Source organism: Crocuta crocuta, unplaced genomic scaffold (genome assembly GCF_008692635.1).
Source record: "Crocuta crocuta isolate KB4526 unplaced genomic scaffold, BGI_CrCroc_1.0 scaffold36, whole genome shotgun sequence".
Taxonomy (NCBI): Eukaryota; Metazoa; Chordata; class Mammalia; order Carnivora; family Hyaenidae; genus Crocuta; species Crocuta crocuta.
Genome location: NW_027532203.1, coordinates 18,620,490 through 18,908,847, shown reverse-complemented (window position 1 = coordinate 18,908,847; position 288,358 = coordinate 18,620,490). Strand labels below are relative to the sequence as shown.

Below are 288,358 nucleotides of genomic sequence, written 5' to 3'. Positions count from 1 at the left end.
CACACACAAAAAAGGAGAAAAGATAGTGAAGTATAAAACTGAAAAGACATATACAATTTCATACACTCAAGAAGAATGAAGATAGGTACCTTTCCTGGGCCAGTGAAGATAACGTGCAGGAACTAAGCCACATGGGTAACTCAGCTCTGCTAGAAAAAAATCTTAATTGCGTGGGGCTCAGCATGTGCTCTGCTCAGCCTGTCAGAACCTCTGGCTGGCAGTGTCTCAGGGACCCCAGAATTGGAGCAGGGCCCCAACGTGCTCCACTCTGCCTGCACCAACACTTGGAAGCGTTCTGGCCCACACTTTAGAATTTAAAATATGTATTTTTAATATAGTGAATATAATTTTTATATATTAAAATAATTCTGTGCTTTGCCTACAAATTAGAGGAACATTATAATCCCGAGCATAACAACAGAAATACACATGTGATGCATTTCTACTTTTTGGAATGTTTTAGAATCTCAGATAAATTGTGGAAAGGGAAATTTTGTTGCAGAGACTGAAAAAAGGTGGGACAAAAAAGACACTCCTGAGAATGAAAGCAGTGTCATTAAGGCTATCAGCTGGGCTTGCAAAGAGTAGGGACCCCCAAGATGACAAACTCATAAAACCTCCCACAGTCATCAGATTTAATTGGTGAGTCAACCAGGAGGTTAGGTATGGAAAGGTCCTGGCTCTGAAGTTAGATGGACCTGGTTTTGAATCCAGCCTTTCTCTGTTCCTTACTGGCTGGGGTTAATCTTAGAGCCTGCAGCATATCATCTACACAATGAGAATGGTACCCGTCTAAGAGCAGTGTTGATGTAGAGGCTAAATCAAAACTCCTGTATGTAACTAGTCCATGCCAGAACCCATCAGTGTGGGATGGGAGGTGGAAGAGCTCACACTCTTACCCTCCCTTCCCAGTCAGTCCCAGTGACCGAAATGCCCAGGAAAGTTTGGACATCTTCTCGTGGGTTTTCTTTAAAATGTGGTGTTCAGGCCAGAGGGACCAGATCAGAACCTTTTCTTAGCTTTAAGATCCTAAGGAAAGGATTGGCTAGACACTGTATATAGCTCAGGTGTGACCCAAGGGTACCCTAAGGCTGTCCCCTCATTTCACCATTTGGACTGTCCTCCTTCCTTCCTCTCCTACATTACTTGTTTAGGAAAACTTTCTCAAAATGAACTCCCCAGAGGCCCCCTGTTTCCTTAATCTCTCAAGGTCACTACCATAGAGGACACTGCATAGTTGTTCTCTGTTTCAATTATGTGGGTCTTTTCTCCAAATAGACTGTAAGTCTTATAAGGATAGTGGTTGTAATATAAACACCCACACATATCATACATACACACATTCTCTCTCTTTCTCTCTCTCTTATACACATGGACACATAATACACACATGTGTTCACACATAAATACATAATACATGCTACCACAGGAGTACGTACACATGTGCATGCACACCAAGACACACCCACCTATGGATACGCATGCATTTATGCATTCGGACATATATCCCACATACTAATATACCCACATATATAAGTACATCTACATATACACACATACAATTGTTTCTGGGTTTTGTGTCTTTCCTTCAGAGAGCTAGCCACTGATAGGCACATAACGGCTCTGGGAAATAACTGATTGAGTATCGGAAACACCCCCTCTCCCCACTCTGTCTCCCTCTACAGAGCCCATTCGCTCATTCTGGCTGGATCTTGTGATCTGTTTCATGCATAGAACCACATACACATAAGAGACGCATAGACTCTCAGGCGGGCCAGCTGCCTGAATCTTGCCTCCAAAACTTCTTTCCAACATATATTCCCTGTGTAGTCCTCAGGGAGGGAACTCTGCAGAACAGTACACACCATCTGACCAGAAGCATGCCATCATTTGATGCGTGATAACTCTAAGCCTCTACAAATGTTTTTTCTACCATCCTTTTCTTATAGAGCCTCCACTGTTTAGACCCAAATTATGAAATGGTCTTGGGTGAGGCAGGTAGTTGGTAGACCAGTAGCTCTCAAACACCTAAGATTCACCAATAGCACACCTGTTAAACAGAGAGCTGGGCCCAATCCCCAGAGTGTCTGATACGGGAGGTCTGAGGCGGGGCCTGAGAATGTGCATTTGTAACAAGCTCCCATGTGATGTTGTTGTTGGTCCAGGGACCACACTTTGAAAACCACTGGTGTAGACTCAGAAATAGTATGCTGCCTCCAGCCACCCCTTCCCTTTGCTCTGCAGGTTATAATGTCCTGGTTTGCAAGCTCTTGTGCATAGAATTATCTACAGTAATTATTAAAACACGGATCCCTGGTCCTCAACCCGAAAATTTTGATTTAGTGGATTTGGGTGGTAGCAAAAATCTGAACTTCTAGCAGCTTTCAGATCATGCAGATGCTGTGGGTCAAGGTCCAGACTTTGAGATCCTTGCATAGTGGCGCTTAGCCTGACTGGATGAGAATCACCTGACTCTGAGGCTCAGGCCCCACCCCAGACCACGTAAGTCAGCAGTGACCTGGGAACAGGTACTTTTTAAAGCTCCTGGTGCAATTCCACTGTGCAGCCAGGGTCAAAAACAACTGCAGTGTCTGTGTCCTAGGCCCCAACCTGTCTCCAATCACAGTCATTCCTAAGAGGCTGTTAAGCCCTCACCATCCCCAGTTCCCAGCAGGTTTTGAGAAGGAGCTGTAGGCCCAGCATGGGTGCAGTGAGAAGCTCTGGGTGCCTGGAGGCAGGAAGGGTATGTGCGAGAAGCACAGAGAAGCCTCAGAAGTGATGTGTGCCTCTTCCTCAGTGTTGTTGGGGCCCAGTCCTGCACCCCAAAAGGAACTAGATTTTTTAAAAAATGAAACCGCTTGATCCATTCATCTGTTGATGGACACTTAGGCTCTTTCCATGTTTTAGCTATTGTGGAGAGTGCTGCTATGAACATTGGGGTACATGTGCTCCTATGCATCAGCATTTCTGTATCCCTTGGGTAAATTCCTAGCAGTGCTATTGCTGGGTCATACGGGAGTCAGGCAGAGAAGGACAAATATCATATGTTTGCACGTATAGGAGGATTAGGAGGAACTTGACGGAGGAACAAGGGGGAGAAGAAGGGCGGAAATGGTGGGGGAAAGGGAGAGAAGCAAACCATGAGAGACTCTTGAATGCTGACAAAAACTGAGGACTGATGGATGTGGGGGGAGGGGGGGATGGGCATGGAGGAGGACACTTGTGGGGATGAGCACTGAGTGTTATGTGGAAACTAATTTGACAATAAACTATTAAAAAAAAAAAAAAATGAAACCGCTAAACAGGAAGCATCTGGCCCAGGAGGCGGAGCAGACAAGACAAGCAAGCTTTTGCACTGGCCCCGGAAACCTTCTGAGCACGCAGCATGGGCCCTAGAAAGGAAGACGTGTGCAGTGGGGTCATCAGCAGCCCCTCTGCTCACAATGCTGCTCTAGGGAGGGGGTCTCCTGGCGCTGCCACACGGGCAGCGCTGGCTGGGGTGGAGAGGCGTGCTAAGAAGCTGCAGGTGTGCTGTGTGAGCAGGTGCGGAGTGGGCCCCCCCCAAGGCAGGGGTAGAAAGTGGGAGGGGCTGGAAGGCAGGCCCCACGGCAGCCACTGCCGCAAGTGGACAGACAGGTGAGCAGGTGGCGGGATAGAAAAGGCGCTCCCTAGAGACCTGCACGCGGAAAGCCACAGCCAGGCGGACATTTGAAGTAAGAAAGAGATAAAGAAGACGGAGAAAAGCAGAACCCAGAGAAAGGTGGGAGAGCAGGTGCTGGGTGGCCAAGTGATCCCATAACAGGAAGCAGGCAAACAACAGGCAGGTTTTGGTGGAGGTCCGAGGCTCCTCCCCTCTGTGACCTGCCCAGTGGGGCTAGGATGGGACAGGGACACGGACAGTAGCTCTTTCCCCAGCACTAGCTTCTCGTGGACTCAGTCTGAGTCAGAAAGATCCACCGATGGAGAGCAAGTGTCACCTGTAGTGTGGCCTGAGCAGCCGCAGCGAGGAGCGTCATGAGGGTGGAGGTGAGCAAATCAGACAGCAGAGCATTTAAAAATCCTGGTGGCCAGACCGGCTCCAACGGGATCCTGGGGTGGGGAGCTTTGAGAACCTCCCCGAGGGGTGCAGCCAAGGACAGACACCCCTGCAGTGGAAGGTGGAGAGGGAGGCTGGGGGCCGCCAGCACCCTTGAGGATAAGTACCGGGAAGCAGCCACGAGAAGATTCTCTGAAGACTTATTAGGTAGGAGGTACCCAGGCAGCATTGTTTTGTCAAATGAAGGTGTCCCCGTCCCCAGGGTCAGAGTTGGCAATTCTTAACCTATGATCTGGACAAATTTCATCTGTCCTCCTGGCCCCACAAAGGATCACAGTCGGCCCACCTGATTGCTGAATGGAGAGAGACACTGACCCACAGCTAGTTTCCGGCCGCACTGGTGCAGAGCTCCACAGAGAACACTGGACCCAAGACTGAGGTGAGGACTTGGGGGGAAGGAGGGGGAGCCCCGGGCTAGGGCAGGAGGACCGAGGGCCATTCCTGGGCTGCCGGCTTCCCGTTCTCCTGGGTCCCCACCTTGGCTCCTTGGCCTTGGCTCCAGTACCTCAACAGGAACAGACTGAGCCCCTTGTGGAGAGGGCGGGGACGCATCCATCCTGCGCCCTCGGCTTCTCCCCTGGGTGCAGGCCGAGAGCGGCAGACACAGTTGCCCTGGAGTAGACCCCCTAACTATGCCCAGAAACCCACAGCACCCCCACCAGCTCTATCTCCTCTCCTCCGGTCCTGGCTCCTTCCCTCTCCTCCGCAGACCACCCTGTCCCCTGACAGGCAAGTTATTTGCAAGTTAAAGGGCCATGCTATCTGTCCTGTTTCCAGCCCCCTGGGCCAGGGCCAGCCTTCTGGGAACTGTGCAGTTACATGGGCCTCACATCTGGTTTAACGCTCTTCTGTCACTATCTCAAAAATCTTAATAATTTTTGCACTGGACCCTGTGGATTATGTAGCTGGCTCTGCACTGGGCTCTTGCTGGAGACTGGCGATCCCTCTCCCATAGCAACAACATCAAAGCCCCTCCTCTGCTTTTCTAATTCCTCCCTCACCTGTGACAGCAGGAGATGGCAACATGAGCTCCATACACAAAGGGACCTCACAAAGAAAAGGCAAGTACCCACTGGAAGAGAGAGGCAGCACCTGCCATTGAAGTCCCAGCATACCTGGGCTCCACCGTGCAGGGTCTGCAACAAGCCAGGAAGACACCCAGTGACACAAATCTGACATAAATTTCTTAGTAGCCTCCATACATACTCTTTAGGCAAACTATAATTTTAACATCAAATGTGATACTGACCATACAACTTAACACTTAATTTGGTGGCATCTGGTATTGCTAGTTTCATTGGGATGAGTCTTACTTCCTCAACGAGGTGGCAAATTCTGAGGCCAGGGACCTCATCTCATAATTGTGTGGACACAACATAGCCTTGGGCTCGAGCACATGGCTGGGCACAGGGTTTCCTTGTGGCCCGGGCTCGTAGAACTGTTATCCGAAGGAAGGAAGGTGCCGGAAGGGCTTCTGTGGAAACAGTGTCTGAGTGTTGAGGGGGAGGGCTGGGTGTCTGCAGAGCCAACTCCAATCCCAGCCCTGCTGCTGGCTGTGTCCGCTGTGTGACTCTGCATCGAGCCATCGCTCTCTGTCAGCCTCCATGTCCTCATCTATGAAAGCGGAGTGATAGTGACAGCTGCCTTCTAGGTTTGTCAGGAGGTCCAAAGGAACTACACCGAGACCCTTCCTGCATTTGAATGTGCACCCAGATCTCCTGAGGGTCCTATTTAAATGCCAGCTGTGTGTCCGTAGGTTCCAGGTAGAGTCTGAGCTGCTGAAATTTCCAAGTGCCCCAGTGACGCTGATGCTTCTGATCTCCCAGGCCAACTTTTACGGTGATATCGTGTTGTCCCCAGATGAGCAGCACTGCATCACCAGGGAATCTTGTTAGAAATGCAGATCCTCAGGTGCCACCTGCACCTACCGACTCAGAGACTCTGGGGGTGGGGATGGCCAACCTGTATGAACAAGATGCTTCTGATGCAGGTGGGGTTGAGAACTCTTCAGTTCAGCACGGTACCTACTTTTCAGTCACACGAGTACCGACGTAAGTGCTGTTAGGTACACAGAAGTGTGCTCAGTGACGTGGTATGAGCAAAGACCCCGGAACCCTCCTGGTCTCTGGCTGTTTGGAATATGGCTCGCTGGGCACCAGCTACCGTGTATACAAGAATGAGGGGAAGAGGGAGGTGGGGGGGGCACGCTTATGGGAAATGCAGATTTAAGGTTTTCTACCACAAGAGATTTTTCTCACCCCCAAGAGATTTCGATTCAGTATGACTAGATTTTTAAAAACAGAACTCCAACTTTTTCTGACCCTCACTCTAATCCAGCACCACACTGACAAACAGTGATTTAGAAGTGACACCAGGAAACTCATTGGAAGTTAACCAGCTGCCAAACTGTGGTGCAGACGCCTGTGTGCTCAAAACCGCTTTTGGAAGGGGAAGAGGTTGCTACAATCTGGCGAGCCAAGCAGAATCCCTCCGATGCCATGCAATGTCAGTAGGATTGGGTGGGACGGACGCAGCCTTAAGCCCCACACTTTACGTGACAGCTCAGCTACATCTTAGAAGTCTTGTCTGGTTGAACATCTCCTTCTATTTCACAGGTCAAATGCCCAGAGATGTAATGCATTAAGCGGCATCCTCACAGATACCCAGCTGGTAAATCTCACAGCTGCAATTCACACCCAAGCCCCCATAGCTGCCTTTAGAGGCTCTATAGCAGGGGTGGGGCTTGAGGACAGAGATCATTTGGGGATGCTAGTTGGTTAAGTGTGGGCAAGACAGACGAGGGACCAATGAGAGCAATCAGCCCAGCTAGGGCCTTCTGGCCAAGGAAAGTAAACAAAGGAGGCTCAGAGCTTTTGGCCATCATAAAGCACATGGAAACCTCTGGGGGGTAGAGGACAGTTATTGACAGTGGAAGGAAGCCACAGTAGTGTAAAAATATGTGGAGTCTAGAAACCTCAAGTCCATGTCCCTTTTCTTTCTAATTGTGACCCTGAGAAAGATATTTCCTGTCTTGCACCGGTTTTTTCACCAGTAAAATGGAAATGATAATCACTGGCTCGCCTGCCTCAGAGGTTACTGTGAGAATCACACATGTTTACACATTTTGGAAATATTGCTAACAGTGTCAGCTAAGCTGCCTTAAATGGTACTGAGAATGTTAATAGATTTAGTCCACAGAGAACTTTTCCCCTGTCTGTTCTCCAGAAATATATTTTCAAGAACTGTATGTCCTTACCATCATTTCAGCTTGGGCAGCTAACAGTCTTCTTTTAGTGGGAAGATGCAATTTAAAAATAAAAATTTCTTTTCATACCCAATTCTTAAGATTTTCCCATGGCTTCTATGGTGGAAGGAATTTATAACAAGTTTTCTATAACACTTCGATTGAGATGAAATTCACTTTTTATCCTACAATTCACCCACTTAAGTATACAGTTCCACAGAATTGTTCAAACATCACCATTATTTTGGCCCCCAAAGAAACCCTGTACCAATTAACAATCACTCTCCATTTTCCCCCAAACCCTCCAGCCCTAGATAAACTTTAATCCACTTTCAATATTAATATTAACATTGAACAGTGTGGCTTTTTGAAAGTCAAGGTGGTCCAAGAACCACCTGCATAGAATCACCTGGATGGGGTTTAAAAATGCAGATCACTGTGGCCCCTTCAGACCTAGTAATCAGAAACTCAGCAGCTGGAGCCCAGATGCTGCACTCCCAGCTCTCGTGATTCTTGTTCACACCAAGGCTTGAGAACCGCTACTCATCCTTGGATTAAAGGAGAGAGACAGGCTGTCGGTGGTGGAGAGATGGGAGGCAGAGGTTGACAGGTACCTAGGACTAAGATGGCTCTTCCTGTCCCTTCTTCCTTTCTCTTCCCAGCTTCACTGACCATCTCTGTGCCCTTTCACACATTGACACATGCCATGTGTGTATGAGCACTTAACTTAAGCACACCGAGTACTCCTTGGTCTGTGATACCTCAAGATTGTCACCAGAGGGCGCAAAAGCATCTCCAAAGCCAGGCCACCCTCCTCTTCCATGGCCGTCGCGCCCCTCAGGGTGGTCTCCCCATCTGTGGCCTGTCCCTCACCTTACGGGTTCTCAGAAGGATGTCAGACCACAGGACGATGCACAACTGCTAAAAAGCAAAGTGCTTATTACTTGTGGGCCCTGGAGAATTTGTCTAATGCCTCTGAGCCCAAGTTTCTCCTCCTAACAAGGAAAAATAGGAATTTGCTATTGCTGTACTTTTAACAGTGAACGGAGATAATAGAGATAATGCTCCTCCATCAGCTCCTGGCTTCAACTGTTCTACCACAGGCAGTGATTTGCACTGCTAAGAAACCAGAAGCTTGAATAGCCAAAGTATATATATATTTTAAGTTTATTACATTAGAAGCATTAACTTAATAGAGCCAAAGAAGGAACATTCAGTTCTGAAATTTTGGATCATCTCTGCAATGAGGTAGGTGTGGTGGTCTGCCCTTTCCCCAGCCCATGTGAATGCTTGAACTTGATGTTCAAGGGACACATCCCTCTTCAGAGACCCTCATGAGCTAGGGCTTCTCAAGAGGATGGGTTCGGGAACTTAACCTCAGAATTATGTACACCGTGATTGTGTTTTAGAAAAATTGTTATGTGCTAAAACCAGGTGAGTTTTTGTAGGTGTGTAAGTGACCACAAAAATGAATTTTATAAAATGTTTATAAAAGTATTTACTTTATTATTTATAATTAATTTCATTATGAACGAATCTAAGTTTTGTTTTGACTAAACTGGTGGGCAGTGAAACTGGGGAAGAGAAAGAAAGAAAAGAATAGAGCCATCTTGGTCCTAGGTACCTGTCAACCTCTGCCCCCAGCTCTCCAGACAGTCCTGAGAAAGTGCTTCATGGGCCTTAGAAGGTGTCCTTACTTCTTTAGACTCATTTCTCACCAGCCACACACACATACACACACACACACACTCACTAAGCTCTTCCACACTAGGATACTTCCTGAGCCTCAGACACAATGCACCTTATTTGACTCTGTCTTTGTTCATACTATTCTCATCATTCTTTTCTTCCCTTTTCCACCAGAAATATTCCTATTCAGTCTTCAATACCCAATCCAAATGTCACTGGCATCTTTTGTGAGAATTCTTTGATTCTTAAGGCAAAGCTAAGTTTGCTTCCTCAACACTTGTATGGTACCTCAACTCCAACATTTTTTATCTGTCTTGTAACAAACAGGCTGATGGGATCTCTTTGCCCGCCAGAGGTGGACTTAAAACTGACCCCTCCAAGGGTCTTAGGCTCTGACTCAACGTCCTCATGCTGAGCCAGCAGTCACTCCATTTCAGTCCGGGATGCCTACTAGAGGTTAAGTGGCAGAGTTCAGAAAGCATACAACAAATCAATTTTTTAATGTTTTATTTATTTTTGAGAGAGAGAGTGAGCATGAGCGGGGGAGGGGAAGAGAGAGAGGGAGACAGAATCCCAAGCAAGTTCAGTAGTGTCAGCACAGAGCCCGATGTGGGGCTTCAACCCACGAACTATGAGATCATGACCTGAGTCAAAGTCAGATGCTCAATGGACTGAGCCACCCAGATGCCCCTACAACAAATCTATTTTTTTTTTAAATATTTTTATTTATTTCTAGGAGAGAGAGAGAGAGAGACAGCATGAGCAGGGGAGGGTCAGAGAGAGAGGGAGTCACAGACTGAAACAGGCTCCAGGCTCTGAGCTGGCAGTCAGCACAGAGCCCGACGCGGGGCTCGAACCCACGAACCGCGAGATCATGACCTGAGCGAAAGTCGGACGCTTAACCGACTAAGCCACCCAGGCGCCCCAACAACAAATCTATTTTTAACATATATCCAGAAAAGTGAGAAACTCATATGTGAATACCTCATAAATGAATTTCTAATAAGTGAACATACTCATGTGCTCAAGAAACAGAATATTAGTAGCATCCAGAAGCCCCTCAACAATTGTATCTAAAAATGCATTTCTAACCATTTAAACTCATAATATTAAAAATGACCCATCAAATTTCAAGCATGGAAGTAGATACTTGCTTTTCCAAGATATTTTAGAAGGTACAGAAGCCAAACGTCCCTGAGGAAACCACTCAGGATCTGGAGACACTGTGTTCCTTTCCAGAGCAACACCCAGGCCCTCAGCTAAACCGCACCCCACGGTAGGCACTCCTGAGCTTGAGGGCTGAGCCAGGAGCAGGGACTGCAGATATATCATCTGAGTGAAACCACTAGTGACGTTTGAGGAACAAGCTCACGATGACTATAAGGACATCCCAGGATAGGTTAATGGAAGTGAGGTGGCAAGCTGCTACTGTTGGTTGCTTGCCAACTCTGTGCCCATCTCTGCCAGGGACTTCCATATACCACCCTAGGGAGACCACTGAGAGAGCCATCCCCATCTGAAAGAAAAGGGAGCTGAGGAGAGCTATCAGGACTTGTCCTAAATCTTTATCATGCTCAGGAGGCCCAGAACCAGGATTTCAATCCATCTAACTCCTGAGAACATCTTTCTAGAAGGGACAGCATAGGCTAAGGCACTGAGGTGGGAATGAGGACCATTTGTCCTGGGCACTTCTACTCTGGGGGAACGGACATACTCCTGTGACATCCCACTGAGCAGCAATGACAGTTAAGGATGGAAGGGCAGAGGAGCCCCCCATTACAGAGTGGGGGAGGACAGAGGGATGAAGGAGCACCCCATTATATAGGGGGTGGGTGGAAGGATGGAGGAGCACCCCGTTACAGAGGGGAAGAGGAACAGGTAGAGGAACCTTAGTGAAGGGAGTTTGGCTTTCCCCAACCAGCTACTTTGCCCCTCCTGCCCTAGGGACCTTGGTTGTGTGTGTGTGTGTGTGTGTGTGTGTGTGTGTGTGTGTGTGTGTAATATCTTAATATACATCTTTCTCCTGCATTTCTGGAGATGTCTTGATGTTTCCCATTGGCATGTTTGGTAGTCCCTACTGTCCTGGTATTTTCCATTAGAGAAAGTGTATTGGCTCTGTTATTGACATATTGCCTTAGCCCCCAGCATCACACAGGTGTTTGGGACCTTCTGACCTAAGGTGCTTACCAGAAAACACAGGCCCAGCAGCCCCGCAAGAGGGACAACAAGCCTGTATAGTTGCTCTGTGTGTGTGCCCAGATTCCAATACATTCCTCTTATCTCAAGAGGCCCCTGTATTCTAGGAAGGAGTGCCGGGCAGCACGTTGCCTACTACCCCCACCCCCAGGCTGACCTTCAGGGCTCTTCTGTGGGGCTCGTCCACCTACCCAGGTTGCTTGATGCCCTGTGCTAATGGCAGCTGCAGTGTCAAAGGTACCACGTGCCCTGGAGGTGGATGGCATGGCTGGTTCCTGGCTCTACCACCCACCAGCCCTGAACAGTTCACTTCACCAACCCTCTGTTTCTTCACCTCTTAAAAGGTGATGCCACCTGCAAGGGTGAAGAAGCATCTGCCCTCCACCCCTGCAAAATAGAAGTCCCAAAGGACAGAGCCAAACAGAGGGTCCCCAGCTCAGTGAAGTGCTGAGTGGCTTTTGATGAATGGCTCTGCTGACTCCTCATCCTCCCCCTGCCTTCTCAGGGGCCTGATGTTGGTTTTAATAGCCCCCACCAGCCCAGAAGGCAACCCAGGCTCTCATCTTCTCCATCGCTTCTGGGTAAACAACCCCCAAATTCAAGTCTCCAGCCCTGCACTCTTGCCCAGACCAGAGTCTTGCATCTCTTCTGCATTCTGGGCATTTCCACTGACCTGTCTAGACATCTCAGGCTCCCTGCCACAAAGTGGGCCTTGCCTGCCTTTATTCTACCCCAGATTGTCATTTCAAAATTGTTATTAAAGAGTAATAGACTTTTTGGAGTGCCTGGGTGGCTCAGTAGGTTAAGCATCCGACTCTTGACTTTAGCTCAGGTAATAATCTCACCATTTGTGGGACTGAACCCTACATCAGGCTCTGTGCTGACAGCATGGGACCTGCTTGGGATTATCTCTCTCTCTCTCTCTCTCTTAAAATAAATAAATAAACAATTAAAAAAAAACAAGAGTAATAGACTTCCATCAAAGTGTACTATTCAGACGTATACAGCTTGGTGAATTTTCAGGAACTAACACACCCAGGTAACCAGCACGCAGATGGAGACACAGAACATCATCAGCCCCCAGATGTCCTCCCTGCTCCCCATCCAGTGGTGGTTGTCCCACAGATTTCTCTCAGGTTAGCCTATTTCAAACCCTGTGTAAATGGAATCATACAATCTGTATTCTCTTATGCTTTCCTTCTTTTGTTCAATATTGTGAGATACATCCCTTACCGTCGCCTGGAGTCCTCAGACACTCATTTTCTTGTGGCACAAATAAATCATTACTTATCCACTGATGAGCCATTGGGCTGTTTCCCTCTGGGGCTGTTATGAGTGGTACCATATCGAACTTTGTGGTGCGTGCGTGTCTTTTGATGTGACGGATGCACATCTTTCGTCTGTGCATGTTGTTGGGAAGGAATTGCAGGGCGGTGGGCGGTGCAGATGCCCACTCCAGCAGACACTGCCAGGCAGTTCCCTAAAGTGGTTATAGGTCCATTTCTCCCAGCAGTGTATGTAAGTTCCGACTGCTCCACATCCTCACTAACACTTGACACCATTTTTGATTCACTCATCCTTCACCCCATGCCCATCTGTGTCCCTTTTTCCTCCCAGATTATATCCCAGATTATCATTATGTGCAGTCCTTTCCCCTTGACACTGCCCTGCTTCAGGTCCAGGCGCTGTGAACTCCCGCCAGCCTCCCTAGCTTTGGCCTTCAGGCTCCGTGAAGCACTCCCAGCTAACCCCCCCTAAATGCAGCTTTAATCATCATGCTGTTCTTTCCACAGACCTTCAATCGCTCCTGATCTCCTGTTACATTAGAGCTACATCTTTTGTTTGCCTGGCTTTGGACACTGTCTGCAAACCTACTCAATGATCAAGTAGACCCCATCTTTCCCTTGGGCCTCAGTGCCACTTCAACAACTCTTGTTTGGTGAATTCCAATGCCTCAGTCCCTCTCCCGAAAGTCTGAGACATCAGCTTCTCTGGCAGGAAAATTGTCCTCCTTGTTAGCAATTCTGTAAGAAACCCCCCAGCTGGAGAGGGTTAGTGCTGGCAGAGCCTTAGAGAACCTGTTCCAACACCCTGTTTCCAAAGAAGCCTCGAGTTATAAAGAATTTTTTTAATCCTAATGACTTGGCAGGTATTTTTGTGACTTTCTTATAGTGACAACTATTATTTCTTCTTTGCTGGAAGCTTTGATCTGAAAAAGCATCAGAGCTTGGATATTAGCTGGATGGGGGGAAGAGGGGCAACAGATAGATATTCCAAGTCAGCTCTGCTTTTAAAACCTCTTCTCAGTGAGAGAAACACCCTCAGCAGCGGAAGTTGTCAAACAGCCACCACATCTAAGGAGCTTTCTGATCAGTAGAAAGTTTTTGAAATCTCTTGTCATTACAGAGAATCACAGAAATAAATGCAGGGGAAACAGAAATCAGATTTTTCTTCTCCCACATTTTAAAAAGGCAAGTAAAACTATGTGTTTTGCTTGCTTACAGTTTCTTATAGTTGTTACTTAAATTCTTCACACAAGGAACCCCAATATACTCAAGTTCATATTGCCCATATTTAGAGCTTAGAGCATAATTTTTCTATTTCAAATGGCCAGAGAGATTCATAGGCCTATCTTTTCTTTTATAATGTAGCATTTTTTTCATCTGTACTTCTGATGCTGAGTCCTTCGGAAGGCATTCAATGCCTGGCTAGTGTATCCTATCATGGGGAAGCAGATGTCAGAGGGCACTGTCAATCTGGATGCCTTGCACAGATGGAGAACTGCCTTCCTTGTGGACCCAAGTGGGGGCTGGACCTATGACCCACAGCACACACCATCCCATGCAATCGTGAGGCTGTTCACAGCCCACCAACATGCCATGGTTCTCTTGGCTGACTGTCAAGTTTCTCCCTGAAAGGCTGTTCCATCTTTTCCTGCCTTCACTAAATGCTGCTCAGACGTCAAGGGCCCTGTGAGGCCTGTATCTTCAGTAAAGCCCCCTCTGCCTACTCCAGACACCACTGATATTATCCAAACTCTTCTAGCTCTAAACACTGCTCACAATTTAGCACTTCATTGCACATCATCTTGTATCATTTAAGAGAGCCCTAAAAGCTGCCAGTTCTTGATTAAACTTGACAGGCATCTTGTCCCTCCCTGGAAGACTGCATGATGGGCTTCCTTGTAGGTTAATGATATTACACATCCCTTCTGTGCTGAAGGAAAATTTCCTTTCTGCCTATACCATGGCCATTGACCACATACAGCCTTGAACCTGACACTAACATTCTCCTGTGTCTTATTGCTGCTCCAGATGTGAGAACTATCTTATACTTTGTCTCATCTGCTGCAGTCATGAGGACTTACCTTCGTATGGTAGGATGGAAAATTGGGGATGAATAAATGGCAGGTAGCTAGAGGGAGTGGGGTGCGTCATAGCACAGCCTACAGCCTGAGAGAAGATGCTGAGTCTTAGGTCAGCAGGAGAGCAGCATACTGCCCAAGGCGTCATGAGTATACAGCCTAAGACCTGGGATGTAGAGAGGTGAGGGGTCAGCCATACCCCATCCCCAATCTCCGGAAAGCCCAGGCCTCCTGGGTTTAGGGTGAGCCCAGGTTGATAGCTGGGATTGGGACTGTCTTATGTCATCACACTGATCTCCACCATGGCGACCCTGAAGGTGCAGGCTTCCTTCCTGCTCACCCACTCTCAGGATGACTCAGTGACCCAAAAGTGGCCAGCCTGCATGCCTAGAGCTGGAGCTCAATCCTCCCCAATTTTAAGACAGTTCTAGAGGCAAGCCAGAGCCTCTGACCACAAAGGCTGACCTGTAAGCTTGAGCACTGGGTGTTTGGTGTCTATGGTTGATTGACCTGTGGCAGGAGCAAATGAATAAGGGCCATCCATGTGTGTTCCAGATGGCAGGGGCCCTGCCTCTGAACTACATATCCCAGTCATAATGCTCTACCCCACTCTGAGGACTGTATTTGAGGGAAATCCACCCCACCCCCTTGTTACCCCAAAGACACACACACACCTATCTCAGTACCATACAAGAACTCACCCCAGCCCATCAAGTCTCCACAGTCACAGGTCTTTCACCCATTTATTCATCCATATACTCAATGAAGAGCTACTGGGGAACTTTATGAGGCAGACACTGAGCTCAAAACTGGGGCTGCAGGGGCACCTGAGTGGCTTAGTTGGTTAAGTGTTGACTTCGGCCTTGGACATGAATTCGTGGTTCATGAGTTCGAGCCCCATGTCAGGCTCTGTGCTGACAGCTTGGAGCCTGGAGCCTGTTTCAGATTCTGTGCCTCTCTCTGCTCCTCCCTCACTAGTGCTCTGTCTCGCTCTCTCAAAAATAAACATTAAAAAAAAAAAAAAAAAAAACTAGGGCTACAGCAGCCAACAGCACCAGCCCAGACTCTGCCCTCAGGAATCTTGCAATCTAGTGGGCAAACTCAATGGAGCAAAAGCTCACATAATTATGTAATTACAAACAATGGTCAAACCGTGACAGAAAGCAAGACTCTGGGAGATGCATGTCATGACTGCAGCCCTGGCCTGAAGAGTCACCTTCCCTCAAACAGTGAGTCTCATTGAAGGACAATTTAGCTACCCTTGCCCCAGGGTAGGAGTGATAGCAAATGGGAAGGCACATTTGTAACATGTATGCAACATGTCTATTGGATAGGGTAGGCTATAAAATGTACAGTTCCACATAGGTGTTTTTGCCTTTCAGCCAAAGCAGTTGCATACCAGGGTGAGGCGTGGGAATTATTGCAGGGGCCCCAGGGTCAAAAAGCCAAGGAATCCCAGATGGAGAACCAAGTCGTGGGAGCCCCCATGGTAACTGCTCAGGTAAGATCCTGAGCCCTGGGGGGGCGGTGGGGGGGGGGGCGTTGCTCCTGTAGTGTGAGGGTGTTTGTCCTGTGGGTGGCCAGGATGCAGTGGCCTCTGGCTGGACCACAAGTGCTGCTGCCAGGCTCCCTAGGCAAGAGGAAGCTGCCCCTGTGCATGCAAGCTTCACCATCTCATGACCTGAGATAATCTCTCTGCGGTCGGTCGCTGCAGGCTACGAGGCACTCGCCAAGCCCATGTGAAGCAATCGGCATCAGGCAGAGGGTGAGGCCTGATGGAGTAGCCTGATGGAGTCTAATGGGATGATGAGGCTTCTCGTGGAGTGCTGCCTCCCACCAACGTGGCCCAGCCTGTGACAGCATGCTCCATGCTGCCAGCTGGAATGGCACAATGACTCACTTGGGCTCTCCATGGCGTCTCCAACCAAACCATCGGAATTCGTAAACTGTCGCCACTCCGGGGGTTTGAATCCACCCCTTTTCACCGCGTCTCAAGGACAGAGATGTTTGAGAGGGTGCTTCCAAAACTTTAATGTGCATGCAAGTCCCCTGGGGACCTGATTAAAATGCAGATCCCAGTTCCAGAAGGCTGATTAGGGCTGAGATTCTTCATTTCTGAAAAAGTTCCCAGGGATGTCGATGCTGCTGGTCTGAGGACACTTTAAAGACTCGAGAACATTAAAAAGAGTGAATGAAATGAAACCTTCCCCACCTCTCTGTAAGTGAGGAGGATCAGACCCACCATCCACTGCTCACTCAGCAAGCATTTGTTGAGCCTTAGAACTGAGGCCCTGATGGCACCACTGGCAGAAATAAGGAAGTCAGAGGTAAGAACTATTTTAGCTGGATTTAGATGGATGGTAAGAGCTGTTCAGATGGATAAAGTAAGGATAAAGATTACCTTTTGCTCAATGCCTATCATGCCCCATGACCTTGTTTAATCTTTGAATTTGGCAAGGGAGGTATTATTGATCTCATTATTAATTTCATAATGGAATTAAGGCTTGGAAAGGTGAAGTAATCTTCCCCAGGGTGGGATAGCTGGCTAGAATTTTAATCTGGTCTGTCAAACTCCAAACCCCAGCCCACCTCACAGTAATACATGTCCTTGCTTTAGAGGGTAAGGAAGTAGGGTTAGATTCAGTCTGGTGGTTCTCAACCTTGCTGGCATGTTAGAATCATCAAGACTTTTAAAGCTCCCACATCCCAAACCAATGACATCAGACTCTCCACAATCAGCATTTTGTCAAGCCCCCCGGCAACTCCAATGTGCACACAAGACAGAGAGTCATTGAGTCAGTCCTGCTGCCCTTCTAATTTGAGAAGCTGATGCATGAAGTCCAATTTCATCAGAACTAGTACCTCTCAATTCCTACTCCAGGACTCCTTTCAAGAAATCAGCTAGAAACAAAATGATATAGTAGGGTGAAGCAAGACCAGAGAGGATGGAGGATGGAGGTGTTTACCAGGGAAAAATATATAGAAAAGAGCAGAAAATGTCAGCCAATGCTAGAGTACTTAAGACATTTAGTAGTTGCAGGGAAGATTCAGAAAGGTAGAAAAGCTCACCAAACCAAAGTCCTTGACTCATCTCTAAGTCATCCTAGTATATGCTAGACAATGGATAGACGAGTGAATGGATGGAATAAGGAAGATGGGGTGGGTCCCATGGACAAGGAAATCTGAAACCCAAGTTGAGCGGAGAAGTGGGGACTCATACTGGAATTGAGGGAAGGGATAATGAAGGGAGAAAAGCTTTCACCTAGTACAAAGCTACCATCACAAAAGGGAGTAGTCCATTAGGAAACCACATTTTGGGATTTTATTCTTAGGATTGGGATTGTTTTTTAATAATAGGATGGAATGTACCAAGTGGGGGAAAATACAACAATCTGTTTGAAGCGAAACAAAACAAAACAAATCCTTGAAGATCTTCTAGAGACTCCGTGCATCATCTCTTGCCATAATCAAGACGAAAGACTGAGGCTGCCCACCAGACCTTCATATAGAATCTCAGATTCTACCCCAAGCAAAACTCTGAGTCCTCCACTGGCCCACAAAGCTGCCTCTGGGTAATTTTTATGCCTCCCAAGTCTTTAACAGATGTTGATTTAAAACTAGTTTCACCTTTTAAAATGTTGGGGATGAGAAGCCATCAATTGATGGCCAATTGAGAAGCCAATTGAGAAATTGGTGGTCAGCCTTACATGGCAGTTGACTTCCCTCTCTGAGATTCTGGTAAACCCCAGATTCTGCAAAAGTATGAGTCAAGAGGAGTCAAAACTGAGTGGTGTTGGACATTAAGAGTCCACATGGGGATATTATTTTGCTCATCACTTATCAGTATGTTTGTTTAAATTTGTCACTGGATTTTCCCCCTAATTCAACAGTGTTTAATTCATTTATCATTAATGTCTGTGTGGGTTTAATGATGAGCCCACAGACCCTCATCTTCAAAGACGACATTGCCTGAGCTATATCTCAGGTGTTTTTCTGCAAAGAGGAAGGACTTTGCCACAACCACTCAGGCTCCCCTGGCCCACTTTGTCATGCTGGCCAAAGTTCCAAAAAGCTGAGTCCCTATCCTGCCTTCTTCCATTTGGAAACAATGTCAATGGGGTGTTTTTTCAACTAAGGATTATAACAGTGTTGAGAATTGCCCATGCTTTCTTTAAAAATAGGAGTTTGTGACTAATTGTGAACTCTTCTTCCAGTCTTATTGCATTTTTACATCTTAATTTTATATAAGAAATTGAATCTTTTTATTTTCAAATAGCTATGTACAGGGAACAATGGCGCTATAATGATTTTTTTTAAGTTTTAACGAGATGTTGCACCAAAAAACCTATTATGCCTTCTCCGCTGGGTTTAATTTTGGTTTTGAATGAAACATGGCATCAACTTCACTCTCTAACAACAAGATGCGGTGTCAGACTTGCACGGGATTCTCACCCATGTCTATCATTGTGTGCCTGCACAACTGCGTTTCTAAAGCCAAGAATTGCTAAGATTTGAGTTAAGGCTTCAAGTTGAGGACTGCTAAGGCTCTGATGTGAATCAGTGGCCAGCCTAGCTGGGGATGCAGTATGGTCCACCTTTGAGTTGGTTGGCAGACAGGTAGGAGAGTTGCTTAGTTTAGTCTCAAGGTCCAGACTCTCTGCTTTGGCCTCCACCCCAACCTCAGCAGATGCCAAAGGTAGGGAAAGAGGAGGCAAGGAGACTAGAAAGACAGGTGAAGGCAAGGAGATTGTGAATCCCTCTCTAGCTCTAGGCTGCCTGTTGGTATGAGGCAAAGGATGGTAATGGGGTGCATTTCCGAAAACCAGAAAACTGTGTAGCCAGCACTCAGCAAGCCTCCAGTTCAGACAACTGTGAGGAGCCCAAGCCAGCGGCCACCTCCTGGGCTCCAGAGGGCGGCCTCACGTAACATGTCCACACCATCTCTTGCAGCTTCCTGGTAGCATTCCTGCCAGATCACTCTGTGATACTCGCCAGTGAGTAATGCCCATTCTGGGAGTGGCCTCAGCCCATCCCACCCAAACTCTGGTGGCTGATGTCTTTGGCAAGAGCCTATAACCCTTTACCCAGAGAGCCCCATGGGCAATGGTGGTGCCAGCTCATCCCACTTTCTTTTCCGGACCTAATAATAAAATGAAGCTCTACTCCCTAAGCTTGGAGCCAACATCACAGTATCTTTAATGGTGAGGAAACAATTGAATGAGTTTTAAATTAGTCTCAAGAGAGAGTCAGGGAAACAAGTCCATGCCATTCCCCACAACTCATTTTCCCCAAAATAAGGGGAAATTTTCAATCCCTTCCTCAGTCTACTCTAAAGAGATTGAAAGGATTCTCCTCCTACCCCCTTTCCTGTTGTCCTTCATTGGGATTTTTTTTTCAATCCTGGAGAAACAAAACACAGGACCATTGCTAGCTAACATGGCTCCTTTGTGCAAAGGGATCCTGACACCCTTTCCTCAAGACATTTTAGTACCATCTGCAACAGTTTTTTGCAATAAATACATAAATGTCTAGGATGTTAGTGGTACTACTTTAGACATGGTGCATTTGTGCAGTGCCCAACCTGCTCATCCTTAGACACTGGCTGTGGAGATCAGAGATCTACATGATGGACCTTAACGTGCCCTGAGTTTAAGCTAAAATCTGGAAAGAAGGTGATGCATGGAAAGAAGCCATCTGATAAAAGTTGTGGGTGGGTTTGGAGACTCTCTCACCATTCTAATGTGCGCAGGAGGAACAATGAGCTTTTAAATGGAGCAGAATAATTGCATGACCGCATTTGAGAGCTAAAAATGTAGGCGCCTCACTGCCTCCTGCTTCCATCCAGCCCCACGCTCCCCTGGCAAAGGCAGGCAGTGGAGCTCTGAGAGAGACGCGGCACTATGCGCCAGCTTGCCTCTTGGCTCTCCATCTAGGGAACTCCTGCCACAAAGGGTGCCCCCCAAGTGACGTTCAGGGTCAGTGTGAGTTTGGGCTCTCATCTGGTGCTTTTTGTCCGACTGTTTACCAAACGACAATGTTGAGGGCTCAAAACACACTGCNCAGTCAGCACAGAGCCCGACGCGGGGCTCGAACCCACGAACCGCGAGGTCATGACCTAAGAGAATGTCAGACGCTTAACTGACTAAGCCACCCAGGAGCCCCTCTCACTTCCATTTAGGAGCCCCTGCTCGGGATGCAGAAGACATCTTGCTGAGTGCAGGCGCTCCAGTTTGTGCTGAAGTCATTTGTAAAGTTAAAGTGTCTATAGATAAACCCAGAGCAAACAGCAGTCCGGACCAGGTGGTGTTGGGGTAAATTCTGAGTCAAACAATATGTATGTAGAAAAACCTACAAATGCAAGACCTAGGGGGGGAAATGCTGAAATCATGTCATTATCTATAACTTTGTTCTCCTTCTTCACCATTTTAATCTAGTTCCTTGCTCTTCTTACATCTATTTTATGAAGTTTCTCAAAACCTTTCTGGAGAGAGATCTGTTGGGGATAAAGGTCTTAGATCCTGACCTTGTTGTCTAGGATCTTCCAGCCCACGTGGGATGGTGCAGCATAAAATACATTTTTTAAAATAAAGGAAAATACCAGGGTTGTTGCAGGGCCAGGAGGAATGGTCGCCTGTCTAGTGAGGAATAGGGACATAAATGACTTTTGGTTCCCAGGAGTGTGGCATGGACAGGAGTCTGCTGGGAAATCCAAATAGAGGAAGAAAGAAAGTGGAGTGTGAAGGTTTGGGCAGAGAGGGGGGGAGCGGGGAAAGAGAAATCTCTAGGGGCAGAAATTCTATGGAGACACTCAGAGGTATGCAGAGGAGAAAACTCTGCATGTTTTCAGTTGTGCTAGAGCCAGACCGAGGGCTGGCGGACGGGTTCAGAGAGCCGGCGGAGGAGACGAGCACATGCAAGGGGGAGCTCTGGGGGGCACGTAGGGGAGCTGTGGAAAGGAAAACAATGTCAGCCAAAAATATGCTGCAAGTGATAGCAGGAGGTGCTGGAGAAAGAATGGAGAAAAAGGCATCAAATTATGCAACAAGGGTTGAAAAACACCTAAGAATCCATGTTTGCACCCATTGGGTGCCCAATCGTCCCTCTGCACTCCTGCTCAGGGGGTCCTCTGCAAAGCCACTGGGCGACAGCAGACACTTGCGCCCTGGGATCTTGCAGCACAAAAACTTGAGGAGTCTTGTCGGCCAGCCACCTGGTCCAGAGTTCTTCTGAACGCTGGTCTCCAAGATCATAACCCCATCCCTTCTAATGTCACAGCCAGGAAGATTTTCTCCTGGTCCAGGCTGGGAGGGGGGATCTTTCCGGGAATTCTCAAGGACAGCCCAACCCCCATGGAGACAGGGAGGCGTCAGAATGGTGGCACCTCCACGGGTCAGGTGCACAGCTTACCGTGTATCCTTGCCAAACCTCATCACAACCTTATAAAGGAAGTAAACGTACCCCATTTTGCAGTAAGTTTCAGAAAGGGTTGCACACGTATCTAAGGTAAAACATCTAGGAACCGACAAAGTGAGGATTCGAACTCAGGTCTGTCTGACCCAGAAGCCCACATGCCCGCACTGCAAAATAGCAAGGCTGCATTTTGCAAGCAGTGCTTCAGGTGTGACTTTACAGGAACTGGCGGAGAGGATGAGGAGGGTGAGAGGGGTGGCTCTGCCAAGAAGATCTGGACTCAATACTGACTGGGGCCACTGAGGCAGAAGGCTGCATGGGTGCCGCGTTGAGGCGGCTTCAGGACCAGGTCTCTGATAGCCTGTTGATGGCCAAGTTCGTGAAGTTAATCAGTGAATTAATGAAAGGTAAACAATGGGCAGCAGCTGGAAATACTGGATGGTGCTGAAGTACATCAAAGTGCAAACTTTGGTGTTAGACATTGGATGAGTTAAACTCTGTGAGCCTCTGTTTCTCTCATCTGCAAAATGGGGATAATGACATTTACCTCATAGGACTTTTTGCAATTAAAAAAATTTTTTTCATGGTTACTTATTGTTGAGAGAGAGAGAGAGACAGCGTGAACAGAGGAGGGGCAGAGAGAGAGAGGGAGACACAGAATCTGAAGCAGGCTCCAGGCTCTGAGCTGGCAGCAGAGCCCAGCACAGGGCCCAGTCTCACGAACTGTGAGAGCATGACCAACCCGAAGTCGGGTGCATCAGATGCTTAATTAACCAACTAAGCCACCCAGGTGCCCCTAATGTTTATTTTTGAGAGGGAGAGAGTGCGAGAGAGAGAGAGAGAGGGAGCGTGGACACGCAGGGGAGGGGCAAAAAGAGAAGGGAAAGAGGGTCTGAAGCAGGCTCTGTGCTGACAGCAGAAAGCCCAGCAAGCCTGATGCCGGGCTCGAATTCATGAACCACAAGATCATGACCTGAGCTGAAGCCTATGCTCAACCAACTGAGCCACCCAGGTGCCCCACACTTTTGCAATGTTTAAATGGCTAATGGGAATGGGAACGAAGTGGTTCGTACAGTGCCCAGCACATAGAGTGAGCCCTCAGCCACTCCCACCACTCCTACCGTGATCATTATTATTACTATATGGGATGGGTGGTAGCTCATTTGCATAAGGAACTTCTAGAAACTAGCGTGAGCCCTTTCATTCCCATATCAGGCCCTCGGACTATCCTCTTATGATTCATTTTTCCCTCTCGGGGTCACCCAGGAGCTTATTTTCTCCTTATTTTCCCAAGACAAAATGTTGGAGGGAGATTTCCCTGAAGCTCAGAACTGTAATCATGACCCTGGACCTCTGGTCTCCCTCCTAGACCCCGCCCCGGAGCTGCAAGGGGCAGCAGCGGGGGCCGCTCAGGACCAGGAGCCCTGTGGTACCGTGGGTGTCCGGTGGGGGGAGCCAGAGAGTCGCGGCTGCCTCGCAGACCTCAGACAAGCCCTTAAGCTCCAGCAGGAGACCAGAGGCCCAGATGACAGAAACATCATGATACCTGCACAGCTTTCTGGGGGGTGTTTGGTTTTTGCTTGTTTTTTAATTCCGTGCTCCATGAAGTGCACCTGAGTTAGTGAGATCCCTGCCGTAACGGAGCACGCCATAACAAGAACTGAATTCTAAGAAGGATGGGGGAAGAAGTGGATTTTTCACTTGAATTTTAGATTCCTCTGCGTGGAAGGCTTGCATATTAAAAGGCAGCAGAGTTTGTCCTGGGATTCTCACCCGGAAAGAAGGACGCTCCAGGGAAACACTTATAGTTTTGTTTCCTCCTCACTGGGGAAAAGGGCGGGTTGGCTTTCAGAAAGTGAACTGCAGGCCCCGGTCCTCCCCACCCTCACGCCACGCGCCTGGGGACTTTGCTGGATGCTTACACCTGTGCAGAAGCTGTGTGGCGTCTGAGAGAAAATTCCACCCGGGAGCAGTCACTGAGCACAAGAGTCTACTGCGTAGCAACTTGGCCCTCAGATTTTAATTTTCAGAGACGCTATGTTGCTCTTCTTTAAATATTTCCCGAAATATTTCAGGGTGAGGGCAGAGAGAGCTCAAGGGAGAAGGAAAAGATGGATCTTGGGACACTGCACAGAGATGGCAAAGCTGCTGGCACCAAATCAAGGCCAGAGGGGTAGAGAGAGAGAGAAAGGGAAACATCAGCAGAGACAGGAAGAGAGAGAGGGAGGGAGGAAGGGAGAGTGAAACATCCCCAGAGAGTGAGAGAAAGGAAAAGAGGGGGAGGGGGAAGAAAAAGGAGAGACGTATCAGCGGGGGGGTGGGGGTAGAGAGAGACATCAGGTACAGGACAGGAGACTGGCCCTCTGCAATGCTTTGGCCCTGGGGCTGGAAGTGGGAGGAGAAAGCCAAGTGCACAAGTGAGCAGAGCGGGGTTCCGAGTATAAAACTGTGAGGTGCCTCCTCCCAGCACTATCTCTGCGGAGCACCCTCCCTCTCAGTGGAGCCCAGCAGGGCTTTATCAGCCAGTGCCTTCTGCCACCAGGAAGCCAGTGGAGTGTGAGTACCCTCCTCCTCCTCGGTTCTATTCATTTCCAGCTGCTCCTTGTTGCCAGTTCATCTTCTTACTCCTAATTGTTGCTTCTCGCCCTTTCCTTCTTGTTAATGAAGAAATACAGCTCACCTGGTTGCAACCGAGTAGAAGCAGCCAAGTCAGAGTGCTGGCAGTCTAGAAAGCCCATTTCCAAAGCCACGGGCTTCTTCCTAGGAGCCTGGAAGCAATGTCTTTGCTCATGATTTCTGGAGCTGGGTAGAAGGAGCACCTGAGTTCCGTGTACAAGAGGGGTTTGGGCAAGCGGCCCGCTTTATGTGCTGACTGGCTCGGGGTGCATCAGTGCTGTGTAGGGGTTTCGAGCTGTGTTCTTGAAATAACTGAGTAAAGTTGGAGACCTATCAATACGGCTCAAAAGAAAGTGGGGTGCTGGCAATGGCCCTTCCCAGCTCCGGCTGTCTGCACCTCTCTGCCTGTGCCGTCATGTTGGAGGGGGCGTGCATGCCGCCCATCGGGGGACCTGGCGGTCACCCTGCGACCCGAGATCTCACGGCTTCTTTGCTGCTGCATTTTCTTGTCTGGAATTCAGACCTCAAGGCTTCTAGGAGTGGTGCCCTCTGAGGACAGAAGTGTTTTCCTCAGGAGACAAGAATACCTGACAGCATTTTCTTTATTATAACAGCTTTAAAGAAACCCGAGCACCTCCTACCTCTTCAGACCAAAAGCTACCTAAGCTCAGGATTACTGTAAGTACCAAATCAATGTCAATACTTTCATTCTCCTTATGCTAGAGCATGGATGTTTAAATGTTTTCTTCTATATGTGTCTCCAAAACTTTGGTTGTTTTTTTTTTTAAGTGCTACTTGAGCCATAGACAATTAAAGACTTTCAGGCCTCTCCAATTGCATAGATTTCTAATATGCCCCGGCAACAGAATGAATTTTATTTCATCGAATAAAATAGGGAGTGTTGGTTGAGTTGAAATCTTGTATTGTCTTGCATTGGAATAAGTACTGCTGCATTTCACTGGGGATTTGGGTTTTGACTAGTGCTTTCTGACCCCAGCTGGAAAGTTCAACAGGTGTAGCTTCCAGAAAATTCCTCAGATGTTGTGGAGGATGTGCCAGTGATGGAAAAGGATGAGGCTCACTTTGAGGGACAGGGACCTGTCTGTCTGGCAGAGGAATCACCGTTTGCAGCAAGGGCATGGANCCCGATGGTTGTTTGCCCCCGCCCCCACCCCAGGGTTACTTCACGGCGGGCCATGAAGACAGCCTGTGTGCACTGCATCGCTGAGCCCTCACACACCCTGCAGACCCCCTCTGCAAAGAGGCTCCTTCACTCTTTGTTGACTTGAACAGACTCTCGGGTGGCATTACTCGCCTGCTCCAGGAAGTCAAAAACCACCGCAGCTTCCGTACTGCATGAGGCTGACTCTGCCGAGTAAACTCGGATGGTCCCCACTCTGAACCTCAGTTTTACCTTCTGTAAAGTGAAGGCTTGAACTTCGTGCTCTTTACAACCTCACGTGGCTCTCGCATTTTTCTCTCTTGGCTCTAAGAAAATACCGATGTTGAGCTCAAGGATATTGTCCTCTTAGATGTGTGATTTTGGTGGCCGGGGACAGGCGGGAGCTATGCAGCGGCCAGAGGGGTAAACACCAACACTGAGGGAATGTGACAGTCCCTGCTTGTCTTTTTTATTTTCTTCTTTCCTTTTTTCAAACCGCATGTAAGATGAGAGCCCTACCTTTGGTTTTTCATAATGCTGTTCTTCATCAAGCAAAAAAATAATGCAACCCTTAGATGCTTCTGTTTGGTACTTAACTAACCAGATAGTTTAACCATTGATAAATCCCTAGACACACAACTTTTTCTAAGACAGTCAGTAATATTTTCCATAACTGTGGCTTTTTCAAAGCAAGTCAGTAAAGGAAAGTAAAAAAAAAAAAAAAGGAAGGTGGGGGAAAAAAATACCACACACAGAGGCAACTTTTCTGGAACTTCTGAAGAAAGAATGATAGCCCTGAATGGGAGAAAAGTTTTTCTTTTTTAAAATAAAACTTTGAGGTGCGCCTGCGTGGCTGATTCAGTTAAGCATCTGACTTCAGCTCAGGTCATGATCTCACAGTTCGTGGGTTCAAGCCCCGCTTCAGGCTCTGTGCTGACAGCTCAGAACCTGGAACCTGCTTCAGATTCTGTATCTCCCTCTCTCTCTACCCCTCCCCTGCTTGTTCTCTGTTGCTCTCTCTCAAAAATAAACTTTTTTTTAAAATTTTTTTAAAAAGAAAGAAAAAATTAAAAATAAAACTTAGAGGAGCACCTAGGTGGCTCAGTCAGTTAAGCATTTGACATTGTCTCAGGTCATGATTTCATTGTTCATGAGTTTGAGTCTTGCATCAGGCTCTGTGCTAACAGTGCAGAGCCTGCTTAGGATTCTCTCGCCTTCTCTCTGCCCCTTCCACACACTCTGTCTCTCAAAATAAACAAATAAACCTAAAAAATATATATATAATCAATCAGTCTTAGGAAAAGTTTCCACACTTGTTGAATTCAACTAAGAATGGTTTGTTATTAACAAGGCGATATCCAATATTTAACCAAAAAAATGCCATTGAGCAGTCTCTGAGATGGGGGTCTTGCCATGCATTAAAAGTGTGGTTTGTATCTTACTACAGAAAATAGAGCCTACGCCCATGCCTTCTTCTGTTGGTAAAGAACAAGGCTGAGGGAAATTGTTGCATTGCGTCGGTCCCCAAGATGGAGCCCTAAAGTTTGCTGAAGCAGGTCTGAGCCTCCCTCTGGACAGGCTTCAGATCTACCAACCTCCCGCTGGCAGTGAAACACAGAGCATAGTCTGCGTTGGTCTCTGTGCAGGATGGTTTACTATCATTTTTTCCTTTTATTTTGAACAAAGCAAAATGAACATTCCATGTCTGTAGTTAGCTCATTGTCTCTCGTGGCTGGTGGAGAAGTGCCTTCTCCGTTTGCAGGCTCCATCTGGGGCCACAGCTCTGCTCCCCAGAAACCCACCGGGTGCCCTCCTGCCCCCCACCCTGCTGCTTTTCAAGTGCTCAGCCTGCTGATTCACGTCTTTTTGCCCTTTGTCAATTACGGAGAGAAAGGAAGGATGAATGGACGGTCTTTGATTGGCGGTGCTGGTGACGCCCCTTGTGGTCTTTGGAAAGACTGTTTTGGAGTTAAGGCTGGTGAGGCTGCGCACAGAGGCTTCTCCTGGCAGAGTGTGGCCCAGGCGCACGGGCCTCCGGAACAGGTACGATCTGTCTCAGGGATGCCTCTGCCTCCAGGAATGCGGGTGCCTGCGCTCCACTCTCCGGTGTGTCTTTCCTGAACAGAGCCTGGGAAGCGGGGTTCTCATGCTCTGCTGAGTGTCGTGGCTTGGGTTCAGCCGGATGCATGGGAGTCGGTGGCCTGAAAGTCATATGGCGCTCATCTTGGGTTACACGCTCCCTTGTTGAACTAATGAGTTTTGTTAACAGTGGAAAAGCAAGGGAAAAAAGTAGTCTGGGGTTTAATCTTACTCTGCTTCTAATTAATTAGAGCTTCTTCCTTTCATTTTCTTATCTTTTTAGTTACATTTAATGGCCTACTTAGATTTAAGAAATCTGAGTATCAGTAGAAGTTCCTTGCTGCATTCCCTTCCTGATTGGAATTATTAAAGTTTCCCCCAAGACCTGCAAATAGTGAAGCGTGATAAAATTCTAAGGTGAACTACAACCTTGAAGGTACTGGTTTCTCATGACCAGCACTCCTTCCTGAGTTCTGGAGCAAGTCGTCAGGACTCAAGGGGTTCTGGAAGTGTTTAGTAGTTTAGAACACAAGGTTTGGGGAAGGTAGGGGTCTGCCACAGCAGCAACTGCCGGCTTAACTCGGGAGAGGAGGCCTCTCTCTAGGGGACGGTACCCCCAACAACCCATCCCAACGTGTGGGTACTGGAGACCTAGATCACAGTAAGCCTTCTGTAGCCTGGATTTAGACAAAGCTCTGGCTTTAACTTTGGGTGGCTCCTCAGGGAGCTCAGGCCGTACAGGTTCTCAATCACGTCTGGCCAGTTAGAATATCGAGTTTGGCATCTGTTATCTCCAAAATCTCTGAGGTGGTGGTGTTTTTAAAATAAATAAATATATGCCAGACATTCCTAGAACATGAATTTGTTTACCCTGGAATAACCTATCTACTTGTTTCTGTAGCTGCTGGAAAACCTGTAATGTTTTCATTCAGTGCTGCCTCTGTAGGAATTGACCTCGGTTACAGAAACTCAAAGCAATTGTGTCTGAAGTCCTTGACGTTGCCTGAGGCTAAGCCTCTCGCAAATGGGTCACTAGAGCTGAGGAAGGACCTTACTGAGCAATATTGTCAGTTATATGATTTAAAGAGGAAGATATACGAACATAAAGGATATCACTTAGATTACAAAATAAAAGGTCATTTTTCACAATTGCTTAGAATTTGAATAGTTTTCTATGTGTAACTGTGAGGTCAGCTGAGCTCCATATAGACAACCTTTTGATTCCTGATCTCCAGCAATTTTCAATTTAAGAATTACTTAATCTGGGGCACCTGGGTGGCTCAGTTGATTAAGCGTATGACTTCAGCTCAGGTCATGATCTCATGGTTCCTGGGTTCGAGCCCTGCGTTGGTCTCTGTGCTGACAACTTGGAGCCTGGAGCCTGCTTCAGATTCTGTGTCTCCCTCTCTCTTTGCTCCTTCCCTGCTCATGCTCTGTCTCTCTCTCTCATTCTCTCTCTCTCTCTCTCTCTCAAAAAAATGAATAAGCATTAAAACAAAAATTAAAAAAAAAATTTCTTAATCGCACGGTTCATTGGAAAGCTCACAAATGCTAGTGTCTAATACTATTTTGCCAAGACAAAATGAGTGTGGTCTAGAATTCCTTGCATAGATAGCTCTGTTTTGTGCAATGATTAATGGCTGGCCATTGTTTAAAAGCGGAGCAGTTAGTTGGGCAGTGAAATAATGGAATTGAAGTGTAATGGTTACCCAATAAGAAATCAGTTACCCACATTGATTTTGGTACTGTGATTAATAGAAGCCCAAACTAGCCAAGATTGAAAAAAACATTTTTTTAAGGAATAACTTTATTATCTTTTAATAGATGTTTGTTGGCTATGGCAAATGCAACAATGATAGGGCTAAAAATAGCCATGAGAGCCCCTCTCACAGCCTGGTCACAGGGAAGAAGAGCTGGTTTATCTGCACAGATCTGGGGTATTACCTTGGTCATGTCTTGTATGCCTGTGGCTTCAACATTCCACTTGTGCTTTCTGCACTCTGATAGTTTTGATGTTTTCCTACTCCATGCTTACCTGCCTGTGCTCTTGACATTTCTTGCATGCACGGTGGTCTTGCCATTGTCTTTCTCCCTTTGCCCATCTCTGGAATTACATCATTGGTATTCTTCATTCGTTTCTACCTTGGCACTGTGAAAACTTCATTTTTGTCTAGGGGGAACCATTCTGGTGACGTTGGTGCTTTCCTATCATAGAGTTATCATGAGAAGGGGAGAGTCTCCTAGTGAACACAAGCCGTGATTACAATAGTATTTTCCCGAGGCACGCTTACTATAATCATGCATTGTACATTCTTATGTTGTACAATTCGTAGATTACAACTGTTTGGTTTTCAATAGCTTGGTTCACCTTTACCTTTTCCAGTTTCTGTACTTTGTGGAATATTATCCTTGACTGTTTTACAGCATTTAAATAACAAATTCCAAACATAAAGAATATCTGAGGCAGTTGCCTGATGTGGGGACATAGTCAAGCAATCTTTGAGTTGGAGAGTGTCTGTGAGCGGCTTCACTTAGGCTATGTCAACACACACACAGTTTTGTAAATAATTCTGCCCTTGCAAACCTTTAAAAACAAATCTCCAGCAATTTTTAATTTTTTTGTAAAATAAAAACTTAGTTTTACAAGGCTGCTTGGGACTTCTTGGAAAAGTGGTGGAATAGGAGGACCCTAAGCCCACCCTGTCCCATGGATACAACTAGATAACACTCCCAGAAATGACCCGAAGACTGGCAGAAACTAACACCACAGCTAAATGTAGAGAGGAAGCCATGTGGAAGAGGGTAGAAAGGGTGAAGATGCGGGAGCTAAACGGACCCACAGGTTGGTCCATGGCCAGAAGGGAGTCCAGGGCACAGAGAGAGGATAGAAACAGACCCTGGACCAGGGAGCCCACACAGGGAAGACAAATCCTCATAACATTTGTCTTTGAAAACCAGAGGGGCGCTGAATTTCATTCTCACAATGAGCAGGACTTAAAATCTGAAACTTTAAAAATCAGCAGGCTTGGCTCTAGGAGAGCAGAGTGGGAGAGAGGAAACTGAGGCCCTGTGCTTAAAGAGACTGCACAACAGCCCTGCGGAGACACAGCATAGAAGCAGCAGTTTGAAAAATGCCTGGGACAAGCAGGAAGAAGAGTTATTTACTCCTATCAGAGTGTGTCCTGGAGGGACCGAGATCACTGGGAGACTCCTCCAGGAACAAAGGAGCTGGCAGGTGCCACTCCCCTCCCTGCCCTCCTGCATAAACACACAGCCACCTGCAGGAACCAGAGAGGTGCTTACGCTCGCTACCTAACTTGCTAAAAGTGCTCCCTCACTGCTCTGCCCCCTGTAGACAGAACTGCTTCAGCTCCAACACTGCAGGGCCCCTTTAGGCTGGAGCCCGTTCAGAGCAGTGCCACAGTCCTGGCAGAGCACAAGCAGCCCCAACAGGTGGTGGACTCTCTCCTGGCCACCCCTCCAAAGTGACTCCTGCCCCAGGGAAAGGGAAAGATAACCACACACACCAGTGAGACCACAGCCCCAGCAGTGGGCTGGGGGAAGGCATCTGTCTGACTGCAGGCCCTACCTACCAACAAAAGCTTCTCAGTGGACAACACAGGGAGAGCACCCTGCAGATGGGTGCTACTGCATCTCCGGCAGATGCCTGGTCTGCCTCAACTCCAGCCCAAGACATCCTCAGACTGGCCCACTTACACCACACGGACCAAACCCTGCCCACAATAGCCAAGGAAAGTCACTGCAGATGACTGGACTGAAGGAAAAATCAGCTCAGACACAAAAGCTGGGTCCACACAACACACTTAGAGGACACCCCTGGGGCACCAGGTTCTGGTGAACAGGGGACTTTGCACTGCAGGGCACTACAGGACCTCTTCTTCATGAGGCCGTTACTTTGCAGTGCAGGAGACATAGCTGACTTTCCTAACACAGAGAAACCGATGCCGAGACAAACAAAATGAGGAGAGAGGAATATGTCCCAAGTCAAAGAACAGGACAAAAATCACAGCAAGAGATCTAAGCAAAATGGAGTTAAGTAATATGCCTGATAGAGAATTTAAAGAAATGATCATAAAGATACTCACTGGACTGGAGGAAAGAGTGAAGGACAACAGTGAGACCCTTAATGATGATAAAAAAAAAAAATCAGAGATAAAGAACACAATAAATGAAATTAAAAATACACTGGATGGAATAAATAGCAGACTAGAGGAAGCAGAACAAATCAGTGACCTAGAGGACAGAGGAAAGGAAAGCAATCAAGCTAAGCAGGTAAGAGGGGGAAAAATTATACGAAATGAGAATAGACTTAAGGAACTCGGCAACACCATCAAAGGTAGTAACATTTGCACTATAGGCACCCAGAATAAGAGAAAGTAAGGGGGGGCAGAAGTTTTATTTGAAGAAATAATAGCTGAAAAATTCCCAAATCTGTAGAAGAAAACAGAAATCCTGATTCAGGAGGCACAGAGAGCCTCCAACAAAATCAACCCAAGGAGGCTCCTACCAAGATACATAGTAATTACAATGGCACAAAGTAGTGCTAGAATTTTAAAAGCACCAAGAGAAAAGAAAACACATACAAGGGAAGCCCCAGAAGGCTATCAGCTGATTTTTTCAGCAGAAACTTTGTAGGCCTGAAGGGAATGGCATAATATTTCAAAATGCTGAAAGGAAAAAAAATCTGCAGCCAAGAATACTCTATCCAGCAAGGCTATCATTCAGAATGGGAGAGATAAAGAGCTTCCCAGATAAATAAAAGTTAAATTCATGAGCATTAAACCAGCCCTAGAAAAAAAATGTTAAAATAGGAGACTCTTTGAGTAAAAAGCAAAGACCATAAGCAAGAGTAAGGAAAGTAGGAAACACAAAAGCAGTAATAAGTATATCCATAAAAATCAAAGTATTCACAAAATAAAAGTATGTAAAGTATGACACCATATACCTAAATGTAAGGGCAAGTGGAATAAAGAATAGGTTCAAACCTGAGCAACCATTAACTTAATATAGACTGTTATATGCAGAAGATGCTACATACAAACTGAATGATGACCACAAATCAAAAACTAGTAATAGATATGCAAAAATTAAGGAGAAAGGAATTCAGTTATATAACTAAAGAAAGCCAACTAATCATGAGAGAAGAGAGCAAGAAAGGGAAAGAAAAACTACAAAAACAACCACAAAAAAGTAACAAAATGGCAATAAATACATGCCTATCAATAATTATCTTGAATGTAAATGGATTAATTGCTCCAATCAAAAGACATAGGGTGGCAGAATGGATTAAAAAAAAAAAAAAAGATCCACCTAGTTGCTGCCTGGAAGAGACTCATTTCAGACCTAAAGACACATACCGATTGAAAGTAAAGGGATAGAGAAGCATTTATCACACAAATGGGTGCAATAAGAAAGCCAGGGTAGCAATACTTAAATCAGACAAAATGCACTTTAAAACAATGATGGTAACAAGAAACAAAGAGAGAAACTACATAATAAGGGGAACCATCTAACAAGATATAATAAATGTAAATATTTATGCACCCAACATGGAAGCATCCAGACACTTAAAGCAGTTAATAGCCAACATAAGGAAAATAATCAGTAGTAATACAATACTATTATTATAACACCCCACTTAACATCAATGGACAGATCATTCAAATAGTAAATCAACAAGGAAACAGTGTCTTTGAATGACACATTAGACCAGATGGATTTAAGAGAAACAGGATTTAAGTTTCCGCTCTAAAACAGGAGAATACACATTCTTTTCAAGCACACATGGAACATTCTCCATAATAGATCACATGTTAAGCCACAAAACAAGTCTCAATAAATTCAAAAAGACTGAAGTCATACTATGCCTTTTTTCTGACCACAACACTATGAAACTACAAATCAACCACAAGAAAAAATCTGGAAGGAGCAAAATACATGTTATCTATAAAATGCTATCCAGCAATGAATGGCTCAACCAAGAAATCAAAGAGTAAATCAAAAAATTCATGGAAACAAATGAAAGCAGAATGATTCAAAATCTTTGGGATGCAAAAGTGGTCCTAAGAAATCTATAGCAACACAGGCCTATATCAAGAAGCAAGAAAAATCTCAAATAAGGAAACTAACATTACACCTAAAGAAGCTAGAAAAAGAACAACAACAACAAAAACAGAAGGAAGGAAATAATAAAGATTAGTGCAAAAATAAATTCTATAGAAATTTTAAAAACAATAGAAAAGATTGATGAAACCAGAAGCTGTTCTTTGAAAGGATCAACAAAATTGATAAAACTTTAGTCAGACTCCTCGAGAGAGAGAGAGAGAGAGAGAGAATTAAAATCACAAAAAAGGAGAAATAACAACTGACACTGCAGAGACACAAAGGATTTTAAGAGAATATTATGAAAAATTATATGCCAAGCAACTGGACAAACTAGAAGAAATAGATAAACTCCTAGAAACACATAACCTCCATAAACTGAATCAGGAAGAGAGAGAAAATTTGAACAAACGGATTATTGACAATGAAACTGAATCCGTAATCAAAAACCCCCAACAAACAAAAGTCCAGGACCAGATGGCTTCTCAGGCTAATTCTACCAAACATTTAAAGAAGATTTTAATACCTATTATTCTCAAACTATCCCCAAAAAAATGGAAGGAAAACTTCCATATTCATTCTACAAGGCCAGTATTACTCTGATACCAAAACCAGATAAAGAAACTACAAAAAGAAACTACAGGCCAATATCTCTGATGAACTTGGATGCAAAATTCCTCAACAAAATATTAGCAAACCAAATCCAACAATACATTAAAAAAATCATTCACCACAATCAAATGGGATTTATTCCTCGGATGCAAGTGCAATATTTGCAAATCAATCAACATGATCCATCACATTAATAAGAGAAAGGATAAAAAACATAACGATTTCAATAAGGGCAGGAAAAACATTTGACAAAGGACAACATCCAATTATGATAAAAACTCTTAATAAAGCAGGTTTAGAGAAAACATACCTCAACAGAATAAAGGCTGCATATGAAAAACACACAGCTAGCATCATCCTCAATGTTGAAAACTTGAGAACTTCCCCCTAAGATCAGAAATAAGGTAAGGATGTCTACTCTCAGCACTTTTTTAAACAAGTTTATTTAAAAAGAGTGTGAGCAGGGGAGTGTAGAGAGAGAATGCCAAGTAGGCTCTGTTCTGTACTGTCAGTGCAGAGCCCAATGCAGGTCTCAAACTCGCAAAGCATGAGCTCATGACCCAAGCTGAAGTCAAGAGTCAGACACTTAATGGACTGGGCCACCCAGGCACCCCCACTCTCACTCCTTTTACTCAACATAGCAGTGGAAGTCCTAGCCACAGCAATCAGACTACAAAAAGAAATAAAATGCATCCAGACTGGTAAGGAAGAAGTAAAACTTTCACTATTTGTAGATGACATGATGCTATAAATAGAAAACCTTAAAGACTCTACCTAAAAGCTACTAGACCTGATAAATGAATTTAGTAAGATCTCAGAATAGATCAATATATAGAAATAATGAAACAAAAGAAAGAAAAATTAAGAAAGCAATCCCATTTACAACTGCACCAAAAATTAAATACCTAGAAATAAGCCTAACCAAGGAGATGAAAGACTTGTACTCTGAAAACTATAAAACACTGATGAAAAACCTAGATGACAACACAAATGGAAAGATATTCCAAATTCATGGATTGGAAGAACAAATATTAAATGTTAAAATGTCCATACTATCCAAACCAATCTATAGATTTAATGCAATCAGTATCAAAATACCAATAGCATCCTTCACAGAACTAGGACAAATAATACTAAATTTGTATGGAATCACAAAAGACCCCTAATAGCCAGAACAATCTTGAAAAAGAAAAACAAAGCTGGAGGTATCACATTTCCAGATTTCAAGTTATACTACAAAGCTGTAGTAATCAAAACAGTATGGTGCTGGCACAAAAACAGACACATAAACCAATGGAACATGATAGAAAGCCTAGAAATAAATGCACAATTATATGGTCAATTAATCAACAAAAGAGGCAAGAATATGCCATGTGGAAAAAGACAGTCTCTTCAACAAATGCTGCTGGGAAAACTGGACAACTACTTGCAAAAGAATGAAACTGAACCACTTGCTTACATAATACAGAAAAATAAAGTCAAAATGGATTAAAGACCTAAACATGAGACCTGGAACCATAAAAATCCTAGAAGAGAGCACAGGCAGTAATTTCTCTGACATTGACATTTCTAGATATGTCTCCTTAGGCAAGGGAAATAAAAGCCAAAATAAACTATTGGGATTACATCAAAATAAAAAACTGCATAGCAAAGCAAACAATCAACAAAACTAAAATACAGCCTACTGAATGTGAGAAGATATTTGTACACGACATATCTGATAAAAGGGTAGTATCCAAAATATACGAAGAACTACTAGAACTCAAACTCCAAAAAACAAATAATCCAATTTAAAAATGAGCAGAAGACATGAACAGACATTTCTCCAAAGAACACATACAGATGGCCAACAGACACATGCAAAGATACTCAGCATCACTCATCATCAGGGAAATGCAAATCAAAACCACAATGAGATACCACCTCACACCCGTTAGAATAACTACAGTCAAAAACAAAGAAACACCAAGCGTTAGTGAAAATGTGGAGGAAGAGGAACCCTCGTGCACTGTTGGTGAAAATGCAAACCGGTGCAGTCACTGTGGAAAACAGTATGGATGTTCCTCAAAAAATTAAAAGTAGAACTACCCTATGATCCAGTAATCACACTACTTTGTATTTACCTGAAGAATACAAAAACACTAATTTTAAAGGATACACGTACCCCTTATTGTAGTATTGTTTGCAATAGTCAAATTATGGAAACAGCCCCAGTGTCAAAGTATGGAATATATGGTCCATCAGTGACAGTAATACTAATATATATTTTTGTATATGAATGATCTTTTTTATGGTTGAATAATATATATCCATATTATATATAATTATATATTATAATGGAATATTATTCAATCATAAAAAAGATGTGATTTGACATACAACAGAATATTATTCAGCCATAAAAAGAATGAATCTTGCCGTTTGCAACAATATGGATGGAGTTAATGCTAAGTGAAATAAGACAGAGAAAGACAAATACCATATGATTTCACTCACATGTGGAACTTAAGAAACAGAACAAAGAAACAACAGAAAGAAAAAGTGACAAACCAAAAGCAGACTCATAACTGTAGAGAACAAAATGATGGTTACTACAGGGGAGGTGGGTGGGGCATGGGCAAAACAGATTAAAGAGATTAAGAGTACATTTGTCATGATGAATACTAAGTAATTTATAAAATTGCTGAATCAATATTGTACACCTGAAACTAATATTACACTGTACTTAACTATATTGGAATTAAAATCATAAACTTAATTTTTTTTAAAAAAAAAAAGTTGCTTATCTTGGGAAGTGGCTATTTCATCTGCATTAGTGAGCACCATTTTATAACCTGACACCTGGCTCCTTTAACTGACAGCATGAAGCTTCAGTACTTGCTCTTAGCTCTTTCTATATTATTATTTGACTCAGTACGTTAAAATAACTATTTTTGAGTCTTTTTCATTAGACTGAGCTCCTTGAGTGCAGGATGTAGATGCTCGATATTTGTTGAACTAGAAACTGGACATAGGAATTTCAAGGCCAGAACCTTCTCATGGTAGCATTAAAGGCAATGATGAAAAAAGTAGTGTGGGATTAGGATTTGGGCAATAATCTCCATGACAATGTTGCAAGAGGAAATTGGTGCTTTCTTAGTCCCCTGGGATGTCATTGTCCAAATGAAGTGCTTTTAAACTTATCCTCTGTGGCTACTGTAACCAGGCCCAATGCTGGCCAGTCTGAAGTGATTTGCTGTAGGATGTGTATGAGCTCTGTCCTTTCCTGAAGGAGCCAGAGGAAGAGATATCCATGGAGAACACTCCCACTATGGCTAAAGTGGACCAGGGTGAAAATCAGGTTTTATCAAGTCTAAGAAGAAGGCGCCTCCCCAAGGCATTTGGCTATGTCATCGGTGATATGAAAGAATTTGCCGGCTGGCTTAAAGGTATTTGTGCTTCTATCCCTTGGATTGATGGGATAGGTATCTTGGGGGGGAATGACTTGCTGGTTCTTGTACTCATGTCTTTAGTTATATTCCCTTGACTTTTATCCATTTCCCTCCTCTCCAGTTTTTAACTTCTCATGTTCTTTTTTTAAGATTTTATTTTTAAGTAATCTCTACACCCAACATGGGGCTCGAACTTACAACCCAAGATCAAGATTTGTATGCTCTACCGACTGAGCCTGCCAGACACCCCTAACTTTTTATCTTCTAACCTCTTCCAATGTTTTTATGGAAAACAGTTGTCAGGACCAGGGCCCTGCTCATAATAGAGAAAGGCACTTGGTTCCATCCTGTAATTTCAACACTTAAGACACTGAAGTTTTATTATTGGTAACTCATTTCTTTGACTTAAGAGTCTGTACCGCTGAGCATGGTAAATAAGTGCATTCAATGCTTTCTGTAGTGGAGATTCTAATGGGGACAGTGTGGGTAGAGCATAAAGAAGCAGAAGGGTTTCAGGGATCTGGGTGTTAATAAAGGGGAAATGACTCAGAGGGAGAAAGCTTCCAGGAATATCAAAACTTAGTTCACCCTTATCAGAAGGGATATTGATGATTTTACTCAGGCTGGGTACTGGATGTGGAAAGGAGAATCTTGCCTTGTCAATTCCTTAGCTCTGTGCATCTTATCTCTTCCAGACAAGCCACAGGTGCTCCAGTTCGTAGACTGGGTTCTTCGGGGCATATCCCAAGTGGTGTTCGTCAGCAACCCTATCAGTGGAATCCTGATTCTAGTGGGACTCCTGGTCCAGAATCCCTGGTGGGCTCTCAATGGCTGTGTGGGAACAGTGATCTCCACCCTGACAGCCCTGTTACTTGCTCAGGACAGGTAGGTGTGTCCACTCAAGCCTGCTCTTCTTGCTTCTGAGAACACAGGAGCCAACCAGTGACTTCGGGCACCTGTGATAAAGTCCCACTCTTCCCAGAAAAATCCACCTTTATTCCACAGAACTCTACATTTGTCTTGAATCATATCAGGGATCATTTATATCCCTTATTATTTCTCTTTAATCATTCACTAAATCATTCTTTAATGATTAATCAATTATTTATCATCAGCATTTTGTTTGTTTGGGCATATGAGTTCTTAAAAAGTCTTGATGGCTTAAAAAATTCCACTAATTCCATGATATCTTGTTTCCATGCCTAATTTAGCAAATTCATTCTTTATAGGCAGTGCAAAGTTTAGTTCACTTTCTAGAAAGATGAATAATCACAAATTCCAAGTTAAAAAGTTCTGACTTAAGAAGTGTTAGTGTGTCTTCTCAACTATGTATTAGGTTAAAAATAGCACATACATTTTTAAGTTTATTTATTTATTTTGAAAGAGAGAAAGAGCAGGCAAGTGGGAGAAGAGCAGAGAGAAGAGAGAGAGAGAATCCCAAGCAGGCTGCACCCTGGCAGCACAGAGCCCAACTCAGGGCTTGATCTTGTACTAAACTCAAATATAGCATGTACTTTATAAATTAATCTGTCATCAGTGAAGTGATAAGCTGACCCCTTCCATGCGAGAAGACAGCTCCTGATTTCTAGTTTTATCGGGGAGGCTGCTGGTCTTCTAGATGTCCAGGATCAATGTGTAAGCACCAGTGGATGGTCATTGTAATAACATAGCTTTTATAACACTTACCGTAAAGTACCTAAGAAACTAACCAGAAATAGAATCAGAAAATATTCCACTTTCCCATCAGATCCAAAGAGACTGATTTCTTCCCCATAGCTTAGGTTCAATCCTATTGCAACGCACATCAGGAAATGGTCTATTCAGTTTGTGGGTGTGGTCCAAGACTGTGCCGTATTAACTATTCCTTCATTGTTTTGTTTAAGTGGAAAATGACCCGTTTTCCTTATCAGTTATTGTTTAGAAGTCAAGCCATATTTACGTGTGTTGATTTTCAAATCTCTTTTACTTTCCTCAGTCCTAAAGGACCGCATTAAAATGGCAACCCTGTTTTAAGTGAATCCACATCTTCCTGTTGCCTTAAGTATGGCATTCTGCAACTTGCAGACAGTACCATTAAAGCAATGGCAGCCAAGCATCAAACCTCCAAGTTCCTTATTGAGAAGATGAGTCTTTGCATAGCTGCCCATTGTCCTCACGTATAGTCCCAAATTCAAGAAGACAGTGTCACTTCTGGGGTTAAACCAGAAAAAATTCAATCACTTCCTACATGTCCTGATAGATTACTTAAGGTAGACAAAGGACATTGGACAGAGTTCCACCTCTCGTGCTCTCACCCAGGTGAATGTAAGTGATACCACCTTGCTGTTTCGCTGGTACCTCCTGCCCCTGCTGAAGGTCTCACACCACCCAAGCCACCCCTGTAGTGTGGCGTCACCCTCCTTCAGACCCTGCACCTAACCTCACCTACTCACTCCGCCATCTTCACACCTGATGACCCAATGACTTCATCCTTTAACTCAGCCCTTCATAGTGTGAGATGTCAGCTCTTAGATCCCTGGAGGGGCCTGGCTTGTCAGCCTTGGGGCTTATCTATAGAAGCTGTTCTATTTCTCACTTAGGGCTTCTAGTGCTCAATTATGAAATGGGAACCATTTGGGCCAGGAGTAGAAAATTACCATTAGGACAACCATCAGAAGTAAGGGGAAATGCAGAGAAGCAAAAAGAATTTGATGCTAAATGTGCACATAAATGGAGTACTCTGCCCAGGAAAAGTAATTGTTTTTTCATTGCAATAACTTGAAAATGGTTATTTGGAGACCACCAGATGGAAGCGCAGGAAGATGAACACATATGCTAAGTTGGAAGATTAATGTTTATAAGGTCACAGACAATACAAGAGTGAATTTACAATTCAGCAATCTTACACCTCTGACCAAGAATGTCAGAATTAGGAAAGTTTCACGTAAGAGCTCTGAGGCCCTTAATGATGCTGGCCAGAGACCCTTAATGATACAGAAGAAATAACAACGTTCCCGTGTCCATGCTGTGCCTCTCGCCTGCAGGTCAGCAATTGCAGCCGGGCTCCAGGGCTACAACGGCACCTTGCTGGGAATACTCATGGCTGTCTTTTCAGACAAGGGCAACTATTTCTGGTGGCTGTTATTCCCTGTGTCTGCTATGTCCATGACTTGGTAAGTTGTAACTGGTTTTCAAAACGCCTTTAGAAGAATATGTATAGAGCCAAGAGAGAATGGGAAGTTAGTATTTAATGGGTACAGAGTTTCAGTTTTGGAAGATGGAAAATGTTCTATGAATGGACAGCAGTGATGGTTATACAACAATGTGAATATACTTCGTGCAAGTGAAGTGCACACTTCAAAATGGTTGAAATGGTAAATTTTATGATATATATACACATGCACAATTTTTAGAAAAATAATTTTTTAAATTTAGATTCAGTTTAGGTCTATTGGAAACATAAAGGATCAAAAACACACTGATGCATGTGACCCTCCACACACATCTCACCCCGCCTCCCCCCATCCAAGATTCTGATATCATTGGTCTGGAGTCTTGCTTGGTCATGGGGAGTTTTAAAGCCTCCCATGGGGCTCCAAAGTACCAAATTTGAGAACGACTCCCTACGTCAGTGACCCTTAAATGTGCACACTCCCAAATCACCTGAAGGCTTATGAAAACACAGACTGCTGCTCCCTCCCCAGGACTTTGGATTCAGTGCATGTGGGATGGAGCCTAGAGATTTGCATCTCTAATTAGTTGCCTAAGGATGTGGCTGATCCAAGGACTACACTTTGAGAAACACTCTATGTGTGTGCCTATATGAACTCTCCTTACCCACCTGCCCCTGCTACCTTCAAAACATTGCTTTACTGAATTTAACTCCTTTTTTTAAACCCTAAATCCTTCACACTAGTTTCTTAAGTCCTCCCCCCATTTTGGGGGGGCAAACATTTCCTTCTTATTATGGCATATTTAGAATATAAAACACTGATATCCACGCAAATGAAAAGTGTAGCCCATAGAGTATAAAAAACACTGATATCTGCACAAATGAGAAGTGTAGCCTATGGAATATAAAACACTGATATCCACACAAATGAGAAGTGTAGCCCACTGAGGACAGTGTCTGCAGGGACGCCCACCCTGGCTGCACCCACAGGTGTGTGGGAGAGAACCTGCTGGCAGAGCCAACCTGTCCAGGAAGTAATTTCCAACCAGTTCTGAAGAATCAGCTGCAGGACAGGAGGCATCCTCTGCAGGTGCTCACCACACCCCCTCCCATGACCGAGCTCTGACCTTAGTGATGAGCCAACATGGAAGAGCACAAAAGAGGCCCAGAGACCGTCTAATCTAATCCAGTCCCCCAAGCTACAGACAAGGAGATGGAGGAGTAGTTCCTTGCCAAAGGTCACCAACTGCTAAAGCTACTGCCCCCAGCCCCCACCCTAACCTTCCTCCAGCCCACACCACCTTACATCCTTCCTAGGACAGTTGTTTCTCTTTTCAAAACCAGGTATATAAACACTCAGGAAGATCTGGAAATTCAAGATGGTGGTCACCTCTAGTGCAGAGGGAGGGTCATATGATCAAGTGGGTTACACAGGGGGGCTTTAACCATGTAGATAATATTTTATTTTATGTCTGAAATACTTTGAAAATATTTCTAAAACCTGGATTTTATGTCACTGTGAGCAACCCAAGAGTATAATTTTTCAAAACCAAGTAAGCGAAGCATTCATTTTTGACCTTGTGTAAGAATTAGTCTCTGACAGGGCTTCTTCCACAGGTGTTTGTTTTTTGTTTTGTTTTGGTTTTTGGGGTTTCTTTTATTTTTTCCTCCCCTGTGAAAAGTTTGCTTCAATAGCACTTTAGGGACATATTTGCCCATGAAACAAAGCCCCTCCACGGTGTAGAGATTCAGTTTGTCAACTGACTTGTCACGTGCACGTTCTTCCATTTTTTTTCTGTGGTTGTTGCTGTTGTTATTAGTCCAGTTTTCTCAAGTGCACTGAGCTCCTTGTTCTGCAAATGGGACCTCCCAGTCTTCACTCTGCCCTTCAACATGGCGTTGTCGATGTACCTTTCGGCCACAGGACATTACAATCCGTTCTTCCCAGGCAAACTGCTCAGACCTGTAACTGAGGTTCCCAATATCACCTGGACTGACCTCAGTGCTCTGCAGGTAAGGTACACTGTCTTCTCACATTCCTGCCTTGCTCTGGAAGACTCTGTGTCCTCCTTGTTAATTGTTCTTGGGCATCAGAGCCTTATGGAGACTCAGCTCTAGGGTGGCCTTGCTGACTTCATCTTGCCCTATAAACCATTCGTCCTGCTCCAAAACTTTGGGCTCTAAGGGCTTGTTTATTATTGTTATTGAAGTGTAGTTAACATACAGTGTTATATTAGTTTCAGGTGTACAATATAATGATTCAGCAATTCTATACACTACTCTGTACTCATCAGGATAAGAGTACTCCTAATCCCCTCCACCTACTGCACCCATTCCCCCACTTACTCTGGTAACCACCATTTTGCTGTCTGTAGTTAAGCAACTGTTTTTTTCTTCCTTTTTTTGGTCTCTTTTCTCTTTGTTCTAAGGTTTGGGGATTTTTTTTTTTAATTATGTTTAATTTTGAGAGAGAGAGACAGTGTGTGAGCAGGGAAGGGGCAGAGAGAAAGGTAGACACAGAATCTGAAGCAGGCTCGAGGCTCTGAGCTGTAAGCACAGAGCCTGATGTGCAGCTCAAATTCACGAACCATGAGATCATGACCTGAGCTGAAGTTGGACACTCAACCGACTGAGCCACCCAGGCACCCCTGTTCTGAGGGCTTGGTTTTTTTAATGTTTGTTTATTTTGAGAGAAAGAAAGTGGGGGAGGGGCAGAGAGAGGAGAAAGAAAGAGAATCCTAAGCAGGCTACCCACTGTCAGTGCAGAGCCCAACATGGGGCTCAAACCCACAAACTGTGAGACTATGACCTAAGCCAAAGCCAAGAGTCAGTCACATAACCAACTGAGCCACCCAGGTGCCCCTCTACGGGGTTTTTTAAATGACTGCTCAAAGCTAACTTTTCCTCCTCTTTTCCTAAAATCCACTCCAGAGTATAGTTCTGTTTCAAAGTCAGAGTCCAAGAATCTGTTTCAAACTTTGGGTGGGTGTGTTGGGGGCCATCCCCTGAGGCAGAGCCTCCAGCCTGGAGTTAAGGCCTCCATGATCTGGCTCCTCCGATCAAAACAATTTATTCCTTCTGCTAAATCTCATTACAGAACCTCTCTATTCTGCTTTTTCATTTGGCAGATCTCATAGAATATGTACAGTAATTCATGGTTCTCAAACATTGGTAGGCATTAGAATCATTGTTTTTTCTTTTTTTTTAATGTTTTTATTTCTGAGAGAGAGAGAGACAGACAGACAGCCAGCATGAACAGAGGAGGGTCAGAGAGAGAGGGAGACACAGAATCTGAAGCAGGCTCCAGGCTCTGAACTAGCTGTCAGCACAGAGCCCAATGTGGGGCCCAAACCCACAAACCGTGAGATCATGACCTGAGCCAAAGTCGGACGCCCAACCGACTGAGCCACCCAGGTGCCCCCATTGTTTTTTCTTTTGTAAATGCTAATACAAGCTCCATCTCAGACTTTCTAAATCCTAATCTCTGGGAATGGAGCCTGGGAGCCTGTATTAACAAGCTCCCCAAATAATGGTGATGTGGGCCAGAGTTTGAGAACCACTATCATAAGATGTATTCTATGTATCTCTTTACAGATGTGCACAAAGAGAGCACCATTGTTAAAAATCTGGTTAACCCAGGGGGGCGCCTATGTGGCTCAGTTGGTTAAGTGTCCAATTCTTGATTTCAGCTCAGATCATGATTTCACAGTTTGTGAGTTCAAACCCCTCATCAAGCTCTGTGCTGACTGCATGAAGCCTGCTTAGGATTCTCGGTCTCCCTCTCTCTCTGCTCTCTGCTTTCCCCCCCAATAAATAAACATTAAAATTAATATTAGTAAAAATAAATTAAAACCCTGGTTAGCCCAAATCACATTCAAGCTCTTCCTGTTGGTGTTTATTTAGTAACTCTGTTTAAAGTTTCTTGACTGTCGAAAACAAGAGAACACTTAAAATCAGAAGAAAAATACCACCTTTTATGATGGCAAAAGACTGGCTTTCCCACTATCATGTTATGAAAGCCCTTTGAGGAGCTCAAGCAGGCTTTTCTGTATACTCTTGCCCAGAAAATAAATGGGAGCATTTGGACATAACTTGAAATAAAATCAAATGTATATTCGGACCTCCCCCGAAAAATATTATAAATAATGTTACTTGATATATCTAAAACTTCCCTGTCCAACATCATAGCTATTAGCCCCACATGGCTATTTTAATTTAAATGTGAAATTCATTACAATTGAATAAAATTAAAAACTCAGTTTCTTAGCCTCACTAGCCACATTTCAGGTGCTCAGTAGGCACGCGCATTGGACAACAAACATACAGAATATTCCATCGTGGAAGTCCTGTTGGACAGTGCTGATGTGAGGACGTAAGTGTCTTGCTCTTCTCACTATGAACTACCGCCCCAACATCAGCACCCTTATTTCCCATCTCAGCCAGGGCCCACATTCCTGACGACCTGAGGGATGGTTCTGCTGCTCAGTTCTGACTTGAAAGCGTAGGTAGTCTTTGCCCATGTCCAGTTCTCTAGACAAAGTTCTAGAGAAACAGGAAATGATTTAGCATAGACGTAAAGATCCAGTGCGGGCTGGAAAATTTAAGGTCCATCTCAGGATAGACTCAAACTCACAGTATGGTCCCATGTGCTGAGTAAGCACCGATGTAGCATTTGGAAGCCAGCATTAGATCCAGCCTAACACATGAAGGGAGAGGGCAGTTCCCCCTGTATCAGAGTCACCACCTCCCCAAGGTCGCTCAGAAGATGTACATGGTGACCTAGAGACGATGGAGGGAGTGAGATGGGAAGGCATTTTTCAGCAAATGGCCTTGGTCACTAACCTAATGTGGCTAAATATGCCTATCCTGGACCTACCAGATGTGTTGCTATAAAATGCTATCAGCATTTGTTAGCTTAAATCAAACCCTGTACCTTCCTGAAAACTGCCATTTTGTGAATACATGAGCTGAATGTAGGCCTCAGCCAGAAAGTAGAATTGTGACATTTACATGTATTTTTGTGGGTTTTTTGTGGACTGACTGGCAGCTGTTGATAACTGGAATAAGCTAAGGATATTCTGGTTTAAATTAATACACACTCTCGTTAACAGCAGAAGTGTAAATAGGGTCCTGATTCATGAACTTGCTGTTATTGCTTCTGAATTATGGATAAGAGAGCCTTATCTGGATCTCCAGCCTTAACAACACAATTGCAAGGGAGTAATAGTATTTCTGTTGACTGCAGTGTGCGCTGGTATATCAGGCCTGAGCACCAATGGACAGTTAAAAGCAACAGAAGTGTAAGTTGAGGTCCCTGCCATCCTCACAGGGAGACATGGCAGATCATCATGGTGTGGGAAGTGGTACCACCTGGGAGCTTAGCAGCAGCCAAAGCCACCGAGTCAGTGCATCAGCAGAGACCCTGAGTGAAGGGGGGTTCTAAGGAGGTGCTCTCAGATGCCCATACCTGGTTCATCTTTCAGGATAAAACAGAAGTGTGAGGTTTTTCTGTAAAGAGGGAGAATTCTTTTTAAGTGGAGGTGGAGTGGGGGTAGAGATGTGGCACCTGGGCGGCCCAGTCAGTTGAGCATCCGCCTCTTGATTTTGGCTCAGGTCATGATCCCAGGTCATGGGTTTGGTTGGAGCCCATGTGAGGTCCCATGCTGAGTGTGGAGCCTGCTTAAGATTCTCTCTCCCTCCCTCTGCCCCTCTCCTCCACTCGCATGCACGCTCTCTAAGAAAAATTTTTTAATTTAATTTAAAAAATAAAATTAGTAACACTGATCTCAGAAGACAAGGCAGGATCACTCTACTGTTGCATTGTGTGTATTTGTGGGTATCTATTCAGCTGTGTTAATGACCTCCTTTTCTACATGGCTTTGCAGCTGTTGAAATCCCTGCCCGTGGGTGTCAGTCAGATCTACGGCTGTGATAACCCATGGTCGGGGGGCATTTTCCTGGGTGCCATTCTGCTGTCCTCCCCGCTCATGTGCCTGCACGCTGCCATCGGGTCGCTGCTGGGGATAGCGGCAGGTAAGCCTATGACACAACCAGATATCAAGCACCTCCTCCCCTGCATGCACCTCCTCAGGCCTCTTGCATGCTCCAGACCTTTCTCAAGGGCTCTGCNGACCTTCTTCCAGAGCATGTGTGCTGCCTTTTGTCCACTGCTGTGACCCTGTCTGTCTTACTTAACAGGACTCAGTCTTTCAGCACCGTTTGAGAACATCTACCTTGGACTCTGGGGTTTCAACAGCTCTCTGTCCTGCATTGCAATTGGAGGAATGTTCATGGCACTCACCTGGCAAACCCACCTTCTGGCTCTTGCCTGCGGTGAGTATACTCTGCATCGGAGGGAGGGTTGCTCATTGCTGTGGGATCAGCCCAAACAGTAAAAAAGAACTATATGAGAAACTGGGGTGCAGGTTCCAGTTTAGGCCCCTGGCTCTCTACGTGTGTGAGCAGGACACGTGGCTTCCTCTCTCCAGGAGGATTAAGCCCTCCTGGGCCCTCCTCATTGGTTATTGTGAGGACAGGGGAGCCTTTAGAGCCATGTTAACCATTTTGCCTTATGTATATGTTGGGGGATAGAAACTTAACTCGTCCTATATCCTTCATACCAGTCATTTGACCCATGAAACGATAATAAAATGAGTCAAGCTAAACACAGAGCCATATCTCCTGGTGAGTCAGGCGGGACTACATTTGGCCCTTTGAGAATCACACGAATCCAGCTGTTCCCACATTTCAGGGAGCGTCAGAATCACCTGGAGGGCTTGTTAAAACACAGATGGCTTCCCCCTTCCCTAGTCCCTGACTCCTTGTTAGAGGTGGGGGAGGAGCTGGTGTCTCTAACGAGGGCCATGTGGCACTGATGCTGGTGCTCCGGGGACTGTATTTCAGACCGACTGTGTTCATCCGTTGTGACCCCCGTATTCCAGCCAGACTCCTCCTGTCAGAGCTAGATGGGGTTCTGGAGATCCCCCACTCCTCCTTCTCATTTTACTATTAGGGCTCTGAAGCCAGAGAGGTGAAGCGATGCTCTGAAGGGCGTCTAGTCAATTAGGGTAAATTCAAGCCCGGAATCCACATTTGGTAACAACCTCTGGAATTACACTCCCTACACTTCTCTGCTCCTGGTGGCAGCATTCAGGCCTGTAGGTAAAAACACACCCAGGTGATTTAGATCTGAAAAGTTAATGGCTTTCTCAGGCCTTTGTAAAGTAGAGGCACATTCACCCAGAGCCTCTGGCGTCCCTAATGCAGTACAAAGTAAACGTGTTTAAGATAATGTGTTAGAGTGTAGGGATACTGGGGATATCTTTGGGTGACGCCGGGGAGGGGTGGAGTGTGCAGAAATTATTTCTATGTGTCTAGAGTCAGTTTATCGCCAGATTAATCAATCCGAGGTATCTACAGCCCTGTTACAATGGTGGACTGCGTACACACACAATGCTCTGAGCAGTATCTCGGACGGGACGGGTTTGACAGCTGCTGTTTGAGGAAATACAGGATTGCATGTGAGACTCATCTCCTCCCCATAAAGGAGCATCTTTAAATTGTCCTTTTACAGATGATAAAACCAGATTCCGAAGTTCAGGGATTTGTTGTACAATAAAATGGCAGAGCTGGGGTTTGAAGCTTGTCTTTCCGAGACATGCCTTTCCCACTAGCAGGAGATGGTTCAGATGTTGCAAGAAGTAGGCACACTCTTGAACAAAAATACCAGGATAAAAAGACCAAAGATTGATAAAAGGATGGAAGTGTGTGGTAAAGAAATGAGCGACGGAGTCCCTCCCCCATTTCCTGCCACACCCCCACGGTGGCTGTGTGATTACTCACTGCTTTCAAGCAGTAGATGGTGGGTGGGTGACCTAACAGTGAGTGGTGGGGCCCAGGTGGCTGTGCGGCCAGGTTATGGAGGTCGTTCTGCAGCCTGCCTTGGTGAAATCGGAGGGCTTCCCTGAGCCATCTTGAGCCCCCTCTTCAACTGATGATTAGCTACTTGAGATCTTTGTTTTGTTTTACTTGAAGGTCACACATATACTCCAACTACCTACTTTAAGATTCGTGCTCACTCAGAGTAAATAAAAACACAGCATGTTCATTGGCCTGTATGCCAACTTTAATGGTATTTGGGAAAATGTTATGGGGAGAAATCGCACATTTGTGTTCTGTTTCTACTGATTTCTGAGTTACTGTCTTTTTTATACCAATTTTTTCTGTGAATTCTAACCAATATGAAAATCCTGTGATTGTACTGAAACCACGCTATCTCAAGAAGCAGTCATACTTTTCATTTTAGTTCAACCACACTCAGATAAAGAAACAGGAAAGTTTATTTGCCATAGAAAGCCTTTTCCTTAAGGTTCAGCAATAACAGGAACAAAATAGGAACCACAGAAAAGCTACCTTTATTGAGTACTTTTAAAAAATTTTTTTATTTTTGAGAGAGAGAGAGCGCAAGCAGGGGAGGGGCAGAGAGAGGGAGACATAGAATCTGAAGCAGGCTCCAGGCTCTGAGCTGTCACAAGAGCCTGATGCAGAGCTCAAATCCATGGACTGTGAGATCATGACCTGAGCCAACACAGGTGCCCCTATTGAGTACTTCGTCCTGCGTGCTAACCACGAGTACTACCTGCTTTCATGTTCACACCAACCCTATTCCCTCTATTGTGCAGGTGAGGAAGTGAATGCTTAGAATGGAGGCCACCAAGCTCCTAAGTGGTAGAGCTGCCAACTCTAAGCTCATACTTATAACAAGGGTACTCAGCTGGCTGGGAAAACATGGATGTTTATACCAGAAGGCAGTCTTTCCTGTAATGCAAAGTGCAACTACTAAATATTGTTCCCCTTTGTTTGTAGCCCTATTCACTGCCTACCTTGGAGTCAGCCTGTCGCACATGATGGCTGTGGTGAGTCCGTTTTAATCTTGCATTATCGTCAGCATAGTTGATCAGTTTTTGTTGATATGGAAACCCTCCTGAGGGCCCCCTGGGGGGTGTCCCATGCAGGATCCATGGCTGGGATCGCCACTACTTTCTCATCTCCTGGACCTGCCTGTCCCCACTCACCTCGTACCATCACCGTGACTTATAGTCCAAACTGCAGTCACTGGGTTTGCTAAAAATATTAGATTGCTAATCTAAAGAAGTGAAACTTAGGTTGTATAACGTATTTATCAACTTCATAGTCTAACTCTGAGCATCAGGGAATTGACCTTAGAATATCTTCTACTTGAACAGAAAGCCAAGACCATGTCCTGGTTGAGAAATCAGGAAAGAGAGAAAAAGGATAATTGGCTAACAACCCAGATAGTTTTGTTTTTGCTTTCAGTCACACCATTAGTTTTTCATACCCTTTTATAAAATTTTATTTTAGAGAGAGTGCACTTGAGAGGAGAGCAGGGGAGGGGCAGAGAGAGAGGGAGAGGGAATCTCACCTCGGGGCTCAATCCCATGACCCTGAAATCATGACCTGAGCTGAAATCAAGACTTGGATGCTTAACTGATCCACCCCAGCACCCAACACCTTGTCCTTTTTTAAATCTCCATCAGTCATCAGTAAGACTTATTCAGACCCACATCCTAGCTGAAGTATTTAATTTCTTTTTTTGATATTTATTTTTGAGAGAGGGAGAGAGTATGAGTGGGGGAGGGGCAGAGAAAGAGGGAAACATGGAATCCAATGAGCTGTCAGCATGGAGCCTGACACAGGGCCCAAACTCATGAGCTCATGACCTGAGCCGGTCACTTAACCAACTGAGCCACCTAGGTGCCCCTCCCCCCCCATCCCCCCCGAGCTGAACTATCTAATAGCCAAAATCATCTCCCATTTAGTGCCTCCTGCCACTCTTTCTTATTCCTTTTGGGCACTGTCCTGCCCTTGACCTTCTCTTTCAGAACTGCATGAGTTGCCAAGAACAGCCCAGAGGAAGGACCTCCCCTCAAGGAGCTTAGAATCCATTTGGGAACGGGAACAAAAGGAAAGAAAGGCAGTAGAGTCCAACACTAGTGTGGGTGGAAATCAGGAAGAGAGATGGCACCACAGGCTGAACTCATCAAAGAGGGCCCTGTGGGTGTGATGAGGGTCAGGAGCCACTGGTGGCTTGCTAAGTGACATCTCTGGGTGCCCTGTGGCATAGGAAGCCTGACTGTAAAAGAGGAAGGGAAAGATGGACAAAGTGGACATGCAACTGACCACCTAAGATGCAGATGGTGGCATTTCACCTGCTAAATGTCCCGGGATCTTGGATTCCATCTCAGGCATGAGCGGAGCCTGGGTCAGTGCTCCGGGGATGCATCCCCCTGGGCAGAATGAGAATAGGATGAAGGGTGGTGCTTTGTGACAGAATCTCAGAGGAGCATGTGGCTTGTCTCTTCCTCTTCAGGCGGGATTGCCAGCTTGTACCTGGCCCTTCTGTTTGGCCACGCTACTGTTCCTCTTGGTGACCACGAAAAATGCCAACATCTACAGGATGCCCCTCAGTAAAGTCACCTATCCTGAAGAAAACCGCATCTTCTACCTACAAGCCAAGAAAAAAAGGATGGTTGAAAGCCCTTTGTGAGAGCATCCCCCACCCACAGCCATGGTCAGAAGGGGTAGCTGACTGACTGCCCCAGGTGACTCCCAGGGTCTCGGCAACCTGCTGTTTTTCACTGGTAATGACTTTCGTACTAACCCATTGGCGATCTACTCTTAGGCTCATTTTGTAGCTTTCTTTTAGACTCCAGGAACATCCCCAAATGTGTGAGAGACGCGTCCAGATGGTGTGCCCTGGTGAGGCATTGGTGCTAAGACCAATATAGTCATAAGGTCAGATGCTCCAACAGAATGAAGACGTGAGCCCGGAGCTAATGATTGACATTTATCAATATTCTTGGTGTTTGGTTAAGCTACGTGATGTTAACAGTATTAAAAATTAAGCTCTATAACTAAGCCTTCAGTGAATGCAATTCATGGTCACAACATCAAAGTCGACCCAGAATTCTCAGATAAGAATCGATACAAGTTACCCGTGACATCGGTGCTGCTCACAGCTCATGCCCCAGCCCCTCAGCAGAATGGCCTGTAGCCTGCCCTATGTGGGTGGCATTCTCTTACGAAAGATGGTTGGTTCTTCCAGGATGACACAGCTGTAGGAGAGAGAAAGGGATTTTATCAGTCAAAACTATTCTCGAATGTTATTTTTCTTAGACATGGCAAAGGATTTTTTAGATAAACTTTATCATCTTTTTCTTATGTATTTGTTTTTTCTGGCTTAACTAGTTCCTAGATATTAAAGAAAAGTTACATTTTTTATGAAGTATTCGACATAGCTATTTTCACTTTAATCCGTGTGTTGATTTTGTAAATGCCAGAAACGTGAAGAACCAAGTTATCAGCATCCAAGGGTTCCAATCCACTTGGGATGTTTTATGTGTTTTAAAGCCTAAAAATTAAGGTCAGCTTGTTTCTGCTTGGAAGTGCTGAATTTTTTTAAAGGAAATTTTTTTTCATGAAAAAAGTCATTATTTTCTGCGCATTCACAATATTCTCAGAAACCTGAAAAGACATACAGGTAAAGTGTTCTCCTGTTTTTCTTTGTTTTAATTTTAAAGTTATCAGTCCTGTAAACATCCAATAACTGAACATACTGAGGATGCCATGGAAAGTACCACTCCCTACCTTCTGATGAATCTGTACCGATTCCATGTTTTGGAGGATTCGAAAAGAGAAACCATGGAATCCTAAGGGTATTTCCCCCTTTGGGTTTGCAGGGTTCAGTGCAAAATGTGCAGGTTGCTGCAGGAAAAAAGAAAAGAAGGGAAGTCAACCTACAAATACTTCAGGGAGAAGTCCCCTTCTTCCTTTTCTCAGGAAAACATTGTTCCAATTTAACAATCCTGTGACCAAAGCCTTTTGAAACCCTGAAGATGCAACTGTCGTAGAGTCAAGTGGAAAAACTAAATTTTCACCATGTGAACGGAAATCTCCCTTGTTAGAGAATTTGTGAAAAAAGACTTGGTGGGGGAGGGGAAGAGGAGGACACAAAAAAGAAAGCAGAACCAAAGAGAACCAGGAGAGAAGAGCCTAGGCTGTGGTTGAGTGATCCAGAGCCTCTGACATGCCTCCAGGCCCATCTTCACAAGGACCTCTGGAGTGCTACCCATATACCTTCTGGTGTACTCACACAGGCATGTAAACAGGAACATTCTAAAGCCTTGTACATTGCCTAATTTAAATGGTATTAATTTTTTCAAGCTATTTTTATTACTAAGTGTTATCCTGAAATGAAGTATTTTATTAGTTTCCTTAGGGATCACTTGTATTCTTTTCCTATTGTTTAAAAATTTCTAAGTAAGAATATGAATAAAATTATACTCACAGCTCAGTTTTGTGCAAACTTTGTTTAAAAGTCATATATACATTTTATAGCTATTGTGTGTGTATGTTTAACAGAAGACCATGAGAGAGGGGAAGGGGGAGAAAAGGTGGAGGGAGGCAAACTATAAAAGGCTCTTAAATACTGAGAACAAACTGAGGGTGGGTAGGGGTGAGGGGAAGGGAGGTGATGGGCATGGAGGAGGGCACTTGTTGGGATGAGCACTGGGTGTTGTATGGAAACCAATTTGATCATCATATTTAGTATATGTGTTGCCAAAGAGAGCACTGACAATAATATTTAAAAAACAATCACATGCATAAGTGTTTATTGCTTATATCTGCTTATGTTTTGATGTGCTAGTCTCCTGATTCTTTCTTCTTCTTGGTAATAGCACCAGATGCGTAGCTGAGCAAACCCCATTCAACTCAGACATATGGACCCATCCCTGTGGGTCGCCTTTCAACTACACATTGTTCCCCCAACTCAGGGGTGAGACTGGATTCCTAAGGACAGTCATGGATGTTCAGGACATGCCCCTAAGACTTTGAGATGAAAGCCCACCAGGCAGCTCCAGGCATCCTGTCCAGGCGCTGGGTACCCCACCAGGACTGAGCCTGAGCACCCATCAGGGGGCAGCATTCTGTGAGGAGCCTTCTCAGAACAATGCCCCTGAAGGTTAAGCGGTGCTTGTCTCTGAATCCTTCCGTCAGAGACCTGTCTCCCACCTCCCTTCATCCACATAAGTTAGCGTGTTTGAAAGAAAACATAAGAATGGAAATTCACTCCAACTTTCAAAGGCAGCCCAAACAAGAAATAAAAGAAGGCCACAGCAGATTAGCCCCATTGTAATGCCTTCTATCAAAACAAAACCTCTTCTACCTATTGTTTGAAGAAAATAAATTTGCAAGAGTGATCTGGTCATTAAATGCCCCCTTTGGTCTTTGGTAGAAAACAGAGAGAAGGTTTTAAGGCTTTTCAACTAAAGACTCCAAATGCCATACAGTTACCTATAACATGTGATTAGCATGGAATATATTGAGATAGGAGGTTAAGTTTGAGATCAGGAATTTCCAAGGGGGTCTCTTACAGACAACCTTGCAGGATTATTTTTGAGGTTGTTAAATATAGCAAAATGTTTTATGCATATGCATGTTTTCAGCCTTCCTTTTATCTAACAACCTCCTTCTAAGGAGTACTTTTTTTTTTTCAGTTTTATATTGAGAGGCAGAGAGAGAATGCACATGGGAAACAGTGGGAATCCAAAACAGGCTCCACACTGCATAGAAATCTCCTAATCATCCCTAAAATCTCCTTCTTAAAAATGCTTTGACACACCTCCCCCCAACATTAGAAGGCTTCTAATTTCAAGGCTACAAAGTGTCATTTGCTAAAACAATCAGCAATATAGATCCTGAAAGAATTTCAACAAATATAGTAAATAACAGACTTTTAAAGAAGTAAATTTAAGTCCTATAATAGTCTATTTTCACAGGTCTTAAAATAGAACTATAAAACACATGTAGTAGATCAAAGCAGACATATGTGATATCGTCTAAATGACTGCTCCCAGGTCTGACCTTAACCTTACTAAGTGTTAACCAGATAGGTGTTAACACAGCTAAAGCAACCTTACATCTGATGGGGACCAGGTCAACCACTGACACTTAGGAGCTGAAGGCAGACACAGGCAGGGGGTCTTCAGCACTGGAAGGGGTGGCCTAGGAACAGGTGTCTAGGGAGACCCCTGTGGTAGAAATAGGCATACTGGGGAATCATGGCTTAGCGAATGTAATCATTTAGACTAGACAGCTAATGCCCCTTGTGTGAGCCCATACTCACAAGCTACTTTGCTTCCTGTATAGATTTGCATTCTAGGGGAAACAATGCCCTTGTCCATACTCGTGAATTTCTGACCCTTCATAGTTACATTTCTCATTTTAATTAATAATTTAATTTTGATAATAGGGTTTTTTAAGTTGTTTTTTGTTGTCTGGTTGGTTGGGTTGTGGGTTTTTGCTCATACATGTCACCAAAAGCCAAATCATCCCATGGTGTTCCAACAAACTTAAATTTCTGAGGCTACAAAGGTGGGGTGAGGGGTAGTAAGGAAAGGCTTTCCTGAGGATGTGAGCGTTAGGCCAAGACCTAGAATTGACCAGAAATGGGCAGGTGGAGGAAGGTGGAAGATGGAGGGATCAGATGGAAGCTCATGGATAAAGGCCTTGAGACAGTGAGATTGGTGCTTTCAAGGAGAGAAGAGGCACCTGGGTGGCTTCATCACTTAAGCATCCAACTTAGTTTTGGCTCAGGTCATGATCTCATAGTTTCGTGAGCTTGAGCCCCACATCTGGCTCTGCACTAGCAGCATGGAAACTGCTTGGGATTCTCTCTCTCCTTCTGTCTCCCCTTGCCCTGCTCATGCTGTCTCTGTCTCTAAGTAAGTAAGTAAGTAAGTAAGTAAATAAATAAATAAATAAATAAATAAATAAGAGAAGACTTACATGGCTGGACTACAGTGAGTGAAAGGGCTTAGAGTGGACTTGGGAAACCAAGTAGGCCACTACAGTGGTGTGGGAGAGAGGTGGTTTGGCTTAGACTCTGGTGGTAGCAGGGGGTGGAGAGAAGTTTATAGGGTTGAGAGATAAGAAGTGGAATCATGGTGATGGATTCATGTGGAAAGTGAGGGAGAGGGAGGTGTCAAAGAAGGCTTCCAGAAGTCTCACTTGCATAGGAAAGTAGATGGCAGTGCCACAGGATGAGATGGCAGCACACAAGAATCACTTCTTCTCTCATGTTATGTATCTTCCTGTTCAATCCCATCTTTCTAGAGCTTCAGTCCAGACACCGTGTTCAACTGTCTATGGGAACTGTCTCAAAAGTATCCATTTCAACACATTCAGGGCAAAACTCATCTTCTTCAATGACTGCTCTCCACCCTGTGCTGACTTATGGGGAAAGGCAGCACCCTCTTGCCAAACATACTATCCAGAAGCAGTGATCATCCTTAGCTTCATTCCCTCACCTCTAGGCAATAGCCAAATTCTAGGGATTTTACCTTCTTGATAGCCCCCATTGTCTCATTCATTGGCAAATATTTGTTGAATGACTATTACATAATGGAACTGGGCTTCCATAGTGAACCAGACAGTCACAGCTTCTGCCCTCACAAGAACTTTATGAGGTGAAGTGACAAGTAAATGAGGAAAGAGAGGAGCATGGTGATGAGGACGACTAAGAGGCAGCTGGGCAACAAAATTGAAGGGAGAGTATTTCAGTGACTTCTTCCTTCTAAGAAACAGAAGACAAGACTATATCATTAAATGCCAGGCATCCATACCACTTAGCAAACTTTTGGCAGCAAGTAATAGAATGCCTGTCTAAAAGTACTTTAAACAACAGTAGTTTCGTTCCTAAAAGTAGAAAGTTCTGTTCAAAGTTTGGTGCAGCTGCTCAATGATGTCATCAAGATGCAGTCTCTTTCTATCTTCCTCCTCATTCTCAGTATCCTCAGAAGACTTCATTTTCATCCCCAGGCTTGTTGCCTTATGGTCGCAAAACAGCTGCCTTGTTACAAACATCACAACCACATCAGGAAGTAGAAGGCAACCAGAGTTGCAAGAGTTGCATTCTTTCATGTCTCTGTCTCTTTATCAGGGTGGAAAATCTTACCCAGAAGCTCTCCCAAAATACTTTCACTTGTGTCTTTTTGGCATAAAAGGGTCATATTGTCATTCCTGGCTGCAAAGGAGTCTGGGAAAGCATGCACCTGGCATGGTCAGTCCCTACTGTAGCAGGTGAGCTCTGCTATATTGCAGGGAGAGCAGGAGGAATGACTACTGGGTGAGCAGACAAACATGTCTGCCACGGCTGTACATAGTATACAGTACCGTACAGTATACAGTACCTTTGTGCCCACACCACACTGAAGAGAGCTATGTGGTGACAGACAAGACTATTGTGGGATTTACAAAGGGGGTTGGGACAGAGACCTAAACCAAGACCTTTTACACAGAGACACTTTGTGGAATACCTGCTGGAATGTCCCCAGAGTATTTCAGGATACCCCAGCTTCTGACTAACAAGAATCTTGCAGCCTCTGACTAACAAGATTCTAAGCAAAAGGTGAGGCAGATAGTGATAACGATCAGAGCAAGGAAAGTTTAGGGTCAATTCATGTTTTAATTAGCCCTCTCGATCTAACAGTTGAAGTCTCTAAATCATTCCATATCAAAAGGCCTCACTGGAAATAGTTGAGTTTCAACTCAGTTCCAGCTCAATGAAGCATTGAAAACAAGTGTCTGACATTTTCTGCTTTATGGCTCCAAATAAACAATGAGAAAGCCAGTTTCCTGTTTGGGTTGGGTCCATTGGATCCTAGCCTTTAGAAGCTTTGAATTATATCACAGTCAGTGACATGCAAGGACTTGAAGGGGAAGAAACGAAGCACAGGGGAAAGTTGGCACAGTGTCAGGAAATCTGGCTAGAGTTAAGTCTCTCCAACCACGAGAAACAATGGCAACTCAGGCATGAGTCAGTGACCCCAGAGCAAGCACATCTTGGGGCAACAAGAGCACATACAGGCAGGTCATAGGCATGGCTAATCCAACAAGGAGGCCTTTCTACGTTCTGAGACCCCATGTTGGCCTCACAACCAGAGGGTATTGGTGGGAGTGAGTAGCCACACGCAGCACTTGAAATGAGGCCAGCCCAAACTGAGGTGTGTTCAAAAGTACATATTGGATTTCAAACATAGAAGATCAAAAAAAAGTAAAATATCTCAATCATTTTGTATATTTATTAAATATTGAGATGACAATACTTTGTATACATTGGGTTAAATAAAAGGTATTATTAATTTCACCTTTAAAAAATTTGTAATGTGGTTACAAGAAAATTTTAAATCATGTAGATGACTTGGATTTGTGGCTCATATTATCCGTCTATGGGACAGTGCTCGGTTAGACAAGCCCCACTCCTGGGCTCTTAACGGGCTACAAGGTCTCCATGGCAACTCAGATGGCACAGAGCTGTTGGAACTCAAACTTCTAGAGAACCATTATTCCCTGAATGAATGGGTAAGAAGCCTTTCCTTTATTACATGTGGAGAGAGAGTTTGCGAATTCTGGGGTGTCAATTTCAGGTAAAATTTTACATCTTTGCAGGAAGACTTTCTGCACATTGAGGATGTTATTTTTTTAAATGTTTATTTTTGAGAGAGAGAGAGAGAGAGGTAGAGGGAAGGAGAGAGGGAGGGAGGGAGAGGGGAAGAGAGAGAGAGAAAGAGAGAGAGAGAGAGAGAGAGAGAGAGCGAGCAGGGGAGGGGCTCAGAGAAAGGGAGAAAGAATTCCAAGTAGGCTCCACGCTGCCAGCACAGAGCCCAACACAGGGCTCAAACTCACAAACCGGGAGATCATGACCTGAACCAAAACCAAGAGCCAGATGCTCAGTTGATTGAGCCACCCAGGGGCCCCAAGGATATAATTAAAAAAAAAAAAAATCCTAGCATGGCTCCAGAGGGAGAAGACTGACTTTCTTGTGTGTGGAATAAAGTTATCCTGAAGGCAGAACCTGAAAAGCAGCCTCAGAAACACTCAGAGCTGGGGCAGCACCACTGGGATAAGCAGGCTGCCCCCCAGTGTGTCCATGTGAAGAACACACGAGTCACAAGCAGTGAAACAAAGTGAAACATCTGGTTATGAAGCAATAGGGAACAGTGGGGACTGTGGATAATTGAAGATTGCATGCCCCATACCACCCCCACCAAAGCATTCCCATTTCAGATATTTTTTAAGTAGGCTTCACACCCAGGGCAGAGCCCAACCCAGGCTTGAACTCAGGACCCTGAGATCAAGACCTGAACTAAGATCAAGAGTCAGATGTTTAACTGACTGAGTCACCCAGGAGCCCCTCAGATATTTTTAAACACTGTGCTATCCAAACAAAGTCAGTTTGAGAGTTAGATTTCTTCCAATGGCTCCATTCTGCAAGTTCGATTCCCAAGCACTCTTATAAATGTTCCGCGATGTTTGTCAACCAAGTGCATTTATCAAAATTATAAAGATCCTTGAAAAAACAAAATTGTCCCATCCCATCCTGAATCTTTAAAGGCTCTCCAGATGATTCTAATGTGCTCACCTACATAAAAGCAACTGCAAGTTCAGAAATCCCAGAGACCAACAGAAGCTGGATGCCTTCCTGGAGGAGGTGTGACTCTGTGTTGTTCTGACACATTTTCTCCCTGGGTCATCGGGACTCAGCTTTGGAAGCTCTTTTGAGTTCCTCCTGGGTCTCCTGACTACCACCCTTTCTAGAACCACTGCTAGCATCCAAAGAAATGATGCTCGCAGTAAGGAGCCATGTCTTGGTGGGCCCTGAAATTCACAGGCCAGTGTACAAAGAAGGTGGTCAGTGCCAGAAGGAAGTGCCTGTGGCAGAGAATCTATTAACTTTAAATGACCAAAGGTTACCTATGTTGAGTCAGTCCTTTGCAGCCACCATCTCCCACCTTACTCCCACCTGTCTCACTGCCAAGGCCACAGTGCAGAGTTCATCTTAGCCACCCTCATGGCCTGCCATGTGATTAGTTCTTTTCACCCATAGGGAAGACTTAGAAATGACTAGTCAGATTTTTCATAGACACAAACAAGCCAAAAGAAGGATAACATTGTTAGTCCCCAGGCCCTGCCCCACATCCCTCCACTCATTGTGTGAGGACAGCTTTGCTTCTCTTTCTTTCTTCTGGGGGCCTCCTACAATGTCCACGCGTGCACCGCTTGTCCTGCCTCAGACCTTCACATTCCTCATGGAAAGTGTCCTGTCACCCGCAGCCCTGCCCCTCACTGCCTGTCACAGCCCCAGGCATGGGGAGCCCCCTTCCTCAGCATCCTGGATCTGATTGGTCAGTACCCTTGCCAGAGCAGCTAAAGTTTCTGAATGTCACCCCCGTGTATATTTGGCCAAATGATCCGTGCAGACAGACTTTGTGTGCTTAATACCCCTTGTAATTTAATGTAAAGCAGTATTTCTTTCCAGGCTACAAGGTGGGATCTACCGACGCAGGACTCAGTGTTAGGTACATGAAGGGAATGCATGCACTTGGCATCAGAATCGGCGCAGTCACACCTGGACCAGATCAGGGCAACACCTGCGTGATCTCAGAGGTACCACGGCCCTAGGATGGCTTGCCAGCAGGCGCCCATGCAATCTAAAATTTCTCCCTCCAATTCTCAGTAAACGAGCATTATGTTGTGACAGCTGCAAGTCATTAAGATCTCAGACATTAAAAACCTAGTGTAGTTCATTTATCGGGATTCTTCCCACCTAATAGTCAGCAAGAACAAATCGGATAGGAAAGGGATTCTAGAAAGACTAATTTTGGTGGACGAATCCAAGGAAGGCAGTCACCTGGCTCTAGGGGAGCTGTCACGCAAAGGAAAGGAAAGGGAGGTGGGGAGGGCAGGGAGAGGAAGAGGAGTATACAAGAGGAAGCCGAGGACAACGCGTGATTAAAACACATTCCGTGCTAAGCACATGGAAGTGAACAGAGAAGGCAGCCGGCAAGGACCAAGGAGCCGGGTCAGGTGCGTGCCTGTGCCGCCGGGCAGGCTGTGCGCTTCCCTCCTCCATGTTATTTAGAATAGGGTTACTTCCTTTTCCCAGAATCTTAAAATCCCAGTTTGCCTGCCCTGATGGCCATTTGTTGCTTTTATCTTCCCAGCATACTTCCTACCTTCTTTTGGTAACAGCACCTCCCTTCCCTTAAGAGATCTGCTCCTTCGCATTCACCAGGTTCTCTTGGGGCAGCCAACCTCAACAGCCTTCACGCAGGTACCTGGGTGTCAAGGGGCTCCGACTTGGCCAATCATAGGACTCCAATCCCCTGGTCAGAGGGATTGGCCCAAAGGACAACCACCTGACCCAAACTGGGCCAATCAGATTCCACCCTGTAGGAATTTGACATCTGAGCGGACATCCAGGGTAGAAGGAAATTGGAGCTGGGTCTGACCCAGCTGTGGAGAAAGGCCAAGCAATCTCCATGCCGTCTTAGCTTCTTCCCCGAGCACTGGAGCACTCGCCCCCTCACCCCACCAAAGGCCAGGTCACTATTAACTTTCATATAGTTAACTAGCCCCATGTCTTTCCAATAAACTGGTACTTAGATGAGTTAGAATCAGTTTCAGTTGTTGTTACCAACAACCTGGGGCACCTATGTGGCTCAGCTGGTTGAGCCTCTGACTTCAGCTGAAGTCATGATCTCACGGTTGATGGGTTCAAGCCCCACATTGGGCTCTGTGCTGACAGCTCAGAGCCTGGAGCCTGCTTCAGATTCTGTGTCTCCCTCTCTCTCTCTGTCCCTCTCCTGCTTATGCTCTGTTTCTTTCTCTCTCTCAAAAATAAAAACGTAAAAAAAACAACAACAAAAAAACACACACACACACCCCTGATAATGGAATATTCAAGTGACACACGTAGCTGATGGAAAGGGCTGAGCCAAGACAGCATGGGGAGCCAAGGGAGGACACCCCTGTCCTCCCCCCATCCCAGGTTGGGAATCTGATAGTCCTTGCTACATGGGGTTAAACTACTAACTGATATTATGACCCAAACTCTACATCCCCACGACTAACGCTTTGGGAAAGATATGGCAGAAAACACCAGGCTGTGGGAGGGCTTTGGCTATGTTCCTGGCTCGTGTTAACGCAGGATGCACGAGCATGTTGACTCCTCCTGCCTTCAGCAAATGCAGCACATGCCTGGTGGTTGAATAATGTTGCGCTCAGCCTGTGCAAGTTATTCAGCTACCGCCTTGCAGTTTCTCCTTGGCCGGTCAGCTTCTGCTTATGGGGGGACCAGAGGGAGACTCGGAGGCAGGATGCAGGGAGAGAGGTTCCGACACTTTCGGCAGCAGTTGCCAATTTCTTGTCACTGTCTCATAACCTGACTCACCACACCCCCTCAGAAGTCTTAGGTGTAGGACCAGCCCGGAGGTCCTGTTCTCAGCTGAGTTCTGTCCCTACACTAAAATTAGTGTCCTGACTAGAAAGCAGCAACCTGGGAGAATGGGGGGGAGGAGAGGAGGGAGTCTTATCCCCAGGCCCTTTCCAAACACATTCTATTATAAATTCACTCCTTTCCAAAAGAGATTAGCAATTCCTGGCCACGATTAAGTGTCACTTACTGGGGAGCAGCCTGGAGACAGAAGAAGGACATGCTTTCAAGCTGGGCAGTGAGGGCCCTGTCCTGACCCTCCATGCTTTAAAATGTCCTAATCTGACTTCCTTCTGGCCATGCCCTTCCCTACAGGATGAAAAGCCCATGGGACACCAGGAGCCTGGGACCCCCTTCTAGACATTGCTTCAAGCACCCACGATCATAGAATATCTTGCCCAAATGGCCAGAGCCTGCTTCCTAGGTCCATGAGGGCCCCCTCCCTGAGTCACTTTTCCAAGAGGACCCTGTGCTTTCATGTCACACACCTCTGGGCCCACAGCGCTACTAAGAGACAGCTGATAGAATGGAGGTGACCGGAGCTCAGCCATGTCCCCTGAGTTGTCCATGTGCAGGCAGGAGACCCTGTTGTACAGGACAGGACTGAGGTGGGGTCAACCAAAGCCCTCTTTTTGTGCTCTTGCTCNCTTGGATCCCAGCCAGGACACTGGGGGTGGGGGTGGGCTAAGTGGCAGAACTGCAAGGCTGGGTCCAGATTCAAAGATCATGACTCAACAGTCAATAAAGCTCCCCCAGATGTGATCAAGGAGAGTTTTCTTAAACTTTATTGACAGAGATACTCTAGGCTGGATACTCAGGAGCTCACAGTTCTATCAACCCCAAGGTAAACCCAGGCCCCAAAGCCCATGCCAGGAGGGAGTGGGCCTCAAGGCCCAGCCCCAGCAACAAAATCTGGTCCAGTGCACCTCCGGTGTGGCAAAGGTGAACCCCAGATGGAGGCTCCGGCAAGCAGAGCACGGGAAAGCCAGTGGCCAACGGAGTACTCACCCGTTGGCTCAGCTGGGGTAGTGAGTCAGCAAACATGTCTGCCTGCTTACTCATTGTTCCTGACCAACAGGACATGCATCCTCTGGGCCAGTGGCTGTCATCTCCTGTTCCCTTTCCCCCTTTTTAAATGGAAGCTTTTATTGTTATTCTGTCCCTCCCCCAAAAAGATTATCTATAGGGTGTGTTGAGGGTGGCACATTTATCTTTTCACGGGGTCATACAGAGCACATCCAGCCTTGAGGGGGAAGGGTATTCAATAGACTTCTGGTTGTCTCCCAGGGGGAGGTATGAGCAATGTGGTATTATCTTAAGGAGGAACATTTTTTAATGTTATATGGGAAGAAGAGGGTGTGTGCGCTGGGCAACAAAGTAACTGTTGTCTTTGTTCAGTCTGCACCCACCTCCCACCCCTGACACTTCCGGTCACAGACCTTGAAACTCTGACTGCCGAGGGAGGCCCATGAGCCAGGTTAGAACAATCACTGCACTTCACCACAGTGATTGATTCAGGAAGGTCATATGACAATGACAACAGCTGCCAATTTCAATTCTTCTGGCTGGAGCTGGTAGAAGTCCTTTCTTGGTGACACAAGAAAATGTGAGTCCAAGGGTAGAATATGAGTACAAGGCTGTCAGTAGCCATGTTCCCCTCTGTGCAGAAAGACCAGATGAATGGGGCGCCTGGGTGGCTTAGTTGGTTAAGCGTCCAACTTTCGCTTAGGTCATGATCTACCGGTTCATGGGTTCAAGCCCCGCGTCGGGCTCTGTGCTGACTGCCAGCTCACAGCCTGGAGCCTGTTTCAGAGTCTGTCACTCCCTCTCTCTCTGACCCTCCCCTGCTCACGCTGTTTCTCTCTCTCTCCTAGAAATAAATAAAACATTAAAAAAAAAGAAAAAGAAAGACCAGATGAAGTAGGAGAGAAAGAGGCAAAGAGGAGAGTGTGTGTGTGTTCTGGAAGGCCCAAGTGTCTGAGTCTGGTCCCTGAGGTGCCCATAAATTCCTTGATTCCTGTGTGTCTTCTTTATTTATTCTCTGAGCTTACTTTTTCTGCTTAAGCTAGTATAGAAAGTATAATTATCAGGGCAGGTGAGTGGCTCAGTTGGTTAAGTATCTGACTTTAGCTCAGTTCATAATCTCACAGTTGTTAAGTTCAAGCCCTGCATTGGGCTCTTTGCTGTCAGTGTGAAACCCACTTCAGATCCTCTGTCCCCCTCTCTCTCTGCCCCTCCCCAGTTTGCACGCTCTCTCTCAATTTCTCTCAAAAATAAACATTAAAAAAAAAAGAAAATGTAATTATCTTCTTCACCTAAAAGTCCCAACAACAAATCAACCATTTCTAAACATTTGAGCTAAACTCTCTCAAACCTTAGCCTTTTACAATAGTTTTTGGAGTAATCCAAGTAAGACGTTATGGACAGAATGGCACTAGAAGGGAGAGAAGTAAGAGATTTTAAAGCACCTTGGGAAATGGAATTAGAACTTCGTGCTTTACTTCATGTGGGGGATAAGACCAAGGGCATAGTCAAGGACAACCATCTTGGACAGTCGAGTGGTGGTGACAGTCACCTCTGTGAACTGAAACACAGAAGAAAAGCAAGTTGGAGCAGGGGAATCCGAGTAGAGGCTCCGGAGAGGCAGCTGACCACAGTGGTCTGGGGCTTAGAAAGTGCCTTGGGCTGCCGATGATAAGTCACACCATGAGTTAATGAAATGACTCAGGAGAGCATAAGGAGTGAGAAGATGAACACAGGACCCTAGAGAAAATCCACTGTCAAGCTGCAACAGAAGAAGAAGGGCATGAGAAAGGCTGTGAAGGAGTAGCCAGAGGGACAGGAAGAAAACCAGGACGGTGGGTGCCACAGAACCCAGAGGAAGGACAGATTTCTTTCTTGTTTTCTTTTTCTTTTTTTCCTTTAGAGAACAGGGGTGGGGAGGGGGGGGCAGAAGGACAGAGAGAGAATTTCAAGCAGGTTCTACTCTCAATGTGGAGCCTGATGCTGGGCTTGATCCCATGACCCTGGGATCATGACCTGAGCCAAAATTAAGTCTGATGCTCAACCGACTGAGCCACCCGGGTGCCCCATAAGGACAGATTTGGAAGGTAGCACTAGTGGTGGCTGCTCTTCCAAGAGATTGCCTGTGAGACCCGACAGTTGGGAGGTCCCTGATGACCTTGGGAGACAGAGCTTGGTGTGGTGGGAGCAAAATCCAAGGAATCTTGGATTTAGGAGAGAATGGGAGGTAGGAAGTTCAGACAGCAAGTTAGGAAAACTTTGCTAACCTTTAAAAGAGTTAAAAAGAAAAAAAGAACAGCCACCTGGGAGGGAGATGGGAGGGAGATTATTTTAAATATGGGAGCACTTGGGGTCATTTAAGTGACTTCAATTTTATTGCATACTCCGATGTGATCTCATTTGAACCGTATAATAACCTCATGAGGAAGTTTTCCCATTCTGCAGACATGGAAACTGGAACTTAGACCGCATGAATGTTGGAAGTCCCCGGGGAATGGGTAGTAAGGTTTGGAAGAGGAGACAGGGCCGTTCCTTCCCTCCCTTTATACCCACTGCCACCCCATCATACCAAGGTCTAAAAAAGGTTACACCTTGGCCAGGTCACACAGCCAGTAAGTGACAACATCTGGATTTGAACTTGCGTCTGCAGTAGTTGAGGTGTCTGTGCTCACCACTTTCAGGGAGCCCTCATCACAGGCTCCCGGGGCCTCTCCTGCACCGTCTCGAGCCCTGCATGGCCCCGTCACACACCAGAGCCTGCAACCCCACAGGAGTGTGAGGCAATGTGCCTGGGGGGAAGGGAGCCTGGAGAAGAACATACCAGGTCCTTCTCTTTTACTCAGTGATAAAGTAATTTAAAATACTTTTAATGATTTTAACATAAAAATAATACTATAGAGTAATATAAAAATACTTTTAATAATTTTAATACAAAAGATGATTCTTATATTAAAAAATAAACACAGAGACATTGTTAAGCAGAACACAAGAATCACATGAACTTCCAAGATGAAACGTGAGACGTCAATGAAATGTCTTGCTGGCGGCTGCCAGTTTGGACTCCAGCCAGCTCCTGTTTAGAATATTTCCAAAGAAAACTATGAAAAACAACTGGCAAACAGGACGAAGGGCTTAGGATGGAATTTCAGAATTTCTAGTCTGTCCCACTCACCTTCCAGGCTCAGCTAACCCGACTGCTACACAAGAAGCTCACTTGATCCCCCGTCTCCATCCCTTTCGCTTTCCCCCATCTGCCTTGTTTCCCCCACAGCCTGGAATGGCTCACGAAGCCCTCCAGGACCGCAGTATCTCCCCTCGGCTAAGCCCCTGGATTAAGCCAGCGGGTTCACAGCTGCGGTGCGTGGTTGTACTCTCCAGCTGTGGCATATGGAGGGTTTGCCTCACTAAGCATCTTTAGAGTATGGACCGCAGGTACCGCATCTCTGTGGCCCACACATGCAGCAAGATGTGGTTCCCAGAGAAGTGAAAACAACAGCCGCGCCAACATAGATTTAATGAAGACTCGCATACGTAATCCCATTTGAACCCCGTAATAGCCCCACGAGGAAGTTTTCCCATTCGACAGATGTCAAGACTGACGCTGCCAGGCTAAGTGCTTCTTGTGAGGTCAGGTAGGTAGGAAGTGACGGCACCAAGGTCAGGCCAGAGTCTGGGCTCTCAACTCCATGAGCCGTAGGTGCTCAAAAATATTTATTAGTATTTTCTTTTTCCCTTTCTTCCTCTTAAAATGTTAGCAGAGGACCATCAAGTGATCTTCATAGACTCTATTCAGAAGAATCACCTGGCAAAGCCTCTCTCTCATTTCTAATCCACAAAATCATTAGATAAGATAAAATGGATGTTGACTTAAGCCACCAAGTTTTGGAGAAATGGCAAGCCGGGACACCCTCACTGGTCTCCAACAGCCTCCTTCTCAGAGATGGCATTTCACTCTTTTTTGGTATTATTATCATGGCACATTAGGCAAGTTTGTATTCAATGCCCTCCCAACTCCCCACTGTGCCCTGTCCTGACATCCAGGGCTCCTCAAGGTCCTCTGCCACACCCAGGTGTTCCTGAAGATCCCCCCGAGGTCCTCCGCCCCCAAGATGCCCCAAACCTCAGAATGCTTCTGCTCCCAACCCTTTACTCCCTTCCCAGCCCTCCCGCCATCCTTTCCTCTAACATGTGTTCAGATGTGTTCCTGTTTTAAAGGAAGAATCTGGAAACCCCAAAGAAACTCCAAGATGATGACTTGAAAGAGATCAACTAAAACAGTACCTCTGGGGGAGGCTTGGGAGGAGAAAGCCTGAGCACTTAGCTGCCCTCCTGATATTTCTTCTCCATCTTACGCCCAGAGCCTCCTACACGAACCAGACAAAGACCATCAACTTTACACCAGGTGTGGGAAGACGCCCACCCCCCTCCCCCAGCTTCTCATGAATACTTGCTAAAAATGACTTGACATTCCGTTTCCTTTAGAAATGTCACACTCTGCATGTCTCAGGTCATGTCAGTGGAGATTTAATTTAAGTTACATTTGTAACTTTGTTTTCTTCATCATTTTCTTCATCATTTGGACCAATAAAACATTAGGGGCACCTGGGTGGCTCAGTCGGTTAAGCATCCAACTTTGGCCCAGGTCATGATCTTGCGGTCCCTGAGTTTGAGCCCCACCTTGGGCTCTGTGCTGACTGCACAGGGCCTGGAGTCTGCCTCAGATTCTGTGTCTCCCTCTCTCTCTGCCCCTCCGCTGCCTGCACTCTGTCTCTCTCTCTCTCTCAAAAGTAAGCATTAAAATTATTTTTAAAAAATATTAGTATAGGTACATTTCTTTCAGAGCCTGTCATAAACATCAGACCTCCACTGGGAATCCTTCTCTCTTCCCCTCTGCTCACCACAATCCATCCTTCCCTTCCAGCCCTGTTCTGATTATTAACCAAGAACCCATTGAAATTGAGACTTCCCTCAGCCCTGCCCAACTGGGTTCAAATAAGCCATTAACCATATCTAACCAGGCCTTCTTAATTTAAAAAAAAAAATCACCCTGGAAGATAAATGTCGCTGTCCTATTAAGCGGCTGCCCACAGAACTCCAGATAGCTTTCTGTTTCTGGGTTTGGATCCCCTGTACCTGCCCACGGCTTTGCACCATTTTCCCAATGGCTCTGAGGGAATCAGGAAAGCCAGAGTTCACAGAATTCCATTACTCAGTCTTTGCCCAAGTGTGAGGCACACATCCTCTGTCCTTACCAAGGTGGCTGGTCGCCTGAAGTATAAAGGTCTATGTAAAGACTGTATCTGGCGGAGGAGAGGAAGTTTCACCTGCCAACTCACACCTCCACTATGGGAGCCTCCCCCCTCACCCCCTCTGCCACGCCGTTCCTCATGTCACTCCCCTCCCCCAACGGAGAAAGGCCTCTCTCCTTCTGTCCACCCCTTGAAAGTCCACTTCAAGCCCCACCTCCTCTCTGAAGCCTCTACTGCCCACATAAGTGACTTTTTTTAAAAGTTTATTTATTTTGAGAGAGAGCACCAGGAAGGGCAGAGAGAGAGAGAGGGAGGGAGGGAGAGAATTCCAAGCAGGCTCCACGTTCTGCACTGAGGCTCAGTCTTACTAACCAGAGGATCGTGACCAGAGCCAAAATCAAGATTCAACGCTTAAGAGGGAGCCACCCAGGCGTCCCGGTGACCTTTCTTGACCCTCACACTGCAGATGGCAACATGCGTTCAGCTTCTGTCACCTGGAGGCGCCTCCACCGGGGCAGTAGGAGGTTTGTGAGGGCAGAAAGTGTGTGCCTGCCATGTTCGAATGCCCCACAATGTCTGGCAAAGGACAATGTGAATGGCAGACCCATGATAAATACTTTCTAAATAAATGGAATGGAAGCCCTCCCCCCCCCCCCCCCCCATGGCTGTCGCTAGTTAACGATGTAAGTAATCGTCGCCGTTAGCAAGCCCGTGGTGCGCTGCAGAGAACCAGACTCGAGACACGTTCCACGGTCCAGGACTGCAAGAACTCACCGAGCCGGAGGGAGCCCTGCTGGGCAGGAGCGGGTACTTGTGCGGGAGCGGGGTGGGGGGAGGAGCCCCGAGCTTGAGAACCCCCGAGGGGGCGGGGCTGCCGGCGGGCTCTGCCCCCTTCTCCGCCCCAGGCCCCTCGGGGAAAGCCGCTTCCGCGGCAGCCTGGGGGACCCGACTGTCGCCGGCGCGACCGCGCTTCTCCCCAGCGCCGGGGACACGGGGCAGCGAGGCTCCCTGGACAGAGATGCGCCGCTCCCGCTGCGGTGCCCGCCTGAAAACCCGCGATCAAACTTGCCCTCCGTTAGGTTAAAACGTTGCCTTCCTGAAAAGCGGGTTGTAGCGTACATTGGAACATGCAATTTCTCTGCCGCACAGGTGGCTGAAAGGGGGGCGCTGCGAGGGAAGGTTCCTGCGGGGGACGGAGGGAGGAAGGGAGGAAAGGCTGTCGAAGGTTCTAGAAGGGAGGGGCTCCGCTGAGAGGGGGAAACAGCTCCAGTTGTTATTTCTAGTTCGCCTTACTTAGCTCTGTGACCTCGGCTAACGGGCTGGCGTACTTCCCCTCTAGGTGTCAGCTTGTTGAACTGCAAGAAAAAAAGGTTGGGCTAGAGTAGTGGTTCTCAAAGGGGTCCCCAGACCAGCAATAGCAGCATCCCCTGGCAACCTGTCCCCACTGCAAATTCTGCCCTCTCCCCTGACTCGCTAAAGCGGAAGCTCAGGGTGAGCCCAGCAGTACGTCTGAATAAGGTCTCTGAAAGATTCTGATTCATGCTGGAGTGTGAGAGCTGCCAGGCGACATGATCTAGAAAGTGTCTTGGAGAAAAGAGAGTGCATACTTGGAGCGGTGCATGAGGCCATACAAGGGCCTCACTAGTGTCAACAGGCTCCTAAGTCAACAGGCCTCCTCCTCTGCATACAACTGCTAAAACCCTCTTTCAGGACACTCGCTCTTCGAAATTCTGTGCCTTTGCACCTGCTATTCCTTCTTCCCGAAATAGCTTTTTTCTTCCATTACCTGTCTCCTATTTGTCCTTCAGAACTTGTTTTTGTGGTCACCTCTTCCAGGAAGGCCTCCTAATACCTCTCTTCTCAAGTCTCCCCTCCATGCTCCTTTAGCATTTTATAAATATCTCTGTTATATCACTGGCCACCTTTACCTGGTGTCCCATCAGACTGAGCTAGATGTGGGCAGAAACTTTTATCTCTGTGCATTCAGTGCCTGACACAATGCCAGTCCTATAACACGTCCTCAGTAAACATCACTGCATTAGTGACAGAATGGATGACTTGAATCCTGGTGTCAACTACCTGAGGGCTCAGATAATGACTTTGGATCCTTGTTAGCCTCTCATCAGTGATAGTTGAGTCCTCGTGTCGTAAGTACCCAATGACTGCTTGACCACGGACGCTTATTACTGTTAGTAATTCTCTATAGCGGATCACATAATCCAAGTTCTTTCATACCTATTTGCCCCTCTGAGCCTCTCAGCAATCTTGTAAATTAGGTTAGACCAGATATTTTTTCATCATTTTAATAGCTGAGAAAATGAGTCATAGATACTATATGGCTTTTAATTTACCTGTTTCTATAAAAATTACTTAGTGTCTCCCCTATGCAAGGTGCTGTGATGGACACAATTAAAGACATGATCCTTGTCCTTCAGAAACCTATATTCTAAGAAAAATCAAACTTATTCTCCAAATAAGCCATGGTACAAAAGAGTGTAGGGCCGCCTGGGTAGCTTAGCTGGTTAAGCGTCTGGCTCTTGGTTTCAGCTCAGGTCATGATCTCAAGGTCTGTGGGTTCCTGCCCCACATTAGGCTCTGTACTGACAGCGTGGAACCTGCTTGGAGTTCTCTCTCTCCTTCTCTCGCTGCTCCTCCCCCACTCACATGCATGCACACACTCTCCCTCTCTCTCAAAATAAATTTTAAAAAAAGGGTGTATATTAAATCCAATCTGGAGTGTGTCAATCTATAAGGCAGTAGGAGTTTGGTAGACAAAGGAGTCATGGGTGACAGAGTAGCTAAGAGTGACATCATTGTGGCAGATGCAGAAATTGCATGAAGACTGGTTAGCAGATGCCCCCTGGGCAAACCTAGCCCTGAATGCCAAGCTCACCTCTCCAGATTTCGGTCTTCTAGATTTTGGCTTACTAATCGCTCACTATCCTATTTTGATGTTTTAGGGAACATTTTTTTGGAATATTTTCTTCACATTGTTTTAATTGTTTTCCGAAGGAAGGTTGGTCCAGATTAGCTGGTCTCCCTCGACTAGAAGCAGAAGTCTGCTGTGGTGTGTGGATAGAGATGGTGATCGGAAGTTTCCAGCAGCAGAGGGACATGAGTAGAGAGATTAGTCAGGTATGCGGTTGTTTCAGGGAGAAGTGGCAGGGGTCGCTACAGGGGTGGGAACAGAATAAAAAGGATTCTTTTTCTTGACTTCCTTCCCCGGCTCCAACCAACTTCAAGAATGAAAGAATTTCTGGGTTAACTCTCATATTGGTACTTCTTTTTTTTTTTTTTTAAATAGTTTATTGTCAAGTTGGTTTCCATATAACACCCAGTGCTCATCCCCACAAGTGCCCCTCTCCGTGCCCATCCCCCCCTTCTCCTCCCCTCCTTCTAATCCTGCTTAAACCCATGGGATTTCAAAAACAGGCAGCATTGTCTTAGTTACTTAATTGCTTCCTTGTTGGGGAGCCTTCAATTCCAACTGCCAACTGTGCCAAGAGGAAAGAGAACCTAAGCCACAGATAGAGTAAGTGCTCAGGAGCACTGAACCGTTGTCCCTGCTGTCCAGAGCGCCAACTCGAGCCGTGCTCCCAGCAGTGAGGGAGCTCCAGGAATGGAGGCTGCATCCCCCAGGCAGGAGACTGGTCAGCATCAGCATGTGGTCCTCTGGGCGCCTGCCTTCACAGCGGGAGCTGCTGGAGCCCTCGTGGAGGGAGAGGCCCTGAAAACCTCTGAGTTGCCGGCCCTGATGCTGTTTTCTTATATGAGAAAGAGAAACCACTATTTGCTCCAGCTGTTGCTCGTTATGTGTTTTATGATTTGCAAATGAAACACTTTTTAAAAATTTTTTAACATTTATTTTTGAGAGAGAGATAAAGAGCACAAGTGGGGGAGGGGCAGAGAGAGAGGGAGACACAGAATTGGAAGCAGGCTCCAGGCTCTGAGCTGTCCGCACATAGCCAGATGTGGGGCTCGAACCCACGGACTGCAAGATCATGACCTGAGCCAAAGTCTGACGCTTAACAGAATGTTTGTTTATTTAGTTTGAGAGGGGAAGAGGGGCAGAGAGAGAGAGGGAGAAAGAGAATCCCAAGCAGGCTCCACACTTTCATCACAGAGCCGGATGCAGGGCTTGATCCCCCCCAACTGTGAGATCATGATCTGAACTGAAATCAAGAGTCAGATACTTACCTGACTGAACTACCCAGGTGCCCCAAAATCTGCTTCTTTTAAGAAGGATTGGTACTGGGGTACTTGGGTGGCTGAGTTGGTTGAACATCCAAGTTTTGATTTCAGCTCAGGTCATGATCTCATGGTTTGTGAGTTCGAGCCCCATATCAGGCTCTGTACTGAGAATGCAGAGGCTGCTTGGGATTCTCTCTCTCTCTCTCTCTCTCTCTCTCTCCTTTTCTGTCCTTTCCCTGCTGAAGCTCACACTCTGTCTCTCAAAATAAATTAATAAATTAAAACAAAAAAGAAAGGAGAATTAGTGCCTAGAAACCTACCCAACTGGCCCCTCCATATCTTTTATGGTGGGTGGTTGAAGATTTCTTACCTTGCACCACGTTTGATTAGACAGTTGAGGAAGCAGCTCATTCTCAGAGAGGCAATAGGCTTGCACAGCGCTTGAGTGAAATCTACAACCTAAGGAGCATTTTCAGGCCTGTCTTCTCACAGAGATCAAAGGAGGAGAAGGGAAGGTTACCTGTTAACTGGCATTGCAGCGGCAGCATCTGGTATGTGAGACCAGAGAAAGGGGGAATCCAAACGAGCAGAAGTAGCTAAAGCAAGCTTCATGGAGGACATAAGACTTGAGTAAGGATGTGAAATAGATAGATAAAGATAAATAGATCAGTGGTTCCATTGCCCCCCAACAGAGATGTGGCAATGTCTAGAGACCTTTTTGGATGTCACAGCTCAGGAGGGGCGGTGGCATCTAGTGGGTAGAGGCCAGGGATGCTGCTAAAAGTTCTATGATGCACAGGACAGTTGCCACAACAAAGAAATACCCACCCCCAAAACAGTGCTGAGGCTGAGAAACCTGGAGTAGATAGAAGGGGAGAGGAGGGCAGGCAGAGGATGGCGTGAGCCGATACATGGAGCCAAAACGGGCAATAAATTACTTGAAAGCAGAGACTGCCCTCTTTGCTGTAGCCCCAGCACACATCAGTAGCTGCCCCATGAGTAATTTGTTATTGGATGAATGAATGAACACTGGCCATCCTTGAATTCTACCCTGGATCTCTGACAGACAAGTCCTCTGCCCAGAGTAAAGAAAGAAGTCAGTTTGGTTGATACTTTTTTTCCCTGCCCCACCTTTTCCCTCATCCTCCGTGTTCAGAATAGGTTGCCTCTCTTACTCGCTTACTCATTCTGCTCAATTTACTAACATTATTATACCAAACCTGATACCTGGTGTCATCCTGCAAGGTTTCAGGACCTGGAGAAGGTGCCACGCCCCCTCACTGAGCTGGCAGCTGCGGGTGCTGGGAAATGGCGTGTCCGCTTGTATTCATCAATCGTCAAACCACTGTGACTCCCCGCAGCCCAGACTGACTTCCCACCTGTCCCATCTGTAAGTTCTCCAGGGACCAGCATGTCCCCAGAATGGAACTTCTGGCCCCAGAGAGTTCTGCCCTCTTCTGGAAGACTCTCTCAAGTAACTGATAGGTACCCTGTGAGCCCAGAGATCCATTGCACATCTTTTTATGCATATCCTAATGGGAGACACCTCCTTGAAATTTAATTGCTTCCCAGACCTCAATACCATCCATTTTATTTATGGAAAAAGCAGCTGGTGAGACTGCTCTGGACAACAAACAGAGGCAAGGGCGCGCCTTTGCCGCAAGGCAGCTGGCTCAACAAACAACATGTCTAAGAGACAGCAAAGGATTAAACAACCTTCAGAACATCCAAAGCCAGGACACCGGTCTATGGCTTGCCTCCGCCCTGCTGCCCTCTTTTCTGCCCCCGCCCCAGCCTCAGTCTCCTCCTTTGTTCAGTCCCTCTGCCCTCAAGATCTCTCTCTCTCTCTCTCTCTCTCTCTCTCTCTCCTTCAGTCCGTATCAAAACGCTTTGAGCATATTTGCTATCAGTCACTGACCCCAGTCTACTATAGCTCCAAGGGGCTACATATCCTCTCTTATCATCTCTGGTTCTAGAAGAAGAAGACAAAACATTTAACCTCCACAAAACTCATTTCAGGCTCTGGGGCACAGGAGAGGGTGTTTATGCTGGGGTGTGGGAGGGCTCCTCCCTGGGATTCCTGAGATAACTGAGCACTATCGCCTCCTTCTGAGAAGACCAGCTCTGCCTCTCTCAGATCAGCTTATCCCCATTCCTCAGATGAGCAATATCAGAGCCAAAAGGCTAAGTAGCTTGTTCAGGGTCAGATAACGGAGTCAGTCCCAAAACAGTATTTAAATCCAGATGTGTTCCACCCCAAGGGCAGCAGCCATAACACCCCTAAGCAACAGGAATGGGAAGTGGCACCAAAGCGTGGAGAAGTATGCACACAAGTGGGAATCTACTCCCCTGCGGAAGCCAGGCTTTACAGTGAAGGGAAATGGACGGGAGTACACTCGTGCTAGAAACACGCACAGCCAGATGGAGGCCTGGAATGTTCTCCCCTAACAGGTATCATAAACCCAGATGCAGCACACTGGGTGATGGGGAGGAGGGACGGGCCTGTGCAAGAAGCCATGTCCTGCGGAAATCAGGCATTGCCTCTCCTCTCTGACAGTTTTAAGCTAGAAAAGAGAAGCAGTAACACGAGAAGTGGTCCAGCTTCTCAGTACGTACATCTGAGCAAAAAGAAAGAACTAGTCTAAGCCATGCAAATGATAAAAACCTTGGGAGACAGTGATTTCTCTCCTCCTGTTGAAGCTGGATTTTAAAATGACATGGATAGGGGTACCTGTGTGGCTTAGTCAGTTAAGCATCTGACTCTCGATTTCAGCTCAGGTCATGATCTCACGGCTCATGGGATCAGGCTGTGCATGGACAATGTGGAACCTGTTTGGGATTCTCTCTCTCCCTCTCTTTCTGCCCTTCCCCTGCTCATACATGCTCTCTCTCTCAAAATAAATAAACAAACATTTAAATTTTTTTAAAAAGTAAAAATAAATATAATAGCCCAGATCCATAGATATGCATAGAAAAAAACAAGACCACATACAAAAAATATTAACAATATTTTTCTTTGGATGCAGGGCTTACATCATTTTATTATTTTATAACTATTTTACCATTTTTCTCTTTTGCGCTACTTCTGGATTTTCATGTTCTCTATAATGAACATATATTACTTTTATAATTCTACATATGAAAATATATAAGACATGCACATACGTATGTTTCAAAGTTCATGATAATACAGCCCAAAAATGGAAGCTTTAAAAGTTTAGACCGAAATTTTATGAGTAGCATAAAAATATCCAGAGTCCAGAATGAACAGGGTTTAGGAAAACATGTAAGGATTCCAAATGATTGAGTAAAGTTATGCTCAGATAAGACAGAAAGCCTGTGGCCAGAGAGGGGGCTGTGATGTGAAGGACTAACGGAGAGAAGGCACAACTCATCAACACTCCTTCCTGCAACGTCTCTTCTCCACCAGAGAAAATTTTCCTCAAGTTGGAAAAGGCCAAATAGACATACAGAAACTATTCAAGCCTAACACGGTCTGTTTACGAGGGCTCGAGAAGCCAAGTGACATAAACCAAATTCATATCAGCTGATGAAGACAAGGGAGGGAATTTCGGAGAGGAAGGTGGCCAGTGCCACTCCCAGAGTCTGAAGGAGGCCTCCCGGGCAGCCAGGATTTGCCAGTCTTACTACTTCAGCTCTCACTGCTTTGTCCTCTCCCTCACTTTTTCGTCCTCTGGATCTTTTTGATCTCTGTTTGTCTCTAGCTTCACTGTGCAGAGTCAGTCTGTGGCCAGGTACGGGACTGCCATCCCCAGGGCACACGCAGCCTACATCCATGCTCGTAAGAGAAGAGAATCAGAAAGCTCAGGCCTACCCTACCCGAGTTTCTCTCAAGGCTCAAATATTTTGCACCCTGTTATTTTAAAATAAATGTCTAAAGTGTCATTAGATTCACCAACAGATATATTGATAAATTATAGAAAATAGAACACATCCCAGAGGAGTTATATGTTTTCTTCAGGGAGACACATAGTGTTTTGAAAGTCCCACAGGAAAATTCCTGGCACAGAGTCTGAGTCCCCCTGACATTTCCATGCCTGGCTCTCCTCCTTCTCCAGGGACGCAAACTTGGATTAATGGTTGTCATTGTCTATTGTTCTTAAGTAAGGTCCACCAAGGCCATTGTGCCCCTTCCAAGAAATCGGTTGCATATGTGTAGTGAAGGAGGAGAGCACGAAGCACCTGCAGATCCACCACTCAATGTCCCTTTTGTTTGGAAATCATGCTGGCTTTATTTCTACATGTAAATTGATGGAAAACTTGTCTATCAGTGTTCCAAATAAGAGTAAAAGAAGGTTGTGTTTGGATGTCATCTTGGGCCCTTAATTTTTGCCCTGAGGGACATAATAAAAGAATTCAAAACATAATCACTCCCGCCCCTAGTTATAGTTAGTCAACGGACAATGCTGGCCTCAGGTCGGACCCTGGACAAGCCATTGCCCATTACCTCACTGTGGAGCGCGAGCTCTTTTTATACCTGAGAACATTCTGATTGCTGGCAACCCCCACAGAGGTGGGAAGAGACAGGGAGGCAATATCAGACATTATAACTTACAGGGAGTAAAGGTAAGTGAAACTCCCTGACCAGCCTCAGACTCTTGGGTTCTCAAAACTACATTCACTCCAACAAAAGAATTAAAAAAGGACTTGCATTGGAGGGCAGTCCTGATTCTGGCTGACAGAAAAATTCTAGAAATTATAGACCTTTTAGTTTCATCTGATTGTCTATAAAATTATATTATGGTGTGTTGCCTGAGATACATGATTCAACACATCCTTGCCAGAACGCCACATTCAGGGAGAAAGCGTACTTGGTATAGGACACATGTTGAAATAGTGATGAGATATGTTGATTCACATTTGCAAGCATTGCTTTTGAGTACATGTCTCTCAGGAACCTTCTGGAAGAAGGACAGATTGGCAGAGTGGACATTAGGCAATCTGGATGCTCCGCTCAACACTTAACATCTAACAAGTCATTCATTTGTAGCACAGGATATCAGCCACTATGCTAGACTCAGGGGATACAAAGATGAAAGACAACCCATATTCAAAGTTATTTCACAGATGGAATGATGGACCAAAACAAACAAGAGAAAATTGAATATAAAGTCTTGCATTTCAGTTGTGAAAATTCAAATCATACAATTATGTAGAAGGAAGGGCACCTATGTGTCCCTCTGCCCAGCTGCCTCCTCAGTCTTCCCCCAAGAACAAATACCTATCCTATTGGTGACATTTCAGGTTGTAGAGTCGACCATGTCACTATGGTACCCCCACATCAAGGTCACTGAGAGCCCCTAGTGCTTGGGTCTAAACACCATGCTTGCAGGGACACCATCTAAACAGTGAAAGATCTAGAAATTAATTGTTGGGTTTAGAAAAGAGAAGACTCACAGGTGGTAAGGAGGATGTGGGGAGTAAGGCAACTTTTGTACCCACCATGGTTCTTGTCAATGACAGAAATGCAGTCTGGCTGAGCTAGGCAGGAGGACAGGAGGCGTGGGAAACACACTGAGACGAGGAGATGAGGCAGCATAACGCGGCCAAGGTAGCCCCAGGGACAGCCATGTTGGGACACAGTGCTGGCACTGCTAACACCACTGAACTCTTGGTGCCATCTTCACCGGCACCTCCACCATAACTGTACAAAGCACGGCCACAAGACAGACACACGAGATCCTGCAAACAGGTGAAGGGAACCTGCTGGTAACTGACAAGATGGCAGCCACAGAAAGGGGAGCAGGCAGCCAGTCCCAAGTGGAGCGGGACAGAGGATGCCAGAAACACATGACAATGTGGTTGAACATGTAAGATCAGATATCCACAAGAGGGCAAGGATGGACTTGGTTTCAATTAAGGACAACTCCATAAAAAAAAAAAAACAACATATTTTTTAAAAGTCTTAAGTATACACAGCACAGAAAATACAAGAAAGGTAAAGTAAACAACTGTGAAAGCACTTATGTCATAATATTCATCTAGAAATGATGACAACATACTCATACGTCAGGATGAGAGAACGGGAAGATGGCATATGTATTGAGGTGAGAAGGCTCATAAGAAAAAGAACTAAGTCCTCAAAAAATCAAGAAGCAGGGGCACCAGGGTGGCTCAGTCAGTTAAGCGTCCCACTTCGGCTTAGGTCATGATCTCACAGTTCATGGGTTCGAGCCCCGCATCAGGCTCTGTGCAGACAGCTCAGAGCCTGGAATTTGCTTTGGATTCTATGTCTCCCCCTCTCTCTGCTTCTCCCCCACTGTGCTCTGTTTCTCTCTGTCTCAATAATAAAATAAACATTTAAAAAAATCAAGAAGCATTATAAGCATGTTATGTAGAGATATGGACAGAAAGACAAAATGATCAGTTAAAAGTTGGAAGTGGTTCTGGTACAGCCCCTCTAGAAAACAGTGTGGAGGTTCCTCAGGAAACTAACAATAGAACTCCCCTAGGACCCAGCAATAGCACTGCTAGGAATTTACCCAAGGGATACAGAAATGCTGAGGCATAGGAGCACATGGACCCCAATGTTCATAGCAGCACTCTCCACAATAGCTAAAACATGGAAAGAGCCTAAGTGTCCATCAACAGATGAATGGATCAAGAAGATGTGGTTTATCTATACCATGGAATACTACATGGCAATGAGAAACAATGAAATCTGGCCATGTGTAGCAACATGGATGGACCTTGAGGGTGTTATGCTGAGCGAAATAAGTCAGGCAGAGAAGGACAAATATCATATGTTTGCACGTATAGGAGGATTAGGAGGAACTTGACGGAGGACCAAGGGGGAGAAGAAGGGCGGAAATGGTGGGGGAAAGGGAGAGAGGCAAACCATGAGAGACTCTTGAATGCTGACAAAAACTGAGGACTGATGGATGTGGGGGGGAGGGGGGATGGGCATGGAGGAGGACACTTGTGGGGATGAGCACTGAGTGTTATGTGGAAACTAATTTGACAATAAACTATTTGTAAAAAAAAAAAAAAAAGTTGGAAGTGGTTGGCTCTGCAGACAAGAAAAATAGATGGGATGAACTAGACAGGAGAGGACTGCTGTATTTTTTTTTAATGTTTATTTATTTGGAGAGAGAGAGAGCAGGGGAGGGGCAGAGAGAGAGGGAGAGGGAGAAAATCCCAAGCAGGCTACATGTCCAGCACGAAGCCCCAACGCAGGGCTTGATCTCACAACCATGAGCTGAAATCAAGAGCTGGATGCTTAATCGACTGAGCCACGCTGGCGCTCCAAGGGACAGCTGTATTATTCTTTAAAAACCTTGTATATCTAAGTACCCTTGAAAACTAGATATACATATTTAAAGTTGATAAAATTTGGGGCAACTGGGTGGCACTGTCAGTTAAGGATCCAACTCTTGATTTCAACTCAGGCAATGATCCCACGGTCATTGAATTGTGCCCTATGTTGGGCTCCACACTGAGTATGGGGCCTGCTTAAGATTCTCTCCTTCTGCCCCTCACCCACCNCCCCCCCCCCCGCCAGCACTCATGCTCTCTCTCTCTCTCTCTCAAATAAAAAATGAAAATAAAAAATAAAAATAAAAATCGATAGAATTTGTCAATTTTTTTACCTTGATAAAAATTTCAGCCAAAAAAAAAATTTTGAAATATGATTTAAAATACATATTCACAACATAGGAACAAAATACTGGAACAATCCAAATATTATCAATAATGGAGTGCAATTTGGCATGAAAAATGAATGAACCACCACTAATTCAATGTAGACAAATCTTAAAAACAAAATATTAAGCAAAAATCGTGACAAAGCATATATACTGTATGATTCCATTTATGCAATGTCAAAAATAAAGTACTGTTTTAGGATATGTACATAGACGGTAAAATTAAAAGGGCGAAGATGACTAACAGAAAGTTCTGGATAGTAGTTACCTCTGGCAGAGAAGGAGGAAGATGTGAACCAGGAACTTCTAAGTAACTAGTAATTTTTATTTCTAAACTACATGGTGATATCCCACGGTTTGTTCGTGTGTGCGTGTGTGTGTGTGTGTGTGTTTAACTGTCATATGTTTTTGTAGTCTTTGTATGTGTTTTGGGTTATTTATTACTTTATAACAAGCCACCCCAAAATTAGCAGCTTAAAACAAAGATTTATTGTTTCCTAGGATTGTGTTTCCAGCTGGGCTCAGTTGGGAGTTTCTTCACCTCTTTGTGGTATGGGCTGGAGCCGTTCATGGGGCTGCCCTCAGCTAGAAACTGAGTAGCAGCTGAAACACCTAAAATGGCTTCACTCACATGTCTGGTACCTCAACTGGAAAAGGCTGTGGGGGCTGATGAGGCTGCCCTCTGTCCACATGGCTGCTGTCCATTCTGTGCTCTAGCCCAGGACCCTTTAAATGGCAGCTGGCTTCCAAGAAAGCAAAAGCAGAAGTTGAAAGGTGTCTTAAGGTCTAAGGCTAGAAGCCACAATGTGTCACTTCCACCACATTCTGTGAGTAAAAGCAAGTCATAAGACCAGCCCAGAGTCAAGGGAAAGAGGAATCCATCCCACCTTTTACTAGAAGGAGTGGCGAGTGGCCATATGGTGCAGGGATGGGGGACGGTGCTGGCAGCCATCTTTAAAGACAAGAGATCACAGAGTCTAACAGAGGATCTCGTGATCAGCAGGGTTTTAGAAAGTAAATTTAACAAGAAAGGCACAAGATATACGAAGGAAACTATAAAATGAATTGTTGATTTCACAAAAATACTAATTCTCCAAAAGTCAATATATATAATTCATGTAATTCCATTTTGAATAGTTATTTTTAATAGGGCAATTAAGGGGCACCTGGGTGGCTCAGTCAGTTAAGTGTCAGTTAAGTGTCCGACTTTGGCTCAGGTCATGAACTCACAGTTCATGAGTTCAAGACCCATATCAGGCTTTGTGCTGATAGCTCAGAGCCTGGAGCCTGCTTCAGATTCTGTCTCCCCCTCTCTCTGCTCCTCCCTGGCTCATGCTCTGACTCTCAAAAAGTAAATGTTACAAGAATTTTTTAAAGTAGGGCAATTAAAAAATTAATTGGATAATAAAGTTTACAAACCAGGAAGAGAGCCCTACCCAGAAACCAAATTTTCTGGCTACTTGATCTTGGACTTCCTGGCCTCTAGAACTGTGAGAAATAACTTACTGCTGTTTAAGGCCCCCTCTCTTTTATGGCAGCCCCAGCAATCTAAAAGGCAATATATATGATATAGAGCAGAAAACACCTTCTTAATCAAGATTGAGAACGTAAAAGCTATAAAAGAAAAGATAGGCATATTTGGCCATGAAAAGTTACAAAGAAAACGAAAGTCCTTTGAACAGTAAAATATCACCTATACAAACAATACTAAAGGAATAATTCAGGAAAAATATTTATAATGCAGATCATATAAAGTTAATACTTAAAACATGCAAACAGCATCTACAAATGTGGTAAGTGGATCTTGCAAAGAAACAGAGACAAATCAAACTAGAAAAAAATCTAGAATTTCAAGTTCATTTATCCTGTAAACATAAGATGCTCAAATTCACTAGCAGGCATGGAAGTGTTACATAGCAACAAAATATCACTTTATACCCTTCTGACATGTAAAAAGATGAAAAGCTATAACTCTTGTTACTGGTGTGGATATAAAGAAACTGTCCTACATGTCTGGTGGAAATGCAATATATCACAATCATTTTAGCAGCCATCTGATGCTATCACTAAAATTACAAATGCATACGGCTTTTGACCTAACAATTCCCCTGCTGGGAATCTATCCTATAGAAATAAAATCACTAGTACATATGCGGGAGAGCATTCACTGTAGCAAAGCCTATCATGAGAGAAAAATGGAAACAAGTGGAATTATCATTACTAGGGGAATAGCTAAATCAATTTGGGTACAACCACACCATATATATTACGCCATTATTTAAAAGAATAAATTAGACAGATAATAGGTGGCTTAAAGGGGGCTCAAGGAAGCATGGCTGGATGAAAAAGCAAGTATAGTCAGGTGGTCATACTTGATTCACTGTAATAAACTAATCACCATATATTGCCGTCCATGTAAATATGTATGTTCACGTGTGTGTATATATGGATATGTGTACATGCACATATACTGCATACATGCACACCCATGTCTGGCATTTGATGACACGAAGAAGTATGGCAGGGAAGTAGTTGTGAACTCGGGTTACCTGACTGCCGGGGGTCACTAATATGGAAGAGAAATGGAGGGAAAGGCGAATGAAGAGTAAACCAAAAAAAAAAAGGAAAAAGGGGGGAAAACTGCACACAGATGGGCATATAAATAATCATATTTTCACAGCTATAAATTTGTGTTCGCAGGAGGTTACATGTCCAAGGGTGTTAAATTAAGAGTGGTGTTTTTCCAAGGCAGTAGAGCAGATGCACTGCCTACGTTCAGGTAAATCCAGTCCCTGGTCCCCTGTAGCCTGGATCTTGGAATTGGGACAGAAACAGCCATTTGGGAAAGTCTCCATCCACCTGCATTAAAAGTATGACAAGATCTGGCAAATCAAAACCACCAAGAGATATCACTCCACACCTGTTAGAGTAGCTACTGTCTAAAAGGCAAGAGATATCCAGTGTAGGTGAAGGTGCGGAGGAAAGGGAATCCCCGTGCACTGTTGGTGGGAATGTAGACTGGTGCGGCCACTGTAAAAAACAGTATGGAGCTTTCTCAGAAAATTACAAATAGAACTATCACACAATCCAGCAATTCCACTTCTGGGTATATGTCCGAATGAAATAAAACCTCTGTCTCAAAGAGATACCTTTCCCCATATTCACTGTGGCATTGTTCCCAAAACATGGGAACCCAAAACATGGGAACAACCCAATTGTCCATCAACAGATGAAGAGATTTAAAAAATGTGATTTATAAATAAAGGAAAATGTGCCAGAGATATAGATAGAATAGAATATTATTCAGCCATAAAAAAGAAGGGAATATCCTGCCTTTTGGCACAACATGGATGAATCTTGAGGGCATTATGCTAAGCAAAATGAGTCAGACTGAGGAAGACAAATACCATGCAATCTCACTTACACGTGGAAGCTGAAAAAAAACAAACAAACAAACTCAGAAACAGAGAGAAGATGAGTGGCCTCCGGGGCTGGGGGTGCCAATGGGTGAAGGTGGTCAAAGGGTAACAAATTTGCAGTTCCAAGATAAGTCAGTTCTAAGGATGTAACATACAGCATAGTGACTGTAGTTAACAACATACTGTACTGCACAACTGAAAGTTGCTAAGAGAGATTTGAAAGATCCTCAGCACCAAACAAAACAAAACAAAACACTTGCAATGAAGTAAGGTGATAGATGTGTTTACTAAGCTTATTGGGATCACCATTCTGCAATATATACATATATCAAATCACTTCCTTGCATACCTTAGACTTACACACTATGTCAATAGGTCAAATGTATCTCAAAACTGGAAAATAAAAAAGAATGATAAGATCTGTCCTTCCAGGGACACAGCCTTGAGCAGACACTCCCCAGGCACTGATTGGCCTTGATCTCAGTGACAAATGACCCAGGTGGTGAGGCCAAAACCACAACCAAAACCAAAATCGGACCAATCCTACACCATAGCCACACACGACTCCCAAGCCCTCAGAAAGCCCAGCTTACACTTACCCGCAGTGCTCTCCCCACTTCTTTGACACCCTGTAGTGTGTAGCAGGAACCTGGTATCAGGGGGCAGACAATATGGGTCTATACCTCTCTCTGCCTCTCACTTGTGCACCATGATGGAGATCAGGGTGCGTAACTTTCCCTGTGATCAAAGCAACAGAAAGCCTTTTTTTCTAGCTTGCACATGACCTTTCCAAATAACCTGGATGTCCATCCAGTGCTGGTGGGAATGTGAATGGATACAGACTTTGAGAAAGTCATGAGGTGGAACAGAGTAACTGACCTAAGAGTCGGACTGAAGCTCGTAATTGGGGCGGGAGGACTGGGGGCTGGGAAACGCTCAGCCCGCTGAGGATTAAGAGAAACCGGTCCTTCTGGTCGTCCCACTCCTGGAATCTGTCCTAAAGGCTTGTGCACCAGCACGTTCATTTCAGATTCACTTGTAGTAACTTAGAAGTGGAAACACCTTGTATATCCCAAAAAATAGGCCCGTTGTTAGGTAAAATAGGCATATACTTTTGACAGGACGTTATCTAATCATTGAAAATGATACTTACAGAATTTTAATTTCATAGGAAAACCCTATTGATAAAGGGCTACTTTTTATAAGAAGTATGGAAGGGATGCCTGGGTGGCTCAGTTGGTTCAGCCACTGATTCTTGGTTTCAGCTCAGGTCACGATCTTGTGTTTCATGAGTTGGAGCCCCACACCAGGCTCCAAAGCTGGCATTGCAGAGCCTGCTTAGGATTCCCTCTCTCCCCCTCTCTCTGCCTCTCCTCTGCTCATGCTGTCTCTTCCTCTCAAAATAAAAAAAAAAAAACTTAAAAAAAAAATAAAAGCAGTAGGGAAAAGGGTATATGCTACTTGATCTCATATATACAGAAAGAATAGATGCAAAAGGAAAGGACTAGAAAGGAATGTGCCAATGTTACCAGTGGGTAGTAAATCTGTGGACGATTTCCTCTAACCTCTTTATCATTTTCTCTATTATTCAAAATTCTACAATAGGCATGCAGCCCCACGATGACTGGGGAGGAATAGCTTAAAAAGTACAAATAAAAACAAAAGCTGGTAAGATATGTCACCGAGCAGTAGTTCAGTGACAAATGTGACAAACTACATGTTTGCCACTGGAGGTCCTATCTCTTGACAATTGTGCAATCCCTGTCACCCTCTGATCTCGGAGCTTCACCCTCTTCCACTGCATTTTCAGCCTGGAAGAAAGATGTGCTCTTCAGGCCAGGCTGCCCAAGAAACTGGACCTCTGACACCCCAGAGCAGGGAGATCCCCTCCGTGTGGACAGAGGGATGTAAGCTGAGACCAAACACCTTCAGAGCTGCTGGAGCTTAGGGAAAGCTCCCTGAGGGGCAGGGCTGATAGCTATTTGGAAGGAGGGGAAATTCATTATGGGGAAATCAAACTGGTGAAAAATTTTTAAAGACAGAGTGAATAGATTCCAAAGCATCATCTTTATCAAGCACACTTGATAAAGAGTGCTGGCGAGTACAAACTTGACAGCTAATAAACTGGAGTTGCAAACATGGGGGGCAGGGAGGGACAGGGCAAAGGATTGCTGAGCCAAGTAGAATCTGCAACCCGGAACAAGTGACATTTGCCCTCCATGCCCTCCACCATCTCCCTCTGTTTTCTCCCTTTCTTCAGCCCCTCCCCCTCCCCTTTTCCCACTGTTTTAAGCCACCTGGAGTCCCACACCCCTGGAGAGATGAGACAGTGAGAAAAATGCATGTTTTCTTCCTGAAGTAGTAGTTGCTCTGTGGAGGCAGCTCAGCTCAGTGAGAGGAAGCCCATGGGTGGTTTTTCAGGTCTGACCCCTTGGGAGAGCTTGGCACTCATTGACCTCTAAGCTCTCCTGGGAGGGGAGGGCAGTGCCCTCCACACAGAGAGCTGCACTTTCTCACCCACACCATGGGGTTCTCTGGGTCTACGGTGGACTTGGAGGAAAGTTTAGCCAGGAGGGTGACGATACCTTTGGTCTCTGGCATGTCACCTTCCCATGTCCACACTCTCCTGCCCCTAACCGCCTCAGTCTTGGCTCCTATTCCCATAATCCCCCCTCTGGCTAGTGCTGGTAAGGTGGAGAGGCCCTCCCTAGGGAGTCCTGGCACCAGAATCCAGCACATCTAATCCACGGATACAGTTTTACAGAGGAGAAAAGGGAAATTACAGAGCCCTTCCAACAGCCCCAAAACTCCTAAGCCACAGAAGACTCAAGCGATGACAAATGCTGAACCTATGAGACCCAGGTCCATCCGAACTACCCCCAAACATCCAGCCCCCACCTCAGTGCTCACAGAAAGGACTAAGCAGGGCCCAGGTGTGTCAAAGGTCTCTGACCTTGCCTCTCCCCACGGTCCTAGCACCTCCCTCACCTCCCCCCACCTCCCAACAGTGCTCTGCGTGACTGAATGACTTCATACAACTTGCATTTATTTGCTTGTTTCTAATCACATCCTAGGATCTCATGCCCTCTTGATGGTAAATAAAAAGGAACAGAAGATGCTTCCTAATGACCTGGAAAATCAAGTTCATACCTTTCCCAAATCCGAATGAATTTGTTCTAAATCTAGCCAAGTCAGAAGCAAGCATTAGCAGAAGGCCCACCCACTTGGCCATTTCCCCCAGTCTCTTAAGGCTTAATAAGTCACCCTGAAGGGTTGGCTTCACCTGAGATGAGTCAGTATCTCCTGTTTGCATATGGTCATTACTTTCTTTTCAGAGGGAAAAAAAGGAGGGGGAGGGTCCTTGTCTATAGATGGACAGTCATTAACAAAAATTATCCTTCAAAAACCATCATCAGACTTACATAGTGTCTAAAAACCCATTGTTTCAGACACTTCTCAGAGCAATGACTTTTTCTAGAATATTTGATGAGGCCAGATCAGCATTTTACTAAGTGACAGTCAATATGTCTCATTGGTTCAGAATCCAGTTTCTGGGGGAGCCTGGGCGGCTCAGCCGGTTAAACCTCCGACTTCCATGACCTCATGGACAGTGAACAGCTCATGACTTCAGGCCCCACATCCGGTTCCCTGCTGCCAGAACAGAGCATGCTTCAGATCCTCTGTGCCCACCCCCTTTCTGCCCCTCCCCCACTCATGCTCGAGAGCAATTGCGCACATGCTATCTCTCTCTTTCAAAAATAATTGAACATTTTATTTTTTAAAAAAGTTAAAAAATCCAGTTTCTGGACTGAGTTCCACTTCTGGTATGGATGAGTAAGTTTGTACTATACTAATCTTCCTGAAGATAACAATTAGAAGCTTCCAGACTCAAAAACAAAACAAACAAAACAAAAAAATCAAAATAAAAACCTACTGAAGGCTGGAAGCCCTGAAGAGTATCCAAAAGTTACAGATTCTAGAGGAAAGTTGATACTTGGAAGAAGGAAACAGTATGAGGGGAGTGCCCTAGTTTTAAGACTTTTCACCTGAGGGAGAGTGTCCATCAGTGTCCTCAGAGGTAACTAACACTGAGAGAGAACCCACAGTCTTTCTGGCCTGAAAAACCAGGGGATAGAATTTGGAGCAACCACAACTCCTGGAAAATGAGTAGAATCCAGAAAAGGAGAGGGAAGAGAGAAAAAGCCTCAACTTTCCTGTGTAAATGCTGCTCAAGTTTCTGCCTGACCCCAAATCACCCATACACAGGACAGACTTAAGGCAGCCCCAATAAGGATAAAACAGCTGAGCCAAGATTTGAGATGTCACCCTAAAAATAGAGTTTGCAGTTTGAACCCAACCAAGTTATTATTTGCTAAAGCAAAAATTCACACCTTTCTGAAGGAATACAACAGATTCAGTCTCCACAACATCACAATCACACTATCTGGAATACAATCCAAAATCTCTTGACATTCAAAGAAAATGTGACCCATGCTGAAGACAAAAGACAATCAACAAAAAGCCAACCTCAAAGCAGATGTTGAAATGTGCAGAAAATGATTTTAAAGCAACCATTTGACTATGCTAAACGATGTAAAGGAACATGTTAAAGTAATAATGAAAATACAGTGTTTGCAGGTAAATAAAAACAACCATAAAAAAGAATCAAGTGGAAATTCTATAACTGAAAAACACAATATCTAAAATTGTAAAAATCAATTGGATGGGCTTGACAATGGAATGGAGAAAACAGAGGAAAGAGTCAGTGAATCTAAAGAAAGATCAACATAAAACATCCAACTGAAGAATAGAGAGAATAATAATAGAGTCTGTAGGGTAATATCAAAAGGTCTAACATACATGCAATTGGAACCCTAGAAGGAAAAGAGAGAAGAAGGGGATAGAAAATACTATTTGAAGAAATAATGACAAAAAATATCTCCAAACTTGGGGAAAGACATACATTTTTTAAAGTTGATTTATTTAGCTTGAGAGAGAGAGAACAAGCAGAGGACAGGAAGAGAGAGGAGGAGGGGCATAGAGAGGGGGACAGAGGGTCTGAACCAGGCTCTGTACTGACAGCAGAGAGGCTGATGCAGGGCTTGAACTTATGAACTATGAGATCATGACCTGAGCCAAAATCAAGAGTCAGATGCTTAACTGACTAAGTCACCCACGCGCTCTAGAGAAAGACATAAATTTACATATCTAAGAAGTTCAGCAATCCTCAAACAGGTTAACTAAAAGAAAACTATGCCCAGGCACATTAGAGTCAAGCCTCTGAAAATCAATGATAGAGAGAATGCCCAGAAAGAGTTACAAAGCAGGCAACAGTGATTCAAATGACTGATCTCTCATGTCGGAAACAATGGAGGCCAGAAGGCAGGGGATTAACGTCTTGGTGGGCTGGAAGAAAGAAACAACCTAGCCCAGAATTCTATCTCTAGCAAAAAAAAAAAAAAAAATTATCAAGTATGAAGGCAACATAAAAGTTTTTCAGATAAAAGAAAAGTAAAAGAATTTGTCACCAGCAGATCTGCACTAAAGAAATGCTGAAGGAAATTCTTCAGGCTAAAGAGATATGAGACTAAATGAAAATATGAATTTTTAGGAAGGAAGGGGGGACATCCAAAATGATAAATATCTGGTAAATATAAGATTGATTTTTCCATCTTAATTCGTTTTAAGCAAATATGACTATTGAAAACAAAAATTATAACACTGTCTTGTGTTTATAACATATGTACTTTTCAGGTGCCATAGAAAGGAAATGTTGTATGTCAGATCAATATTCCACCGGAGGGTGACAAGTGGGCCTATATGGTTGCAAGTTTCTATATTTATGTGAAGCAGGACAATATCACTGTAACTCTACTGTGAAGATTAAGACTGTATGTCATGATTGTTACAGAGCCATGAGGGGAGGGGAATGCACTGATATATAGCAAAGCTACCAACATGGAAATGAAAATGGAATTCTAAAAAGTGTTAAATTATAATTCTTAAGAGTGAGCCTATTTCCCCCAGAGTGTGTGACCCAAAAGAGAGAGCAGGAAGGAAGCCACAATGACTTTTAAGATACAGTTGCCACATTCTACTCATTCGATATAAGTCAGTAAGACCAGCCACAGAGGAATTAAGGCTACGCCCTTTGAGGGGAGGAATGTATTTGTGGACGTATATTAAAACCATCTCAATTCCTGAGATGCAATTGCCTTTCATTTTCTTCTGAGTCTTTCAGAAATTATCTACACGTACAAAAGCTGATAGTCCTTTCTCATTAACATAGCTAAGACCTCACTCTATATATTCTATACTTTGCTCTTTCCATTTGATAATATATCTTGAGAATTCAAGTCAGGACAGAGATCTATCTTGCTCTGTGAAATAGATTCAAAGCATCAAAGTACTTAACCAGCCCCTGCTGATGGTCACATAGGTTGTTTACTACAACAAAATAATGCTGCCAGGAAGATTTTAGTATCTATATTTTTGCCAGTTTATGTAAGAATATCTAGGAAATAAAGCTCTTGGAGTAGAATTACTGGATGAGAGTTTATAAACATTTGCAATCCTGATTATGTCAATTTGTCTTCCAAAAAGATGACTGGTTGATACACCCATCGGTGTTACTGAGAACCCATTTCCCTATCCTTGGTAACACAAAGTTTTAATGTAGCCTTAAAATGTTGCCCACCTGATAGGCCCAATATAGTATGTCACTGTTGAGTTGATGTGCTATTTTAATTAGCATTAAATTTATAAGCCATTTTTATTTCTTTTCTACGAGCTATCCTATACCTTATTAATGTGTGAAACAAAGGAAATGTATCTTTATCTATCATCTACGCTGCAAATATTTTCCCTTGTGTTGCCATTTGCCTTGTGCCTTTCTTTTCCTGACATACAAAATGTTTAAGTTTTGAACTAGTCAAGTTTAAAGTGAATTTCTTACGAGGATGTTAAATGTGTCAAAATTTCATTTTATGAGGCGCTTGAGTGGCTCAGTCGGTTAAGCATCGGACTCTCAATTTCAGCTCAGGTCATGATCTCACAGTTCATGAGTTCAAGCCCCACACTGGGCTCTGTGCTGACAGTTGTGGAGTCTGCTTGGGATTCTCTCTCCCTCTCTCTCTACCCCTCCCTGACTTGCTCTCTCTTTCTCTCAAAAATAAATAATAACACATCAAATTTTTTTTTTCATTTTATGATTTCTGGTTTTTCCCCCAAAGTTAGAAAGATCTCCATTTCGTGGTTCATGTTACAAGTCATTCATGCCTTCTACTAGCATTTTTATGGTTTCAACGTTTACCTGCAAGTAACTGCAATCTGGAATATAGGTTAAAAAGTAAGGCCATTATCTATATTTATTTATTTTTTTGTCCAAATGACAAGCTGGTTTTCCCAGCATCAATTATTAAAGAATCCACTTCTCTCCAGTGATTTGAAATGCCATTTTGTTAGATGTGCTATGCTCCCTCTGTTTTGCAGACTGTTTATGAACTCTGCTTTGTCTCATCAAACAACAACTACTCTGAAGATGGGCAGCTTTGAAGGTACAAAAAGGAAAAAGGTCTGGACCTTTGGAGTTCATGGCCAGGGAAGAAGCACAGCTGCGGGGGCCAGGGGGTGCTGTCTGAGCAGCTTGGGAGGGAGAGCAGGAGGAGGGTGAGGATTTGGAAAGCATCAAGCATATAGAAAAGAGATTGATGGCTAAAGTACATAAATTTCATAATGGTATTTTTTTAATGTTTTTAGTTTATTTATTTTGAGAGAAAGAGAGAGAGTATGGGAAGGGCAGAGAGAGAAGCCCAAGCTGACTCTATACTGTCAGTGTAGAGCCTGATGTGGGGCTCAAACTCATGGACCGTGAGATCATGACCTAAACCAATATCAAGAGTCACTCACTTAACTGACTAAGCCATCCAGGCACCCCCATAATGGTATTTCTTAAAAGCAATCGTGCTGCTTCCCAAAACAACTAAAACTAATAATGAGCACTTGTCCTGGGTCTCAGAAGACTTGCTTTCATGAACGAAAGAAGAATTTGCTAATCAGCTAGCCAAACACTTCTAAAGTTCTTGAAATCATTTTGACCTCTGGTAGGCATCTATTCTATTATCTTCCTTCTGACTCTTGAAATCATGCTGCTTTTTATCAGAATGAGTCGGTGTGTATTCGAAACATGTGGGACCCCAAAATAGAAGGGTGGTCCTGCCCCTTACTGGAGATTACTGGGGTTCTTCCTCTGCACCAGGCACTCCGTGTGGTCCCTCATAAACCTTGCCCTGTGATCCTTGCAGCAGCACAAGAGGCCATCGTTATCTGTGCTTCATGGCGAAGATAAGTGCTGGCCCAAAGTCACACTGGAGTGATTGCAGAGCTGGAACTCAGCACAGCACCCTGTGTTGCGGGAGCCGTAGCCTTGCCAGGATGCGACACAGCCTTTCCCGTGTCATCTATAGTGTAGATCGGGGGAAATGACAAAGAAAGACGTTTAAAGCTGGGTTTTCCAGAGAAGAGGAAATGGAAAGAAGACTAGGAAAGGAACCACCCACCCCATCGCCATCCAGAACTAGCACGAGGACGTGGCCTCATTTACCCCAGTTGACAATGACTTAGGGAACCATGAGCTTTCTCTCCTTTTCCCAGCCTAAGTGGGGTAAGCTGCTGTCCCTCTGGCTGCATCCATGCTCAGGCTCCTGTCATGTCTCAGGGGAGGCCCTTCTCTCTGGAAGCCTCTCGGCAGAGACCTAATTTGACCTCCGGGGCTTCCTGGCCACTTGAGCCTAGAAGATGGCCCATCCCTGAATCAGGGCATTATCTTACCCAGGCATGGAATAAACAGGTGCAGAGGAATGAGAAAATCATATCAGCCTGCAACTCTGTGGCCTCCAACTGGAAATTCCGATACGTTCCATCTGCCATTTCTCTTTGCTGCTACATTTCCACCCAGTGCCACTCCTGGAGTTTATACCCTGGCTCCAATGACCTAGGCCAGCTGGGGGATCACTTTCACTAGATTAAATCTGATTAAGAGTGTCAGGTGGCAGAGAGGGGCCCTAAAGCACCCCAGAAACAATACTGGTTTTACGTTCCAACCCTTCCTTCTTCCAAGTATTCATATGGAGTGACCACATACAGCTGAGCAGGTTGTATACTATACCACATTACTGAAGATAGAACTTGCAGTGACCTCTGATTCACATACTCTTAGCGTTTCCTCAACTATGAGGACACTGGTATCAACTAAAGCTCACCCTCAGAGGCCTGTACACATACATCCCAATCCTCTCAGAGTGACTCCCAGGAAAACCAAGGTGAAGAAACTCAAAAGACTAGGGCAATATTCTGCCTTTAATACCTGGGAATACTAGCACCTTCTCCTACCCTCCACTCTTTCCCCACCCCAGTATTCATATGTAGATCCATAAAGCCTTTGAGACATTCTGCCAAGAAATTCATAGTGCAGGTTGTTTCTAGAAGAGTGACCACATGTCTCGTTTGCTCTGGACAGTCATAGGTTATGACTATTGTAATGGTGGTCTCAACAGTTTAGCACTTGTCCCAGACAAAAGTGTCCTGGTTTGGATAGTTAATTATAGTCACCCTACTGAAAAGCCACAAATGGGCCAGCCCAGAGAGACTGAGAAAAGGCAGCACCAGCCAATAACAGAAACAAACACTAAGAATCATTTAATTGAGCCACCAATATATATACCTATATGTATATATGTCTGAGTTATGCACATGCATGTATATATGGTTTATATGAATGCATATATAACATATATATAACATGTATAATACATACATTTGTTGAGTGTTAGATAATTCTCAACCTGCCAGCCTCTGCACTAAGCGCTTTGATGGCTCTGCATCTACCTGTATATATATTTTAAAACTAAGACTTTATTCTGACACCTCCAATTCCAATCCAATATTACCAGGGTCAGTCATCCTAGCTCTTCCCCTTTTCATAACTGTAGCTTTTTTCTATAGCAGAAAGAAGTCTGCCTCTCATGATCTACATCATATCTACTTATCTGGAAACCGTCACGTACACATACATAGTTTCAGAGTCTCTGGCTCTATCCTTATGAGAAACCAATTTACTAACTACAGATCAGTATCTACACCCAGTGCTTTGTCTTCAGCCTGAGCAGTCAAAACACCATTTTCCAAAGTACCTTCGGCGAGTTCTATATGGTCTCTTGTAGGCTAAGTTATTCTTTTGTAATACATTTAGATGTTCTGCAACCTTTTGAATTCCATTTTGGGTTCTCCCTACAACCTGGTGAATTTTTTAAAATACATATGTAAAACTCATCCTTTGCGATGTGTAATTCTATGCATATGCGTTTGCAACTTGACCAAAGCACAGAATCACGTGTTCACCACCTCCGTCATGACACGAGACACTTCTATCACTCCCAAACTCCCCATGCCACTCCACTGTGGTCAACCCCTTCATGAGCATCTTCCGTGGTAACACTGATCTGTTTTCTCTCCTTGTAGTTTTTGCCTGGCCCATGAATGGAATAATGCAATATGTACCCTTTTGAGCCTATCTTCTTCCATTAGGCAAAATGCATTTAATTCATCTGTCTATTGTGTAAATCAGTGGTTTCTGCCTTGGTGACACTGAGTAACCCTCTGTTGTACGCTGTGTGATAGGTTGTCATTCACTGGTGAGGGACATCCAGCTGTTTCTAGTTTAGGGTGAGTGTGAAGACACGTGCTGTAAACGTTCTCACACAGACCTTTTGTAAACATAATTTTTATTTCACTGGGTAAATACCCGGGAGTGGGATTGCAGGGCTATATGCTAAGAACTTCTTAAATTTTCTAACTTTATAGAAACTGTCTGTGTGCCAAAGGGCACAGTACCTTTTTTGCATTCCCACCAGCAATAGATACATGATGGTTTCAGTTGTACTGGGGCTCTTCAGCAGCTGGTACTGTCAGTATTACGTATTTTAGCCACTCTAATGGGTATGTAGCAGTATCTCATTATAAATTTAATTTGCATTTTCCTAATGACTAATGATGCTGGGCATGTTTTCATGAGCTTATTGGCCATCTGTACATTTTCTTTGGTGAAGCATCTTTTCAAATTCAAATTCTCTCTCTCCAAAATAAAAATAATAAAAATAATAAAAATTAAGAACTGTTAATTCAGGAATGAAAGAGGCGATATTATTACAGACCTCACAGACATTAAAAAGACAATAAAAGAATATTATGGACAATCCTGTAACCATAAATTCAACAACTTGGATGAAATGGACCAATTCCTTGAATACATGACCTACTAAAACTTACTCTAGAAGAAATAATCCGAACAGTACTCTATCAGACAGATTAAACTCATAGTTTTTTCTCTCTCTTTTTTATATGTTTATTTTTGAGAGAGAGAGAGAGAGACAGCGCGCGCGCGCACACACAAGTGGGGGAGGGGCAGAGAAAAAGGGGGACACAGGATCTGCAGCAGGCTGACAGCAGATCAGGGGCTCAAATTCACAAACCATAAGATTATGACCTGACCCAAAGTCAGACACTCAACTGACTGAGTCACCCAGGTGCCCCTAAACTCATAGTTTTAAGCTTTCCAACAATAATAACAAAAACACCTCTAGGCACAGATGATTTGGTTTGACTGGGGAATCCACCAAATGTTTAATGAGGACATAATGCCAATTTATAATCTCTTTCCGAAAACAGAAGAGAATACGTTTCCCAAATCACTTCATGAGGTCAGCATTACTCTAAAGCCAAAACCAGACAAAGACACTACAAGAAACAGAAACAACAGATCAATATCCCTCACAGACACAGTTAAACAATCCTCAACACAATGTTAGCAAATTGAACCCAGAAATATGTGGAAGGGACAATATGCCATGATCCAGTGTGGTTTATCTCAGGAACACAAGGCCGGTTTAGCTTGGAAAAATCAGTGTAACTCACTAAAAAGGAAAAATCTTACAATTATCTCAGAAAAACTTTTTGAAAAAAGCCAACACTAGGTGCATGTTAACAACTCCCAGCAAACTAGGAATAGACAACAAACGTCCTTAACCTGAGAAAGAGTGTCTGTAAAACCCTGTCGCATCTCTGTTCTCTGGTTCCTCCTAGCATAGGGAGGACACTCTGGCTCCTCTGAAAAGCCTTTTCTTCCTTTTTTGGTTTTTGTAATGTTTATTTATTTACTGTTGAGAGAGAGCCATGTGAGTGGGTAAGTGGTGGGTGTGCTCCGGCAAGCAAGGGAGGGACAGAGAGAAAGGGAGGCAGAATCCCAATCAGTCTCTGTGTTGTCCATACAGAGCCCGCGCGGGGCTTAAACCCACAAATGGTGAGATCATGACCTGAGCCAAAATCAAAGTCAGATGATTAACCAACTGAGCCAGCCAGTGTGTCCCTGAAAAGTCTTTTGTTCTTGAGAATGTACCACAGAACAGCCAAAAAGGAACTATATTTCATCAATTCTAAGATGCCCATTTTTTTTCACATTTTAACATTTCTGAATTCCAGATACATGTTACAGCCAATGGTATCTTACAATTTTAAAAAAGGCAGAAAGTCTTTTCTCTCTTAGTTGTACATAAAATAAGGGTGCATCCTTCAAGGGCATTTTTGAGTGTTTGAATTGATTGTTTTCTAGAGTTGTAGCAAACACTTGTGGCAGAGACAGGTAACTATCCATCAACATCTGTTCCCTTCTACCATGGTAATAAATTTTAGCCTGACCACAGGATGACCTGGTTAGAGACCACACTTCCAGGGCTCCCTTGCTGTGGGTGTGGCCAATGGGAAGTGAGTGGATGTGATGTATACAACTTTCGAGTCGTGGATAACCAAAAAGACAAGCCAATTAACTTGGAATTTCTATCTTTCCCCTCGAACAAGCCTGATTCCCTCCTTCAGCCTTAAGGGCATTAACAATGTGGCAGGAAAAGGGGGTGAGGAAGTAACAATAGGAAGGAACCTGGGTCCCTGAATGACCAGGAGAAGCAAGGCCACCTGCCTACACAAACCACTCACCTTGGGACTCATATATGGCACAGAAATCACCTTCCATTTTTTAAAATCTATTGTATTTGAGAGCCTCCTTCCATCTCAACAGATTATTATTTATCGTAACTAAAACATTTCCCTCTTCCCAAGCATTGGCTCGTCTTGGCCAGCCCCCTACCTGGCCGTTTTTCTGTCCAGCTTTCTGATTATCTCTTTGCAGCAGATACTGAGATTCTGCCCCTGCGGTAGGATATTTCTGTCTGGCATGTTGATGTTCTGAGCATTTTGACATGTTTATCTGGATTGATTCCCTTAATAAGTTTGCTATTTCCCTTTTATGCTGCTTAGTAACGTAACCATTGTCAATGATGACTACATTTTGGTGAGGATTGTTCTTCCGTGAATAATCACCACTTCAGAATCAGCATGGCCGCAGCAAGATAGCTTCATCAAAATGAAAACCCCTGCTGGCACACTAAAAATGTGGAGAGGAAAAGAGGGAGGGAAAGAAACAAGGATGGAGGGAGGAGGGATGGGGGAGGGAGAAAGGAGGGTAGAATGAGAGAGGGTGGAAGGAGGAGGGAGGGAGGGAAGGGAGAAGGTGAGGGAGGAAGGGAGTCGGATTGAGGGAGAGAGGAAGGAGGGAAGGAGGGAGGAAGGGAGGGCGGGCAGCAAAAGAGCAACACTTTTTTCAAAGGGACCAGGGGCCCCAGGAAAGGGTCCTTCCTCTTCCTCTGTACTTCTCTGTTTCCTGTCCTGGAAAATCATCTGAGTGGTTCCCCTGTTGGTTTTCCACATGACTAAACCCCACGGGCTTCATCTAATCATACCCAGGCTGCTTGACTGCCTCTCCCCAGTTCCTCCCATGCCTGGAGCCCAATAGGGGCACAGATCCGGGCACACGGCCACCTCCTCACCTGCCTTCTCCCACGTCATCAAGGAGGCTTCTCACTGGTGGCCCAGGCGAGAGGAGGGCTGGCCTGGGGTCTCCAGACACTCACAGCATGGAATGGTCCCTCCGGCTCCTGGCCTGCCTGGTGGGCATCTTCCCAATGGGTAAGTTTCCCACTCTTCTCTGTGGCCCCTGCTCAGAACAGAATAGATGCTCATAGAAACGTAGGTACAGTCTTCTCTCCTTAAACTTGGGATGACCATGTTGCCCTTTGGGAAGCTGTGGTGACAGAAGCCATAAGTTCAAGCCTGGGTGATGCCTTGCATTTCAGTGACTTTAGGCAATCCTCTGGGGACAGTGACTTTAGGCAATCCTTTGGGGACAGTCCAGGGACTTTGGGTGATGCTGATCAAGTGGTTTATGTCTCGATGGGCACAGCCCAGAGGGGCAAGGAGTTTGGGGTAAAAGTGGGGGTGATTTCACATGGGGAAGAAGGCAAGCGACAGAGGGCATCCTGACCACCCAGCGGGAACCCCAAGGTGTGAACAGGAACTCTTTGCCACAGGCTTGAGTAACAACATCATCAGCCACTCAGCTCAGTGAGTTTGTGTCCCTGGGAACGGTGTTTCAGTTATGGACCACCTGTATCAGAATTTCAGTGGGGAGAGAGCATCTGTTTAAATGCAGAACCTTGGACTCCACCCCAGACCTGCAGAATGAGATTATCAGGCAGCGGAGCCCAGAAGTCTCCATTTGCAACCATCTTCTCAGGTCATTCTGATGCCTGACATAGTTGAGGGTAATTGGGATAAATGACAAAGGCCATCCTCTGAGCCCCTTGGCCCAGACCCCAGTCCTTTCCTGGACTCCTGCCTGAGATGTCCCTCCTGTGAATATGCCCCTAGACTCGGCATTGGTGCCTCCATGTGCATGGCCACTGGCCGTCATGTGCCACCTGAGGACACCTCTGACATCATGGTGCTCTAAGCTGTTGCGCAACATTCCTTGGTTGGGGGCCCGTCTCCATGACTGGATTATACACTCCCGCACCTTAGGCTCCTTTTCCTGCCTCTCAAGCATTCAACAGAGGCAGAGTCCAGTTCAGGTCTGGTTTGGATAATAGCAGCTGCCTACAAAGCTCTTGTAAGTGCTGGCCACTGTAATTAGTAACTCACATAAGCCTCAAAGCCCTTTGTGGAAGGAATTACTATATTCCCTTTTCACAGATGAGGCAACGGAGGTACAGAGGGGCTCGATGAGTGGAGTAGGGTGGAGTTGGGATGTGTGGCTCTGGACTGGACCACCACCAGCCCCCACCTGAGCCGCCCGTTGTCCTGTGACACAGCCCTGCAGTGAGGACTGATGGGGAGAGGCTTTCTTTTCTGAGTGACCTAACTCAGCTGTCTTTCTGGGATGATTTAGAGCTGGGTCCCACTTAGAGGGTGGGGGATGGAGGAGGTGACCCTGCCCGGACCTTGGGTTGATAAGAGAGCGGCTCAGACGTAAGTGTTGACATCACACCCAGCTTTAAAACCTGACTCTGCTATTTACTAGCTGTGTGGTCCTTGGAAGGTTACCTCACTTCTCTGAGCATCAGCAAAGTGGGATCCCTGGTGCCTTGTGGGGTACTGTGAAGGGTGATTAGATCATGCATAAAAGCCNNNNCCCCCCCCCCCCCCCGACACAGTCCTGGTGCTCAGTGATTGTGCAATAAATGGCAGGGAAATCTTGTTGAAGTCACATAACCTCAAGAGAGGCTATGTTTGGCGGGGGCACAGGGCCTATTTTGGTTTATTTCTTTTCTCCTGTTGAGGGTCAGTGACTATGAATCAGTCAAAGACAAAAAGACTTAGAGGAAGCAGAAGCAGTCATGTGTCCAAGAGCAAAACTTAAACCACATAAGTGTTCCTGCCATGTATCGAGATTTACCCAGAGAGGCTGAGGTGTTTTGCGGGGGACAGGGTGGGTACCTTTTTTCTCATACTAGCAGCTGCTTCACAGAACTAGGGTGAGCAGGGTCACACTTTCTGGGACCCCTCTGGCCCTGTTCACCTATGAGTCTCTCCGTGTGGCACCAGGCCTGGGACAGAGGCCGGAGGACCAGGCTGGGTCAGGCTGCAATGTGGGAGCCGAGCCACTTCGCGAGCCGGGTGCCCGCACGTCACAGCCTCGACCCCAGCTGCGTCTCTGAGCGTAGGGACAGGACAGACCCTTGGCCAAAACAAAGTGGGAGGAATTTGTCCAGGAAATCCCCCTCCACTGCCTGTGCCCTTCTTCTTACTGATGCCACCCACCCTCAGCATGCAGTGCCCTGGGGCAGCCCCCAGTCTCCCAGGGGCTCACACATACTCTCCCTTGTCTTCTTGTCTCTCCCGCCTGGCTCCCCACAGATCTGCTTTTAGAAAGCTGGACATGCCAGGGAACATACAGGGGGAGAGAACAATGGTCTGGGAGCTCTGACCACTTGCGTGACCTTGGACAAGACTGCAGTTGGTCCACAAACCTCTGATAAGTAGGTGGAGCGATCATAGTGGCTGTCACCCTCCAGGGCTTCTGTGTCAGGCCCTGACAAGCAGCTCATTCACTCTTCACCCCAGCTCTACAACGTGAGCACCCCTGTGCCTGTTTTAGAGAGGCCAGTGGAAGTTGGGTGGTTTTTCTGGGGTGTCACAGCCTGGACTGAACCAGAGTGTTCTGAGTGCAAGCCCCACCTTTTCCACCACCCACGTGCAGTGGTGGGAGCCCAGAGCTCTGACCCACTGCTGACACACAAACCGAAAGGCAAGACAAATCTCAGTAGTGAGCAAGGGCATGGGGGTGCAGGGAAAGGCCAGGGAGGAGATGGGCTGCTGTCATGGGTCCAGGGGGAAGCAGGAGAGTTTCCTGAGCCAGGATGATGCTTCTGCTCCTGGCGGCTACTGTGGCCAGTAGCTTGGGCTAAGAAGTCCTACTTGGGGCAGAGGAGGACTGACGGGGAGCAGAGCCCCCTGAGAAGGCTGGGGGAGCACAGGCAGAGACAGGCTAGGTGGGAACTCTGGAGAGCAGCACCCTGGGGTGGACACTGGCCCTGGGACACGGTCAGCCGAGGCTCCCCATCTGCAGCTCAGGCAAGTGGGGCCACATCCACAACCAAGTGGCGGAGAGGTAAGGCCAGAGGAGAAGCCGGGATAACCCCGAGCTCAGGAGAACAGCCAGGCCTCTTCCTCCTTCCGCCTTGCCCCTCATCCCTTCCCTAGATGCTTCTGGGTCCAGCTCACACTGAAAGATGGGATTCCTGTTTTCTCTGTCACCTTCCTCGTGATCTGTAGCCCTTTCTCACCTTTTCTCTACTGATAACCTATCTGCACAATGCACAGGCCCCAATAAGAATTGCTGGGAGTAAACTCAGGCAGGAGAGAAGTGGATGGAAGGCAGTGTGCCCCAGCTCAACCTACACAGCTCACTGGTGATGTTTGCTGGCCAAGATGAGCATTTCCCCTTGCCCCCAAATGCCCTCTCTTGGCCCCCCAGGTGCCACCATGCCCGAGAGGCTCCCACCGGAGTCACTCCCTGAGAACACCCCTGTTAACGTGCCAAATGTCCCCAAGGAGGGTGGCCCCCTTACAGATAGGTGGCCTCATAAGAGTGGCTGCCTGCCTACTGGTGATGTCAGCCATCATGGGGCTGAGGGGGCGGCAGCACAGCGGAGCTCTGAGGGACTCCAGCTCTGAGCACCACGTGGCCACCCCTCTGGGAGGCACGGTCCACACTGATTACCCACACAGTCCCTAAGATGCTAAAGTGAGCTGCAAAAGGTGAAATGTCAGGGTACCATATCTTCACCCCTGCTACATCGGCTTAAGATGTGTGCCCAGAGCACTTCCCCACCACTGCCCAGCACCCCACCCTGCTCCCTCGTATTCACCCTCCCTTGGCAGGGCTGGTGAGAGAAGGGGACTAATGTACATTGAGCATTTGCAGGGTGAGCTACACGTGTGACTTCATTCAACCTTCAAGCCCATGAGGAAGGTATTAGGTGCCCCATTTTGCAGCAAAGGAATCTGAAACCTGGGACAGTAAGTAAACTGCCCAAGGATCACCCAATAAGTGATTGAACCTGAGTGCCAGGCTCGGACTGGGTGCTCATAAGAGTCCGGGAAAGAATGACCACAAGTGAGACCATCACCCAGGTCCAGCTGTGTCAACGCAGGGAAGCTTGCCGGCATGCCCTGTGGTCTGCCACTGAGTGGCGGATGTGGACAGTGAAAGGAATGTGGGTCTCTTGTGGACCCCAGAGGCTAACAGTCCCGAGGCAAGGAGATTAGAGACTCCACAATAAGGGGGCTTGGTTTCAGTTCAGGAGCTGTCCCTCCCTTGCCCTAAAGACGGGCATGAGCTACTAGAGGGAATGACAAATGTCACAGGATTCTGGGGAGCTTGGATTCCTGCCAAAGCAAATGCATGTGCTCCCTGGGAAGTTCCTGCTGGGACTTCCCACCCTCCCCTTGAGTCCCTGAGTGGACGCGTCCAAAGTCTCTTGTGTAAGAGGGAGTCCAGGTGGTTGCCTCTTGAAACACCATTCAGCAGGTAAATAGGAAACACAAATCTCCCCCTAACTGGAGCCAAGTTCCTAACACTGGCTGAAAGGGCCTATGGGTGCCATCTCAGCTGCTAAAGCAAAGCCACCTGGGAGGGAGAGGCCATGGCAGACCACCTGTATCCCACTTTGCCATGTTCCAAACCAGGCTTTCATCCTCGAGGGACACAGCGCACGAGACAAAGTAGAAACATGAACCACCAAGGGGGAAGCCTTGGTTCTGCTTCTGGTTAGTCAAAGGACCTTGGGCAGTCACGTGGCCTCTCTGAGCCTCAGCTCTCCCTTCCCCAAAAGGGGGTATTGCCAGCCTCTCATGAGGTTGTTGTACACATGAAATGGTATGAGGAATATCTCCCAGTGAGCACCCAAAGCACCATGTCCCCTGGGCCCCATATCTCGTCATGTCTGCAACCTCTATGCTGATGGCCTCACCTCCCTTTGCCTAGAACACCTGCCATCTACACCAAGTCTTAGAAAATCCCCCTCCTTTCTCGAGGGTCTGTCTGGTGTCCTCCAAGCATTCCCTGCCTAGTATTTGCACACCTCTTCCTCTTCCCCCAGCCCACACCACCCTCCCCTGCCAGCCTGATTACCCTCCCTTCTGCCCTATTTCAGCAACCCAGTTTAACATCAATTACTACATGGCAAGAGCCGTGCTAGGCATTAACAACAAATATGAGCAGACATATGTGGTCCCTGTCCTCCCAGAGCTTCTGGGTGCCTGGAGGACAAACCTCTGCCAGCCCAGGGGCACAAGGCAAGGGTGCCAGACCCAGGCTTGGAGGAAGGCCTCCCTCTGTAGGAAGAGTCAGCAAGAGACCTGGGGGTGACTGGGAGGAAGTTGGTGAGTGAAATGGGCCAGGAACCTTGTTCAGACAGAGGGAACATTGTTCGTGTCCCTCATTAGAGCACCTGGCAGGCTGTAGTGTAATTATGTGTTCACAGATCTGTCTCCTTTCTGAGTGGTGAACCCCAACAGGCTGATAAAGTATCCTATTGATCTTTGTAACCCTGGCTTGTACCCAAGTGCCTGGCTTAGAGTGGGGACATGTCTGATAAATGTCTGCTAATTGATAGCAAAAAATATCTCTGGGCAATCAGTACCTGGCTCCAGGATGCCTGTAAGATTCAGAAGGTCAAAAGAGGCTGAGGTTACAGAGTGTGAGAAGCGTAGGGAAACTGAGGCAGGGACTGAGCCTCAAGAGTGGGGAAAAGTGTCTGCAGCTAGAAGTACTAAGTAAACCAGAAAAACCTTCAGAAAGAGTTTCTCCAATTTGAAACTAGGCCCTTTGATTATTAACAACTGGGCAAACAAGCTCTTACTAGAGGTAAATGTCAAGTCCTCCACTTGGGTTCAAAAGCATAATTCCACTTATTTAGAGGAAATGAGATTTGGCTTATAAACAGATTGACTGCAAAAAGAACTTGTGGTTTTACTCAATTGCAAGCTCAGCACAAGCCCAAAGTGTAGTTTTATAAGAGGCAAAGCTCACACAACCCAATTCATACCCCACTCTGCTGGCCCAGCACCTCTGCGGCGCACACCAGCAGCACACCCCTGCAGGACACGTGCAACACACACCCGTGCAGCGCACACCTGCAGCACACACACACCTGCAACACACTCCTGCAGCACACACCTCTGCAGTGCACACCTACAGCATACACCCCTGCCATGCACACCTACAGCACACTCCTGCAGCACACACCCCTGCAGTGCACACCTACAGCACACACCTACAGCACACACCCCTGCCATGCACACCTACAGCACACTCCTGCAGCACACACCCCTGCAGTGCACACCTACAGCACACACCTACAGCACACACCCCTGCCATGCACACCTACAGCACACTCCTGCAGCACACACCCCTGCAGTGCACACCTACAGCACACACCTACAGCACACACCCCTGCCATGCACACCTACAGCACACTCCTGCAGCACACACCCCTGCAGTGCACACCTACAGCACACACCTACAGCACACACCCCTGCCATGCACACCTACAGCACACTCCTGCAGCACACACCCTTGCAGTGCACACCTACAGCACACACCTGCAGCACATGTGCAGCACACACCCCTGCAGCACACATGAACCACACCCCTGCAGCACACACCCCTACAGCACACACCTGCAGTCCCCAACTCAGGACACTACGTTGCAAGGAGAGCACCAAGCAGGCAGTGAGGAAGGGAGGGGCAGGGGAGGTCCTGGAATTTCCACCAGAGAAGGGAAGGTTTAATGGGTCCAGGGTGGCCATGATGGGGTCGCAGAAGGGCCATCACTGTGAGATAATGTGCATGTTCCAAAGAGCAGTGGGTCATGTCGGTAATGGTAGGTGTTTCTATGCAGGAGGAATGTCCTGACCTGTAGATAATTCATAGATGGGATGGGCTTCTTGGAGGATGGATGGTAACTGGCTGTGGGCCAGGATTCCAACCCAAGACATGAGCTACCCCCAAAGAGTAAAGAGCACTGGACATGGAGTCAGAAAAGCTGGGTTTCTCCCGTCATCTGTCTCTGTGACTGTGGAACTCCATTTTCTTATCTAAAGCAATATTCCAAGTCTTTCTCCCCCAGGGTGTTTTGAGGGTCATGTGACATGATGTATCTAAAAGAACTGTGTAAATTACAAAGCTCTTGGGAGATAGAAAAGTGAGTATATTATTCCCTCGAAGGATCCCTTTTGTGAACTGCCTTCAGGGTTCTAGCTGGGTAGACCTAGCGCCCTGTTCTCCCTCATCAGGGAGAGACTGCCCCTAGTCTGTTCCTCGGAGGCCCAGGTCCAACACCCACCCACCCACCTGCTCACCCCTTCCCCTGAGCAGCACACATATGCAACAACAGGGACAGGGGCTCTCCCGCCGTCTTCAAGCTGAAGGCAGAGCACAGCTTCCAGACCTTAGCTCAACCATACTTCAGAGGCTCACACACAGCAGGTGAGGAGGTAAGCCCAAAGGCACTTGCACAGACCAAGAAAGCAGCACAGTGGTCTACCACTCTTGGTGCCTCAGCTCCTTACCTGGCCTTTGGGAAGCCCATTTCTGTTGACCTGAATTTTCAAGGGATCTCATCCAATCCAACACATTAAGTTCAAAACATGCCATCGCTTGCCAAGCCTGTTTCCCCTCTGTGAATGGGAGTGTTGGTCTCCTTGGATGAGCCCCAAGGCTCCATGCCTTTGTGGAGTCAGGCAGTCCTGAGTCTGAATGCTGGCTTTCCTTCCTAGCTATGTGACCTTATGTAATTACTCAACCTCTCTGTGCCTCAGTTTATTACATGCAACCCAGGAATAACTGTGCTTACATCTAGGATCATTTGTGAGAACTAAAAGAGATACTACTGGGAACTTGCTCAACACAGAGGTGCACAGTAAGTGCTCTTATTATCATCACTATCGCGGGGGTCTTGGGACTGTACTGTAACCGTGGAATCCTGGGCTTTGGGGCAGCAGGGCAGGCGTTAGGAAAGCGTACGGGGTCAGGGGACTTGTAGGCGCAGTGGGACCGCCCGAATGAGGCAGTCTCAGGCACCTCAAGAGTCATGGGAGACGAGATCCCGGGAGATGCCTCTCCAGTCACGGGGTGGGCTTCTGGGTCCCCAGGTGGGAGATGCTCCCAGAGTCCTAAGGTTTCCAGCCCCCCACCTCGGCGGGGATGCCCCCCCAGANCGCAACGACCTGTCGCTGCGCGTCGAGCGCCTCGCTCTGGCCGACGACGGCCGCTACTTCTGCCGCGTCGAGTTCGCCGGCGACGTCCACGACCGCTACGAGAGCCGCCACGGCATCCGGCTCCGCGTGACCGGTGAGCGCCGTACCCTTCTTCCCGGCCCCCTTCCCGCCCCGTCCCGAGAGCTTTCCGGGTGCCCGCACTGCGCCCGCCGCGGGCATAGAAAGGGAGCAGCACACAGCCCCTCTCTAGCGCAGGGGTGTCTCACACCCGGCGATGGCCACGAGCCATCTGAGAATTTGTTTAAAATGCAGACTGCTTGCTCCGAGAAGGGCTGAACGGGGCCCAGGAATAGGCACTGTAATGAAGCGCGTAGAGGCGAACGTCCGCAGAAGCTCGCAGTCGAGGGGGAGAGAAGCACGGGTTGAACAGTAATCCTGAATATGGCAAAGCCTGCAATGGGATGTGTGCTCTGTGCACTGAAGGGCACCCGCAGCCCGTCGGGTGCAGGGTGCCCAGGGAGCCCACAAGTGCCCAGTACTTTGCTAGACCCTGGCATAAAGAAGTGGGAACCAGGGCCCCCGGTGCCTGGAACCCTGGTTCTCAACCCTGGCTGCGCACTGGAATTAGCTGGGGCGCCTTTAAATATCCTAGCCCCACCCCCACCCTCCATGCTGTGGGGATCCAGTTCTGGGTTCCAGTCTGGCTCTGCCAAGAACTTCCCATGTGCCCTTGGGCTGGCCTGGCTGCCTCTCCGAATGCATTTCAGTTTCTTCCCAGGGCCCTCGCCACCCTGCCATAGACAGGCTGTCTGGGAGTGGGAAGTGCCCCTGAAATCGTACCAGCAGACAGTCCCCAGCCCTGAGCTACGGCAACAATAACGAGTGAACATTTGTCAGTGGGCCACGCCCTAATCCAAGTACCCAATATGTCTTAACTTGCCAAATCTTCTCAACGACCCCATAAGGTAAGTGATCCCCATTTTACGCATGAAGAAACTGAGGCACGGAGCTTCGGAATAACTTGCCCAAGGCCATATCTCTATGGGGACCCAGGCACCGTGGCGCTAGAGCGCCTACCGCCCCCAAATCTCTCGGTGACTAAACGGGAGTGGGAGGGGTCTCCCTTGCCCTTGCCTTTCCCTTTGCCCGCTATGCTCTGACCAGGATTCGCTTTCTCCGCCGACCCCTTGGCCGCCGCCCGCAGCCGCCCCGCGGATCGTCAACCTCTCGGTGCTGCCCGGCCCGGCGCACGCCTTCCACGCGCTCTGCACGGCCGAGGGGGAGCCGCCACCCGTCCTCGACTGGTCCGGCCCGGCCCTGGGCAACGGCTCGGCCGCCGCCGTGCAGGGCCCGGGTCAGGGTCAGGGTCACGGCCACCAGGTGACCGCCGAGCTGCCCGCGCTGGCCCACGACGGCCGCTACACGTGCACGGCCTCCAACAGCCTGGGCCGCGCGGAGGCCAGCGTCTACTTGTTCCGATTCCACGGCGCCTCCGGGGCCTCCGCCCTCCCCCTCCCGCTCGGGGCGCTCGGCCTCAAGGCGCTGCTGCTGCTCGGCGTTCTGGCCGCCCGCGCCGCCGCCCGCCGCCGCCTAGGTGGGTGCACTCTGGGGCCAGGGTGGGGCGGGGCGGGCGCTCTCCTAGGTAAGGCGGTCTCGCTGCCCACCTGGCATAACCCAGCCCAAACACTCTCTGCACCCGTGCGCCATCTCACGTTCCTCTCCCTGCGTACAGCCCAGGACGTGGGAACTAGCAAGGAGCTTCCTTTTACACTAAGGAAGCTGACACCGGAGAGGTTAAGGAACTTGTCTATGGCCAGCGGCAGAGATAGAGACCCAAAAAGCATAGCGCTGCCCTTTCAGCGGCACCCCATAAATGACTCCACAGTAAGGCTTCCCAAATAGCACCATTCTGGTGTGTTACAGTAAGCATCTTGAGGACCTACTGTGTGCTGTGTAGGTGCCAGGAATACAGAGATGAGTAAGAGATGCCCAGTCTGCAGGGAGAAGGGCTGTCCGGTTGCCCAGGTACCACAGAATCACAGAGTGGCAGACCACATTCTGGTGGGACATCTGGATAGGGGCCAGGAGGGAAGGTGAGAGCTAACTCAGAAACTCAAACAAGGAGCTTGGTGGTGTTCCCAGCAGAGGGAGCAGCAAGCGCAGAAGTGAGGAAGTGTGAGTTAGTAGGGTGTAGAGGTGAGGAAGTGTGAGTTAGTAGGGTGTCTCCGCGAGCTGCTCCTCAGGAGCGCCTGCTCTCGCTGAGCTGGTGGGGAAATCTGCTTGTGCCCCAGACAGGGGCTTCCCAGAGCTCCCAGGCCACCCAGGTCAGCAGCCCCACACTCAGCCTCTCCTGGGATGGAATCCAAAGTTTGTCACGATTGCCCTTCCTGTGGCTATGCCATCGTCTGTCTTTCTGGTTCTATAAACCCACCAAGCATTCTGTACTGCACACTCCTCAGAAAGGGAGGTCTTTCTGCTGGGCGCCACCTCACGCTCCTCTCCTCCTCATTAACTCCCGGTCCTCTGCCAGGCCACTCCACACCCTGCTAGCTCGTGTTTGTTGCACATCCCCTCAAAAGTGGTCACTTTCCACAGTGGGGTAGGGTGGACAGCCAGGGCCTGTAGCCTGAGGCGACCATGGAGATTCATGCCTCCCCCCTCCACCTCTCTCTCTCTCTGTCCCTCACACAGAGCACCCAGTCACCCAGGACACCCCACCACGGTGAGTACCCTCCCCTCACCCACCCGGCTCTAGTCCCCACTGGCCAAGGCGTGCAGGCTTCTCAAGGCCCGTGCAATAAGGATAAAGAAGAGGGTTGGGGGCTGGACCTTGACCAGGGCTTAGACTCCCCCTGTGGCCTTCCAAAGCCCTCCTCTTCGGTCTCCCAAGTCCTTGCCCTGATCAGGCCACGCTGACCTGCTCTCCCCACTCCACCGCCAGCATTTACAGTCTGGGCTTCACCCTGGTGTCTCTCCCAGACCTGCCTGGTTTCCTGGCGCTGCAGGGCCATTTTCCTGTCTTATGTCCACACTAGATGTGGTTCCTCAACGCTGTGTCTCCTCTTGTGCTCCTCAGCATTCTAGAACAGGCAGACTCACACAAAAGCCACCTGGGGGCACTGATTCTCCCCCAAAGCTGAAAACTTTGCAAACAAAATGCCATTAGAGGTCCAGAGGGTTAAGCTAGGAAGCGCTGACCCTGGTGCCCAGGCTCCCCTTCTCTCCCAGTATCTGCTCATGTGGAAGTCTGTGCTGAAGAAGAAAGAATCCAATTCACTGACCCTGGGCAGTGTGCCTGGGATGCTGGGGAGTCAGGAGGCGGAACACAGTCTTTCAGGGCCCATTGGACAAGCCCAGGCATTCCTGTAACTCCATCCCTGCCTGTGCCCTGAGGCCTGGAGAAGCCATAATGCCAGCCCAGTCCCCTCTCTCCAGCTGCCTGCTCAACTATCCCCCACATTCATGAAAACCTGTGCAATGTCCCTTTTCTTTGCTGATTCACTAGCACACCAAGGCATCTAAATCAGAAAGCTGAGTGTTCAAATATTTATTGAGTACCTGCGATGTACCAGACGCTGTTTTGGATGCGAACACTACAGCAAACTTCCCTGACCTCAGAAAACTCACATAACATGGAGAATTTAAGAAACACCTAGACACAATCATCTTAGATTCTAAAATAAGAGCTGTGAGGAAAATGGACAGGGCCACGCAGCAGAGCTCCCAGCGGAGGGAGGCATTCAGTGGGCAGGCCAAAGGCTCAGGGGACACCTGGGAATGGGCTGATGGGAAATCACTGAGTGGTGGGGAGCAGACAGGTGGCCCCATCTATACAAGAGTGGGGGCCAGGAGACTTTTGGGGTGGCTGCTGACGAAGGCTGAGGCCGGCTTGACACTAGGAAGGAGGTGGGCTGGTGGAGGTGGGGAGCTGGGGCAGGTGGAAGGCGGGGTTGACCAGACGGCCAGGTGGGCAGCAGGGCCAAGGGAGGCAGCAAGGTGCCCAGGCCTGAGCTGTACCCCGGTGTCACTGACCAAGATGAAGACCAGAGAGAGGGAAGGGGTGGGGTGGTGAGGATCGTGGGAGCACTTACATGTAGGTCTGAGGTGCTCATTAGGGAAGAAGTCAAAGTCAGGAGAGCAGCTGGGGCTCAGGAGGCCAAGCCTAGGAGAGCAGTCTGGAGGGCACGTGTCACAAGATGGTTGTTGAAGCCACCAACGAGATCCCTTAGAGAAGATGGCGCCTCTGCGGTCTGGGCTGCCATTCCCCAGAGCCTCCTCCCCGCTCCGCAGCTGCTGCCCCTGCCCTGTCTCCACCCTTCAGGTAGTCCCCAAGCCATCTCTGTTGTACTAGGCCCCAGGCCCCTCTCGTTCCCCCTTCCTGCCTGTCGCCGGGGCATGGTCTGGGCAAGTGGCGACGACCCCACTTCTGTATCGGGTAGTCAGCTGACTCTCTTCTGTCCACAGGCCCCAGGCTCAGGAGTCCAACTATGAGAATTTGAGCCAGATGAGCCCTCGGGACCCACCAGCAGCCACATGTTTACCGTGAGGAGTCTTTTGGCCACTGGCATCCTCTTGTGCAGCGTGAGGAGCAAAGGCCAATGCCAGGCTTGGCTGGGACAGCCCTTCCTGGCTCCCAGCCACCTTGGCAGCCCCCTGTCAGGCGAGCCCCCGCAAAAGGTTTCCAGACCCCATTCACAGAGGCTCAGTGGTTTCCTACATCGATGTCTGTCCCAGAGCCCCATGTATGTCAGTGGGACCAGCATTTGGAAAGAATGTATATGTGTGTGCATGTGTGTGTGCGTGTGTGCATGAGCTCCAGTGTGAAATTTACAGTCAAGCTCTGGCCCTTTCTTACAGAGAACACCATCATAAAATGGGCAAGACACTGGTCAAAGGGTCTCTCAGGCTCTGACCTGCTGTGTCGACCAGAGCACTTTGTTACCTCTCTGAGTGTTAGTTTGTCCACTCTTAAACATGGACAATAATCTCCCCTCCTGTTACTAGGACTATCAAGATCTGAAGAAATAATGGATGTGAAGGGACTTTGGGAAGTACAGAGCTATGTACAGATGTGGGGGTGGGGGAGGCAGGTCACAGGCTCCTCCTTTCAGGCACCCTTGGGACGTGCAGAGACTTCTTGGAAAGTGGGGGCCCCGCACCAGCCTGGCCAAGAACGAGGATTCCGGAGAGCAAGCCTCTGAGGCTGGGGCTGTGCAAACCTGCAGCCCCAGGAACATCAACTCAGTGGTGCAAGAAGCCCAGTACCCCTGCCCCCTGGGGTCTCCTCTGTGACTGCCCACCTCTTACTCCAGTGGCTGCTCTGCACTGCCTTGAGCTGGGACCCCTGCGGAAAGGAAATGAAACATCCATCATCTCACAGCATCTGGGATCCACTGTCCTCAAGGACCAAAAGCCGAGAGGTCAGAGGGGAAGTCTGGGCTGTAGGTTCATGCGGATAAAGCAGCTGTGGTTGTGACCTCTCCTTGTGCCCTGCATCTGCCCTGGACGTGGGAGGTCTGAAGGCACCAGCAATTTCACAGCATTTGCCCGAGGCCTTGCGGACTAACTGCAGGGTGCTGCCTTCCGTGCTCACACCTCAGTGTGAGCCTGTGCATTTTAATTCCTGCAGTCTTTGGGCTCAGGGGATGGGGGAGGAGGTGTGCTTGAGCCCAGGGCAAGCTGGTGAGAAGAAAGGGCCTCTGGGCCAGGGACTGAAGAAGCAATGGGGACCGTCTTTCCAAACTTTTCCCAAAGCTAGGGTGGTAACCTAGAGGAAGGAAGGGTCCTCACTGATGCTTTTCTGGGGAGGTGGCCTGAGGTATGCGGGAGCCCCACAAGTTAATAAGTAGGGCAGTGGGTGACAAGGTTCCCTTGCTCAGCAGAGCCTTCGCCAGGGCAAGTGGGTGACAGCAGCTCATGGTTGTTAACTTGGGATCCATCCAGGAGCCTGTCTGAACTGTCAGAAGGTCAGAGGAATTGGAATTTGTACTTCCTTGTATGACGATACTTTGGGGACCTCCATGGAGGGTCCTGTATCGCCAGGGAAGAAGTGAGGGACACAGGGGTGGTGTGTCTTGAAACATCTGCATGGTCTTTGAGGCCCGTTTCACAGCCAAGAAAAAGCTACAATAGCAATTATTTCTTATGTAACTATTTTGTGCTAGGAATTGGGCCAGGTGTCTGGGCATTCAGAAATGAACCAGGTGTGTGTATCAGTCAGTCTGAGCTAGGCTGTGCTGTGTTAACAAACAAACCCAAAATCACAGTGGCTGAAAACAACTAGAGTTTATTCTCCCCAGAATTACGTGTCTGTCACAGATTGGCATTGGAGCTTTGCTCGCTGTACTTATATAGGGACACAGGCTCCCAAGGATCCGCCATCTCTTATCATGGATCGTTGGGTTGGAGATAAAAAGAGAGCTCTCAAGGGCCTCCCACTTGAGATCATAATTCCTGGCCAGAACTAGCCACACACCACACTCACCCTCAAGGGGCTGGGCAGCCCAACCCTACACTGTTCCAGGAAAGAGGAAAGCCAAAAAGCATGGGCAACAGCCCCGACAGCTCCACAGTAAGATTTCTCAGGTTAGTGACAACAGACCAGTTAGCGGGAAATCCCATAAGGGCAACAGAATGCTGAAGGTGCTATGGGACCACACAGAAAGGAAGAGTAACCCAGTCTTGGGGTGGCTTTCTGGAAGAAGGGACATGGAAACGGTATGTGCCGGCCCTGTAAATGGGGGAGAATGGAAGTCAGAAGAACAAAGGTGATTCTAAGTGGAAAGGACAGTCTGGGCAAAGGCCAGGTGGTCGCACACAGCATGACAAAGTTGCTGTAGCACGAGGGGTGGAGGCCAGGCGGCAGGAGCTGGGGCGGCAGCAGGAGGGGGCTCCCACACAGCAGTGGCAGCGGCAAGTGCCAGCAGGGCTGAGAAGCAGAAGGGAGTGGAGCCCCCAAGGGGCCAAGCATGGCGCTGACTCCCTGTATGCTCAGCATGCGGCATTCACCCTTCCCCACTGACTGTTGCACCTGCTCCACACCCACCATGCTCTGCAGCTGCGGTTTCCGCCTCGAGACCCTGGGCTCTCAGAGCCGTGTTTCTGCAGTGGTTTCTGAAGGTCACCTGCATCAGGAGCACCTGGGGAGCTTGCTCAACTCCCCATTCTGAGTGCTACCTGGGCCTCCTAAAAGTGAGCTCTGAGGGTGGGTGGGTGCTGGAATTTTAAACAGATGCTTATGTGATTTTGCCCCTAACTTTGTATTATGATTTTCAATCATGTGTGTGCGCATGCGCACACACACACGCGCGCGCACACACACACACACACACACACGCGCACACACAGCTGTAAAAGGAAAATGATCACCAAGTACCCACCACCTACATCCACAGTTACTACCATTTTGCCATATTTGCTAATGTGCACGTGTGTGTGTGTGTGTGTGTGTGTGACAGAGCCATTCAGGAGTAGCTGCAGACACTACAGCACTTGGCCTCTGAATGCCTCAGCTGCATCTCCAGAGAACAAGACCATTCTCCCCCATAACTTCAGTGCCATTTTCACGTTTGAGAAAACATTAACAATAATTTAATAATATCGTCTTCTAGCCCACATTCGTATTTCCCCAGTTCTCGAAATGTCTTTTTTACCTTGTCGTCTCTACCCAGGCCCCAGCTGACCCTAAGTGATTCTTAAACAAGCTAATGTTTGAGGCTCCCTCTGGATGGGCCCGACTTCCAAGGGTGCGAGCTCACCACCCAGTGCTCCTTCCTGTGGTATGTGCAGTTTGAAGGGGGGGCTTCCCGCAAACTGCAGAAGTGGCATTCCTAAAAGGAATGCACATCTGGTGGAGTGGTGTCACACCCCACGGTGGGCCGTGGGCAGCACACACAGAGCAGAGGGTCCCTCTGGCACTCCCTCTACCGATCTGCTCAGAGAACAGGCAGCCTCCTGATTAGTGTCCAGATAAAGCAGCTGCTCTAGGGTCAGAGGGGAGGGTGGTGAAGCGCCTGCACTTGACCATCACCAGACCCCGGGCACTTGGAGCTATCACTGGGAGGTCTGCGTGGAGCTAAGCGACCATCCTCCCCAACCCGACCATCTCAGAGCACTCAGGCTTTGTCAGTGGCAAGCAAGGACTAGAGCCACAGGCGACGCGTTCAGTCAGCACATTGTCATGGAGAGAAGGGACCCAGGAGACTTAGTGTTTTCAAGACAGGACTCTGCGGTGTGGCCCCAGGTGCACAGCTAGAGCCTTCCCTTCAGGGCTCTGGGAACGTGAGCCCGTTTGTCCCCAGAAGGGCCACTGACAGCCCGAAGACTGCCCTCCACTGCCAGCCCCCACCTACTGTCCCTAGAGGAGGCAGTAGGAGGAAGACGTGCCCGTCCAGATGCGCCAAGAGCCCAACACACTTCCCCTGCCCTCAAGGAGCTAATGAATGACCTTTTACATCGAGATGTATCTATAGGAGAAGACAGTGTCCGTGAGACAATCTGCACTGAAGGTAGGCCCTGCCTGGGGATGGAAATGACATACAGTGGGCTGAGTTTTCACATACAACCCCTTTGCCAGCCTGGACAGGAGCGCCGGGGTCCCCGGGGGCCCCACTGGTCACAGGGCCTTCAGGCCAGTGGGACCTTAGAGACCAAAAGTCGGGGGTCCTCGGCTTTGTCCTGCCTCCAGCCCTGGCCACTTAGGTCACTGCCACCAGCCCTCTCTCCCCCAATAACAGCCCCTCAACATTTCCTCAGTACCTTCACCTCTGTAGCCTCAGGGAGTTCTTGCTGTAAACTCAAGGAACAGGAAAAGCTGCAATTATCCCCATTTAAAATAGGGAAAGAAGGGGCGCCTGGGTGGCTCAGTCAGTTGAGCGACTCCTCTGCTGCCTCCTCTTTCCCAGGCTTTCCCACGTACGTTTTTCCTCCTCTCCTGTGCCCCTTCCTGTGTGTCATGTTTTATGCACTAAAGGGAGAAACACATGATCCGCCAACATAAGGATACAGAAGTACTTGGAACTCTGGGTTTCCCAGGGTCTGGACCCCCAGACCTTTGTCTTCCACAGTCATCCCCAAGGCCTATGTGCAAGTGACCTCAAAGGGTCCTCAGAGCGGAAGATAGCCCAGGCGCTCACCTCCATACCACCATCAAAGGAGGAGGGGGAGGAGGACGGGATGAAGTAGGGGAAGAGTGAGAAAGGGAAGGTGGACAGAGGGCCTTAAGGAAGGTTAAGGACCAGGCAGGGGGTGCTTGGGTGGCTCAGCTGGTTAAACATCCAACTCCTGATTTTGGCTCAGGTCATGATCTCATGGACTGTGAGATCAAGCCCTGTTCAGGCTCTACACTGACAGCATGGAGGCTGCTTGGGATGGACTCTCTCTCCCTCTCTCTCTCCCTCTCCCTCTCTGCCACTCGCACCATCTATACCTCAAAACAAACAAACAAACAAAGGACAAGGCAGGGAGCACTGCAGCCCAGGAAGACTGAAGGTCCACATTAAATCCTGTGTAAGCCACAATTTGGGCTGTATTAAAATACAGTGTCCAGGAGAGATACCGTGTTGGTCACTCTGACAAATAGACCAGGCATGTAGGGTTGTTTCCTAACAGGGTTTGGCTAGCAAAGGAAGACCAAGAGGGAAGAGGGCTGTGTTCAGAAGAGCAGTTTTCAGAGGAAGGTCCTGGCTCCTTCACCCTGAGATGAAGGCCTCTCTAATCCTCAGTCGCCCCACGCTGACAGACACCACTCCCCACTGCATTTCTGCGCGGGTGTCCCAGCAAGAAAGCCCACTGGTCTAGGGACAGGAAACCGGATTCCTACACTAGGTGGTGGCACAACTTGCCTCCAATCCACTTCCCAATCTCTAAATCCTGTGGCTCCATCTGGAAAAGGAAGCCAAACCCAGATAAATAGGAAGGGGCCCTGTCCCACAGAAATTCCAAATTGCCGTTAGTCCCAAGTCAAATATGCAGACCCTCCCACCATACTTGGGCCCATTCAAGATGTGTCTTACAAATGCCAGTGCAAACGAAACAAAGAGGTCCCAGGTACTCAGTCCTCAGGTTATACTGCCCTCCCCTGGCAGCTCGGCCTCTAAGGTGCCCTACCCCCACCCAGGAAGTCAGGGGGTGGAGCCTTCAAGCAGCTTGCTGTCCCTCCTCCTCCTAAGGTCACAACCACACCAGACTCTCAGGGCTCTCCTGAACTCTCTGGGATCACCAGGTGGCCTCCTGTTCTTAAACTCCCAAGAGTTAAATCCCCTTTGAATTTAACTTTGTGTGTGGTGTGGTAACAAGTCACAAAATACACAATTCTATCCCTTGCAAGCTTTCTAATTCCAAATTTTTCTTAGTGTGATTTCTAGATGAAAAGACTTTCCAACCAACCTGCCAAGAACAAGAAATGTCCACCACACGTAAATTAAATTTTAATTCTGGTTTATTTGCAGAATTTTACTTAAACCCGTTCGCATTTCTCCGTTTCTCATCATTATATAAAAACCCAATCTTTGTACAAGTGGGTAAAATGCTAAACAATGAACAAGAAGGGGATATTGCACATTTAATGACCAGATAAGATGTGGTTGTTAAAGACCACACTAGACATGTGGGAAGGAAAGAGTTAAACACACTCAGGAAGTACTTGTTGCCATGTAAGTGATTTTTAGCCACTGAAAGAAAAATAAATTCTAACTGACTTCAGTGCTCAGTGAGAGATATTACATCTGTATATTAAAAAATAAAAGTTTTAACAACATTTATTCCTTAGTGATTTCATTATCCCAAAACAGGGTCAGTAGTTCAGTTTTATTTTTTTCAAGTTATTATCATCAGAAATCAGGAACCTTATCCAGACCAGAAGATGCATCACCTGTAGCTTCCGTAGGACACCTGATGACTCATAATGTGTGGGGGTCACCACGGACCAGAACAAGGTCTATAAGGGTGCCTGGCTTGTAAACCAAAACTTTATCCAGTTCAACCCAGATTCAAATGGAAGATCAGTATGAGGATACTCTTTAAAAAAAAAAAAAAAAAAGCAACAGGTTTGTTTCCAACATTATGCTCTTCGTCTTGTTTAATAAGACAAAGTTAACAGAGAAGAAAAAAAATCGGCTACTACTTCAAAATAAGCCATAAAGTTGGTCCAAACTGAAGAGCAGACAGTTTTAAAAGATACGTGCAAAGCGTCTTACTGTTAGCTTATCATGCAGACGAGCGAGGAGACTGGTCTTTGGCAGCAACTAATGTGAAACCAAGGTGTGGAGTTTGGATCCGCCACTAACTGAATGTGTGAACCACAGGGCACAGGCGCTGGAAGCCGATGCCATCCACGTGTCCTGGGGGTAAACTTCACTATTTGGCCCACGCTGGTGTGACAAAGCCCAGGGCAGACATCAGGCCAACGGCACACAACGGAGGGAAGCATACTCTCTTGGTGCCTGCAGGTGACTGCCACCTCAAGTCTGTGCCCCCTGGCCCTGCTATCCATGGACACAGCCCTTTTGGAGTCACATGGGCCAACTTGGGCACTTTCCCCAAAGAGCAGCCCTGTCAGACATCGTGGGGGAAGAGGACCAACTAAAGGCACTGAGCGTTTAGTGTGAAGACTAAGAGGTGGACCAGTGGGGTCAGGGGGGTGACGAGGTCTGGAAATGCCAGAAGATCGGTCGGGGGAGTAGCAGAGGAGCCCCGGCCTGGTTGGCTGCAGCCGAACTGTGACCAATGCCATCAGGCCAGTTCTGGCACAACATAAAGCCAATGGCCACCTGGGCTTGTCCACAGTGGCAGGAATACTGGCCACAGGACTGAGCAGAGAAGAGGCAGTGGGGAGACTGGAAAGGCAGGGTTGGGGGTCCCTGCTGAGTGAGAAGTGGGACCAGATAAACTTTAAAAGTAATGTTTCTGCAGCATTTGCTTCCTGCTCCAGAGGAAATCATTAACCTTAGTATTAAAAACCCAATAGTAAACTGTGTATCACCTTCACTCAAAAGGAAGAAAGGGCATGAACTCAACACTCTAGCTTGTGCCCCATGGACACACTGATTTTAGTCACTGAGGGAGGAAGGGGTACTAGGTTAGGGTGAAGTGAGGCCACTTGGGGGTTTTCATTTTCAGGAGAGACTTGCCCCGCCTCAGAATGAAGGACTCAGGCAACCCCAGGGGGCAGAGGAGACTGAGCCCCAAACTGATCACGATGTTCTCTGTGTGCCCAGGAGCCCTGGAATCACGCTGGGTGGGTCCTCGCTCCTCCATCAGGCTGAGCAGACACATCAGCACAGTCTCCCCTCCTCGGCCTCTGCGCCTTCCAGCTTTCTGCCCTGTTCACTTGCCCCGGTCAGGCGCAGGAGCCAGTGTGCCTCTTGGACCTGCGCTCTGTGTGCTGTGGGGAGCTGAGGGCAGACGCAGGGGAGGGGCCTGTCACCGACCTAGAAGCTGCCAGACATCCCTGTCTGAGCCAGGTGCCACCAAGGGGTGCTGGCTCGCCTCCAACACTGCTCGGTGCGGGGTGGCCTTTGTCTGGCTTGATCGCGGCAGCCACGTGTGGCACCACGGGTGAGGGTCTCTAAACCTGGCCCCGTGCTCTCGGAAGGCCAACTATCTTTGGCAGCAAAGGCTCATTATTCCTGAAAGCCAATGGGCAGGCTGTTCTATTCTGCCCCAGAAGGTGACAGCAGTGTTGTCACCTTCTGAACCATCTTAACGTCTTTAAAGCCTAGAGATGCGCCGAGGAGGCTACGTGGCGAGCGAGGCTTCCACTGTTGGCACGAAGGAGTTAGAGAGGAAGCGTTTCACTGACCAGCTCTGATAATCAAGTTCCAGTATCAAAACAGAGGACATCAGGCATAAAATTCTGCATCAGCTTTAACTGAAATACCCCTACCATTCATGTTCTTGCCAGCTACAACCAAAGACTGATTTTATTTTTTATAATTTTTACAGACCAACTACATTATAAATATTACAAACCTTTGAAAATCAATAGATGAATCATAATTTTCTTTAAAATGTACAGACTGTCACTCAAAATTTTCACATTCTAGGATATCAATAATTACAGCCTCCTCACAGAAAACAGCACACAAAACACTTCCTGTCATGAAATCTTTGTTGCAAAATCAGCCACTGAACTGCCAACAGCTTCTAACATTTTCTTACACAGCACCGGGAGGCTGACTGATTTTGAAAATGGAGAGAAGCAAAACCAAGGAGAGCTCTGTGATGTGCCCTATGAGACGGATGCTCGTGGCCTACAACCCTAGAGGCTGGACAGGGATCATCTCGATCCATGGGACAGGCGTGTTCTGTGTAGCTAAAGAAGTTCGAAATGGAGAACAGGCTCCCGCACACTTCCAAATGCTGGCGGGAGCGCTCCACGAGGAGATCTGAAGAGAGGTTATCATTCCGTTAACCTTTACCCCGATCCCCCCTGCTGAGGGATCTCAGTTCAGACAATATTAGGTGAATACCCTTGGGTTATAAGTAACCCATGAACAGAAGACATATTTGCAAGCTGAACCAACAAAATCAATTTCCAGCCAAGAGAATTAGGAAGGCAGAAGTCAAACTGCTCGTGCTGGGGGTAGAAATGACAAGAGCAAGAACCTGTCCACAGAACAAGGCAGCAGACAGGCTCCGGTAGTGAGTGAATGGTTAACAACAACGGAAGGCACATGGCTACTAAGAAAGTCAAGTTTCCACGGACAAGCGTCTAACTTCATTTGAGCTTAAATGTGGAATGAAGAAAACAAGCAGAATACAGAGCATCAAGTTCTCAGACTCTCTCTCTAGAGAGCAAGGCCTTCAGATTTCAAACCCGGTGCCTATCGAGAGGTGCAAACTGTAACGTTTATAGGGGCTGAGGAAGCGGTGTGAAGGCAGGAAGGGGCTGGTGTAGGCCTGACAGGGATTACGTCCATGGTGACCATACTCCCACTGCGGGGATCAAACAAAACATGTCTGAACACAGACTGCTCATCACACGCCACCTGTGTGCCCCCTTGGTTTACACGGACGCCTCCTTCTTGAGGACCACAGCCAGAAGCAAATGGATTTGTCTCCATCTCTGCTGTCCACTACAATCAAGGGCCAAGTGGCCACATTTTGGACAATGCCTCACGTTAATTCAGGATTCTTATCTCCATTTTGAGAGAAATAATACTTTTAAGCTGGTGTATTTCCCCACATTTGAGAAATGCAGACATTTTCAAAGCTTGTTTTACTCTGAAAGAACACAAATGACGTTCAAAAGTGAGGGCTCTACATGATTCCCAAAGCAGTTAGATCTGACACAGCAGTCTTGGGATTTACATAAAACAGACAGAAATGGAGACATACAACAGAGCCCTGCGGGGAGTCCTGCAAGGTGACTGGGGATCCAGCAGCTGAATGGCTCTGTGCCCAAGTGGGACTCAGTTTCTCCCGTGGGGTGAACATAAAAACTACAAAGGCCCTGGGAAGTGTCAAGAACTAAGAAACACACACACACGCGCGCGCACGCGCGTGCGCATGCACAACAGAATTATCTAGTGCCTCCCGACGTGCATCTCAGTCAACTAAATCAATGGCCACAGTTCTGCAGTGACACTGAGCAAAGTTACTTGTGCAACAGCAAAGTTAAATGTAAACATAAACGGCAACGGGGTTTTTTGAGAGACTCGGTGTTACTATCGTATGTTGTCCAAATAATGCACTTCTGGATAGAGACAGTTAACAAGGAGAGCCAGGAAGCTTTTCCCATCTTGGAGGCAATGGCCAGGATGCTTTATAAATTGTGCAGCTTGTGATATCTGATCCTGGTATTCAACATACTGCTTACTTGATGTCAAGGATTCAAGAGCATTCAGAGCCTAAAAGACACGGAAGAAAAGAGGGTTAACCACACAGATGGATAATATGTGACTCTCACAGGTGCAGCACACTGGCCACTGGTACAACTGCAAGCCTCTGGATGCCTATGGAACTGGAAGCAGAAGTCCCCAAGGCAAGCACTGATTAACCACAGCAGAAGGAAGCCAGCAACCCAAGCTTCTTTGGCATTAGCAGCCTCCACATCCAGCCTCCCTTCCTTCTGGCTGTGCGGTTTCTTGAGCCTTCCCCACAGAGAGCCACTGTGGCAGCCAGGCCGGCCCACTGCCTCGTCCTCCCTGCCAGGGCCAGCACAGAGCCCTCCCCACCAACTGTCTGCTGCCTCTCCTTCTGGAACCCAAACCAGAACTCCCAGGCACCAGCTGCTGTGAGACGTTTGATTTGCTGTTGGGTTTGTTCTTAGATTACAAAATCGTATCATATTAAACTGTCTAATTATTTGCAATTCAAAAGAAACTAGTGCCTAAGTGCTGCTGAGAGTAAGATCATTGTATCAGTCGACAAGCACAGAGTACAGATCAAGCTCCTCGGCTTTGCCCTCCAGAAACAAGGAAGGTGCTTCCGTGCTTCTCTTTGGGAATAAAGAGAAACATCCTTCAATTCCACAATTTTAACATTTCTTTCCTTCATAGTGGGTAAAGAGAAGAAGACTGTATTTGGAAACAACGAAATCGGAGCAATGCTTCTTGGTATGGGGAGAGCTTTGTTTTCCAGCTACACAAGCCCACCCACCCTCAGGGTTCTGAACATGACCATCAACTACCCCACACCTCCCCCTCTCAGATATGGGGGCCACCGCACGAGAGGATGCAGAGCAAAGCGTGGAGGTGCTCTGGTCAGTAAACAAGGAGGGATAAACAAGGAGGGAGAAGATGTTGAGGACGGTAAATAATCTGGCAGCTTAGAAATAAACTGCCAGGGGTTGAAGACCGAAGTCTCAGAGCCAAAAATGAACAACTGAGGAGATGTGGCTCCCAGCCTAACCGCCATGTGGAGGGAGTTCAGTCTAAGGACAGGCATCAACATAGGGGACAGACAGGAGTCATCAGTTTAAGGGAATGTAGGCGGAGAGGCAAGGCCCAGAAGATCTGGCAGCCATTGGAGAGCATCAGACTTCTCGAATATACGTGGAAGGGTGTCGCGCCAACTTCACAACTGGCCCTCGGGAGAATCCCCGACCCATGTGTGGCAGTTCATACACAGCTCATAACACAACAGCAGGGATGCACACAGCAGTTGTCAGGTCAGCCTGTGACAAGTATTGGGTACTATATAAACCAAGAAGCCTGTGAAGAACCCACTGCCCGGATCGCTGGATGATTGCTCTTAATAACCCAGAGATCACCCTGCACGTGGCTGGCTTGGACTCACAAGGCCGCAAAGGACAAAGAGCAAGGGGTGCGAGCGCTCACCAGGCACAGAGAGAACTGCAGGGCGCAGACAGGGTGAGGCCCAGCCACACCTTCAAGTCTCTGAGCCCCACCCCTCCCGGTCCCACTTCCTCAGCACACAACCAGGATGACAGCAGCTCCTACCCCACGGCACAGGGTTCTTACAAGTATTAAATGAGCTAAAACGTTAACTCGGGGGCACCTGGGTAGCTCAGTCGGTTAAGCGTCCGACTTAGGCTCAGGTCATGATCTCACGGTTCGTGGGTTCGAGCCCCGCGTCGGGCTCTACGCTGACAGCTAGCTCAGAGCCTTGAGACTGTCTTCAGATTCTGTATCTCTCTTTCTCTGACCCTCCCCTGCTCACGCTGTCTCCCCCTCTCTCTCAAAAATAAATAAAGCATTAAAAAAAAATGTAACTCGTTAATAATCAAGGCAGTCAAAGTTACGGCAGTGCCTGGCATGTGGTGACCAGTCCAGAATGCTGGTCGCTGCTTTATAGGAGACCCCTGTGTATGCGCCCACCTGTTTACAGGTGAAAACGCTTACGGGGACGGGCGCACTGCCACGTGCGTGGCCTTCCATGTTTTTAGAACAAATCAGAATTTCTCCCAGCTGCCATTGTGTCCACATTTTTTGATTATTTCAACATCAGCAAATGCGGATCAGCCCCCAGACTCACAAAGCCAGAGGCACTTCCATGGTTCCACATTAAAACTCAACTAACCTTATCAGTCTGCTGTGGCCCCATCCTCTGTGCCAGCCCCGGGCCCCCGCTTGTGGTCATCATCCCATTCATCAGAACCAAATTCGACCCTGGACGGGCTTGTTGGCCCATGGCCTTGATCCTTCTACAGTGGCACTTGCAGTAGCCTAGGCCTGCACCTACAAAACCTGGTTTAAAATCTGAGGCAGGCACGTGCAGCACGCAGAGCACAGCACAGAGCTCGGCCAGAGAGCACGCCATTGTGCGTGAGGATGACAGCTGCTGCCCCCCACCCCCAGCCTCCTGGGAAGGCCCACCCGAAGACCCCAATGCTTAACATTATACAAAGCTGTTTTTACTGACCTGCTGCACCTTTGGGGTCAGATGTAATTCAGAGCCAGGCTTCAAACGGATCTGATCCTCGGAAGGAACCTGAACCGAAAGGAAGGCGGCCATGCCTCGAGCAACCACTCGGAACCTTCAGTGTCGGGGAGAGGTCAGAAGTAAGTGACAATTCAAATAAATATTTTAAGACAAATCCCACATTTTCTCTTTAAAAACAAGATACACACATTTCAGACCTAATGTTGTTGTTAGCCTCTGCAGGAAAATCTTAAGTATAACCAAGAAGGAGCCTTAACCTTCCTTTCCATCATCACTGCCCAAATAATGTAAGCAACATTCAGACTCAAGAATAAGGGTGTTGCAAACATGTAGAATAACTGGAACTCTAAGACACTGCTGGTGTGAATGTAAAAACTGGTTCAGGAACATAGGTTTGGGAAGTTACCCAGTAACCTAAGCACAGAGGAACCATATTCCACTCCCGGGCATATACTCAAAAGAAATGAAAACAGGTGTTCTAACAATAATTTGTAAACACACTTCATAGCAGCCAAAAAGTGTGAACAACCCAGATGTCTATGAACTGATGAACAGGTAAACAAAAATGTGGTATATCCATACAATAGAATACTCTTCAGCCATAAAAAGGAGGGAGGTACTGATACATGATTAACCATGGATCAGTCTTGCAACTTCAGGTGAAGTCACAGAAGCCAGACACAAGAGGCCACATACTATATGATTCCATTTATATGAGATGTCCAGAAAAGACATACTCAAGTCAGAAGGTCAGTTAGTGGCTGCCAGGGACTCAGGGGAGAGGGGCATAGGGCGTTAACTGCTTAGTAAGTATAGGATTTCCTGTCGGGATGACAGAAACATTCTGGAACTAGACAGCAGCGATGATTATAACAACACTGTCCATGTACTAAACGCCATTGAATTGTATATTTTAAAAGAGTTACCATAATAAATTTTACATTACGTGTAGTCTTCTACAATTGAAGTGAATCAAAGTCACAGACTCCAGCTAAATTCTACCTCGAAGAAAGAAACATGATGTAACCTGGTCTGGACTAAGTGATCCCCAAAGTTGCAACAAGGGAGGGGCTATTCTACAAGCATGCTGACATCATAGTGGCAGAACTCTTTTCAACCCTGCTAAGGGCTAGGAAAGAAAACCATTATGCAAATAAGGGAGATTAAAGGGGAGACCAGTGGCAAATTCTTTCATGCCTTGGAATTTTTAGCAACAAAAACTTAGACTTGTTTCTCATTACTTATCCCTCTTATCAGTTAACTTGAACTCATCTTGATTCACAATTCTAGGAGACTGAGCCCCTCATGGGGCCTGCACTGCCCTGACAAAGTACAGGCAGTGAAGCAGCTAACTGGGGTATTTTAACCTAACTTTGCACACCGTTGCTTGCTCAAAGCCAGAAAGAATGGTAGTGTTGTCAGGTTACAAAGTCAAAATACAGCAAGAGATATTACTAAGAAAACATGCTTTAAATGTGAAAACAGGGGCGCCTGGGTGGCTTAGTCGGTTAAGCGTCCGACTTAGGCTCAGGTTATGATCTCACAGTTCGTTGGTTAGAGCCCCACGTCGGGGTCTGTACTGACAGCTCAGAGCCTGGAGCCTGCTTCAGATTCTGTGTCTCCCCTTCTCTCTCTGCCCCTCCCCTGCTCATACCCTGTCTCCGTCTCTCTCAAAAATAAATAAAAGATTTAAAAAATGTGAAAACAAAGTTGTTTAAAAAAAAAAAAACATTGTTTTTTAATATACAAAGATGTAATCACGTTGATTTTTTCCCCCTTAATCTCTGGGGGCACTTAACCTTGAAGTCAAAAAGCCTACTGAAGTACCCCAGTCCCCAAGCAGGGGCAGAGGCTGAGGCCCATTCAGAAGAGCAGTGGCAGGTGCTTCCTTACCGGTTAGACAGGGGCGACTTCCGGCCCAGCCCGATTGCCCCCAGAATGCCAGAGCTGAGCCTCTCCTCGGCCAGCAGGCTCTGTCTGCTCTGAAGCATGAGCAGAATTCGAACGACAGATTCTATCAGGACCGAGTCACTCTGCTCCGTCTGAATCAGGGACAGCTGCAGGACTTGGTGCCACCACAAAAACAGCTTAGCCTCTTCCTGAACGGAGCTGGGGAGAGGCCCAAGAGGAAAAGAGAATTAGAGATAGATTCTTTCCACTCCCATTTAATTGAAATTCCACATGTGAATTTTAAGCATAGGGGACACTCGGGACTTTCAAAGCTCCCAAGGAGCTGACAAGCCAGCATGTTAACACAGTGAGAGGGACAGAGCAGCTACAGGGCCGACATACCTGGGGAATACCTGCTCCAACCACCTGCTTAGGGTGAGCAGCACTTTCATTTCATTCCTTAGAGTCTGTTCACTGTTTAAACACTGAAGCAAGTAGACATAGAGAGTCAGGTAGCTGCCGAGGGACAGGCACTCCTGCAGAAATTCTTCTATGGTAAGCTCCGGAACTTGAAGGGATACCAGAATGGGGCCCCATCCTAAATTCTGATTGGGAGAGCCTGAAAAAAGAACACGAAGAAATGATAGCAAGATGAAAACAAGAATCAAATTATTTACCTGCTGGAATGGGCCTTTTCACTTTAGGCTTCACGTCAAGCCCACGTGGGCCCTGGAGGCTACGCAGTGAAACGTGCCTCACAGTGTACACTGAGAAGACCTCACGCTAAGTGCCCATTCACAGCTAGAGGGCAAGAGGTCGGAACCACCCTTCTCACCATTTTATGACCATTAAAATCATAGGCGGGTACTTCCCGTCCAAGTCACCTAACAGTTTTAACTTCATCTAATACCTTTTAAGTGTGTTACGAATACTTATGCTTTTCTAATGGATATTATTATTCTTCTATTTGACAGAAGTATTTCTACTTTTCAGGGTTTAGTTTGACTCATACCTCAACGGAAATCCTTGAAAATGTTTCACAAACTGAAAAAAGTTTTTTGATTTTAGTAACCTGAGTGAATTTGAAGCAGGAGTGTTACCCTAATAGTTCTCACTTCTTTGGGGGAATGACGGTGGGGAGATGGTGACATGCACGGCACCTTCCGCTGGGGGACGTGCATTGTTCACGGGTTGTCAAGGAAGGGCAGTGGCAGGTGATGGGCACTTCCAGGCATTTTTGCTCTAATACCCTTCCTTCTCTCTTACTGTGTGTCTAATATCCTTCCTTCTCTCCTACTTTGCACAGTCATGTGCTCTGGGTATCAAAGCTGAGAACATTCATCTGAGCAATTCTTCTTAACCGGACCACGTTATTTCCAGAATCTAGTTTAGAGGGAGGTTAAGGAATAAGAAAGATTTTTAAAAGGGGGGGGGGGGCTTTGACCTCTTTGTAATAGTGTAAAAGATGTGACAAGAAGCAATAAAAGACATACACGAAAGCTTATTTTAAAAAGTGACAAAAATAAAGAATATTAACATAGTGGGTCTTATTGTAAAGATTCTGGCTTATAGCATTTCTTTTGAAGATCGTGGCTAGGCCTGTGACTTTACATGACTTGCCTACCATAAAAGAACCAGTCTGACCTTCAAAATCACTGTAAAATGAATTAGAGGTTCCCTCCACTGAAACAGGACTGTACTAATAGACATGGGCCATGGGTCCTCACGCTAACTGCAGATCTTCGCAAACAACAGAAAACACACAGTGAAACAGCAGCTACATTAACAAAGAAATCGCTCACTGGGAGGGTCCGGAAAGGTACATCCTTCTGACAAAGCTTTACTCTCCCCTGGAAAAGACTGACCTAAAGAGAGCCTCATACCTTCGTTGAAGTAGGCAGTGATGCAGGCTTCCGTGGTCTCCGCCATGTGGCGGACGGAAGCCAGGCTCTGACAGGCCGCTGTTAAGAGAGGCAGGACCACCAGCCCGTGCACCTTCTGCCCAATCCAGGAGAGGACGCTGCCCCGGAGGAACTCTGCCGTTGGAATAGTTGCATTGTTCATCATCATCAGGACTTCCATAAAGAGGCTGCTGAGCGCCATGTGGCGGGTCTGGCTGTCCATGTCTGCAGGGGAGCACAGACACACACCGTGAGTGGCTGCCCTAACGGTGATGTCGACGTGCCCAATCTCGGCCACAATGCAGGCACATTTTACAGTTCTGGTCGCTGATCCTGAAGGACCACAAGGAATACTCTGGACGGTGCTTAGCTATTAAGGACAGGATGCAGTATATCAGTACTTTGTAAGGGCAAAGGAGAAAAGCACTGACAGGTCCCCGGTTACAGCAGGTGTAGACACATCAAGCTGGTGAAAGACTAAGTTATTTGCCAGAACACTCTTACTTAGACTTTCTCTTCCAAACTTTGCTCACATGGAAAACCAAATACACAGATCTCATACCACCTGGTAAACTGTCTAGAAACAGCACCTCCGCTCACCACTGCTAAAGCTGTCGATATTCTGGCGTGATTGACAAGGAACAGGGCTTATTCCTTAGAATGAAATATAAAAGTAAGGAAAAGAAAAACCTTTTTAAAAGAGCTCCTCACTTAAGCAGTTTTTATTTTTGTCTTTTTAAATAAGAGAAGTGGATGGACTGGCAATATAAATGGGTCTTTCCAAAAAATTGAGAGATGAAAAGAGAACAGAGGACAAGAAAAAGCAAATTCACTCTACAAGAGAACTGCAAATGAGTACGTTATTGAAATGGATTCTTTCTTTACATCCCCAAATTAAAAACATTTCACCGGAAGTTCGTAGAAAAAACCAATCCAACAAGCCATAGTTGTTGCCAACTCCTCCTAGCTCTCCTTGAGTTCGGTAAAAACTCTTAATAAACTACAACCTTAATGATGAGGCTTTCTCATCACAAGGCTTCAGTATTCATGTTGATGAGAGTAGGGGAGCCTTGACCTTACTCACCATACCTATCAAACCAAACTCACCCACTCGAAAGTGTTAAACCCTAACTTAATGTTACTATAAGACCTACTTCTTATCGGAGCACCTGGGTGGCTCAGTCAGGCTGGCCATCTGACTTTTGATTTTTGGCTCAGGTCATCATCTCACAGTTCATGAGTTCAAGCCCTGCATTGGGCTCCGTGCTGAGGGCACGAAGCCTACTTGGATTCTTTCTTTCTCTCTCTCCCACGCCCTGCTCCTCACCCCCCTCAAAAATAAATAAATTTAAAAAAAAAACAAAAAACTTTTACTTATTATCAAACAAGGACTTCAAAAACAAAAGTTTTACAAAGACACTATATGTAAATACCTGTTTTTTTCATGTATTTCTATAGGTACAGATATTCTTTTTTTTAAAGTTTACTTATTTATTTTGAGAGTGAGTGAGCACAAGCAAGGGAGAGGCAGAGAAAGGGAAAGAGAGAATCCTTAGCTGTCAGAATTTGACAAAGTGCAGCCTGATACGAGGCTCTCATGAACCATGATATCATGACCTGAGCTGAAATCCAAGAGTTGGACGCTTAATTGACTGACTCACCCAGGCACCCCGCAGATACTCTTTATTAAGGCATTATCTCTGTATTTCAGCCCAACAGCAATTATAATTTTAATCTGCCTTTTAATTCTGACTCACAGGAACAAAATACTACAGTAAGCTTCCTAATAGATCCCACCCTCGCCTCTCCCTATGCATCATCAACATAGCCAACAAATGTTTTCTTAAAAACCAGATCCGATCCCATCACTCTTCTGATTAAGATCTTTCTAGAACGCCCTCCTCTTCTGTGCTTGGCCAGCTATTATCTAACCTTCAGGGCCTAAACACATTTGATAAACTCTAAAACAGTCTCCCCAGTATTGCCTAGTAATTTTATTTTCTTTCCTTTTTGCTTTCTTAAACATTCGCTGAGTTACTGACTTGCCAGACAAATGCTAGCGCTTGAGGGGCACACGGCATTCCATGCTTACACTGTCCACATGAGACAGGCACGATTATTATGCCCATTTTGCAGATGGAATTACACAACTTCTCCAAGATCACATAGTTAGCACCTGCATAAAGCAGGCAGTCTGGTTCCAGACTCTGTATTTTTAACTGTCATATTACATGCCCTGTATGGGAAGTCTATATTGCAGATATGGTCAAGAAATTTCAACTGACTTCTCGTTCACCAATTTCAACCTACTCAGACAGCGACACCAGCTTTCAATTACTATTACTACAGTTGTCTATTCTCAAACAGTATTTAAGTAAATACTAAAAAGTTTGTGAGATTCATCCATGTTGTAGCAGATTTTCATTGTTGTATTCTATTATACAAATATACTACAATTCATCCTTTCTGCTGAATGGGCTCTTTCCGGTTCTGGACCCCTTCAGATGCATAGCTACAGACATTGTTCACATTTCCCAGGCACAGGTGAATTTCTTTTAGAATATTCTAAGAAGCAGAATTCTGAGTCATAAGATATGCAAACTAGTAGATGATGGCAAACATCTAAAAAAGGTTGTACCAATATACTCTGATCAGCAGTACATGAAAGTTACCCTGATCCACACAGCTGCCAATACTTAGTATTGAAACCTTTTCAATTATAGCCACTCTAATGGCTATGTCATCATATGTCTCTAAGGTTTTAATTTGTATTTCCCTGATTATTTTTTAAAGTTTACTTATTTATTTTGAGAGAGAGAGAATGCTCATGTATGTGTGAACAGTCAGGAGAGAGGCAGAGAGAATATGAGAGAGAATCCCAAGCAGGCTTCATGCCATGAGACCATGACCTAAGCTAAAACCAAGAGTCGGATGCTTAACCGACCGAGCCACCCAGGCGCCCCGATATTTTAGCTGATTATTAACAAGGGTTAGGAGCTTTTCATAAATATACTGGTCATTTAGATATTCTCTTTTGTGAAGTGTCAATTCAAGGGTCTTTGTTCATTTTTTCTACTGGGTCTTTTTCTTCCTTTATCCAGTGTGACAATTTTAGTCATTCATATTTAATGTAATTACTGACATTACTGGGTCTAAATCTACTATTTTACAATATACCTTGAATTTATTCCTCCTATTCTACATTTCTTTTCTCTTTTTTACTTCTTTTCATTATTTCTTACTATACTTTTTCTCTTTTAGTCTGGAAGTTAAACACTCAGCATTCTCACAGTGGTCATCTTATAAATGACACGTGCATTCTTGATCTTTCCAAGTCTGACGTTAACTGACTCCCAGACACTCAAGGCCTTTGTAACATTCTAACTCCTACCGCATCTTCCCTGCTGGTGCCATAACCCAGGGAGGCATTACTGTTACTCTTGTTTTAGACACTCACATTTCATTTAGACTCACGCCTGTTCTTGGCAATTTCATTGTCCTTCATCCTCAGTCTCTTCCTACTTATCTTCTCTGGGTTATTACTTCTTTCCTTCCACACTATTTAGTTGTATTCTGCTATTCTTTTTATAATCTCTTACGCTGGATTCTTACCTTATTAATCTTCATCTTTTTAAAATTTTAATATAAGCATTTACGGCCAAGAAATTAAGTCCCACTGTAGCTGCATCCTACAAGTTTGAATGCATTCTGGTTTTTTTATCCAGTTCTAAATATTTTCAATTTCTATTATGACTGTTTCTTTGGTGATCATTTAAAAGCTTGCTTCCAAGCATGTGACTGTATTTTGCCATTGGTTCCTAAGTTCACTGCGCTGTGGTTCGAATGCATGTGGTCTGTCCCACACCAGTCCTTCGGGATTGGCGGAGACTGGCTTTATGCTGAATGCAGGGCGAGGTTCCTTACCCGTGCCGTGCGAGATTGACACCGTGGGAGTTCCGCATTTGCAGGGCACATCTTCTCCACATGCGTGCTACATCCAGCTGGGCCATGCAGACTTCCTAGAGCCTTACTGATTGTCTTTCCTTTATCAATTACTGTGAGAAATTACTGTGGCAAAATCTCTTACTGTGAGTGACTTTCACATTTCTCTTCCTAATTCTGTCAATTTGCACTTCAGGTATTTGCAGTCACTACTGAGTTATTAGGTACAAATACATTTATTGTTATTATATCCTCCTGGTGAATGAAACCTTTTATCAATTTCCAATGACTCTGTCTCTATTAACCCTTTTTATTTATTTATTTTTCTGTCATGCAACTTCAAGGCAGGAGAACACTCTAGAGATCATCTGGCTCTGTAATGCTTTCTGTTTTATAGTCCTATCTGTCCAATATGAATCTAGCTATGCCAGCTTTCTGTGTTAATAACTGCCCAATATGACTGCCTTATAGAAAGCTCTGTATATCCTATGCTTTTATGTACTTTTGTAAACAGCTTAAAGCTGGGTGTTGTGCATTATTAAGCCAGTCTGGCAAACTTTGTCTTTCAAACTGATATCGGTCCATTAACATTTACTGACATATTTACATTTCACCACCTTATTTTGGTTATTTTCCTCACCTCCAAGCTTCTTTTCTTGCCGCCTGGTTTTTTTTTTTTTTAATGTCTTTATTTTATTTTGAGAGACACAGACATAGAGGGAGCGAGGGAGGGGCAGAAAGAGAGGGAGACACAGAATCCAAAGCAGGTTTCAGGCTCTGAGATGTCAGCACAGAGCCCAATGCAGGGCTCGAACCCACGGACTGTGAGATCATGACCTGAGCCGAAGTTGGACGCTTAACCATCTGGGCCACCCAGGCACCCCCAAATTTTTTTTAAATGTTTTATTTATTTTTGAAAGAGAGATAGAGACAGCATAAGCAGGTGAGGGTCAGAGAGAGAGGGAGACACAGAATCCAAAGCAGGTTTCAGGCTCTGAGATGTCAGCACAGAGCCCAATGCAGGGCTCGAACCCACGGACTGTGAGATCATGACCTGAGCCGAAGTCAGATGCTTAACCGACTGAGCCACCCAGGCGCCCCCCCCTTCTTTGGACTAAATGTATTTTGGCCATTCCTTTTTATCTCCTTCAACTAACTTGGAAATTACACATTTTATTTCTATTCTTTTAGTGAATGTCTGAGAAATGTCAACATTCACATTTTATCAGGGTATAAATTTAATCAATTTGTTTACCCTTTCAGACAATACTACAACTTTAGAATGCTTTTAATTCAATCTCCTTCCTAACTTCTATATACTTATGGTCATAAAGTTTAATTTTAGTTTTTGCTTTTTAAGCCCCTAAATGCACACTAACAGCTTTACGCAGGCAGTTTATGTTTATATTAACCACATTTTACCACTTTCTCTGCTTACTTTTCCTTATTGCAGCCCAAGCCTTCTTACTCGTGATCACTCTTCTACCTAAAGAACATGCTTCAAGATTTTCTTTAGTGGTGTCTTTGGGACACTCTCCATTTTCAGTGATAATCTCTTTATTTTATTCTCACCTTTGAAGACCATAGCTCTAAGGTGACAGTTCCAGGTCACAGTCATTTTCTCGGGGCACACAAGAGTTGCTCCAGCGTCTTAGCTTCCTTTGTTGCTCCTGAGAAATCGGCGGTCAGTGTGATGTTGCTCCTTTGAATGTGCCCGTCCATCTGTCCTTCCTTCCTGGATGTGAAAGTTGTTCCCTTTGTCCCTGGTGCTTCTGCAGTGTCATCACAGTGTGTACAGATGTCAATTTCTCTCTATCCTACTTGGGATTTGCTGGGTTTACTGAACCTAAGGAGGGTTGTGTTCATTGGCTCTGGAAAATTCTCAGCCCTGCTCTCTCTCCAGCTCCTTCTGCCTCCCCCCAGTTGTGTCCTCCTCTCCTGGAAGTCTGACTGTATGACGGGATGTATGTTAAGTCTTCTTGGCCTATCCTCCATGCCCTCTAGCCTCACTTCCACGTCCTTTATCCATCTGCTCTGTATTCTGGACATTGTCTTCATATTCATTTATTCATTTTCCAGGTTACTAATTTTCTTTTCTGATGAGTTGAGCTTGCTGCTGTTAAACCTACACATTAAGTTTTTATTACAATTTTTTATATTTTCATTTCTAGAATATCTGACTCTGTCTCAAAGCTGTATATTTCTATAATTTCTTGCTCCTTACTAAAATTTTCAAATCTCTTATTTCATCAAATACATTAAAAATACTAGTTTAACTGTGTTAATTATTCCAGTATCTTAAGCCTTAATGTGTGTAAGTCTGCTGTCTTTTTCTATTGACTTGCTTGTGGGGTCTTGTTTCCTTGTGTGTTCTATGACTTTTTGTTCTACTAGGAGTTCATATATATTCCTTGGAACTCTGAGGCCAGAGGTGAGGATGGGTTTCTCCAAAGTGGCTCTGTGGTTGCTTTGTACAGGCATATAATGTCACTGCCAACCAGAACAACTTGAACTCAATTTATACGTAGAGGGATTTTTCTCTGGATACTCTCAGTAGCAGGAATTTGTGCTTCAAATTCAAAGTTGTGCTTCAACTTATACTTACTAATTTTCAAAAAGAGGTAGCTTGTTGCCCACCACACAGACATGTGCCCCAACACCCAGATCAAACATCCACTGTCTTTGCTCTTCTCTCCCAGGCTGAGTTCTAGCTCACCCTTACACTGAAGATACAGGTGATGCAGAGGAGCTCCTTTCAGGCCCTCATCGCCGGCAGGGCACCCCCCCTTTAGTGCCTCCGCCCAGTCCATGGAGGTTCCACCAAAGCCTTCATGGGGGAAGCCAGCCTCAGCACTCCAAGTACCTCTACAGTTTCCTCCTTCACTTCGCTTCTGACTTCTAATATTTTTCCATGATAAGCTTCATTTTTGGCTTCATAAAAACATTTTCTCCAGCATTCTTAGCTGTTTTCAGCAGAAACAGTCAGGATACCCAGTCCACCAAACTGCCGGGAACACAAGTTCTCCACACAGTTTCTTCCACGTCTACAGGTGATTCTGGAGTGCCCACCTAAAGCATCTTGGAATGCTGCTCCCGGGCCGGCTCCAGCTACCCCCTACTCACCAAACCCAGTCGTCTAGCCTAGCCCTCGGTCCAGTTAAGCCTACACCAGCATCCGACAGTGTGAACCCCTCCTCAGATTCTTAGCTTTCACACCTCCCCAGCGCTGAGATGACAGCACCCCTGGAGCCAGTCCTCTCTCCAGGAACACAACTGAAAGTGTCCTGCACACCTCCCGGATCTCACAGGCCTCGCACACGGCAGAAATTCACTGACTGAATAAACACATGACTGCCCATGGCCACTTACCAGGTGGGTTAAAGGTGATGATATCATCTAAGAGCTTAGACATCTCCTTTTCTAGGACTGCTAAGGTGATTTTTCCATTTTGTTCCAGGGAGCTGAGGAACTGAACCATCTGATGAGTGAAGGCTCGGCATTTTGGAACTGCATCCTGACAGAAAAAAGGAGCATTCGTATGAATCCATGCAAGTGGTGTGAAGTGAGTATTCCCCAGGAGCGTGCGCGGCTCTGACTGCTTTGGGAGCAGGTAGAGAGGACAGAGGGGGAGCCCACGCGAAGGCAGGCATGTGCCTAAGGGCCCTGTGTCCAGGGATGTGCACGTCTCTCACTAGAACACACATCCTCCTGAATTCCAGAACACTTCCTTTTTCACTACGTTAATAAAAACATTAACTATGTACTTGCCAGAAACTTTTCCAAACATTTTTCTGTTCATTACCTAATTTAATTCCCACAGCAACACTTTGAGGCGAAGTATATTATTTCCAATTCAGATGAGAACACCAACGTCACAACGGCAGGGGGCTGGGGACCGGAGTCGGTCAGACCTCAAACTCGTGCTCGTAACTTCCCTGCCGTTCTGCTGCCAAGGACAGTCAGACCCCTAAACCAACAGCTGCCACCCTCAATCTTTTTCACCTCTTGTTAGCCTGTGATACTGCCGTAAGTGAAGGTTGACCAAGAGAGATAATTAAAACCAAAAAACCTGGGAGTACAAACTGAGTCCACAATGACACACATCCTCTAACTTTTTTAACTGAGCCATCACAGGCTTTGAGCCTGTCCTCAGGAGCACTTATGCTACTAGAATCCTGAAGAACACTCTGCCTTTTGAAGCACCCACTCGACTTACAAGATGTTTCTGGCTATCAGCAGGAAGAGAAAGGCCTGCAGACACTCTCAGGAGCTTCATGATGAATTCAGCAGAAGGCTCCTTTGCCAGGATGATAGACGGCTGGTAATGGCTGCGGAAATAAGCCAGCGCGCTCTGATACGACACAAGGTCCACAAGGTGCCACGAAAGTGAGCTTGTTTGTCCAAGAAGATTCAGCAGAGGCGAATCCTGAAAACAAAAAAAACACTCCCCTTTAGTTATGGAGCTCCCAGTTTCCTGGAGATATGTCTCCAGTCTAGGGGGTGACAACTAAGATGGCCCATGACCAGCATGGAACAGGTGAGATGTCAAAGAAGTATCTACTCAAGTCAAAGTACTTGTAAAAGTTATAACCAAAGTCTTGGCAAAAACACATGAAGATCTGTAAGTATTCAGAACCCAGTTTTTCAAAGGAACTCTTGGATCTAGTTGGAGAGCTAACTAGCAATGGATGAGATGTAAAATAAAATTGATTTTCATATCCTAACTCCACGTGCTTCCCTTCATAATCCAGAATTCGATTAGGAACGATCCCAGAAAATCAGGCACCTAGTTGAAGGCACATCCCGTATGCCAAGCAGGTATCACACGACAGAGGTGTTAGGAAACAAGTAAAAAACCACAACTTATTAGAAAGGGAGGATCTGGGAAGCCTTGACAAGTCTTCAGCTCAGGCTCTCCAAACTTACGGATTCATCTACCAGCTGATCTTCCTTTGCCAATAAAACCATCATGAAAAGGAGGCAGACGATCATGCTCCGCGTCTCCGGGCGGGGACTGGGGCTCCAGGCGTCAGAGAGCACACTGACCCAGTTGACTTCACACAGGACAGACCCCAAAAATAAGAAGCAGCTCTTAGGGCTTCCTCGTTCCACCTAAAGGGAAATGAATTAAAATCGGTGTTTTGCTTTAAGCTACCTTGAAAATGTGTATAAATTGGTGTTTACTAACTTGTATTTTAGAAAATAACTTTTTCCCCAGGTTATAAAAATCATCTATAAATCCTTCCCCCCAGAGATTTGGACTTAACATTTTTCATAATTTTTCTTCCATGCTCAGTGAATGTGTACATTTTTCAGTTTGTTTAGAGTTCATTATTTATTCCACTAATTCTTTTTCTCTTTTTTTTTTCTTTTTAGAGAGAGTGTGCATGAGCAAGGCACGAGGTCAGAGAGAGAGAAGGCACGAGGTCAGAGAGAGAGAAAGAGAGAGAATCTAAGCAGGTTCCACACTCAGCATAGAGCTTGATGCGGGGCTCAATCCCACAACCCTGGGATCACAACCTGAGCCAAAATCAAGAGCCGGATGCTCAACCTAGTGAGCCACCTACTGAGCCATAGCCATTCTTTTTTTTTTTTTTTTTAATAGTTTATTGTCAAATTAGTTTCCACATAACACTCAGTGCTCATCCCCACAAGTGTCCTCCTCCATGCCCATCCCCCCCTCCCCCCCACATCCATCAGTCCTCAGTTTTTGTCAGCATTCAAGAGTCTCTCATGGTTTGCCTCTCTCCCTTTCCCCCACCATTTCCGCCCTTCTTCTCCCCCTTGTTCCTCCGTCAAGTTCCTCCTAATCCTCCTATACGTGCAAACATATGATATTTGTCCTTCTCTGCCTGACTTATTTCGAGCCATAGCCATTCTTAACAGGAGAGGAATGACCTTCCCTAGCTCTAACCAGGCTGCCCCAGTTAGTCACCAAAGCTCCGGAGAGTCTATTACAGTCCTCAGATGTGCTAGGACAGGTCAAAGATTGAGATCTACTAGCCAGTGGTTACTAAAGCTAATCGTGCATCAGAACCACCCCCACTAAAGACCCAATAAAACACAGACTGTGGGACCCCACTGCCAGTATTTTGTATTTCCTAAATCTAGGGTGGGAGCAGGAATTTGGATTTCTAAGAAGTTTCCTGGTGGTACAGACACTATCAGTCCTAGGATCCTACTCTTTGAGACCTACTATAACAGTGTTCATAATTTTTATACTGTCTTTTTAGTGTAATGTTATAAAAATGTCTCCACATCATTAGTCTTTGTGATTTTTGATGACTGAATAATATTAAATTAAATCCTATTTAAAATATATTAGGGATTGGTGGGGGGGTGGTAAATGTATTTTAAAGTATATAATCAATGTCAGAGTTCTGTCTTATTAGCTCATTTCAACAGTCTGTTTAAATTTTTTTTAATGTTTATTTATTTTTGAAAGAGAGAGACAGAACACGAGCAGGGGAGAGGCAGAGAGAGTGGGAGACACAGAATCTGAAGTAGGCTTCAGGCTCTGAGCTGTCAGCACATAGCCCAACGCAGGGCCTGAACGCATAAACTATGAGATCATGACGTGAGCCAAAGTCGGATGCTCAATCGACTGAGCCACCAGGCACCCCTCAACAGTCTGTTTAAAATAAAATGTAGCTGGCTATAAATTTTTCTGTCTAAGATGGTTAACCGTCAGAATGGCTAAAACAACTTGGGCAACAACAGATATTGGCAAGGATGCAAAGAAAGATGCACTGCTGGTAGGAATGCAAACTGGTGCAGCCACTCTGGAAAACAGTATGGAGGTTTCTCAATAAATTAAAAATAGAACTACCCTAAGACTCAGCAACTGCACTACTAGGTATTTATCCAAGGGATACAGGTGTGCTGTTTCAAAGGGACACATGCACCCAAATGTTTATAGCAGCACTATCAACAATAACCAAAGTATGGAAAGAGCCCAAACATTATCGATGAATGGATAAAGAAGATGTAGTGTGTGTGTGTGTGTGTGTGTGTGTGTGTGTGTGTGTGTATGGAGTATTACTCAGCAATCAAAAAGAATGAAATCTTGCCATTTTCAACTATGTGAACAGAACTAGAGGGTATCATGCTAAGCGAAATTAGTCAGAGAAAGACAAATATCCTAAGACTTCACTCAGATGAGGACTTTAGGATACAAAACAGATGAACAGAAGGGAAGGGAAGCAAAAATAATATGAAAACAGGGCGGGGAACAAAAACATAAGAGACTCGTAAATATGAAGAGCAAACAGAGGGTTACTGGAGGGGTTGTGGGAGGGGAGATGGGCTAAATGGGTAAGGAGCATTAAGGAATCTACTCCTGAAATCATTGTTGCACTATATGCTAACTTGGATGTAAATTTAAAAAAATAAAAAAAATTAAAAAATAAAAAATAATAAAAAATAAAATGAAGGTTAAAAAGCTCTACTCCATTTATAAAATGACAGTCAATGGAATCTGATGATTTATGCCCTCCCATGACTACCATCACTGTATCATACTAACTACTTACTCTTTTCCATTTTCAAAAATGATTCTTCAACCTCTTCTCTATCCTCTCTCTAAACCACTCAAAAAAACATCCCTTCTAATGCCAGCAAGACACATAGAACTGAACGGCTTCCAGCTTCTGGGCAGGCCAGGGTCATCTATCATTAGTCTAAAATTCCTAGAGTCACAGATTTTAGAGCAACCCTTCAGAGACTGTTCTATTTAATCTGTCACGCAGCTGAGGCTGTCCTCTTACTTAAAGCTATGTTACAGCTCTTTAAACAAGCATTCTCTTCCATGTTCATAATGGTGACGAATATATACTTAGGACCTGTCTCATGTCCTAAACCTAGATGCAAAATCAATCCTAGCCTTTTATTTCTGAGACAACTGTCCTCAGCTTTGCCTGGAGCTCAGTCACAGACAAGTAGCCGACAAGAACACCCCTGGGTGAGTCTCCATGTGCAGCACAGAAAGACACAGTACATTTCACTATTGCTGTAAACCACTGTTTACCCTCAATAATTACAGTACTTTGGGTGTCTCAGCAATCAACTCATATTAAGTTAAAAGTGAACACAAATGAGCTGGTGACTATGAATAAATAAATGGAAATGAGTGTAAAAAGCTAAGAAGATTATAATGGGTTTTTAAAAATAGTAATGTCCTGAATGTGAGACAGGAAACCCTCAAAACTCTAGAGGAGAAAGCAGGAAAGAACCTCCTTGACCTCAACCATAGCAATTTCTTACTTGACACATCCCCAAAGGCAAGGGAATCAAGAACAAAAATGAACTATTGGGACCTCATCAAGATAAAAAAGCTTCTGCACAGCAAAGGAAACAATCAATAAAACAGACAACCGACGGAATGGGAAAAGATAGTTGCAAATGACTATCACATAAAAGGCTAGTATCCAACATCTATAAGGAACTCACCAAACTCCACACCTGAAAACAAACAATCCAGTGAAGAAATGGGCAGAAGACATGAAAAGACACTTCTCCAAAGAGGACATCCAGATGGCCAACAGACACATGAAACGATGCTCAGTGTCCCTCCTCATCAGGGAAATACAAATCAAAACGACACTGAGATACCACCTCACACCAGTCAGAGTGGCTAAAATGAACAAATCAGAGAACTCTAGATGCTGGCGAGGATGTAGAGAAACGGGCACCCTCCTACACTGTTGGTGGGAATGTAAACTGGTGCCGCTCCTCTGGAAAACAGTGTGGAGGTACCTCAAAAAATTAACAATAGAACCCCCCTATGATCCAGCAATAGCACTGCTAGGAATTTACCCAAGGGATACAGGAGTGCTGATGCATAGGGACACATGTACCCCAATGTTCATAGCAGCACTCTCAACAATAGCCAAAACATAAAAAGAACCTAAATGTCCATCAACAGGCGAATGGATCAAGAAGATGTGGTTTATGTATACAATGGAATACTACATGGCAATGAGAAAGAATGAAATCTGGCCATGTGTAGCAACATGGATGGAACTTGAGGGTATTATGCTGAGCGAAATAAGTCAGGCAGAGGAGGACAGGTACCATATGTTTGCACATATAGGTGGATTAGGAGGAACTTAAAGGAGGACCACGGGGAGAGGAGAAGGGGAAAAACACTTGGGGAGAGGGAGGGAGGCAAACCATGAGAGATTCTTGAATGCTGAGAACTGAGGGCTGATGGGGGCGGGGGAAAGGGGATGTGGGGTGATGGGCATGGAGGAGGGCACTTATTGGGATGAGCACTGGGTGTTATATGGAAACCAACTTGACAATAAAGAAAAATTTTTTTTAAAAAAATAGTAACATAAGAGGGGCATCTGGGTGACTCAGTCAGTTAAGCATCTGACTCTGGATTTCGGCTCAGGTCATGATCTCATGGTCGTGACACTGAGCCCCATGTCAGGCTCTTCACTGGGCATGGAGCCCACTTAAGATATTCTCTCTCTCTCTCTCTCTCCCTCTCTTCCCTCTCTCCCTCTTTCCCTCTCTGCATCCCGTTCTCTCTCTCACTCTCTCAAAAAAATTTTAAAAGAAAAAAAATTATAAACTTAAGAACAGTACTGGCTGTCATGTAAGTAACACCACTGTGGCTGTTTTTTGTAATTATTGCTTCTATTGCTAAAACTCACACACATGTATTAGCATTTTTTCCAGGTCATTTCCAGTCTTTATATGCTTATGATGCATCATTGGTTGTTACGATGCACTTCTATCTCCTACAGCATTATTCCCTTATGTAACTGCTTAAAGAAACTAATGGCTTGAGTACCAATTACATTTTGCTTTAATAGAACATTTAACAGTATGAAAGTCTGATGATGCTATCCTAGAAAAATATGCAAACCCAGAAACACCAAGACTGAGTATGATGAAGTGATTAAACTATGCACTCATACAACAGTACTACTAAAGCCTAGGGGGTGACCACCACGTGACAGACAAAATCTTTCTCTGGGTTTAAAACCGGTCCTCCAAGCATCTGCCAAGCACCTGCTCACACAGCAGAACGATTTCCATGGGAAAATCACATGCTCTACACAGGCACCACTCAAAGAACACAGAACGTGGGTATGGTCCACGGTGGACAGGCAGCTGACTAGAAGCCGGGCGGTGGCACAGGGAGCGAGGCTTACTTTGAAGAAGGCCTCCATGAGCATCTGGTCAGGGTGCAGGTCCCTCCACGGGAGCTTCCGGTAGGCGCTATGGAAAGTGTACAGAATGAACTCTGGCATTCTGGGTGCCGTGCATGCTTCACAGTAATGCAGCAGGTGTAACCTGAGGGCTCCTTCGTCACCGGGCAACAGCTTATCTAAAGTTGAAACAGAAAATACAACTGAATGGGGCACCTGGGTGGCTTAGTCGGTTAAGCGTCCGACTTTCGCTTAGGTCATGATCTCGCGGTTCGTGGGTTCGAGCCCCGCATCGGGCTCTGTGCTGACTGCCAGCTCAGAGCCTGGAGCCTGTTTCAGTCTGTGACTCCCTCTCTCTCTGACCCTCCCCTGCTCACGCTGTCTCTCTCTCTTTCCTAGAAATAAATTTAAAAAATATGTATTTAAAAAAAAATTTAAAGAAAATACAACTGAAGACATTCAGGGTTATCTTTAAAAACAAACAAACAGAAATTTGAACTGAAAGTCTAAAACATAAAGTTCTCTATATTTACTCAATTTCAAAAGTTTTCATGCCAGGAAAAAAAAACACGGTGGCAAATTACTAGCAAAGATTGGTATGTAATTACTTACTTGGGTACCTGGAATGAGTAGCTGGGATGTGGGAAAGAGCAGGGGCGATCAGTTTTTCTTTAAAACTTCTAACTATCTGGCTTTTTCACACAAATATGCTTGCATAATCCCAACCACTTCCAAGTACCCCTCTAGTCTGCCACCCTCAGCACATATGTGGCCACTGGCATTAGCACTTATTCATTTGGCGCCTTGTAGGAACCTAATATCCCTCAAAAAGAAATGTGCCACATGACTAAAATTTAACCCTCGGTGCGGTAAAACTAGGCTACTACTGTCTCTCGGCCAAGTTATTCTAAAACGACACTCCTCTGTGACATGGATCACTCAGCATTATCATCAGAAGTATCAATTGCTGCAGTGCCCTCAAGAGTTCATGGCAACATACAGGTGTTTGGTCTAAAACAAAACCTTCAGTCTTTCTGATTTTATGCAAAGGAATGAATGTAGTCAAAGACGAGAGAGCCACACATAACAATAACAGAAAGCTGATGATTTTTTTTTAAATTTTTTTAATGTTTTATTTCTGAGAGAGAGAGAGAGAGAGAAAGAGAGAGACAGCATGAGCAGGGGAGGGTTAGAGAGAGAGGGAGATACAGAATCTGAAACAGGCTCCAGGCTCTGAGCTAGCTGTCACCACAGAGCCAACGCGGGGCTCGGACCCACGAACCGGGAGATCATGACCTGAGCCAAAGTCAGATGCTCAAGGCGCCTCAAAGCTGATGATGTTTCTTAACAGCAGCTTTTCAAAACTGACAAATGAGCATCAGTCCACAGTACCAATCAATCTATCATTTCTAATGTCCCTGTGCCCTTGATTTGCAGTCCTTCATTCTACGCATGAAACACTAACATGTTTTTAACCTTTTAAGACAAGGTAAGAGTAGCATTTGTTTAAATATGAATAAAAATAGTTTTGTTTAAACAAGTGTGGATATGTAGGTAGAAGATGTCTAAAAGGTAATCTCTTAGGACAAGACTGAGTTTCTAGTTCCAGCCCAGACACCGAACATAAGTTCTATGAGCTCAGATAAATTTATTTTGCTTTTTGGGTATTCATTTTCTCACGAATAAAAGGAGAGAGGTGGATCAGAAGACCTCACTAAAAGGCTACAACAAAATACTTCTTCCTGCTTTGCATAGTTTTGCTTCCTCTCCTTGAACCTAGTTACCAATTCCTGATGTTAGCCATCTACCTCCCTGTTCCCCAGGTACTTTATTTTATATACACAGGCAAGAACCTAAGAGATTACTTGTCCCTTATACTAAGAAACTAAATATATAGCTTTTGTGACTCTAATTTAATGCTCAAATCTTTTTGATGATGGTAAGAAGCAAGAAGTCTGTCTTTCCAAAAAAAAACAAAAACAAAAAAACAAAAACAAAAATGAAAAAGTGAGTACTGTTAGGATTTCATGTGTTACTCACTGAACCCATACTTATCAAATGGACACTGAGACTATGGCACTGCCCAAGTCTTGTGGGGGATAAAAAGAATACTGTTTCTGTGCCTAGTTTACATCTTACACTTGAGTCAGAAAAAAAATTTTTTTAAAGAGATCAGGAATATATAGGAAACCAACTTGATAATAAACTATTAAAAAAAAAGAAATAAAAATGAAACAAAAACAACACAAAAAAATCAAATAAAGGATGCCAGATCTTAAAAATAAAGAGATCAGGAATGTATATAAAAGATCAATCAAAATTACTGCATGAATACATCTAGGCAATGGAATATTGTTCAGCATTGAAAGAAAATGAGCTATCAAGCCATGAAGAGACTGGGAGAAACCATAATGCATATTATTAAGTGAAAGAAACCAATATGAAAGGTTATATAAGGTATGATTCTGATTATTTGGCATTCTATAAAAACTAAAACTATGGAGACAGAAAAAAATTCTCACCACGAATTAGTGGAGAGAGAGGGAATAGGCTGAACACAGAGGGTCCTCAGGGCCATGGGGCTAATCTGTAGGATACTGTAATGGTGGATTATGTGTTATTGTATATTTGTCAAAATCAACAATGTACAACACCAAGAGCAAACCCTAATGTAACCATGACTTTGGGTGAGAATGATGTGTCGGGGTAGGCTCATCAACTGTTAACAAGTGTACCACTCTGGTGGGGCGTGTTCATAGTAGGGGAGGCTATTTAGGGGGATAGGGGAATTCACCATACTTTCTGTTCAATTTTGCTGTGAACCTAAATCTTTCTATACACACACACATTTTTTTAAGGACCGGATGACATACTGTTAAGTCTATGACTAAGTGCCACAGACACATAGCAACCACAGAGGCACACTAGTCAGAAACGGAACGTGCCAATCAGGCCATGGCACCTTCAGGACTCACTGTGGTGCCTAGTTGAGCCAACAGCTGAGCACAGAGCTGGCCACTTCCGCCTACTGGGGGACCTGCAATGAGGAAGCCTGGCCCAGCACTCGTTGCTGGGCTGGCCAGCCCTTTCTCGGAGCTGCACCGTGGGCAGAGGCACTGCTCTTTCTTCCCGTTGCCTTTCACAGGTGTTACACCTGCACGGGCCCTGCAGGCGTTCCTTGCCCACTGTCGCTCCTCTCTCTGTTATCTTCACAAGCACCACCCCAGAAAGATCCCAAATAGCATTCCAGCCACACCTCAGTGTCTGCACCCCAAGGACTCAAGACTGCGAAGACACACTATGAAGATTCAGAGGCAGAAGAGAAACATGTGTGCACAAACACAGTGCAGAGAAGACAAAAGATCCGAGGCTTCATCCAGTGGTGCAGTTAGCATGAGCAAGTGCAGTGAGGGGAGGGCCAAGGACGTCGGCGGAACAGCGTGTCAAGCAGTATGGCTGCAGTGGAAGGTTTCCATAAAGAAGCCATCACACAATGCTCAAGTGCACTGGGCCAGACACATCTAAATACTGGGCTAAAACATGACATAGAAGTTTGGAAATACAAATATGATAGGATATAAATACTATTTTCGGGAAATAATTAATCTATTCAATAGGCAGGAACAGAAACTGGAATGAGAAAAACAGGAGGCGACTGCAAGAATCTGGGTGGGGTGGAACGAAGGTCCTCATAAACCTCCCAATATAAAATATTTAGATACACTAGGTAAAATAAAACATCTTTGAAAATGCATAGCTAGGTACGCTCCGCAGAAGGCAAGAGGGCCAGGTGCAGGGGCCAGAAGCAGCAAGAACCCAGGAAATGCAGGGCCTGATCAGACACCGAAGCCTCAGCCGCCTGCCGAGGGGTCTGCTTCTGTGGGGCTCTAACAGCACGCAGAGCCTCCCAAGGACTGCGCCCTCCCTGAAAGGACAGATCAGGGGAAGAAAGGGACCTTCTCTGCCTTCACCTAAACTCGGAGTGGAGGGGGGTGGGGAGCTGACTGTGGTAACTGGGCACACCTCCAAGTGAGTCTGGGATCTGACTGCTTATACCTGTGTCATGTGAGAAACCGCAAGCTGAGGAATTATAGTTCCAGACGGTAACAAATGAGGATCTTTTCTGGAAGACACACCCTCATCTCGGTCTTCATGGAATTTCCACAGAGAAATTCTCTCTAAATATGGGCTCGCAATACAAAATTTAAAAATGTACAAGGAGGGTTGCCTGGGTGGCTCAGTTAGTTAAGCATCTGACTCTTGACTGCGGTGCAGGTTGTAATCTCATGGTTTGTGAGTTCAAGTTCTGAGTTACCCTCCACACGGATAGTGCAGAGCCTGCTTGAGATTCTTTCTCTCTGCCCTTCCTGCACACTCTCTCAAAATAAATAAATAAACTTAAGAAAAATACAAAACGAGGGGTGCCTGGGTGGCTCAGTCAGTTAAGCATCCAACTCTTGATATCTACTCATTCAGGTCATGACCTCAGCTAAGGTCGTGATCTCATGGTTCTGAGACTGAGCTCCAAGTCGGCCTCCGAGCTAAGCATGGAGCTTCTTGGGATTCTCTCTTGCCTCCCCTCTCTATTTCTCTCTCTGCCCCCCACTTGTGTGTACACACACGCACTTTCTCTCTCTCAAAATAAATAAATGTTTTTAAAAACTACACAAGGAAACAAGCCTCTAAGAATCTAAAGGAGCATCCCAAACTGTGGCATAAGCCAGGTGTCCCCAGCAGGGGCTTCAGATAATTACTACTGCACACAGATCAGAAAGCAAAGTATGCTTAAACATTTCAAAAAAATAACAATTAGAATTTTAAACAAAAAAAGAAATCAGATGCTATCAAAAAGGAACAGGGTAGATCTAAAAAACAAACAAATATAACTTCTGGATACTAAAATGAGAAATTCAAATGTTTGTTGCTGTTGTTGCTGTTAAGCAGGTTATACAGGGCTGGAAAGCCTGGGTAAACTGGAAGACAGACCTCAAGCCTTTGCCCAAAATGAAGCACAGAAAGAAAACATGAAAAAGGAGTTAGAGGCACAGAAGATAGAATGAGGTTCAACATGAGGGGCCAGAGAATGTGTGAAGAGAACGGCTGCCTATTTTCCATGGCTGGTGAAGCTCAGAGCTACCTTACAAACAATGTATGATGTTATAAACCTCACACCAACCAGTTGTATCAGTGACGCTCTTTGGTCAAAGATGACTGCCTCCCAACTAAAATAAAATTAAAGTAGGGAAAACAGAGGCCAAAGATCAACTGAATGACTTAGGGAAAAAGTGACAGCCAATCAGAGACATAACACAACCTCTTCCTACCTTTGAAACTCTGGTGCAATGAATCCACACAGTCAGTGAACAGCCGCACGATGCTCGAGGCCACCGCAGCATCGCTCTCCAGCCAGGGGTAATGTCGCTGGCTGCTTCAAATAAAAGCAGCACACACTTAGAAATGAAAGCACCATGACTAAGTTGCTCTAGGCCCCAGGGTCTAGGGACCACCTATGTCCTAGAGAACACTGTATTACGTAGACCCAGACACACTGAGACCGTTCTAACAGCTGGAAATTCCTGGAGGCTCATAACATCACCATACAATTTTATTTATTTTCCTTCTCAACGTTTATTCCAATGCAATTAAGTTTCGGAAATGTGTTATTTACATAAATTAACACCTTTTTATATCCACTTTACACCCTATGTATCTTGGTTACGTTTCAAATGCCTTAGGTATATGCTGCTAAGTGGCTTCAACAGTTTTCTCTACCTAAAACATGAAAAAAAAGGAAAAAAAAAAAATCCACGGAACAAAAAGATGACCAAAAATGGACAAAGGAAAAAATTCTTTATAAGATCATATTAGCTTCTGAATTGGGTCCAGAAAGTTCAATATCAAAATAAACCCCATTAATTCTTCCTGGAAATAAACAGCACAGTCTGCATTATTGCCAGCAGTCTTAGTGGCTGTGCAAAATCCTGAAGCTTGTACATTAAGGACAGTCCTCTAGCAAAAGGAAAGATCCAGAACTTTTTCTATTTTTCTCAATGAGCTCTTGGAGCAGCCTGGGTTAATACAAAGAGTCCTGGCATGGAAGTCAGAAGCCCTGAGCTCTGTTCTCAGTTCTGCCCTTGCTGGCTGTGAGACTGGAGCAAGCCATTCATGTTTTCTGAGTCTTGGGAACAGATTAACATTTGTGAAGGGACTTTAAATACTGTGATATCTAGCACTGTTGTATTATTAAGAAGCTCAAGTTCAGGGGCGCCTGGGTGGCTTAGTCGGTTAAGCATCCGACTTTCGCTTAGGTCATGCTTTCATGGTTCATGGGTTCGAGCCCCGCGTCGGGCTCTGTGCTGACTGCCAGCTTGGAGCCTGGAGCCTATTTCAGAGTCTGTATCTCCCTCTCTCTTTGACCCTTCCCTGCTCACGCTGTCTCTCTCTCTCTCTCCTGAAATAAGTTAAAAAATATTAAAAAAAAAAAAAAGAAGAAGCTCAAGTTCACGTAGCTTTGTCTATATGCTTTTAGGGGAAAAAAGACTCTTAAGGGAGCTCCCTGCATGTGAACAGTTCTACACCTCTGGTTTAAATGCTCATAACATCATGCTTTCACTTAATTGCAGAGCTAATGTTAAAGGGGTAATTCCGACCCAGTACTCTGAAAACCAACTTACTTCCAAAAAACAACTGAGGTACTGGATAAAAGCAAGTTGGTCTCATATTTTATAGTATTACATTCTCAAAATCGAATTCAGGAGAGCAACATCTATTTTTCTGAAATTAAGGACCAAAATTTATTCAATGTCTTTATTGTGGAAAATTGGAAATGAGTGTCCAGTTTTGCTTCAAAGCTAATATTAAGGTAATAGATCTGATCAACCAGACTAGCAATTCCACAAATAGAAAATGTCTTAAGTTCCCTTCACTAAGGAAGCATTTTCTAAATTTAAATATGACCCTACATAAAAAATCAAATATGGTGAATGCATCCCTTATACCTAAATCCCCTCACAAGTTTAAGTCTATAAACTTCAAAGGAATTTGAATATCAAAAACAATTTACCTTTCATTGTCCTCTAAAACCAAGATCCATGGCTTAAAGAGCTGGATGATTACCGAATGTAGGGATCTTAGCACTAAAATAAAGCAACATTTTTAGAGATAAGAAATAAGAGCATCCTTTGTCAATACCACTGATAACACTTAAAAATTCTACTTTTTATTATCTATATACTCACAAACCTATGTTGATATACAAACAACATGTTTCTTATAACCAAGTATGTTTGTTTGTGTTTTCATTTGCTGCAATGGAATTTCTTGAAGAATTTCTATTACAACACAGTATCATGGATAATTTTATACTGCACATTTTTTAAAGATAAAAGCTTAAATATTCAGAACCCTTTATTCAGCAAGATAAATAACAGGAAAAAAGAGCTGGAGATTGAAACCTATCTGCTTGTACCCTGCCCTATGGAGGAGGGGCAGAGACAAGCTGAAGCAGGCACCCCCTGTGTGGGTGGACACAGGTATGACACACAGATGGGTTCACGCCTACACTGTATATTTCCTATTTCTTCTTCTTGACACTCAGATATTTAACTTTATTGCTAAGATTTAAATCACTTCATGTGTCTATTCAAGTCTCTTCCAAAGGAAGGTCAGAACACCTCACTCTGTGTTGCACTAATCTTACCTGTTTTGCTGCTAGCAGATGGGTCTTGAGCCAAGCAGGCCATTTCTGAGTCAAGCAGCCTCTTTACAAGATAACCCAAGAATGTCTTCAGATCAGCCATGTAAGGACTCCATTTTGAGAATAAACCAAAGCTTTTAAAGTCCAATGTGGATAATCGAAGCTTATAAAAAAAATTTGAGAGCCACTGTATCGTCTCTATTACCTGGAAGAGAATGACCAGTCAAAGAATCCCCAACCAATGTCTTACTTTCAGTAGCTACTTACTACAGTGGACTGTGCTGGAAGCTATGGACTTTGTAATAAAGTTGCAAAGGTGTTTGCATATGAAAAGTAAATCAGCAGATTTCAAACTCTTTTTCTAAAGCAAAGGAACCATTCTTTTCCAGTACATTCTCACATGGACCCATAGCACATAAAACTGATGAAATAGGGAGCACAGCCCCGTGGGACACTGCATGAAGATCTGGCTAAAGGAGCCAGGGGTGTAAGGTTAAGCCTTAGATGGGTTAAGGTGGGGAGAGGAGCTATAATGGGTGGGCCTGGGCTGCTCCTGAACAGATGCGCAAGAATCAGACTCTGAGGTGTAAAAGAAAGGCAAAGGGGGCATGGGAGGAAGCAAGAGACAGACAAAGGAGAACACAGGGCTCTTAAAGATAATCCATGAAAGCACAGCTTTTTAGATATAAATTTTGAATGTGCTCCAACTGTGTAAAAAATAGCAAAAGAAACAGAAAAGAAATGCAGAGACATAAACTTTAGACACCAAAAGCTACACACCTGCTTGTCAGACAGGAGAACATCCGGAGAACTTTGAAGCACTGAGCTCTCGGCAGAAGCTGCCACCTGCTGGCAGTTTGGGGCACAGCAGCCCAGGGCTCTCAGAGTGGCTTTCCAACACTCAGGGCTCAGCAGCTGCTCAGCGGAGCCTTGTGGGGCAGGGACAGAGGACAGCAAGTTAGCATCTTTTGCAAACTAACTTTTTCAACCTGAATCAAAGAACATGTGTACTTTACAAAGGAATGAAAATCTGGGTCGCCTGAGTGGCTCAGTCAGTTAAGCGTCTGACTTTGGGTCAGGTCATGATCTCATGGCTCATGAGTTTGAGCCCCGCATCGGGCTCTGTGCTGACAGCTCAGAGCCTGGAGCTGCTTCAGATTGTGTCTCCCTCTCTCTCCGTCCATCCTCTGCTCACACTGTCTCTGTCTCAAAAATAAAGTAAAAACATTTTAAAAAATTAAAATAAAAAAAACCCAAAGGAATGAAAATTAAATAAAAACCCAAAACAAATTCATAAACGCCTATGGCGAAGAGGCCGCAGTAAAGAGAACCTATTAAAAACTGTCCACCTGGACACTTGACTCTCCCTCTTGACTTTGTTTGTTCATAGTGACTCCGCTGGGAGTGAACACAGCCGGAGCCATCTGGGCTTGAGTCCAGGGTTGGGAGTGGGGAATCCCATCTACCAGCCCCTGCTGGGGAATGGTAAAAGTGCCACTCTCCTAGCTGAAGCTGCGGGACAAGGAGACTGGGTTGCAAAATGGAACCTCAGAGTCTAGACTCTCTTCTCATATTTACTCCTGAAACTCCACCGCCTCAACGGGCAAAACCTAAAGCAACACCGAGACAGCAGGCAAAAGAGACACTACCGACAGCACATGCTGCTGGTAAATCTCACATCCCAGAGGCCAGGACTCAGACCTGCTCAGGCCCTTACCACCCAGGGGTGGCAAGGGGATCACACGGGACACACGAGGCTGGCAGATCTGAGGGGAGAGATGAGGAGGCAGCTGCAACATGTTGAGTGGGAGATGTCTAGGGAACAGTGCAGGGTCTGTGGCAAATGGCTACTATGGTCTGGCTCTTAGGGCAGAGCCCTGGAACCAAGTTACAGGTGTGGGAGTTGTGTACACCTAGACAGGCGAGGGAAGCCAGGGAAAACAATGGCTGTGCCCACAGAAAGAAAATAAAGGAAAAGCAAAGGCTAGAGCCCCAAAAACAGTAACACCTTCCCCAGGGGGGAGGAAAGGGAAAGCAGGAGGCTACAGGTCAGGAATCTGACAGTGGTGGCACTGCTATTCCTAAGCTTTTAACCGACTAGCTCTTCCGGGGAAATATAAACTTCCTGTTAAATGCCAAGTCAATGATTGCCAAGACACACCATTATAATCCCTTAAAAAGGTTTCAGGGGGAAAAAAATCACAAGGTATACTTAATCAAATTTTTAAAATTTAGAACAAAAATTATTTATGCAAGTACGGATCAAAATTGTACAAATACATCTCCCTGCAACCATTCTCCACCCACCCTGCAACTGGCCTCCACAGGAAACAATGAAAGCTTGAACATGAGACCACACATTTCAGCGTTTCTTCAGGCAGTCCAATATATAAAATCATTAGTCTATTCATTAAATGGTTTCTATTAAGTAACACAAAGATTTGGCAAGAAGCAAACTTTAGGTTGCCATCCCACCTATAAACTATATGAAGTTTGCACAAAATGTAAATACTATCTCATTTATCAAATTTCAATAAAATTCCTGCCTGGTGAAATTCTCAAAATAAAAACGCTAACAATCTTTACTCCTCTTATAATCTCCAAAACTCCAGTGAAAACCAGAAGGACGGCAGGAAGACAAAGAGTTGGGCTGTGGGAAACTCAACACATCTCGTTCCCTTGGCGAATACAAATACAGTCTGCCCTTACACAGAGATGAAATTTACTTGCAAATAAAGAGGAGTCAAAAAATTAAGGGGGAGGGGAACCAAAATGTATCGACTATTTGGATCTACAGAGAAACCGACTGGCTCCTTAAACATACTGCAAAGAAGCAACTTCCTTTTCTTACCAAATCTGCAGTCAACAGAGCAAGCGGGCCCACGTCTGACCCAGCCGAGTTCGGGGCAGCAGCAAAGTCAGGGAGAAGAGGAGGGTGCCCGATGGTGGACCCCAACACCATGCACTAAGTGCTGCCTTGTTGAATCAGGACCTGTCCGAACGTTTAGGACAATCACCTTCTCCTTCTACAGACAGCAATGTTTCGGTTCCATCAAGTACTTTAGGTAAAAATTAGTGATTCTAAACTCTTGCATACTTGTCTCATTTTTACATTTTTAGATGACATCATAGAATGGTAAATATCACATTAAATATTCACTGCAACCTAATCAGTCACAACTAAAAGCCACTTACTTTGCATCAGCAGCCTGAGAATGTCACTGTACTGGTCAGGGAACTGGTAGAGAAGAAGGTAAGTCCAGTGCTTACAGAAAAGATTAAATGGCATCAAAATATCTTTGTCTGGTTCAAGGCCCCAGGCAGTAAGTGCCAAGTGAATGGACTCCAGAAGCTTGGTACGATCAGACAGAGGAGGTTTAGTGGCGTTTAACCATTGCTTCAGATCGAACTAAAAAGAAAAAGAAACAAGAAGCAGTTTTACTGACACAGGGAAATTAACTGAAGTAGAGAAAATTATGTGCAAATTTAAAGTCAAAGATTAGCAAGCATTTGGCTTTTTATAAAAACTGAAACTAAAATTTATAATCAAGGACTTAGAGGAATCTAGGCAGGTCCATAATTAATAGGTGTCCAGAGGGGCACCTGGGTGGCTCAGTCAGTTAAGCGTCCGACTTCGGCTCAGGTCATGATCTCACAGTTCGTGGGTTCGAGCCCTGTGTTGGGCTCTGTGCTGACAGCTAGCTCAGAGCCTGGAGCCTGTTTCGGATTCTGTGTCTTCCTCTCTCTCTGACCCTCCCCTGTTCATGCTATCTCTCTCTCTCTCTCTCTCTCTCAGAAATAAATAAGACATTTTTAAAAAATTTTTATTTTTTTTTTTAAATAGGTGCCTGGAAGCCTCCATCTCTGAGGCAGAGCTTTCTTGGCTCCTCGTGCTTTTCTGTAATGTAAACTTTTGGTAAAGTCTTCCCTACAAAGCAAGAATCCACACTCTGCCAGAAACAAGCAGCCATTTAAGGGACTGTCTCCACCTACAGAGCCATGTTTCTGAGTCTGTGGCAGTTACCTATCTAAGTTAATAAAAATTCAGAGTGTTATCTATCACCTTCCAGAATTCCCAGCTATGAAGCATGTTATCCCCCATTACAGACTGAGAGCACTCTCTAGGCCCAAAAGAAAAATGCCTAGGTTTTATGATTTATGGACGTCAGAGAAATACAATTGAAGGCAAAATCACTAAGCCTCTGCAATTCTCAAGGGGCAAAGTAAATTCATTGCCTGGGTCTCCGTTAATATTCTACTCAGAATGAGGACAAAGGCAATTTGTTTATATCTGGCTTATTCCAAATATGAAAGAATTTGATATATTACAACTCATTTATCAAACACATTTTCAGCATAAATTCAGGATATATTCAAAAGAAGGATGCACTAAATTACTATTATGAATATTTCAAAGCTGTTCTATTTCTAAAGAGGGCTTGGGAGTGAAGTCCTTTTTCTGCTGTGTGGAAGACTGCCCTACACGACACAATCAATGCCCCACAGGGAAAAGATGATACAAAATGCGAAAAGGGTCTACTGAGAAACAGAACTCCAGGGAGCCTTTCATTTCTATGGAGCAGCAACAACACTAAATCCTACATTTCAGTGACGGCATCAGCACGGAATCACATCTCACCTTGGTCAGCAGCATGAAAATCATATCGCTGTTGTCCTCACTTAGAAACTTCACCACTTTCCCATAGAGCTGAATGAACTCCGCAGGTGCAGCATTGGGAGTGAAGAACGGGGATAGGAGAGAGCACAACCTTCTATTCTTCAGGATGCTCTCGAGTACTTTTCTGCATTCTGACTTAGTGCCACTGATAAACACCTTGAAAGAATTAGAAAGGGAAAATGTCACCCAATTCTCCCCTCCCCAACTTTTATTTATACAACCAAGTTTTAAGGGCTAGTGGGTAAGGCAAACAGAACTTTTTCTAAAGGAAAGCATGAAACAATCAAAAAAAGTAAAATCATCACAGATAAACCTAACACTTCTAATGGAGGTGATATTAAAAATTCTGGATAATCCATTTATTTGATCTGGACAAGCCACAGAGAATTTTTAAAAGATTAAAATATTGGGATAATTTGAATCCAGAAATTGACAAGGTGCCTACCATGATTACTAAGTATCAGCATTTTATTTTAATGTTCGTTTATTTTTGAGTGTGTGACAGAACATGAGCAGGGGAGGGCAGAGAAAGAGGAAGACACAGAATCTGAGCTGTCCACACAAGGCTGACATGGGGCTTGAACTCATGAACCATGAGATCAATGACCTGAGCCAAAGTCAGACGATCAACCGACTGGGGCACCTAGTACCCCACTAAGTATCAGCATTTTATCAAGAAAACAAAACCTCTAGGTTAAAGATTTTATTGAGATGTGCTTTTAATACTTTTAAAAAGCTAACTTTAACAACTGTTATATAATCAAGATCACTTTGTTTTGACTTAGTTCTGATGTTTCAAGTACTGGATGTAAGTGAGTATTCATATAATCTCAGGGTCAGGAAGCCTTTGATAAGCTGGACCACATTCAGAAATAATAAAAGGACTGAGAGGTTTCAATATACAAAAATTTTAACTTCTATAAGGCAAAATGTATGATAAAAGGAAAATGACAAAGTAATCAGTTTAGAACATATTCCAGATATCAGGTTACTAGTCTGAGGAGCTCTGGTTACTAGTCTGAGGAGCTCTTTCAAAGCAATCAAAAAATAAGAAATTCTGCAACAGAAAATATACAAAGGTCAATAACCAGCAAATCACAAAAAACAATTAAATGGCCAGTACACATATGAAAAGTCATGCAAGTTAACAAGTACTTGAAGAAATCCAACTTAAAATAATAACAAAGTACACTTCCCCTATTAGATTAACAAGACTTTAAAAGAATCATCCTTCTTAATATTGGTTATGGTAGGAGAGCAATAAATTCAAACTCTGCTATGACAGTGGAAACTGGGCACTGTGACAATATACATCAAATGTTAGTCTCTTTGACATAGCAACCATACTTCTAGGAAATTATCCTGGAAAAAATAGTCCAACAAGTTCACAGAGATGTGTAAGAATATTTATCTCAGGCTTACTATAGCAAAACAAACAAACCACCTAAATATCCATCCAGAGGGCCCTGGGCTCAACACATTACAATATATCTGTACCATGGAACACTATGTATTAAATACCATGATATCAGTCTATATTTATAAACACAGAATAATGTCTAGAAGTTGTGTTTGAATGAAAACCAGTAGGTTAGAAAATAGCACTTGACCATTTTTGAGGAAGTTTCTCTATTTAGCAATACGTAGGAATGAAACATTATTACCACCTACACACGCACTGATGTACATACATACACAAGATAAACTATAATAAAATGCTTAGCTATGTAACCGGTATCTCCAAGAGGTTAGAGATACGAGAAATTTTTCTTCTTCATACTTTTTATATTGTGTGCATTGCTTGGCATATATCAATGTTAAAATCAAGAAAAAGAACTATTTAAAAATCCAGTTTATTTTCTGCTCTGTATTATCTCCTTGTAAGTATCTAACAGCTAAGTACTCATTCCACTGAATATGGGTGAGAGTGTATGGTTAGTGTTTACATATTTTCTACCAAATAGCTTTCCTTTCTTTTATGACATATTTCATAAATGTACATGGATACGTTGCTCTTGCCCTGTTAAATATCCATATATTTAATAGTAGGTCAAATCAATAAATGGGGACCGAGTACAGCAACTGGGAGACAGCAGTGGAGAGGTGGAGTGAACACAGACTGTCTGAGACAGGTGACGTGGGATCCAGGCTAAGCTCCAGCACTGACCAGCTGTATTCTTTAGGCAAGTTATTTCATCTTTCAGAGACCTTTCTCATCTTTAAATTTTTTTAATGTTTGTTTATTTTTGAAAGAGAGCGAGGGCATGAGTGAGGAAGAGGCGTAGAGAGAGGGAAACACAGAATTAAAGCAGGCTCCAGGCTCTGAGGTGTCTGCACAGAGCCCAATGTGGGGCTTGAACCTACAAACCTTTTGATCATGACCTTGACCAAAGTCGGACACCTAACTGACTAAGCCACCCAGGGACCCTTTTTTTCATCTTTAAAATGAGAAGGGTATCAATCACACAGAGTCACTGTGAGGATGAACTGGAGAGCATTTTATAAATAATAAGGAGTTTGTTACTGTTAATAACAATAGCACGTGAAAAGAGTTTGATATCTCCCCAGACTTTCAAAGATGAGTAACTTAGTATCTCTTGTATGGGAAGAAAAATTCTATACCAACCGTTTTAATCACATCTTGAGAAATCAACAATTCAAAGGGGCTTCCGGCTTAAGCACGACTCTGAATGTGAAACAGAAGTCTGAAGTCAACCCTCACTATGACTAATGAGGATGCTGCAGGAATTCAGTATCTGTGAATGAGGCTAAAAACACACAGTTACCTTACCTGTCCCAAGATCTCAATGCACGAAGTAAAGAACTGCCTTGTGGGAGGATGGCGCTGAGTCTCATCACTGACATAGTCCACAACAGTAAAGAAGAGACTAATGCCAACCTTCTGAACCCCAGGGGTAGGCTGCAACTTGTAGGCATTCACTAGGGCCCTGTGGGAAAATGTAGGTGAGGCTACTGGTCTACAGTAAGAGGATCCAGACTCACAAGCACTTCTTTGGTACTCTACACTTCTCACTCAGGCAATATTCTTAAGAGTCCTTCAGAGCCCCCAAACAAAAGTCACTTTAAAAATACTTCATGGGGGGAAAAAACATTCATGGGGTAGATAAGTATCTTCCAACTTGACCCAACAACTTATTTTGAATACACAAATTATTTTATGTCCTCTGGGAGGGAGAAGTGGAATCAGATGTATTATTAACATTCACACCTTTATTAGGGGTGCCTGGGTGGCTCAGTCAGTTAAGTGGCCAACTTCTCCTGGTCCTTGAGTTCAAGCCCCATGTCGGGCTCTGTACTGACAGCTCAGAGCCTGGAGCCTGCTTCAGATTCTGTGTCTGTCTCTCTCTGCCCCACCCCAGCTCGTGCTCTCTCTCTCTCTCAAAAAAAAATAAACATAAGAAAAAGTTTTTTAAAATATTCTTACCTTTATTAAAATGTTTCATATTTTGTATGTAATTCGTAATTCTTTAACTTTGTGTATTCCTTACATATTTTTTTAAAAACAAAACCTCTTATTTCTCTACATTTTAAAATATTTTTTACATGTTTTTATTTATTGTTGAGAGAGAACAAGACACAGAGCATAAGCCCCAGAGGGGCAGAGAGAGGGGGAGACACAGGATCTGAAGCAGGCTCCCAGGCTCTGAGCCGTCAGCAAGAAGCCCAACGTGGGGTTCAAACCCATGAACCACAAGATCATGATGTGAGCCAAAGTTGGATACTTAAATGACTGTGTCCCCAGGTGCCCCTCTCTAAATTTTAAAACCCAAAATACAGAAAAAGATTTTTATATAGAATAAGATCCTGGAATAAAGATATCTCTTCTAAGTCTCAGACTATTTTGAGTTCCTTTGCTAGTAAAAGAAACATCAACTTCTTATTCACCTCATCTCCTTCTTTCCAGGCCCCCCACAAAGAACTCAATGCCCCACCCAACACACCACTACCCAGATCTGCTGGGGGATTAGCTACTGGTACCAGAACGTGGAATCACCTTAAAGTAAAAGGCAGGGTCAACCACTCTCCCAAGTCATGCCCTGGTGGCTTTAGGAAGAAAGAAGACATTGAGAGTAAGCCAGGCACTCCAAGGGAAAAGCGATAATTGCCAACTGCAAGCTGGCAACTACTCTTGAGAACCCTAATTCCCCTGAGCAATTCCCCTTCAAACTCTGCTCTATAATCTGAGCTGACAATGCTGACTTCCTGGATAAATGCAACTTTGATATAAAACTTAAGAACTCAATCTCTCCATGATGGAACTTCAATATGCTATATCATCTCATAATTCAGGGGTCAGCAAACTCATTCTATAAAGGACCAGCCAGTAAATATTTAATGTTTTATGGGCCATAAACTGTCACAACTATTCAATTCTGTGACTGTGGTATAAAGCCATGCACACTAAGTAAATAAATGGGCATGGCAGTGTTCCAGTAAAACTTTATTTATAAAAACAGGTGGCAGGCCAGACTTGGTCCAATGGCCATTGTCTGCTGATCCTGTACTAATTTCATTAGTGGGTGCCTGGGGGTTATAGCAGCATGTATGATTACTACCAATAATAACATCGAATTTTAAATTATAATGCTCTTGAAACTTACGTAATCAAGTTTTCCGCGTGAACAGCAGCTTCCACAACATTAAGTGATGGTGGTTTAGCAGCTTCTGCTTGCAACTGCTTCACTTCCTTTCGCAAAACATGAAGCTGTTGGCTTACTGCTTCATTCTTATGCATGCCTTCAAACTAAAAAAGATTAAAGTGGTCAAGAATTTTTTTGGCCTTAATATGTTTCTAAAGCAAATATTACAAATATACTGAGCATGTGATGAAGAATTATTACTATAATTAATAGTGTAACTCAAAACTCTCAGTTGAATAGGAGATGGGTGGGGAAAAAATGTCAAAAAACTATTCAAGAATCTCAGGTTTTTCATGGAAGACCAAACTTGCACAAGTTTATCGCTGGCTCAGTCTTTTACAGGATATGCTGTCACTTATGTTTCGACTCCCCAGTTCTCATCAAAAACAGACTCAATATATTTTACCACTGAGGTTTTCTTTGAAGCACACCAAGCCCCTCCTCCACTGAGCACCCTTCCCCAAGCCTTGACCCCTCCCCATTCTCCCTACCCAACAGCACGTATATTTCAACTTAAAACACAACAGTGAACATCTCATATGTACCAAGCATACAAAGAGAATGACACAGATGCTGTTAATAAAACACTTGCCCTTTTGAAAGGAAGAAAAGGTATACAATCATACAACAAACAACGAAACATGTTAAAATACAGGAAGTGCATAAATCAGCCGCATGCCAATGAAAGAGCAGGTGACCGAATCAGTAGTCCCTGAAAGCTCATCACAGATCAAATTCTTGCTCGTTCTCAGTAAAGATGTGACAACAGAGAATGTACTGAGGGTTTTTTTTTCAACTATATCTATTTCAATTTAAACAATCAGCCTTTATTTAAGATTATGTCTTTCCTATTTGAGGGGATTAATATCCCTTTTCTCTAACTAACTGGTGGTGATCTATGTAATAGCTGCTTTGTCTGTACATTTTAATGTCCCTTTTTGGGTATGAATGATGCAGAGCATATGCTAGGCCCAGGCTGCAACACAAAGATAGAACCAATGTGGCAGTTGTGGGGGACAGGAAGACAGGGACAACGAGAAGCCCAGCCAGGCAGGGAGGTCAGGGCTGGAGATCAGTGAGACTCGGGAGCAGGGGTCCTGCCCCGGGGAGTCCTTTGAAGCAGGCTAGGGAATATGGACTTATCTGGCAGGCATAGCAGAGAATGTTGAAGAGATCAGAACTTTCAGAAGGCAGGAACGTTAAATGCTACACTCCCCTCAAATGGTCTTCCCCAGTCACGTAAGTCAGCAACAGTCTACATTTTCCTTTATATACACCTGCCCAAACCCAGTCTTCAGCCATCTCTGCAATGATTACAGGTATCCTTTGTTTGTAAATAATGGAAATACTTAATTCACAAATTTAACTGGGGTCCCAATGTCCCTGCCAGAGTTACTATCATAAACTCTAGATGAAAGGCTCCTGGAGGGCAATGGTGTATGTGCTGTGTTGTACACGGCACCCCAGTATAGCACAACTCCGACAGTACACCGAGCACCTGCTTTCATGATCGTGATCACAACTTCCATCAAACTCACCATGTTGTATTAAAAAGCTTTACAAAGCTTCTTTTTTAAAGAAAAAAATAAGCTGAATCAAAAGGTATGAAAGTGAATATCCAAGAACATATGATGTTAACAATTATTTTAATTTTTACTTTTGAAGAAATGAAAGGTAAAATGATTAAATGACTTCCATTAAGCCACAAAATGAATCAATACAGATATTAAATTTCAAACCTTCACATAAAAGACCAGTGCAGCATAGCCCAAACTGTGTCAGGAGTACGCACAGTTTGGGGCCTACTGTGTCACCAAGTGCGATTCAATGGGGTCTCTGAGGGTCATGGCCCTTGGCTGGGCTGGAGAGAAAGCAGCCAAATGGGGAGGAAAAGAAAGACCCTGAGGAGAGGGAAGATGACAGCGAGGATGAAGGGAAGGACAAGAGAAAAAGGACAGAGGCCCCCATGCCTGGGAGACGCAGAGCCAGGACCAAGTGGCTGGCGCTGCAGAACTGCTCCCTGCGCTGGACAACCCACGAACACCCAGGAATAAGGAAAAGCAACCAGTTGGGAAAGTTTACACACTCTCACAAAAAACACCTCAAAGTTCTCATTATTTCCCAGACTACTTCTTTTTGTTCATTGTTGCCAGCTCTCCAGAGAGTGCTCTCTGCTCGCCAGGGCAGAAGAGGGGCTGAGTGCCTGGCGGCTCACAATCGCCAGAAGTCGAGACAACAGCACAAAGCGGCACGGTGGGGCCTGCGCTTGAGTCACTGCAAGCAGACAAAGCAATGTGCACGCTGGACGAAGCGAGTCACTTCTCACAATACTGTGAGGCCCTCAGTGGGTCTTTTCCATCTTTCATTTCTAGGATGGAGCAAAATTTTCACATGATAATAAATCAATCCTGGGTCCAGCAAACATGCCCCACAATACCAAAGTACAACAAAAGGAACCCTATTATAAATCACCCCATTTCCTCAGGGAATATCACTGAATTATTAGAGCCTTCTATTGGGAGAGACGACCACAGAAGCACGTCTCACTTCCCATAAAATATATTTGGCTTCTGTATACCCCAAACAAGCTCTTCATAGTTCAAACATTTGCAGATGGCTGGAAATTTCCAGGACTTTTCCCTCAAGAAAAATTCTACTAAGCAATGAAATATTTTCATGATATAATTTGAAATCTTTATAAATGAGACATTTAAAATGTATTTAAAATATACTCACGCATTTTAATCTTAAAATTTATATTTAAAATATAAAGTCATTCCCCATGAAGTTGATTTTAAAATTTGATCCAATCCACGAATTCACTAATCACTGAAAAAGACGATCCTATCACACCAACTCAGAGAGAGAAAATGGTACAAATGTTTAGAGATCTGATGGCCATGATCAGCTTACTCGGAATCATACAGCTAGTCTTCAGAAATTGGAACAGAAACAGCTAATAGTAAATGGCTTCATTTCCCAACAGTGAGTGGGAAAACGTGGGTCTTGAATTCAAACAGACGTGGGCTTGAATTTCAACTGAGCCACTTAGTAGTTGTGTGATTTTGGCAAGTCTCTGACACTCTCTGAACCTGTCTCCTCATCCCCATTTTGTGAAGATTGAGAGTCACCAGTATGTTACCTGGGATATGAGCATGCCCGAGCATGTGATAGGAAGTGCCCTGAGCCGCACTGGGCAACAATCTGGTTTACAGAAGTATGACAACCCTCATCACTTCCAAGACTGAATGCCTAGGAGGCATTTGTATTAGAGCGAAAAGTGCAGCGGTGTGTGATGCCTGAGATTCTGTCTGGAAAGCATTAAGTTGGCCTACAGTCCACACACAGAATGGCAGCTAATTTCTAGTAGGAAAAAGTTCCCCCTTCCAGCCAAATAATATCTACAAAATCCCTAAAGCTAGTTAAAATCAGAGAGCTTACTTGTGAAGAATATAAATCTATGGTTCGTTCCTTCAGACACAGTGGTTCTATGGCACTGACTGTGTGAGGCATTAACAACAGAAACACGAGTTAAGAAAAGGTCCTGGACAACATGCAACTCAAAATCTAGTAACAGTGACAGAGATAAGGATAATACAAAACAAGTTGTAACATAACCTCATGATTGACGGGCTGGTGGTTTTCACTGACTCATTCAGGGGCATGAAAGGACACCTATGATGTGCCAGGAGCCATGCTAGATGGTACAGAAATACAGATGACTACGGACAGGCACTCTATTCCTAAGCAGTTCACAGACTGGTAGGAAAAATAGCAGGTGACTACAACAAAATTAATGCAAAAGCTGCAATGAGAGGAGGGACTATCTCAATCTAACTAGGGGGCTGAGAAAGACCTCACAAGGCGCTGCTTGAACCAAGCATTGAAGGATGAGAGGAAGGGGCGCACAAATGGGTGTGGGAGAACAAGTAACAGTACCTGCCTAAGAGAGAAGGTAGGAACATGCATGTCATGTTTAGAGAATGGAAAAAGCCTACATGGTTAGAAAAAAATGTTCAGAGATTNGGTGTCCTAAGAGTCCCATTCCTTTTAGATACTGGATAGTCGATGTTGGGTTTTCACCTGGAAATGTGATCAGACTTGTGTTTAAAAAGATGAATCGTGGCAGAATGGAAAATAGATTGGACAGGGAGAGAGTCTACGGACAGGAAGCCTTATGTAGTGGTTCAGGGGAAAAGTAATGTGAGCCTACCAGAGGGCAATGGCAATGGGAACGAAGAGAAAGAAACAAATGTAAAGTCATTTCAGAAGCAGAGCAAGTATGACTTGGTAAGTAACTAGATGGGAAATGTGGGGCGGGGAGAGGACACTGGTGCCCAGGTCCCCACTTCTGTTACAGGAAAAACAGGTCTGGAGGGTAAAAACTGGATTAGCCTGGGACCTGTGGAGTCTGAAGTATTTATGGGACATTCACAGAAAATTACATAGGCAGGTGGAAATCTAGATCTGGAACTCAGAAAACTGTGGAGTAGAAATGCAGAGTAGGAGTCATCAACATATGGGTTAACCCTTTCAGTGGCCATGGACTACTAAGGATCTACTGAAGTTATGAACTATCCAGAACAAAAAAATTCCATATACTTTCAGGGTCTTCACTGACTCACTAAAGACCATTCTAGATTAAGAACTCCAACACAAATAGTAGGCAAAAGCAGCTAATGTCACAATGACTGAGGGGATCAGGGGTAGACCCAAGCACAACAGCAATCTAAGGGCTGCACTGATGAAGAGGAATTCTGGAGGGAAACTGCAAAGTGGCTAGTGATTTAGAGGGACTAGAAGAGATCTCATGACATTCAACATCTCCAGATAATAAAATGATGTTAAACAGGATCAAAACTATTGGATATAGCCATGAAGTGGTCCCTAGACACAGGTATACAGAGAGGATATAATTCTATGTATAAAAGTAACACAACCTACCTTCTGCATGACATATGTTCTCCCAGCGGCAATTTCTTGATGAGTCAGAAACAATCAGAACTCACCTTCCCTCCCCAACATCCATAACCATAATCATCCATTTGTGTAATGAGCTAGCTTTAGACTCAAGTACAATCTCTGGCCAAAACTCAGAGCAAACCTAACTGATTTGCATGGATTAGATAAAGCACCAAATTCATGGAAGCTACAGTTTCAATTTTCCTCTATCTTGCTCTCAGCTATCGATGAGTAGCCAAAAAAAGTTTTTATCTTCAATTCCTGGAAGTATCAACCAGCAAGTACTGCTTGGGCAACCTTAGTTAGCAATTACTATGTAACTTTCCAAAGAAATCCTATTTAAATCAGACTATAAGGCACCTGGGGGGCTCAGTTGGTTGAGCATCTGACTCTTGATTTCAGCTCAGGTCATGATCCGAGTCGTGGGATTAAACCCCAAGTCTGGCTCTGTACTGAGCATGGAAACTGATTAAGATTCTCTCTCTTCTCCCCCTCCGCCCTTCTCGCCTGCTTGCGTGCTCTCTCTCTCTAAAATAAGAAAAAGATGGGGTGCCTGGGTGGCTCAGTCCGTGAAGCGTGCAACTCTTGATCTGGGCTCAGGTCATGATTTCTCGGTTAGTGGGCTTAAGCCCCGCATCTGGCTCTGTGTGATGGCATGGAGCCTGACTGGGATTCTGTCTCTCCTCTCTGTCCCTGACCTGCTCTCTATCTCAAAATCAACAAATAAAACTTTTTTTAAAAAATAAATTAAATAAAATAATAAAATAATAAAAAATAAATCAGACTACAAAAGCTGCTAACTTTACATTTTCAATTCCTCTGTTACATCTACATCATCAGGCAAAATAATGGCTGAAGTAAATACTATTGTCAATATTGATACTTCTAGAAGCCATCAGTGGGAGTTTCCCAGTTTCTATGTATTTCAAAACAGAACTGAAAGTCGGGTCACTGGGAAAATGGCCAGCAGAAAATTAGAATGTGCTTTTTAAGAAAACTTGGATATTTCTAATGAGATTATGGCCACAAAACACAACTATTTTTGCAAATTCCTTAGGCCTTTACAAAATCTCCTTTTCTTCCCTATCCTTTCTCCTTTTTCTTCAAGCAATCTTAGCATCTACTGATTTTTCTTTTGAGACAAGAAAGCATAAATACTTTTTGTGTTGTCCATAAAAATAAAATCTAAGCCATATTCATTTTAGTCTTTATCCTAAATCATCTGCCTTCCAATCTCTGTCTTATGAAAATCACTTTGAAGGTATTTTAGGAAAAGCATACCTTTCTATTTTAGAATTAACAAAGCAAAAGCTTATAAAAGAAACTTCAATTCAATGGTTCAGACAAATTAAGATTATGGTGACTTTTTCTGAAAAGGAAAAAGCCAGGTCATTGGTAGGCTGGGAGCTGAAGCTCCAAGTCAGCCCAGTGGTCTCTCCCCCCACAAGACCGTGAGAGTTAACAGGACATCAGGCAAAAAGAACTGGTGTTTGGCCGGGGCAGTAAGTATTCAAGACTCTTCACAGAGCAAGCTATTAGCCAGAATTGGAAAAACATTTTTGTGTACTTATCTTACCAAGTCACTTAATAAAATGCATCTTAAGAGAATTCCCTTCTCTGTACAGTATTAATTGCCTGGCAAAGATATGTAATTCCAAACTTTGTAAATATACCGTATTTCTGAAGGCACAGATTAGTAGTAAGACATCCTGTTTAATTAGAACTGGATACATTTCTTTTTTCGCACCAAATCAAACTCTGTCCTAAATAAGCAGACTTGTCTCCAAGCTCCATTACTTTATTAGCAAGTGATCCTTCTTAGATGCTCCTACCTAGTCTTCCTAAAGCATTGGTAACTGGGGGGAAAGTACACTCAAAGAAAATTAACTTTATAAAGCATCTAACCAAAGACATTCATTCAGTGTTTAGGAGTCCCACATCCCAGATCAAATTTCTTAACTTTACATACATACACATATGTTATTTTATCAAAAACAAATTATGAAGGTAACGAAAAAGACAAGTATAAAAGTGATTTCAGAGAAAACATTTTAGAGAAAACAGGCTCCCAAGGAGACTGATGAGGAATACCTCAGAACTGCTCATAGGAGGAAGCACAAAAAGAAATTTATAAAAAGACAACCAAGAGTCAGTAAAATAAGTTTTCCTTGATTTCTGAAGACTAACAAAAAAAGGAGCCACAAGTGCTCGCTTTGGCAGCACATAAACTAAAAAAAAAAAAAAAAGGAGCCACGTTTGTGCAGATGCAGTAGCCTATCTCTGAGCATTTCCTCCCCAGCTCTGGGGACCCCAAAGTCCCTCGCAGAAGGACTAAGGTGCAGCAAGTAAGGAGCTTGTGCTCTGCAGCCAGCCTGCCCGGGTCTCCCTGGTTCTGTCACTCAGGGGCTATGTCATTTTGGGTTTGTAACTTAACCTCTCTATGTCTTTATTTCTCCATCTGGAAACAAGATAACCAGAATTCCCACTTCACAGAGTTGGTGTAAGGATAAAGTAAGCTCTGTATAGAGTGCTGAGACAGAGCCAACATAAAGTGCGCGTCATGATGTGCTGGCTAAAGCTAAGTCCTTTCAATGTCCCAGACCCAACTAATTAAGCCTGCTTTTCCAACGCAAGAAGGTGACTCTAAGAGGCAGCTGAACTCCTAGCCTCCAAGTTACACATCTCTCCCCTCCCTGTTGGCAGGCTCCATCCAACTCCATCCAACTTTCCACATGTCCCTCCACATTTGTCTTCAGTGGCTCCCCACCGGCCACTGCACAGAGCTGGAGTCTCAAGTGATCATCCTTGCCAGTGTGAATTCCCACCACCACACCCAAAAGCAATCGGAGACAGACTGACCTATCTATCAAACCTAGCCCCTGACCCCTAAATGGCGGTCCAGGGGACTCCACTCCCACATTCCTTCTAACAGAATCCAAACCATCATCATCAAAGTCTTTTAAAGATGAATTTAACCCTCTCTCGAAGAATCTTCTCAGTGATGCTTTTCTTTGAACTTCCATCCCTAGAGGACATACAAGCACTTATGGAAATATGTGATTAGCTCTGGGTGGGTCTTCACTCCCTCAAATGTAGTAAACGCTTTAGGATATGAATCATGTGCTATAAACTTCTTTCAGTCTCTTTCAACAATATGCCACTATTATAGGCTCAATTAAAAGTTCTCTAAACGATGAAGAAGCTTAAACGATCTTACCTGAATGGTTACAACTGCTGCTCCCTGGCATTTCTTACCGCTACTGCCTCTACACTCCAAATGTAGTGTGGTCTGTTCTTCTCTATTAACATACTGCTTGGGCATTGTGTCCAACAGCTCACTATCCAGGGCAACCTGCTGAGATTCTCGAAGAGCTGCAGTTCTGAAAACATCATCAGGAAGTAGGAGAAAGGCTTATTAGGAAAGGTTTCCCGGCAGGTGATAAAGGCTTCCAGTTCCTCCCAGACTGCATCGGAGAACAACAAAAACCAAGCAGGAGCAAAAGACCAAAGCTGTGTGCCCAGCCTTACCTAAATTCTCTCTTTTCCTTAACAAGAAACTTTAAAAGGAAGGAAAAGTGGCACAACTTTTTAGCCAGAAACAAAGCTTCATTTAGAATCTGTCTTACATTAACAATGTTTTTCACATGGACCCTTAAATATACCAGAGCAAATGAGAATCCCATCCTAATTAGAGCATTCGAAAGGGTACCTTACTTGCAAGCACCAGGGATTTCTTAGGTATCAGCAACTCAAACTGAACTGTCAAAGACGGAGAAAGCTGTTTACAGGGGCATTGATAGGGCTGTTACTGTGCAGGCACATACGTGTGTGCGCACGCACATGCACCCGCTGGCGGGGGTACACATTTGTATGCACATGCACATATACAATCAATGCCAAGAAAGAAAAAGCCAGTAAGAGACTGATTCCCATGGTCTTTGCAAAGGTAAGACCCTTCTACTTTATAAGATTCACTCCACACATGCTCCTTCTCACAAGACCTCAAGCTGGAACCAAAACCTTAAAGAGCTGATTGATCTGGGGGTGCCTGGGTGGCTCAGTCAGCTGAGTGTCAGATTTCAGCTCAGGCCATGGTCTTGCAGTTCATGAGTTTGAGTCCCACATGGGGCGGTCAGCACAGAGCCTGTTTGGGATCCTCTGTCCCCTCCTCTCTCTGCCCCTCCTCCTTTCTCTCCCTCTCAAAAATAAACAAACACTTAAAAAAAAAAAGAGTTGATCATTCTGTATCTAACTCAGAGCACTAAATGATTTTAACTCAAGCAATTCATTAAAGAATATGGAGAGTTAGGGAGCAAAGCAGTAACAAAAGAAAGTAAATCTTGTTTAGTACCATCTTTCCAGTATCAGAAAGTCTCCTCAGGAGAAGCTTAAGAAACACTTGGCTGGCACTGCTGACACACAGAAATGCCACCACAAGAGATGTAAAATCTATAGTCCGTGAAAGCACCACACAATTTCAACGTGAAACTAAAGGACTTGTCACAACTTGGTTAACTGAGGTAACTGACTGGGCCAGTCTGCTCAAATCATCCTCACGGAGAGAACGCTGATAGGGAAATCCTTCGAGGTACTAAATCATCCAAGCGGTCCCAGCAGCAAGCACAGAGGCATGAACAGGGAGGTCACACGGTCTCACCTGGCCTGCTGCTGCAACACATTCAGGTCCGTGCGCACCAGCTGGGTGGTGTCCTTCTGACTCAGGAGCATGGCCGAGGAAATAACTGGTACAGGAGGCCTCAGTGGGTGCAGATCAAGGGGAGGCTGGGGAGCCTCGTGCTTCCGCAAGTTGCTTAAAACCCTTTCTTTGGCTGAAAGAAAATTAAGTTGCATTGAGTAATGGCTACTAGTAGGTAGTAACACACTGACTGCAAAGTTTTGGCTGGTTACCTTCAAGAAGAATGCTGAAGATCTACAGAGTAGTTACAAAAACTATCCTTGGTCTAAATGAATAAAATCATTACCTTTCATGACATGCTAGTTATGGGGGAGCCCCCACAGGTGTACTAATATTCTACCAGGAGGTAGGAGCTCACCAGCATATGGTATGATTAAACACAACTCTTAGCCTCAAAAAGCCTTCCTCACTGATAGTTAAAGAGCTAAAGTTCACAATCTGAAATTATTACCCTAGACAGCCTTGCATGATATGCTCAAGTGTCTGGACTTGAAACTACTGTAAAAGGGACCTAGCGAACTCTCTAAGCTAGTCTGAAGAAGATGGTAGCTATCACCAGACAATGGACTGGGGGAAGGGGCAGGTGACCCCATTAAGAGTTTAATGCAATTATCCATATAAACTTCATAGAAGAGGATATAAAGAAATGGGTGTTATGGAATATGGCTGAGTGAAAAATCTTAAATTAGGCCAAGGTTTGAACAGGAAGGCTGAGACTAGTAGAGCAAAATGAACAAAGGCATGGACACAAACTGCTATAGAACTTATATAATCATATTGTCATTCTTTCATTCATTCACTTATTCATTCACTCAATAAATGGGAGTCCAAATAAGAAATCAGGTGCCATATGAGAAAAGTGAAAGCAAATCTGTCCACCCAACTTTGCAGTAGATTGTATATGGTGTCATACTGGTGAATCCAATCTAAATCTACACCTAGGGCAAAGCTGACCACATAGGTATCCAATAAATCAATAAATTCCTATCTTCCCACCCTCTCTCTTCACTGCACTATACACATACCATATAGCAGGTAGGGACTGAGCACAGGATGAATAATGCTGCCACATACCTGCTTCTTTTCAACAGTAAGGGAACAGGGAGCAGGAGAGGTCAAGGAAATGTCAAGTCAATAAATACTTAAGGAATTACTATGAATTTCCGACTTCATTCTAGATGTAGCATTCCATTTTCTGTTCTTCAGAAAAATTAAAGAAAATTTAATAACCATGATTTTACTTGGCATAAAAAGACCTGTATTGTTTGCACCCCAAACAGAAGGAATTTAACATTCCAAACAGGTCAAGTACAGGATCGTCCTGTATGGCTGGGGTTTTTCCACTAGAACTACTACTCTTTGCACAGAATGTAACAAAGTCAGATGTTCATCACTGGAAAAGACTCCTGACTTCAAGTTTCTCTCAAGCAACATTTTAGACCACGACTCTAAAGCTACTGCCTGAACTGCCTGCCTCCAGACTTCTTTCATGGGAGAAAAAGCACCTTATGCAAGACATTCCTGTTTTGGAGTTTTCTCTCACTCATGGCCTAACCTAACCCTAAGGTGCAGACAAGGGAACAATGAACACCTAAAAAAGCAATTCTCACTGGAGGGATACACTGTGTAAACCTTAACCCTCAATTCATTCACTCATTCATTTATTCATTCATTCATTCACTCTCACTCAAGGGGGCTGATGCTCGTACAGCTCACCCAACAAAGGATCAGTGAAGTCCAGCTGCACTGACAAACTGCAGGGTGGAGAATGGGACTCAAGTGTGGCCTGTGTCCACAGACCAACAGTCTCCTGGAACTCGTAACGTATGCGCTCCATGTTCAAATACTCCATCCACAGATCCTAGAATTGAACCATGAGACTTTAACTTTCATGAATAATGTATCATATATTCACATATAAAATTATATATTTAACTAAAAGATAGACCAATAAGTTTCACCATGAGGTGGTCCATACCAAGTTCTCCAGCATTAACATGGATCATGTTTTAAAATGGACACCAGTGGGGCACCTGGGTGGCTCAGTCGGTTAAGCATCCAACTTCGGCTCAGGTCATGATCTCGCGGTCCGTGGGTTCGAGCCCCACATCGGGTTATGTGCTCGCAGCTCAGAGCCTGAAGCCTGTTTCAGATTCGGTCTCCCTCTCTCCACCCCTCCCCCACTCACGTTGTCTCTCTCTGTCTCAAAAATAAACTATAAAAAAAATTTTTTTAAATGGACACTAGTAATCTTTGCAGGAGTTTGGTTATGCACCAAGAACAGAAAAAATAATTTTAATGGCCCTACCAATTATGTATTTATAAGCTGTATACAAATACTACTGAGCTAATAAGTTAAAACCCAGAAATTTTAAAGAGATAAGTAACAAATGTATTGAAAATAACAATCTGGATTAGATCAGGCCCTTGGTCCCAATACCAATTTACAAGAAATATAGGGAACAGAGAAACATAGCAAACCATACTAAAACAATCTGCAAAACCCAGACTCTGGGGAAACTCTATGGACAAACTATCCAGTTTCTTCAACAAACAAACTACAGGGGGAAAAAGGAATAAGGGAAGGAGCAATAGATTAAACAGATTTATAAGAGCTATCAACCAACTGCAAAATGAGGATCCCGATTCAACTATAAAAATAAAAATTTTATGACATTTATGAGGTAAATGGAAATCTGAACACTTAGATATTTGATATTAAGAAACTGCTGTTAATATTTTTCAGACATAAATACTACTGGGTTACAATCGTTTTTTAATCCTTATCTCTTGAAATCTTCATGTATCAAATGCTTTCTAAGATTAGTTCTAAAATAACATGGTGAAGGCAGTGAATGGGCTATAGATAAAATTAGACACCCAGCATATAGCGGGCAGGGGGAGAAGGGCATGTGTATTATGCTATCCCATTTTTCTGTATGGTCGAATTTCTTTTATTACAAAAGGTAAAATAAGCAATAAAGAGAAAACATAAAAGTCTTAGTATTCTCTTCCTATACTCCAGTAAACTGTCTTGCATATTTTGAACTACATACTTCATTTTGATGATCAATACATATTAGAATGGGAGACTGTCTTAAATGAAAAGAAATGTCAGTTCTCCATGATCACTAAAAACTATATCAAATACCAGGAATGGGTGATCAGATATGGGTTATGGTTCTATGAGTGATTTTTTTCTTTCTTTCTGGTTTTAAGTGTTTAAAGGATTCCTCTAAAACCTACAAGTCTCTGGCTTGTCAACGGCTTCACTGCCATGAAGTCCTAAATCATTACTTCCAAACCAACCATGACACGAGGCATTCCAGACTCTGGAGAGAACTCCAAAGTCATCATGATCAGAAGCCTGAATCCTAGAAGCACCAGACAACTGGTAGAGGTGCTGTACCAGTCCCTCCTACTGTGCACACCCATCTCCTTTAAGGGGGGTCACTAATGTCACCTTGTCTGCCTCTGTGTTATGTAACTGTTGACAGAGGCTAATGGTTAAGAATACTAAGAATTAACAATGGGTAAGCAGAGATGTCTCAGAAACCACAAAAAAAACCAGAACAGCTCTAAACATGAACTACAGATCAAAAATAGGAGCTATAACATCAAATGGCAAGCACAGATGTAAAAAAGAGAAAGCTATTAATTCTGTAGATGATGGGGAACTAAGATAATTATAAGAGAACCAAGAAACTATGACTAATATTTTTAAAAACACCGACCGGTCATCCAGTACACCCAGATTCTTGGTAAGGGCATGGCGTGTAGAGGATAAAGAGACTTGAACATGGATCTGCATTCAAAGGATCTCAGGACACCACAAGTGCCTACTTATTCTTCCTGCTGCTCTGGCTCCATATTCTCAGCCTTATTTCTCTATGCTTAAATGTTGTTACTTCTTGGGCCCTAGTTCCATTCAGTCCTCTTCTCAATATAGATGCTCTGCTATCATTAAATTTGTAGTTCCTTGGGAGAAGATATTTGCAAATGACATCTCAGATAAAGGGTTCGTATCCAAAATCTATAATTTATCAAACTCAACACCCAGAAAACAATCCAGTGAAGAAATGGGCAAAAGACACTTTTCCAAAGAAGATATCCAGATGGCCAACGGACACATGAAAAGATGCTCACCATCACTCATCATCAGGGAAATGCAAATCAAAACCACAGTGAGATGCCACCTCACACCTGTCAGAATGGCTAAAATTAAGAACTCAGGTAACAACAAATGTTGGCTAGGATGTGGAAAAAAAGGAACCCTTTTGCACTGCTGGTGGGAATGCAAACTGGTGCAGCCACTCTGGAAAACAGTATGTAGGTTTCTCAAAAAATTAAAAATAGAACTACCATACAACCCAGAAATTACACTACCAGGTATTTATCCAAAAGATACAGGAGTGCTGATTCGAAGAGGCACATCGACAACAGCCATAGTATGGAAAGAGCCCAAATGTCCACTGACTGATGAATGGATAAAGAAGATGTGGGATGTGTGTGTATATATATACTTACAGACATATATATATACATACAATGGACTATTACTCGGTGATCAAAATGAATGAAATCTTGTCACTTGCAACAACATGGATGGAGCTGGAGTATATTATGCTAAGCAAAATAGTCAGAGAAAGACAAATATCATATGATTTCACTCATGTAGAATGTAAGAAACAAACCTGATTAGCACAGGGGAAGGGAAACAAAAATAAGAGAAAAAGAGGGAAATAAACCATAAAAGACTCTTAAATACAAAGAACAAACTGAGGGTTGTTGGAGGGATAGGCTAAATGGGTGATGAGCATTAAGGAGAGCCCTTGTTGGGATAAGCACTGGGTGTTACATGTAAGTGATGAATCACTAAATTCTACTCCTGAAATCAGTATTGCACTATACGTTAACTAACTTGGACTTAAATAAAAGAGAAAAAAACCTGTATTTCCTGCACTGCCCCACTCCTGAGTTCTAGACCTGTGTGTCTCCTCCTCACCAAATCCCCGGTAGATGGTTCTCCTTGATGCCCCTGCGGCACCTCCTCTTCCAGTATTCCCTATCTTTGTAAACGGTATCTCTACCTGCCCATGCTAAAAGTTTGGCTGTCCTTTATATCAAATCAATCCTATGACTGTATCGATCCCACCTGTGTTATCTACTCTAAAATTCCTCCTGATCCTACTGATTCTTCTTCAACATATTTTAAATTCATCCATTTATCTAATACACCATTTCAATGGCTCTTCAAACAAATACTTTGGAACAAAATCCAAATTCTTTAGAAAGACACTTATGGCCCTTAAAAATGTAACTCCTCTTCACCTGTCTGACATCATCAGCCCTGCACCGTGACTATATCCCAACCTCACCTCCTGAACATGCCAGTGACCCCATCTCCATATTAGTAAGTGGATTTAACATTAGATTATGACTGTGACCTGTTCGATCACGGTCAGACACACAAAAAGAGACAGTACTGTAGTATCACCTGCTGGTTCTGCATCACTTTTGCTAGCCTGTGAACATCATAATGCTTTGGTAGAGAAGGGATATAGGTATCTCCTTTTTGAAAATTCTCATCTTCTAGCCATAATATATATACATTGAAGAGCCTAAAGGAAAAAAATATATATAATTATATAAAATACAAAAAGATGTGCAAGCAAATGAAGTTTCTTACATGTCTAGGAACACTGTCACTACCACATAAAAGTAAAAAGCACAGACTTTTTACTTACAACCACCACCACTGCCCCCAAGAAGTTCAGGGGCCAGCAGGGCAGGAGGTCACAGATCCTTACGATCTGATGCAGAAACTGCTAGAAGGCTGTGAAGAGAGGGCTATATGAACTCTATTATTAAATCAGGGGTAAATACAACATACAGGAAAAAATAACCGGAGAAGGTGATTTTTTTTTTTTTTTTTTACAAATAGTTTATTGTCAAGTTGGCTTCCATATAACACCCGGTGCTCATCCCCACATGTGCCCTCCTCCATGCCCATTACCCTTCCTCCCCCCCACACCCATCAGTCCTCAGTTTGTCCTCAGCATTCAAGAGTCTCTCATGGTTTGCCTCTCTCCCTCTCCCCCACTATTTCCCACCTCGGAGAAGGTGATTTTAACAGAGACCTAGGATCTGAATTTGGATCAGTCAGTTAGCCTCGGTGGTTGCAAAATGTTAAATAATATTCAAATAAACGCATTAAAAGCCAACTATTGCAACGGAAGAAGCTGCCAGCTTTAGGCTCAATGACGCTCTCCCGCTTCAAGGAAACACAAATAGAACTCAAAGCATGTGTACACCTTGTTCCCACTAAGAAGGAACAGAACAAAGCCTAACTAAAAAAAGAAAGGAAAAAAAATCTCCATTTCCCAGTAGAAACTTTTTTAAAACTTTAATGATGTTTCCTCTGTTTTTTTTTTTTTTTTTTTTACAAGGAACACAGTCCATTGAGCTAAGATCACCGGTATTTTAAGCAGTTGTTTACAGCAACAGGTACTAGAGGAATCTGTGGCACACAAATTGCTGGGCGGGATCTAGGAGGCAGCAAGGCTTGGCTTTGCTCCATAACATGGAAAACTACCTCCTTCACGTCTGAGGCAGTCTGTGTAGGAACAGAGGCAGGGACAGGACTTTGAGGCTCTCACACAGAAGAGGCCGGTACAGAGCTCCCTCCCAGCTTCTGATTCAGCTAGATAGCTACTTTACCAACATGCCAAGGAACGGGGGCGTAGGAGAGGTAGAGGGGCACATCAAACTTTCTTGGCTGATCTAAAAGTTCAAAGATTAAGCCTCCCCATGGCTTAAGCCTGGCTAAAAGTAAGTTTTCCTTCAAGCAAGAAAGATAAGGGGAGAAATCATTCCAAAGGCTAAAAGACAGCCCGAAGGGCTTTCAGGTCAAGCAAGCCTGAAGCCTCAGCACTGAATCAAAACCTGGGTTTCCTCACCAAGACATTTTACGTCAGGTGAGGGCTAATTATTAGAGGCCATTTTTATTAGGCCTTATTTAGAAGACTAATACCTGGTTTACAAGAAGTTTACAAATGAAAGGTAAAGGAACAATGTGAAAGGGACCTTACCTTCATAATTCTTAACCTTTGGGGGGATACACACATTGTACCTAATTTTAGAAGCAGTTCTGGGTGATTACTAGATCCTACCCTACCCCAGACAGATTCCTAGAGGTGTTTGGATGTCACTTAAAGAACTCTACCTTTCTCATGAATTTGCTTTAGAGAAGCGTCCTAGCAGGCTTTACTACGTGTTTACCTGCTATGATCAATTATTCTGGTCTGTTTCTAGTATTACATAGAGAAACAGAAGAGGGTATCAGCCCTCTAGTTTAAGGCCTTCCATTTGGACTCCAGGCACTTGGCAGAGCTAGGTCCACACTGTCGACTTTCTTCTCACAAAGGACGTAATAAGGAAGCATTATGAGTTGCAAACCTGGTCACTGCCAACCTCCACATCCAAGCTAACAGGGACAGCACTTGGGAGTCTATAACACAGAAAACTGCTCTGGTGCAGTGCTTGTGCTGCAAACAACAGCGTAAATGGCTAAATAACCATGTCCCACCTCACGAGCTCCGTGTGCAGCTCTGGGGAAGTCAGGTAACCTGGGGTCCCAGCCTGGCCGGCAGGCGGCCCTTCGCTGCCCTCTGCTGGAACGCGCAGGGCCTTGCTCGCAGCGTGGTGGAAGTCGGCCACCTCAGTCAGGCGCCTCTTCATTTCTTTCAACAAATTGGTATGAACAGGGCTTTGAAAAAAACGTTTTCCAATACAACCATCTATGGGTAACCTTAAAAAATACAAGCATAGGTCACAAGATCAACATAAGATGCTCTATGTGGCACAAAATCGCAATCAATTAACAAGTCAATAGTTAGAAATATACCACGTTAAATTAATACCTATTATTTCTACCTCAATGGTCAGTATGCAGCTCCAACAAAATGGTATGTATGAAAGCAGCTTTAAAAAGAATGAAATGCTACACAACTTTAAGATATTACCACCACTTAGTAGTACTGAATGAAGTCAGTTTCTGCTCTAGAAGAACTCGCAATCTGGTAGAAAACAGAAGTGTCCAAGAACCAACATCGGTATGTTCCGAAGGACTGAGTTAAGGAAGTAAGAGTGAGCAAGGAATTGAGCTCAAGTCAGAGAATATGGTTGGGACAGTTCCAGGTGACCAGAGCCTCTTCAGACCCAGTGGAAACGGCAGACACCTCCCGGTACAGCCCAAAGGCTGCCAGGCACAGCCAGGCCTCTGTTCACACCTGCAACGCCCATCATGAGTCCACCCAGAAGGGACCCCAACAGTCACACAAGCGGTCTATTTGGGGCAGGTTCTCTCCTTTGCAGTTCCAGAGGCTCTAGGCTATTCCTTGCCCGGTTCCAGTATCTGGAACTGTCTTCACCCCACTGGGTACAGGGAATGGCAAAGAAAGAGCTGCCATAAGATACCCTAAACTCAAACATGATCTAGTCTAGTGAGTGTGAAACGGAGAGAAGGACACTGCTAGCTGGAGGTCAAAGAATGGTTCTTACTTAGAGGCCACAGCGTGAGGACACAGAGCGTCAGAGCAGTACCAAGTCAAGAAAAGGTTCACAGCCACTTACAACAACACAGGGTACCATACCCATATTGCGGTCCTGGGCGGTGAAGATACAGGAGGAAGAACTTCTGCCAGATGAGAGGCAGAAGAGGGTGATCAGAAGGTGTGACAAGGGCCTGGTGGGCCCAGCGATAAATCAGCAGCCTCTGGAGAGACGGGACGATGGGGAGCTTCAGCTGGGCCTGGGCTTTCTACAAAAGAGGAGGGGCTTTGAGCCACCATGGTATGATCACAGTTCCAAACAGTCTGCTCTTTCTAAGTGATCCAAATGAAACACTGAACATTTTGTTTTCAATTCAGGAAGTAAAACAAGTCAGAGTAACCTTACTTTTCTAACCCACTAGCTAATACTTTAACCTCCTTGGTAGCAAAACATATGGGGTAGGTTTTTTTTCCGTCAAAACATTTCCAGACCCCCAGATTGGGATGTGTCTTCCGCATCACCTACTCTTATCTCATTTCTGTGCCTTTCCAGGACTTTGTGCATAAAATGCCACAGTGGAAGGGAGCAGAATGATATGAAAACCAAAAGTCAATTTTACTGCTAAATGTTATCAATCTCTTAAAAACTTAGATCTGAAAAGGACTTTCAAGAATGATAAACTCCTTGACAGGCTCTGAAACCCAAAAGCAAAATCTATAAGACTCTGAAATAGGTCTTCCATTCTAAAGCATTATCCCAGTGTTTTCTCACTTCAGTAAGCCTAAAGATCAGCTAGGGAGTTTTTAAAACAAATTTCTGGTCCTACTCCACACTTAGAAACTCAGAATCTCCAAAGTTGGAATCCAGGATTCTGATTTTTCACAAGCTCTCCAGGGACTGAGGCACATGAGACACACTGGAAATTGCTCTAAAACAATGGCAATCCCCTCCACACATGCAAAAACACAGCCTTCAATCATTACGTTGGGGCTCTTCATGCTAAATAAACCTTGGAAAGGACGTATGCACTTGTTACACAGTTCTAAGCACTGATTTGGATACTGTGCTTTCCAAGTATTTACAACAAAAGAAAACACAGAAGTTTCAAAGCTATAGATGAATCTATCAGTGAACCACCTTCTCCCACTCAAATGCAGAACTGCTATTTGCACCTTCAGAGCTTGGTCAGGGGTAAAAGCAGTGTTTATAACCAATTCCCCTTCAACAACCCTTCGGAGCTGGGAGTCTTCTTCAAAGATGGATTCCATGTTCAGTACCGTCCAGGCGAACCAGACCTACAATGACAGCAGGTAAGAGCGAGGGGAATGAGCAGCTCACTCGGACCAAATACATTCCAATAGCCTACAAATTAACATCTTCTCTACCAGATATCTCAGTCAACAAATATTTATAATTTCCAAAATTAACAAAGTTCTTATACCCACCTCTGTTCTTGTCACAGATATAAACTTAGATAAAACAGATCATTGAAAAATGTTGAATTCCTCTGGAAAGGCTACTTCAGTAAAAGAAAATGTTTGTTCAATCAAAACCACACCGAGATATCACCTCACGCCAGTCAGAGTGGCTAAAATGAGCAAATCAAAGGACTCTAGATGCTGGAGAGGATGTGGAGAAATGGGCACCCTCCTACACTGTTGGTGGGAATGTAAACCAGTGCAGCCCCTCTGTAAAACAGTGTGGAGATTCCTCAAAAAATTAACACTAGAACTCCCCTATGACTCAGCAATAGCACTGCGGGGAATTTACCCAAGGGATACAGGAGTGCTGATGCATAGGGGCACATGTACCTCAATGTTCATTGCAGCACTCTCAACAATAGCCAAAACATGGAAAGAGTCTAAGTGTCCATCAACTGATAAATGGATCAAGAAGATGTGGTTTATGTATACGATGGAATACTACATGGCAATGAGAAAGAATGAAATCTGGCCATGTGTAGCAACAAGGATGGACCTTGAGGGTGTTATGCTGAGCAAAATAAGTCAGGCAGAGAAGGACAAATACCATATGTTTGCACGTGTAGGAGGATAAGGAGGAACTTAATGGAGGACCATGGGGGAGAAGAAGGGGAAAAATAGTGGGGGAGAGGGAGGGAAGCAAACCATGAGAGACTCTTGAATGGTAAGAACAAACTGAGGGCAGATGGGGTTGAGGGAAGAGGAGGGGGGTGATGGGCATGGAGGAGGGCGCTTGTGGGGATGAGCACTGGGTGTTATATGGAAAGCAACTTGACAATAAACTATTTAAAATAAAATTTTAAAAAATAAAATGTAAAAATCTTGCAACTATAAAAAAAGAAAAGAAAAGAAAGAAAATGTTTGTTCATGTAACATGCAGGTTCTATATGCACAAGGGATAGGAAAGAGGGCCAGACGTGAGCTCTGCCCTTAACAAGTTTTCCACCTCAGGGGTGCCTGAGTGGCTTAGTTGGTTAAGCATTCGACTTCGGCTCAGGTCATGTTCTCACAGTTCGTGGGTTCGAGCCCCGCATCGGGCTCTGTGCTGGCAGCTCTGAGCCTAGAGCCTGCTTTGGATTCTACGTCTCCCTCTCTCTCTGTGCCTCCCAAACTCGTGCTGTGTGTGTGTGTGTGTGTGTGTGTCTCAAAAATACAAAAATAAATAAATGTTAAAAAATTTAAAAAAAAAAAACAAGTTTTCCATCTCTCATACAGGAGACAAGACTAATCTATAAGTAACCACAATGTGAAGTGGGAGGTGGTGAGTACTGAATCAGGAGTCCAGTGCTCGGGGAAGCCAGCGGAGGGCGGGCAGGATCACAGAGGTGGACATATCAGAGTCAGCTCTGTGTGGAGAACAGAGGCAAAGGATGCCTGGCAAGAGGACCAGTGAGGAAAAGGCAAGGAGGTGGAAACACAAGGGACACTTAACAGCACGGAGTGTGTCTCAGCTGGATCACGAGAGGTAAGAGAAAGAGCGGGAGGGACTGTGATGGAAGGCTGAAGGATGTCGCTACTGGTTTAAGTGATGGATCTGGGCCATAATTTAACACTCACAGTCAGAGAGGTGGTAATCAAGAAGAAAGCGCTGCCGCGGCCGCTAACACTGACAAGAGCAGCCGATGCCTCGCGTGTTCCATGTGACTCACTAAACCTCGGTCTAAGTGCGTCACATACAGAAGCACTCAGTACTCCCAGCCCACGGCCGAGGAAGCTGGGGACAGAGAGGTAAGCACGCTGCCCAAGGCACAGGGCTAACACGCAGCAGAACTGAGTGTGCACCCCAGGCAGCCTGGCCCCAGCATCCCCCCTTAACCATGTTGCCGGGCAGAGCAGGCCTGACCACCAGTGGTCTGATCCGGAGCCAGCCCCTCAGTTCCATTCAACCTCAGTGAAGTCCTCTGTGAAACAGAACAGCAACAGCGCAACCTCAGCAGAGGGCTGCTGTGAGGATTAATCAAATGAGGGGGGTCTTACAGGAGGCAAGTGTTAAATGAGCATTATTTAAAGCTATTAGAAATACATTAGTATAGATGAGAACATTAAAAGTTCGCAAAATTTACCAATGGTCCTCAGGGGCTTTCCTACCTGAGTGGGCGTGGCCAAGCCCTCCACGAAGGAAGGAGTGATGTTGCCAGCCACGATCCAGCTCACCAAAGAAGAGAGCAGACTCCGATCACAGTGGTAACCCAGGGCATTCTATACAGGGGACAGGAAGTGGAGCATAGAGAGGAGGCTTTAAAAAAAACCTTATCAAGGACCTTTTCAAGAATATCAACAATTATCTTACTGTGATGGTAGATTCTGGTTAAGATACAGATTTCATAATTAGTCTACCAGCAGTGACTGCCACAGGCACCGTATTACAGCCAAATGTCCCCCTGGGGGGGGTCCTTTCCTTTGGCTTCCCTAGAATCTGCACTAGCAGACTGTGGTTACTGAGATCAGGCAACATGAAGACCAAGCTTAAAAAAGGCAGTGGCCCGGGGGTGCCGGAGTGGTTCAGTTGGTTGGGTGTCCAACTTTGGCTCAGGTCATGATCTCACAGTCTATGAGTCCCAGCCCCACATCAGGCTCTGCGCTGAGAGCTCGGAACCTAAAGCCTGCTTCTGATTCTTTCTCTCTACGCCCCTCCCCAACTCACACTCTGACTCTCAAAAACAAATAAACATTAAAAACAAATTTTTTTTAAAGGCAGTGCCCCCAGAGTAGTACTGAGAACTATGAATTTGGGGAAGCATTTTGGGAAGGCCACTATCTAGACAATGACTGAGAGACAAATTCTCTAAGAGGTTTACCTTATGTTGCTGGTAGAGCAACTTCTGCACACAGTCTTCCTGCATCAGCTGAAAAGCTGTTTTACACAAGTGGTCCATGAGGAAGACGATGGGTTGTTCTCGGTACCAAAGGTGCTGGCTTATTAGAGCCTGAACCCAAAACTCCAATACGGCAACGGGGCCCACTTCATTGGGCTGGGTGCTTACAGATATGTGGGCCTACGGAGAAAGGGCTCAAGTGATGTGAAGGTAAGAGTCAGCCTCCCATTTTTAAAACACCAACAAAATAACTACATCCATTACAAAGCCCAAATTTGCTGATGTTCTTGGCCAAAAGCACTGTGCCAAGTGCTTTGAAATGACCAACACTCAATGTGCTAACACTAGAGTGCTTGATTGGGAAGGTGGGCAAGGGTGGACTTAGGGGCTTCCTAGGGACCTGACCTGGATCATGCTGTTGAGAAGCTTCACATTGTCCCCGTAGCTAGTTCCTGTCAGGTGTTGTGCCACCTTGTGGGTGACCTGCTGTGTGACACCCTGAGGGACTCCACTGTCCAAGTGTAGGAACAAAAGGAGGTGTGACAGAAACCTGCCAAAAACATAGGACAATGAGTTTGACCTTCCAATCAGAAGTCAACAAAATTTCCAGTGGTTAATCACATAGGAAAAAACAGAAAAACATTAAATTGGTCCCATTTGTAGGCCAAAGCTCTATTTAGGATTTTCAGTAAATCTTTAAGAATTTCAGAAAAGTAAGTTTTCAAATTTAAGGTGGGTTAAAAGGAATTCTATCCACCTGCAGAAGTATTAGTGAGCAGATAGATCCCAAGACACAGAAACATGCACAAGTTCAAGAGCATGAGAGGAACAGCATCCCAAGTGCCCCCTTTACCCCCTCCCCACTCTCACTAACAAATGCAGAGATGTTTGCAAAATCATCTCACAATCTTGTATTGGAAGTCAACTTCCTTCAAGGTGGTATAAGGGGCACTTGGTGGGGGGGAAACCCACCACAATTAGTCAGGAAGTGTCCTCAGTTTCTGGATGCACGGGCTCCCTCCTCTCTCCTCTGCTTCTGCTGGATTTTCTGCCTGAAACACTCCCCCATGCCTAACCTGCCAAACTTCTACTCACTCCCACATCTCATCTACAATGTCCTTTCCTCAGAGGATACTTTCTGTGCCTTCTCTGCCACCTAAAATACACCTAACCCATTAACCTCTCTCATGGCACCCTGTTCTTTTCCTTCATGGCCCTTAAAACTGGCAACTGCATCCCGAGGATGTGATCACTTCCTATGTATCTGAGGCCAACGGCCAGCCTGCTTCCCTCTCCACAGTTCAGGCAGCAGCAGTGCAAATCAATAAGCGGTTGTTATTGGTGAATGAAGTTCTCTCCCATTTCACAGGACACACAGTGCAGGCCCAAACGAAGCCCAAACCCTCTCTCAAGAGGAAAAGTGAGGGTGAGAAAGGTACCAATAAAGTGCTATAAGAATTCAGAGGACAGAGCCAGCACAGGCATTAGAAGGGCCTGGGGGAGATACATAGAGAAAGTATTTGAAACACAGCCTAGAAAGATTCATCCTTACTCAAAATTTAACGGTTAGGAAAAAAAATATAGAAGCCATTCAACCTAATTTTTAAATGTCTTTTAAAAATCACGAAAATCTAAAAACAATTTATTAAAAAGTGCCAGACATTGTACTTTATATCACTTAACCCTTACACCCAGACTGTATGAGAGGTGTATCAGCCCATTACACAAATGAAGAAACAGAGGTTCTGCAAAGTCAAGGAATTCACCTGTGCTCACACTTCTCAAGGCCCCAGCCAGGTGCTCCCTGCCCTGTTCCCTAACAGGCAGCTCTCTTTCCCTCTCTACGCCTTCACTCAGGCCTTCCCCAGCCTGGCCCCACCAGACCCTCTTTTTACCCCCTACCCATAGCGGGAAAGCCCCACCCTGCCCTGTCCTCCCCACTGGCCCAATACCTACATGTACCTCAAAACTCAACTAGAAACCCACCTCTTCCGTAAAGTCATCTCCTTGGGCCATCTGTTGTTTTTGTTCACTGAGCACCTTCCCTCTCCCTTCTGCTAACTGCACCTCCTTTCATTAAGGGAGCTGTCCACCCTCCTCCACCACCGCCACAGAATTCTGGGAGGGAGGGGCCCTCAGAACAGAATCTCTGTACCCTCCCCTCAGGACTGGCCAATCCCACCCAGCACGGTGACAGGCTCAGAGAGAACACATGACTAGGTCAGACCAATTAGGGATTATTATAAGGAACAACGATAAAGAAAAACATTCGCCTTTCCCACAGGAAAGGAGGATGGTACTTAGTTGTCTCTACAGCCACGCACTTTCATTCCCTACACCAAATTACACCTTCAGGGAAGACCTGAAAGAGAGGCAGGGCCAAGGGGCCTGGGAGGGAGGATAACAGAAAAACAGAGAAATGCTAATCCAGGGTCTCTCAACTTTGGCACTACTGACATTCTGGGCTGGCTAATTCTTTACCGTGACGGGCTCTCTTATGTACTGCAGGACGTTTAGGACTACTCTTGGCCTCCACCCACTGGATACCAGTAGCAGACTCCCTCAGGCGCCCCCTCAACCACTCCCTTGCCCAACCACCCACTGCTTCCCGCTCCCCATCAGGATGTGACCACCAAAATCATTTGCAGACATTACCAAATGTCCCAAGGGTCAAAATCACCCCTGGCTGAGAACTACCACTTTATTATTTTTTTTTAAATTTTAAATAGTTTACTGTCAAGTTGCTTTCCATATAACACTCAGTGCTCATCCCCACAAGTGCCCTCCTCCATGCCCATCTCCCCCTCCCTCTCCCCCTCCCCCATCTGCCCTCAGTTTGTTCTCGCCATTCAAGAGTCTCTCATGGTATGCCTCCCTCCCTTTCCCCCATTATTTTCCCCCTTCTTCTCCCCCATGGTCCTTCGTTAAGTTCCTCCTAATCCTCCTACACGTGCAANGCTTTGTCAAAGATTAGTTGGCTGTATACTTTTGGGTCCAATTCTGAGTTCTCTATTCTATTCCACTGGTCTATGTGTCTGTTTTTGTGCCAATACCATCCAGTCTTGATGATGACAGCTTTGTAGCAAAGGCTAAAGTCTGGTATGGTGATGCCTCCCATTTTGGTTTTCTTCTTCAATATTACTTTGGCTATTTGGGGTCTTTTGTGGTTCCGTACAAATTTTAGGATAGTTTGTTCTAGTTTTGAGAAGAATGCTGGTGCAATTTTAATTGGGATTGCACTGAATGTGTAGATTGCTTTGGGTAGTAATGACATCTTAACTATATTTATTCTTCCAATCCATNTGAGCTCCTTATATATTTTGGATACTAGCCCTTTATCTGATATGTCATTTGCAACTATCTTTTCCCATTCCGTCGGTTGTCTATTAGTTTTATGGATTGTTTCCTTTGCCGTACAGAAGCTTTTAATCGTGATGAGGTCCCAATAGTTCATTTTTGCTCTTGATGCCATTGCCTTTGGGGATGTGTCAAGTAAGAAATTGCTGTGGTTGAGGTTAAGGAGGTTGTTTCCGGCTTCCTCCTCTAGGGTTTTGATGGTTTCCTGTCTCACATATAGGTCCTTTATTCATTTTGAGTTTATTTTTGTGTATGGCGTGAGAGACTGATCTAGTTTCATTCTTCTGCATGTTGCTGTCCAGTTCTCCCAGCACCATCTGTTAAAAAGGCTGTCTTTTTCCCATTGGATACTCTTTCCTGCTTTGTCAAAGATTAGTTGGCTGTATACTTTTGNTTTGGTTAGGTTTATTCCTAGGTATTTTATGGTTTTTTGTGCAATTGTGAATGGGATCAGTTTCTTGATTTCTCTTTCTGTTGCTTCATTGTTGGTGTATAAAAATGCAACCAATTTCTGTACGTTGACTTTGTATCCTGCAACTTGGCTGAATTCATGGATCAACTCTAGTAGGCTTTTGGTGGAGTCTGTCAGGTTTTCTATGTAGAGTATCATGTCGTCTGCAAAAAGTCAGAGTTTGGCTTCTTCTTTGCCAATTCTGGTGCCTTTTATTTCCTTTTGTTGTCTGATGGCTGATGCTAGGACTTCCAGCAGTATGTTGAACAACAGTGGTGAGAGTGGACATCCCTGTCGTGAGAACTACCACTTTAGAATGACCTGATGTTATCATGAGCCCTTTCCCCAATCAAATGAGCCATTACATTCCCTTCTTGGTAAAACCAGTGTGCACTGGGTATTTATCATGTGCAATTAAGAGTCTTGATTATGATGCCATCCTTAATTCCCTCCCTCCTCAAGCAGCTATTTTTTTACCCTATATTCCACACACTTTTACCACACAATGCAAATGCAACTTATACACCACAGCATGGCCTTGCCAATAATGCTTTGCTTCATAACTTTTGTAATTACCTCAAAAGTCTTGTTTTCTCAACAAGATTATGTATGTCTCACGTGATGAGCACCTTCCTATGCATCTTATCTGTTTGTAATACTATAGACAATTAACAGCAACGTGTTTTGTTACTGTTACAATGGCAAAGCCATTTGCGGCTCAATGTCAGAAGCACTATTCCCAGGTTTCATGGAAACTGCTCTTTCAAATGCTAATAAACTATAAGCAATCTAAAACTAAATGAGAAAGGGAAGTTATCTTTCATGATAATAAAACCAGAATCATCATAAGAGTCACTGTTCATCAAACAGTAAGTTTTCTGCCTCATAAAAAATACACCAGTGATTTATACCATTCCCGATTTTACTTGAAAACTGTCATCCATACTCCACAGGCTGTTTTCTACTTACTGCTCGTTCTTCAGAAGGTAATACTGACAAGGATAGAACAAAGGCAGGATCTTATCCAGGACGTGAACCACTGTTCGCAAATGCCTCGACTGGACCAGAATTCCCAACAGGGGGATGCCTTCTGCACAGAACTTCTCGATGCTATGGAAAGAGACAAAGGCAATGAGCATGCCAGGTGGCCGGTTCAGAAAATGATGTTCTTCCAACGAGCCATCAGCCTACTTGCTACCCAGATGATCTCAGGTCTCCAGCACATTTTTGTAGAGCCAAACTTAGCATAGAAATACTAGCATCGGGACTCTGGGGCACTAAGGACCTTAACGGTTTCATCCATGTATTCATTTTAGAGATGAGAAAGGTGAAGTATCATGCCCAAATTCACATAATTTCCTAATGGAGGGCCAACATGAGAACCCAGGTTTGTAGCTTTCCAGTCCAGAGCACTTGCCACTACCCTATTTTGCTTCCCAATAGTGCTTCTTCTAAGAGTCGTGGGGCTCTTGCTGTCTGCATATTCCCACAAGGTAGTAGAGCAAAGAGAAGGTTCAAAAGTGAATTCATTCTGTTAGTATAAAATGGCAACATTCTTCTGAAACCAATTTGCACAAAAATTTATGTATTCTTTGACTCACTTCAGAAAGATCTATCTTTAAGAAATAATCTCAGGGCACCTGGGTGGGTCAGTCGGTTAAGTGTCCAACTTTGGCTCAGGTCATGATCTCACAGGTCGTGGGTTTGAGCCCCTCATCAGGCTCTGTGCTGACAGATAGCTCAGGGCCTGGAGCCTGTTTCAGATTCTGTATCTCCCTCTCTCTCTGATCCTCCCCTGCTCACACTGTCTCTCTTTCTCTCTCTCTCAGAAATAAAAAAGAAAAAGAAATAATCTCAAATGTAGAGGAAAATATGACAGATGATCCATGTAAAAGATGGACTTTTCAAAATTATTTAAAAATCACAAACTCAAGAGGCAGACATGATTTACGTAAATTTTGGAAAAATGCATTCAATGAAAATATTACATCATTTAAAAATAACGCATACCGGGGACACGTGGGTGGCTCAGTTGGTTTAGCATCTGACTTCCCCTTACTTAGGTCATAATCTCATGGTTCATGAGTGAGCCCCACATCTGGCTTGCTGCTGCAGGCACACAGACCACTCTGCATCCTCTGTCCCCCTCTCTCTCTCTGCCCCTCCCCTGTTTATGTGCATGCGTGCATGCACTCTCTCTCTCTCTGTCTCTCTCTCTCTCTAAAATAAATATTTTAAAAAAACACAATGTTTCATTAGGATGAGAAAGATTCTGGGTGATTTCTTTGACTACTGTTCTCTGTATTCTGTGATGTTATGTTCATATACAGCTTATACTGCCCTATACTCTGCCCCTAACCCTAAGCACATTCAAAAGATTGCTTTAAGTTAATGCTAGTATGTATATATCCCAGACAATCATGGTGGATGGAGTCCAGCCCCAAAGAGAAACTCTTTATTCACACCTTCACTCCCAGTCAGGATTTGGTAATCAGCACCAAACAAATATTTATGTTCGGGGAAGACACAGTCTTATCAGTGAATAAAGAGCCTACAGTCCCAGAATGAACATAAGAAACGAGAAAAATCATGAGATGATTGAGTTCAGAACACTACACTCAAAATCCACATGCCAGACATCACTAAACATGTTCAATGTATTATAACTCACTTTAGGCTTATAAAGTAAGTCCAGTACTATTATTATTCCCATTTAGGAAATGAGGAGCCTGAGATACAGGAAACTGAATGACACAAGGGCTACTGGAAAAGATGTAGATTGCCTTCCAAAGTGCTTAAATAAGATCTCTCCTCGTCCCAGTAGATCAATTCTACCCTCTTTTACTGAACTTTCAAATCTGTCCATCACTATCACTGGTCCTACTGACCTACTTGATCACCTTCATTCACTGCCATGAGGTGTGGGCTGCAGTAAGGACTGTTTCCTCATCACTCTTCAGTCTTCTCCCTCCCCACTCTGACACCTGGTGCTCCTTCCCACATTCATACAATCAAATATATGCCAGTTCAAGTTCTGGAGATACATTGATGACAGGATGATGTCCCTGCCTTCAAGAAACATGCAGTGCATGAGAACAGCGAGAGAGGCTATTACACAGTACAGTAAGGGCACTGCTCAGAGCACACAGGTGCTGCACGTGGGGAGTGGATGGCCCGAGGCTGAATCTGCAACACCACGGGCGCTACTCACCTGGCGAGGGTGAGCGTCACCACTCTGCCCTCTAGCCTCAGATGCCTTCTCTACTTACAACTCATCTCCAAAGCTTAGCTCCTCCACGCAGGTATCCTGCCCTAATGATCTCTCCTTCCTTTAAATTCCTTCTGCTCATACTCTTGAGTGGTTCCCAGTCCAGGTTGTACATCAGAACAATCTGGAGAATGGCCCCAGACTAATTAGATCAGGACTCTCACCCTCTTCTCTGCACAGGGAGCTTTAGAATCACTCCAAACGTGACTCTAGACAGCAGCCAGGACGGAGAAGCACTGCTCTACACCTCTCATTCAGCCCACGATCCTGTCTTTAGTGCTGCCAATGGTTTCCATCTACCATCTCCACTAAACTGTCAACAGCCTGAAGGCCACTAACTAACGATCCAGTCTCTCTCCCACTTGCTGGCACAAGGCCAAATATACACAGCTGATAAAACAACTAGCATCCTACTGAAAATACATGTAATGTGGAACAAGATGTTGAAATCAGCATGCTAAAAAGGTATTACTACAATGAATCTAAAATCAAAGAACCAGAAAGCATGTAGGTGAAAGAGATTTTAGAAAAACAAAGACTAAAAAAAATTAATACACTGTAGGAAAATGATCTCAAGTGGAGTGGGAGAAGAATTTTTAACCAACTAAGAATTCACTCAGTTACTTACTGCACCAGTTACTTATTGCACCAGCTACAGCCTTCAGCACTGGGATAAAATGGTAACACAAGACAACCACGGCTTCTGAGGTTAGGACCTCAAAGACGATCCCTGAGAAGACGGAACAGACAACTACCACACAGTGTGGAAGAAGCAGATATCACTCTGAGCTCACACCAGAGAAGCATTTCATTCCCCTGGGCAGGTTTAGCCCTCTAGCTGAGAAGCCGAAGTTTGGCTACCATCACTTTAAACAAAATTCAGTACAGATCACTAATTACTTTTATATGATCACTATTCCCAGGAAGAGAAAACATCTGCTGACACGAACTTTCTGCTCTGGGTGACACATATACTCTCTCCATAATGTACAAGGTAATTTTCTGGTAAAAATCTGTCTTATATGAATTTGGGCAACATTTCCCCTAGATAAGCCATTAATAAGGCTTATAATTTGGTCCTGATTGCCCTTAGATAGGTTTGATGAAGGCCTCAGACCTTGGGATGTGACAATGAGATCCAGAATCACTGACTACAAGGTTCAGCAACCCTAGGGGTTCAGCCCCAACACTGTACCTGTGGCCCACAGCCGTCATGGCCAAGGCCAGATAACAGCCGATGGGCAGGCCCGCCTTAACAGCCTTCAAGAGAGGATGAAACGTGGGTGACTCTGTCATGTCAGGCACGGTGCTGGAGAAGGGAACAGGTGGACAATTCTGCTGTATTCTATAATCATTTTTGTGCAGTTTTAACCTCAAGATCAAGTTCCAGGCCCACTGGTTAAATGAGGTCTCAGGTGTCTCTCCATATCGAACAATACTGGCCAAATATGAAACCTAAAACAATTATTTATTTCAAACCACATTAGTCACATACAAGTTAAATCAGTAAGCTCACCCGCCCATTTCCTTTTGTGATCGGTAATGGCCTCAAAAGAGAGGACACACTACTTACCAGTACTAAGTCTGCAGCACTCAATTAAAGCAATTTCTCACAACTGACCACTTCTGCTTACTCACTAGTCTCCTTGTGTGTCTGATCTGAGGCAGCGCAAGCAAAGGAGTAATAACACAAAAGTTGGGGCACAACTAATGCTGTGATAGTAAGTAAGTTTTAACAACCAGTTGGGAGTGTGGGAGATCCTTTACAGGGTCTGTCAATTTTGCTGGTGTGGAAACTCCCACCTTGGTCAGTTTCAAGCTACCAACAGGTCAACAATCTAGTTTTCAAAGTTCCCAAAAATTTAACAGTCAGCTCTCCTGAGCCAGGACACACCAGCTCCAGCTCAGGTCAAATGCCATAATATTAAAATGGTCACGTGCAGGCCACTTCTCAAAGAAAAAAATCTTCATCCAACCACAGAATTCAATTTCAGTATCTTAAGTTGCTAGGAAGGTTCTTAGGCAACCTTAGGGTATATACTGTGGCTTTATCCACCCAAATCATTTATAATAAAGATGTTCTCAATAGATAAGAGAAGGAAATACCTGCTTCATACTTTCAGAAAGAAGCCCGGCATATGGCTTCTGCGCAAGGTATTTCTGGTATGCTTCAAGGATCATTAAAGCCACTTCAGCATGGACTGCTTGATCCAGATGAAGGGTACCCTTTTAAAGAGAAAAATCATCACAAACATGCCATCCTGATTTTGTTTTAACATACCTTTGAACAAAAAGACTAGGAAGGATAGTAAAAAAAAAGTTGGATCCTCAACTTTCCAAATATTACATCACTTAACAATTAAGTTATAAAATGACAACAGGAAAAAACACGGAAATCTTAAAGAACCATTACATTATACTTAGGTAGTCTGAGTCATCTCAGACTCTCATATATGAATGTAATTCCCCCACCCCTACCCTAGAAGCTCCATGAAGACATTGGGTCACAGGTTTAAGGGCACTGCCACAAACCAGGAAGATGTTTAATTATTTTTAAAAAGGAAGATTCTTAATAAATTAAGTCTATATCCCCTTTCCTTATTTCATCATCAGTAAAAATATATAAGATACTCAACAACAAAAATAAAATATTCCTTTAGGAGCCTGAAGTTGCCTATAGAATTTCCCATCCAATCTTCTTTTGTAACTTAAAGAAATACATCCCTGAGGTGCCTGGATGACTCAGTTGGTTAAGAATACAACTCCTGATTTTGGCTCAGGTCATAACCTCGTGGTTTGTAAGATAGAGCCCCGTGTCGAGCTCCACGCTGACAGCAAGAAGACTGCTTGAGATTCTTCCTCTCCCTCTCTCTGCCCCTCCCTGGCTTGTGCTCTCTCAAAAATAAATGAAAGAAAAGAAAGAAAGGAGGAAAGAAAGACAGACAGACAGACAGACATCCCTAATCCTCTTCCAACGAAAGATCACGGAGACTCTTACAGGGAAGTCTTCACACAGCCTGCTAGGACACGGAGGACTGGAAGGTTCTATTCACAAGTCAGAGAACACGAAGATGGAAACGAGGCGTCTAGAGCTCTCACTGGAGTGGGAGAAGCCCCAGATGAAGCCATGGGCACACTCAGGTGGTCAGGGACACTCTGAGAGAAAAGTTCCTGGCTCCAGTTTCCTCATCTGTACAACAGGGGTCAAGTTCATGCAAAACACACAAGATGGCTGTGAGAATAAAAGGATTGGCTCAGAAAAAAAGCTGCCAGACTGTTATAGAAGACTGAGTTCTCTCCCATTTTCCCTTTAAAATGCTGAAACATTTTGATCTAGGAGCTAACACGTAAGGCCTAAAAAGGAAGAAAAGTTTTAACGGTCAAAATCATGGACATGGCATCTTTAGACACATATGATACATAGCAAACTCTTAATAATATAAAGCTATCAATAACAACATTAATAAACTATGACTGATAAAAACTACCATCACTGAGTACTTAATGTGCACCAAGAACTGCTGTAAACGTTGGACATGTCCTAACTCACTGAATCCTTACAACAGCCCTACAGGTAAGCATTATTAGTATCAGTGCTTACGGGTGGACACCTGAAGCCCTGACAGCTCAGCATGCAGTCGGGGTCACCCAGCCAGGAAATGGCAGAACTGGGACTGGAACCCAGGCATGCAGGCTGCCTTAGAGTTCAGGCTCTTAGCCAACACATGGGGTTCGGGGAGATGAATCTGGCAATGACGCGGAAGATAAAATGCAAGAGGAAGAAGAACCAGAGGCAGGAGAGGCAAACAGGAGGAACTGCAGCTACAGATAAAACAACAGATACAAATGGTGTAAGGAAAAAGAGAAGACTTTTCACTGTGGAAGAATTTATCTTCATTTAAAAGACAGTCACTCTACAAAACAGAATTTAAAAAAAGATCNGAGCCAAAGTTGGACGCTTAACCAACTGAGCCACCCAGACGCCCCTATACTTCCATTTAATAAAACCATGGTACCGAGATCCAAATTTAAAGCCATAATAAACAAGGAAATAGACTTTCATTTTACAAAAAGATTTTACAATTTAAATAATTATTTTTAATTTTTTTAATGTTTTATTTATTTATGAGAGAGAGAGAGAGAGACAGAGTGAGCAGGAGAGGGTCAAAGAGAGAAGGAGACACAGAATCGGAAGCAGGANCTAATCTCTGACATAGCTAATAGAAATTTGCAGACCTTGCAAATGATACTCAGAAATGTTTATGTTTTGAGAAAATGTTTCTCTAAAACTGATGTGTAGAACCTCCAGTATCTAGGCAATGGTTTTGATACATACCTGTTCACCAAATCCCCAATTCAGTCCTTCTAGAATAACACAGGCCAACTTGTTCTTCACCATTGTCAGGTTATAATTCAATAACCAGTCTCGAATCACAGCTATCTCAGAAGCAGAAGGTCGCCAGAGATACAAAGGCAGTTCTTTAAACAAGTATAAAGAAACCTTATTTAAAAGAAAATGATGATAATTAAGATCAAAACTTAAGAACAATCCTGAATTACTACAATATTATATTATTGAACTGCTTACAAAATGATTTTTTACAAAAGAAAGTGGGGTTTTGTTTGATTTTTAGACAAATGAAATGGACACCATGGACAGCCAAAGGAAATAAATATTAAAACCAATGATAACACCAAAAGCACATTTTGCTACCCTGTATAAAGGTTAATCTTCTATTATATATAATTTGGTATACTTCCATTTATTATTTTTTTAATTTTTTTAATGTTTTATTTATTTCTGAGAGACAGAGAGAGAGAGGGAGAGAGAGAGACAATGTGAGCAGGATCAGAGAGAGAGGAAGACAAAGAATCCAAAACAGGCTCCAGGCTCCGAGCTGGCTGTCAGCACAGAGCCCGACGAGGGACTCGAATCCACAAACCGTGAGATCATGACCTGAGCCAAAGTTGGACGCTTAACCAACTGAGCCACCCAGACGCCCCTATACTTCCATTTAATAAAACCATGGTACCGAGATCCAAATTTAAAGCCATAATAAACAAGGAAATAGACTTTCATTTTACAAAAAGATTTTACAATTTAAATAATTATTTTTAATTTTTTTAATGTTTTATTTATTTATGAGAGAGAGAGAGAGAGACAGAGTGAGCAGGAGAGGGTCAAAGAGAGAAGGAGACACAGAATCGGAAGCAGGATCCAGGCTCTGAGCTGTCAGCACAGAGCCTGACGCGGGGCTCGAACCCACAAACTGTGAGTTCGTGACCTGAGCCGAAGTCGGACGCTCAACCAACTGAGCCACCCAGAAGCCCCAATTTAAATAATTATTTAAATAAACAAAAAACAGAAATAGGCTCAAATACAGAGAACAAATTGGTAGTTGCCAGAGCAGAAGAGGGGAGGAATGTAGGGGGATGGGAAGGAGATTTATAACTTTCAATTATAAAATAAATTAAGTCATAGGGATGAGAAGTCTACAGTACAGTGATTACAGTCAATGATAACTGTAGTAACTTTGTACAGTGCCAGATGGTAACTACACTTATAGTGGTAAGCATTTCATAAACTATATAATTGTCAAATCACTGAAATGAATATGATATTGCATGTCAACTATACTTTGGTAAAAAAAAAAAAAATTACTATTTCTTCTCTGGCATCTAAAAAGGTATTTCTATTAACTTCCAAGCAATCTGGGGAGGAGGGACAAGGAGTGAAAGGAGACAAAAATGAAACAAGATTAACCAAAAGTTGGTAACTGTTCAAAGTAGATGATGGGTACACAGGGATTCATATCCTATCCTCCCTTTTATATATATTTGAAAGATTCTATAATAATTTTTTTTAAATCCTGTTTACAAGAAGTCTACAGCATTACTTTTTGAATAACATAATAAGATAAATCTGGTTCACTCAATAGTTTGCTTTAAGGGATACTGATCAGAAAAGCAGTTCATTTTATATTGTCTAGAACAGTGCTATCCAATGGCAATACAATGTAAGCCACATACGTAATTTTAATTTTTCTACTGGCCACATATTTTAAAAGCAAAACAAGTCAAATTAATATATGAATCTAATGTGTCCAATATATCATCAACATGTGATCATTATACAAAACTACTGAGATATGCTACATACTTTTTGTACACACTAAACCTTTGAAACCCAGTGAGCACTTTACACTTACAATACATCTCAATTTGGATGAGCCACCTTTCAAGGACTCTACAGTTATATGGACCTAGTGGCCATATTGGACAGCACAGATCTAGAACATACATACTAGTATTTTTCAGGTTCCTGCATTGCTCCCGATGAGAGGCAAAACAAAACGGGAAAGAACAGTAGAAAGAATGAATTTTAAAGAAGGCTTTCCTTTCCTTTGTATATGTGCATGCATGCACATTATTAAATTTTCTTGAGGATTTGTTAATAAAGGCCTTGAATATTGTGAATAAAATGGTAGAATAACAATTTTAAAGACAGAAAAATCCTACTTTGCCCTGTGAGAATCCGAAAGAGCAAAACAATGAGTGCAGCAATGAGATCTGTCCAGAAAAACATCTATCCCAGCAACATAAAATAATACTGTAGTATGTATCTGTCCACCAAGAATTAAAGTGTGGCTATCAGGAAAGACCCCAGGGGCATTAAAAGTTTTACAAGGGAATAGTACCAAAAATTCTATGCCAATAAATTCAACTAGTTAGATGAAATGGGAATAAGCCTTTAAAAATAAAACTTGCTAGGGGCGCCTGGGTGGCTTAGTCGGTTAAGCGTCCGACTTTCGCTTAGGTCATGATCTCGCGGTTCATGGGTTCGAGCCCCGCGTTGGGCTGTGTGCTGACTGCCAGCTCAGAGCCTGGAGCCTATTTCAGAGTCTGTATCTCCCTCTCTCTCTGACCCTCCTCTGCTCACGCTGTCTCTCACTCTCTCCTAGAAGTAAATAAAAATATTTAAAAAAATAAAAAATAAAAAAAATAAAACTTGATAAAACTAAGGAAAAGTAAAAATCTGAACAGTCCTATATTTGTTTAAAAAATGCAAATTGTGGGGCGCCTGGGTGGCTTAGTTGGTTAAGCATCCGACTTTCGCTTAGGTCATGATCTCGCGGTTCGTGGGTTCGAGCCCCGCGTCGGGCTCTGTGCTGACTGCCAGCTCAGAGCCTGGAGCCTATTTCAGAGTCTGTGACTCCCTCTCTCTCTGACCCTCCCCTGCTCACGCTGTCTCTCTCTCTCTCTCCTAGATATAAAAACATTAAAAAAAATTAAAAAAAAAAAAAAAGCAAATTGTTATCAAAGGGTTTCCTACAAAGAAAACTCTAGGCCCAGATGATTTCAATAGTAAACTCTATCAAACAGTCAAGGAAGAATTAATAGCAATCTTACAAAAACTCTTTTAAAAAACAGAAGAGGAGGAAATGCTTCCCAATGCATGTGATGAGGACAACATAATCCTAAAAAAGATACAACAAAAAATAATACATCAATATCCCTCATAAATATATATGTAAAAATCCTCAACAAAAAACATTACCAAAGTAAATCTATCGATATATATAAAGAATAATACACAATGATCAAGTGGCTTGAAAGGGAAGAATAACAGTTCAACATTTGAAAACTAGGCCAGTTTAGACCCACAGACCATTCCTAGGCTCTGGGGCTAGGTCTAATTCCTGATTATCCCAAGGTGACAGCAAAAATATCAAAGCCATCCTACTCATCTGAAGGCATAAAGGGTTTGAACAAGTTCCTCCAAAAACATCAGCAAGTTCACAAAGCACAAAGGAACTACAGGTATAAACAGAGAACAGAGGCACCTTTTAGAAGATATGTTCTAAAAAACATTATGGTTCCAATTTTTATACTTAAAGTCAAGCATACCGCTGGGCCAGTTTACCAGAAGTATTATGACTAAGTTTAAAATGTAAGTGTTCGTCTGTTAGCCAACTTGACAACAAACTATATTAAAAATAAATAAGTAAATAAATAAAATTCATCCATATGGGAAAATAAAATAAAATTAAAATTAAGATAAAAATAAAGATAAAATGTAAGTGTGGCCAAAACCAAGAAGCCACTCAAGAGAAAATGGTGATGAGCTCAACCAAAGGGAGAGAATCTTGTGACCCAGTGAATATTTCTTTGACCTCATTCCATTAGATAATCACTCAAAAATGAGCAACCAAAAATACGCTCCCATATATTGAATATAAAAGCCCTTTCATCTCAATATAATCATATCATATATCATGGTGGGATACAATGTTTTTCTTGAAAAGAAAAAGTATTACTGTCACTATGAAAACCCTATGGTGCTGCCTCAAAAATGAAAAATGGAATTACCCTATGTTCCAGCATTCTACTTCTGGTTATATACTCAAAACAATGGAAAGCGGGATCTCAAAAAGACAGCTATACATTCGTGTTCACAGCAGCATTATTCACAACAGCCAAAAGGTAGAAGCAATATGAGTGTCCATCAACAGATGAAGGGGTAAACAAAACGTGTTCTACACATGCACTAGAATATCATGCTGGCTTAAAAAAGAAGGAAATTCTGGGGCGCCTGGGTGGCTTAGTCGGTTAAGCGTCCGACTTTCGCTTAGGTCATGATCTCGCGGTTCGTGGGTTCGAGCCCCGCGTCGGGCTCTGTGCTGACTGCCGGCTCAGAGCCTGGAGCCTGTTTCAGTCTGTGACTCCCTCTCTCTCTGACCCCCCCCCCTGCTCACGCTGTCTCTCTCTCTCTCCTAGAAATAAATAAAAATATTAAAAAAAAAAAAAAGTACCTAAAAAAAAAAAGAAAATTCTGACACATGCTACGACATGTGTAAACACGGACAACAATATGTCAAATGAAATAGGCTAATCACAAAAGGACAAATGCTGCATTGATTCACTTATATGAGGTACCTAAAGTAGTCAAACTCTAGAGAGAGAAAGTAGAATGTTGGTTACCAGGGAATGGAGGGTGGAGGATGGAGGGACTATCTGCCATTAGCACACTCACACATTATAGCAGTATTACAGATGATGAAGAAAATCTTCATTAAGTGTATGTTTTTTAAAATGGTACATCCCCTGGGTGGCTCAACACATTGAATGTCTGACTTCAGCTCAGGTCATGATCTCACAGTTCATGAGTTTGAGCCCCGCATCAGGCTCTGTGCTGACAACTCAGAGCCTAGAGCCTGCTTCTGATTTTGTGTCTCCCTCTCTCTGTCCCTCCCCCACTGATGCTCTGTCTCTCTCTCCCTCAAAAATAAACAAACATTTTTAAAAATTTTAATGGTACATCCATACAATAGAGTATTATTCAGCCATTAAAAGTCACGAAGTGCTGACTCCTGCTACAACATGGATGAACCTGAAAAATATTATACTAAGTAAAAGAGGCCACTCACAGACCACATATTGTATGATTCCATTTATATGAAACATCCAGAACAGTCATATTTATAGAGACAGAAAGTAGATTAGTGGTGGCTTATGTCTAGAGGGGATGGAAGGACAGAGTGTGATACCTAAAGGGTATTTGGTTTCATTCTGAGGTGATGAAACCATTCTAAAATTGAGAGTGGCGATAGTTGCACAACTGTGAAAAAATGAAAAACACCGCCTTATATCCTTTAAATAGATGAGCTATATGCTATGTGAATTATATCACAATACAGCTGATTTTAGCATCAACAGACTACAAAAGGGCTTGTAAATGACAGAAATAAACTATATGGGTCATTTGACTTAAACTACCACTTTTATTTTCACTTTTCACCTATGTAAGTAGGGCCTTCTTTCTTAATCATAGTTGTTTCTTCCAAGTATAAAATATAAAAATTATGAAAGCCAAACAAACTTTGAAACACAAACTGTTATTAACTATAGACTGTAATTAAAAGAAAAGCCTGTTAATGAGGGATGTCTGGGTGGCTCAGTCGACTGGTTAAACATCCCGACTCTTGATTTCAGCTCAGGTCATGATCTCAAGGTCATGGGATTAAGCCCTGTGATGGGCCCCACACTGAGTGAGCAGACTTCTTTAAAATTCTTTCTCTCCCTCTCCCTCTGCCCCTCCCCCATGCATGCATGTGTGCATGCATGCTCTCTCTCAAAGAAAGAAAAAAGAAAAGATAACTAAAACCTGTTATTAAGGGAGGTACAAAGTCACTTTGAGGAGACTGAAGAGAAACAATCACAGCTTTTTGTAAGAAGCTGCTAACCCCAAGCAGGCGTGGTGAATGGCAGGGCCCGGGACACTGTACATGTTCTCTTCACCCTGCTGCACCCATCACTCAGTCATTACCAACAATCCGATTATTTTTCTCATTGTATTTCCATTACTCCAGGATTTAAGAGAACAAAAAAAAGCAAAACATACAAACAAAATCAGTGCTCTTACCATTCCAACCTGGTCAATGGTATCTTGAACTCTATCCAAAAGGATAGAAATTATCTCAGGGTGAACAGCTGTGATGGCCCCTAAGAGCTCTCGGCCAACCTTTGAAAAAGTCTCTCTGGTGGACAGGGTGACATAAGATACCTAAAAGTGGGAGGAGGCGGAGAAGGCACTTTTAATACCCATCAATTATCAGTCAAAACAGAGTTCCATAATTTAGGATGTTTTCAAGTAAAAGAGAAAGAGTCTCACACTGAGCTTCAGTTCACACCATGTTCAAAAAGATGTCAGAGAGCTAACTGCCTACCCCGAGGCTGAGAGTCAGGAGGAGAGGCAAAGGCACCTAGGTAATAACTTCAAGCACTGGGATCAGGAAGTATATCCCAAAGTCTGTCTAGCTACGTACCTTTGGTGTAAAAACTTTAAATTTCAGAAAATTGCTAAAATGATGAAAACCAGAATGCATTTCATAGAAATACCTATTTGCTCCCATAAAATAAGATCCCAACTACAAGAGCTTCTAAAATACCAATGTTTATTAACTCCTCTTAACATATTCCAAAGGACAGGTTATAGTCTACTGAAGCCAATGGCAAGCACTTTTTTTAAAAAAATACAATGTAACAGAACAGGAAAATAACAGAATAGAATAGAAAATTGTGAGAGAGTACATCTCATTTAGATTAAGCATTACTTCAATAGCACACATGCACATACACATACACACATACACACACACACAAACACAATCAGAATGTAATAATACACACACAGTGTAATTTTTACTGTGAGTACTGACCAAATCCTTGAAACATTCAAGAGCATAAATGTTACTATTACATTCACAATAGACTTTAAGAATGCCACTTACTGTATGTGAAAATAGACCTTCCCTACACACCCACAATATTCTCATACCATGAAAATAGTTTGGAATTCCAGATCCGTTTAGGCCTTAACTTCACAAGTAAGGATAAAACACAAGTACAGGACTAGGCTGGTACTGGGACCTGGAAGAGAGCTTTGGATCATCCAGTTTTATCACTCTCAAACCAGAGTACTGAGGAAAAAGCATTAAACACAGAGAATCTTCTTCAAACATAATTTTACTTAAATGTACTTGACTAGTTTGGAAGGAATATTTTTTAATGAAGATAAACAGATAAATGACAACCTAAATCGAAAATAATACATATTTTAAAATATATAAAACTGCAATAAAAATCTTGATTAACCACTCTGGGTTCTGTCTCTAGATACTTAGGGTTCCAAAGTCCACTCTCTTCCTCCATTAGGGATGGCTCAATGAAGGATCTCATCCCAGCCTGTCATTTTACAGATGAGGCAGCTGAGCCCAGAGTGGTGAGGGGTCTTTTCCTGCTGGCAATTACTAAATGGGCAATTACTAGCAGAGTTTAGCAGAGTTCATTCAAACAAACCCAGGTCTTCTGGCTGTAGCACCGGTATTCTTCCCACCATCTCACTGACATTGGCTTGGAAGCCAGGCTTCCGCATAATTGGCAGTGTTGCAGGGCAGAAGGACAGCACACCATGAAAACCACAAGTGTCAGGCTGTGCCAGACTGCCTATTCCTCACCAAAACTCATGCATCAAATGTCAAGAGACAGTAGGAGGAAATAGAATGAGTATGATTCATATTTTCAATATTCCTTAGAGCAAAATGATAATCTGTGGATATTCTATCTCCTTGCATAAATAGAGACAATACAAGTCAGTCACTTTTTTTAAAGCAATCCCCAAAGAATCAATGCATGGATAATCCAAAAGAAAACATTTTTTAGCTGATTTCTAAAACTTAAAATATTCTAACCTCATATATCTCCAGAGCAATAATTTTTATGAAGTCTTCATCCACATTGGTTCTTCTGGCCTGAGCCATCTGAGCAAATGTTGTCAGAAGGCAAATCTCTTCTGAGCTATTCATGGAAGAAAGACACTTCTCAAAGTTCACAAAATGTTCTGGGTCTGCAAGTTCATGGCAAGAAAATTAAAAATGGGTAAAGAATGAACATACACCATGTTTAATTATTCTTCCAGAGAGAAAGAAGATATAAAATTAAAGATATGTAGAAATATTTAAGCGTCTTTGTTCCAGCATAGATTTCTACAGGCATTGGAAAACAGCCAGAGACCAGATAAAATTCCAACTCTACATACAATGCAGCCTCAGAGGGGACATTTAACATCTCCAATTCTCAGTTTCTTCATCTGCCTTAAACAGCTGTTGAAGATTAAATGACAGTAGTCACTAGTCACGGGTTCTGTCAACTGCAAAATGCTACTACTGCCACTAGGTGAGACATTTTCAAAGGCACACTTAAAACTACTCGCTGTCAGCCAAAGGAATGACCTAATGAAAGCTGCTAAGATTAGCCAAGCGCCCCACACAAACACAGCACTCAAACAAAAGAGATTTCCTTATAAATGAAAATCTGGGGCAAAAAATGAGTTATAACCATGACTGCAATATTGATACATGTGATAAACAGTACACAGTCTGTTTCACCAACTTCTCAGAGGATGCAGTGTAAGCAATATTATATTTTGTCACTAGGGAGCACTATTGACAAACAGCTCTGTGACCCATGACAGAAAATTGAATGCCACAAAGACAAAGTTACAGAGGAATGATTTAAAAAAAAGAGCCTGTTCAAAAAAATGTATTCCCCTGATGGAATTTTCACAGTAAGAAGGCAGTAAGCCTACAAGTCTCTCCATATGTTTACACCTTTGAGAAATCAAAAGCAGTCTATCAAATGCCCTGTATTTTCAAAATAACTCCATGGGGGCATTTACAACCCACTTTTCATTTCCCATCCCCAAACTGGGATTATACCAAGTTACCACGCAGAGCATTTCAAGAATAGTGAAAACTGAAATTACCATTCTAGTATGTCAAAACAATAAAGCCGTCTTTCAAATTTCAAAATGTTTACTTATGAGTGCACAGAGTAAAATATTCTTAGTCCTTCTAAAAGACAAAAGGAATAAAGCCACAAGGAGAAAAGCGCAGAGGTGGGAAAAGACCCACCGTGGCCCAGCCGTACCTTGGAGCTGCTTCTTGCACTCTGCAGGCAGGAGACTGAGGCAGAGCCTCTCCAGGTTCCCGCTCTCCACCTGGTGCATGAGGTAGAAGAGCTTCCAGAGCATCTGCACGGACAGCGTCCCAAAGGGCATCTCTGACATAAACAGCCAAATGCCAAGTCTGCATGTGTTAAAGAGTAGGAATAATTTCATACATCAGTCAACTTCACCACACTGAGAAAGCAGGCAAACCTGCTTGGTAGAAAAAAAATTCTGAAATCACAGTACAGCAGTTTCTCTAACATGCTTTGGTCAACGCCTCAAGGATGGGTAACAATAACAGCAACACTCACAAAGCACTTACGCTGTGCCAGGTACTGTTCTAATCACCCTACGTCATCTCATTCCATCCCCACAAGACCCAGGCAAGAACTAGTATTGATGCTATTCCCAGTTTACACATAAGGCTACCAAGGCACAGAAAGGGTAGCGAGAGCAGACCTGTGTTTTAAACCAAAGATCTTGTTAAGACCTAGGTGACAGGCTGCTGAGACGTGGATGTATGTGTGTAAGCATACATACAGGTACGTGTGTTCACACAGACACATGTGCCATGGGTGGGAGGAGAATCAAAAGCCCTCCAGTGACTCCCCATTCATCACTGAATGAAATGCAAACCCTTCAGCCCTGCACTCAAAGGCCTGCACTATACAGTTCAGACCCATGTTTCGAATCAGAGCCCTTGTTGTGTTCAGACCATTCCTGGACAAGACTGGTGAGAACCTCTTCCCTCCAAGTGGCTATCAATCCATTTGTGAAGCCCTCCTCTGATGCCCTCCTCAGCACCATCACAGAATTCTGCCCACACCTGACTTTGGCAATACCATACTGGAGTGGGCAGAACAATCACATTTTCCACTTTGTGGAAAATACAAATTCCAAGGACTGCCTACAGAGATCCTGATTTTGTAGATCACAGTTGGGGCTCAAGGATTTGCACGTTCTAGTCACCGCAGGTGACTCAGACTCAAGTGCTCCTCAAACCACACAGTGAGATATGCCTCAAGTTACTGTAGTTTACATACACATACAAACCACAATTTGAGAACAGAAACCAGGTTTTGTTTATCTTTGAATAAACCACAACGTAACCCAGAGTCTTGTATTTTAATTATCCACTACCTAAACCAGTATTTTGAAAACAATCAGCACTCAACAAATGCTCACTCAACTTTTGTGGTGTGAATTTTATTATCAAAAAAATCTTTGAAAAAACAGGGAGGCACTTAAAACTATTGCTTTATTTTGGGCAAAACTATAAACTGTCCAATTACAAACAAAACTTATTAAGAGAATAAGAAAAAAGTATTTAATTTTGCATGCCTGACCCACACCTATGCCCGAGAACCACCACTGACCTAAATTCTGAAAAGCAATAGCTAGACTTTTGAGCACATGTAGAAGAAACTGTAACTTCAGGTGGGCCAAGCTCCTGTCTTATTAATTATCCTAACACCTCACATGGGACTGGACACTCTTGTATGACTTCTCCCAAAACAATGAGAGGAAACTACAGAGGCCTTAAAAGTAAAGTCACAGGACGCTGTATTTCAGGCTACAAAATTCCGCAGACGGCATATATGCAGTAAGTGCTTAGGCTTCTGTGGTCTTTTGGGTTTGTTTCGCTTTAGGTTGGAGGATAACCACTGTCAGAAATTTCTACAAGAGTGCCAAATAAATTTAAATTTCATGACTTTAAATACCTGATTCTCCTATATTTCTTTTCTAAAATAAATTCTACTCAAGAATAACAATTCTTGATATTTTAAAGTTTAAAATGATTATCATCCGTGAATTACATATATAATCCTAGAGGAGAGTTCACTGCTCAGAATCTAAGAGCTAGCAGCTATGGTGAGAACTTTCTATCTCAGCTAAGCAGGTCCAAGAACAAGTGATGGGAGAGCAGAGATAGGACACTATTCCTTTCTCCCCGCCGGGTTCTGCTCAGGATCTGCTGCACCTCATGAGACCACTGAATTTACAGACAACACAGAGTGTATAACGTGTAAGCTAAAGACTTCTAAGCCCAAGTTCTATTTATCTTAGACCCATGCCTTCTGAGTGCCTAAAAGTGCTTAAGACTTAGTCAAGGAGTTGATACTTCTCTAAGCGAGCAGTTATTCTATTCTTCATATGAAACCACAAAAGAACCACCACCACTTACACCTAAAAAGTCCTCCAGGGTTTAGAAAGTATTCCATGTATTACCGCTTCTTATCTTGGTAACTTGTCCATGAGGTCAACACAACAGGTAGTGTCATCATCTCCATTTTATAAATGAAGCAAGTGATAACACAAGCACTAGGTGACTTGCCCAAGGTGACAGTAAAGAGCATGGAAGACTCAAACCCACTCCACAACATATAACACATACAGGGCTGCAGCTAACAGGCCCAGGCCAAGAGGGAATATAGCTCACAAGAAGGCAGAGGTGGGGAAGAGAGGGCAGTTAATGAGAGAAGCTGAAGGCCAGCAAACATCTCCTAGCAACGGGCACAGTGCTGTCAGCAGAACTCGCTCCTTCCTTGGCCAGCTCAGGGAAGACAGTGCAGGAAGTACCAGTGTGCCCCTGCCTCCACCTCAAGTGCATCCAGGGTTATAAGCAACAAAGACAACATGATCAGAAAACAGCATTTACACAGCCAAGATAGGGAACCAGGACATATAAGAATCCTAGACCTTGAAACCCTCAGAGTAAGGCAACTTAAACAATAAAACTGGCAAATCATTTGCACTGTGCACTTTTCTTCCACAATCAGGCACTAAGATGGTGTGAAACAGAATTCATGCCTTGTTCTGGGCTACCCCAAAAGTTCAGGGATGGCAAAACTGAGATATCAGAAGTGAGTTATTTTAAGATTTAAAAAAAAAAAAGCTTAAAAAAAGAGCATTTCAATCACCACTATAAATAAGGAAACTAAAGCCATGAACTTCCCCAAGATAAGAAATGGGTGAAATACACCTAGACATTATTATAAGACATCTACTATAGTCAATGACTTTCACACCAATCTTTCTCACTAGCCAGAGAGTCACTTCTTCACAACTATCGTCATACTCCTTACCTTTTGGCTTTCAGCACATGTAGGACAGCTCTCAAAAACAGCTCATCAAATTCAACCTGTAGTTTCTCCACGGAGTAGGGCTGCTGGGCCAAACCCAAGCCTTGGTTGTGGCTCACAAACTGTGCCCAATGGTCACTCACATAACCAAGGGTCATCCTGAGCGTGAAGAAAGGCAATGTGGCACTTTTTGTTAATGCATTCAATCCTAGCACCTTTATATTATATTTGAAACACAAATTTATTCAGTATATATTTATCGAATGCCTACTAACTTCTAAATGCTGAAGAGAGTTCAAAGGGGAGGGGGGGGACAAACACTACCCTCATGAGACTGACATTTAATGGAGGGCAAACAGAAAATAAACAAAATAAAGTGAAAAATATAGTCTGCCACATGGTGATAAGTGACATTGAGAAAAATACGTAGGAGAGAGGAATAAAGTTTCTCTGGAGTTGGCCAGAGTAAGGGGGTTGGCTGGGAACAGGAAAGGTCTTACTAAAGAGGGACATGCAAGAAACACTGGAGGAAGTCACAGGGATATCTAAGAGAAGAGCATCCAGGTGGAAGAAAAAACACCAGGGGCACCTGGGTAGCTCGGTCGGTTAAACATCCGACTTTAGCTGAGGTCATGATCTTAAAGTTTGTGAGCTGGAGCCCCACGTGGGCCCTATGCTGACAGCTTGGAGCCGGGAGCCTGCTTCGGATTCTGTGTCTCCCTCTCTCTCTACCTTCCCCCACTCATTCTCTTTCTCTCTCTCTCAAAAATAAACAAACATTAAAAATTAAAAAAAAAAAAAAGAAAGAAAAAGAAGAAGAAGAAACACCATGAAGGATCCAAGGCATGGTCAGCATGTTGGAGGAACAGCAAGGCAGCCACTGTGCAAAAGCAAGGTGAGTGAGAGAGAGACTGGCTGGACAGGACATGAGAAAAGTGACAGGAAACCAGACCATAGAGACTGCTGGAGGTCACTGTAGAGACTCTGGCTTTTACCCTGAATGTAACTGGGAACAAAGAAATGACATGAGCTAACTCACCATTTACAGGGGACACTGGTTCTTGTGAGAATAAGCTGGGAGGAGAGCAAGGCAAAGCAGGAAGGTAAGTCAGGAGGCGATTATAATTATAATCAGGGAGAAGTATCTAAGAATGAACTAGAGTGGTAGCAGTGAAGGTGAGGAGAATTCCAGCTGGATTCTGGAAATTACATATATCATTGGTTCAAAAGGATGCACATTTCACACTTTCATGCCTGAGATTGGAATGTATGTTACATTGCTAACGTGACATACTTTGGTAGCATTTTTTTCTTGCTTAGAGGCACATAAATTCATCTTCAGATTTGGTGGCATCTGAGATCTGATGACAGATGGTGTCTTGAAGGTAGAAATGACAGAACTGGCCTTGAGACCGGATGTGGGGTGTGAAAGGTCAGGGACAACACCAAACGTTCCGGCCCGAGGGACCAGAAGAATGAAGCTACCGTTTATTGAAATGGGAAGGCTGCAGAGAGCAGTGTGGGGAGCAGGAAGAGGGAGGCCCACTGGATGTATTAAACTACAATGTTCATGAGTCATCCAAGCAGAGGTGCTGACTTGGCAGCTGGACTTACAAGCTTAAGAGTTAAGAGAGAGGCATGGGCTGGAAATAGAACTCTGACAATCCTTACAGTATTTAGATGATATTTAAAGACATGAGAACAGATGAGGACCCAGGTGCAAGTTTAGAAGGTAGAGAAGAGGTCCAGGAACTGAGTCCTGAGGCATTCCAACGTCAAGAAGTTTGGGAGGTGAGGATGAAAACAACTGAAGAGTCAGAAAATGAGCAGCCAGCGGAATGGAAGAGAAACCAGGAGGATGTGGAATCCTAGAAACCAAGCAAAGAAGCATTTTAAAGAGAAAGTGAGCAATTCTGAGAGATCCATGTAAACTATGGGAGAGATGTAAAGGAGAAGGAAGACATAGAACCGGCCACTGGATTAGTACAACAAAGTTCAACAGCAACAGCATTCCTAAGAGCTGTTTGGGCAGTACTGAGGGAAAGCCTGATTGTGGAGAGTTCAGGCAAGAACAGAGGGAAAAACCTGGAACCAACAGAGGACCTGAGGAGAGGGACCTTGTAGAAAGTGTTCTACAACTGGAAGATGTGAGAAGAATCTGTGATAGATACAAAGAAAAATAAGCAGATGGAACACAAAGAAAGAATAGTCATAATATGCTACAAGAATCAGCTGTAAATATTTACACAAAAACAATATAAAGAGGGAATAGAGACCTTAAAGTAATAACAACAACGCCTTTCCTATAGAGTCACTGAGAGAATAAAATGAGGGCGTATATTCCTGGCACATAACGAGCACTCAATCCTACTTCATGTATATGAGCCCAAGGACAGATCTGACCTTATTTACACCAAGCAGAATCAGCAAATAAATGTCTGGACTTCTGATAATAAGTAGATAGGCTTTTAGCTTTTAAGACATTACTCTCCAAGTCACCAGCCATCCCTCCTCCCCCCATCTCATGTTCGTTATCTTTCTTAAGCCCTTAAAAATCACCCTCCAGCCTTTCAGGGCATCCTATAATCATTCACCTGGCTTTACAAAGCAGATGGATACACATCTAAAATAAACTAATTAAAATCTATTTTGTTTTGGAAACAAAACTGGAGAGGGGAAGAAGTTTCAGAGGCTTTTTTTTTTTTTTTTGGAGGGAAGGGTGGTGGGAAGAAATAAGAGCGTATTTATACGCTGTAGGGAATGACCTAGTAAATACAGAAAAATCAATGATGCAGAAGACAGGATCCGAAATTAATTCAATGAAAAGCAGTGCATATTGTCAAAATTTATTTGTACTTAATAATAAAAACATAACCTCATTTTTCAAATAAATGATAACGCTCTCCCTAGTTCAAATATAGTGGCCATTGAAGAAGTCTTTGCAACTTTCTTTAAAAGGTATTTAACATAAAATCAGAATAAGAGTAAAGAGAGAAAACAGGGAAACAAGGACACAAAAACACTGCTGCCACTCTTCACAGCTAAGTGGCAATTCCAAGGCAAAGGTTAGGAGGTGTAGAAGGAAAGAGCAAGTAAAGGAAAAGGAAAGAGGCTTCATTTTCCTTGACCAAGTTCAGTTTCTCTGACCAAGTTCAATCCAGCAACTGCTTTAAGGATCTTGACTCTAAGGACAATTATCTAGCAAACCAGTTAAATCTGAGATAACTGACCAAATACCCTGACAGGAAGCATTTATAAAATTTCCATCTGCTAGGTGGTGGAAAAAAGAAATTCTTACTTTTATAAGTCAGATGTGAAGTATACACTAAAATGTCCATCATCCCAATTTTGCAGAATCTGCATCTGACCAAGATGACAGCAAATAGAAACAGATGTACCAACAGTGGTATTACCTGATCATATAACCAATTCGCTTCACAAACTGCCTATAGCGTGCTCTATTGAAGGTTTCTAACCCCACAGCCAGAAGTTCCACTAGTGAGTTAGCAAAGGCAAACATTTTCATCATCTCTTGAGGTCTTGTTGTTTCAGGTAAATAATCACCTAGAAGTTAATCAGAGGGGAAAAAAATTATAAATGCTATGAAAAAACACTGAAGAACACAGTTGTAAATATCTCAATGAGGAAACAAAGCCAAGACAGAAAAATTAACAATCCCCGTGTCAGCAAGAGATGGAAAATCTGAGACAAAGTGCAAAATGGAAACAATTCATTAAAGCCGGGCAATGTGCAAGCTTAGGTGACCTCTCTGCATTTCAGCACTAAGTGGGAAATTACAAGCACCAGAGAGAAAGGAAGGAAATCTCACTGAGGGCTGATGCAACCATCTCTGTACAGTACAGCCAGGCACAGAGGAACCTGAATCAGGAACCTGAATGAGCTGGAAGGCTGGATCCTGAGTGCCTGGGTTTGAACTTGCCACTATCATGTTTTACACAGGACAAAAGAAATCGGGTCTACCTTTTGCTTTAAACCCAAGAAGATGTTGAAAGAGCTCATGAAATGGAAACTGTGATAAAAGGATAACCAAGTCATCTTCGTTAAGGAGAAGCCAACTGGTCTCAGGGTCTTCATCCTAAGGGAAAAGATGCAAAGTCATGTCAACTGATTTGATGAGAATGCACCGGGCTTTAAAGTTAACAGGAGCTAAACTATCAGACATGAGTGGTACATCATGGACCATGTGTCTTCATGGACTTCTCCTCTCAGTATCAGTTCCATAGATGGGCTGTAAATCCCCCAAAATGGCAAGCACAATTTTATGTCTATCTGGGTCATGTCCATCCTTCAATGGCCAAAACTGCTCTAATTAAATCTCCATCCCAAAGAAGATTTAAACAAAAAAATTCTTCTAGAGTAGGAAATCTTACTATGAAGCTCACTGCTTTGACAACATCAATTAAAGAACCACATACTGAGTCCAAGTTATTTTAGCTACAGGTCTCTTGCCCCAAAAGCAAGGCCTACTATAGTACTTAACTGTCTTAACAGCAAAACAATCTTTGCATCTGCCATAGATAACTGCAGCTCCATTGTCAACTGGTGCTGCTGAAGCAGAAGAGAGTAGCAGGCCATACGTAACAATTATATAGAGGAAATCTTTTGAGGTTTTTGTTTGATACACAAGTTTAGAAATCAAGTTGATCTGTGTCCTAAGATATCCTACATTCAAAAGGGAATGCTATAAAAAATTCAGAGATCCTGAGAAATGTATCGCCTCAACTTCAACAAGGGACTAATGTAATTCATTCATAATTTCCCAAGCCACTCATTTCCCCCTCCATTTTAGGTCCTAAATGACTAACAAGCAAGCCTCAGCTCTACTTAGAGCAGCAGCTCTCAGCTCTGGCTGTAGGTTAGAATCACCAAGGAGGCTTTTAAACATTTGGATGTCTGGGGATGGGCCTGGGCAAGGGATTTAAGTTCCCCAGGCGGCTGTTAATACACAGCCAGCGTCAAACAACCACTGATGTGGCAGATCCGGCATGCCTTCCTCCCCACAGCCTTTTCGGAGCCAACAGCACCTCAACCCTCTCATCTACTCCCCCAGTTCTGAAATTCACTCAACAATCGGTGAGTGCTAACCAGTCAGGCACCACTGCAGGGTCCTCAATCATTATCTCTCTCTGGGAGCAAAGGCAGGGAAGCCTACCCCAGAAAAGACTTTTCTCTCAGGGGAGAACACTCTTGGGGGGAAAAACCTTTTCCACCACAATCTTTAAAAGACCGATTTGCACCAGCTCCTGAGAAACTCTCTTCAAGGTGACTGTTGAGTCTCTAGCAAAGATGTCTAAAGAGTAAGATGAGTGTGAAGGGGCTCCCCATTCCTGAATGAGCACATTGGCAAATACAGACATGATCCCCACACCTGCCATGGCTCTCATTCTGAGAACTGTCTGTTGTGATCTATTAACTCCTTTTAAAAAGGAGGAGTCTTAGAAAATCTGGTCCCTGGCCATCCCGGACAGCACATCAAATCAGGATGTGGACCATAAAAAAGCACCAGGGCTGATGACTAGCTGGAGGGAAAGCTCCTTACAAATACACTAACCCTGTACACAGCAGAAAGAAAAATCAGTAAGTATTATCTTGGGAAACTGGATTTTGACCATTCAATTCTCATCACAAATAAAGAACCATCTTCTACTTTTCAAAAGAGAAAATCCGGATGAGAAGTATTTGTAATAGCTAAAGGGAGAACCTCAATAAGACCCGGCTCTTTATGATACAGACTCATGTTACCTGTTAGATCTCGAGTCCAGAAACTTGTTACTACATAAAAGAAAATCCTAGTATAAATTTTACACAGTATGAAAATATTCCCAGGCTCCAAATTCTCCCAGCTGAACAGGAAGATACTCTACACAAGGGTGTCAACATAGCAAACTGGCTCAGAGCACAGGCTCTAGAGGCTCCACCATTTAATGACCTTATGATCTGGGAAAAATCCTTCACCCCCTGCACCTCAGTTTTCTCATCTGTAAAGTGGGGATCACATCAGTACCTGCCTCCTATGGTCACTGGGAGAAGTCAACGAGATGCTATGTGAAAAGTGCTTAAAACAATGTGCAGCACAGAGGAGGAGCTTAAAAATGATTAATCAAAAGACTGCAGACATGACGAGTTACCTCTTCTCCTCCCTCATCTACCAATGTCCACGTCCCAGATGCAGGCCCCGAGGAGGATGGCTTCTGCTCACTGGGCTTCATGTGGCACAGGAACTCTGCTCGATTTCTACAGGACAAGGGAAATCAACCCATCACATAAATGCAGAAAGCCCACGCGCACGCACTCTGGACCATCTACTCACCCCAGAGAAGAGTCAGCCATCCACCCAGTCGTCAAAGGGATTTAAATTAGTAAATAAGAAGTAAGAACTGGCTAAAACTCAGGGAAGCTAAAAGCTCATGAATTTGGTGTGGAGATCTCCACCATTCTAAATCAGCCATGACGAGTGACTGCAGACATGCAGTTATGCAAGCACAGCCCCCACACTCCCTGGGACCACAACATGTATGGACTGCTGCGGTGCCTTAACTCAAGCCAGGCCTGCCGAGTATTGCCAGGTACACGACTTTAGGAACCATCCTTTACTCGATAAAAACAGACAATTTGCAGGTAACTCAGAAGCTTCTTTAGGCAGAAGAGTACATCCAAATGCAAAAACATTTTTAAGTCAAAATCATATCTCCCACATGTCAGAGAAGCCCCCCACACCCAAGCATAGAGAGAGAACTGAAGAGAATTCCTGCCAGCCAGACTTCGCCAGGTATCGGCTAGATCTGAGGATCAGGACTAGAGAAGTTTCTCCTCTTGGACCATAATACAGTTCTCAATCCCCTGTTCCTTCCCCTCTGGCCTAACCCTGAAAAACTCATCCATTCCTTCCTGTTACAGAAACTCTCTCCCATGACTTCCTGCTCTATCGGTCCACTGCTACCGTTCCAACCTGAGGAGCTCCAGTCCTGAAGCCCCCAAGTGTCCACTGGCATCTATCACGTGTATGCCCCCAATGACCTCAGACATTCCCCCTTATAAAACAGCTCTCCTTTCTATCTTTTCAGTCTCTCGGCACCAGTGCCCTCACAGTCAGTCACTCAGGCTCAGACATCTACACAGTTATGTCAGAACCACCCCTTTCCTACCATTCCCTTATTTATCCAGCTATTTAATCCCTTCCTCGGAAGATGACTTTAGGTACCCTCCTTCTCCTTCCCACCACCATGATCCCACCTCAGGCTCTGAGGCAGACAGGCTTTCTAGGACCGAGAGTCAGTGGTAGTAACACTGTTGAAGGTCACCTAGATAGACTGTGTCTTCTTCCCCGGTTAAGTGTCGTCCTGCTGGTGAGTTAGGATCCCGAGCCAGAAGAGCCAAAAGTCTGTACCTTAATTAATTAAGCAGAAGCACATCTTCTTCTGCCTTCGGTCAATCCTAACCTTCCTTGATATGACTTTTACCCTTGTTCAAAAGCCCTCAACTGCTGCCAGGCCCAGACCATATCAAATCTAGATGCCCTTGTCTTACTGTCAACACCTTTCTATAATCAAGTCACCGTGGTCATGCATCTGTGTGACCATCCCCCACACAGTCCTCCACTCCAGCCACGCTGATCTCCTGCCTGTCCTCTGCACAGCCATCTGTCCCTGTGCTTGGGGCCACTGCCTGCTCTCCCCACAGCCAGTGCCCTGCCTGCTCCTTCTCTCCTACTGAGACCCACCCCATTCTTGCAATCCAGCTCATGCAACTGGAATCTTCTTCTCATGCTCCACCCTCCTCTCTTCAGCCTCTTCAGTGCTAGTGTGCCTATCGCAGCTTGGCAATTTGTGCTTTTTCCCCTCTGCCTCTAAATCTCTTCTTCTAAGGAAAAGATGATCTTTCTTATCTCCCCACAGCACCTTTCACAATGACATATGTGACAGGAGAGGCAAACCCACTGAAAAGGGGGACCCAGAAGAGCTTAATTGTTTATACATAAGCATTTAATAAGGTCACCTGGGGACAAAGGGTATCCAACCCAAAGAAAATCCACAATATTAAATTCTGGAATGCTGACTCTTCCCTTAGCAGTTCTTTGGATCTGGGCAGTTTAGGAAGCCAAGCCTTTGGTAGAAAGAAGCATTTCAATTTCTACTTCATAAAGCGCTTCCACACTTACTTGACAGGAGACATTAGCAGGGCAAGGGACTGCATAAAATGAAAGACTCCTGATGGGTTATTCAACACTTTGATCTGAAATCAGAAAAGAAAAAAGCATACTGTAGAAAGCCAACAACCCAAGTATCCACATTCTTAGTTCGCCAGCATTCTGACAAGGGGAGCGGTTATGAAAACAAAGATGGACTGGAGCCGAACCCAGAAGAGTGGAGCACTGCTCACGGGCTACCTGGCAGTACTGAGTTAGCTGTCCCTCAAGAGCAGAGCTCACGGAGCAATGTCCTTCAACCACCGTGACCATCCAGGAAGAAGGACAATGCTGCTGTTCTAATCCAAAGACAGAACAAAACAAAAAAATCCTCCTTCTACCCAAAAGGATTCAAACATCTCACCACCAGAAAAACTGAAGAAAAGGTAATGTGGAGAAGCTGAATTTGGCATGCACTTGGCTTCTAACCATCTGAGTGGTTTCTGTGAGTAACAAAACAACCCAAAGGCAAGCAGCAGAAAAGAGAAACTGTGAACCACATAATCAACACTGAAGGTGATTATGTGAGAGTTGATCATCACACAGATGTGGATCTCTGCTCATATTAAAGAACTCTGATATGCTCAAGGTGTGTCTGTCTTCATCTGTACCACTGTGGTGTGAGGTGGATTAATTTATGAAGTCCTAGTGAGTCTTCCTGCACAGAAATTTTACAGAATTAAATACTACTGAACCTACCAACCCAGACTACAAGGGAACTCTTACAATTCTATCTTAACTTCATCAATTAGGGTGGCTCAAGAAGTTTCAACATAAAAACTCCTATGAATATACAAATATATATAGATATATTTTAAGAATTTTATTTTAAATATTAATATTTTAAGTAGCTTTTTAAGGAAAAAAGGCAATTTTTTCAGGTAAAAATGTCTTTAAAAATGTCTCTCATCCCACTCAAAATCAGACAACCTCATCATACCTGGATGAAAGGAACAGCCCATTTACTAACACCAGCCGGGCATCGAAGAATATGGTTTAAAAGGAAGAAGTGATCTCCAGGACAGCCAACTCGTTGTAACACTGATACCTGAACAGGAAAGAACATAGAGTTTCACTATTTATGAAGACGAAAAATGTACCTAAGGGCCTAGTAAGTCACTTAGCCAATGTTTAAACATGTGAATCTTTCAGAAGAATAACCAGAGATAGATTTACCACACACATACATATATAGCATACATGTAATATATAAACAAAGATATACTATGAACAGGTGAGTTTCTATCGCAGAGACACACAGAGGCCTATAAACCCATAAGTACTACAATCAAAATAGCCTAAGTACTTTCCTGCAAACTCAATTTTTATTATCTGGCAAAATACATATTAATATGTTCCTGGTCACATGTGAATAGATACAAGTCAAGTAGTTTAATCTACTCTCAGTTTGTAATAGATTCTCAAATCCAAGTAAATATGCTTGGGATCTTATCACATATGTAAGAACTCTCATATGAAAATTAAAAAAACACCCAAGGCAGCCCTACTGAAAACCACAAGACAGACAAGCCTCCTTCTCTAATATTCTTAACATCGTTCTTAAATTTCCCAAATCCTGACACCTGTCTTTTTTCTCTTAATTTTTTAATGCAACATTAAATATAAGATAATAAAAATAAATTATACAGAAGATTTTAGAGCAGCAACTTATATTAAATACATACCTAATCTTTACTTTAGCATGTTTCCCCCATTTCCATTTCTTCCCAAGCTGAAGCCCTGAGATTATTTAGCTTAAACTTTATCAGAAAGAAAAATACTTTGTGCTTAATAACACACTAGGTAAGTGTAACTTATTTCCATGTGTCATGAACAAAGAAAATGTCACTAATTAACATATTAAATGAATTAGCTGAAGAAGCTGTTGAAAAAAAAAATTAATAAGAGATAATTCTTCAAGTATCTGTTTCCTTACCAATTTCTGCAGCCAGAGAAGAATATCATCATGGAACTGAGTATCTTCATTAACCCTCCTGGTGAACATGAATAAGACACTAATGCACTCCTTTAGTTGACACAGATCAGAGGAAAAGCTTTCGGTCTGTTTACAAGCTATAAATTAAAAAGAGGATTAAATGAGCCCCATATAGGTGGTATTTTGGGGAGAACTTTTAGTGTCTCTACCAATAAATAAATAACTTCTCAAAATATTTAGTTCAGATAAAAATCCAAAGGAGAAAAAATTGCATCGAAAATATCGCAATTTGGGGCACATGGGTGGCTCAGTTGGTTAAGCATCTGACTTCAGCTCAGGTCATGATCTCACGATCATAAGATCAAGTCCCGTGTCAGACTCTCTCTGCTGTCAGCACAAAGCCCATTTCAAATATCTGTCCCACTCTCTCTCTCTGCCCCTTCCCCGCCTGTGCTCTGATTCTTTAAAAATACATAAATAAACTTAAGAAGATAAATAAAAGTTTTAGAGTGTGTATATATATATATATATATATACACACACACACACACACACACACATATATATACACACTCATGTGACTCATGAGACTTGGGTTTATGAGTTCGACTCCACGCTGGGTATAGAGATTACTTAAATCAACAAAACTTTTTAAAACATCTGAATTTCTACTAAATATGTAATCCAAAAATGTACTTAATCTTTTGAAGTATTAGAAGGGAAAATTAACTTCATCAAAATCGATTTTTCATTTAAAAATCAGCAGACCTCTGGTCTAACCCCGCTCTTAGATCACTTACAAAATCAATGAGGGGGTAGGATTTTTTTCTTTAATATTCCTAATATCTCCCCCAGAAATAAAAACTGCATAATTCAATTAGCGAATTCATACTTAACACATCACACAATCAAAGCTAGTTTTGTAAAACCCAAATATGATAGAAAATGCAGAACATTATAGATTCTCTGAAGAAAGTTATATAAAACAGCCCAATAAACCAAACAAGCAAAAACAAAGTAAAACAGACGGGATGAAAAAGTATGCTGAGTATCAGCTCTACAGTCAAAATCTGCATTTGAACTCGATGTGGTTAACAAGCACATAAATAGGACAGTGTGGGGCATTAACGATAGAAAGCAAGGTCTCTGGCTTCCCAGAGAAGCACAGACTGACAGCTCCAGGCAAGGGGGACCTGGTACAACTCCCAGGAACTGGTAGGAAGGCAGATCTCAATCCTACCTTGGGCAAGACAAGCACAAAACAGCACAAATGTTCTCTTCTAATACCAATTAGCACACAATCAATTCAACCAACCCCTCAATTCTTTTTTCACTGCAGACCACAAGAAAGAGCGAGACTTTCATTATTCACATACCTCGGCCTTGAACTGCTAAAGATCTCAGAACAGCTGAACTATTGAGTAAGGCATAAATGTAAGACTCCACCTGCAACTTTGAGAGCACAGAGGTATACGAATGCAGAGCGAGGGTCTGGTGGAGGTGCTCAGATTTGGCATCAAATAGCTTCTTTAGCTCCCCCAGTGCATTTTCATTCATCTCTACTCTTTGGTAGCGATGATAGCCTGAAACCTTCACTTGATCTGCACAGATACCCTAGCGGTGGACAAAAAGGTAAAATAGGAAACCAGTTAACTCTTTGCACTTGAAATAACCAGGCTGCAGGTATATGATGCATTGGCTCAGTACCACCTTCAAAGAGCTTATAAATCACGGTGAGGGGACAGTACTACCACACAGGGAAGAATAAATCAAATATATAATTAGGTGCTGAGAAGTATAATGCCAATCACAAGGTCAAAGGAGGAAAAACAGTCAGAAAAAAATGATAAAACTTGCCCCAAAGACTCCAGCTTCCTTTCACTGCCAAACTTGCCAAGAGTGGCCTTCTCTTCCTTTCCATCCTTCCCAGGCCACTATGAAATGGCTTTCCTAATGGTCACCTTGGCCTCCATAGGGTCACATCTAATTGCCCTCCCTGTTTCCTCATCATCTCTCAAGCTTATTCCATGGATCATGGTCTCCTTGACACTCTCTACCTATTGGATGTTCCTGGCATTATGTCCAAGGTTACAAACTAAATGGTCCACAGGCTGGATGTGACCTGGAGACATGACTTGCTTGGCCTCTACTCTGTATTTTGTTGCCAATATTTACATATCAGGATCCCTCCCACAAAAATCTGCATTTCCAGGTCTTCTTAGGAATTGAAAAGATGTGGCAAAGCTGGACCAACATAGCTTCAAAGGAATAATCAGGTAGGACGTAAAAGCGGCTGCCCTCGCTGGGCCAGGCATGAGCTTACCCAGTGACCACTGTCCCACTCAGCCCACTTCACTTCTTTAGGTCACCTGCTTGGCCCCTGCAGACATGACTTTGTGACTCCTCCACTGTACTACTCTGGGCTAGGTCAGGGCCAAGCGTGAGTATAAGCACACTCCAGACCTGGACAGCCTCACAAGAACAGCACCTCCACTACAAATCCGCCAGGCTCCTTAAATAGTCAAAATACCTGCACAGCCAACTGTTCCTCCTTAAAGTGCCACAGTCGACTTTTCGCATTTTGGCAATCAGATGTCAGGGCAAGCAGCCCAGCTTCAGCCAGCAGCAGCTGCTTCCTACAGCGGGAGTAGTTCAACAGCAGCTCGTAAAATTCGTGCCTGTCCTGATGAGCCATGCTGTCAAACTCTTCTAAATATGACTCCACATTTTCCAGCCACGAGCCAGGCTCAAAGATTTTTAGCTGTTCCTTAGTAAATGGTACCAGTTCTGGTTGAGATGGAAGCTCGGGGTAGAGTCGCTCGCTGCGGAACAAGGGTTTCGCCGCCACCAAAGCTGGTACTGCTCCAGCAATTTCCACTGGTAGCTGGGGATACAGTGTTTTCACTCTAGGTGGCTGAAAAATGTCTTTGGCTTCACAAGAACTCTGCAAGCCAACATTTTGTAGCACCTCTGAAGAATGACCCAAGGCTTGTTTGTCTTCTTTCTTTTTCAGAGTTTCTCTGACCTGTAAATTTTCCATTTCCTGCTGAGTATGAGAAACATCAGGTGGCAAGGTGCTTTCTGAAGGTCCACATTGTATCAATTTATTTCCCTCTGCTTCTGTAAAGTTCTTGGGGGTTTCTACTTTGGTTCCAGCATTGTCTCCAGGGTCGACCTTCGGCTTTACCACATCGTCCCTCACACAGGCTCTGACCTCCTCCCCTTCCTTTGGGGTCTCTGTGTTCCGTGTCAGGGACCCTTCGTTGCTAATAGTTAAGGAGGTGAGTGGTACATCAAACATCTCACTCTCGTTGGGTCCACTGACAGCATTCTGGAGCTGAGAATCAGTTAACACCTTCAGATAGTCTCCTCTAAATTCACAAGCTGGAGCAGGGATTTCCGGCTCTCTGGAGGTTTTCAGAAGGGAGACTTCATCAGATTCTTCCCTCTGAAAGGGTTCCGATTTTTTCTTTTCCTAAAAACAAGATTTGTAATGTGAATTCATCTGTAATATAGCAATAATTGATTATTTCAACATAAGAAATTAACTTGTATATAAAATCTAAATTTTATAATTTAGCAAATGGAATCTAAATAAACTTCATGAGCAATGTGTTTCATGTTTCCTATTATTCAGTTTTGACTACAGTAAATTTGGGAGATTCACTAGTATAATTCCAAAAAAGAAAGACATCAAAGTAAGCAGCAAATTATGATATGAGAACAGAGGAAAGTTTTAATTAAGTTGTTCTCCATTCTGCTAGAGGTCAAGTGAAACAGAACAGTCTCCAAGTAGTGTAAGCCTGAATAGATTTATCTTCATCTTCACAAACATAGTCCCTGAAAATTCATACAGAAAAAAACAAATAACTTCAGCAATAAGTAACTACAGTATTAGATTATAACCCACGGGATAAAATAAATATAAATGAGCAAATAATGCCATTCCTTCTTAAAGAATTTCAATCAATACATGCAGATGAAATGAGGAAAACAGAAAACTCATTATCACAACACCATGGTAATTACTGCCACAGGCAAGATCTACTAATGGATGCTAAACTGAGTGAGTGAAAATGTGGAAACAAGACGGCTGCAGAGAATCAAGGTATGTCCTAAATATTTAGTAATTACATAAGGGGAAATAGTAAGGTTTGGTGGAGAATTCTGGCAGGTAATACCTTAACCTGTGATCAAGGTTAGTATCACCAGCAGCACATCCCCATTTGTTCTGAGAAGGCCTATCACCTCTTCAGTAGCCTTTCCAATAATGTATAACCTCAACCTAATCATAAAAACACCAGACAAAAACTCAAGGAAGAATCTACAAAACAACAGAATTGTTATGGTCATCAAAACAAGACTGAGGAACTATCAAGAAGCCGGAGGAAATAACACATACAGGACAACTAAATGCCACATAGGACCCTGGATTGGATCCTGGGACAGAAAAAGAACGTTAGTAGGAAAACTGTTGAAATCCAAATAAGTTCTATATTTTAGTTAAAAGCATTGTACCAACATTAATTCCTTGGTTGTGATAGGCATTCTAGACCACAGAATTTATGATTATGTGAGATGGTAACATAAAACTGCATGAAGGGCATATGGAACTCTCTGTATTATATTTACAACTTTTCGTGAAATCCAAAGTTATCTCCAAAAAACAAAGACAAAAAACCCCAGAAAATTAACCATTAAAAAATACAAGAAATGAGTTACGGTTATGAAAAAATCTCAGGCACTAACACACAAACTAGACACATAGGAAAACACGATAATAAAGAAGACAAAATTACAGGAAAATTACTTCAATAAAACTGTTATACACAAACTGAAAAAACGATGAAATCAAATACTCCCCTTTCACTATGAAATTGTAAGGAAGACACACCTGACAAGTTATCAGTGATTCTGGACTGTGCCGTCTAGCAAATGTGCAGGAAAAAAAAAAAAAAAAGTTGATGAGTAAATAACCAAAAATGTAAGATGTTTATATGTACCTAATATTAGGAAGAAAAGATAAATGTTTTTGAAATGGAATTTGAGGTCATCTTGCTGGTAACGAATATGGCTACCAAACAGTTACAAATGGTGATTAAAGAAGCAATCCACTCCTCCAGAATCACCTCAATCTACACTATGAGCCGTGGACATCAGATTCAGATATGAGCCACACAATGCATACAAACCAGTCTGTCAAACTGCCTAAAATCAAGAATAAGAAGAAAGCATTGCACAAGTATTTACAAGAAAATGAAAAAGTGGGTCCAATTACACTGCAGTGATGTTCACCATGCCCTATAATAAAGGGAGGTCAGAAAGAGAAAATCAAGAGAGGGAGGCGTCTGGTTACTGCAGTGAGAGAAACTGGTCAGGGGAAAGGCCACACTTTTGTGAGCTGAACAATCAAAACATAAAATTAAGAAAGTTAATTCATTTATAATGAACAAAGAATAAAATATAGAGAGATCAATTTAACCAAAGAATTGTAAAAGTTGTACTCTGAAAATTGCAAAACATTACCAAAAGAAATTAAAGCGTTAATATGTGAAAATACATTCTGGGTTCATGGGGGACAGCAATACTCCTCAAATTAATATACAAATTCAACATACTCTCAATCAAAATTTCAGCTTTTTTGCAGAAAATAATAAACTGGATCCTTAAGCTCATAAGGATATGCAACAGACCCAGAATAGACAAAACAATCTTGAAAAAGAAAAACAAAGGAGATCTCACAGTTTGCAACTTCAATACCTACTACAAAACTACATTGTATGTTTAATACTTGAGGAGGTCCTAGACATTTTTTTCAAAGGGGCCACCACACAAATTTACATCCCCACCAGCAAGATTTGAGGGTTCCAATTTCTGCACATCCTTGTCAACGCTTGTTATTGTTCATCTTTTTTTATTATAGCCATTTTAGTAAGTGTGAAGTGATTGTGAAATCATTGTGGTTTTGGTTTTGATTTCCCCAATGATTAATGATGTTGATGTGCTTTTAGCTATTTGCATATCCTCTTTGGGAAAATATCTATTCAATTCCTTTGCCTGCTATTTAAATGGGATTATCTGTTGTTTTTGTAAATAAAGCTTTATAGGAACACAGCAAAAAAAAAAAAAAACTACATTAATAAAGACAGTGTGGTTCTGGCATACAAATAGATCAATGGAAAGAACTGAGAAGCCAGAAATAAAGCCTTATATTTAAGCTCAACTGATTTTCAACAAGGAGGCCAAGACAATATAACGGCTAATGAGTAGTCTTCAACAAATGGTGCTTAACAACAAGATATCCAAACACTGAAACTGGACCCTTACCTTCCATCATATACAAAAATTCAAAAAAGGATCATAGACCTAATGTAAGAGCCAAAACTTTAAAACCCTTAAAACACAGGAGTAAATCTTAATGACCTTGGGTTACACGTGACACCAAAAGTACAAATAACAGAAGAAAAATAGATAAATTGGACTTCATAAAAATCAAAAATATTTGTGCTGAAAAGGACACTATGAAGAAAGTGAAAAGATAAACCACGGAATGGGAGAAAATAGTTGCAAATCAATTATCTTATAAGGGACTTATATTCAGAATTTAAAAAGAATTCTTGTAACTTAATAATAAAAAGATGAATAATCCAATTTAAAAATGGGCAAAGGATGTGAACAGACATTTCTCCAAAGAAGACATACAAATGACACACAGAAAGATGTTAACATCATCAGTCATTACAGGAAAGCAAATCAAAACTCCCAGGCACCATGTCACATCCCCTGGGATAGCTATTTAAAGTAAGATAATAAGTGACAGCAAGGATGTGGAGAAATTAGAACCCTTATACACCACTGGCGGGACTGTACCGTGATGCAGCCACTACGGAGAACAGCTTGGCAGTTCCTAACTGGTGATGCCTGCACAACCTTATAATCATACTGAAAACCACTGACTTACACACAATGCATAGATGAATTGTATAGTGTGTGAATTACATCTCAATAAAGCTATTAAAAACAAAAATGAGCGATTTTTAAAATTTAGTGAGCTGACAAATAAATGAGAAGGAAGTAAAGATCGGAATGTGAAACAGGGAAGATTTTTATTTCCTCTTCGTTAAGCCGGAAGAGACCTCAAAGGGTGTTAAATGCCAACTGGAGGACAAGACAGGGGGCTGGAAGCAGCCACAAGATGAGCCACATGATCAAGGGCAAGGTAAGCAACCACACCTCCTCCAACAGGTAGGCCTCTGGAGCTTTCCTCCCCAGCCCTGATCAGGCAGTTTTGAACTTCCCCGTGTCCCATCTCACTCCACTCCAACCTTACCTCACTGCTCCCTCTCTCCTCATTCCAGGATTGCCCTTGTCATTTCGAATTCTTCCCCTCCACAAAACAAAATGAAGTCTCCAAGTGCTACTCCCAAACTCCCCTGCCCACTCCCAGCAGCTCTAGCAACAGATAACGTGGCTAGAGAATCAAGTGAATTTTTTAAAAACTTCCTAGCCTCTCTGGGAGGAACACGTAAGACTTTGTTTAGGCTTTATTCCCCCTTGGGGTGGAATCAGTGCTTCCATGGTGTTCAAAAGTGGAATCAAAGAAAACTCTCCACCTGTACGGTGACGGAAGTTAGGTCCAGAGAGGAATTAGCCTGGAGTTTGCCCAAGGAGGGAGTGGAGGCAGGACAGACAAGCTGGTGCTTTGATTCAAACGGACCATCCAGACCAGAGCAGGTAACCTGGAGGGAAGGACAGACAACTGTTTGAGCCAACAGCGAAGGCCTGACACGGCTCTCTCACAGATTCTTGGCAGGGGCGGGACCTCTAGGGCGAGAATGTGGAGGGAGAGGGGATTTGCTGAGATCATCATCAAAGTCAAGGCCTCAGGAGCAGTGGTGGCTGCCTGGGGCTTATTTCACTTTTCCAAAGCACCAAAGAGGGAAGCAGGTCCTGGTCTCCAAGCTGCCAGCCTCTGCCCCACCACCAATTCATCCCAGAGGCCATTTTAACATTGGCCTTCCTAAAACACCGCTCTGAACACCACAGACACAGCCACGGCTCTCCACTTAATGAAAGACTGACTCTTAACTCTGGCACTCAATGCCTCTGATGACTCAGTTATGACGGTGTCTCAAGACAAAATCTCCTTTCAATGGCTCTTCCACACGTGCTTTACTCTGAACTCCTGCTATATATGTACTTGTCACCTGGCTCTGGTTACAGATTTAGACACATGGTTATTTATGTTCTGTTTCCCTCCACATAAACCATAATATCTTAAGGCCAGGGACTATATCTTATGTCTTTAGATCTGATCTGCCTCTGATTTTCGACAGTGTTCAATATATGTTTCTTGAGATGACCTGTAATGATTTACTGAGTCCCAACTGTGCTCTGAGCTCTGTCTTAGGGACTAAAAGAACTTCAGGTAAAGACATTATTTGATTATCCAACAAATATTTACCCTATATTCTGGTACATTCATTTTATTTTTACACACCTCTCAGAAAGCAGCAGGATTTTCCAATGAATGCAGAGGAAACTCAACTTTTAGACCAAAATCTGAATCTATTCTTACACTAAAAATACAAAATCTCACTTAAAAATAAAAAAGCCAGCTTCCAATTACTTTCCCTACTCGAGTTAACTCGAGATAAAGGAGAACATACTGTATATATAATAGTCATTACAGATCACAAAATAAAATCCAAACAGAATTCCAAGTGTATCAAGTCACATGTGCAAAAATTCATACGATTTTAAACAAAAGACAAGTTTCTTAAAACTAACTATGGCCAGGAGATTAGGAATCCGTATTTCTTTATTTTTGATCACATAAGTTACATATGGATAGAGAACAAATTTTATTTTATTTTATTTTTTAAATGTTTCATTTATTTCTAGGAGAGAGAGAGACAGCGTGAGCAGGGGAGGGTCAGAGAGAGAGGGAGTCACAGACTGAAATAGGCACCAGGCTCTGAGCTGGCAGTCAGCACAGAGCCCGACGCGGGGCTCGAACCCACGAACCGCGAGATCATGACCTAAGCGAAAGCCAGACGCTTAACCGACTAAGCCACCCAAGCGCCCCGAACAAATTTTAAAATAATCCCACATAAAGAAAAATAATCAAGCATTTATACATACGTGGAAGAGTCATTAATACAGAAAACCACACCTGACTATAGCTCAAAGTAAATAAATATGCTCTGGAATGTTGTGTACACATGGGGAAAAAACTAAAGAACACACACAAATGCCACTAACAGTTATCTCCAGAAGATAGAATTCAGGGCATTTCATTTCTGCTGCACATGTGTGTGTGTGTGTGTGTGTACTCTCAGACATACATAACTTCTTTAAGCAATGAACACTTCTGTAATCAGAAGAAAAACGAGAGTTCAAGTTCTGGGAAACAAATGGAAGTTTCCTCATTTGCAATTCTTTCCTTTTGAGCTGGAGTAAGTAAAAATAATTATGACTCCTTTCCTTCTATTAAAAATAACAATGAGCTGCTTCTTCATGAATAATGAAGGTTCGATTTTACACATTTCACAGAATACTTTCATGAGATTATTCTAAAGGCATGGTCTGTTTATCAATAATGTCTGTATCCACAGCACTTAGCACAATGTCTGGCACAGAACAGATAAAAAGGGCTTGGACACATGGGTTTGTATCAGATCAAGAGCTCTTGGGGCAATTTTACCCGCTCTCCTTGTGGGGGGGTGGGGGGGAGGCAGATACAGGGATGCTGCACAAGTAAAAAGACTTGGGAGAAGGATGGGGCCTCTACATTTTGCTTTGAGTACATCGGCTCTTGGCGGCCACCTGTTTCCTGTTGGTCATAACAATCTTACTTCACATATCAGCATTTTTGCAGGCTTGACCTCCTCCTCCTCCTTCATACACTTCCTTCACCCAGCTTCTGGGACCCTGCCCTCTCAGTTAAGACCACTGGGGATACGTATTACCTCACTGGTAGCTTCTCACTTCTTGGTTCCACCTATTCTCCCTAAACTCTTAAAATTGGAGTGCCCTGGGTTATTTTCTTATCACCTTTTTATATTATACTCATTCCCAAAGTAACCTAATTCAGTCTCTGGCTTTAATGTTAATGACTCCCAGATCTTAACCTTGAGCCTGGAGCTCTCTCCCAAGCTCTAGATTCCCATACCCAACCCTACTCTACATCTCCATTTGGATGTCTAGCAGACACATGTTTCTAAACTAGCATATTCAAAACTGAACTCTTGATCGGCCCCCAAACCTATTGCAGCCACCACCTCCTCCATCTCAGAGTCATCCTTGACTGTTTTCTCTCACACACCACGTCTAAACCATCACCAAATCCTCTTGGCTCTAGCTGCAGAAACTCCCAGACTTCAAACACTTCTCACCACCTTTGCTATATAAGTCTGGTCCAAGCCACTGTCACCTGTTGCCTAGATTACTGCAACAGTCTTAGAAGGTATCTCTGCCTCTACTCTTGCTCCTTTACAATCTATTATCAACACTGAAAGCACAGTGATCCTTTAAAGCATAACTCAGATCATATCACTCCTCTGCTCAAAACCCTGAGCCGCTTACATATTTCACTCGAAGTAGAAGTTGCTACAGTGGCTGACACAGCACTGCATGACCTAGCCCTGTGTTACCTTTTTGACTTCCTCCCACTACCCTCCCCTCCCTCACTCTAACCCTATGCAGACTGCCTCCTTGCAGTTCTTGGGTCAGGCTAGACAGGCCACTCCCTTAGGGCATTAGCCTGGAACACTTCTCCCCCAATATCCATATGGCTAACTCCCTCATCTCTTTCTGTCTTCACTATTTTAATGTCACCTTGGAAAACTGCAACCCATCCTTATTTCTCACCAGTACTCCCCAACTCTGTACCCTGTTCTTTTTCTGTTTTCCTAACATTTATCGTCTCCTAACGTATCATATATTTCATTTCTTTTTTAGGGGGATTATTGGTTTGTTTGTCTTCTCCCTTGAGAATGTAAACTGTGTTAAGACCAGGTTCTTTGATTTTCCTGTTATTTCCCAAGTACCTTGAACAGTTTCTAGGTGACCAATGAGTGTTTGCTCAACAAATGAATAACTCTTAGGAGGCACAAAAGGAACTAAATAATACATAGCACCCCCTACCTTCACTCCTGTAACTACTCATGGGAAGGAAGGACTAGCAGGTAGAAATCATCCAGGTGAGGGGCACTGGGGGATGGCGACCTAAAGGTCTTTCTGTTTCTGTGATCAGCCTTCTGGGCCACATATCAGTCTACCTTTAGCAGTTACCATATATACATTGTTACTATTAATGAGTTGTCGGCATTCAGAATCTGACTAATGTTCATATACGTTCCATGACTATAAAATACACTGCACCTGTAGAATAAATCCAAATCTGAAAATCTACTGTACTTAACTTCTAATCTACCAAGATTACCAAAGTCAGGGTCCTCTGAGGTGGGGATAGTCTAGTAGAAGATGGTACTAAAAGAATGAAAAAGTTATTAGGATGCTCTCTTAGGAATGAGATGATAACCACAACCTAACAACATGAGGTCATCTACCAGATGATTAACATTGAGGAATGCAGATCAGCTGCTGGGTAAAAAATCCACAAGCCAATCAAACTATCTAAAGGCAACAACACATGACACTACTCACTTCCTGAACTGAGCCTTGGAACTGCTTTATGGTCCATAAATACTTGCCCCAAACTATATTACCGATAATAAAGGTTTCATTAACGTAGAACTTTATAATTATGGCCCAACTACAGCCAGCACTATTTACTCTAAAAGAATAATTTTTTTAATGACAAATATGAGGCCCTTGCTGGTGTTGTGGACTTTTTCCATTTGTTTTTTTCTCATGCTACTCAGAGGAAATTTACTAAATTCTTCTAAGTGACAAAGCTTGGAAATACTCTTCAACACTAGCATCTATTCCTTTATTCAACAAACACGACCAAGTGCACAGAGGGTGTGAAGGGTCCTGGGAACAAGACAAGGCCTTCCCTCATTGAGAAGGGAGAAGAGCTGTTGACAAAACAACTCCGGTGCAGAGTGCTACTGCAGGGGGGAGGAATGTGAGGGTGATGAGGGAAAGAGGACTGTTTAACTAGAGACCCCATGACTGAGCAGTAGCTAGCTAGATGAAGAGGGGCAGGAAGAGGTGTCAGGGCAGAGGAAAGAGCATGTGCAAAGGTCCCGAAGCAGAAGAAGATATATATAGTTGGGAACCAAAAGAGATAATAGTGGTAAACTTGAGGCTGCAGAGAAAGATAGAAGCCAGACCATTTAGGGCCCTGAGTCCATGCGAAGGGCTCCAGCCTCCAGCCTCTGGGCAACGGGGAACCTCTGAAAGGTTTTAAGGAGGAGAGTTAATCAGTTTTGGTTTTTGTTTCTAAAACTATCAATTGGCTTTAATTTACAGAATGGGCACCAAGAATGAATTTGGAAAAGCCCATTTAGCAGAAATCCAATAACTCTCCCTTGGAGGATAGTGGTGGTAGGATGGAGAGAAATGAGCAGAATTAAGACAACATTTAGGAAACTACAACTCGTGAGACTTATTGACTGATTAGATTTGGAGAGTGAGAAAAAGTATGCGGCCCAGATTTCCGGTTTGACCAAATACCTCTAGAATGAAGGTCTCTTCAAATAAATTAACATAGGTCTGTGTAGGAAAACTGCCTAAAATATGTCGATAAAATAAGCAACTGGTTTTTCATGATGGAGTAAAAGCTTAGGGTTTTTAGGTTATTTTAGAAACCCTCTTGCGAACAAAATAACTTGACACAGAATTCTCTTAACTGTTTTTAATAACATTGTACCATAGACAGAGACATACAGATAAATGAATTTATTAAGTTCCTTGATTGCGACATTTGGCGTTAACTTGAGTTGTCAAACTGCACGACTCTGAACTTAAACACTTAACTTGTCGCTTCATCACTCATTTGAAGAAAAAAAAAAACAAACCCTACAGATTAAGATTCAGGCTTCTGTTCTCTACATGACTGATGTTTACATGTTACGAACTGCCATATTCTAGATTCAGAACCTTATGCATGGTTAACCAAGCACTGTTTTCTTCCTCCTCTGTCTAGCTAGTTCTTTACCAGCCTAATACATAGCAAAATTATTTCTCTTAAATATGCTTCTTAAATTAGATGGCAAGATGGCATTCGCCCCAAAGGGTAACTCCTCACAGGCCTGGGTATACTGATGTGCACAACTCCATTACAGCCTTTTTTAAATGCCTCATAATGAAAGACAAGCACACAAATCCTTTATGGGTTATTAGATACAGTACCTTTGAACGCCTGCCTTCTGTCAAACCTTTGTTCCCATGGGAAAATCAGGTTTTGATACCATTTTTAAGTTAACCCTTACTCTGCACATCACCCACTTGTAGGAAAGGAAATTTCCAGTAATTATAATACCATCAACATTATTTCCTTAATGTAAATTCAGTTCTAGGTAAGCCAGAATAATCTAGGTCCAGCCATCCAGGGCCAGCATTTAATCTGTCCGCTGTAAAATAAATGTCATTTCAGAAAATATATGGGAGAAAAACCCAAGCTGCATCTGAAAACACAGCACACTAACATAAGAAACGCAGAAATTTCAAATCTATCTCTACTGTGTGAGCCCTGCCCTAGTTTCATTTCTGAACATTCATCCCCCATCATAAACGACCAGGATAATGAAAAATAAACAGTGGCAGCACCACAATCACACTGAATTTCAAGAGTGAAGAGGTCCATCACTACAATCTACTTTCTATCTGTCGCTATCCATAAAGCTCTGCCTGAGAGTACATGCTACGCGTGGAGGAGAGGTCCCTTCCCTCTTTGTGCGTGAGGGGACTGAAAATGTTCCTAGGTTTAAAGGAGAAAAGAGACAGAGTCAAAGATGAGGCTGGAAACTGAAAAACTGCTCCACGGCTGGAATCTAGACCCAGGTGAGAAGTCAAGAAAGAAGCAGAAAATGAAGAGCCCACAGAGGTCAGAGGAGGAAAAGGAAAATAGGGGCTCCTGACAAAATCCGGCAGGGGAACGTGGAAATGGAATAGATAAACAGGGCTAGTGTCCGTGGGCAGTGGGATCAAACATTGGGAGCTGCGGGCGGTAGCGGCCGTGGGCTCAGGGGACGGGTAGCCCTGGCTAGAGAGGTCCAAGAGAGGAAAAAGGAGACAGGGCGCAACCGCCAGGGTCTTGGGAGGGTAGCGGGGGAAATCCTCACCTTGGTTTTAGTCCGGGTGGCCTTGGCCTTGGCCCGGCGCGGGGGCCGTACCGCCTCGGCCATAGACCCTGCCGCGGCGCCGTCGCCGTTTGTTTTTGTCAAAACCCTGCGCGTCCACACAACCTGCCCAGTTCCGGCCTCCGGACTTATCACGTGAGGAGACCTCCACCACTCTAGGAGAAGGGGCGGCACCTCAGGGACGCGACGGGCCGCAACGTAGGACAAACTATTCCAGAAGGCGTTTTCACTGAAAGATTGTAGCCCCGCCCCCTTCCGTCCAGGCTCCACCCCTGGCCCGGCGTGCGGAGTCTCCAGGTGCATCCCGCAGGTGGCTTCCAGAGGGTTGTGTTGCGCCCGGGAGCGGACCCTCCGGTTGACAAGTCGCGTCTGCCTCCCTGTCGCACACTCATTTGGGGCTCGCACGCCTCAGGCCCGCTGGCTTTAAGGAGCCCGGGGAGAGAGGTTTGTCAGTCTTGTTTTGACCTGTACCTAAGTGAGTTAGCCTCAATCTCTGGTTTGCGCTCTTGATGTCCCTTGAGATATGCACCTGAGTTTCCTCTTTTGTAAGGGAGACCGATCACGTTTGATGAAGATTAAATGGACTAATCGTAAAAGGTACCTGGTACAGCTACAAGCATTTCAGTAAATGGTAATTGTTATCATTACTGTACAAATGATATGATGAATGATATGTCCAAATGAAATGGACACCTGACCCAAAAAGGGCAAAGAAAAAATAAGACCCATAAAAGTATTCTTAGTATAGATTGTATGTATCTTGCTTCATTTTTAAATTCCAGATGTTAAAAGCTTGGCCCCATCTCCCTTCGCCAGCTGTTCCATTTCTTTTTTCCAAAGCACTTAGTGCCTCTTAAACTCTTATATGATTTGCTTTTATGTTTATATCTGTCAGCTCCTCTAGAATCTAAGATCCTAAAGGGCAGAATTCTTTGTTTTGTTCCCTGTTGTATCCCAAGGGCCTGTACAACACTGGTCAGCATATAGTAGATGCTCAAATATTTGATGAATGGAACAAATGATTGTGAGTTGTTTTGTCTGATGGTGGGATAAGACAGTTAAGATGGCGTGTATGGGAGCAAAATAAGGCCATCCACCCACTGGTAGCATATCCCAGAATGAAAAATCCTGGAATTATAATGTGAGAAATGAAAAGCACTTCAAAGATGTACACTGAACAGTGACTTGTTTATGAGCTATTCGATCATATAAAGTACAGATTCATATAGTTGGATCTCAAATCCTCAACAATAACAAAAAAAGTTATCAAGCTCAGAATGCACATACATCTTGTATGCCCTGCTGTGTGTGTGTGTGTGTGTGTGTGTGTGTGTGTATTTATTTATAATGGATTCGACTTGGCAAATATGAACAAAATATTTATACCACCATTACTACCAATTACTTTTGCTGGTATTTCTTCAGGCCTGGAATACCCTTTCTGGTTTTCTGGTTTCCACTGATTCAAATCCTTTTTGGACTTCAAAGTTCTCTGTGTGTTAGTCACTACTTAGCAAAACAGAACTGACCCTACCTTCACTTCCTGTGGTTTACAACTTATTTGGGAAGCACACACGATGTATAGATAAACTGCCATAAATGTAATATAGCCAATGGGGAAAAGGGGGGAAGCTTTATAAACTTTTTATTAAAAAATATTTTTTTATAAACTGAATTTGTTAGACCTTAGTACTGTAAGTAGTTGGTTTTGTTGGTCAGTTCAGGCAATAGAAGAAATTAATCTATGTTAAATTTAATATTGTAGTTTAAAATATTTGAAGGAATTTAAATCACAAATGATACTGATTCTTTGACAAAATTTGGTTTATTAAATTTGAGTTGACCAAATGTTAAAGTTTGCCCTTGAAAGTGATTATTAAAATTTATTAAATTTATAAATAGAATGTTGAGATTCATATAGATAAAAACTAAATTAAAAAGAAAAAGAAAAAGAGGGACATCTGGGTGGCTCAGTAGGCTAAGTGTCCAACTTCGGCTCAGGTTATGAGCTTGAAGTCTGTAAGTGTGAACCCTTCATCAGGCTCTAGCTGACAGCTCAGAGTCTGGAGCCTGCTTCCGATTCAGTGTCTCCCTCTCTTTCTGCCCCTCCCCCACTCATGCTCTGTCTCTGTCTCTCTCAAAAATAAATTAAAAACTTTTTGAAAAAGAAAAAGACAAATTTCAATTTAAAATGTATATGACAAATAAATTGAGCATTGATTTTAACATAATTAGTTTAAAGGATTCATTTCAAAAAACAAAATAATGGTGGCACCTGGGTGGCTCAGTAGGTTAAGCATTCAACTCTTGATTCGGCTCAGGTCATGATCTCCGGTTCATGAGATGGAGCCCCACGTCTGCCTCACACAGAGCCTACCTGGGATTCTCTCTCTCTCTCCCTTTCTACCTGTGTACTCATGTGCTCTCTCTCTCTCTCTCTAAGCTTTTAAAATGAAAACCCACAAAATAATGACAAATGTATTTTCTATATATAAATTCTATCTGTAGAAACTCTAAAATATTTACAGCAAGCACAGTTAATCACTGGCCTAACTGAACAGTGAAGGTTTTGCTACTACTGATCTTTCAGCAGTAATAATCTACATTTCCTGAGCACTTACTATAAGCCAGAACCTATTCTGAGGATTTTTCTTTTTTTTATTAATTTTTAAACTTACATCAAAGTTACTTAGCATATAGTGCAACAATGATTTCAAGAGTAGATTCCTTAATGCCCCTGACCCATTTAGCCCATCCCCTTCCCACAACCCCTCCAGGAACCCTCTGTTTCTTCTCCATATTTAAGAGTCTCTTATGTTTTTGTCCCCCTCCCTGTTTTTATACTATTTTTGCTTCCCTTCCCTTATGTTCATCAGTTGTGTATCTTAAAGTCCTCATATGAGTGAAGTCATATGATATTTCTTTCTCTAATGACTAATTTCGCTTAGCACAATACCCTCTAGTCCCATCCATGTAGCTGCAAATGGTAACATTTCATTTTTTTTAATTGCTGAGTAATACTCCAGTGTGTGTGTGTGTGTGTGTGTGTGTGTGTGTGTGTGTGTGTACCACATCTTTATCCATTCATCCATCGATGGACATTTGGGCTCTTTCCCTACTTTGGCTATTGTTGATAGCACTGCTATAAACATTGGAGTGCATGTGTCCCTTTGAAACAGCACACCTGTATCCCTTGGATAAATACCTAGTAGTGCAATTGCTGGGTCATAGGGTAGTTCTATTTTCAATTTTTTGAGAAGTCTCCATATTGTTTTCCAGAGTGGCTACACCAGTTTGCATTCCCACCAGCAGTGCAAAGAGATCTTTCTCCACATCCTCACCAGCATCTGTTGTTGCCTGAGTTGTTGATTTTAGCCATTCTGACGAGTGTGAGGTGATATCTCAGTATCTCAGTGTGGTTCTGATTTGTATTTCCCTGATGATGAGTGACATTGAGCATTGTTTCATGTGTCTGTTGGCCATTTGGATGTCTTCTTTAGAGAAGTGTCTGTTCATGCCTTTAGCCCATTTCTTCACTGGATTATTTGTTTTTGGCATATTTGGTTTGATAAGTTCTTTATAGATTTTGGATACCAACCCTTTATCTGATATGTCATTTGCAAATATCTTCTCCCATTCCATCGGTTGCCTTTTAATTTTGCTGATTGTTTCCTTTGCTGTGGAGAAGCTTTTTATCTCGATGAGGCTCCAATAGTTCATTTTTGCTTTTGTTCCCTTGCCTCTGGAGATGTGTTGAGTAAGAAGTTGCTGCAGCCAAGGTCAAAGAGGTTCTTGCCTGCTTTCTCCTCGAGGATTTTGATGGTTCCTGTCTTACATTTAGGTCTTTCATCCATTTTGAGTTTATTTTTGTGTGTGGTAACAAAGTGATCCAGGTTCATTTTTCTGCATGTCACTGTCCAGTTTTCCCACCACCACTTGCTGAAGACACTGTCTTTATTCCATTAAATATTCTTTCCTGCTTTGTCAAAGATGAGTTGGTCATATGTTTGTGGGTCCATTTCTGGGTTCTCTATTCTGTTTCATTGATCTGAGTGTCTGTTCTTATGCCAGTGCCATACTGTCTTGATGATTACAGCTTTGTAATACAGCTTGAAATCTGGGATTGTGATGCCTCCTGCTTTGGTTTTCTTTTTCAAGATTGCTTTGGTTTTAGGGGTCTTTTGTGGTTCCATACAAATTTTAGGATTGTTTGCTCTAGCTCTGTGAAGAATGCTGATGTTATATTGATAAGGATTGCATTGAATATGTAGATTGCTTTGGGTAGTAATGACATTTTAACAATATTTGTTCTTCCTATCCAGGAGCATGGAATATTTTTACTTTTTTGTGTGTGTCTTCTTCAATTTCCTTCATCAGCTTTCTATAGTTTTCAGTGTATAGATTTTTCTCTTTTTTTTCTTTCACAGTTTATTGTCAAGTTCATTTCCATATAACACCCAGTGCTCATCCCAACAAGTGCCCTCCTCCATGCCCACCCCCCCCTCCCCCATCAGCCCTCAGTTTGTTCTAACTATTCAAGAGTCTCTCATGGTTTGCCTCCCTCCGACTCCCAACTATTTTTTCCCCTTCTCCTCTCCCATGGTCCTCTGTTAAGTTTCTCCTGTTTCACTTAAAGGTGAAAACATATGGTATCCCTCTTTCTCTGCTTGACTTATTTCACTCAGCATAACACCCTTGAGTTCCACCCACATTGCTACACATGACCAGATTTCATTCTTTCTCATTGCCATGTAGTTTCTATTGTATGCATATACCATCTTCTTGATCCATTCATCAGTTGATGGACATTTAGACTCTTTCCATGATTTGGCTATTGTTGAGAGTGCTGCAATGAACATTGGGGTACATGTGCCCCTATGCATCAGCACTCCTGTATCCCTTGGGTAAATTCCCAGCAGTGCTATTGCTGGGTCATAGGGGAGTTCTAGTGTTAATTTTTTGAGGAACTTCCACACTGGTTTCCAGAGGGGCTGCACCAGTTTACATTCCCACCAACAGTGTAGGAGGGTGCCCATTTCTCCACATCCTTGCCAGCATCTAGAGTCTCCTGATTTGTTCATATTAGCCACTCTGACTGGCGTGAGGTGGTATCTCAGTGTGGTTTTGATTTGTATTTACCAGGTGAGGAGGAATGCTGAGCATCATTTCATGTGTTTGTTGGCCATCTGGATGTCCTCTTTGGAGAAGTGTCTGTTCATGTCTTCTGCCCATTTCTTCACTGGGTTGTTTGTTTTTTCAGTGTGGAGTTTGGTGAGTTCCTTATAGATTTTGGATACTAGCCCTTTATCTGATATGTCACTTGCAACTATCTTCTCCCGTTCCATAGGTTGCCTATTAGTTTTATTGATTGTTTCCTTTGCCATGCAGAAGCTTTTTATCTTGATAAGGTCCCAATAGTTCATTTTTGCTCTTGATTCCCTTGCCTTTGGGGATGTGTCAAGTAAGAAATTGCTGTGGTTGAGGTCAAGGAGGTTGTTTCATGCTTTCTTCTCTAGGGTTTTGATAGTTTCCGGTCTCACATTCAGGTCCTTTATTCATTTTGAGTTTATTTTTGTGTATGGTATGAGAAAGTGATCTAGTTTCATTCTTTTGCATGTTGCTGTCCAGTTCTCCCAGCACCATCTGTTAAAGAGGCTGTCTTTTTTCCATTGGATACTCTTTCCTGCTTTGTCAAAGATTAATTGGCCATACATTTGTGGGTCCAATTCTGAGTTCTCTATTCTATTCCATTGGTCTATGTGTCTGTGCCATTCGGTGTATAGATTTTTCACCTCTTTGGTTATGTTTATTCCTAAATATTTTATTGGTTTTGGTATTGAGGACTTTTCATGTAACTCATTTGATTTTCATAACAACCCTACAAAACCAATCGTTTTATTGTTCTCATTTTATAGACAGAGACTAAAGCTCAGAGAAGTTAAATGATTTGCCTACAGTCACACAGCTAGGATATGGGATAGCTGGGATTTGAACACATGCAATTTTACAGCATAAGTAGACTTTTAAGATAGGAAGCCAGGTTTACTCTCTCTGTATTTGCAATACTCTATACTTATACATTGGAGCCAAGATGAGTATCAGAAATATTTCATTGAAAGATACTGGGTTATTCAGAATAGTCACAGCATTGACTTGGGCATTGATTTTATATTATTTTCTTTCCTTCAAAAATTTCCATGTAATAGTTTTAAATTATAATATTTTTAAAAGTGTCCACAATCATAGAAATACAACATAGAAGAACACGTAATAGAAAGTTAACCTGTCTACCTTGAGTTAATAATTATTAACAGTTCACTATGTATCCTTTCAAACTTTCTACCCATGCACAAATATCAGATTCTAAAATACTCAGTGTCTATGTGTATATTGCCTGTGACCTTTTTATTTATAAATCTTGGAGATATTTGCTTCTAAAGAAGATAGCTCGGGGCTCCTGGGTGGCTCAGTCGGTTGAGCATCCGACTTCAGCTCAGGTCATGATTTCACTGTTTGTGGGTTCGAGCCCCACATCGGGCTCTGTGCTGACAGCTAGCTCAGAGCCTGGAGCCTGTTTCAGATTCTGTATCTCCCTCCCTCTCTGATCCTCCCCTGCTCATGCTGTGTGTGTGTGTCTCTCTCTCAGAAATAAATAAAAGATATTTTGAAATGTTTTTTAAAAATAAAATAAAGAAGATAACTCTATTTCCCTTTTTTTTTTGAGAGAGAGAGAGAGAGAACACACAAGTGGGGGAGAAGGGCAGAGGAGAGAGAGAGAGAGAGAGAGAGAGAGAGAGAGTATCTTAAGCAGTCTCTACGCTCAGCATGGAGCCCAACATGGGGCTTGATCCCACAACTCTGGATTACGACCTGAGCTGAAATCAAGAGTCAGATGCTCAACCAACTGAGCCACCCAGGCACCCCAATATGTCTATTTCATTTTTCTATTAATTAACTTAATATTCCCTAACTTTATTTAAACAGACTTCTGGGAGCCATTTAATTGTTTCCAAATTTTCACTATAAAAACAATGCTTAGTGGAGCCAATCTGGCTCAGTTGTACTCATGATCTTGGGGTTGTAAGTTCAAGTTCCCCACTAGGTATAGAGATTAGTTAAAAAGAAATAAAATCTTTTTAAAAATTATTACAAATGACCCTACTTGTATATTTTTGTGCATGTGTACTTCTATAAGATAGATGCCAAGCTACAAAATTGCAAATGAAAAACACATTCTCATTTTTTTTTTTTTAGTTTTTTAAGTTTTATTTATTTTGAGAGAGAGAGAGAGAGCACACAAGTAGGGAAGGGACAGATCAAGAGGGAGAGAGACAGAATCCCAAGCAGACTCCACACTGATAGTATAGAGCCCAACATGGGGCTTGAACTCACCAACTATGAGATCATGAGCTGAGCTGAAACCAAGAGTCAGACGCTTAACTGACTGAGCCACCCAGGTGCCCTGAGACATTCTCGTTTTTAATCTTAATAAATATTTACCGAATTTCCTTCCAATGGCTTATATTAATTTTCATTGCAGCTTTAAGAATTTAAAATAATCTTCTATCTCATGAGAAAAATCCCAACTTAAAACAATTACCAGGCATTCATAAAAGGAGTATAACTCATATAGTACATTAAAATATTCCAAAAGTTAATGGGCATGATTCCTAATTCAGCCAGCGTCTGGAACAGTATTTGCCATAACAGGGGTTCAATGAAAGCAGCTGGACTCAGGAATGAGCCCTGGATAAGCCCTTCTTAAACTCCCCTACAAAACTGGATTCCAAAGTCTCTGTTGCCATCTGGCGGCAACTCCCCACTGACGAAACCTCCAGTAACATGATTTCTGAGAAGTCCTTCTTCTACAGTTAATTACTTCCTCACTCTGTAGGAAGCATTAATGATTTCACCATTCATGATTACTAAACAATTTTTTTAATTGTAAATAACTCAGGTTACTTCTAAATTTTTTCAGCTTCTTGAGACAATTAGCTGGCAGTGTAAGTACCAAAAATAGCCAGCCTACATTTTTTAAGAAGACTTATATAGGACGGAATCTCTCCTATTAACAGACTTTCGCTTCCACAGGAAGCAAAACATGTAAAACTTATCTTTTTTCTATTATTTCCCCTCTCATAATCTTCTCCACTTAAAAAAAATTAAGTGAATCAAGGAAATGATTAGTTATTTGCATCCACAAGTATCAGATATTGCTGGTATCCTACTCATATCTCCCTGGCATTTCTCCTTTCTGAGTATACTAACCCAAGCTCCAATGATCACATCTTTGTCTCCGAGCTCCATTCGGCCACATGTATGACAGGCTGAAGGTGCCAGAGAAACACTGCATTGCCCTAAACTGAAAGCAGCCCTCAACCAGTGACAGGTGGAAGTTGGCATATAAATACAATTATAGGTTGAATTGTATCCCTCAAAATATGTATATTGGAGCCCTAAACCCTCCATAATTGAATATGACCTTATTTGGAATGTGCCCTTACTTGGAGATAGGATCTTTCGGTAATCAAGTTAAAATGAGGTCATGAGGGTGAGCCCTAATCCAATAAGATTAGTGTCCTTATACAAAGGTGGAAAATGGATACACAAACATGCAGAGGTAAGATGGCCATCCACTGGACAAGGAGAGAGGCCTAGAACAGCTCCTTCCTACACAGCCCTTAGAAGGAGTCAACTCTGCCAACACCTTGATTTTGGACTTCTAACCTCCACAACTGTGAGACAACACAGTTCTGTTGTTTAAGCCAGCCAGTGTGTGGTGCCCCATTACAACTGCTTTAGCAAACTAACACTAACTAACGTGAATGCTCAGCTCCCTCACACCTGGGGTGGATTAATACTGCGATCTGATCTCTGTTCTATGCCATTCCCCAGGGTTCCCCATGAGACTCAGCTCCAGTTGCCCACAGTGGTAACTTCCTTGATAACATAATCTTTACTCATTTTTTTTCTCTTCCCTTTTTCAGTTCCCATTTCACTACTAGTGTTCTCTGAGAACACCTCTTAAATGAACTGCTTGATCTCAAGTCCAGGCCCCCTTGAGGAACCCAGACTAAGACAGTGTCAGAAGTGGTATTCAGATGTCAAGATGAGACTCTGGAATTAGACTCCTTCCCAGCCAGATGGTAACAAGGATCTCACTGCTTACAAAAGTGGAACAAAAGGTAACCTCCAAGCTGAAGCATCACAATGATTGGAGGCCTCATCTGTGGTGACTTAGTGCAGGATTCAGTAGGACAGTCTTATATAACATTCATGATGTTTGAGAGATATGGGCCAAATGTAGTTATAAGGACCATAGGTGGGGTGGCTGTCAGCTGCTGTTGGTGTACCAAAGAAAATTACAAGCTCAGATCACGAAGGACTAAGAAAGCCAGAAAGCCTCCATGGTAACATTTACAGATATGCATTTTGTAAAAGTTATAAAGGAAACATAAATATTGAATAGAGTTATTACTGAACTATTTTATCCTTAGTTAGACCCCCTGAGTCAGGTACAGAAGGCATTCCGGAATAAGTGGGGTATATTCTGGAACATGTGGTACATTCTGGAACAGGTGAGGGCAAATCCAGAAGGCCAGTGCATCACTCAAACAGGCAGTGCTGATACCTCCCCCACCTTCCTCTGCTGCACCTATGCCTCTCCTTCTGGCTCATACCTGTGGCCTCAGAGGAGGCTTCCTTCAACCCTGTGGATGGAGAAGAGCAAAAGAACTCATGCCTGGTTCAAAAATAAATCATCTCTCTATGTTAATTGTTCATCTATACGCATCTATATGTGGACTGCTGCTATATTACAGCCCCACCTAGGACGAAGAGAAGTGCTCCTAGGGGGCAATGCATCAAGTAACACAACTGGTCATCAGGCTGATGTGAAAGAAAGAGAAGGTCAAGGGAACTGCTGGGCAATGCCGCATGACTTGACCGATTGACCAAGGAATAGGATCAGAAGACCAAAAATGAAAGAATGGGCAATGAAATGTAGAATCTTTGTGTCTTACATCAGTGCCCACAAGAAACTACTCGTCAAAGGAGGTACAGTGCAATCAAGTGACAAGGATGATTCACCCAGTGGCATCTAGCCGATCTCTGTCCTTGGCCACCCCAGTGCTTCCTCAGTGGACTCATGAACAGAATAGCTATGGTAGCAGAGATGACGACTCTACAGTCCCCCTACCCCACTCACCAGGCCTGCCCTAGTGGCTAATGCTAAGTGTCTGACCACTTAGCCCCTGAAGCTGAAGGTGAGCCCTAAATATGTTATCATCCCCCAAGGAGACCAACCAGCCACTTTGTAGAAAAGTGATTCCATTAAACTCTTTCCACTCTAGAAGGAGCAGAGATTTACCTCTACTGGGATTGATTCCAAGAATAGATTCTTCTTTTCTGCTAGCAGTGCCTTGGCCAGCAACACTATCAAAAGGCTGAAAGAATGTCTCATGTATCATTATGAAATTCCACATAACATTACCTTAGACCAGTATTTGCCCAATTGTTTTTCATTACCCTATGGAGCCTTTTAAGACATTTTTTTCTTAACTGCCACAACCATGAAATTCTAATACCATAGATATACCGCATCTCTGTATATGTGCCATATGCGTATGTGTGCTTTAAACATAAGAAGAACAGTAAGACTTGTTTTGCCCAAAAAGAACTAATTTTCACCCCCTTATGAGCAATTCTGCCCCCACTGAGAATGCATATCTTACACCAAGAGCTTCACTTTACAGTGTAGTTGGTACAACAATGGGCAAATGGCCCTGGGCTCCACTTTGTCTACTGTATACCACATCACCTAGAAACTGCTGTCCTGATAGAATGTTGGAATGGCCTTATTAAGTGTGGCAGCTTGAGAATACCTTGCAGGGTTGGGGTGCTGGTCTTAAAGATGAGGTCATATATGGTGTTTATATGGCTGCAAAACGGTAATATATGTTGACTCCAGTAGGTAGAAAACACAGGCCTGGGAGCAAAGAGGTAAGAATGGTCTCTGTCGAGACTCTTGAATGCTGACAAAAACTGAGGACTGATGGATGTGGGGGGGGAGGGGGGGATGGGCACGGAGGAGGACACTTGTGGGGATGAGCACTGAGTGTTATGTGGAAACTAATTTGACAATAAACTATTTGTAAAAAAAAAATAAATACTTTCTACTCGGTAAAAAAAAATAAAAAAATAAAAAGAATGGTCTCTGTCACCATAGATCACACTAACCCACTTGGGAAATCGGTGCGTCCTATGTCTTTAACTTTAGGTTCTGCGGAACTGGAGCACCTAGCTCCATGTGGTTGCCAGGAGATGCATTAACCAGGGGACAGGGAAAGGGTTCCACTAAAATGGTGGCTGGTGCCTAGTCATGCCAGCAAACCAGCAAGAAAAGAAGGGAATAACTGTCCCAGCAGGAGTTGGTGATCATCGTCAGGAGAGTAGGGAGGGAGGAATGTATCTGGAACTCAGGAGTTTCACTGGGGTGCCTCTGGGTGTTGCCATGCCTGTGATAAACATAAGTTGCCAATTTCAGCAAACAGGGCCTGACAACCAGAGACTTATAACCACGGTCTAAGACCCCTTAAGGATGAGGATCTATATTACCCCACCCAGTCGAGCAACCTAGACAAGCAGTAGACTTGCCAAGTGTGAAGGGAATCTAGAATGTGTGGTATGAATTTGCTAGGGCTGACGTCTGCAAATACCACAGTCTGGGTGGCTTAAACAATAGAAAGTAATTTTCTGGCAGTTCTGGAAGCTGGCAGTCCAAGACGAAGGTGCTAGCAGGGTTGGTGTCCTCCGAGGTCTCTCTCCTCAGCCTGCAGAAAGCCTGCCCTCTTGTTTTTTGCAAGGTCGTCCTTTGGGCACACTCACCCCTGGTATCTCTTTCTCTTCTTAGAAGGGCACCAATCAGACTGGATTAGTGGCCCCCCACCCCACCAGGGATCACATTTCAACTTAATCCCTCTTTAAAGGCCCTATCTCCAAACACAGTCACATTCTAAGGTACTAAGGGTTGGGACTTCAATATATACATTTGAAGAGGGCTGTGGGCAGAATACAATTCACTCCCTAACAGGCTGCTAGAGGAAGGACATGATGAATATCAGTTAGCAACTCAGGACCATCTGTACCAAGGGACCATAGCTTGTCCTACTAAACTGCCTAGGGTGTGTGTGTGTGTGTGTGTGTGTGTGTGTGCGCGCGCGCGCGCGCGCGCATGCTGGAAACCGGAACTTGAAGAAGAAATGGCAGGCTGTAGTAAAATCCATGTGGGGCACAGCTGGATCTGAGCCATGCAGGGGTCAGACACTGCCAGGGCACCATCCATATCCCTTCAGTACTTAGCATTTCCTTAAATATCAGCCCAACTTCCAACTTCCAACTGCCAGGAACTGTTTCTCCCAAGGGCTCTCTCAGCATTTGGGATCCCACTCTGCTGGCATTTCCACATTTCCAGCAGGCCAGAAATGCCAGGGGGTTAGTGCCTCCTGGGGGTAGCCCTCAACCAGTGACTGGAGGGAGCTGGGGAATGAATACCACAGCTCCCTCTGCAGGGAGGTGTGTGTGCCCCCTGTTTCCTAGGAGTCCCCGCCGGACTAAAGTACCAGTGCCTACGGTGCTGTCTTGATAATACATGCTTTTTTGCTTTCCTTCCGTCCTTCCTTCCTTCGTTCCCTCCTTCCACCTCCTTTACCTCCCCTCTCCCATACTGGTGCTTTCTGAGATCACCCCCCAGAAAAAGTACCTGCACACAAAGCCTTATCTGAGGGTCTGCTTCTGGTGGAATTCAAACAAAGATGCCTCCAGTCTTCAGGGTAGATCATATTTACTAAATTTAACATGTATACTTATTTGACTGGCTTCGTTCCCTTTACACTCTCAACTGGTTGTTTCTCCAGGTATGGTCTCTTTCTAGCCACTAATTCTTTCATCCTCACTACAATGTGTCAGGTGCTGGGGATACAGCAGTCATTAAGGTCACTGTCTAGGAGAGAAGACAGACTCTAAACAATCTCAAGAGTGAATCATGGACCATCACAAGGAAAATTCGGGAGAGGAGAAGGACACAGCAGTGGGATCCAGGTGGGAGGGAAGCCTCCCCAGGGGAGTGACTTTGTCGTGATACCTGACTAAGGACCAGTAGGAAGTGATGTGGCAGCTCCTCTACTAACAGTCTGCCCTTCTGCCATCTGACAAAAGCAACTGCTGTGACAAGGACCAAACGGCTTGGAAGAGAGGATGTGGTTAACACAAAAATGCAAAATAAATCCTAAATCACCAAGAACTTTTATTTTACTTCATATCAAACTGAAAGAGCAATAAAATAAAAATAATTTCAATTCATAAAACACGTTGACAGCGATTGCACCAACCAAAAGAGAGAAAAGTGAAATCCCTGAGGAATTGCAAACAATAAATAAAATACCTAAAAATAGAATGTTCTAAGTTTGAAGGAAAATGTCCTGAGCCTGCTCAATTTGGGGAAGTCAATGGCCCTTTGCAAACTTCAGTTTCTCAAAAGGATATCCAACTGATGCAAGCTTCCTGTCATGAGGAGAAGCCACCACTTTCAGTAACACCTTAAAGGTTGGGAAAATGATTATTTTTCAATAATCATTGAAATGTGACTATTGAAACAATAGTCTTGTTTCAATTTGTACATAGTTCTGAGAAAGCGACTACACAGGGCAGGAGAAGAAAATATGTGTTACAAGGCCAACCACATACTGAATAAGCACCAGTGCTAGTTTAGTTTGTCATTAACTAAAATGTACCATTTTCTCATGGTGTATGGATATTATACAAAAGGGACATTGTCTCCTTGCTGTTTGTGGGTAATAAAAAGAAAGACTCAAATACCTGTGAAAGGGTAAGACTGACACTTTAAAAAGTTCCAGAGTCTAGCAAGGGAAAGAGTCTCTGTGAAGACCCAGGACTGAGGACTGGCTTTGGAGCTCTAGAACTCTCTTTAGGAATTGAAGTCCATATACCCTATTGTACTGATTGTAGGATGTACTCCCCCCACACACACACAGTTTAGGAAATCAAATTCAAATGGGCTTAACCACTAACTGTCACAATTTTCACTCCTTTATGAGTAATTCTGCCCCTACTCAGAATGTCAACTCCCTTACCTAACTGTCCCAGTTGTATGTAAAATAATGACCATGCTTTATAATCGGTGGCTTCTTAGATTAAATTAAATAGAGTACTCTGAAGTTCAGGACACATAGGGAGTCCTATAAAAATAAATCTGACATTTAAACCCTGGTTATTTTCCCAACTGAAAAGACGCCGGCAGAAAAACATTTGGCGTCTGAAATTTTAACACGAGCACCAATGGCCTCTTGAAGGATCAGTAAGAATGGCGATGTGAGGTGAGCTTGCACTCCAGTTTGGATTCTGTCCCTAATCATTAAGGAAATTGATTTCACACTTCTGGGCCCTATTTCCTCATCTGTAAAATGAGAAAGTATAATCAGATGGCCTCCAAGTCCTCCAGCCAAAAAGGAAGGTGATTTAAAATGGTGCGCCACCAAGGGTGTGTTCCGCTGTGAACATTCCACAGCCACGCTGTCCCCACGGCCAACTAAGCCCCTCCAGGTTCATGGCTCAGACCCCTCCACGGCCACCGCTGTCCCCCCCATAGCAAGAGTCAGGGCTCCATGTAGATAACACAATTCACTCTCAACGTTAGTAACCGCCTGGGAAAGAATAATTCTTCGGTCTGGGACAATTTGTAAACTTCTTTTAAGAATTTCAGAACTTTACTAACCTAAGTTGATCTAAATGTCTACAATAAATTTAAAATACCAAAAAAAATTATAGCAAGGTTTCACTTGGAAGTTTCACGAATGACACAGTTTGGCTAAGGATTCTACTGTTCGGAGTGCCTCCTCCCACGCTGTAGAAGCATCAGCCCAGAAAAGGTTTGTTTTCTGAAAGAAAATAACAAAGAAATTTCATTTGAATGAACCATCACATCAGCTCCTCACTCCTCCCCTTGCCATATTCTTCAATGAGAATAAGTATGCTTTGGCCAAAGAAAACACATAGTGAGGAATAAGTATTACAAGTGAAAAAAATGAATTGTGATAACAGCATTGCTTTATGGTAAATAATACACGTATTTATAGTTTTTGATACTCAAAAGTTATAATGTCTTTCCCTAAACATGTTAGAATTAAAAACAAGCATAGCAGCTACATCAACAATGCTAAGCAAACCACAAATTCCTACACCTTTCTATTTAAATTCCCACATGTTCCTATTTCATTTCCAAAGGCTCAAGCTATTTTTAATATCATGATACATTATCTAGGTTATTAACTAAGATAGGCTTCCTTCCGTAAAATTCTCAACTCCATCAATGATACCTGTGTATGTTGAGCCCTGTTGGTTGAGCTTGCACATGTTAATGAACCCCATGAAGTGACAGAGCTCACGTGTGGGCACTAGCATCTTGCACCTGAGCAACAGGTTCTTGAACTCAGAGGAACTAGAGTTGCTGGGTCAAAGGTTACTATTAAGCAACTAGAATGTGTGCTTGATGCAAATAGGTGAGCGTAGGAAAGGAAGCAGTTAGAAAAAACCAAACTCTCCTAGCTACCAATGGCCTACTTGCAGCCATCATCTCCATGGTCCTGTTCCTGAGGGCAGATTTCACCTCGGAGTCCCAAGTCCCTGTTTCCCCATGTCCCTTTCTACCTCTACTATGGGCCATGCCTCTTTTCATGAGAAAAAGGGAGCCTTATGACATGAAGAAGTGATGGCCAGTTGTAGAGACTCCAATTTGTGTGCAGGTCAGAAAGTTATGTATAGTTAGAGGCTGAGGTATTTTAGGTCTTCCATTTCCATTAGCTTTCACAGCAAAGTTGCTTAGATATTAAACACATTTATTAAGCAATTTAAGGACGTATGTTTCAATATAAGCACATACTAGCTGATCATTTCTATCTGATCAAAACAATATGGCTCTGTCCCATCTAGGTAATGGCCTACTAGTCACAGACACTTGTGTCTGGAAGACTGAAGATAACCAGTATTTGATGTGCTCACTTGAAGAACCTTTCAGTGTTATAGAGCACTGAAGGAAACCACCATGGAGCATTATTCAGACCTGTTTTGGGGGCAGCTGGATGGCTCAATCAGTCTAGCATCCAACTTTGGCTCAGGTCATGGTCTCGTGGCTTGTGAGTTTCAGCCCCACATCAGGCTCTGCGCTGTCAGCATGACTCTGCTTGGGATTCTTTCTCCCTCTCTGCCCCTCCCTCATCATCATTATCTCTCTCTCTCTCTCTCTCTTTCTCTCTCTCTCTCTCAAAAATAAATAAACATTAAAAAACAAAACTTGTTTTGTTTTCTAAATTGCAGTAACAGCAAACCAGGAAGGGTGGGAGAGAGGCAGGCACAGTTCCTGAATCCCCTGGACTCCTGTCACCCCTGGGAACATACTAAGATCAGGAATGTGCAAGAGGATCAACTCTTGGAAACAGTCTTTTACTAAAGAAGTAATGAAGTTTCACTGCAGACAAACTGGAAAACTAAGTAAACAAAAAAAAGAACTACTACTTGCCTGGGAATATATCCTCTCAAGCTGCTTCTTTGCTCATCTATCTGTATATTGTCATGTCCCCAGACACACCCGTTTGGATTAAAACATTTATACTTCACAGAGTTCCATTTAGTATTGCTGTTTTGGACTCGGAGGCATTCACTCACATTAGTGAAGGTGAAGATGGGCTCAGGACACGTTACAAGTGCCTGAGAGGCAAAGACAAGCACCATCTCGGCAGCGATGGCTGACCTCATACTTTTGCTCTAGGAATCCCTGTGGTTTGCTAGCTTGGAGCAGTCATGATCTGATACCGGATGACCCCTCTAATGCCCTCTGTGTGATAGGGGAGTGTGACAGTGTTTGCCTTGACTTTTCCCCTTTGGGGGATGGGGGAGTACACTAGAGGCTAAATTACTCAAACAGTGAGGATCATGTGAGTTGTGTGAGCATTGCCTTAAGTGAGCATCAATCATTCATAATTGATGAAGGGAAAATCTCCTCATTCAAGTAGGTATGGCATGGGCTCCAAGCCCCCGGCCATTACGGGACCCAGAGAGGCCATCCAGCAGGACCACACTGGGGGTCAGCCTGAGGCAAGGCCTTGCTGCCTGCAGTGGTGTCGTAAAGCTTCAACATGAGAGACTCTTGAATGCTGAGAATAAACTGAGGACTGATGGGTGTGGGAGGGAGGGGGGAGATGGGCATGGAGGGGGGCACCTGTGGGGATGAGCACTGGGTGTTCTATGGAAACCAACTTGACAATAAACTATTTGTTTAAAAAAAAAACACACAATCAATACTCTAAATGCAACTTGCAAATTACATGAAAATTAAAGGTTCTTACCACTGATGTTACTGATAGATCAGACTGTAGTTATCAACCAAAGAATAATCAGGGTCATCTGCAAGGGCAGAACAGAGCAACATTAAGCTAATACTGCTTAGTGGTAAGATTCTTAGTCCTTTTCAAATCAAGACCTTGCACTTTAAGATTCTAGTGACTGCCCTTTTGTAAAAAGAAACATACCTGCAAACCTACAAACGAAAGTCATGACTACACACGGAAGATTCATGCATACATTCTGGAAATCATCATGATTTCATTGCCCTTTTTCATCCATGTGCAGATAACAACACTTAGAGTAAAGCCATCTTCAAGGCTTAACCTAGATTTCAAGCTAAGACATAGGCAAAAATCAGTCCCACATTATCAGGTGGTAACTGTTTTATAAAAATAACATAACTTAGGGATGCCAAGGTGGCTCAGTCAGTTAAGCATCCAACTTCTGCTCAGGTCATGATCTCCCAGTTCATCGGGCTCTACTCTCAGCTCAGAGCCTGCTTCAGATCATCTGTTCCCTTCTCTCTCTGTACCTCCCCCACTCACATACTCTCTCTCATCCTCTAAAATAAATAAACATTTAAAATAAAATAAAACTTAACTCCTTATATTTTTACAAAATAGTATAATTTCAGCCCCTAAATTTCTTTTCAGTCACTGAAGTTTTATTAGGCCGCTACATGCAGCATAAGTTCCCTCTTCCCTTGAACATAGATAAGTAGACCTTTCTTTTACTCAAAATATGGATATTTGTTGAGCACCTACTATGTGCTCAGGACTGTGTTAGGTGCTATGGGTGATACAGGAGAAAACCAAGTACCTACCCTCAAGGATCTTATAATTATCCAAGGAATAAAATTAACAACAACAACAAGAAATGCTAAAATGTGTGGTTGTCCTAGAGGTATCATAGGAATTCTGATTTAAAAAGAGACCAGCGTGATGATAGACCCAGTTATGGTCAGTATACAGATATATACTATTAGGTTACATGTTTCTAGACATAACTTCTATCAGTTATGTTTCTGTGTAATCCAAAGGAAACTATACTTTTCTGCTCTGATGGTTCAAGTTGAAATAATCTCTTAGGTCAGACTGCCTTATAATAAGTTTCTTTTGGTACTCCAGGAACTGAATTCTCTTTGATAAGCTATAAAGTAAACCATTAATTACCAAAGTCCACTCTGTGACAAACAGTATTACATTAAGATCCTGTTACAGGCTCATTCTCTTGAGAATTTATTTCTATTTATTCCCCTTTCCCTTTATTTCATCATTCTAGCTATTTGACCTTAAAGAGAACCTGACATTAGCATTTTGAAAGATCTTTCTTGACATCATACCTGGTAAATTTTTAGGAACTGGGAGAGGTCCTCTCCTGTAGGAAATGAAAACCAAAGACTTTCAGATAAGTTCTTGTTAGTTTTCTAATTTTTGTCTTCACACCACAATCATATTGCACCTGAACCAGATCTAGTTTCTCTTCTGAAGAGTCAAGAGAAATTCAGATGAAGCAAAAGCCTGCAACACTGACCTACCAGAGTCTAGGCTGCTGACATACTATTATGCTGTTGAGCAGGACACACAGCAGTCAGGAAGCACAGAGCCCCATCCCTGCAACCCAAACAGGCAGGAGGAAAGTCTTTGCTGTGAGTGTGTGGTTTCTTGATCTCCTGGTACCTCAACATCTTCACACATAAGATGAAAAAGCCAAGCAGCTCCCGCCTCACTGGGAGGATGAAATGAGCTCATTCACATGACCTGTTCTGAAAGGTACCTGGCGTTCTTAAATATTGATGATGACCATGCAATTCTCCCTCAAATACTCCCTTCTCTTTTTAAAAACTGGAATGGAAATTCAACAGCTTAGATTTCAAGGTGACTGTGTGTGAAATAGAAGCTTCTCTTCTCTAGGGATTCTTTGGCAGGGGGTGGGGGGGGGACACACTCTTTCTGCAAAGGGTCAGACAGTAAACAATGTAGGCTCTGCTGGCCAGTCGGGCAGCTCTGTCACAACTCTGCTAACTCTAATGCCAAAGTAGCCACAGAAAAAATGTAAACAGATGAGCGTGACCAGGTTCTTATAAAACTTTATATGAACACTGACACCCGAACTTCCTATCATTTTCATATGTCATAAAATAGTATCCTTTGTTTTTTCAGCCACTTATAAAAACCATTCTTTACTCTTGGGTCCTACCAAAACAGGTAGGTCAGTTGACTCACGGGGGGCCAGAGTCCTGCTTTCCACATGCTATACAAAAAGTATAGGATTCATGTGTGAGTCATAATAATCACACTCAAACATGATAGAGTCCTACTTAAACTATGACTGGTAAAATCCACTTAACATTTGTCCTAAAAATGTTACTTCTCCAAATCTAGCAACCTTACTTAAGCAAATGCAGTGGTAGATATATTCCAATACCTCTTAGAACACTAATGATAACAACATTTATTAAAAGTATTTTCTTCAGGGTGCCTGGGTGGCTCAGTCAGTTAACTGTCCAGCTTCAGCTCAGGTCATGATCTCACAGTTCATGAGTTTGAGCCCACATTGGGCTCTGTGTTGACAGCTCAGAGCCTGGAGCCTGCTTCGAACTCCATGGCTCCCTCTCTCTCTGCCCCTTCCCTGCTCACATTCTGTTTCCCTCTCTCTCAAAAATAAATAAACATTTAAAAAATTTTAAGTATTTTTCTTCATGTGAAAGGTAGGTGGTTATTACCTTGGTAAGCTGGGCCCTGGAGACTTTCCCTGTGGGGTTGTATTCTTCTGGGGGGAGTAGAAATTCTCATACACAATGGGTGCTAGGGGAATCAAGAAACAAAATATTAAGATGCTAGTGTCTTCCATTCTCAATGACATGTGCACAAAAGGCTAGCAGAATTGCTTTAAAAAATGCCCAGCCCCACCACTCCATTCACCTGGTGGAGTCTGGCCAGTTTTTTGCTGGTTCACAAAGTACTCAATGTCCTTCTCAATGCTGCATACCTCTAAGCTCTTACGGACTTCTTCATACATCTGACAAAAAGAAAATAAATCGTGCATACAGGTATGTCTGTGAATAATTGTGGCACAGATTATTAAAACAGGTTTGATGAATGGCTGACTCTTCCAAATTTTGCTTTGAAAAGAAAAAGAGACATTCCCAAGTCTCAGACTCCCTATATAAAGGGATTTCTCTGATGCATATCTGCTATTAAAATTGTTTTAAAGATGACAAGAAATGTGTCTCTGTGGCTGCATAAAAACCTTTGCAGAAAGATTTGTTTTTAGTACTGATGGGACAAAGAAAATAGAGACCAATACCAAAGCCACAAACAAATGCAAAAATGAATTAACTTGGAAAAAAGCTCCTCTGGTCAATTCCATAGGTGTTCTAAGTGTTTAATTTTTCTACTAAAGTGAACGTCCCATCCAAGTGAGGGTGGCTATTTCTTAGCAAAGAAGGTTGTGATAATTTGATTCTACCCTCTGAGGTCTAAGAACCCCATGAGGATTCCTGTGCACAAGTTAAACCCGGATATTGGCTCTGGGAATGCTGCTGAAGTAAATCTTGAGCCCTGGCATGACCATTAGCCTGGGCATATGGGTCAGTCTCCTAGTGCTTGGTGATGTCCCAGAGTGACCCTCTGTATGACATCTCTGTCTTCCATAAATTAAACTAGATTGGGTCTCCCTTCTCTGCTCTCCTGCCCTAACTCTGAAATCCTTAAAGAGAAAGTCATGGTAGCAAAGCAGATCAGGAGTCAGGCAGTTAGGTGTTTATTTGGATCTTTCTATCAACTCACTGTGTAGGCTTGGGCAAGTCACTGTACCTCTCTGGGCCTCAAATGAGGAGGGTGGACTAATAAATGCCTATGGTTCCTTCCACTCTAATGAATCCTCTGTGGATGTTTCTGACTTACGTCATCGCTTGTGACACATTGTTGTGACAGCTGATTCACGTGTAACCACAATGCATTCCGAAAGAATTTAATTCGTTCACATTCTTGAGCTTCAAACATCTGCGGAAACATAACACATGTCTGTACATATACAGAGAAAGGTGATATTTGTCTAGACTGGCTATGACTTAAGAAACAATTTCAACCCTCATTATCTGTAAGCCTATTGTCCCATTTAAGATATTCCCCCTGCTACCAAGGAAACTCATAAACTCTTACCACAGGCAAAGAATGCAAAGAGTATTCTAATATAGTATTAACACAAACAGGATTGGATATAGTTCTGAAGGTACTGATGAGCCCAGATGCCAAGGTTCTAACCTGAACTCCAGCTAACCTTTCCAACTGCCTGTTGGGTATCTCCCTGTGGGCAGCTTGCCAGAGCCTCACAGTCAGATTCCCCTATGACTGAATTCAATTGGCAGGATGGATGTAATCACGGAAGTTCAGGAGAGCGTGGGGGAACCTGCACTTCCATCTCCGTTTATGTTAGAAGTTTTCTTTTATAAAAAAAGTTTTTTAAAAAAGACACTGCCTGAACGATAGCTTCTTGTACATAAGCAAGTATCAATTTTTGGAAAATCAAGCTATTATTCTATAAAGTGGATGCTATTCAACAGCGGATGTTACATATTAATGTATTTTTTAAAGGTTGAATATAACACCATTACATTTTAAAACTTTTTATAATGTAAATCTTCAAACATAGACAAGAATAGAGAAAATGGTATAATGAAAGTGCATGTACCCATCAGCAGATTAAACATTTGTCAACTCACAACCGATTCTGTTTTATGATATCCCTACCAACTTATCTACTCCCTAGAGTATTTTGAAGTAAATACATTATTTTACCTGCAAACCTTTTAGTATTTATATGTAGCATATGTTTTAGTATTTATTTAGTGTTTAGTATTTAATATATTTAGTATTTAGCATACTTAGTATATTAGTATATGTAGTGTTTCTTATATTTTCTTTTTATGTAGCATATAAATAGTAGATTTCACATTATTTTTATTATAGAATACTTTGCATACACAGAATCATAGAGAGCAATATAACGAATACCCACATACTGACCACCTTGCTTGGTCCACAAGTTTGGCCATATTTGCCCTAGATTCTGTTTAAGCACCTTATATGCTTTCTCCAGTCTCGATCCCCTTTCTCCTTCCCCATGGATAACCATTCTCCTAAATTTTATCATTCCCATGCAGGCTTTTATAATATTTATGTGTCTGTAAAAATGTATCTGATATTGCTTTGTATGTTTTTAAACCTTAAAAAGAGGGACTTATTCTAGGCTTTCCCATGAGCGTGGAATTAAAAATGTAAAGCAGAAAAGAGTGTTTTAGGAAGGGGATAGTGGCCTCCAGTGTTAGATAGTAGAAACAGGCCAAATAAGATCAGGAGCTGCAGAGGCCTGCTGGACCTCACACCATGGAGATCTCTGGTTCCTCAGCAGGCAGCGGCGGGGGCGACAGACCCCAGACGCAGCAGGCTGGGACAGGCAGAGGCAATGAGGATGTGAAGACAACTCCTTCAAGAAGCCTGGCTGTGAAAAGAGGAGAGGGTAGCAGAGAGAAGCAACAGCCAGTAGGTTCTAACACCAAGAATGAGCTGAGTAGTACAAATGACTATATAGGAAGTTCACAGTGAAGGGAGTTTTGCACGGGCATAAAGCAAAGACAGCTGGATGATGGGCTCTTGAGCCCAGGTGGCAGGACAGGATCTTGATAAGGTGGGAGCAGCCCCTTTTCAATTAACAGGAGAAAAGGAGGGGAGGGGAGTGTAGATCATCAGTTCTCAGGCTTGAATTTGGACCAGAGGACTTATAAACACAGGACTGCACCTACTTCAGCAGCTGGTCTGAGAATTTGCATCTCTATCAAATTCCCAGATGATGCTGATGCTACAGGTCCTGGGACTTCACTTTGAGGACCACTGGTAAGAAAAACTATAGACAGGCTGAAAGAAACTTGAGGAAGTTTCTAAGTTATGTCTTTATTGTCTCTGGGAAATTGTAGGTAAGGTCACGTGCTAAAAATGGAGTGAGGAGGTAATGGTGAAATCAAAGGTGTAAGGAGAGTAAAAACTTCCCTTTTTTAATGTTTATTTATTTTTGAGAGTGCCAGCAGGGGAGGGGCAAGGAGAGGGGACAGAGGATCCGAAGTGGGCTCTGCGCTGACAACAGAAAGCCCAATGCAGGGCTGGAACTCTCGAACCTAGAGGTCATGACCTGAGCCGAAGTCAGCCGCTCAACCAACTGAGCCACCCAGGTGCCTGAGTGAAAACTTCTAGTTCACTTTCTGTCTATCACCTTGCATTCTTCTCACTGGATAGCAAGTTCAGGCAAGGCTCTTGAAAAATAATCACTTAATCAGCCATGAACTGATTCAGCTATTTCATGTTTTCAGTAACTAAACATTAGAGGAAGTCCTTGAACAGAGTCGGACACATTGGTCAGGACTGGGATGGGCAGAAAAACGAGATTTGGAGGAAAACATTCCGGTACCTTCCATCTTACACTTACATTTCTGATTTTTAAATTTGGCCTGAAGCATTTCTCTGAGAACTGGGGCCCTGTAATAAGGTGGTGCATCTCTGGCAAAGTGGGCTACCCAATTTCTCAGAGGAAGACCCATCCCCTCCCAAGCAGCCGGTACCTCGCAGGCCTTGATGTGCTCGCTCTGCCAGTCTTCGCGGACTTTGTCCAGAAGGTTGATGTGCATCATGTACGCCTTGTCTGCAGTGGAGGGCAAGGGCCTGGATTCAGAAATCAGGCAGGTGCGCGCCGCGCAGAACTACTGCCCAGCTCACCCCAGATGGCAGACGGCACTCGCCAGAGTCACACTTAGCTCACAAGACCCCACGGAGCTCTGAACAATGGGAGGCCATATCCATCTCTCCCTCTCATAACATCTTTGTAAAATAAACACTTTCTTTTTAGACATTAAACCAAGTCAATTAGCAAGAAATGGGTCAAAGGGGAAGAAAAAAAAAAGGAAATGCTTCAAGGAAGGAGAAAGAATGTTGACAGGAACTTCAGCCAGGGTTCTCTTTGGCTAATTCAACCTCAATAGTTTCCACCCATTTCCATTTTCAGGAAAATTATTCAGTGAGAGGTACAGAGAACTATCAAGTTACTTTGGCTTTGGATTTAGAGATTTCTTAAGTAACCATGGTCATGAGAGCCTTGTCTCCTGCAGGGTACTCTGGGATTAGAAGGCTCTGCAAACACCTGGCTTGGATCCCAGACTTCATCCATGACAAGGCCTCGAAACATGGCTGTTTCCTTCATAGTAGATAAGACTTATCAGGGCTGAAATGGGTTTTTTAGACAGATGTTCCTAATAAATCAGAGTGAGCATCTGATTACAAAGCAGCTGTCACATGACCACTGCCCCACCCCCACCCCCCCATTCAATTACAAGGCCCAAGACCTAAGCAGACAGTGACCAGAACCTAATGGCTCACTTTCCCATGTCCTAATATACCTTATCTCCCTCCCTGTCCTCCCTTCCTCCCTTCTTCCCTCCTGATATTTTGTTAATCCCGCTGTCTGTCCATCATTCTTATATGATATATAAAAATACCTTTCCAGACAGATTCAGTATAATGTCAGCCCCCTCCCCACAAGTTTCCCCCATCCCTGGGAGCAGCCCCCTCACCTGAGTCTTCGACTGCAGTCTTCGAAGTTGCCAGTTTCACGAAAAGCTGTGAGGACACACAAAGAACGAGAGAGATGAAGAGTGCTGGGTGGAGCTCCCCCAGGCAAAACAGACTTGAAAGCAATGGCTGTGAAGAGATCCGTGTAATCCTCATCTTACCTGTGTTTCTCTCAGCAAATCATTCAACTTGCCCTCTAATGTTACCATTGGAAAAGGCCATCAAGCATCTTGCCCTACGGTTTCCTAAAGACACACCCCTGCTCTCTGGTTGCGGACAATCTTCAGCAGATTCCATGGCATGGACAATGCAACCAAGCAGGAGGTGGCCTGCCTACAAAGAATACTTCAGTTTCGTAGAAAGATGAAAAAACCAAAATCCTCTCCCCTACTTCCTATCACCCCACTCCCTTCCCCATGGCCGTGCTTCTCCAGCTCCTTTCGAACCCCAAAACTGTGACAAGGGACATTTGGGGTCAGAGGATCCTGACAGCCCAAAGCAAGATATTGCCAGGGACTCAGGATGCAGGTCTTTTTCATTAACATTAGTAATTGGCTTTAGGTTCAAATATACAACGCTCAGATTTTTCAGGCTGTCGGCTCGCACAGGTACCTTTTCCTGCTGCTTTGGGTTCACTGTGTTGGCGCTCCGATGGACAGCCTGTTCTGCTTCATCTTTGTCTCGGCATTTCAGCACATAGGTCTTCTTTGCCTTTGTTGTTATGCATCAAAAGAGGAGCAAAACAGGTAAGAAGAATGTGAGTCAGCAAAGCAGCAGCCCCAGGCCACTGAGTCCAGCAAAGGACAGGGCGATCTGGTTAGCGCCGTGATCACTGCTAGATGGTGGGCACCCCAGCAGCAAAGGCTCTTGCTTATCTATGTGTGGAAGGGCTCTCTAGCCCTTTTCCAAACTACGCATGTGGTGGCAACCCGATCAAGGAAGTAATAACTCCAATTCGGCAAACACGAAGTAAAAACCCGTTTAAAAACTGACTGGAACAAAAGATGGGATTTGAAATACACAAAATCAAAATATGTATGTAACTATAAGGTGTATAATCTAGGGGCGCCTGGGTGGCTCCGCACCTTAAGCGGCCGACTTTGGCTCAGGTGATGATCTTGTGGTCCATGGGTTCGAGCCCTACGTCAGGCTCTGTGCTGACAGCTCAGAGCCTGAAGCCTGCTTTGGATTCTGTGTCTCCCTCTCTCATTGCCCCTTCCCCACTCATGTTCTGGGTTCTCTCTCTCTCTCTCTCTCTCAAAAATGAATACACATTAGAAAACAATTTTGAAGAAATATGTGTAATCTACCGTTTATGTAACATAACTCTCAGAACTTAGATGCAATCACTTGACATAGTAATTATAATTATGCTTCGACATTCTAATGTATCCACTGTAGCAGGTGACAAGGGCATGGATCCCATCAACTCTGTCACTCAAGAATAGCCATGCTCCTTTTTGATTTAAAGAAATCTGTTTTAGCTAGTTTACTTTTTTATTTTTATATTTTAAGTTTATTTTGAGAGAGAGAGCATGCATGGGAGGTGGGGAAAAGAGAGAGAGAGAGAGAGAAAGAGAGAGAGAGAGAGAGAGAGAGAGAGAATGAGAAGCAGGCTCCACACCAGCAGCACAGAGCCCGATGTGGGCTTGAACTAATGAACTATAAGATCATGACCTGAGCCGAAACCAAAGATCAGGCACTTAACCGAGTCTCCTAGGCGCCCCTGTTTTAACTAATTGAAAAGTAGACCCCGGGGGCACCTGGGTGGCTCAGTCGGTTAAGTGTCCAACTTCAGCTCAGGTCATGATCTCACAGTCCATGGGTTCAAGCCCCACGTCGGGCTCTGTGCTGACAGCTCAGAGCCTGGAGCCTGCTTCAGATTCTGTGTTTCCCTCTCTCTCTGACCCTCGCCTGCTCACACTGTCTCTCTTCTCTCTCACAAATAAATTTTAAAAACATTAAAAAAATTTTTTTAAAAAGTAGACCCTGGTCTATCCTATGCTATCATTACTACTATTAGTATGAAAACAGTTCTCAAACTATATAGTTAGCAAATCAAATAGTTTCCTGTTTCAACTACTGAAGTGAAGACTTAACTTGTTCAAACAAAGGAAAGCTGTGAGTCAGCTAATAAATAATAATGCTGATGCCCCCAAAACTGCCTAAGAATGAAGACTCCTTTGCAGAGATGGTTTGTGCTCATCAAATATTTCATGTGCGTTCTTGCATTTCTCGGCATCCTCTGTAACTCAGCTAAAGTTAACCTTCCAGTAAAAAACCATACCATTCTCTATATATGCTACACACACATACAAGTTTCATAATTTTTCAAAATTGTAAGCACATAAGATATTCATGAAACAATTTCTTTTGTAACAATATATAATAGACATTTCTCTATATCAAGCATGATCCTTATAGCTGAACATTTCAGTGATTGTAAATACACACACACAAACACACACACACACACACACACACATGCTATAACTTTAACTCTCTATCGGTGAATACTTATCTCGTTTCCCATTTTTTAAAACATAAAAATATTCTGATTTTGTTTTGGGTAGTATGAATTTATCTATATGGGTCAAATTCCTAGAAGTGTAATTGTTTGGTAAAAGAATATGTATATGTCCAACTTCCTTCCAAAATGACCACACCAGGGCCACCTGGGTGCTCAGTCAGTTAAGCGTCTGACTTCGGCTCAGGTCACGATCTCACGTTTGTGGGTTCGAGCCCTGCAACGGGCTCTGTGCTCAGCTCAGAGCCTGGAGCCTGCTTCAGATTCTGTGTCTCCCTCTCTCTCTGACCCTCCCCTGCTCATGCTGTCTCTCTCTTTCAGAAATAAATAAAAACATTAAAAAAAAAAATGACCATACCAACTGATACTCCCGCCAGTAGTATAGGGAATAAATTTCCTCACTCTTACCAACACCAACCTTGGACAGTATGCCTGAGTTTTTATATATCACAGGAGAAAATGTCAGAAAATAAATGAAATTGTTTTATTTGTATTTATTTCATGACCACTAAGGTGGTATGTCCTTTCTACTTCATGTCTTTTACCCGCTTTTCTATTGCAGCATTCTTTATTTTCAGTGGATTTTTGTTCAGTTTTTTAATGCTTATTTTATTTTTGAGAGAGAGAGACAGAGCACGAGTTGGGGAGGGGCAGAGAGAGAGGGAGACACAGAATCTGAAGCAGGCTCCAGGCTCTGAGCTGTCAGCACAGAGCCAGATGCAGGGCTTGAACCCATGAACCACGAGAGCATGACCTGGGGAGAAGTTGGATGCTCAACCAACTGAGCCACCCAGTCACCCCTTTTTCCATTGGTTTTTAAGAGCTCAGTCTATATCAGGACCACTATCCAGCTATCAGCTATATTTTTCAAATATATACAAATATTTTTCCCCATTTGTTATCTCTCTCGAAACCATGTATAAGATATTTTTCCTTTTGCTCTAAAGTAGTCTTAAATATTAATGTTGTCAGTCATCAATCTTCCTCTACCCTGCTTTATTTTTTAATATGCCATATTAAATATGTTTTCTCTGTTGCTACATATTCATAAAGGTCACATAACTAATCTTTCTCCACTTTTTTAATGTTTTATTTACTTCTGACAGACAGAGAGAGACAGCATGAGCAGGGGAGGGTCAAAGAGAGAGGGAGACACAGAATCTGAAGCAGGTTCCAGGCTCTGAGCTAGCTGTCAGCCCAGAGCCCGACACGGGGCCCAAACCCACAAACCATGAGATCATGACCTGAGTCAAAGTTGGATGCTTAACTGACAGAGCCACCCAGGTGCCCCTCTTTCTCCATTTTTTAGTCATTGAATAATTTATAATTTTCCTGACTTTAGGAGTGAATAAGTTCATGCCTTTACTTTTCGTTTTTAGGATGATTTCGTAAACATAGAGTCTTAGATTCTTAGTATAAGATTGAGGGGATATGATCACCTTATGGCTCTAAAAACATATCACAAAATATTTTTTTAAAGGTTATACATACAAGCTTCTGAGAAGATGGAAAGATGTAATTTTCCCTATTCCTCCACATAAGAACAATTACAAACCCTGGACATTCTGTATAAAACAAACATAAGACTCTGAAAGGTGGAGAGAAGGCAGACTGGCTGGCAACCCTGGTCTGAGAAGGGTGACCTACCAGTAAGTTCTCTCGGTTTTCTTTTTGCCTCATATGTCACAGACTGAGTGCCAAAGAAGCAGGCAACCAAAATGGCAATGAGTAAAAACAAGAAGTCCCAACAAAAACCTGCCCGCTCTAGTCATAAGACCAGAAAAGGGACAGGCTACCAGGAGAGAAACTTTTAGCAAATAACCATTCTACTGCAGCCAAGCACCACCTAAAAAAACTGAAGCCTCCCCCACCCACCACACATCCAGCAGAGGACAAATGGGAGTCTAGACTTCCACTCTCACCAAGCTATAATGAGATGCCCCACTTCCCTGCCAACATGGTGTCAGAGAAGGACAAATAGGGAACTGGAACCTCCATTCCTACTGGTAGGTAACAGCCCTACACATAATGCCGTGGAAACCATGTCAGCAGCCTGGAGTCCTGCCGCCCCTGCCTGGCAGTCACAGGTGTCCCCTGCCTGCTGGGCTGGTGTCAAGAGAAGGTCTAGTGGAGGGTCAGAACTTTAACTACTTCCCCGTAGTAACACGGCCACACTGACCCTGTGCTTTCAGTGGAAGCCAACAGGGGAAACCTGGATTAGTACCCCTATATAGGAGTAATGAGTCAAGGGACTTCACTGTCACCTGCTAGAGGTGTCAGAGTCATCCAGCTAAAACAGAATGTTTAAATAAGATCTAGAGTCATGTAACATAATACCTAAAATGTCCAAAACCAAATTACTATCACTAATCATACCAAGAACCAGGAAGATCTGAAACTGAATGGAGAAAAAAAGGGCCCTCAGGGGCACCTGGGTGGCTCAGTCGGCTAAGCGTACGACTTCAGCTCAGGTCATGATCTCACGGTTCATGGGTTCAAGCCTTGCGTCGGGCTCTGTGCTGACAGCTAGCTCAGAGCCTGGAACCTGCTTCAGATTCTCTCTCTGACCCTCCCCTGCTCACACTGCCTCTCTCTCTCTCTCTCTCTTTTGTGATTTTATAAATAAAATCATAAAAAAAAATTTAAAGGTCTCCAATAGATGCCAACATCAAGATTTCAGAGATTGTTAAAATTATCTGACAAAGATTTTAAAGGAGCCATCATAAAAATTCAATAAGCAATTATAAACACACTTAAATGAAAAAATAGATGATCTTGGCAAAGAAATAGAAAAACCCAGCAAATACATAAAAGTTATAAAGAAGAACCAAATGGAAATTACAGAACTAAATAAATACACTAATGGAGATTAAAAAACTCAATGGATGGGCTTCAGAATGGAAAAGATAGAAGAAAGAATCAGTGAAGTGGAAGATAGAGCAATAGAAATTACCTAATCTGAACAACAGAGAGAAAAATAGTCTGAAAAAATGCATAAATGGGACACGCAGGTGGATCAGTGGGTTAAGTGTCCAACTCTTGCTTTCAGCTCAGGTCATGATCTCACGATTCCGGAGATCGAGCCCTGCATGGGCTGTCAACATGGAGCCTGCTTGATATTCTCTCTTGCCCTCTCTCTCTGCCCCATCCGGCTCATTCTCTCTCTCCCTCTCTCAAGAAAACTGAACTTCAAAATAAATGCATAAAGCCTCATGGACCTTTGGGACCATAACAAAAGATCTCACACATTCATGTCCTTGCAATCCAAGGAAAGGAGGGTGAGCTGAAAAAGTACTTGAAGACATAACAGCTGAAAACTTCCCAAATCTGACAAAGGATATAAAACTACAGATTCAAGAAACTGATCAAACCCCAAACAAAATAAACCCAAAGAAATCTATGATAGGATACAAAGGTGAACTTCTGAAAACTAAAAAAACAAGCAAAAACAGAAAAATTTAAAAAGAAAGAAAGAAAACATCTTAAAACATAAATGACACTTCACTTTTTCCTGTAAGGAAAAACCTATAACCAGTAAAAACAGCCTTTGACACTGAAAGGGAAATCAAGACATTCTCAGATGAAGAAAAACTAAAAGTATTTGTCACTAGTAGACCATCCTGAATATGGCTAAGTCCTCTAAGCAAAGGAAACTATAGAAGAGGAAACTTTGGAACATCAGGAGGAAAAAAAGGACACAGCAAGAGAAAAATGAATTAATACAATAGTCTTCCCTTTTCTTGAGTTTTCTAAATAATTTTTCATAGGGGCACCTGGGTGTCTCAGTCAGTTAAGCATCCAACTTCGGCTCAGGTCATGATCTCGCGGTTCGTGGATTCAAGCTCCGCGTCAGGCTCTGTGCTGACAGCCAGCTCAGAGCCTGGAGCCTGCTTCAGATTCTGTGTCTCCCTCTCTCTCTGACCCTCCCCTGCTCACGCTGTCTCTCTCTCTCCTTCTCAGAAATAAATAAAACATTAAAAAAAATTTTTAATAAAAAAATTTTTGATAGTCGAAGCAAAACTTATAACACTAGCATGGCTCTGCAGGCAGGCAGAAGAGATAGTTAAGAAACTTGTATTTCACTAGGGCTTTCTGTTGAATTGTGAGAAGCCTCGCCCCAGATTACTCAAAACATAGAAGGTGTGGGAACATCCATGTATGGACCGATGTTATTTCTGTAATTACACTAACATCATTCCCTATTTCACAGTTGCTTTGGATGTGCCGTGCATCACAGAAAAAAAAAAAATGACGCAAAGCAGACTGCATGTGCCATCGACATTGGTGACATTTTCTTTTGTAACTGGGTTACCAGACACCATGTCACAGCCATAGAACATCATGATGATACTTCTGTACAAATATGGAATCATGGATGTTTCAGTAACAGAGGTCACTGTGTCCAGAGTGAACAGATTCAGGAAAGCTAGAGGGAGGGCCCTGTAATTTGTCTTAGCTCTGTCTTGTTTAGTGTTGTTGTGTTGTTTTTTTTAATAGATTACTTAAGGAAGGCTTTTACAGTTTTCAGATCTTGAAACAGGAAGGGCTCACTCAGTAAAATAGGTAAGAAACCAAGATTCAAAATAGTCACAGGGGGAAAAGCTCACATCCAACAAGGTAAATGGCATGTGGTATAGACGCTTTTGTGTCTTGACCTGAAATATTTAAATTGACTTGTAGACTTTCCCATGTTATCAGAAAGTCACCATCATTCTGTTTCGTCTCTCTTGTTCCATCCTTAGTCTTTCCAAGGCCTTAAAAAGAAGGAAAGTCAAACTTCTCAAGGTTGTTTTCCCAAGCCACTGCACCGATCCATATTATTATTTAAGTATTATTTTCAGGAATATGCTCATATACACCACAGGATTTCAGAAAATGTCACCATGGCAAAAAGAAGGCAATAAACTGAGACTCACATCCATAGTTTTCTTGAACTGTAAGTTCCTTTGTTTATGGGCAGCATCCATTATAAGCTCTGTCTGTGAAGAGAGGACAAGCACTATTAATAAAAACAAGTTACTGTTACTGCCAGCTTATCTTGAGGACTAGGTGTTCAACGTGGATTATCTCACTTAGTCCTCACACACCCAGAAGGTAGATGTGCTATTTATTATCCCCTTTTTACAAACAAGGAAACTGTAGCAGAGAGGCTAAACAAGCTGTCCAAGGTCTTCTGGCTGCTTAACGACAAGGCCCGTCCTTGAACTTGGGCAGCGACCATTGAGAATCATTGGTCATCCTTGGATCTGTCTCTTCAGTAAACTTGGAATCAAGAAACTTAGGTTTCAAAAAGAATTTTAAAACTTTTGTTAAGGCGCCACTCATATTTACTTATTCTGTAAGTCTATGTCAGCCCAATAAAATTAGGGACTCATAAATATTCACTCCTCCAGTAGCCATCAATAACACACCCTAAACCAGCAAGAAGCCCAGGCAGTATGCAGAGAAGAAATGTTTGTAGGACAGCCTAAAAAAGGTATTTTCCCCTTTATCCCAGCTAATCCAGGAAAGGTAAACTGCTCTGTTGAGTTCACATGGGAGCAGTGTCTTTGTTGTGGCTGTGATATTAACCCTTTCATTACTAAAAATAATGGTGCTAATATGTCTCAGACCTAATAGTAGTTGCCATTTATCAAGCATTATTATGTGCTAATCAGTTTTCATACATCACAACCACTGTGAGTACTCTTATCCCCATTTTCTTAATAGTAAACTGAGGTGGATTAATTTACCCAAGCAAGTAGTAGAGTTGGGATTTGGGCACAGCCTGACTCCTGTGCCCTTGTTCCTAATCATTACCCTAACCCACCATTATTCTTAGGATAGCTCTATACAACCAAATGGGTATACAAAAGACCAAGAGGTGCAATGATTCAAAATGAGCTATGGCATTGCTCTTGTGCAAAATGATACCATGCAAAATAATAATACTGAAAATGATGTTCAAGTGTGGTTTCTAAACTTCTTGTGGAGATTAAATTTTTGTCTGTTACGAACACAAACATGGTTGGATGGATTTTCAAGATATCTGGATGGAATGTCTGGGATGGTCTCACTTCAAATATAAGCTTTGTGGAATACATGAAATTCTGTTGGGGATCCCCAAGGGGCCTTCCAAGAACTGAACAGCCATCTTCCAGCCCAGCTGAAATTGAGGACTAAGATGTGGCCATGCATCTGCTAACAGTGAAGATACTGTAGACACAGAGAACAGACATGGGCCCCACATGCAGAGACTCCTAGGAAGGCCCTTGTCATCACAGACAGGAAGCTGTGCGGTTCACATGAGCACCTCCATTCCTCTGCCGGGAGGAGGAGCTGGGTTTATGTATTAATGGTCCCTGATTTCCTCAGGCTCCATGGAGCAGATCAGTCAGCAATGTTGGTCTATTCTGTGGTCCTTTCCAGTCCAAAAATATACATTGCCTTTCTTCCAGTTTGGGAGCTACCACTATTTCATAGTTTACAGCCCCAGCCAGGCTTCCTTATGTCCAACTTGTACATAACACCTGCTTCCAGCACCTCTCAGGCGGCTACAAAGTTCCATTAGCCAGAGCTTATCCCTTCATCTTCCTCTCTGCCTTCAAGGATCCCTGGCATCTGTATGTGAACAGGACCCTAGAGAGAGGTAGTCTGGCTCTAACCTGACAGGTGTGATCCCTGGGGCCCACGAGGTGATATTGCTCAAGGCCATTCAGTGACACCAAGTCCAACTCTGTTACCCCACTTTGATTCAAGTCTCCTCAAGTCTGTATTCACTTATAGAATGGCCTACTCTTGGCAGGTCTTGTAAGGCCAAACCCAGTGGAAATCTAATTGTCTCATTACTGATAACACAAAGTAGTACAAGAAGTATCACCCTCTGCTGTAGGTGGGGAGAAGCAAAAGGCAAGGGGAAAGGAAGAAAAGGTATATAAATGACTCCGATGGCCCTGCAGTAAATGATTGAAATAGCTGCTTAGTGGTCTGTCTGCATTCACACTGTTAAAGCTGTAAGCGTCACTCCGTGTAACCAAGGACATTCCTTTCTTTGGAGATTGCTCGCTACACAGGCAGAGCACCATTCTGCTGTGCTCAGCTCAGTATCAGCAGAGAGGGTAGAACAGGTAGAACAGAATGTGGGCACCAGAGGAGAGTGACTGAGCGTGTGCTGCCCCGTCAGCCTGGCACACTCTGGGCTAGGGAAGCAACCTCAGTACCCTAAAATGCCAAGCCTCCTGAAAGTGGCTCTTCCCCCAACCTTGCCAGCCCCCAGAGACGACAGTCTGTCTCTCATCAGCCTCACCTGTGCCGTCACTCATGCTGATGCTTGTCGTTTCAGGGTCTCCCCCCAGGAGCCCCTGCCCCATGTGAGGTGGCACCTTCATCTCCCCTACTATTTAAGGTTTATCACGCTTTATCATAATGACTATGTCACATCATTCTCTGACCATGCTCTATGCTCTGTGAGGGAAGAACGACCATGTCTGTATTGTTCACCACCTTTGGAAATCTAGCTGTCCAAGTGAGTAGTCCACCACTAACTTCTGAGCTATGTTACCTGCCCTTCCCCTTCCCCAGTTTGCGAAAAGGAACCAATGGTTTTCCTTGACAAGTGGAAATGGCACAATTTCCAGAAAGTGGAAGCCCAAAACATGCAGTGAAACTGAGAAGCTAGCATTGACACATTTTCTCCCAAAGTTTGATTTAAAAAAAAAAAAGGTATCTAAAAACAGAAGTGGTACAACCCAGAATTCACTGTGACATGAGTAACTAGAAATTTACTTACTAATGAACTTTAGACTTCTTCACGAAAGTTCAGAAGGCTTTTCGCTGCTGTAGAGAGCACATGGCAACGAACTAAGCACAGCCTCCTGTATTACAGAATACAGAACACAGTCTTCCAGCTATGAGAACTTGGTCTTTGTAACTTGTTAGGAGGGGAAGTTTCAGAAGCCTTGCAAAATGAACAAAACTCTCCCTGAAATGACCAAGGCTACCAAAGGCACTTGGAAACATGAGGAAATGACCTTATGCTCCTCTTACTAGAAATCACATGCATATAGACTCTTGTGTATTTTGCCTCTGAAAAATTGTTATTTCTCTAGGTAGGTGGGCAGTGCTGGCAATGTCAGGCCTAAACAGGTTGATTATCTAATGGGTGGGTATAATATACATATTATTTCTGCTCTAAAAAATTATTGAGGCCAGATGCATCTCTCAAACCTGATACATGAATTGTGAGTGTGTGTGAAACCACTGATCTTGTATTCCTTAAATATTAGTCTCCACCCTTTCTTCCTACAAAGAGGCATAGATGTAAGGCAGGCAGGATCTTAAGTCCGCCATCCACTCCAAATGCCAAACGTCACCAAGGAAGCTGGAATTAGACTCTGGCTTAGAACCATAGTCAGAGGTGCTAAGATTGGCATATGGGTAGACTCAGCCTTAACAGTTGGAGCTTTATTGGATACACACACTATAGACAATAACCTTCAGATGGTCAAGGGCCAGGATGAGAATGGATTTCCAAAAAGTTCATGCAAGTCTGTCTGGGGATACCTGGGTGGAAATCTTTGGGCACCAAATAGAGAAAAGCTGGCCCCCCATGTGAAGCTGTGGTTCCAAACTTGTAGACCAGATGTAAAAAAGGAGATATTCTAGAAGAGCTCTCATTGGCTGTCAGACCAACTTGAATGTATAAGTCATTTAGCAACAAAACAGAAGGGAGTCAGAATGGTGGCTGGTCTCTTCTGAAGAACACTTTACTACTATAAATCTGGACTTCTTTTCTTGATCCTTCTAACTTCTCAGACATTTGCCAGTTTTATTAACATTTGTTACTCCCATCTCCTTCCATGTAGTTGAACAGAGTAAATCCCATCAATGAAAAACAGCCTATGCACATCTGCTTTGAAGACAAAAAGGACTTGGCTTTTCCCCTCAGTTTCCCAATTTGTAAAACAGGTTGAACCACATGGTCTCTGGGAGAATGTGGGTCTTCTCTACACCCTACCCTTCTCTTACTGACTTGTCAAGGAGGAGGAGTGTGGTCTGGGAGCTCACCAGGTTACATGCCCTAGACTCTACCGAAGACAAAGGGTTTCCCCTTGCCAGTCATAGTCTGAATAGTGGCAGCAGATATGAAAAGAAGAAGAAGACAGCCAGACCCATAAATCCTACAAGAATTCGGAGAGAGCTGGCCTGGGTGCAAATGGGCACAGAGACAGAACCATCTAGTTGGGTCTCCACATGGTTTCCCAATAAATAATCTCATAGTTTAAAAGAGGAGCATGGCTGCATGAAGGCAGGTGTGAGCCAAGGAGTTTGGGGAAAAAAACAAGCCTGGAGTTTTCTGCCATGGGAAAAGCAACATCTTAACATATATGCAAATCCAACCTTTTTCCGTTGTAGCTTTTGCTTTTCCCTGAATTCTTCCATCTTTCTGGCCTCTTCTCTTAGAGTCTGGGCAAGCTGAATGTGACATTGTGCCACATTGTCTACCTCTGCAAAAAGATTAAAAAAAAAAAAGTAATAAATAAGATCTATGTATGTCTGGATTGAAATCTACAAAAACCACACAAAACTTATTTATGGAATACCGGAGCAAGTGGTAAGATTAACCTACTTCACTTGGTCACCAACGTTTATCAACTCCCTCCATTTGCCCTGCCTTGCCCTGGCCACCAAGACGAAGGCTAGCAAATCTTTACCTTAACCTCCGACCACTAACTGTTACTAACCTAGTAACAGGCCAAGGCCCCAGCTCATGGAGCTTACATGCTGAAAGACATCACTAAACCCACTACAATTTCAAATTCAATACTTATTTCTCATTAGATGACTCTAATAGTCATTTCTATCTCTAACATTTTCTAAGCCTGAGCATTTGTAAGAAAGGTCACACACAAAAATTATGGCTATCAATGGTTATTTCTAGACAGAAAGATTATTGGTGAGTTTTCCCTTATTTTCTAAGATCTTTGCAATGATCATGGTTTACCTTTGTAACAGAAAAAAAAATTCTTACTTTACTCGTTTTAAGAAAACAAATTGAAGCATGACTTTAAGTCTAGAAATACTGACAGATCTGACCTAAGAAAACAATTTAAACTTGTGTGTGTCAAAATAACCTTGAACAAGGTTCAAAGATACATGACAAATTGAAAAAATATTAGCAATTTATGTAAAGGAATAAACCACTATATTAAAAGAGTTTTCACAAATCAATGTATATATACATATATATTTTCCAGTATAAAAAATTGGTCAAAGAACATGGTGTTTTTTAAGAGATTGGCTAAATAGCTAATAAACATTTGAAAATGTATTCAACTTTAAAGCTATTGGAAAAACTGCAAAACCTTAACCCCCAGAAATGTATAATTTTTACTTTTCAGTTGGGGAAAATTTTTAAAGTGTGAAAATTCTTCATATTGGCAAATATGTGGAAAAATAGCACTTTTGGTAGGAGAGAAATCAATACAACCTTTCTGGAGGAGGTCTGGCATTTTTTATAAGATCAAAACTTTCAAATGTGAAAGAATGAGGCAGATCTCTAGGAACTGAAATGGAAAGATGCTTAGATAATATTATTAAGAAAAAAAATTGTAGGAGACAGGTATAGTATTATCTCATACAGAAACTCACATCTATGTGGGTGTGCCTACAATTTAAGAGAGAATTGTAAATGTGTAGGAAAAGCCTGGAGAGATATATCCCAAACTCCTAGTGTGACAAAATCACTGATATTTTCATTTTAAAAATGATTTTAAAACATATGCTCTGCCTTCAGCCACAGATTCTGAACCACTGTCATGGTATCATCTTATTTATTTATATGAATTGATCCATTTACATATGTTTAATTTCATAAAAATATCTGGAGTCACATTCACCAATAACTGCTTATCACTAGGAAATCAATGTTTAGGTATTTACTATCTTCTTGATAGTTGTGTCACTTGAGTTTTTAAGATAAATATATTTTTTTAATAAGAAGGAAATAAAACCATTGTCGGGGGCGGAAGTAAGTCAAGTAATAGCAAGTACGTAGGCTTAGGAATCCCAGTCTACACAGAAGCTCTCTTGGACCCATGGTTAGCCTTGCAGGGCATATAAAAAACATGAAACAAACATTTCTACCTTTAGAAATGTATTCATTAGTGAGTTCAAGAGGGAAGAGACACCTTCCATGGAAAGGTTAAGATGAATATCTGTTTAGCTAACATTTACAAACGTCTAGAACCAGTCAACTAGCTACAGAAACACTTTAAGCACATATCGTACATATGACACCAGGTTAAAATCCTTAGCTTGAAAGCAGCAAGTACTGTTGAAAAACAGAAAGCCTTAAAGGCAGTTTCTGACTACCAGGACTGGGGACTATTAGAACTGAACAGGAGGGTGCCTGGCTGGCTCAGTTGGTAGAACATGCAACTCTTGATCTCAGAACCGTCAGTCTGAACCCCATGTTATGTGTACCAATTACTTTAAAAAGGAGCACCTGGGTGGCTCAATCAGTTAAGTGTCTGACTCTTGCTTTCAACTCAGGTCATAATCTCACAGTTCGTGAATTCAAGCCCCACATTGGGCTCTGCACTGACAGTGCGGAGCCTGCTTGGGATTCTCTCTCTCCCTCTCTCTCTGCCCCTCCCCTGCTCTCTCTCTCTCTCAAAAAATAAATAAACTAATTAAAATTTTTAATAAATTAATAAAAAAAGACCTGGACAGGAGCCTTTGAAGATCAAATTGTGAGGGCCTCGGCCTGGATTTCAAGTGTGAGAACCCCTCCTCAAACTAAGTCAAATCACATCATGATGTGAGAGTGTGGAAGGTAGGCTCTCCAGCTCATTTCAACTTTGCAGAGCTACTTCTCCCCTTGGGAGCTGCTCTAACTTTTTTCCACCCAGTTTGATGGCTGTTCAAATTAAAACCCACAGAACTGGCCAAGGGCAGCAAACATAGTTTAAAGAATCACTTACGCTTCTTGAAGACCTCAAGGGCCTGCTTCAGAGTGCTGAAAAACAAGTACATATATAACTTCAGTTCTGGAAATTGTTGTACAATCCTTTTTTTTTTTTTAAGTTTATTTATTTATTTTGAGACAGAGACAGTACAAGTGGGGGAGGGGCAGAGAGAAGGAGACAGAGAATCCCAAGCAGGCTCCATGCTGCCAGCAAGGAGCCTAATACGGGGCTTGAGCCCACAAAACCATGGGATCATGACCTGAGCTGAAACCAAGAGTCGGACACTTAACCAGCTGAGCCCCCCCTAGGAACCCCTGTACAATTTTATTATAATGTCATTGCCTGCTTCTCTCTGCCCAAGTGTCATGTCCTGTAAACTCATCTCTGCATGTAAGCTTGGGAAGGCAGCAAAGGATCAAGATTTCTTAAAGTCCAGTTTTCCTCTTTCTTGCTCTCTCAATCCCAGGCAAAGCATTATAAATTCTTTACTGTCCACCTGGGTAGAGCAAGACGCCCAAATTCCTTATGTTTCATTTCCCCCAATGATTATATAGGAATTATGATCACTTTCTGATAAGAATACCAGTCCTTCTTTAAAGTGTGATAATTAGAGGGGCACCTGGGTGGCTCAGTCAGTTAAGCGTCTGACTTCAGCTCATGATCTCACGGTCTGTTAGTTCGAGCTCTGTGTCGGGCTCTGTGCTGACAGCTCCGAGACTGGAGCCTGCTTCAGATTCTGTATCTCTGTCTCTCTCTGTCCCTCTGCCACTTGCGCTCTGTCTCTCTCTGTCTTTCAAAAGTAAATAAAATGTAAAACAATTTTTAAAAACAACTTAAAAATAATAAAATACAAATATAAATAAATAAATTATATTATATTATAATATAAAATCTGTCCCATTAAAGTGCCTAGAAACGGTGACATCTCTGTGACAATGACCAATGCTAGAACTCAGGGTTTCATCTCTACATACAATTAATCACTAAAAGGAACCAAGTACTCTTGGAGAATATTCCAGGTTTAAATTTAAAATGTTCCAACTTAAACATTTTCACAAAAAAAAAAAACATGTTAAGAAAATATGGCAAACATGAATAATTATTAAATCTAGATGATTTGGGTATACAGCCATTCTTTATGTTTGTCTTTTTACCTTTCACTGATTTATGTATTTAAGTAAATACATAAAATATAGTAAAATATAGTATAATCAACGAATTTTTCTTGTCCCAATGTCTGATATCAGGGGGTAACACATTTTTTAGGCTTATATAACTATTAATATTTAAAATCGTTTTCAATGTTTCTTTTCTATAAACCAGCACATTTCTGGAGTGGGGTGTGTGTGAGTGTGTGCGTATATGTGTGTGTGTTAGAAGCAAGAGAAGAGGAAGGTCATGTCTTATTTTCCCCCATTAGGACCCCTGCTAGGACACAGACCCCAGGGCATCTAGGCGGTCGTCTATAGCACAGCCCAAGCAGGATGCAAGTCAGTATGGATGTGATTAGGTCTGCAAAAGCCTGTAAAGTCTACCTGAGACTATTTCTCCCAAGCCTCCCTCAACATGCTTATTTTGGAGAAGGAATCTAGAAATTTCCATATGAGTAGGATGGGCTACGAAATTTGTGAGGTCCACCACACAATGAAAATGTGGGACCCCTTGTTTATAAATTAAGAATTTCAAACTGGTGGGGCGCCTGGGTGNCAAACTGGGGATAGCAAAGAGCACCAAACCCATTGTGAAGCCCTTCAAAGTGTAGGCTCCTGTATGACTGCCCATGAAGCCAGCCCTGTAGATGAGAGGGAGTGTGTTCCTAAGGCAGACACCATGTCGGGGCCATCCCTGTAGTCAGTGAGGGACAGAAGAATATGTACAGAAACCTCTCATCAGTGGTGAGAACTATAAAATCATACAGACAATCTCTCAGAGCTATCACAAAGTGTGGGGTGTGTGTGTGTGTGTGTGTGTGTGTGTTTGTGTGTGTGTGTAAGCCCCTCTGTTAAATGTCTGATACAAAATCATATATAATATAATCCTACCTATGAAAAAGTATACATAGGGGTGCCTGGGTGGCTCAGTCAGTTAAGCGTTTGACTTCGGCTCAGGTTATAATCACATGGTTCGTGGGTTCGAGCCCTGTGTTGGGCTCTGTACTGATGGCTAGCTCAAAGCCTAGAGCCTACTTCAGATTCTGTATCTCCCTCTCTCTCTCTCTGACCCTCCCCTGCTCATGCTCTCTCTCTCTCTCTCTCAGAAATAAATAAAACATTAAAAAAAATTTTTTTAATTATACATAGAAAAAGACTTCAAAGAAAATCTAGAACATTTTACTAATGGGCTGTGGCTTTGCAGTTCATTTTAGCCTTCTTTCTATTTTTCTAGATTTTTAAGAACTCGAAATAAGTAATAAAACAACAGTTAAAAACTGTTTTCATGCGACACACTTCACCCTGCTGGCCAGCTCTGTCTGCTGAAGGGCTGGGGCTCCTGGCATTACTGGTCAATGTGGAAACAGGAAAGAAGCGTGGTACCTACTTGATCTCCAACTGTCCACATGGCTTCTTCCTGGAGAGATTTAGCAGGTCTTTGCCATATTTCTCTTCAATTGATGCCCTAAAGGGAACATAACACAGAGCTCTGAGTCTTTCTCCAGACTGATTCTTAGTTAAAACGCATGGCACTCCCCTGGAGGGAAAAATTGCACTTCTGAAAGGGAGAAGCTCAGATATAATGGCATTCTCTAAAATGCAAAACTCCCGCAAAACTCCCTCTACATGTGAGGGGAAATTGTGAGAAGACGGATGGACTTCCTGTCACAGTCGCCAGGATGGCCGTCACATCTTGGCAAAACCCAACATGGCCCCCTGACCGGCACAGGCCAGCGCATTACAGACTAACTATTCAAAACTATGACCCAAGGATTAATTTGCCAAAAATGTATTTTTATTCATATATATTTTTAAAGTGGAGTAAGAGATAATTCCACTAAATGCTGCACTCCTGAGGCCCACCCCTCTTCCCATGTTCTCGAAGAGTATCCTTTTTACCACTCTACATAGTTCCTCATTCACAATCAAATCAATGTTTTATGATTTTTTTGTTTTGGTTTGGTTTGGTTTTTTTGAGTGAGAGAGAGAGAGAGCATGAGCAGAGGAGGGGCAGAGAGATGGGGGACAGAGGATCTGAAGCAGGCTCTGTGCTGACAGCAGGAAGCCCAATGCAGGGCTCGAACTCATGAACTGTGAGATCATGACCTGGGCCGAAGTCGGACGCTTAACTGACTGAGCCAATTCAAAAACACAACTAAACTGCAGCAAAGAGAGGAGAATTTCAGAATATAAACTCTGCAGTTGGCAGGTCTCACAAAAACAACTAATCATTACTTGGTGTAGCATGGTCTAAGGCGCCAAATAACCCCTTTCCCTACCACTCAAGGTGACCCAGGTACTGTACCAGGTATAAAGAAGAGGGTTCCAGGGACCAATTTTCCTAGGTTTGAAAGCAGATCTACCCTGGGGCGCCTGGGTGGCTCATTCGGTTAAGCAGCCGACTTCGGCTCAGGTCATGAGCTCGTGGTTCGTGGGTTCGAGCCCCATGTCGGGTTCTGTGAAGGCAGCTCAGAGCCTGGAGCCTATTTCTGATTCCGTGTCTCCCTCTCTCTTTGCCCCTCCCCCTCTCATGCTCTGTCTCTGTCTCAAAAATAAATAAACTAAAATATTTTTTTAAAAAAAGAAAGCATCTCTATCCTTTATTGGCTGTCTGACCTTAGGCAAGTGACATAACCCCTCTGAACCACAGGCACCCCACAACACCTACCAGAGCAAGAAGAAAGGCCAGGCAACCAAAACCCTGAAGAGGTGCAAAACCCTGCACTTCTTCACCCAAATTATCCCTGAACAGGACACAGGGAAGGAATGCACACCCCCTCAGTGACTGCAGCCTCCGCCTGGCAATCATACCACCAGATAGGAAGCTCAGGGCCCAGGCAGGCCACTTGACCAAAGGCCTCAAACCTCCACATACAGGGCATATGTATCTGACAATCTGGCCTAATGCCAGCAGATTCTTTCCCAAAATCAGAGAACACAGGACCGGTTTCTTTTGCTATAAAACTCCTGCAGAAAAATGACCATATACTAGAAATACAGTATAGGGGCATCTGTGTGGCTCATTCGGTTAAATGTCTCACTCTTGGTTTCGGCTCAGGTCATGATCTCACAGTTTGTGGGTTCAACCTCCGTGTCAGACTCTGTGCTAACAATGCAGAGCCTGCTTGGGATTCTCTCCCTCCCTGCCCCTTATCCATTGTCTCTTTCTCTCTCTGCCCTTCTCCCACTCATGCTATCTCTGTCTAAAAATAAATAAATGAATGAATAAGAAACTTTTAAAAATACAATAAAAATATTTACTAATTTTTAATTTCCATATATTTCCTTCTCTTTTCCATATATTTTTGTGAGATATTTAAAAAGTGAGAACTTGGGGCGCCTGGGTGGCTTAGTCGGTTAGGCGTCCGACTTTCGCTTAGGTCATGACCTCGCGGTTCGTGGGTTCGAGCCCCGCATCGGGCTCTGTGCTGACTGCCAGCTCAGAGCCTGGAGACTGTTTCAGTCTGTGACTCCCTCTCTCTCTGACCCTCCCCTGCTCACGCTGTCTCTCTCTCTCTCTCCTAGAAATAAATAAAAATACTAAAAAAAAAAAAAGTGAGAACTTAGCTTCTGGGATCTATCTGCACTTGTGTTTTTCAAACTGTGGGTCAAAACTCACTTACAAACCGGGATGCCTGGGTGGCTCAGTCGCTTAAGCGACCGGCTTCAGCTCAGGTCATGATCTCACAATTCGTGGGTTCGAGCCCTGCATCAGGCTCTGTGCTAACAGCTAGCTCAGAGCCTGGACCTGTTTCAGATCTGTGTCTCCCTCTTTCTGACCCTCCCCTGCTCACGCTGCCTCTCTCTCTCAGAAATAAATAAAACATTAAAAAAAAAAAAAACTCACTTGCAAACCATAAATCCATTCAATGGGCTACGACCAGCCATTTTTAAATACATAGAATTAAATAAAATAATAGGGTAGTGACGTGTGTTAAACTCTTGTTTTAGCATGTGTGTACTGGACAGAGGTAAAATTTATTTCTTGCTGAGGGTTACATTTAAAAAAAAATGTAGGCACTGAGTTACACCACCATCTGCATCATGTCAGGGGACTCTCAGATGGTCCCATCAGGCAGCAGAAGCTTCTGTCATGGGTGTTTGGCACAGCTTCTCACGGATGTATGGCAAGGCTAGTTCACTCCCAGCAGAAAATCGATAAAAGCACTAACTGGAAGAGGAGCACCAAAATCAAGGGATATTCTACAATATGCATGCCCTGCAGTTGTGAAGTTGTGCATGTTGCCTCCAGAGCTCTGTTGAGGAATGGAGGAAGCCTACCTCCAGTGCCCATCAAGGGAAAGAAAAGTGGTAAGGTGGTGTCACCACTGTCAACCAGCTTGGGTGGAGGAGGGAAGCTGGGCCTGGAAGGAAGTGGTGCATGGCCAGCTTCCTGGAGGCTGACAGTGGAGAGACCTTGCTCCGCCCACCCCTCCTGAGATCCATAGTGTGGTAGTGACAGAGGCCTCTTCATCTGGGGTGGACAACTATGTAGGTGTGATCTTACCCAATGTTCTCTTGAAAAGAAAATTAAAAGACGATGGAAAAATACTTTAATGTCTGTATCTCCAAGCTCTAAACCTTCCCGTGTTACAAAAAGAATCTGTTCATTAGTTTGGGTCCTGGCAACAACCCAGATCTTTGGCGAAAAATCCACCTAAAGTCCTCCTTCTTCCAGAATCACTGGGAAATTGAGTACTCTGGACGAATACGATTTTCCACTAAACTATCTTACCCCATTAAGTATGGAATTACAAAAAAACAATGCCTTATCCATTACAAAAAGAAAAGGAAAGGCACTTGGTGGCTCAGTTGGTTAAGCGTCTGGCTCTTGGCTTCAGCTCAGGTCGCAGTTTCATGGTTCATGAGTTTGAGCCCCCATTGGGTTCTGCACTGACAGTAGGGAGCTTCCTTCAGATACTCTCTGTCCCGATCTCTCTGGCCCTCCCCCAACCTCTCAAAATAAATAAACTTTAAAAATCAAATAAAATTTAAAAAGGAAAAGAAAGGAAAACTCCTCTACACCATGCCAGTCACCGCCCTTCCCCACCAAGCTCCCTGCCATCTGCAGTGCTGTGACCCATCCACCCCCATCTTTCTCACTGCTCTGTCCCTCCCCGCCCATGGTCTCTGAATCAGGCTCCTTAAGTCATGCTCATCTCCTCCACCTGCAAGCTTGCTGTTCTCCCACAGACACCTGGCTACCCCTTACCCCTCCGCCTATCAAACCCACCCCACCCTCCGAGGGCCGCTCCCAGGTCCTGTCTGCTATGAAGCTGCCCCTCTTTATGTCCTAGTCTTTCACAGTCCCCTCCCAGTGCTGTGCGTATCAGCTCACTTAGCATTTTATTATGTTTTCTTTGCTGTTTCATTCATGAATCTCATCTGTCAAGCTGGTTTCTAAGAACTTTAGGACAGAGATACCATTTACTTGCATAGCCTAGAGCACAGGGTTTTGCGAACACTTAGAAACAAACAGAAAGTAGAAAATTGTTTCTTTGTGTGGAAGTGTTTCTGTCTTCCCCTCCATTTTCAAGGAAGAACAGTATGTACCTTTCTTTTAAAAAGTCTTCAAACTCCTTGCAGTTCTTGCGGCCGTTGTTCAGGTGCTGGATAATACTGTCGTAGCCAGCGGTGCTGAGGATGTCTGAGCTCTGGTGAGAAAGGACATTTGTCAGGGCAGGGACAGTGATGATGGCAGCCCCGAGCCTGGAGAGTGGACAGGGCAGAGCACAGGGGAAGCCAGCAGTGGGGAGTTTCTGAAGAACGTCACCTCCAAGACGTATGTGACCAAAGTAAACAAAATAGAAGAACTAAGAGTCTCTGTGGCTGTGGGAGAATTTTCAAAGTTATGAAACCGAAGGGCCATGAAACAGGAAGGACATGACAGGAAATGGAGAGCACATGGATGAGGGATCCAGCCGGGCTCTGTCGCTCTCTGCCCCCGCCCACCATGCCTCATCACATCAGGACAGGGCAGGAGCCCCTGTGGAGTGGAAACCCACCCCCACCGCAGGGCCACATTAACCAGGGCTACACAATTTTCCCTTTGTCCTCAAACTTGTCACAGAGTTTGACAATGGCACTTCCCACAGCCAATAAGGCTGGTCTGAGGGTCAAGGGTCAAGGGCATCCCTGCAAAGGGCAAACAGCTCTGAGCCAGGAGTCAGGTCCCTGGAGTAGAGGGGAGGGGGCGGCTTCCCACTGGGAAACATGAAGGGGAGTCGGCATGATCCATCACATGGTCACTGGCTGGCCCCAATCAGGGAGGGTTGGGGATGAGGGATATTTTCTCATTTTAAATTAGCAATTTATGCCCATTTTTATTTTGTTATGTGCTCTGAGGTTGGAGGAAGCTACTTAAGTCCCCAAAGGAATAGCCCCAGAGGCAGTACATTTTTAAAATCGAACTCCCCCATGGGGTGCACCTGGGTGGCTCAGTCTGTTGAACGTCCAACTTGGGCTCAGGTCATGATCTCACGGTTTGTGAGTTTGAGCCCCATGTCAGGCTCTCTGCTGTCAACATGGGGTCAGCTTTGGATCTTCTGTCCTCCTCTCTCTCTCTCTCTGCCCCTCCCTGCCTTCTCATTTTCAAAAATAAATAAAGATTTTTTTTTAAACTTTAAGATCAAAGTCCCACAATTCCTCAAACCTACAAGTCAGGAGATAAAGAATATCTCCTATTAGGTATCCTAATCTGGCTGGTTCCCTGATTTCTACCTCCAAAGGCATATATTAGGTTGCCCGATTCGGACTCCAGTCCCTTGGGGAGATTGGTAAGGCTGCCCCGAGTGTGCCCTGGGGAGCTCTAGACTCACCCACCCCAGCCCAGCCCAGGTGGACCACCCCTCCCCAGCCCCCAGTGGGCTGAGGGAGTACCACTCTGCAATTAGTGGTGAGTGGGGGACCCCTGAAGATACCTCGACCCAGCCCTGAGCACTGGAGAAGCAGAATTTCCCTCTTCCATGGCCTGGCCCAGCAGGCAGAGTCCCAGGAAGACTAGCAGGACACGGCTTGAGGCTGATTTCAATGTGGCCTTCAGAAACCCAACTGGCCACAGCTCACACATTTTTAAAGATGGATTATTATCGGCAGAGTCAATTTTACACGTGGGCATATAAATAAATCTAAGTTAGAAAGGCATTTTGTTCCAGGAATTCTGGCTCTTGTTTCAGCATAGATCTAGGCCCCGGGAAGCCTAAAGAAACAGCCTCCACCAGAGCTGCATTTCTCTACCCACCCCCTCCATACACACTCTTCTGTCTCAGCCAAGGGGCCTTCTTCCTGTCCCCTGCCACGCAACACTCAGTGGCAACTCTATGACAGTGTTTACATTATCCCCTCCTGAATCCAGATCCAGTCCCTCAATCCCCAGGTTTTCCGGAAGCCTTCTCTGAGGGGCCCCAATGCCCAGCTTCGAATTTGCTGGCTGGTATCCACCCCGTGAGGAGCCTTGCTGTCCCAATTCTACGGCAAGTTCCTGCAGCTGCTTGCAAGTCTTGGATTGCTGCTGCACACACACACAACCAAAGAAATCTAGCTTCGGATTATGCACACCAAAGATCCACAGTAAAATTCTGGAGGATGGAAACGCCTCTGCTGTTCCAGCCAGATGCATCAGAAGGGAGAGATGAAGACAGACTCCTGAGTGAATGAGTGAAAGGGTACCAAGGCACCAAGGGCCACAATCAATGCCAGTTTGTAGAGAGAGCACTTTGCCCTTTCCAGAGAAAAACACTTGGGGTCTCTGTTCTATGCTGTTCTTTTGAAAAAAGTGGTTTCCTTTTTCTTAATGAAGGGTGAAAACAGACACTCTTTGAGCTGAGCAGGAAGGGTGGAGCTAAACCAGGGTTCATGGAAACAAACCAAATCACTATGCTTCCCGGCTATCAGCTTAAAAAACCAGAATTGCTGCTTCAGAGCAGTGACTGGGCTATAGAGGCAACTAAGCAATGAAATCCCCAAGAGAAAACAAACAGTGCCCATGACCAAGTTCAAAATAGTGGAAGATTTGGCCTGGGAACTCCTTCGTATGCTGCTCAGAGAGCACGGCTGGTAAGCACTGACTGGCATAAGCAAGAATAGAAGGGTCAAGTAGGATAGAAGACTGCATGAGCACCAAGATGGTATCTCAGATCTGCCATCAGAAGTGACAATCCCATAACCTCAATAGCCTCAGCTTGTTAACTGGAGTCCTCTACACAATATCCCTGACTTCTCTTCCTCAGCTTTTCCACCCTGGTCTCTTTCCTGTCTTCCAAATGGACAATTTACATTTCTACCTCAGGACCTTTACACATGCTTTTCTCACAGAAGGAATAACATCTCCTCCTCTGGTTTGGGGCCAGTTCAAATCCCACTTCCTCTCTGGAGTCTTCCTCAAATAATTCCCTCTAATGTCTTCTCCTCCCCTTCTAAATGCCTGTAGTGTTTAATGCCCATTCTTCTATTTGGCTCTTATTATACATTATTTCATGTCAGTAGTTAACATATTTTTAAAAATTAGTTAACTTCTTGAAGAGTATCTGGATTATACCCAACTTTCATCACCCACAGTAGCTTCCATGTTAATGGTGCTTGAGAAATATTTGTTAATTGTATGCCAACTACAGACAAGATACTAAAAGGTTACAAAGCCCTCATTAGATTCAGTTCTTGCAATCAAGGAGCCTATTGTTCATTTAGGGAGTCAGTAAAAGACAATTACATAAAACAAATGTGTATGCACAAGGAAAATTAGAGACTAAGATGATACACGAGACTACAAAGAGAAAATATATAATGAAAGAGGTAGAGAACAAAGAATAGGCTTGAGTCATCAGAAGAGAGAAGAGGGGTGTCTGGGTGGCTCAGTCAGTTAAGAGTCCAACTTTGGCTCAGGTCATGATCTCATTGTTTGTGAGTTTGAGCCCCCGTCAGGCTCTGTGCTAATAGCTCAGATAGCCTGATTCAGATTCTGTGTCTCCCTCTCTCTCTGCCCTCCCCTGCTCATGCTCTGTCTCTTTCTCTCTCTCAAAAATAAATACACATTAAAAAAAATTTTTAAGAAAGAAAATAGAAGACATAAAATTTAAATTGAGTCTTTTAAAATGACTGGGATTCACACAAGAAATCAGAAGATACTTCAAACCAAATGATGGTGAAGGAAACATCAACATTTGTGGGACACAACAGAATAGTGCTTATAGGGAAACTTGCAGCTCTAAATGTTTGTATTCGGGAAAAAAATGTTTTAAAATTAATGATCTAAGCTTTTACTTGGTGGAGCTGGGAAAAAAGAATAAATTAAATCTGTAGTAAGTATAAAGAAAGAAAGAAAAATAGTGGAACAAAATGAAATAGAAATGGACAAACAAAAAAAGAAAGTTAATGAAACTAAAAGTTAATCTTTTGAGAAGTTTAATAAAATCAAAACCCATAGCTACAATGATCACAAAACAGGAGAGAGATAGGGCGCCTTAGGGGTATAAGAGATAGGGCACAAAATAAATAAATAAACTTTAAATTAAAAAAAAAAATAGGAGAAAGATGGGACGCCTGGCTGGCTCAGTCGGAAAAGCATGCTACTTTTGACCTTGGGGTCATGAGTTTGAGCCCCATATGGGGTGTACAGATTACTTAAATAAGTAAAACTTTTTAAAAAGTTGAGAAAAAAAAAAGAAGAAGGAAAGAACACAAATTACCAATATCTTCAATCTAAAAAAGGGCATCTACAAAAGCTATGCCAAAAACCTACTTAATTTTGAACACTTAAATTTGAACACTTTCCTCCTAATAAAGAGGAAATAAGGCAAGAAGTAAGTCACGGGTCAACTGAGTGGCTCAGTTGGTTGAGCATCTGGCTTTTGGTTTCAGCTTGGGTCATATCTTGTGGTTTGTGAGTTCAAGCCCCGCATTGGGCTCTGCACTGACAGCATGGAGCCTGCTTGGGATTCTCTCTCTCCTTCTCTTTCTGTCTCTGTCTCTCTCTCTCTCTCAAAATAAGTAAATAAAAACTTAAGGAAAAGAAAAAAGTCAAGAAAAGAAACAAAGTGCATACCTATTGGAAACAGTAAAACTGCTTTTATTTGCAGACAACATGATTGTGTATGTAGAAAATCCTAAGGAATTTTCCAAAAAATGACTAGAATTAATAAATAAACTTAACAAGGTTGCAGGGTACAAGGTCAATATACAAAAATCAATTATAGTTCTATATACCAGCAGCAAAAAAACCCTATACATCATTTGCAACGGCATAAAAGATATAAAATATTCAAGAGTAAATACTTAAGAAGTTATATAAGATTTTTCCACTCAAAATTGCATGCATTGCTGAGAAAAATGAAATTAAGACATCAGTAAAGGTAGATACATACCTTGTTTGGGGATTGAAAGAGTCAGTATTGTTAAAATGTTAATTGTCCCCAAATTGAGCTATAGATTCAACACAATCCCATCAAAATCTCAAAATCGTTGCTGCAGAAATTTGCTAGTTAGCCTAAAATTTATATGGAATTACAAAGGACCTAGAATAAGCAAAACAATTTTTTTTAAGCTGGAGAATTCACACCAATGACTTTAAAACCTTCTATGAAATCACAGTAGTCAAAAAAGCATGGTACTGATCTGAGGTTATATAAACAGACTATGGAACAGCATAGAATCCAGAATAGACTCTCCTGTCAACTGACTTTCAACAAAGGTGCCAAAGATTCTCAATGACAAAATGACAGTCTTTTCCACAAGTGGCCCTGACAATTGCATAAAACACAGGGAGAAAAGAACATCTATTCCTTCTTCATACCATAAACAAACATTAATTGAGATGGATCATAGGCTTACATGTAAAACTAAAGTTTCCATTAAAAAAAATAAGGAAATATCTTTGAGACTGAGATAGGAAAAGATTTCTTAGAGAGAATACAAAAATTATGAACTACAAAAGAAAAGCCTCAAAAAATGGACTTGATCAAAATTAAAAACCTCTGTTCATCAAAAGAGATTGTGAAGATGGGGTGCCAGGGTGGCTCAGTCGGTTAAGCATCTGACTTCAGCTCAGGTCATAATCTCACGGTTCAGGAGTTTGTGTCCCGCATCAGCCTCTGTGCTGACAACTCAGAGCCTGGAGCCTACTTCAGATTCTATGCCTCTCTCTCTCTTTGCCTCTCCCCTGCTTGCACTCTATCTCTCTCTCAAAAATAAATAAACAGTAACAAAAAAAAAAAAAAGAAAGAGAGAAAGAGAGAGATTGTGAAGAAAATTCAATGGTAGGCCATAGTCTGGGAGAAACTATTCACCTTACATATCAAGGGTAGAGCATTTGACCACATATATCTGTCACAGGACTTGTATCCAGAATATATAAATAACTCCAACAAAGTCATGATAAAAATGTAAGCAACCCAATAAAAACCGGGCATAATACTTAAACTTCATAAACACTTCATAAAAAGACACTTCATAAAAGATATTTTGTTTGGCCAAAAAGTTTATGGAAAGTTGCTTACTATCACAGGAAAATTCAAATTAAAGTCACAGTCATATCTACTCCATGCCCACTAGAAGAGCTAGAGTTAAAAAGTCAGCATTGAATGTAGGCAGGAATATTGAACTACCAGAATTCATGCATTCTGATGGGCATGTAAAAATGGTACATTTTGAAAAATGGCAATTTCTCAAAAAGAAAAATACACACATATGCTCTGGCCCAAAGTTGCACCCTAAGCATTTGCCCAAGTGAAATGAAAACACATGTCCACAAAAAGACTTGCACAAGAATGTTCATAGGAGTGTTGTTCACAATAGCCTCAAACTGGAAACAACCCAATGTCTAACAACTGATGCAAGGCAAACAATCTGTGATGGATTCATACAATGGGATACTAGTCAGCAATAAAATGACAGCTACTGACACATGAAACCACATGGATGAATCTCAAAAACATTATGCCAGTGACGGGCACCTGAGTGGCCCAGTCAGTTAAGCGTCTGACGCTTGGTTTTGGCTCAGGTCTTGATCTCACAGTTCATGAGATCAAGCCCTGAGTCAGGTCAGGCCTGCTTGACTCTCTCTCTCTCTCCCTCTCTCTCTCTCTCAAAATAAATAAATAAACATTAAAAAAAAAAAAACCTTATGCCAGTGAAAGATGCCAGACACAACAAAGCATTTACTGTGTGATCTCATTTACATGACATTCTAGGGCAGGTGGCAATTTTAGGACTTACTTTCTACAAGAAAAGAAACAACAGCGATTGCCTGAGCCAGGGGAGAACCTGAGGGTGGAGTGGGAAGGGCCCCTTGGGGAACTTCCTGGAATGATGGAAATGCATACACCCATGTGACCCACATTCTTATCAAGATCTTTCTATAGAGGTGTGGGTTGCACAGGTGTGTGTAGTTTTTGAAGCTCCTCGATCTGCACATTTAACTTACATAAATTACACTTCAATAAAATTCAAAGGCAAAAAAAAAAAAAAAGGAACAGGATTCAGAAGGAGAAGGGGCAGGAAGCACAGTGGAAGGAACAGAAGAAGAGAAGTCTTGGAAGTAGATCTGGCCTGGGAGTCCTGCGTGAGGCAGGGCCATGAAAATGAAGGGCGAACAGATCCAAGCCCCCAGCAACCCTCCCAAGGACCCAGAATGTAAGGTTTCATAAGGCTCAAATTATAAAGAGTTAAAGAGTATTCACATTTCAGTCAATGGGTTAGTTCTTTGACCACAGACATTTCAAGACAAAAAATTTGCCAGACGCAGCAGTAAGCACATGTGTGCCACATCAGCAGACATGTGAACCAAAGAAGGGTAGTAAGTCTTGTGAGCACACAGGCAGGCAGTCCAGACCAGGTCGAGGTATGGGTTCAGAGAAGGAGGAAGTCTCTGTGGGCTTCCTGGTGGAGGGTGACTCCACTGCCCACCAGCTCCTCATCCCAGATCTAACACTCAGATCTGATATCAGTCACTCAGTCCAGGCACATACACTCTGCTTCCTGCCCAGCGCTGAGCCCCATGCCTCAGGGGCCTCTCAGAACTGGTTTCCAGGGTCCTTTTCCACCACATGGCCTCTGGGCAGAAGGTATAAGGGCAGAGAGGAAGCAAAGCATACCTGCAGCCTCCAAAGCTGCCATCGCAGTTACAGGCGCTGCCGCAGAGCATCCCCACATCTGGGTCTGTGCTGCATCTCACGCCCGCCCCATCACGGTGTCTGCTATGCCCCAGTTTCCCTAGCTGTGGGCTCCAAGGACGACCTGTGCCAGAATCACTCAGGCAGACCCCAGGTCCCACCCGGACCTGCTGCGTTCTGAGACTGGGGCAGGAGAATCTCCACTTTTTACACTCCTTCCAAGTGACTTAACGTCGTTTGAAAACTGCTGCCCCAGAAATGATAGAGACAAAAGAACAAAGTCCCCACGCAGAGGAGCTGAGCACGAAGGAAAGCAGGATACATGCCCGCAAAACTAGAGAACATGGCAGACTGGGGTGGCGGGAGAGCGGCTGCTGGGAAGGGGCGTGATAAGAGGGAGGAGAAAGACTCAGGGTTTGCGCTTCATTTTGAAACCTCGGATTTCTGAGGCACCTGAGGGGCTCAGTCGGTTAAGCATCAAAGTCTTGGTTTCAGCTCAGGTCATGATCTCATGGTTTGTGGGCTTGAGCCCCACATGTGGAAACTGCTTAGTATTCTCTCTCTCTCTCTCTCTCTCACTCTCTCCCCTCCCCCCCCCGTTAAAAATAAATAAATAAACTTAAAAAAAAAAAAAACCCTCTGATTTTGAGTAAAAAATGCAAATTAACATTGATGCCCTCTGGGGCCCCAGGGGTAGGGGCAGCTGACTTGGTGTGACATGCAAAGGCCGCGTTTGTTTGCGGCCTGGGCAGAGCTGCAGACCTGTGCCACACTCTGCATTACAGGCCCACAGCATTTCCCATACGCACAGCAAGATGGGAGCTATTTCCATGTTTTACAGCTGGAGAAAAAAGGAGGTGATCTCCTTATCACTACCTCCAACCACAGTGAAAGATCTTAACCCTCAACCTACAATATTATTCAAATCTCTGTTATTCATTACAAGTTATACAGCCAACAACAGACTGGGGGTAAAGATCAAGGCATTCCTTTTATCTCCCTATGCTCTCAACCCGGACCTTTCTTTCTTGCTTACTTTCCAATCCCTTTTACCCAGAGATGTAAAGGCAAATGGTTCAAATTCACCTTATCAGAAAACATAGATTAATTATTGTTAATTAATTTTAATAATTCGGTCTAACATCCATTGAATGCTTGCTATATTCCAAATAGCATGCCAACTATTGTGCATGGAATATCCTCCTGTTTAATTCTTATAACAATCCTACGACAGAGGGATCATTATTATCTTCATTTATAGGACAAGAAACTGAGGAACAAAGTCCATATTCATAAACCACTTGACCACACAGCTTCTCTTCCTGGAGGACAAGAGCCATAGTTAACTTTCTGTCAGTCTGCTTCCCAGCAATTCTAAAGATTTTTATTTATTTTTGAGAGAGAGAGAGAGAGAGAGCATGCCCGCATGAGCTAGGGTGGGGCAGAGAGATAGGGAGACAGAGGATCCCCAGTAGAGGCTAGAACTCAAAAATCGCAGGATCATGGGCCACCAGAGTGGCTCAGTGAGTTAAGCCTCCAACTTTGGCTCAGGCCATGATCTCATGGTTCATGGGTTCAAACCCTGTGTTGGGCTCTGTACTGAAAGCCCAAAGCCTGGAGCCTGCTTTTAGATTCTATGTCTCCCTCTCTCTCTGCCCCTCCCCTGCTTGTTCTCTCTCTCTCTCTCTCTCTCTCTCTCTCAAAAAGAAATAAACATTTAAAAAAAGAAAGTGATCATGCCCCGAGTTAAAGTTGGACACTTAATCAACAGAGCCACCCAGAGGCCCCTAAAGATTTTTAAGTAATCTCTACATCCAGTATGAGGCTCGAACTCACAACCCAGAGATTGAGAGCGGCAGGCTCCACCTGCTGAGCCAGCCAGGGGCCACCCCAATCCCAGCAATTCTACACAGGACACGCCCAGGCTTTAACACCATACTTGGGTCTGAGTCCAAATTCTACCCCGTGACAGCTATGTGACCTTGGGCTGAGAGCTCTGTCTCTCTTCATGTTAATATACAAGACTGTTAAATGGGGATTCTTGTAAGGATCAAATGAGATATTGTGCTTTGAGTTTGTCAAGTGCTTCATAAACTAAAGGAATTAAGAGAGACACACTCAAATCTCTCAAGACCATGCCACAAAAACAAAAAATCAAATGTATTTGGACTGTGTGAACTTTTTCACTAAAAGCAGACAATAGTGAAAGAAATGTAGCCTGTTAGCTATTCAAAGCTAAGTATTTCGGAACACCTGGGTGGCTCAGTCAGCTGAGTGTCTGACTTCAGCTCAAGTCATGATCTCCCGTTGTGAGCTCCAGTCCCACATTGGGCTCACTGCTGTCAGTGCAGAGCCTGCTTTGGATCCTCTGTCCTTCTCTCTCTGACCTTCCCCCATTTGCGCTCTCTCAAAAATAAATAAAACATTAAAAAAATTTTAAATATATGTCATCATCAGAGGAAGCAGCCAGAAAGGTGTCAGAGTCACCTCAGAAAGGGATATGGAAACTGCTGTTTCAGCCATGCATTCCTAAATCTTTTTTTTAAATTTTTTTTAATGTTTTATTTATTTCTAGGAGAGAGAGAGAGAGACAGCGTGAGCAGGGGAGGGTCAGAGAGAGAGGGAGACGCAGAATCTGAAATAGGCTCCAGGCTCTAAGCTGGCAGTCAGCACAGAGCCCGACGCAGGGCTCGAACCCACGAACCGCGAGATCATGACTTAAGCGAAAGTCGACGCTTAAGCGACTAAGCCACCCAGGCGCCCCATGCATTCCTAAATCAAAAGTCAAAATTGGGGCACCTGGGTGGCCCAGTCGATTAAACGTCTGACTCCTGGTTTGGGCTCAGGTCATGATTTCACAGTTCGTGGGTTCCAGCCTCTGGGATGAGAGCATGGAGGCTGCTTGGGATTCTCTCTTTCTCCTTCTTTCCTCGCGCTCTCTCTCTCTCTCTCTCTCAAAATAAATAAATAAACATAAAAAAAAATAAAGTCAAGATCATATCATGGTTGCGTCCTTAAGCCTTCTCGTAAGCCACAGCAGGGGACTGTGAAGGCAAGAATGAAACCCACCCCGGTTCCCACTCCTGGTGTGCTCTGCCGGCCCACAGGGTGTGGCCCTCACTGCCTCCAGCCTCCAGTCAGACATCCCCAGCTCTGTCTGGCCTGGGTCCACACTTGACCTTTTCACATGTCTAAGTCAGCAGGTCAGTTAAAAAGGCAACTCCACTCAGCTGAAAATACACTTGGAAGTAACTGTGTGATGCCAAACCCTTGCATCGGGGGGAAAAATGGTTGAAAGGATGTGCACCAAAAATGTTGAAAGCAATTCTCTTCTTACCACACGTCTGTATTTTCTAAATTTACTCTAAAATATTTATACTGCTTTTATAATCTGAAGTCTTCCTCCCTACCTCCATCCCTTAGAGGTGGCAAATCGATGTGTTTTGTTTCTCTGTCCTGTATTCCCAGCCCCACTAAAATAACAAAAGATCCGTAAGGACAATAGAAAGTAGGGAAGGGCCCAAGGAGGAAGCTGGAGATTTGTAGGAATGTCCGTTATAAAAAAGCCGGCGGGGCTAGACGCACAGAGGACAGAAGCCAGTGTGCCAGCCCACGCCAAACAGAAGAGATTCCACAGGCTTTCCCGGCAAAGCCCTAGAAACCCTGAAGCTCAAGTCAGCAGGGGCTGAAACTGAAGCAACCACGGAAAATCTGCCGGGTGTTTGCAGCCGTGGAGCCCAGCCAGCGCCCTGCCCGCTCTGAGCTGAGACTTTTGTGCCAAAGCCACAACTGGTGAGGACTCCGCCCTGCAGCAGGCTCCTACCAAGGGCAGAGAGAGCAAAGAGCAACAGGCTACCGTCCCTTGGCACCGTCAAAGCTCCCACAGTACAGCCTGAAAGAAAAAGAAAGTTACGCACAGTTGTCAAGCCCTGAAAATGCCCTTCGCTTCCAGGTAGCACCGTTCCCACTTTCTCACTCCGGACAGGCAACAAAATATCAGAAACTGTCATGATTTCTAGATGATACAAGCACCTATTTGGAAAACCAGGCATTTTATCAAATGAAAAGCTAAGGCTCGAATGAAATATTTTTTGTGTTAAGCATTAGCTTTCGTACACATCAACAATAACCGCTTAAGAACGTAACTTAACTGCTCACAGTCTGTCTCTCCTCTCAAAAATAAACGTTAAAAAATTTTTTAAAAAAGAACATAACTTAAAACACAAAATCCTATTCACAGTGCCAACAAAACATATAAAATACCTAGGAATAAGCTTTTTTGAAGGAAAAAGACATTTAAGACATTACCAAAAAATACAGATAGAATCACAATACATCTAGGAATATATCCTAGTCTAATATATAGGAAAAAAATCTAGAAAAGTCTAATACTGGAAAGATTCAGTTCTCCTCAAGTAAATTTATTAAGTTAAAATAGTTTCAATCAAAATCCAAATCTTACTGGAGTTTCTTTTTAAATTTAACTTCATTTCAAAGCCCAAAGGGTAGGTGAAGATAAATAGTTCACAAAATGTTGAAAAGTAATGAGTGAGGAACCCACCCCACCATATGAAAAACAGAATAAAGTAACAAAAAATTTAAAAACATAGTACTGACATTGTGAACTGACAATCAGGTAAATAAATACAAACAACAGTCCAGAGACAGTTTTATGTACACAGAGGATTTAATATATGATAAAGGAAGCATGAAGCCAGAAAGCAAAGGATGGCTTATTCAATGTTACTGTGACAGTGACAGTCCATTTTGCCAAAAACTAAATATAGAGCCCTTTCTAACATCACACTCTAAAATAAGTACCTGATTAATTAAAGGTCTAAGCATGGAAATCATAAACAGGTAAGAAGAAAATATAGGACATATTTTTTTTTTAAATATTAAGATTTTTTCTAGACTGCAAACTTAGAAAACGTTTTTAAAAAGACAAAATTAGCCTATTCTGAAAATACAGTTGAATAAAATTGACCCCATTTGACACAGAAAGTTTCAGCAGGCCAATTCCCATAGAAGAAGCAGGAAGTAATCAAGGAGCAGAAAACAGTAACCAAATTGGGTGTTTCATAGAACATGGAATTCCACAAAACCGTCAGGGAAAAAAAGTATTCCTAAGGTTCCAAAACTGATTGGAAATGAAAGAAAATGCCCTAATTCACCCTGTAAAGCAAGTATAACACAATATTTAAACTCGACGGAGTATTTAAAAAGTTACAGATCAGTATCACTTATATATATTAATCAAAATGTTCTAACTAAAATATTAGCAACGTAATTCAATAACACATTCTAAAGAGAATGTAACAAGATTAAGTGGGATTTATTCCAGGAATGCAAAGCTGGTTGAATATTAATCTAATATTTATTAATCTAATAAAACATTTTAATAAATCTAAGCTGAAAAATCATTATTTTCTCCATAAATGCCTGTGGTAGGCTAAATAATAGATCCCAAAGATACTCAGGTCCTCATCCC

At 43.8% G+C, this 288,358-nt stretch overlaps 4 protein-coding genes and 1 long non-coding RNA gene across 6 annotated transcripts in view; 2 read left to right on the top strand and 3 right to left on the bottom strand.

Moving 5' to 3' along the window:
- Positions 1-24,457: 24,457 nt before the first annotated feature.
- Positions 24,458-53,546, top strand: SLC14A1 (solute carrier family 14 member 1 (Kidd blood group)). 2 transcript variants are annotated; one of them, XM_077777592.1, is made up of 10 exons: positions 24,458-24,555; positions 25,230-25,293; positions 37,863-38,019; positions 38,718-38,907; positions 41,046-41,174; positions 42,994-43,186; positions 47,059-47,206; positions 47,372-47,506; positions 50,039-50,088; positions 51,564-53,546. In XM_077777592.1, exons 3-10 carry the CDS (start codon positions 37,884-37,886, stop codon positions 51,738-51,740), a joined length of 1,158 nt encoding a protein of 385 aa, XP_077633718.1. In that variant the 5' UTR covers positions 24,458-24,555; positions 25,230-25,293; positions 37,863-37,883; the 3' UTR covers positions 51,741-53,546. The 2 variants fall into 2 exon arrangements, with proteins under 2 accessions (XP_077633718.1, XP_077633716.1); XM_077777590.1 differs by lacking the exons at positions 24,458-24,555; positions 25,230-25,293 and adding an exon at positions 27,677-27,820.
- LOC144242612 (uncharacterized) lies at positions 51,551-84,835 on the bottom strand. Its single transcript, XR_013338395.1, has 4 exons — positions 84,674-84,835; positions 52,841-52,957; positions 52,189-52,308; positions 51,551-51,698 (listed from the first exon to the last, which is right to left on the bottom strand). It is a non-coding gene; the product is annotated as an uncharacterized LOC144242612 (long non-coding RNA).
- A 13,260-nt stretch (positions 84,836-98,095) lies between these two features.
- Positions 98,096-112,543, top strand: SIGLEC15 (sialic acid binding Ig like lectin 15). Its single transcript, XM_077777650.1, has 6 exons — positions 98,096-98,147; positions 105,884-105,943; positions 106,240-106,374; positions 107,446-107,835; positions 108,933-108,963; positions 110,706-112,543. Exons 1-6 carry the CDS (start codon positions 98,096-98,098, stop codon positions 110,785-110,787), a joined length of 750 nt encoding a protein of 249 aa, XP_077633776.1. The 3' UTR covers positions 110,788-112,543.
- A 4,118-nt stretch (positions 112,544-116,661) lies between these two features.
- EPG5 (ectopic P-granules 5 autophagy tethering factor) lies at positions 116,662-229,407 on the bottom strand. The gene is made up of 44 exons (XM_077777649.1): positions 229,087-229,407; positions 217,362-218,306; positions 216,208-216,445; positions 214,832-214,968; positions 213,836-213,943; positions 212,869-212,942; positions 210,839-210,944; positions 208,671-208,785; positions 208,103-208,253; positions 204,693-204,848; positions 201,588-201,745; positions 200,351-200,505; positions 198,523-198,663; positions 192,436-192,600; positions 190,206-190,325; positions 189,295-189,554; positions 185,801-185,941; positions 181,429-181,573; positions 181,006-181,203; positions 180,296-180,406; positions 177,899-178,021; positions 176,828-176,994; positions 175,762-175,983; positions 173,671-173,794; positions 169,890-170,034; positions 168,135-168,306; positions 166,695-166,857; positions 158,477-158,619; positions 156,646-156,802; positions 153,816-154,010; positions 152,372-152,585; positions 149,957-150,105; positions 149,180-149,381; positions 148,544-148,616; positions 146,805-146,908; positions 141,484-141,659; positions 136,247-136,432; positions 135,537-135,746; positions 134,690-134,834; positions 127,361-127,603; positions 125,880-126,096; positions 125,481-125,696; positions 123,567-123,681; positions 116,662-121,090 (listed from the first exon to the last, which is right to left on the bottom strand). Exons 1-44 carry the CDS (start codon positions 229,405-229,407, stop codon positions 120,908-120,910), a joined length of 7,989 nt encoding a protein of 2,662 aa, XP_077633775.1. The 3' UTR covers positions 116,662-120,907.
- A 17,114-nt stretch (positions 229,408-246,521) lies between these two features.
- Positions 246,522-288,358, bottom strand: part of PSTPIP2 (proline-serine-threonine phosphatase interacting protein 2) — a 71,284-nt gene continuing 29,447 nt past the window's right edge. The window contains exons 2-14 of the mRNA XM_077777661.1: positions 275,318-275,418; positions 271,152-271,229; positions 268,629-268,663; positions 266,044-266,150; positions 261,582-261,644; positions 254,751-254,849; positions 254,141-254,186; positions 253,136-253,215; positions 250,428-250,526; positions 249,444-249,540; positions 249,245-249,326; positions 247,862-247,896; positions 246,522-246,579 (exon numbers count right to left, since the gene is read on the bottom strand). Of these exons, the coding sequence (XP_077633787.1) occupies positions 246,530-246,579; positions 247,862-247,896; positions 249,245-249,326; positions 249,444-249,540; positions 250,428-250,526; positions 253,136-253,215; positions 254,141-254,186; positions 254,751-254,849; positions 261,582-261,644; positions 266,044-266,150; positions 268,629-268,663; positions 271,152-271,229; positions 275,318-275,418 (972 nt within the window). The 3' untranslated portion in view covers positions 246,522-246,529. The remainder of the gene's footprint in view (positions 246,580-247,861; positions 247,897-249,244; positions 249,327-249,443; positions 249,541-250,427; positions 250,527-253,135; positions 253,216-254,140; positions 254,187-254,750; positions 254,850-261,581; positions 261,645-266,043; positions 266,151-268,628; positions 268,664-271,151; positions 271,230-275,317; positions 275,419-288,358) is intronic.

What these genes read in the sequence shown, in the direction of transcription:
- EPG5 (XM_077777649.1), bottom strand. Translation starts at nt 229,407, where the DNA reads ATGCACCTGGAGACTCCGCACGCCGGGCCAGGGGTGGAGCCTGGACGG. An exon ending in ATGACGGCTGTGGGCCACAG is followed by an intron (nt 185,942 to 189,294) that starts GTACAGTGTTGG and finishes CTCTTTCCATAG; the next exon opens with CATCGAGAAGTTCTGTGCAG. An exon ending in CAGCAGTTGTAACCATTCAG is followed by an intron (nt 158,620 to 166,694) that starts GTAAGATCGTTT and finishes AATCTTTTTTAG; the next exon opens with TTTGAAGGCATGCATAAGAA.
- SLC14A1 (XM_077777590.1), top strand. Translation starts at nt 27,677, where the DNA reads ATGAATGGACGGTCTTTGATTGGCGGTGCTGGTGACGCCCCTTGTGGT. An exon ending in CGCACGGGCCTCCGGAACAG is followed by an intron (nt 27,821 to 37,862) that starts GTACGATCTGTC and finishes CCTTTCCTGAAG; the next exon opens with GAGCCAGAGGAAGAGATATC. An exon ending in ATTTGCCGGCTGGCTTAAAG is followed by an intron (nt 38,020 to 38,717) that starts GTATTTGTGCTT and finishes TATCTCTTCCAG; the next exon opens with ACAAGCCACAGGTGCTCCAG.